The sequence below is a fragment of the Streptopelia decaocto genome (assembly GCF_964273445.1).
Source record: "Streptopelia decaocto genome assembly, chromosome: 23".
Classification (NCBI taxonomy): domain Eukaryota; kingdom Metazoa; phylum Chordata; class Aves; order Columbiformes; family Columbidae; genus Streptopelia; species Streptopelia decaocto.
The window spans coordinates 3782782-4065189 of NC_138678.1; the positions used below are offsets into that span (position 1 = coordinate 3782782).

The window sequence follows — 282408 nt, forward strand, 5'->3', positions numbered from 1 at the left end:
CCGCAGCAGCTGCACGTACGTGGCTGAGCGCCGGTTTGTGCCGGGCTCTGCCCTGCGCAGAGCCAGACCGGCAAAGCAGAGGCATCACCACCTTCTGCCTTGGGGAGACGGAGATTTTTGCAGCCGCTTGTGTTTTCAAAACCCACTAGAAACTTCAGGGCAATATAGAAAGGGCCTAATTTTCAACAGGCACTAAGCCCATCTGCTGCTATCTCCTGAAAGCCAGCCTCCCTCCAGATGTCTCAGGATGGATCCTGGTGAACAGAATCACCACCTGCTTTTGGAAATGGACACCCTGATAGAAAATGAGGGACGGTCTGAGGAGAGCTCAATGAGAAGCAGTCCCGCAGCAGCACAGCATGTGGCCGGTGCTCGGGGGCTCTGGGAGCCCCCAGCCAGCCCTTCCCTGCCCACACGGCCTCGTTCAGCCCCATGGCATTAATCTGAGAAGAGCCAGCTCAACGGCAGGACTCATTTCTCAAAGCTTCTCCAGATGAAGCAAAATGAGTTTAAATGCAGAGCCCACGTATCGCCGACAGCAGAGATGTCCAGGAAAGCTCCTGCTGTAGGATTTGGCAGGGGGAGCTCCTGGTTGCTCTGTGGCCAACCACCAGCCAAACCCTCAGTGCATGCTCCGAGGTGCACGTTCCAAGGAAATGTCACTGGTGCAGCCCAGGCGGTGCCACGGCCACCCACACCATTTCCCAGGACACTTTCTCCCACCTGCCAGCAAATCCCAATGAAAAGAAAATCCGCTTGGGCTTCGGGTGACCTTTTTCTTCTCTATACGTGCATGCTGGCATCACGTTTGTTCTGAGCTTGCTTGTGGAAGGCAATGCCTTAGGAGTGCTCTTTTCCCACGCGTGGCCACCTGCCTGTCCCAGGGCAGAGGGAGAAGCTGTTTCCCTGCCATGATGCCAGACAAGAGGAGCCAAATTCTCTCCATGTGCACAGAGAATACAGTGAGTTTCTGGATGAGAACAAACATCTTTCCTCCAAAACCCCGACAGACCCTGGGCAGCCAGGCTGCTGTCACTTGTGGGGAGGTTCAGTCCCTATTCATATGATCAAACACGTGCGAAGCTGATGAAAAACTACCATGAAATCCCACTGCACAGCAGTAACAATGAGCAAGAGCTGGCTTCCAAATACCGAGTGCCCTGCCAAAACGCAGGCAAGAACAGTTCCTGCTGGGCTGCGGGGGTCTCCAGATGCTGCTTGTGCCATTGCAGATCCTCTTTGTGCAGGTCTGTGAGACAAGCCCCAACACAGCCACCTCCCCAAGAGCCTGCTCAAGCCCTTTGCTAGAAAAGAATGCCCCAAAACTAACCCCCATCTGTGATGGAGACTTCACTTGGGCTTAGAGTCCTCACCCGCGCTCAGCAGAGGGCTGCAGTGGGCACCTGGTGTTTGGTGGTTGAGCAGCCCAATCTGGGCGCATCAGGAGGATGCTGGGCTCTCCTCTCTCCATCCTCCTCACTTGTTCCTGGAGGGGATGGTTCTTTCTCTTGGGAAAGTGCCGTGGGAGTGGGAATGCTGATGTTGGGGACAAACAGATGAGGTTGTTTTCCATTCTCTGTTGTTGTGCAATGGCTCCAGAGCTGGAGACACTTCCCACTTCTTTTCCTTTGCTACTGAACACGGGGTTTGGGATGACAATACGTATTGTCATTTATAAGCACTGTAAGACCCTCCTGGGACCTACGTGCATAAATCTTGTGCTTGCTTTAGCATTCTTTTTCTCTCTTGCATCCTTGCAACACAGCTTTCGCCTGTGCTGTATGTCCATGAGAACGAGCTCTGAAGAAAACGAAGCCCTGCTCCTGGGAGCATCGCTCCGTGTCGCTGCCATGTTCCTCCGCTCCAACGGGAGGGAACCAGCTGCTGACTCAGCCTGTCCCAGCCAACGTCCCGCGCGGCTGCCAGGTGCCTGAGCACAGTGCACACAGCGGGCATCGCCGACAGCCAGCGAGAAGTGCCAAGGGCTTCCCTTTATGGCTCTGTATTTCCTGTTAAGTTTTTATGGGATTTCCTCAGCAGATTTATGAACGTGCTCGCCCGGCTGAGGAGGCCAAGGAGCCTGGTGCGGGCATAGAAAGATGCTGGCAGAGCTGAGCAGGGACCCGCTGCCCCGAGTGCCACCGGCCTGGCCATGCTCCCACCCGCCGCAGGGACGAGCCGCAGGTGCCACCGCCAGCACTCAGTCCCCAGCTGCCTTGTGCCCGGCCCTGCGGGGAATCTGGCGTCCCCACTGCGGGGACTTATCGGCTGATGTCGCAGGATTTCCTCACCCCGCCGGGAGCACACAATAGCGAGGACAGGCTGCTCCGCAGACACCCTAATCCCTTGGCGATTGTGCTGTGTTTCGGGGGGTGACAATAGTTCAATGCAGGTTTGCAAGGTTAGCAGGAACTTTAATCCTTACAGAAGAAAAATGTGACAATTATTTAATGCCGTGGCTGGGAGCTTTTGTGCTGCCCTTAGTACGATGTGTTTGTACTGGGCAATGTCTCAGTTAAAGTACAGCCGAGAACAAACGCCGCAGAGTCTACCTGGGCGCTGGTGTGTGGGTATGAGAGGGGACGGGCACCTGCGACCAGGGGCTGGAGCTGCCAGACGGCTGCGTAGTCTGGCCCCATGTCTGCCCTGTCCCTTTGCATTTCCAGACGAGCAAGGGAGTTTCTGCCATCATCCAATGAAAGCACAAACATGTACACAGCCGCAGCACACAGGGACGGCTTTTGTGAGCAGCAGGGCTTTTTATTGTCTGAATTCAATTTCCAGAAAATTGGGTGTCTTTTAGAATTCAGAGATGCTGCGCAAGAAATGCAGCTGATGAGCTCCTGTGTGCTGCGGCGGGGTGAGCTGCGGGAGGAGAGCGCGGAGGGCACACGCCTGCGGAACGGCCTGGGGAGCGCGGGGGAACGTGCCCGGGATGTTGTGGGGGGCCGGGCAGGGGGAGCTGGGGGACCCCGGGTCACTGGGCGGGTGTCCCCAGGGCAGGCAGTGAGACTGAGCAGAGGGGGGCAGGTTGCCGCTTCCCCTGCCCGGTGGTCCCGGCACCGGGGGCAGCTCGGCGGGTGGGGAGCACCCTATGTGTGCCTGCAGAGCTGCTGCGGGTGCAGCGGGGTCAGCACGAAGCCTCGGCTGCTCCCCGCAGGACCGCTCTTCTGGCATCAATGAGGCGCTGGGCGGTGGAGGAATGAAACACACAGCCGGCTGGTGAGCGGAGCCGTGACACCGTGCGGGGTTCCTCTGGCTGCGGGGACAGAGGGAAGGATCAAGCACGGAGATGGCAGGGGGGATCCCGCCTGCTTGCCTGCGGGCAGGTGCGAGGCCACAGCGCATCCCTGCAACCTGCTCCTGGTGGTGCGGGTCAAACTGCCGACGTGCTGTCCCCGCCTGACCTGCACACGTCCGCAGGACACCGACAGCCAGCGGCAGCAGGAGCTGCTGGGTCTGGTGGCAGCGCAACGAGCCGGGCAGGGGGACCTGCGGCCGTACCTCGTGCTCCAGCCGGGCTGGGGCAGCATCTCAGCCTGGGCAGGAGCGAACACCTCCCAGACATCCCCCGCGGGAGGGTGCGTGTGTGTGTGCTTGTGTGTGCGTGTTGGAGTCACTGCTCCTTGGTGGATTTCAAGCACTGCAGGCAGAAAGTACAAATCTGTGTCTGATTAAAACGGCCCTTTGTAATATAACCTATATGAGCCTGCACTTAACACCCATGGTCCCGAGGAAAGCCCAGGCTCCCTTCCAGCCGCCGGGCTGCGTGCCTCCGGGGCAGATCTCCCAGGGACATGGGACTGTGGGGCAGGAACTTGGATGCGTTTCTGTGCGGATTCTTCCCCCTTCGAGAGAGGCACAATGGGGCTTTGCATGAGTGATACAAACATGCCAGTTGTACTTAAGGTTGACAAATAATGTAAACCACACAATCTGGTTTGAGGGAAACGACTTCACCACAATTTATTTTAGTGCTTTAAACATCACGCCAAACTCTGTAGTGAATTGCTAAATTAATGCCGGGCTGCCATCTAAATAGACATCTTCAGATCACAAGCATGTTATAGGGGGAATGGTTTCCTTTGAAATGGTTCCCACAGCTTAAAGGCTGTGCAGAGAAAAAATGTGCCCAGGATTCAATTGCTGCCAACATGTGGTGGCCACATTTCTCTGCCGCTATTGGCCAAGATGTGCAGTAAAGCTGAGAAAGCATCATTTGAGGTGGATAGATAAACCGGTGATTGCAGAGAGATGGGGAATGTCATAAGCAGCTCGCTCCACAGAAAGTGATAAAGCAAAATAGCCTCAGTTCCAAGCTCTTAGCCTGGAAAAATGTGCCCTGCCCAGGAAGGCATCTGGTTGTCCCCATCATGCACTTTCTCGGCTGCTTGTGATGCAGCAGAGAAGCCCAGCGAAAGCACGGTGGATGTTTCTTCCACTCTTGGCTTTCCATCGGCATCTTGGCTGGTGTGGCCAGCATTGCCGTGCTCTGCTCCCTGGCTGTAGGCGGCCGGTGGCACTTTCCACCCGTGCACAGCAACATCCCCGATCTCTTCGGAGAAGAGCCCATCAGATCCACTTGCCTGGGGAAGCCGGGCTCCTGAGACAGAGCGCTGGGAGACGGCACCTGGGACTCGCAGGGAGCGAGAAGCTGGTTTAACACCTTCCACATCCACAAGCGCACCCCTGGTGCAGCCCACCCTGCGAGGGCAGCAGGTGTGTTTGGGCAGAGGCTGCCGAGGACGCCCTGCAGCGGGGGTCCCTGCCCTCCCCAGGCAGCCCAGCGGGCCCTGCCCGTGTCCTCAGGAGCCATGCTGTGGGTGGCTCCAGCTGCGGGGTGCCAGGAGCTCATGTACCCGACCCTCACCACAAGGCACCGCTGGCACTGCCTGTGCTGCCGGGGGAGCAATGGGACCAGGACAGCTGCCCCCTCCAGCCCCAAGGAGCCAGGGACACTCATGGTGGGCACTCACACCCGACGTGTGCTTCACAGATGCGCTTCAAACGCTGGAGATACCCCGGCATCCAGCGCCTGGTTCAAGCAAGCACTCTGTAGACAAAGGACAAGACGACAAAGGAGAGGCAAGGGAGCTGTCACTTGGCTACTGCTCCCACCCAGGCAAGTTGGGTTTTGTTTCCCCATCACCAGCCCAAAATCCATCTTCCATGCTTTCGTGGCTCGGTCGCTCTTTCCCCTTATGGTTTCCTTCAGCTGAGCTGGAGGAAGAATAAAGAAATGTCTCTCCGGGCCCCAGCCTCTTACAAGGCTCATAAATATGTCTCTGCTTAAAAACTCAAGAATTAATTAACTCATGAGTATCTCCTAACCAAAGCTCTGGGAACGAGCACCGTCCTGTGCAGGGGGCTGCACGTCTGCCTCTCCCCTACCCACAGACACCCACCGGGATGGACCTGGGACCAGGCAGTGCCCAGTGACCGGCACCGCAGCCCCGTATGGCCACCGAATGCCAGCTGCACCGCACCGGGGCCCCAGTGCCACTGGGCTCCCAGGCCATGTTGCCGTGTTGCCTGCACAGTGTTTTTGATTAGGTGCTTGACAACGCCCAGACTCGGTGGTCCGTCGTAAATTTTGAGGGCTAACGATGCCATGGGAAGGCTTGGACCATGGGGGCTCCTGCCATGGGCTCCCCCGTGCCCCCTCGGGAGGTGCAGGCTGCGTTGGGGGGTGCCCCTTCTCCCCAGAGACGTGGGCACTGGAGGGTGTGCCGGAGCCAGCCCATCACTTACAGCTCCCTCCGCTGCCATCACTTGCTCGGGCTGCCCAAAAGTGGGGTCGTCTCTGCAGCACCACGGCCGGCCCGGGACCCCACGGGTGCCTTTGCCAGGGCCATTGCCACGCTGAGGCTCGGCCGTGCCAGAACAACCCCTGGGGAGGGAGGGTGTCTCCAGCAGCCGTCTGGTCCTTGGCACAGCGTGTCGGCTCAGTAATCGCTGGTCTCCGAAGAGCAGGAGCTGCCAGGAGCCACTCCTTCCTCAGTGGGTCTGTGCAGAGCTGGTACGAAACAAACAACTTTTGCAACATGTTTTGTTTTCCATCATTACATTTAAAAAGTAAATAAATTAAATCCATTTCGCTGCCACTTCGCTATGTCAAGTGTAACCTGAGCGCTGCTCGCAGGGGAGGCAGACCACGGTCGAGGCCTCCCCAGCTCCCCGGCTGGCACGGGGTCTCTCCTCTCTCTGCTCCTCTGCCACCTCCCACCCTCTTCACCACGTCCCCAGGGACGGTGCTGCCCGGCTCGGCGTGGGAAGGAGCGAACTGCACGCGTCCGTCCCGCCGCCGTGTGTCACGGGGGGCTGCACACACCGAGTGCCACCCAGCAAAGCGCCTCAAAGAGCTCTTGGCTGTGATGAAATGGTGTCCCCAGTGAGGTTTTTGTCCTCAGTCCGGGTGGAGAAGAAGCCCCAGGGACAGGTCCTGCCAGTCCCTGCCCCACGACCGCAGGGCTGAAGGGATCTGGTGTAGCCACACTCGCCTCTCCCAAGGGCAAAGGGACTCTGCGCATTCAGGTCCCCACTGCCCCAGGCAGCCCCTGCCACCCTCCCCAGCCCCTCGGGGAGGCAGGAGGACACCCTGTCACAAACCAGCTCCTCGCACTGGGTCTCTCCAGGTGACGTGGTGCAAAAGCAGCATTGCTGTCCCGGTGAGCGGCTCGGGACGCCGCAGACGTGCCGAGGGCACAGCCAGCCTGAGCTGCAGCGCGGGGTGATGCACTCCAAACCCCCACAAACGCAGAGCAGGGTGGGGACCGTTTGCCCTGGGAGCTCCATCCGGAGGCCTGGGTTTTCTCCTCTATGCGAAGGCAGCTGTCTGCGCCCGGGACAGACCCGGTTACGCTGGCATCACAGTCAAAGCGCCCACTGATGTCATGTAAAGGGGAACTTGGCCCTCGGTGCTAGAGGATGCGGCGCTGCTTCCAGCTGGCCTCCTCGCTGCTTCTCGCGCTGCCTTTGGGACGTAATTAATTTTCTCTGTTGGAGGGGTAGTTTCCAGCCGAGAAGCAGGGATCTGCTGGGTTTACCAGTCAGTGAAAGTGGTTTACAAAGCACAGGCCACCCTTTCTTCTCAAGAGCGGGCTTGGAGAGGCAGCGGCAGCACCGCCAGGTTCCTGCCCATCACAACACCAGGCTGCTTTTTTGCACAAGCCCAACTGTTAAGCTGTATCAGAGACCTCTAGATACAACATGATTTCGGCACTACATCTTCTGGTAAGCTTTGCTGAGCCGACTGCACCTCCATCCCACCTCCCCCATGCGTGCACAAGCCAGGCCCTGCGTGTGCTCCCGTCCCTTTCTGCTCTGAGCTTGAGGGGAAGAGGAAACATTTCAGCAAACCCTTTTACCAGAAAACATGCAAGTGACTTCTTTAATAATAACATCCAAATGAAAACAATGTGGGCTTCAAAGTCCGTCCTCAGGATGCTTTGCGGTTCATGGGCTCTCTGACAGCAACACTCCTTTCCGTCCCAGGGAACATGCCCAGAAACACCAGTCCCTTCTGCGGTGCCCACGGTGCCCCTTGCACTTGGCCACCCCATGGAGCTGAGGTTGGGGAGCGGGTGCCGGCACCCACGCGGGGATGTCTGGGATCCTGTGGCTGCACAAATTGGCCGTTCAGCGGCTTCCTGGCTGCTGCTCTTTGCCAGCAACACAGGCACGAGCCCCGATGAGCAGCGTGGCCACGGCTGTGGCTGCTCTAAGGGCGGTCTCCTGTTACCGAAACGTAAATGTTGACGTTTGAGAAGGGGAGATGCTGATGGAAACGGAGCTGGCCCTGTTTGTTTGTTAAAGCAGCTATTTTAAACAAGTTCTGTTCACAGAGCTTGCAGTTCGGAAGGAAGTTTTCCCAGCCATAATATCCTAGCTCAGCGCTGGGCAGACAATGGTTCAGCAGTTGCCCGGGATTAGTGCGGTGAAATCACCCTGCGCAGCCGGGGAAGGGCGTCTGGGAAAGGGCAGCCGTGGATTTTGTGCCGGGGAGGCCGGGGGGGCAGGCGCCGGGGCACGAGCTGCCGCCTGTGCCACGAGAGCAGCCCCGCACCGAGCCCGCACCGCGGCCACCGGCCACCGAGGGCTGGCATCACGGCCCCTGCACCCCGGCGTGTTCACTTCGGGAAAGCAGACAGGGCTCTTGGAGGGTGGCGGAGCCGGCAATGCCAATTCCTTTATTCATTACAGCCTCGTATACACATAAAATCTTTACAAGCTTGCCTTGAGCTTTTAAAAAGGCCGTTTAGGACGTGTCATTTGTATTGTTTGACTTCAGCTGCCTTGCACCATGGCTGATCTCAGAGGCAGTAAAACTCTGCTTCCACGTAAAACCCAAATGAGTTGAGTTTATTTGCCGGGGCAGGGCGAGGGAAGCACTTACCAAGCAGCTTCCTTGGCTCAGATGTGACACCCTGCTGCCCGGGGAAGTGTCACCCTGCCTGCTGGGGATGTCTTGCCCCAAATCTCCCTGCAAGCGTGCCGGGGGTCTCATGGGATGGGGACACGGGGCTGCAGCAGATCTGCTGCGGATGCTGCTCCCACCGAAAGGCCCAGTCGCTACTGCACACGGTGGGATTACCTGACCTGTCTCTGGCCAGTGTCCCATCAGCGCCCCATTGCTGGGGTCCCAGCCCCACGGTGTCCTTGCCATTTGCTGCCCCACACCCAGCGACTCGCAGGGTTTTTTGCAAAGGGCCACGGGGCACAGCCTCCCGCCGCCTCACGTGTTTCCGCTTGGGACATCCCGGCGAGTGGCCGTGGCAATGTCTGCGATGCCACAAACATCAGAAGAACGTGCAGAAGATTAAAGCAAATAAATCTCTGCCATTCCTTTGGTTGCTCCGCAAATGCCAAGGCGTGAAAGCTCTGACTCCGGAGGTGCACATGGAAATGCTCCACCAAGGGGAATTAATTACAGGACCACTGGCCCGTAGCATGAAGATTTTTTCATTAAGGGCTCAGATGAAGCTTTCCATTTCTTCCTCCTCTTGGTGAATCTTATTGTGATTAAATTAAAGGAATTCTTGTTAAAATGTTAATATCCTTCTAAGACTGTTTGTTGTTTTTCTCAGCTGCCTCTGTTCTCTTTATAGCCTTTGCTGCCTTTTCCTAACGTGTTCCAGCTCTTCCTCCCTCTTCATGCTGCCCTCCCCTCTTTTTCCAAGGCAAACTGGGAATTTACAGTTGTGGTTCAGTTGTGGCCGCAGGCGGTGAGTCACGCCGAGGATCCCCGGTGCCGCTCGTCAACACGCGCTCCTGCCTGGGGCTGCGGTGAAGGCACCGGCCCCCTCCCCGCGGGCTGCCTGGGGGCCTCCGACGGGAGAGGATGGGGACAGGAATGGGGATGGGGATAGGGTGGGGATGGGGATGGGGATGGGGATGGGGATGGGATGGGATGGGATGGGATGGGGATGGGAACAGGGATGGCATGGCATGGCATGGCATGGCATGGCATGGCATGGCATGGCATGGCATGGCATGGCATGGCATGGCATGGCATGGCATGGCATGGGGTAGGATGGCATGGAACGGGATGGGGTGGGATGGGATGGGGGTAGGGATAGGGATAGGGATAGGGATAGGGATAGGGATAGGGATAGGGATGGGGATAGGGATAGGGATGGGGATGGCATGGCATGGCATGGCATGGCATGGCATGGCATGGCATGGCATGGCATGGCATGGCATGGCATGGCACGGGATGGGGATGCCTGTGCCCCTGCAGCACCCCCCTTCCTGTTGCTCCCACCGGGCACAGGTCCATCCCCAGCGTGTCCCCTGTCCCCGCAATCCCTGGCCAGCAGCTGCTGCACAGGGTGAACACACAGGCAGCTTCCAGAACCTCAGCACCAGCACCTAAAACTTAGTAAGAAGTTACCGAAAAGTAGAGAAACAATAGGGTTTTTTTTCCACAGCTAAGGAAAAAACATTTATTTGTAGGCATTTTCCATTCAGGAGCATCCAACGCAAATACATTGTTCCTCTCCGAATTCCCAAGCATATGGTATTTTGTGCTGTTAGAGTTTAATATTCTTTTCATTACTGATATCTAATACAGACAAGTCTTGAGGGTTACGCAAAACATATGTGAACCTAATTTGTTTTTACTGTGCCACATGTTTTTACTCCCTGCATCATTCAATTAGTTTTTTTTTTTTAATCATGTGATCAGCAAAAACTTAATGCTATTTTTAAGCATGGTAAGAAAGTGAAAAACACATTTACTGTGACTGCAGAGTAAAAGGAGTGTACATAGATCACACTCTGCAAAAACAACTGTTACAGTGTGATGGCAAAATGTGATACTGCTGTTGTGAAAATGGCATTTCTATAGCAGTGCAACTTGTCAAAATACTGCACAGCTTGTAAAGCAAATTCCTAAGAATTCTGAGTTTGGAGTAATTCAGCTGATTGACAGAGATGAGAAGGGGCTTCACAAATACATGGCCAGCAAGCCACCAGCTCCCAGCCTGCTGTGGAGACCTCACCATCTTCCCACCCTTCCTCCTGTTCGGGACGCTTCACCTTCTGACATCTCTCTGGAGAGGTGGACACTGATTTATGGAATACATCATCTTTAATGCTCTTTTTTCATTTCTTAAATTAGCCATGTGTTCATATGGGATCCATATTCATACAGGGGCTACAGAAGGAGAAGTAACTGTTAGTTGTGGTCACTGCATCAGCTCTGGTACATCGGGGCTTTATTCTCTGCTCTGCAGTCGTGTCCCCAGTCAGCTGCTCAAGTTGGGCTTGAACTGATTTGGGAATTTTGGAGCCTGGCAATGAGGGGAGCAGGGAAAACAGGAGGGTTTGGGCTGCTGTGTGCAGAGAGCAGGCGGAGATGTCAGTGTTGCGGGCAGGCTCAAGAGATGCTCATTGCCACACAAGGCAGGTTCCTGGACATGGGTCTCTGTGATGCCAATAACCGGCATTGAACCACAACCAGCCTTAGGTGTAGATGGATCTTTAGTCAGACTCTCAGCCCAGGTCCTTGCGGGTGGCAGAGAAGGGTGGCACGTGGCGGGACATCGGTGCCGTCCTGCTGCCGGCTGAGGCAAAGTGCCCGTCGGGGCGGCCCGAGCCCTGGCAGCCGGTTGTGCCGGGGAGCTTCACACGACCCCGCGTGCAGGAAACCCTGGTGCTGCCACATGCTGCATTCTCTGCTCACACACATGTGCCTTATTAGCAGTGTCAGAAGCCTCCAGCTTGTGGGTGACTGCTAACCACAACCGCCAGCATTAACCTCCTGCTTGGGGGTCATTTGCAACAACCCACAGAAGTGCCTCAGAATGGGGCCATGTTGAAAGAAGCTGGTGGGCTCCTAAAAAAAAAAAAGAGAAAAAAAAAAAAAGCTTTATTATTTATTTGGGCCTTTGAGAATTCTGGAGTACAGTAATAAAAATGCTGTGGACATCTGGAGCCTTCTAGGCCAGGAGTCGCAGGGTGGCCGTGGTGTAGGACAGTAGGACAGCTCCATTCATGGGCTGAGCTCACAGTCACTGGGCTCTGCCCACCCTCTGACAACCCAGCGAGCTGGTGTCAAAGCCATCTGGCCATCCCAGGATGAGCCTGTCCTCCAGCCGTGACCAAGCCGTCACTGCAGAGCGCCCTGAGCACGTTGGGGACCAGCCCGAGTCGTTCGGGGGAGTTACGTGCATTGAAAAACCCTTTGCAGGGGAAGGAGGAGCTGGGGGATCTCAACCAGAGAGGGATGGTGGGGAGGCCAGGAGACAGCAGCTTTCCCAACACAAACACTTCTGCTCCCTCCTGCAGGAAAACTCCAGAACCTGAAGTCAGGTATCATCCTGGGACCCCAGCTTGCCTGGCAAAGCCAAGCCCAGGTTTGCTGTGCGTGGAGCGGTCGGTGCCGTGGAACCGCGGGGTGCTGCTCCGCACATCTGTGTCAGATACTCCCGGCATTGATATTCCATGGAGCCGGGAGCCGGAGCCAGCTGTGCAGCTGGGTTCTCCCGCGGGTCACCACTCATCTGGCCAAGATGCTGAATCTGCATCGAGGAGCGCATCGAATCCGAGCCCCTTTGTTATGGGCAGGGCCTGGCCTTCCAAGGGTTAAGGGTAATTTGAATGATTCCTTTTGTTTAGATTCATTTCAGGTTTCGTGATTTCTGTTATTACTGCATAAAATCACTTGCAGGCGCCTGAGGTGGGGGCTGGAGGGCAGGAGAGCTGTACCAGATGTGAGCTAATTGGAAGCACAGCAGCAGTACCAGCAAGTGCTGCCCGGCCCGTGGGGGCCGAATGTCCCCACAATGGCTTCGTCACACCCCACAGGGGAACCGCAACGGCCGTGGGGACAGACTGGGGACAGGAGGACGTGCTGCGCGGGTGTGGAGGATGCTGAATAGCAAAGCTCCGCACTGCAGTGGATGTCGAAGCTCTCCCCACCCTGGGCCACCACGGGCTGAGGTGAGAGCTCCAGGTGCTGCCCAGCTCCCAGCATCTCGGCTCTGCTTTGAAGTCGGATCATTCTGATTTCCATCCAGTTTACAAATGAAGCTGGCTGAGCAAAGGCAAATATGATAATTACTGCAAAGCGCAGACTGTTGTAATTGCAGCGGCTGCCTGGAATGTGGATAAGAAATGGACCCAGAGGCCTCACCAGAGCTTCAGCAGATGGGCCATGTGCTCCTGGGCAGGGACAGCCCTAGCATGGCCACCTGGGTCCCAATGGGATGGGATGGGATGGGATGGGATGGGATGGGATGGGATGGGATGGGATGGGATGGGATGGGATGGAACGAGATAAGGTGGGGTGAGATGAGATAGGGTGGGATGGGGTGGGATGGGATGGGATGGGATGGGATGGGATGGGGATGAGGATGGGATGGGATGGAATGGAATGGGATGGGATGGAATGGGATGGAATGGGTTGAGATAGGGTGGGATGGGGATGAGGATGGGATGGGGTGCGATAGGATGGAGTAGGATAGCAGGCATGCCCAGCTGGGAGCCCTCCTCCAGCGTGAGTCAGGCGCCTTGCACCCGAGAGGGGGGAGAACCTAAGGAGCCCATACAATAAAAATCCAAAGCATCCCAATCCAATAACCAGACGGAGCTGCAGGTGCTAATGAGATTGTGCGTTGTCTGTTGTTCCCCAGCTTGCATCTGTCAAGAGCTTTCTATGCCCCACCATGGCAACATTTGCTTTAATTAAAGAATCTCCGCACGGCACCAGAGGGCAGATTCACCCGGCCGGGATTTGCTGCACTCACCAAGTCACTAGACAGTCTGTCTCTCGCTGGGGATTAGGCTCAGGGAAACTCTCAGGCTGCTCGGCACAGACAAACAGGGGAGCTTCTGTGTGACTTTGAAGAGCACAGTTCAATTAACTTTTCTTCCTCTCCCTTTGGGCCGGACACAGAGTGTGTCTGGGGGTTCACACCGCGGGCAGGTGACAAGGCTCAGGATTAATTAAGGAGCTGACATTCCCGGAGCCCCGCTCTCCCGGGAGAGCGGCCCGTGCTTCCCAGAGGGTCCCCAGCCCCCTGCCCACCCTGGGGGGGCGGCAGCTCCTGGCTCCGGCCTCAGGACACAGCTCCTGGGACCTGAGCCATTGGGGTTCATTACCAGCTGGTGCTAATGAGCGCTGGGAGAGAACGCTGGAGCAGCGATGGGGAGGGAGTTGTGTCTGCCCTGTCCTTTCGGAGCACGTGGTCCTTCCAAAACCACAGCACCTCCTGCAACCTGGGCGATTGAACCAAAATATCTTTCGAAAGAAATCTGGAAATAGACCGCTGACACTATCAAAACATCCTGTTTTGACATTTTTCTGAATGAATCACTTTGATTTTTTATTTGGAATGACCTCACTGCCTTTTTTTTTGGTGGAGCGAAAAGAGGTTATATTTATTGAAAAGTTTTAACCAAAACAAAGCGATTGATTTTTGCCTCGATGGAACGTATCCCCCTCCCTCAAAATTTGCTTTGAGGTTTGATTTTCTCTAGCAGACTATTTCTAAATATTATAGTTCTGACTTAAAGCCAGATTTCCCAAGACGAGCCCATTGATCCGGGCTCAGCCCTGGACACGTTCTGCTGGAGCAGCCCCTCAATGGGTGGCACCGGGGGGTCCCAACCCGGCCCCACAGCCCTGGGGTGCAGCCCCGTGACGGGGGGACCGTCACCGACCCCCAGAGCCGAGCACTGCCGCGGGCTCCTACCTGCTGGGGGGTGACGGGGGCCGCAGGTGACCTGGCTATTAGTGCTATTTGACAACTTGTTAGGATTAGAAAGCTCATCATAAAAATCTCCAAAAGGAGCGCTTTTGGTGTGTGTGTGCAAGTGAAGCTTTTCTGCCCCAACCAGGAACAGATGTCTGAGCTGGTTGATGAATTGGAAACATCTGAAACAACTTTCCGAGCTGAAGTACAATAAATATACCTTTCATCACGATCCCTGCAAGAGGGTTTTAGAGGCAAAAATCACTGAAGTGTTTAATATGGCCCACGGTGGAGAATCATTAGAACAAATGAACCAAATTAAATAAGAATTTCTCCCCATTTTAGTGACTTTGCTGGGACTCCAGGTGCCACCTTTTCAGCCAGCGGCGGGCCCTTGTCCTGCCAGCCTTCCCAGATCGCTCTTTGTTGGTTTAGCACCGTCACCTCCCGCAGGCAAAGGGGGAAGCGGGGCCCCCAGGTGCCCCCAGGGCAGGAACCGGGTGCTGCTGCATCGGGGGGGCAGTTGCCAGATCCTGGTACCGCGGGATCCACATCCTCAAGCCACAGCCCAGCACCCCTGCGCCAGGACTGGGGCAGCGGACGCTGGGGGGCTCAGGCATCCCCCCCAGGTGATGCCCAGCACCGGGCTCTCCAGGAGGGCATCGCACCGCCTGCCAAAGCCGGGTTGCACCCTCCCGGCGCAGCACACGGGGCTCTGCCTGGCCCGGCCGGGAGCCACCAGCGCCGCGTCCTCGCGCTGCCGTGCCAGGAACATCTGCGGAACACGGCGGCTGCCTGCCCGAGTTCAAGTGGCTGCCATTCTGCTGCTGCTCCCGTGACCTGGGGAGATGAGAATCTTTCAGCAGGAGTTGTCAGGAAGAGTTTATTTTTCCATGTCTCCACTTGGCTTACTCCACCGAGCAAAGTCATGTTCTATTGATTTATTCTGAAATCACATTTATTTTCCTTTAAGAAATAAAACCTAATATTTCTTCCCTCAAAATTCATGCGCGTTGCACGGGATTTGAGGGTCAAATTTTCAAGTGTTACTACATCCATAAAAAGCTCCCACACCGGCAGGTAGTGTCATTCACATTGGGAACCCAATACCAGAGCAAGGGCGGGCGCTCAGCAAGCAAAGCGCGGTGCAGGTCTGCAAACACCTCTGCAGGGCGGCTGTGACATCCCTGCGGTGACACCGTCCCCACGAGACAGGACCGTGCCACGTTACATAACACTGGGTGCTGGTTTTATACAAATCCATTATCAGAAGGGCTAAAACAACCCCCAACACGTGCTCTGAGCAGAGTGAGTCACTAGAACATGACTCATAAATAACGCGGACACCTTTGATGTCTCCGTTCCCAAACACGCGCGGGGCGGCTGGCGCGGCCGGGAGCGCCCGGGTATCGCGCAGATGTCGCCGATGGGATCCGGTGCTCGCACCTCGCTGCCACGCGGCAATGCCACGGTGCCGCTGCCGAAGGGGACGCGTGTGCGGGGACTCATTTCCTCCAGCTTGCCCGGCTAAAACTTCCCTGCTAATCCCCACCCGTGTTAGTGGAGCAGCTTTTGCTGCTGGATGGGATGGGAGACAGTGAGTCGGCTGTGGTGTTGACCAAAATGTCTTTCTTTTTATTTTTTCTTCTATTCTGTATTATTTTTGTTTTCAATTCTGTTTCTACAACTAGGAAATTCCAAAGCCCTCCCTGGTCCTTGTAACAGCAGATCTGCCCCTTGCTAAAGCTGCCAGGCACCTTGTATCGTGAGCACCTACACGCAGTTGCTATTAAACTTGCACAACAGATGACCGGGTTGTCATTTTCCCAGCTGCATGCCTTCCTCAGGATGCATTTTATTTCATTGCATTCGCTTTGTTTTCTGGAAAGTTTCACCTGAAATGGGTCAGTTGCATCTAAGAATGAGACTAAAGGAAACATTTTTACAATGTCTAAAAAAAATAGTCTGGCAAATCTGTTCTTTGAGAATCCCTCATTCTTTTATGCCCTGAACCAGAGGATTGAAATCTGGCAGCGAGCAGCTTTCATGTGAGGGATGCGGTTCGTGCTGTCCTTTTGAACGCAAAAAACAACACCCATCTTTGGCCAAGCTGCTTGAAGATGTTGAAAATATCTGCTCACACGCTCGTCTTCGGGACGTGATCTGGTGCGCTCCAAACCCCGACGGGCTCTGCCGCTCCGGGCAGCGACGGCAGCTCCGCCTGGGGAGGGGTGGGGGACACCAGCCCCTGCTCCCACCGGCACCTGAGGGACCGCGGGCGCTCAAACAGCAGAGGAGCGACCCTGCACCCAGAACCCTGGACCCTGCACCCCAGAGCCCCCATCCTGCCCCGCGGTGCTGGGGGTTCGGAGCGGGGGCTCAGTCTCCGCCAAGCGCCGCCCGAGAACCGGCGCGATCTGAAAGCAACTTTTTCATTTAAGACAAAATATTTTGGAAGCCGCCAGTTCCCTCCCCTCGCCCGCGGGTTTCGGGTTTCAGACAACCCGCCCGGTAATGGGTTACAAATGCACCCCCGGCCGGACAGTTGTTTCCATTCAGCGCCGTGAACTCCGCGCCGAACCTGGCGGTGGGCAGGGCCGGACCCCCCGCTCCCCCCAGCACAGCCGCAACGGAATTGTTCTGCCCTAATCTAAACCAACACTCCTCGCCGGCAAATTGGATTTCGGTTAAACCCTGTGACTTATGTGCAAATCCTCGCAGCACATCGCCTGGCGCAAAGCGCCCGCGGGGCGCGCAGCCACCGCAGCTGCTGCGGGCGACGGGCACGGCGCGGGGGGCGCGGATCGCACCCCTGGATCCCACGCATTGCACCCCCAATCCGGGCATTGCGCCCCCAGTCCGGGCATTGAAGCCCCGATCCAGGCATTGCACCCCCAATCTGGGCATTGTGCCCCCAATCCGGGCATTGAAGCCCCGATCCAGGCATTGCACCTCCAATCTGGGCATTGCACCCCTGGATCCTATGCATTGCACCCCAGATCCCAGGCATTGCACCCTCAGGTCCTGGGCATTGCAGCCCGATCGGGTATTGCACCCCCAATCTGGGCATTGCAGCCCCAATCCAAGTGTTGCACCCCCAATCTGGGAATTGCACCCCTGGATCCCAGGCATTGCAGCCCCAATCTGGGCATTGCACCCCAAATCCTGGGCATTACACCCCCAGGTCCTGGATATTGCAGCCCCAATCAGGGCATTGCACCCCTGGATCCCATGCATTGCACCCCTGGATCCCATGCATTGCACCTCAGATCCTGGGCACTGCACCCCCAATCTGGGCATTGCAGCCCCATCTGGGCATTGCACCCCCAACAAAGCATCACAAAAAGAACCCCAGCAGTGAGAAAAATAGCAAAATCTGAGTTAAAAGAGCCTCATTTTGATGTCAGAAATTCAGAATATAAAAGTTATCATGGTAAAATAGGCATGGCAGGCACTGGCTAGATATCATAAAAGATGTCCTTTTTTCTGAAGGTTGTTGAACTTTTGGAGATGTAATAAAGTACAGTTCCCAGACGAGTCAACCAAACAGATCTTGTTTGGATCATGCGAAACTGAAACTAAGCAAAGTCACCCATTTCTAATTTAGTTACATGGTGATTACATGGGTTCTCGGCTGAAAAGCAACAAGGATTTTTCTTTTCGATGATGAATGAACATTTTTAGTGCCTGGAGTAGCAGCTGTCACACAGCTTGTATTTTTGCCAAGAAAGTAACTCAGAGGGGAACGCGAACTTTTAGCTCAACTTTTTGGTCTGATTTTGAGTTGTAGGACCAAAACGTGACCGAAAAGCTTCAGTGTCCATGGGAGGAGCCGCCTGGCACCGTCAGTCTGTTTGTCCATCCTACGTGCGGGAATGGTGGCAAAAGGATCATGAAGCACCTGAGCAGCGTCCCAGCGCAGTTCAGGTGTGACCCGCGGTCCTGGTGCACCCAGCCCTGCTCAGGGCTTTCAGAACACAAGATCTGGGAGCGAAGGCGACCGAGCACCACGCAGGACACGCAGCATCGGGTACAGCTCCGGGGGTTTGTTTGCTGCAGCTCCCCGACGTCTGAGCAAAAGCTGGAATGATTAGTGAGATCCACTTCCTGAGCAATTATTCAGATATTACGGGGTCCTTCATGATCAACTTTGCTGTGGAGAGTTCTCAGATGGAAAAAATCTATTTAATTTTGTGGTCTGTTAGCAATTTAAGTTGAAGAAGTGGTGTTCAGTTCTATTGTTTTCAGACCGTGATGTTCGTGTGAAAGATTTCTTTGATTCGGGATGCTGCAATATACGAAGGAACTGCAGACACTATACAATAACAGCACATTTGTGAAAACATAGATAATTGATCAGGAGCTGATTGCCAGCGAGATACCGATGTTGTTGTTTATTTAAAGGGATGTCATCAACTGAAAACTCATGTTTAATTTATAAGTTAATTTGCATGCTGAGATTGGAGAGATCTTGCGCTGACTCCAAATGAATGAGGTTGGGAACGGGTGTTTCTCGCTGTTTCACCCCTTTTCTTCGCTTTGTGGTTGTAGCCGCATCTCAGCCGTACCCTGCACAGACCCCGGTGGAAACACTCACTGTAGTAAAACCCAACACGTGTTGATGTCCCTGCCTGGCGCCGGGTGCACAGTCCCTGTTGACGGCTTCCCTGGCATCGCCCTCACCGCGTGTTCACCGGCACCCGGGGCAGGAGCGCTCGGCGTGGGGGGCGTGCGGGGGGGATTGTGTGGTTTTCATCCTCCCCCCTCGTCTCTCCGAATTTCCTATCTGGGTTGCATTAATCAGCTCCATTGTTCCCATCATCCTGGGCTGTGTGGGCCAATGGCCGAGCCTGTTCCAGGCGGTGTCCCCTCCGCTCGCTGCAGCTCAGCACAGATGTCACCTCGTTCTCCTATGAACTGAACCACGAGCAGCCAGCCTGGGGCTCTGCTTTCACCAACAAAACACGCACTGTGGCGGCTGCTCCCCTTGCCAAGCGACTGGTGGTGGGTCACCCAGCGCAGGGCTCGGAATCTGGTGTTTTCCTGATTTCACCAACCTCCTCCAGCAGTTTAGTGACACTGAGAGGTACCGGAGCAGCCACAGCACAGAGCAGGGGCCAAACTTTTTGATAAACACAAAGAGGCTTTTCTGTGTACAGGCAAGCTCAGCTTTCACATGTTGCATGTGGCCTGTTTGGCCGCTCACAGATCAGCCTGCAGAAACACAACAGAACGAGCACGAGAGATGAGCTACGAGCTCCTGCACTGGTTGGAAACCTCGCCGGGGGAAGGATGAGCCCCCAGCATCGTGCCCACCACATGCAATAGCTATTGTTATATATCCTGCCCGAAGTATCAGCACAGACACTGATGTAGCACTTAACGAGTCAAACTGAACTCAGCCTGCTAATTCCACAGTGAGATTAAGCAAATCTGCTTCTGATTATTATTTATTTTATCGGTTTAACAAAGCAGCAGGGACAGCTCCATAATTAAGGTCAAGCTGAGCATCGCATTCAAAGTAAAACCCTCTCCCTGAAATGCCATCATTTGTGAAAGAATGCTGCTTCTGAAATTTTACAAGAAAACCTCTTGTTTGGGTCAGTACTTTCAGTGGGAATTTCCCACAGGGGAAGATTTTATATCCCAGAATTAAACAAAATAAATCCTCCCTATGGCTGTGGTGGGGAGCGGTGGCACAAACCCACAGCGGTGCGTCTTGCAATGATTCCCAGAGCAGGCAGTGGTGCAGGCAGCAGCATGGGCAGCGGTGCAGGCAGCGGTGCAGGCAGCGGTGCAGGCAGCGGTGCAGGCAGCAGCATGGGCAGCTGTGCAGGCAGCGGTGCAGGCAGCGGTGCAGGCAGCAGCATGGGCAGCAGTACAGGCAGTGGTGCAGGCAGCAGCAGTTCAGCAGCCGCACAGGCAGTGGTGCAGGCAGCAGCACAGGCAGCGGTGCAGGCAGCAGCAGCTCAGCAGCACAGGCAGCGGTGCAGGCAGCAGCAGCTCAGCAGCAGCACAGGCAGCGGTGCAGGCAGCAGCGCAGGCAGAAGCGCAGGCAGCAGCGTGGCAGCCACATGAAGTGGCTCGTTCTCATGTCACAGCGAGTGTCCCACGCACCGGGACGGCGGGTTTCCCTGCCTGCAGTGACATGATTAATGGTCTCATTACTGCAGCTTTCACTGCGCTGCCTGACACACGCGCTCGTGCTTGTACACAACTGCTGAGTCCTCCTCGCGCTCGGTGCCAGCTCTGATTCATATGTCAATAAACACAGTGAAAGAAAAGTGGATTTTCTTGCCAAACTCAACAAACAGTATCTTTTTGGTTAGGAATGCAGCATCCCTGTGAAATGGGTGCCAAGGGGCACGGTGCTGCTGTCGCTCCCTGCTCTGCATGGGCCGGCAGCCCCCGGTGTGTCCGGGGCACCAAGGACCAAAACATCCCGGCTCCCCCGCGCTGCTCTGCCCACCCGCTGCCAGGCACCTTGCAGCGAAAAGTGGGAAGGAATGGGGGAATGCAACGTTTAATAGCACTTTTATTAATAAAACGGAGAATTATATTGGCCCGTATCCCTCCTGAAACTTTAATAAAAGTTGAATGATAGCTTTTTCTTCTCTCCTTTTTCATTTATTTCTAATACAGACCTGCAGTGGGGCCAGATCAGGAATGCTTTACCCTTTCCAGGAGGCGTGCAGAGGCAGCTCTGTCCGGCTGCCCTGGGCAGCAGCTTTGCCACCAGCCGCCGCTGTGACCCTGCAGCTGCCCCAGCGCAGGGACATCCCCACGGCCCCCATGGGCAGCGATGTCCCACCGGCCCCAAAGGTCCCACTCTGTCCCCGCGCTGCCCCTTTCTCTGTGCAGGGATGTAGCAATCAGGACACCCCTGTGAAAACTGTTTCTTTTTCCTTCCTGGAATTTAGGTCAGATGTACTTGGTGAAGATGACGAGATTTAACACAGTGCAGTTTTGTAATTTTAATGAAAGTAGAAAGATCTACCAGAACTCTGGAAATAAATACCCAGAAATGGGCTCGGAGACTCCCAGCAAGCTGGAGGAGCAGGACACGTCCAGCTCTGCCTGAGGTCTCGTGCTAATTCTCCTGGCTTCCATCAAGCCCTTTTGCAACACTGAGATATTCTCCCTGCTCTTTCCCCACGCGGCGCCCACGGAGTCGCATCCAGCCCCGGCAGCGCTGCCAGGAAACAGCTGCAGCTTCAGATGGGATTAATGGTCATGTCTGCGTTGGCCCTGCAGCGGCTGGAGGAGATTGGGCTCTCGGTGGACCGGAATTGTCAGGGTGGCAGCACAAGGGAAGGCTGATCAAGCTTGGAATGACCTGTGATTGTTTGCGACTTAGTTTTGTAAGATTCCAACATGCAGCTGAACACCCAGCCGTCCCTCCTGGACCCTGGGAAGCTTTCTGCCCCTTTCTCTGCCTGCCTCATTGTGCGCTGGCGTCTGGGTCTCTCATTTATTTGACATGAAATATTTCTGAGCTGTCATATTAGGATAAAGAGATTTATTTGTTCCTTGTACCACTCGCTCCTCTGCAGTTTTTCTCTCTCTGCCAGAGGATTTCTTTCCCCGTCTGCCAGCGCCGTGCTACACTTTGACTCGTATGAGTTGATAATATGGCTCAACATGTAAATCCTTGCACCTTGCAAAAATCCGATAGCACTAATCAGATGCTGGAGGAGCCTGGGATTAGCGCCACTCTTGGTGTTCTGCTCCTTTTAACACTTCACGCCCTCAAAGCCTGGCCATCCAGGCTCTTCCAGTTCAAATTCCACGCTTCCTTGGTGGAAACAGCTGGATTTGCCACGGATAAAGGAAAATGTTTTCCATTAACACGTCTACCACCCCCCATTAGCGCATTCCCGGTTGCACGCAGGTGCTAATGAGATTTTGCTGGCACTGTAGGAGGAGAGACGATAATTGGGGCACGTTTCATTTTCCCTGGCTGGAGTGGCTGAATTAATTGATGGAGATTAACCCTTCTGCAGGAGACAGCAGTCACCCCAGGTGGAAGCAGGGAGGAAATTAGTTAATACCGGGGTGATTATTGGGTGGGTGGTGACAGGTGCACGAGCAGGTGAAAATGAGCTGTTCTGCAGCAGTGCTGGTTTGCTGGGGCGCTGGAGCTGGTGTGGGGAGCAGAGCTATGTTACATCAACCTTTGCTCGTGCTTTAATTCCTTACAGCTTCTGTTATGCTGTGTCCTTTGTCCAGCGCTGCTCAGGAGGAGAAATTCCCTCCCTGGATGCATTTTGCACCCCCAGAGCTCCCAGCCCTGGGAAACCTTCCTGCTGGAGCTCAGCTACGGATGGGAATATTTCTCATCTTAGCAAATGAGAAACGGGAAAAATAAGGTGAGTGAATGTTTTGTGTAATGGACAACTTAATTGCTGACATCTGTGATAAAAGCTGTTTTTTTCCAACCTGGAATTTGTTTCTATCTCAGGGATATGGGGGCAAATTCTTTGGAGAGTCCCTTTGAGTCGCATCCAAGGAGGACAGGGAATGAAATGTGGCACATGTTAAACATGTAAATGAGGTGCTGTTTTACTGATTTATCTGTTTCTTGCATGAGATCTTCTTTGGCTGCATCAAAATTACTGTATTATTTATAAGCCTTAAACATTTAAAATTAGATGTGTGGTTTTAAAACAAAACATCAAAACCTTCACGCAAACCACATTGTTTCAATAAGAAATTAGATTAAAAAAAGCAAATTCAGAATGTTTCTGTGCTGGATCAAACCTGCACCTCATGTGGTTCGCATCCACACTGAATGCATTCTGTAGGACTGGGTTCTTTTTGCAGTGATTTGCAACAGTGAACTGAAAATAAACAGATCTGGTTTCATTCAGGGAATATTTCCTTGTTATTGAAAAGCATCATTTTCTGCACTGTCCCTTGATATTTCTTGGGGAAATCCTGGAGACTCGTGGCTCATCTGAGGCACCAGGACGTTGTCGGAGATGGTGCCGTGGGATCCACTGCAGCATGTACCCAACAGGCCCTGTCTTGTTCTCCGTGCTGTGCAAAGTCACTTTGACACCCACACCATGGCTGAAACGGTTCACAAGAAATGCAGTAAGTCTGCCCTGGAGGGATAAATCACTGTATTGCACACTGCAGCTGGAACACTGGCAACGTCTCGGCCCCGCTGCAAACCCCAGCATCCGGAGAAGACGTGGATGCTTGTGGTCCACAGACACCACCATCCCCCTCTCCCATCCCAAAAGCAGGATGAAGTGCAAGGCAGGCAGCACCCCACTGATCCGCTCGCTCACAGGGACTTGCTCTGCCTTTCCAACACTGGGAGCTGCACCTTGGGGATGCAAAGAAAAGCCCTGAGGCTGCTGCGGTCGCTATTTCTGTGGAGCGGCACAAATCGTGCCTCGGAGCATCGCGGAGTCCCGGATTTAGCCGTACCCTGACTTCCAGCTTCTGGCTATTTATGCAAGTTGTGCATTCTTCAAACAGGGGAAAAAAATGCTGATGTCTCTCCCTTACCCACAGGGGCCGTTGCCCCAGCATCATCACCCCATAAACATGTCAACAGCGGAACGCAAACCAAATTGCAGCAGAGAAGCGCAACCATAGTGAGGATCGCATCTGCCGGTTTGCTGCTTAGACTATAATTGCACTTGCGACAAGAAGTTGAGAGAGGGTGAAGGAGTCTGGGGCTCCACATCATGGGACAAAGCTCCGCAAGGGGCTGTGCTGCACCTGTTCTGGGTCACATCGCGTGCTCAGTGCTCTCAAAATCAGCAGCTTTCTCCCCATGAGGCTGGGCAGGACTGACACCCCTCGGAGCGAGGGGTTGGGTGACTTGCCCAGTGGCGGGCACAGGGCACCCTGCGTGCTGGCCGAGCCACCCGGTGTGGTGTGAGCTGGGGACAAGAGGCAGAGCAGCGCTGGGCTGTCCCGCTGCAGCGGTGGAAGCAGCAAGTGGAACCGCAAGCCCATAAAACAGAGCGCGAGCTGCCCCTGGTGTGTATCGTGTGCGTCACCCACATACTGGCACGTCACAGATGTCACTGTCAGCATGGGGGTCACCTGTCAGCCTTTTCCCATTGATGCTGGTGCCTTTTTTGCACTCCCAGCTTTGTGGTGTCCATTGGTGCGAGTCCGCGTTGCCCCCTGCGGCTCTTCCCCTCTGTCCTTCTCAGCACCCACTCCCTGCTTGGAAAACTGGGAATGTTGCTGGAGGACAGGAAGCATTTGCTAACGCTCCATTTAATGCACATTTTTGTAAGAGCAATGGAGGAGTTGAGGGGAAAAAGCAAGAGCTGCAGGAATTGCTCCTTTCATTTCCTGTGGTTTCATAATTTTGTTGCTTACCAATTTTGAATTTCACGAAGTTTGTGGTTTCCCAACAGCCTTCGTCTGTGGGGAGGATACATTTCAGTAGCGTACTGAACTGGCATGAAATCCCAAACAAAAATAATATGACAGCAATTGGCATTCTAAACTATGTGAGAAAGAAATACAAATACCCCGCTGGCTGCCTTTGGCCCAGACAAGGAAGCAAAGCAAAACATCCCAGGGTCAGCGGGTCACGTCCGAATGTCAGGAACGGACATAACCCGAGAGGCTGGGTCACCATCTCTGTGCAAAATGTCCCCAAGCGCCGGCCAGGGCCTGGCAGCCCCGCCAGCCCGGGACTGATCACCGACTTTTACCAGCGGAAAACACAAAATTGCACGTTTGAAAACCACCGCGCGTTTCCACTGAGTTTGGGTGCTGGCAATGGCTGCGCTGCAGTGGGTGGCAGGAGGGGACGTGAGGGGCTGCGCTGGCTCTTCATCCATGAGGGTTTTGGTGCAGGTTTTGCACTGACTGGGGCTTGGGGATTTGAGGTTGGTCCTGATGCAGCTTTGGGGATGTCACAGAACGAGTCCTGCGGTGGCCCTGGCTGGGTCTGCGGTGGATGCGCCCGGTGATGCTGGAGCGGAGCCTCGAGCGACAGCCCCAAGAGTCCCCTGGAGCCCTTGGGATGGCAGCTGATCAGGCACGGCGAGCGCTGCAAGCATCCCTGCTGGGGACTTCGCTTGTGTTTATTGAAAATAAACTTTCAGAGGTGAAGAGAAGCCTATTGGTGAAGAAAATAGGTTTGTGAGCTCAGAATTTATAGCCTGCCTCTATAAAGCTGTCCAGAATCCATGGATCTTTGCTTCAGATACTCATGTTAAAATAATTTTCATTCTGTTAAATGAAAAGTGCTTTAAGTTTGGCAGGGCTGTGCTGCTTATGCTCTCACCACTTCATAAATAATACTTTATAATAACAGCTCAGAATAAAACAAAAAAAAAGGGGAGGCCAAGGTCCAGGGCGAGCTCTCCTTGTCGGCTGTAAATACCTCTCGCCATGATGTCAGCCGCTCTGACGGAGGATCTGCCCAAATCACAACCACATGTGCGGCCGGGGATGGGCTTTACCTGGACTTTCCGCTTATTGAGTAACATGGCTCGCGGTCCTGGCAGGGCTCGCGCGTGGCTCACGGTCGCGGGCTCCTCTGTGTTCTTCTCTTAGTCGGTTACTAATATTGGGCAGCGCAATTTCATCACGTCATCTTATTTTTATTTCCCCCTCACTTTTTCATCCTCCAAATAAAAATTACTTCACACTTTCCCAAATGCCTCCAATGTGATTTAATTCTAAACACGCAGCCATGGGAACCGGCAGAGGACGAGCTCCGCGCTCGGGCAGAAACCGGAGCTCGCGTGAGGCCGGAGCGACACGGTCCCGGCTCCGGGAGGGCGGTGAGGTAAGCGTCAAGAAACAAACTCCTCGCTGCAGGAGATGCACCCGACTCTTTGAGGTTTTACTGCAACATTGCAAAATGGGATCGGTGGCCTGAGCTGCCCAGCTCCTGTCCCACGGGCGGTTTGCGGTGGTTGGTGGCAGAGCAGTGTCCTTGTGCTCGGGGACACGGAGGAGCTGAGCAGCTCGTAAGGGACAATCTGGGGGCAGCCACAGCCCTGCGCTCCCCCCATGGCCGTCCCACTCTGCACGCCCCGGCGGCTGGAGTGTACTGGTCCTACTGGGTATACAGGGCTTCTAGGACCAATAATACTTCTAATGACTCCTGAAAATGGTTTATTAGCCCTCAAAGGGGCTGAATTACTGAAATCTGCCCAGACTTGGCCTGGGTGCGCCGGAGCCTAGGGAGGGACCTGCCCCTCACCCTGCAGAGCAGCCGGGGGGCTGAACGTGACCCCCCCACTCTCTGAGTGTCTTTTTCTCCCTGCACGGCTTTGTACCCATGATTTTAATTAGTCTGCTCTCTGAAGTGGTTTGGGGATGCAGCTCGTTTGAAAGGCACAGTAAAAAAGAGCACAGTCGAGCGCTAAATAGCAGAAGGACGTGTCCACATGTGGCAGATGTTAGTCACATCGCTGAGCCCTTTGTCTGGAAGGACTCGGCCACATACGAGGGAAGCGTGGGGAACATCTCGGGAGCGGAGCAGGCGCTAGAAAACCATGTATTTTGGCCAAAACCTTGAGAAATGTGTGTATAATAGCCTTTTGCTTATGTCTGACTGCAGCAAAGCTTTTCCAGCGCGTATTTGACATGAAGCACGAGCTTTAACTCGAACCTCCTCGCCCCAGCGGCAAGATGATGCTCCAGAGCTCCCAGAGGTTTATGCTCCAAGTTAAGGACATTAGTGCAGGTGTTTTCTGAGTTGGGGCAAGGAGAGCTTGGGCAGCTCGTCACCCAGCTACGGGCTTCGTAACCCAGCGCCAGCCATGGCTTTTGTGTTAGCAGGAGGGAGATCTCTGAGGATTTGGCTCAGTGCAGACAATGATGCCATGAGCGCGGAGTTTTTCTCAGTGCCAACGAGTCTAACCTAATAAAAGGGGGAAATTTCCACTGACCACAGGGGAGCGGGATGGTTGAGACAGAAAAAAGAGGTGGAAAATTATTTATGACAGTGTAATTGCGTTTGAGACAACTCGTATCCAGCCAAGATTCCACAAGAAATTTAGGAAAGAACAACTTTAGGTCAATCTGATTTGTTGTCCTGTGTGTGCAGGGGGGAAATTTCCCTTGTGAAAGCTGGAGTTTGCAATCATATAAGAACTCGCAGTCAAAATTAATGTGGAAAATAAATGGCTGGCTGGCATCCCTGTCAGCAACGGCCGCTCACTTTAACTCCGCCGTCCCGGACAGCTGCACGTCCCAGCCCCGCGGAGCTGGCATCTTCCTCTCCTCGCTTTAAAATCTGGTTTTGTTGTCCCCAGGGCTGGAGGGAGGAACAAAAGGATGCCAGAGCTCTGGGCAGGGTGGCAGAGGCTGTGTAACTGGGTTGGGCGCGGAGGGGCCCGTGGGCAGGACCTGGGCCCTTGTCCCCGGGGTGTCCCCTCTGCAGACACCAACCAGGTTATCACGGCCCTGCCTGCTGCTCCTCGGAGCTCCGGGGCCCAGCTGCTGCTCCCTGGGCAGCACAAGTGCTCAGAACTTGCGAAAATGAGGAATATGTGCTTTTCTCACGCTCCAGCTGGACTCTGAGTCTTTAGGTGTTATACTTTCCAGCTTTTCTCTGCCACCAAAGAAGCTAGGAACCTCAGTTTTTTCAGATTAGGAGGGAGTTTCATGAACTCCTGCAAGAGTGTCTCTCTGGGCTTGTTTAATGGCCCAGAAGTTGGGTCTTTAAGGAAAAACATCAGTTATTGCAAGAAGTTGCATCCCCGTGAGACCAGGGGCTGTTTGGTGTCCAGCAGAACGGCCGGGGAGCTGCCGCCTCCGCACGGAGAGGGGACGAGACTTTCACCTTAGAGAACGTGCTGCTAATTCCAGTGGTTAATTTTGTCACGTGTCGTTTCCCTCCGTTATTTGGTTCAAAAGATGAAGACTAAACGTAGATTTTTAAATTGTCCAGATTTCAGATGCTGCCCTTGGGAAAGCGTCAATCTCATATTTTATTTTCATTTAGGTTCTTTTGCAGGCCTGCAAATGTGTTTGTTTTAATAATGCAGCTGCGGGACAGATTAAAAAAAAAAAAGCAAGTATCGCTGGCATTTAATATCTCTAATCCAGCAGTAAGACAAGCCTGCCGACTGTTTGCTTAATGTTCAACATCCTTTTCTGATTAAGCAAAAGGTTTGAAGTGATTATAGTTTATTTACAACAAAAGTGGACTTAAATGAGAGTTAATTCCTCCCCCTCCTCCCTCATTGGGCCAGTTGCCAGTTACCATGTGTCTGCTCAGCTCCCTCTTCCAGAGCATCCACAGAAGCCACGGGTAGATGTTCCCACCCTCCAAGGAGGGTTTATCCTGCGGGAGCCCCTGGGGGTCCCAGCTCACCCCACCGCACAGCAGATCCCGTGGGGCTCATCCTGGCACCCTGGCCCCCTGGGGTGCTGTTCCTGCAGAAGGTGCAGCATTCCTTCGGTTAATATTGCACGAGAATGTTTTAATTTCCAGCACTGATACGCTTTATTTTTATTATCGTTCATCAAATAGGTTTGGAAAAGCAAGGGGTCACTCCGGTGAGTGGTGGCAGCAGCCCCTGTGGCTGGGGTGCTGGGGTGTGCTTCATGTCCCCCCACCCCATCATCCAGGGATACAGCAAGGAGGGAAGGGGAAAAAGAGAGAAGAGGTGAAAGTGATGAAAAAGAGAAGGCAAAACCCACTCCCCAAGAGACCAAAAACCTTAGTGAATTTATCTAAAAACTAAGTGGATTTTGGTTTGATTTCTAGTCGAAATTAAAATACTTCCAATGGTAGCTTGCAGATGGAAGGGATTTTGTTTTCAACAGACACCAACATTTGCCAGAATATAAAAGCCAAAATCCAGGGGGGCAGCACCCAACGGCTCTTCCCGATAACACCCAGGGACTCCCCAGTGCCATCGTCCTCGTCCCAGACCCCGCGTGCTCGTCAGCTGCCACAGGTGCCAGGCACAGCTGCAGGCCTGTAACGAGATAATTATTTAGCAATGTAATTGCACCTGCTAGGCACAGGTTCCTGGTGCCTGGCTGACCACCGGGTTGCTGCTGAGACCCGTTTCTGGTGAGTTCCGCAGCCACGGGCCGCGCGTTGCGGGGAGGGGACGCTTGTGGGGCAGCACCCGGGGACCCCCTTTCCAACAGACTTTTCTTCCAACGGGCAGATGCAGGTTCTGGGTGGGAACCCAGTGAGTCTCAGACCTCCCGGGAGCAACTGCAGAAAGTCAGGGGGGGACACATGGGAACCCCCAGTTTTCAAAAGGCTCCGGCTTCTCCCCAGTTGCGCAAACGTGGCTGCAGACTGTTACGGCCCCGCTGGACAGCTCATCCTCCCCGTGTGCAGAGAGCCTGGTTGTGACTTCCAAAGCATCATTTCTCTGCTAATTGGAAGTAATTTTCTTATAAAAACGTAAAATTGCTTCTCCAAACAAAGCGTCGAGCGCGTGCGCCGCACGCCGACGTGGCACGGTGCCGCCGGCACGGCTGTCTGAGCGCGGAGGGGTTGCCGAGGGGCTGCTGGGCACGGCTCTGGTGGGATTTGGCATTTCCCAGCAGCGACAGCGGCTCAATGGACACAAAGAGGCCGCGGGACCCGGGGCCGGCACGCCGGCACTGCCGTATTGCTACCTAACGGATCAATGGAGGCCCCGGCTCTCACCGGCAGGGAGTGCGAGAAAGAAAGGCACAAAAGCTGCAGAGAGTGAATAAACTCAATTAGATCGCTGTAATTGCAACAAGAATTAGTGTGGGGGTCGGGCACATGTGCCGTCTCAGAGCAGTAATTAAAAGTGCCGTGTTTGCCATGCTGGGGAGGTGGCCTGCTGGGTCCCAGCGGTGCCCTTTGAAAAGCTCCGTGATGGAGCTTCTAGCCTGGATAAATACAAATGTCAGTGCCTCGCAGCCCGTGGGGGCACTCAATCCACAGCCCAGTGGGAGAATCCCCTGCTTTACATTCCCAACAGTTGGGCTAATTTCAGAGTCAGGCTTTGATGTGCTTTGGGGAGCCCTGTGTGCTACACACTTTCCCAGCGAGGCGCTCTCTCCCTTTCTCAAATGCTTTATTAATTTTCTCCTGTGGTTTTTTTTATCCTCCCTTTCTCTTGGGCCCGCCTGCAACTTCTCTTTTGTGCTCGCACAGCGGGATTCATAGCGGAGAATTTATATCATTCTGAAATATATATAAAGAAGGGATAAAAGAGGAGATGTAGGGACCTGCAGAGACTATAGCAACAACCAGTCCTGGGACCCACGGTCCTTCCTCTGGCCACCAGCCCCAGGCGCCCCAGTGCTGGTGACACCAGCTTCCCAGCTGCAGCCAGGGCTGCTCCTCCCCGTCTTTGTCACTGGGGAGAAAGGGACAAGGGATCGCCCCAGGGACAGCAGAGGTGACACTAGGCTGCCCCAGCCCAGCCGTGCGGTGGGCAGGACGGAGCAGCCACGCGCCCCAGGCGGTTTCTGCAAAGCCAGGCCTGGGGTTTCGGAGGCTTCTAAGCCGGCATCAAGCTCCTTTCCTGTTTTTTATTATCAACTGAACTTGGCATGGAGGGGATTCTCTCCCCACATCCCGTTGGCACACAAGAGGCTCAAAAACCAGCAAAACCATTGTTTGTGCTTGAAGGGCGGGGACGAGGGTGAAAAGAACAGCATGTTTTAGAGCCCAGAGCTAGGAACCATTAGAGCATCTGGAACAGCTAGTGGGACAGGGGCGTTACAATTAAATAAAAATGGGTGATTACAGAACCGTTCCCTGGCTCTGACATACACAAGGGCAGTCGCGGCACACGCAGCTCAGGGGATTCCTCTCCTACGGGCCCGGCACTAACAGGGTTTTCATCGGGAAAGCCTGAGCGCGGTGCGGCCGCCTGGCGCGGGACGGAGGAGCGCGGCCGCCCTTTGCCGGGACGCGGTGCCGAGGAGCCGCGTTCCCCGGGGCAGAGCGGCACCGGGGCCGGAGGAGCCGGGACAGCGCAGCCCGCGCCGGCGCGCACGGCGGGAGGCTCCGCGCCTGCCAAGCTCCCGGCCGCGCCGAGGGCGAGGGGTGTTCAGCCTTGGCTGTCAGTTTGCAGCTGGGACGGAGCTTCTGAGCCAGAAATGCAGCTTTCTCCTTTAACAAGTCCCTTAGGAGCGTTCGTGCCTCGTCCCTCCAGTTCCTGCTGCTCAGAGGGAAATGGCAGGGCTGGACAGCGCAGCTTTTGCAGAGATATACAAGTCCTGCAGAAAAAAATCCTACTGTTCAAGGACCTCAGCCCTGTCCCCTGAAATATGCTGTTTTCATTAAAGCAGTGAAATCGGATTTCAAAAAACCCAGACTTTGGATAGCGGCCCTTGATTTGGGCCTGATGAACAAGATCCAGAAGCAAAACAAAGGCTGTTTCCACAATGGTTGGAGGGAAAGGGAACCGCTCCAATTGCAAAACTTGGATCCTGGCACCGAGGGAGTCTTTGTGTGCGAGACCTGTGGCAATGGATGGCAATGACTTCGGGAAATTTAATACTCGCCCAGCTCATAAACAGAAAACAAGGAAAATAAACTTGGGCGGATGGGAGGAAGCAGAGAGCCAAGCCGTGGATTTCTGCTCGGCTGGATGAGAGCCCGTCTGTCCCGGGCAGCGGGTCCTGGGCTTGGTGGCTGCCGAGGCGGCGCTCGGGGCACCGGGCTGCGGGTGGTGGGAAGCAGCAGCCACCCCTCTACCATGGGGACCGGCCTGGGGGAGAGGCCATGGGGGGCCGGGGAAGGGGACACAACGGGGACAGCACAGCAGGAGCCTCCGCGCTGCGGGACAGGAGCAGGGACGGCGGCAGCGCCGGTGCCCACCGCGGCTCCCCGGGGCTCGGTGCAGGGAAGGCGGCAAATTGCCTTGTGCTGTTCCATGTGGAAGCTGGAAACACTTGGCTGCAGCGGTGACAGGGGTGGGATGACAATGTGAATAGAAAAGAAAAGAAGCGTCTCTGCCAGGCTCCTCCTGGCACGCGTTGGTGCGTGGTGCAGCTGGACCCCTCCTGTGAACCCCCGCGGTTGTGCAACGTCCCGGAGCAGCTCCTGGTCTCGGCGCTGCCGCCTCCCCCCGCCGCGCGGGGCTCCGAGCGGAGCCGGGATGGGTGTGTGCCGGGACGTGCGGCCGCTCAGTTGAACCATTCACCGTCGGCGCTGCGCGGCAGAAGAGCAGCCGCATGGTGCACATCAGGCGAGGAGGTGACGGCTGGGGATGCGAGCGGAGCAGGGAAGGGCTGCGACGGGATGAGGGCAGCAATTAAAGGTTCAGTGAAAGAAATGACTTTGGAAAAAGCTTTTGAGAAACAGAGACGATGACTCCATAAAGCCTCAAATCCGCTGCCAAACGATGCCGCCTTGTTCAAAAACACAAGAACTAACTGTTCTGTCCTGGCCACAGACAAGAGGAATCAGTATTTAGACCATTTATGGGCCACAGAGGGTCAGCGGAGATATGAAATGTGTGGATTCATTGAATTCCCTCATTACCACAACCCTACATTTGCAATTACAGACCCATGAAGCTCGGCATCCCGCCTGCAAACCCACGTCATGCACTGCCCCGGGGCCCAGCCGGCTGTCCCCGCACCACGCCAGGCACCGGCCTCGGTGCACCCCGGGGTGACAGTGTGACATGAGAGGTTCCCCGAGACCTGCTACCGATCGGCTGGAGTGTCCCGAACCTCCCGGCCACCGCGGGGGCAGCCTACAGTATTTTATATTCTGACCAATTGTCGTTCCGCTGGCTCAGGAAGAGAAGCCGCGTCCTCCCCTCACATCAGGCAATTGTAGTTGTTTATTTCAGGCTTTAAACTACAGGCTCATTAAAGAAAAGCGACCACGAGCGGAGAAGCACATGTGAGCTGTGCAATGCTGGACTGTGTCACCAACGCCTGCGCGGCACCGGCCCAGCACCCCGAACCGGCCAACAGGATGGGTGTCCCCAGAGTGGGGGGGTCCAGGCGGTGCCCCCCACCAGCACTGCTGCCCAGGACCCAAACCTGCTCCTGCAGCGCTGGGGCCAAGCGCAGACCCTGGCCCTCTGACAGTCCTGCCATGAGGAAGCCTTTGCCTGTTCAAACCAGCACAGACACACTAAAGAAATCCAAGCCAGCCACCTACTGCTCCTCCTTGGAAATTCAGAGAAGCATCACTGGCCTGCCCTTCCTTTCTGACAAAGAATGGCATGAGAAATACTGGTGATAAAATACAGTGGATACTTTGTTGGCAAAAAAAAAAAAAATTCTTAATCAGTATGAGAAGCACACTTGAAACAGTATTTTAGAAAAATATGTCAGATACGCTGGCCAGCCATTAAATTTCACAGGTTCATTTTAAGAACTTCAGGAGATTGCTGGCATTGCCTGAAAGGGAGAGGAAAATTATAAACACATGCTAGGGGCTCCAAGTGAGATGCAGAAATCTGGAGGATAATCCTTATTGCCATTCAAGATATCACCAAATAGCCACAATAAAGAATTCCATTCACCTGCTTGGAGGATGACTGACTGTAACCTTTAATGCCAGGGAGATTGAAAACATTTCTTTAGGCTGAGTGGACCAGATATTTTATGGTGACCGTGGGTTTGCTCAGACCTCATTTGGCCTTCAGCCCACGCTCCCCCAGCAGCTCCTCTCCTCTCGTAGCACTGGTGTGCAATGTCGGGGAGTCGATGCGCAGCTGCAATGGCAAGGCTCGCACCGCACCAGCGGGACCCCCCAGGAGAGAGGTGGGCACCCAGGACACCGATCCCCTGGGGTGCTGCTGCTTGTGGGGCTGCGTTGGGAGGGCAGCAGAGATGCTGGCTGTGGTGGGATGCAGAGGAAGTGGGGAGAGACGTGGTGCTTTCAGACATCTCCCGATGTGAAATCAGGCCTTTGGGAAGGCAGAGGGAGGTGCAAACCAGGGAGGATGGGATCACGCTAGTCCCTGGGACACAGTCTTTCACACTCTGTCACAAAATGCTCCTGCCCAGCCCCAGGCGCAGGTGGTGCTGAACAGCCACGAGGCCAAGGGAGCACCAGGATGTGGGATGCTGCACCAGGGGAACACCAAAATGCAGGATGTTGTACCAGGATGTAGGATGCTGTACCAGCATGCAGGATGCTGTACCAGGGGAGCACTGAGATGAGGGATGTTGTACCAGGATGTAGGATGCTGTACCAGCATGAGGGACGCTGTACCAGGATGCAGGATGCTGTACCAGGATGAGGGACGCTGTACCAGGATGCAGGATGCTGTACCAGGATGAGGGACACTGTACCAGGATGCAGGATGCTGTACCAGGATGAGGGATGCTGTACCAGTATGAGGGACGCTGTACCAGGATGCAGGATGCTGTACCAGCATGCGGGATGCTGTACCAGGAGAGCACTGAGATGAAGGATGCTGTACCAGAATGGGGGATGCTGTAGCAGGGAGCACCAGGATGCACCTCTCAAGCATGCCCAGGAGCTCCATGGATCCAAGCTTGCTCCTGGGAGTAAAGGTCTTCACCAAGCAGCAACACATAGAAGTGAAGTGCTTGGAGCTCAGGGGCATCCATGTAGACGTGGTGGGAAAGCCAAGGAGCACCGTCTGCAGGAGCTGCGGAGCTGGGAGCCTCTAGGTCCAAGGAGATTGTTACTATACTTCAGATTATATAAATAACTCACTGAATAAAACCACGTGTGACCACATTCTGCTCTCCATCCCTCAGTGCTCTGCCGACAGCACACAGGCTCTTGCAAGGCTTGTTTACTAGGGAGACTGTATATAAAGTGAAAATAATTTGCTAAGTCTTATGTTTCCACTTTAATTCTCAGTGTATAAAAAAAACCTGTGAATTTGCTAATGGGCTTTGAAAACTGATTTTTAAAGCTAGGGCAGCATGAGTCGGTGAGTTGTTACAAAGGATTACAGAAGGAACAAGGTTTGCTAGAAAGATTATTCCCTTGAGAAAATCTGTAGCAGCTGAAAGGCCAGGGCCTGTTTCTTTCCAAGGAAATAAACACATTTCTGCATCCAAAATCAAGCTTCATTTCAGGTATGAAGTGAGCTTGTTTGTTCTCTGGTGTTTATGTACTTCCCATAGGCTTTGGTGTTTGGTTTAACATGTTTGAAGGCTGTGAGCTTGTTTGTTCTCTGGTGTTTATGTATTCCCCACAGGCTTTGGTGGAGTTTAACATGTTTGAAGGCCAAACATACACTCACAAATTCCCTCCGCAAAGGAAGATTCCTGTTGCATCTTTAAAGCACACTTTTGGACAGAGATAAATGGCTGCGAGCTTTGGGAACGTTAGAGCCAGATGGTCAATTGTGATTTCTTTGTACATTTCTGTATTTCGCTCCAGAGTTGATCTTGCATAAAATATGGTTTTTAGCATTTGCTATGACTTGCAGACTTGGGGAAACCTCCGGCATCTCCCACCCCTGGGTGCTGTGTCCTTCCCCAGCGAGGTGACCCGGTGCCTGCAGCTCCCTCCAGGGTCAGAGTTTTGGTCACAATAATCTCTTGATCTCCTGCCGCCGAGCAGTTGTGCCATTTTCCCCTTTCCACAGCCACCTCCGTCTCTTGGAGAGACTGGGCTTGATTTTCTGCATCGCATTCATCCGAACCAGGCGTGATTGCTGATCCGTGCACCTCGGGCTAACGGGAGAGCGGGAGTTAACGGATCCCGCGGGATGGGGCTGTAATTGCCACGAGGCTCGTCTGAGATGAATGAGCTTTTAAGGACTGCCAGCTCCTGAATGGACCAGCAGCAGCATCGACTTTTAATAACCAGCAACCAGTGGCAGGAGCACATATGGAGGCAGCGTGGTTCTGCTTGAAATAAACGCTGGAGGTGTCAGGGCAGCGGATGAAGACTGTGCTGGCAGCGGGAAGGTGGAAAAGATGAAACTCGGGATGCTGGGAAAACAAACAGTGCTGCCCTGGACGTGCGTGTGAGCCTCGCTTCGCTGTTCCAGCCCGCGGACCCTGAAACGGGGGTGACTAACAGCTGCTGGCTGGGTTGGAAAGGCAGCCCGGGCTCTTGCAAAACAGCTGCTGCTGCACGGCTCCGACCGGGGACATGGTTCCAGCTGGGGACACGGCTCCTGCTGGGGACATATCTCCGGCTGGGGACACAGCTCCTGGTGGGGACACATCTCCAGCGGGGCACACGGCTCCTGCTGGGGACATATCTCCAGCTGGGGACACAGCTCCTGGTGGGGACACATCTCCAGTGGGGGACACAGCTCCAGCCGACTGAGGCTCCTCTGGGCCCAGCTGCAGGAGCCCAGCTGAGGAATGGGAGAAAACAGAAAACAAGGGTTTGACTCTTAATGTAGGGACACCTCCCCGGGAACACGGCTTGTGAACCATGTCCCGCAGGGCAGGACGATCTCCTGGCCGGGACCCATGCAGGGCTGCACCTCGTCCTGTGTGCTGGGGTCACCGATGGCACCGTGTCCTCCCACAGCCCCTCTCCAGCAGGTCCTGTGGCACAGGGGACTCGCTGTGGCATCAGCCCCAACTCCAGCAGCTTTTGGAGACCCAGGCAGCAGCAAACACGTTTACAGCGTTGTAAATAATCTTGCAAACAGCTCCACTGAGCAGGAGCAGTGGTGCTCGTATGGAGGAGCAATAGCTAAGTTTAAACATCTGGTTCTGCGAATTCCTATATTGTAATAAAATAAGTCTTCCCACAGATTTCACGTCATCTTTGTCTGGGCATCGCTGAACTGTGAAGGGAGAAACTTTTTTATGGTTTTCGGAGGAACAAAGAGACAATGTGCATCTGGTGAGGTGTCCTGGCAGCCTCCTGCACTCGAAACCAGCACCTCGTGCTGGCAGCGTGGCCCCGTGTCCGGGGACGGGAACCGCCTGCCCCCAGCACAGACCCTAAATGGCACAGCCTGCGAGGAGACCGTGGTCTCCGAGGTGTGGGGAGCACAAGGTAACCTCGCTGCAGCCCATGAGACCAAGAACAGCAACCCCTGAGCAGAAAGAGGCGCTAGGAAAATGCCTGCAACCTGGATCCCACCTTTTTGGCCCTTGTTCAAATGAAAGGGCAACAAAGAACATACAGCAAACTGGTAAAGAACTCACAGTCTTAATCAAGCCCAGAAAGGACCATTCCCTGTGGCTCATCCAGTCCCCACAGCCTCCATCACCTCGCTGGGCAGGGCTGGTGCCCTGCGGGGATGGAGCCAGGGGCTGGTGGAGCAGGATGGCCCTTGTCCGGGTGACATGGAGCTCTGGGGACCCACTCTGTGGGGATTTCTGCCTTAGCAGCGTTACTGATCTCTCACCCAAATAGTCTTCTGGAATGGAAAGCTTGGTCCCAGGGGAGCCAAGAGCATCGGCGACCCTGAGCAGAGGGATGGATGTGCCGACCTGGGGTGCGATGCTCAGCCTCCCACTGCCAGCGCTTTCCTTCTCGTGCGGGAGGACAAGCTGCTGGGTCTGCCCCAAGCTGCCGACAGCAGCCGCCTGCAGGCTCGGTCCAGGTGCTCGTCTCTTTTGAAAAGCTTTCCCTGCAAAATATGAGTCTGCTGGAGCAGGTGGCTCGGCAGAGAGAGCGGGCACAGAAACCTGCTGGGGAATTAACGGTGCAAACTGCAGCGAGCCGGGCTGGCTCCTGTTTTGCGTTAAACACAGGGCCGTCTGTGTTCCCTGGGAGCAGACCCAGAGCTGTGTGTTCCCAGACTCGGGCAGCAGCACATGCGTCCCCTGGGCTCCTCCCAACCCCGCTGCCTGCACTCAGGTGCTATTTGCCTTTGATTATCGTCCCCAAATGCCATTATGTGAGCGTCCTTCCTGACCGAGCTGCTCAGCAGGCTCTCCCAGCATCCTTTAGGGACAGGTGACCCTCCAGCATCAACAAAAACACAAAGAGCCTTTGGTAACACATCTCACCCGCTGTGTTTATTGGGAGGTGGGCATGTTTAAGAGACCCTGGCCTTATTTTAAGTCTGCCACTTATGCAAAGAAGAAAGGCCCAGAGCTCTGTTGAAAGTTGGGGTGGCTGCAGCCGTCTCTTGAGGATGGTAAACGGGTGATGGGGGAATGAAATGGGAAATGTGATGAACTTGGCTGTAGATGCATGTGGAAAAAGGGGGGTTGATGAAACCTGAGCATTTCAATGGGCTCTCTCACCTGGTACAGGCTCACGTGTGTCCCCACTGGTGAGAGCCAGGTGGCTGCAACCATAAGTCTTCAGGACTCATTTTTCAGTGGGACTTGGTTCCATTTAGTGCGCAGACTTACCAGTCTGTTGGGGGAAAAAGGATTTCAGTCCTCTGCTTCTTTTTGTCAGGATGGATTTGCTGATCCCCAGCATGTTCCTCACACTTTATTTAGGGCTTAATGTGCATCATTTACATTGCCGAGCTGTCACCAGCCTGTCTGAGCTCCGTAGGCAGGCAGGCGATGCACTTCCCTTGCCCCCTTGCTCTCCCTGCCAGATGTGGAGCTGTGAGGATAAAGCAGCCAGGGGTCCCTTGATAGGTACAATTTGCCTTTTGAGGGGTTTTGCTTATTCCCCTCCGTGCAGGGCCAGGCAGGCTCAGCACGGATGGACTCCTTCCTCCAGCCACATTCCCAGGAACAAGTCACCTGCAACAGGCAGTTTTGCAGGGGAGGATTCAGTTTTCCCATCAATGGATGCCGAGCGATGGCTCTTGACCCCAGCAAAAGCTTAACCTCGTCTGCATCTTTACTGAAGATCCCCCAGTCTCAATAATGTTCACTAGATAACGCACATCTGCCCGCAATGTACGTGTGCTTTCCTCAATTAGTGGAGTTACAGAAGTTCCAAGTCACTAGAGAAATCATAGAAATCAGGGTGGCATCTACTCTGTAATGAAAAGGAGTGGAGGGTAGGGGTGAGAGGGACACGAGGCTTTTGAAACCCTCTTAGGAGAGCTGAGAAGTGACCAAGGCCAATGACCCCCCGCCATTGCGGGCAGCCCCCACCCCTCTCTTCGCCATCTGCTCCAGCACTGGCTGATGGAACCAGGGAACCCCCGACGCGGCTGTTTGACACCTGTTTGGGTCGCTGAAAAACTGATGGTGTTTCCAGGCTGGCCACAGCTGGGTGTCTGATTCCAGCTCTCAGCTGCGCTGGCCCCTTTGTCCAGAGCTGCTTCCCAAAGGACTTTGTGGGTTCGTCCAGGTCCCCAGGAATGGAGCTGCTGACCCCCAGCAGCTCTGAAAGCAGAAGGGACAGCATCAGCATGACAGGGCCCTGATGATCTCACAGCAGAGGAAACGCAGGCAGGATTTACTATTCTGTCCCTTACAAATAGTTTGGCTGATATGCTAAAAGCCGGATGGAGCATAGAAATGGAATTTATTCAAATTAAATGGTTGCAAATGCCATACTGCATTGAGCCAGAAAGTTCTCCTACATGCAGCAAATGGAATTTATGCTTCTAGAAAACATGCAAATTTACCTGCTACTGCCTACGAAGGACATTCTTGTCCTAGACTTCTGATTTTAAAAGTAAAGACCAAACAGCACCATCTTGTTGGGGTGCCAGAACCTATCCAGAAAGATTTCAGAAAAGCAGAATGTGCTTTTTCAATTAGTTGAATGAACACTGCTTCTTTCCAGGTGAATAGCAAAATTACCTGCAGATGTGACTTTAACAGCAGTTGTTAACATTTAACATTTGCCCTGCAGCTCAAAATCACTCACTCCTGAAGCGGAAGGAAAATGAGGCTGGTGCCTCGCGGGTGCTGATGTTGGTGTCTCACGAGGAACGGAGGGGCTTGGGGACCCCTCTGAGGCTTTTTGAGGACCCCAGATCACAGACTGCGGTGTCGCAGGGATGGAGGTGACACTGTCACGGGCAGAGGCAGGAACCAGCGCTCACCCCTGGGGTTTGGGGAGCGGAGCTCAGCGCCCAGGGCCCTCCTGGGGCTCCCCCATCCCGCAGCTGCTCGTGTTAAGCACATGGCGGGTGTGACTCGAGATAACTGGATTACCTCTCTGTCTGCTGTTAGATATGTATTAAAGTTAAGCAGGCTTGGGCTGGGCTGTGGCACTCGGTGCCCATGGGTGGTGGGCAGAGCTGGCGGCTCGGTGGGCACCCGGCAGCTCTCATCACACCTTCCTGTACACGCGGAGCCCGTTTAAATCAATGGCTTGTAAACGCAAAGGCCCTGCTCCAGTTACTGCTCCTCCGCATCAGCCGGTCCCCTGCTCTACATGAGATATGTTTCAAATGATAGCATTTGTCTTTAATAAATGGTCACTCCATAAACTGCCTCCTCTGGGAAACCTGGGGTGTATAAGTAAAACCTGATGTTTCCATTTCAATATCATGCATTCGCTCTAAGATGATTGCCAACTCATCCTCTGCTTAATATCAGCCTAAGGTGTACAGTGGGTTTGTATTACTATTTATGAAATTCATATAGCAGCGCTTAATTTGTTTCAGATCCCACAGCTGTACCTGTATGTGCATCAGCCTGACCTGAAACAGGGAGGCTCTTTTGCCAGAGTCAACGGCATCACCGACATTCAGAGGTAAGGAGCAAAGCTGCTTCCATGGCCGCAGGTCTGACTGCAGGGTGGAGGTTCTTTAGCCAAATGTTTGCCTCAGAACAGAAATCAGATTCAGGGCGGCACCACTGATTCATGTCACTGCTGCAGAAAGAAGAGAAGCTATTACTTTAAGTTGTACAGAGTCATGAGTGGATGGATGGATGGATGGATGGATGGATGGATGAGAACTACCTGGGGTAGCTGGACTGCGCTGCTCCCCCCTTTTCCAGGGCTGCAAAACAAGTACCCCCAACAGCAGAGTAACTGAACGAAGCCACAGAGCACAGAGGTGAACCCTCCGGCCTTGGAGATGTCCCGCTTAGGACAGCCTGGAGAGAACGGGCTCCCCAAAGCAGCTCCTGCAGTGTGTGACGGGTTCGCTGCCGATGGGGACAGGACAGTGGCTGCTCAGTGTCGCCCTGGCCAGGGACAGCTCTGCAGGGACCCTGCTCACGGACCCCTGGTCAAACCTGTCGTTTAGTTCATAGCAAATGCCCTTTGGGGAAGAAAAATGAAAAAAAAAAAGGAAAAAAAAAAAAAGAGACTGACCCATCTGAGTTCCATCTGTTGGAGTTTATAGCTGTTCTCCTTATAATTGCCAACAGACAATGTGAATTGCAATTAGCTAATTGCTTGCTAACTTTCCGTTCTAATAATAGTGATGTTCCAGAGTTATACAAGCTTGGAGGCTGCTGCTGTTCCCTTGCAACTGGCAATAATATATAATACCGTATTCCCTCGGCATTGCCCTTTGGTCCAAGTTTCATCCCCATGCAAATTGCTCCAGCGTGTACTAATCCCTGACGGGATGGCAAAGGCATCAGCAGCGTTTGTTTGTGGTTCGTTGCACTGGGAGCGTTGAACACTTGCACGATGATGTGGCACCGGGAAGCCGTGACCCCCGTGCGCCGCTCGTCCCCTCCGCACGGCCCGGGCGGCAGGGCTGGGAGGAGCCTCTCAGTGGGGTGGGCAGTGGGACCGAGTGCTCTGCATCCCTAGAGATCCAGCCCTTCTCTCAATATGTGTTTGGTTTCATTTGGGACTTTTTGGGGGGGTTGTTTATTTTTTTTGCTTTCCCCTCACAGGATCAGATGTGGCCCTGGCCCCAGTAGTGACATGTTTTACTACCAGTAGCTTCAATAATGTCAGCGCAGATCTAAACTGGAGCTTTACAGAACACAGTCTGAGCAGCAGGAGCTGTGCGGTGTCACCGCTGCGGCGACACGGGGCTCCCGGCGGGGACAGCCCTGGGGCTGGGGGTGCAGGGAGCTCCCTTCCCCACCGATGAACTTCCCCGCACCCCTCTCTGGGCTTCCTAATCCCCAGCTCGTTACTGCCCTGCAGATGCGGCTAATTGAGAAGCAAAGCGACAGCCTGATCCAGCGAAGCCGAGGCCAACGCCATGAGCAGCAGCATTCCCTGGCGCGCGAGGAGCTCCCGAGCACAGCCCTGCCAGCGAGCTGACATCTCTGCAGCTCGCAGACTAATCTTGTTAAACTCGACCAAAAAGCCTTTTAGAACTGGGGGAGTTGTGTCCAGCAAAAGCTGGTCTGGATTATTCCCCGGGTGCCTCGGGGGCTTTTCCGCACCACCGGCTCCCCGCGCCTGGGGCTGCGGGACCCGGCACAATGCGGGAATGGGGGGCTCAGCCCACCTGCAGCCCCCACATCAAGGGCAGCAGGACCTCGTTAGCAGATCCCTCGTTAGCAGATCCCTCGTTAGCAGATGAGTGGTTCCATTGCTGCCTCACCCAAAGCAATAAAAATCACGGGATTCCTCTTGCATTACAATGGAGCCTCTCATTTGTTTCAAACCAGGGGGGTGATGTTCTCTGCCAGGTAAGCGAGACCTGAGGCCGCCGTGGCTCATCCCTCCCCATGGCTCAGGTGTGTGGGGCACGAGTGGGTTTGTCTTGCTCAAACGCAGTAGCGGGACACGACGAGCTGAAGGAATTCAGCCAAAGGAACAGCTTTGGTTACTTCTGCTTTGGCTTCCTCCGCGAATGTTTGTTCTCAGCACTGGCTGATGCGTTTCAGGCTGAGGGAACATTAGGAAAAGAAAGGGAGAAGGCTGTGACACGCTGCTCGCAGCGCCAAGGAATGGCGGTGACACACGGCAGCTGGCGGGTCCCCGGCACACACCTCACCGGCACTGCCGCACGGAGCCACCCTCCCCAGGTCCCTGCGGTGTCCCCAGCTGTCCCAGCACCCGCAGCCCCTCGGTCACGGCCTCCCAGCACCAGCTGCAGCTTCTCTGCTCACAGCAGAGCTGGGGACGGTCACCTGCTGCTCGACACCTCCGAGGGAGGTGACACTGGCCAGGCCTCGCCAAGGGGACAGCAGGGTCTGCAGCGCCTCTGGACACGTCCCCGCCGAGAGCAGGAGGGGACGGCAGCAGAGCAGCCTGGCTGGCATGGCGGGTCCTGGGGCTGTTGCAGGAGCAGCATCGCCATGGGGCACAGCGGCCACACGTCCCACGGAGCCAGGAGGGTGAGGAGGGACAGACCCCGCGCCGGCCCCAGGTGAGCATCCCTCTGCTGAGCGTGCAGCTCCCGCCAGGTGCTCTGCGAAAGGAGACCGTGAGGTCTGAGCAGCTTGAATTCATCTCCTGACCTCAGGAGAAAAGGTCCTGTTGTGCTCAGTGCAGAGCTGGGTCTGCGCTCTGGCTGACAAGTGCTATGGACTGCACACAAAAATGCTCTAAAGCTGACTGCACCAAATGTTTCTTCTCCACCTAACACGGTTGTTTGGGATTCGCTTAGAAACAAAACTGCATCTTGTAGTTTTTAATAAAGCTCTTGGCGAACAGTTCAAACGCTGTTTGGGGAGGAAGCAGGAGAGAGATGTTGAATTTATGGGAGCGGGAGGAGATCATTTGCTTCCTTAGGAACTGGAAAAGATTAATAGTGTGCAAAGGCTCTTGGATTCATTCCTCACATAGCAGAATGGTTGGGAGACTTACCGGCTTGCTGTTCTTCATTCTGCCTTCCCCAGGTGGCCCAGAGAAAAGGCTGAGGGAGCCACCCCACATCGGCCCCGCGAGGCTGGGGCGGCTGTGCTGGGGGACGCGGAGCTCCCGGTCTCACCGAGACTTGCTTTGCTGGGCAGTTAAAGATCTACCGTAAGTGCCGCTCGTGCGGGAAGGTGATGGGGATTGTCCTGTGTTTCCACCAGCTCACAATGCAGCAGCTTTGTCCCACGGCACACAGCTACTCCTGGAGCGCAGGGCACCGATGGCACCAAACCGTTCCGCAGCAAGAACCTGAAGCTGGGACACACTCCTACCGCCCGCATTTTGCAATCAACGTGTAATGTGACTACTCAACATCAGAGACGGGACACACGGGTCACCTGGAGAAGCCACTGACCATACCCCCTGCCTGAAGTGACCATCCCCTCCACAAAACCGAAGTTATGCTGCAAACTACATGAGAGGACGGGCAGGGATAAATAATACTGGGAAATGCAATGTTTGCTCAGTCTGAGGATGAATGAGGAACTTGAGCAGAACTGCTAAACATGAAAGTTCCTGCACATCTGGAAAGGATTAGTGGGGAAGGTGCTGGGGACAGGAGTTCAGGCGAGTTCAGGAGACACCTACTGCGGGTTTGTTTCCCCAGGAGGAGGGAATGGGCTGAGGGAAAAGCAGGAAGGGAGGACTGAAGTAAAACCTGCGCAGGACCGGCACATACGGAAGCGCAAAGGGCAGAACCGGCGGCCCCAGAGGGAGCACTGGGACAGAGCTGCACTCCCAATTAACACCAGCGGGAGAAAGTTTGGTTTAGTTCTGAGCGGATAAGCTCTCGGGCCCTGCAGAATCCCCAAGGAGTTCTGCTTTGGGCCAGGATGAAAGTCTCAAAGAATCAGCATGGAAACCACAGGGGCATGTGAAACCCCCGCTTGGTTTATTCAATGACTCACAAAGCTTTTTATCACATTTTTCTGTCTCCAATTCACTTTGCACTTAAATTCAGGTGCCAAATCCTTTGTCGTTTTCCTGACGATGGACCCTTGTAGTAAATTCAATCTTGAAGTCTGTTTGGAGTCCACGGGCTCAGGCTGAAGCGAAGCTTTTGGGCTTCTTTGGGAAGCCTGGAGTTACCCGCAGCGGGTCCCCGTCTCTGCGGCAGAGCTGTGCAGACACCACAGCAGCAGAACCCGACTTCCACCCTACAGGAGAACACAAACTACCCAGATAGAAGTCAGATGCTCTCCATAAATGTTTGTGGGCATTCAAATTTAGTAACTGATTTTAGTTTGTGCTTTGCCTATAAGTGAAAAGTAACTATTTTCAAATTAAGTTAGCAGGAGGTAAAGCTGAAAATCAAAGCATGAGCTTTGTATTTCCTGAAAATGTGACTTTAACAAGGTAGCTCCAGCTGCTAACTTGGTTTTATTGCATTCCTGAAAGACAGATCTCCATGCAAGAATACTTTAAGAGCTCTGCTCCAAAAACAAAGGCCCTTGGGTTTATTTTTATGGTTGTTTTATGTTACCAGTTAGTCTCAGAGCCCGTGGTGCTGCCCTCGGTCCCTGCCCTCGCTGGGGTCTGGCACAGGCGGAGGGGACAGAAGCACCTGCCAGGCAGGTGCTGCTGCTGTCACTCGCCTCCTCCTGACCCCATACTCGGCTGCCGTTACTTTTGCTCTTTGAACACGGGACGTGAATTTCTCAGAAGGAATTTGCAGCTGGAAATGAAGCTCTGGAAAAGGGATTGGATGAAATGGCTCATCCTGCTGCGGACAGGAAAATAAATGCCTTATACCGAACTAGTGCTGCGACGCAACCTGCAGCATCAGCAGCGCTGACATGAGTCAGTGACGGGTCATAGGGACACGGAGCCGCTCGGGGATGGAAGCGCTTTGCACGCAGAAGTGTCTGCGCTGAGGCTGCTGTGCAGCCGTTCGCTGAACAAGCCGCGTTCCTGGCTGACGTGCCAAACCAGTATCTTCACCGCATCATCTGCTTTATCTTAGCTGAAGCAGCAGCAGCAGGACTCTGTTCCTCCTTCCCTGGGAAGGGGGTGGCCAAGCAAAGGGCTCTGGGCGGCCGCGCCGTGACTCACCGCACGGTCACGCTCTGGTGCGGATGCTGCAGGGCCAGGGCAGCGGCTGGTGGGCAGGACCCACCGGCATCTCGCAGTGACACGGAGCACGCGGGCTCAGAGAATCCCCTTCAGCAGCAGAGAACCACCCACCACAGCCCCTGAGCTCCCCACCTGTGCCCGGGTCCCTTCCTGCACGAACTGGGGGCAGCACCCACCTCACCACCCAGATTGACACCCTGCCCTCAATAAACGCTGGTTCCATCGGCCGTGACGCCAGCAGCCGCACCAGCGCCCAGAGGGTGACGTTATTGCTCTCTGCAGTTATTACTGCACAGAACAGCCCGTGGTTCTGTGCTCGAGCAGTGCCCTCAGCTGGTCACACACCCCCGGGCTCGAGAGCCGCTTCGCTGCAAAAACAGGGAGCACAAGCGTGGCTGCTCTCTGTCCATGAACAATTCTTTATTTGGTCATTTTCTTACAAAGCGTGTTACTTAGAGACAGGCATCCCACTACTTTCTGGGAACATGATGTTTTAAGACTGTGATTTAAATGTGCCCTAGCAGAGGTATCACACACTGAAACTGCCTGTGTCAGCACTCAGGCGTCCAGGCACCTCCACAACTACCTTTTCAAGCCAAATTTGCTCCTCACTCTTCAACATAGAGGTGAGATGAAAACAAAGGCATTACTCAGAGGCACAAGGTGCAAACTGTTTCCTAGCTCTGATTTGGTATGCTTTATTTATGTGTAAGGACAGTACCTAAATACCTTTCTGACATGGGATCAGCCTGCTGGACCTGATGTCACGGTCACTTATTCGCTGTGCACCTCAGGTTAGTAAGTCTCAACTTTTTTTCAGTATACAAAATATCCGTGGCAGGCAACTGCAGCTGAAGACAACTCCTGCCCACCTTCATGGCTTGTTTAGCTCAGCCTCTTCTTCAGAAGAGTCCATTTCCACTTGAAAATGACACAGTCCAGGCATTTGCCACTGAGACCCAGTACCAAACTCATTCAGCTCCCAAAAAGCACCAGTAGAGCTTCCTCAAATCCTCCTTGTGGTCACCTCAGAATATACCAGCCACTCGCAGAAGCTGGTCAGCATCAGCCCCTCTGTCAGGAGTCGGGTGAGCAGCACAGCTCTCGCTGGTTGTCCACAAACAGAGAGATCTTGAGAAGCACATCTGAGTTGGAAGGAAAAAACACACCAACCCCATTAACTTCGTGCATCTTATCTGTACTACTCACCTACAAAAACCTGCTGGAAGCAGAGCTACCTTGGACAATGTCATCCTTGTAGCGCTCCAGGATCCTCTCCCAGGCCTGCGGGAGAGCTTCCATGTCCGCCGGGCTGCCGCAGCTGATGCGGCGCAGGAGGAGGTCGCTCTCCAGGTACCTTCGTGACCGGTAAGGACGACAAAGACAAAAAGGCCCCGGCCCGCGCCGCCCAGAGCCCGCTCACAGAAGGATACAGGTGCCGGTAGTAGCGCTCCACGTCCTGCAGCCCCTCCAGCGCGTCCGCCAGCGAGGGGCAGCGCGGCCCCCGCCGCAGCGCCGCCGCCAGCCCCAGCTCCGCCGCCCGCTGCTCGTACAGCCGCAGCACCGCGGCCCCGCCGGCCCCCGCGCCGTCCCGCACGGCGCGCAGCTCCGCCCTGCCGGGCCAAGCGGGGCGCTCAGCGGCGGCCCCGCCGCCCCGGGGCCGCCCCGCCCGGCCCGCCCCGCGCTCTCACCGCCGGCCGCACAGCTGCTCCAGCAGCGCCTCGGCAGCGCCGCGCTGCTTCCGCCACAGCCGCTCCCGCAGCTCCCCGAAGGCGCCCAGGGGCGAGCCGGCCCACGCCAGCCGCCGCGCCGCCTGCATCTGCGCCGCCAGCCCGGCCAGCGAGCGCAGCAGCGCGGCCCAGCCCGCCAGCGCCGCCCGCCACGCCGCGTCCCGCCGCCCCGCCGCCGCGGCCCAGTCCCGGAGCGCCGCCGCCAGCACCGCCGCCATGGCGCCGGCCGGTGACGTCAGTGAGCCGCGCCGAGCTCTGATTGGCCGTCCCGTGCTGACCGCTGATTGGCCTATCGGTGGCCGTGCTGAGCTATGATTGGTCTATCGGCGGGGACGTTGGGATTTGAACGTGCGGCGGCGGCGCTCCAGGCCTGTTCCCGGTCCCGTTCCCGGTCCCGTTCCCATTCCCGGTCCCATTCCCGGTCCCGCCGCCATGGCTCCCCCACGGAAGAAGGCCGAAGCGAGTGCGCGGCGCAGGAAGCTGGCGGCGTTCCTGAAGGATTTCGACCGCGAGGGTAGGCGGGGGGATGGGGGGGTGGAACGGGGCCAACCGGGGATCGGGGCTGGGGGAGCGGCGCCGGTTTCGGGCTGAGCCCCGGGCTGAGCCCCGTGTGTCCCGCAGTGCAGAGCCGGCTCGAGCGGCTGCGCGCCAAGGGGGAGCGGCTGGTCAAGGAGGTGGAGGACATGTACGACATGGCGATCCTGAGGCTGCCCGTGCAGATCCGTGAGATGAACTGGATCGAGTACTTCGGTACGGGCCGGGGGGGGGCACCGGGCTGGGCTGGGCCGGGGGGGGCACCGGGCTGGGCTGGGCCGGGGCGGGGCACCGGGCTGGGCTGGGCCGGGCACCGGGCTGGCGAGGGCACCGCTGCCCTCCGGTAACGAGAAACAATAACAACTAAGGGAACAGCCGGGATCTCCGTCCAGAGCCCCCGCGGCTGTTCCAGCGCCGCTCGATCGCTACCGGTGACACCGGTTTGTGCCGCTGTTTTGCCCCCAGGTGGTGACGTATTAAAGTGCGTCTAGTGCGCTGTGTGGACTGACCTAGATATGTATTGTTTTTAACCAAATATTTTCCTTTTAGCTAAAGGAGGAAGCGAGAAGGTGCTGGAAGAGGCCGCAACGGTACGTACCCAGCCCAAAGATTTGGTTTTTCTGAGGACGTTACACGTCGCTGCAGGAGCGTTGAAGAGCAGAGGTCACATCAGCGCTCTTGCAAATGCTGCTTTGAGACTTCCCAGTAAGAGGTGTCTCTGGTACCAGCAGAGGATTCATGTCCGGAACAACTGAAAGGTCCCATTTTGAGCAGAACAGAAAACACAGGGGTATTCTTGCAGGGAAATAATTAGGGGTTTGCTTTACTGTGTGGATTTATCAGAAGTTTATGATACTGATATTCCTAATGGTGTTTTGATGGTTTTTAATTTCAGGCAGACTTGGAAATAACAGAAATAAACAAGCTGGCAGCAGGAGTTATCCAGACTCCTTTAAAAGTCATCCAGAAAGGTCGGTTTGTCTTAAGCATTGTGAGGAGTTCAGTGAGATGAAAGTTTGTTGTAGTTTGCATACTGTGAATAATTTGGTTCTTACTTATATCCCTCAATCTATTTAAAGACAGAAAAATACTTCAGCTTTTATCGCTACTATCTGCAGTAGCTCTACTCAATTTTATTAAAACACTCAGAATAATTCAAGATAGTGGTTCATCAACCGTTGATAACACCTTCTCTTTCTAGTGCAAAAATGTAATCAGGATTTTGAAGCTATTGAAGAAGAAACAGAAGCTCCTTTGCTTCCTCTAGCGAAGAAAGCAAAACATGACACCCAATGTCCAGGAGACCTGGAAGCTGAAAACATTAACCCAAGAGCTGCAAAGGTAAAGAGCTACAACTTGTGGTGCCTTTATTTCCCAGATGTAAATGCCTTCCTGAGCTGCTGCCCCTGTGATAGATGCTCAGAAGGGACCTGAACACAGATGTCACTTCCTGACGCTTCTAGGGATAGAGGATGGTCACAGAAGCTTGTATGGGGTTTGGTTCTGGACTCTTGTGCCAGAAAAAGGAGTTTATTATGTGGAAGTGTCTGTTTGTTGTGGCCTCAGCTGTCACACAAGGGTGAAACCACTGATTTGGTGTTTCAGGTCAAGGCGTCCACTAAAAAAGCACCAGCGTCCAGGAGCAGAAGGGCTCCTTCAGCCAGAGTGAAGCGCGTCAGTAACAGGTAATAGGGGATATCTTTTAACCTGAGTTTCAGAAGTGGAGAATAAGCGTATAGTGCTAACATAACTCTTACATGGAAGGGAGTAGAGTTTAGCTGGTTGATGTAGTTGTGCCATGCTACAGGAAAAAATCCATGATCTGGCAGTGAGTGAAAGACGGGCAACCTCCTCTCCTGTGCTGACCAGCCATCCCGAGCTGTGGGGTTTGCCTTTTTCAGCTAGAGCCTCTGCTTTGCTGGGGCGATAACCTCCTTCAAGTCTTTTATAAGCTAGTGCTTGTACATTGGTTAAATGTGGTCTGGTGAGCAGATGTTTGTTTATTGTCCCCTAACAGATCAAGCAAAAGCAACTTTATCACCCCAGCTACCCGTAATACAGTTGATCTCTGTGCTCGGGGAGGCACCTCCATGATAACACCCAGATTTGATTCCAGGTTTGTGTCTATTGTTTCTCTATTAATCTCTTATACAGGGGAGTGTCTTGCCTTTTGCTTTATGTACCTGTCATCTATTGGCACATAATCTTTAGTGTCTCTTTAATGAAAGATTTGTAGTCAAAGTGCTTCGAGCAATTGCAGTGAAATTACTTACCTGTAACTTTTGGTTTCAGAGTCTTCAAGACGCCGGGTTTGCGCACGCCAGCGGTAAACGAACGTGTCTACACCATCTCTGCCAACGGCAGCCCCCTCGCTGACAGCAGCGACATCTGCATCAAGGTCCCTGTGGGAGGAGGGCAGGTGAGGCAGCAGCTTTAACCTGTAAAATCTGTGCTGAAGGGTCAGCTTGTTGCTTCCTGGGGGCCCTGCCCAGTTTCAGGTCATCCCCTCGTCTCTTTCGTTGTGCCAGTTTATCAAGGGATTGAGATGGACTAAAAAGAACCTGGAGAGATTTTGAGTCAGAGGCAGGAGCTGCTCAAACTGGTCCAAGCAGAATGTAGAACAATGTTTTGCTGGGCACTCGTGGAAGTCACTGCTGCTGGCAGTAACATGTTAATGTGCTGCGAGGAAGGCAGGAGATAAGCTTTTGGTCAAGCTGAATGTTCTCTGCCTGTACGAGGTCTCCTAATCTACTTGGATTTGATTTCTCTTTTATTTTTCTAGGTTTGTGTGTTTTGGTTGGTTGGTTCTGTTCAGGCTTTGGTTTTGTTGCTGGGGCTGGTTTCTTTTTTTCAGCTTCAGGCTACTACAGCTCACAAAACAGAAAACCTAATATTTGCTTGCCTTTTTTCTTCTTTATAGAGCATTTGTTTAACAGCAAATGATTTGACCAAAAAGAATCTTCTTAATCTGGATCCAGAGGCCCAAGGGATTATGAAGAAACTCTCGGTAAGTCTGTGGTTTGGTCAGCCCTGACCTGCAGTTGTCGGGCACTGTTGTCACTGTCATTAGTCACTGGACTGTGGAGCTGTAGTAGAAACTCCTTCCGTCCTTCTCCTTGTCCTGTATTTTGGCTCATGTCACTGGCCAAGAAGCGGTATGACCTGAAAAGGGCAGGAGGGGGAGCAGCTTCACATCACATCCAGCTTAATACAAACTGGATGAGCCACATGCTTCTTGAAAAAGAACTATTGTCAACATTTTGAAAAACCAAATCAAAACTGAAAGTGTTTTCTACTTCAGGCAGGAGTTGTAAGTGGTTGTGGGCTATCAAAGTGTCTCTGAATGCTGACTCATTTCTCTTTCTTTCTAGGTTCGCCTCGCACAAGCTTGCAGTGGTACAAAAACCCAGAGATGAAACCACCGAATGTTGAGGTGCCTCTGTAAATATGCAACGTTATATTTAGGGCTGCCCCCCTTAGTTCTTGTTCTAATTCATACTGAACTTATGCCTTTTTTTTATTTTTTTTCTAGTAAGTAAAATTTTCTAAGCACTTCATAGAATCGACCACTTTTGCAGCTGGTTCCATGAGAAAAAGTGGTTTTCCTGGTTGTAATTTCAGTTCTGATGAGGGCTGGTTTGATAAAAGATTGCTGAGTACTGACTTTTTAAGGTTAGAACCCCTGATCTGAACCAGAGCTCTTTCCAAAAGTGTTTCCCTTGGGACAGAACAAGCTGTAGGAGAGCGGGGGGTGTCTGCAGGGGGCAAGTAACGGGGCATGTCTGTGTGTCACTAGGACATGTCTGTGTGTCACGAGGTGTTTGTAGCTGGAGAACCAGAGTCCTGGGCACAGCCTGACGATGCTGCTTAAGCTTCTGAAATCTGCAGGCTCTGCTCCCAGCGCTGCGGCTGCCAACGTGCTCCCCGAGAGAGCACCTTGAACCACGGCCACAGTGATTGTCATTAAGAGAAAATCCACTCCTGCAGCCCGATGCTGTAACGGTGGCCGTTGTCTGCTGTTCTGCTGGTGCCACGCAGCCCGGCAGCAACGCGCTGAGAGCAGCTTTCCAGGGAAAAATCAATATTTACTAGTTATGGGTCAATCTTCTTTATAAAGTACAAACCCTGCTGATTTTGCACAGTTCAGGGCTCCACTGCGCCACGTTTCATCCACAAATTGAAATTAATTCGTTTGCTGGAAATGTGGGTAAGATCTGGGGGGCTGCTGGGAGACGGACGGGGGGTGTTGGGACCTGTGTGCAGCCCCCTGGCCGAGGGGGTGGGGTGGGAGGGGGACACAGGGGTCTCTGGAGGGGACACAGGGGTCTCTGCTCCAGACCCAAAGCTGATTCCACCCATGAGTGATCTTGTGCCGGGAGCCTGGGAGCTGCATCCCCACTGCAGCGTGAGCAGCACCCAGTGTCCTTGGGAACACAGAAAACAGCAATAACCTTACAGAGAGGTTTCTTGCAGACCTGGGATTTTTCCCCAGTAACGTCGCCCCGGCCTCGCTGTGCCCATGGGGGCTCTTGGGCAGGAAAATTCAGCCCGGCCTGCCAGCTGTGAATGAGCTACAGGTTCTTTTTCCCATCTAATATCTAGCTAACCTAGAACTCAGAAGGCCCAATGGCAAAGGGAGGGAACTTTGGAGACAAAGTTTGATGCTAATAGCCTGAGTTAATTGCCGATTGTTTGGAGCCTGTGGCTCACTCCGCCTGATAGCATCTCCCTCCTCAGCCACCTTCTCCATCTGGCACCGGCCATCTGGTCCCCGCAACAGGCGCCTCAGCGAAGCTTTGCTGGGGAAGCTTCTTGCTGCAGAGCTGGAGCTGCGGGATCAAAGGGAATCGGTCACGTTAAAGTGAATCGTGAAGCTGCTTTGGAAAGCGCAGGGCGGTGCAGAACAGCTCAGCTTTGTTCAGAGCCCACACATTTTACAGTGCTGTAAACCTCCCGGCACGTGGTGAGGAGCGTAAATCCCGCCCTGACCCTTCCACACGCCAGCTGGTGACAGGGGCATGGCACGGAACGAGATGACCTGGCACGGGGACCGGGCACCGTGTCCTTGCTCTCGCATCGCTACTGAGGTTTATTTTTTGCCAAGTAGACAACTCCACGCTGCCGGGACATGATAGATGTTGCAGCTTTCCTGTCGCTGCAGCTCTCATTGTAATGCAACTTGCTGAGCCGCTCAGACTTCAGTGATTTTCCTCTTTGTCACCTGTCTCCCCATCATGTCACCTTCTCTCCTTCCTCTTGGCTCTGGCCCAAATGGGCATCGCAGCTCCTCTTCTGCCCTGATGTTTGGGTCTCTGCTTACAAAGAGGTTTCCTGCAGATGTGGGATTTGCCAGAGTAGAGTCCCCTCAGGGACACGGGTGACAAATCGCCGGTACGGTTGGTGTGGGGAACAGGCACGGGCAGTAATGGAGTTATAATGAATTAAGTGCTGTTCAAATTGATGCAGGGCTACTGTAATGAATGTGCGCATGTTGTGAGCATTGGGACAGAGGTGTGATGAATATTGCCTATCAGCTGTGATAAAAGCCTATCATCCCAATACATATTTTCAAAAACTAATTTAAGGCTGGAAGAGATGATTAAAAATGAGGGGAGGAAATTGTCTGGGTTATATTTAGAGTCCCTTGCTAGGTAAGATGAATTTCAGAAGCTGACATACCGCCTGTGGGGCGAGAAGGATAGATGGGGATGTTGTGGTAGCTGGTGAGCTGCTGGGGCCGAGCAGCCGCAGCACCGCGAGCCAGCTGTGCCCCAGCATCTGGAAATCTCAGTTCTGATCTCCACTCTTCCCTCGGTCCTTTATTTAATCTCCCTGTGCTGCTCAGGATGACAAGATCATTAGAAAGCCGGTTCCCGGTGCAGAGCTCTTCCTCCCGAGCGCAGTGTAACCGCGCGGCCGATGCCTGCAAGACAAGAGACTTAATTGTGTTCTGCCAGCATCCAGGGGATGTCAGGACTCAAATTTAAAGCCAGGCTGGCTGGGGGTGGGAGATGCACCTCCATTACTCACCCAGCCCAAATGAGGTTTCGCTTTTATTATCTCCCGAAATAGCCGGTACCTGGGAGGTGCTGATTGAAGCCATTTGAAAACATGACAACATCCTCAGGACAATAGGTGTCTAATCTAATGAAGCCAGAATGCATTAGCTAAGAGCTGTGTAAAACAAAGAAAATGCAATTAAAGCATTCCTGAGGACAGATGTCAACCTACGTAGGGGACACTGATATGAAGACGTTGGCAGAAGTCTAATGAAAATAAATGATCTGTTTGAAACATTCCTCAAATCAATAACGGAGTCCAAGCCAGCGGCTGCCACCTCGCTCGTCACTCACCTGCGCTTTGTCACGTCCCAGCAGAGACTGGGACAGGCTGGGGACAAAGTGGGAGATGGACATGCTCCCTTTCCTTGATTGCTCAAAGCAGATCGTGTTTTGCTCCCCTTCTCTCAAGTTCTTCTACGCTGGAGGATCTGGGTTTCTGTTGTACAGTTAACAGAGACACCTTCTCTCTTTAGACTCTTATAAATAGTAATTAAAACCACCCACTTTTGTAAATTGCTGGCAAAAGTACCTTGCATCAAATCACAGCTCTTTGGCAAGGGTTTAAATTGGCAGTGACAAGTATATTTCTAGAATAAAGTTTTATTTTGGGAAGTTTGCTTCATTACGCCACATCACATTTTGCTGCCGTGTGATGCGATACCTGACACATCGCGTTTCCCCACCAGTCAAAGCAGAGATTTATCTCTTCATGTGCTGCCCTGCTGTGCACGGAGAGACAGCGGCGGGTTGTTGGAACACAACCAAATCAAGGCAGGGAAGGGGCTGTGCGGGACGCGGCCACACGGCACAGCCTGTGCCAAGGCGGCGGCTCCAGCACCGATCCCACCCGCTGGCTCCGTCCTGTTCCTCGGCTTTTTTATGTGCCATTTCAGCTGCGGCTGCTGCCCAGGACGGCCCCCCCTGCACGGAGCGATAACAGCTTCTCTTTGTCTGATGCTGAAGGTGCTCGGCAGCCTCAGCAAGATAAAAAGGCCAAAGACATTTATAATTGTGTAATTAAACGGCTCCTGTGCCTCCCGGGCACGTCACTGCTGGGCAGATGGCTCCGTTGTCAGTGCAAAGGCAGTCAAGGTGACCGGGGGCTGTTGGTGGCACCCAGCCCTGCACCAACGCCACCCAAACCAGGACGTGCCGCAAACCCCAGCACTTGTCCCAGTGCGGGTGCCCTGGGTCGGTCCCTGCTCCCCGCTGCTCCCACCGGACCAGCCTGGGACTGTCACCTCTGTCCCCGCGGGGTCACCAGCGGCACAGCGGACGGGGGCAGCGATGGGGACAGCAGGAGCAGGTCCCCGCGGGCTCATCCCTGCAGCCTCCGCTGGCTGGGACTCACCATCCACTATTCATAACTCCAGAGCTCTAATTATTTCTTTATAGTGCCAATATAGCCCTGGCCGGGCTCCTCACAAAGACCAGCTGAATTAATTGATCGACAGACGGCAAATAGACTTCACCCTTTAAGCGCCCATTCCGTTCCTTTTTCCTAGCAGCTGTCACTGTTCCCAGCACAGCAAAACGAGGCTTTTGCTCGTGTCCTTTGGCATTAAGCAGCCTAAGAAAAAGAGAAGAAACACGAACCAGTGAAAAAGTCGCATCGAATTATTTCTAAATATTTTAGAAATTAACGTGCTGGCCATACACTGCCTTCATCTACTCAATTACACAACTAATTACATGCCTTGAGCACAGTAACTCTGCGTGTCTTCCCGCTGCCCAGCAGCATCCACATACATCAGACCGACAATCAGAGTTGCATTGACACCTCCACGCTGTGAGCACGTCCAAGGTACCGGGTCCCCTGGGTGACGGGTGGTCCCTGCACACCCGAACAGCACCTGCCCCTACAGGCCAACCGCGGACCTTCCCGTCCCCAAAAACACACACGCTGTACTCGCCCAGTGAGGGTTTTTTTCCTCCAACAAAATGTCAATAGCAAGAAACCACCATCCTGAGTTCCACAGCTGCTGCCACCTCTGCCGCAGGACCAGACTCTCCTCATGCTATTTAATAAAGGAACGTGTCATCTCATGCCTTAGTGCCACCAAAACTGTTCCTCACCTGACACCTGCTGCCCTTGCTCAAGCGCTACTGCTCCTCAGAACCCCTCAAATGACCCACACAGACAAGCCAGGCCAGAATTAGTGCTTGGTTTTACTTAGGTATTTAGATACCTCATTATTGCAGCCTTCAAACATAGTTCAATAAATACAAAATTAACAAAAATGACAATAAATCTTTGTTACCATTTATTATTATTATTATCTATTCCAAACCGACTGTGATTCCCTGGAGATGTCTGACTATGGCTCAAACATGAAATGCACACAGTGTCCCTTATGATAATATATTACATTTGATTCAACCTTAGAAAAATATATATTGACTTCTCAGTTAAGTATTTACAGTATATAACACATAGTTAATGAATATCAAAAAGCATGTGGAGATGAACCAACTTGATTCCAGGTCTGCTTCCCGCTGGGGGTGTTGCGGGACACGATAACACAAGCAAATGGCCCAGGAGCAGGAAGATGGGGAGAGGATTCAGAATCGAGTTGGTTCAACTCCCTGCCTAGAGAACCATAATGTACTTTATAGATAAAATGTAAACATAAAGAGCATCCAAAGTGCACTTGATCCTTGGGATCTGGCTTTTCTACCAAATGAAGGTTTCAGTTCACCGTTATTATTATTCTGGGTGTGAAAGAACAGGATGGTGAGTGACCAACCAGACCGGGCAGGGGCCAAACTTAAAGATAAATTATTTCCATTAAAAAACTAAGCAAGTGGCATCGGGACCAGCTGGGCCAGCGCAGCCACCAGCACCGCGGCTGGAGCGCTCTGCTCAGCCAGGGGTGGCGGTGCCGGGCCGCTGAGAGCCGCCCTGGGGCTCCTCGTGCCACCGTCACTCCGAGCCTGGTCCCCACCGAGCAGCTGACGGGAGGATCTGACTCCAGCAGATCTCCCGCCGCATCCATTCCCTTTGTAAATCTTTGCCTTTCATCATTAATAATTCACTCGCGATACTTACAGATGATAATAAAAGGCCTACAAAACTCTGCACAAGGCTCCAAAGACCCATTTAATTAACTAACTTCAAGGAAACTCGTATCATTAAGCAGATGCTATTTATGTCTTCCATCAGGGATCAGGCCTGCGGCGGCGGGAGCTGCCACGGCACGGCGGGCAGTACCGCGCTGCCGCCGGCTGCCAAACAAGGTGCTGCTGTACCTGGCCCGCACCGCTGATTTCGGGGAGACCAGCAGCCCGTCCTGCCCAACGCAGCGTCCGCCGGGGCTGTGCGGTCCCTTCGGTGCAGCCGCCTCGGGCGCCCAGACCCGGGTGCTCCCACCTGCGGGTGCCGGGGGGTGCGCTGGCACCGCATCCTCAAGCACAGACCTCTGCCAGCCCTTAACCTGCGGGGCGAAAGTGCCGCCCTGGCACGGCAGAGCAGGGCAGCCCAGCGGCCTTGCCCTTGGAAATGTTCAGCACCATTTGCTCCGCACTTTAGAGGAGAATATTTGAATTTGTTCACCGAGTGCGGTGTGGAGACTCAGTGAAGGAACTCTCGGAGCGGAAGGGACGCAGCTGGGAAAGTTTCCTTTCAGCACAGCAGATGGGGAAAGTCACCTTCCAGGAGCTGAGCGCTGGGTGTGAGCTGCGCTCCAGTCTCTAAAAATAAAAGCAATAAAAGCTCCTTGTGGGGTTGCTAGAACATGTCAGCTTGTATAAAAAACACCTATGGATTTCACCAGACAGATGCTGGATACAAAAACGCTGTCAGCTCTGGATTAAGACAGTGCACAAATGTCCATCCACCCTGTTAACCTAATTACCGTACAAAATGGCGTCATTACAGTTTGACTCATCCTACAAAACAGTGCAAGGGAGAGCCACGTCCACCCGGGAATCCTCGGCTTCCCGGCACAGGGACGGGTAGCCCTGCTCTCTTGCCACGTGGAACGACTTGTTTGGCAGCAGCCCAGTGATTCCTCCATCGCACCCGAAACCGCGAGGTTTCAGGGATCTGGTGCGGTTTGGGGCTGTGTCCTCCCCGGGGGCGCCGGGTCCGCGCTCTGCTCACACCTGCACGCCGCGGCCGTGCATCCGGATCACCTGCGCCCGGAGGGTCTGGATCCCGCTCAGGATGGTCTTCTGGTGCTCCGGCAGCGTGATCCCCAGGCTGATGACATCTCTGCAAAACGAGCCCCATGTCAGCCCCCAAAACAAGCCCTAACGGTGAAGTGCCCCGACACCGACTCCTCCCGGGCAAGGGCAGCGCAGGTTTCAGACTAACCAGCCACTGTGGACCTGCCAGAGTGAGGCCCCCAACCTGCCCCCCCAGCCAAAGCAACACGGACCCTGACCGGGAGTCAGGAACGTGCGCACAGCAGGCGTGAGAGGGCTCCTGGCCCTGCCGCCCGCACAACAGGTTATCAGTGAATTGCACCAGGTTTGACTTGGCTTTCTGGTCAACACTGCTCCTGTCAGAAACTGCAGGTTTAAATCTCAGCTTCAAAAACCAGCAACCGAGATGCACCACACATGCAGCCCAACCTGCGCCAGCGAGCTCTTACAGACACGTTTTGGAAGATCTGTCTTGTTCAGAGACGCCTGACTGTAACTGCAACGCAGAGCTCGCTCACGCTGCGCCCAGCAACACAAGGTTATTGCCAGTGAAGCAGTTCACTTACTGGGCTGTCATCCTGGCCACCGATTCCAGGTAGCAGTAGCCCGCAGCGGTGAAGTTGTCTTTGTACCTGCCCATTTCTATCGCCTCCAGCCACTCACCCACAGAGCTGAAAGCCGGGAAAGCCGAGAAGGTGCGCTGGGTGAGGGGGATGGCCGTGCCGCGGGACCTGCCGACAGAGCGGGGCGGTGAGCGGGGAGCAGGACACGGCGCGGCCGAGCAGGGACCGGCAGAGCGGGCAAAGCCAGAGGTGTCACCTGGGGCAGGTGGAGCTGGGGCACTGCGGGGACTCCAGGCTCTGCAGCATCTTGCTCAGGATGTTGTGGATGTGCGAGAACTTGGGTCTCTGGCTGCGGTCCTTCTGCCAGCAGTCGAGCATCAGCTGGTGCAGGGGCGGCTGGCAGTTTGCGGGGGCGGGCAGGCGGAACCCGTCCTCCACGGCCTTCAGCACCTGCGGTGGCACAGGAGGGCAGGGGATGGGTCAGATCACAAGCAAACACCTGGGACAAACCTCCCTCCCCACAGCTCGAACGGGGAGCAGCAGCAGCTCCTCGCCCCACACCATTAGCAATGGCAACGTCACCGGCTCCCCCGCGACCGCCGGACTCACGTCCTGGTTGGACATGTCCCAGTAGGGCCTCTCTCCGTAGGACATGACTTCCCACATGACGATGCCGAAGCTCCAGACGTCGCTGGCCGGGCTGAAGTGGTGATACTGGATGGCTTCGGGGGCCGACCACAGCACCAGGCTCTTCCCCCGCTGCAGGGCAGAGGGGAGGTGACCCGTTCGCACACACGATTCCTGGGCGGCTGTTCCTCGGGCCCTCCCCGGCACCGCAGGGTGGACACCGAGCAAGCCCATGTGCCACATGCAGGGTTACTACCAAGAGAACTTCTGCCTGAATCTTTTAAAATGGCTGTGCAACCCTATGCTGCATGGGAGTGAGAGTCCTGAAATATTAATGGGAGAGGAGAATGTCTCCGGGAAGAGCTGATGGCATTTTATACATTAATATTTAATAAAACCATTTCAGAGCTGTGCAAACACACAGTCCCTCCACCCCAGCTTGCTCTCCTTTAATTAGCAACCCCCATCTCAGCATCTGCAGAGCCCTCTGGATGCACTGGGGGAAGCAGGTGACACCACAGCTGATTGCAATCAACAGCAGGGAGACCTTGACCCCAAAGCCACAGCCCCGCCCTGTGGCCATAGGAGAAGCTGGGGCTCCTGTCAGCATTTCGCTTTCAGAGAATGTTGATGGTAGAATTGGGAAAGGCAGCTTACCATGGTGGAGAAGATGGTCTCCATCTTATCTTCTTGTGGCTGCCTGAAACCCGTTATTTTGCAAGCCAGGCTGCTGTTCACAAGGACTTTGTGGGCAGCGAGGCTTTTATGTATGTACCCCATCTCTGCCAGGTACTTCATGCCCGAGGCAATGCCCTGCAGCATGCACAGGAGCTGGGCGGCCGTGAACTGCCCCTCGTGCTTCTGTAAAAAAAGAGGAGGAGAAGCCAAAGGTGAGTGGTGCCCAGGCCAGCGGCAGAGCCCAGCAGCCCAGCCCAGCGCTCACCCTGAGGAAGGAGTCCAGCACGCCGTTCCCCATGTACTCCATCACGATCATCATGGTGCTCCCTGCACAGACAGACCAGGACCCCGCGTCAGCCCTGCAGCTGCCTGGGCAGTCCTGATGCCGCAGCCGTCGGAAAGCGGGTGCTGAGCCCAGCGCGGTCAGCCCGCACCGCCTGGCTACCACGGACACGCTGACTTTATCCCAGGCCATTTGCAATGAGCTGTGGGTCCGAGGCTTCCCTGTGTTCCAGCTGGGATCCCAATATCAGCTGCTCCCTTTATCAGAACACTGAGCCACATGCGGGACTACCCAGCGAAAGCAACAGCAATCAGCTTGGCCCAGGACTCAGGACATAGATACTTCCCCACCCAATAAAAAAGCTAATTAAAATCAGCACACGTGCTCATGTTTCTTTGGATTTACATGGATATCCATTTAACTACAGCAACTGCAGACTAGTTCAGCGCACCCACTCCCACGAGAGCCGGGAGCCGGCAGAGTCATCTGTTTTACTGACAGAACCTCACTTCAATTTGCTTTTATTAAGAGTGCAGTTTTGCTGCTAAGCCAGTGCCACTACCCGGATTTATTAATCTCGCCATAGGCATTTTATTAATCATCAGAATGCTAAAACAGCTAATGCATAAGGAAACGCCTGATTTCCAGAGAGCAGCAGTATTGCATCTCCAGCACTGGGTCATCACCCAAAGCAACAGCTTAAGCACATCGCCTGCCCGAGAGCCTCAGGCTGCCCATGTTGCACCACCCAGGGCCCCTTGTGGTGACATCCCCTCACCTCTGGTGACGTCCCCTCACCTCTGGTGATGACGCCCTCCAAGCGCAGGACGTTGGTGTGGTCAAACTGGCCCATGGTGGAGGCCTCGGCCAGGAAGCAGCGCTGCTGCGCCGCGGAGCAGCCGGCGCGCAGGGTCTGGATGGCCACCGGCAGCTCCCGCTTGCTGGGCAGCTTCAGGCAGCCCCGGCAGATCTCTCCGAACTCCCCTGCGCGGCAGAGACGCGGGTTAAACAGCCGCCACGCCGTGGCGGGACGTCCCGCGCGGCCCGGCCCCGCGCCATGGCGGGCACACACCCCGCTGCCATTTCCAGCCCAGCTCCGTGCTGGCCGACCTCCGCTTCCTCATGGCTTTCAGCATCATGGTGGAGGGACGATGTTTTACTGAGCTGCTGCAAAGCACTATAAGGACAGGTTATACATATATGTGTATATATATATATATATATATATATATATATATATATATATATACACCTGCTATAAAGCAAAGGGCAGCCAGCCTCTTCTGGGAAGTCACCTTCCCTTGAGAGGACATTTTCTTTGCTTTGGGACCATAAAGTGCATCTCTGTAGCACAAGTGATGTGTCTGGCTGAGTAGACAAGCAAGATTTTCCCATTGTTAATCAGAGGATTTGCCAATGCACAAACTCAGAAGCGCAGGCATCCCCGCACGGCCGTGAGTTTCCCCCGCAGAGTCTATTGTACCAGCTTCCCCCACCTGTGCTGCACGCACAGCCCTTCGAACAAGTTTAGAACGTGATGCTATAAACGTGTGAAAATGCAATGGAATTTCTTCCTCCTACCCCTCTAAGCCATCCTCCCCACACTCTGCTCAAGTGCATATTGTGCTTTTGCCCACGAAAAGAAGATTAACCCTCAGGCAGTGAGTTCCTGCTCCCTGGGCCGTCCCCATTCTGCCCCCAGCCCCGCACACGGGATTCCTGCAGCCGGAGGCACAGCCACGCTCTTGACAACAGGAGCTGCCAAATTCATAGCATAAAAGGCCAATATTGGCTTTACAGCAAAAAATGTGTAGCTATGAAAAGCTTTATTGATTTGAAAGCCAGGTACTTGTCAGGTCAGCAGTGAGACAAATGCACTCCTAAATTCCTTATAGTTAAATGTCTTCCTGACTAATCTCTTTCTTGACTTTTCAAACATCGTTTTGCTTCTGAAAGGTATGTGGGATTAGTCTCGCTGCTCCGCTCAGCAGCTACAGAGACAACCTCCCCTTCCCCTCCATGTCCTCTTCCCTTCCACTCTGTCCTTTAAGCTGGTGGCCAAGCCCCTTCCTCCACCTCTTCCTTTTCTGCGGCTGAATTTATCTTTAGGAAAAGGAACGACAAAGAATAATTGTGTTTCCCATGATCTGGCACACATTCGTGATTAAGGCTCTAGGGCCTGGTGAGGGGATTTTAATTTGCTTTTAAGTTTTAGGCAGTGAAGTTGATGAAAATCAATAAAGCATTAAGTTCACATATTTATAGTTTTCATGCTGCTGTCAAACTGCCCAGATGCAGATAATTGCTGATGCTTTCTGGTCCACACCTCACGTGGCTGGCTGTACCGAGTGCCGCAGGAAAACACCCGGGAATGTGAAATGAGGCTCCCAAACAAAACACCAGCACCCTCCCGTCTCCCCAGTGCCAGCACATACCCCTGAGGCCAGAGCCAGGGCCCGCGGCGCTGCCGGTGCCACAGGACAAGGAACTGCCTCGGGGGACACCGGCAAGTTGGGCAGAGCTTGCACGCAATGACCACCGACCCGCGGCACGGCCACCGACCCGCGGCACGGCCACCGACCCGCGGCACGGCCACCGACCCGCAGGGGAAGAACTTGCCTGTCCCGATGATCCTCTCGATTTTAACACTGGCGTTATCCAGCTCTTTAGCAAAGAGGTGCACAGCCTGCACGGGGTCTTCGCAAGTGTCAGGGTCGATGTACGTCCTCCTGGTCGGTATTTTAACTGCAAGAAAGGAGGAGACACCTAAAGGGTGCGGGAAAGGCTGGGCAGAGTCCTGCCCGCTTGTCCTGGGAAGTGCTCTTGCGCTTCATCCATCTCCAGCTTGGCTGGCAGGACTAACACGCCACCTTTTTATAAGCAAAGCAAAAGCCTCAGCTTTAAGGCTGCTGGGAAACATCCTGTGGGATTAAATGAACCTAATGGCTCTGCTCCACTGCCACAACCCCCGGGTTCAAGGAGAGCAGCTCCTTCACCTTGCGCAGCTCCTGCGCCACGCGAGAACTCCCCTGCCACCTCGGCTCCATTCCTTCACCGAGACCGGGCAGCTGCCACGCTCCCCTCGCCATGGAAAACCTTCGGCAAGCTCCCAAGGGCAGCTCGGCAGTGCCAGGCCCTCCAAAGCCAGGGGCACGCAGGCTCTGCTGCTTCCGAAACGCTCTGGGGAGCAGAACAGCGTGTGTGTGCTTCACAGGCATATGCCAGGAATCAAATAAACCCATCAATCCTGACATCCGAGTTTCCTTTGACAACTGTTGTCTGTAAAATTATTGCTGCTCAATAATCAAGAGTAGCCCCAGAAAACAAAGCTGTATTCTCATGTAGCCGCTTGTGAAAAGCGGACGGAATAATTCATCTTCCCCGTGGAATGCCAAAAGCATCCCCCTTTCCTTCGGCACGGCGGTGACCCGCGCGCGGGAAGGACGGACACCGGCTTATGAAGCTGTCAAGCCTGCTGTCCCCAGAGACCTCGCTGTGCTGAGCCCTGCGCTGGGATAACGCGGGATGACAACACTTCAAAGGCGAGGACTCGGGGCTGCTTTGTCAGGAGCTGGTTATTCATAGCAACAAACGCAGGCGTCCCCACGCAGTCGCACCGGCTGGGCTTCACTTACAGTGGAAGTACAGCTCCTCGTCGCCGTCCTGGCTGGCTTTGCTGTACCCACACTGTCTGCAGGAAGGAAGGTGCACACGTTATCTGGGCAGCGGCTCCCGCCTCACGCCGCAGCGCTCAGCGCCGGAGTCCAGCCCCGCAGCACGAGGAGCCACAGGCTGCTCAACCCAGTGCCCGCACCGAGCACCAGCGCTGCCCACAGCCCCCGAGGGCTTCGCTGCCACCCCCCGCTACCCCAACCCTCAGCCTGCACCCCCGCTCTGCTCACCTCCTCCAGACCATGACGCCGATGACCATGGACACCAGCACCGTCAGCCCCGCGATGGCCACCACCGTGATGGTGAGGACAGGGTTCTGCTCGCTGGAGGCCACTGTCACTGCGGGAGGGAAGTGGAGCTGGTCACCGTGTCCCTGGGGCAGGTCCCAGGGGTGGGGCAGCCCCAGCCTGCGGCCACCAGCGAGGCTGGGGGACAATTCGCCCGCAGCACCAGGCTGCTCTTCACCATCCTCGCAACAATTCGCATTCAGGTTGGGTTTTCAAAGCTCGAGCTGGTGCAATCAGAGCAGCGTGCAGGGCAGCGCTGCGGGTGTGACAGAACAGCCCCCGCGCTGCCCCACCGCCTTTGTTAATCAGCGCTGAGGTTCCTGTTTATCGGAGGGACATATTAAAATTTATGGCTTACAAATAGTTTTCCTTCATCACATTAATCCCTTCCCTTCCCGCTTCTGCAAACGGAGGTATTAGAAAGCTACATTCTATATAAAATTTTTATTGGCTTCAATTCATTCTGAAAATGTCTTCTGTGTGGCAAATGGATGCAATTTAAAGCCCTGTTAAACACAATCTGTGCGAGTCGTACTGAGCCAGCCATCTCAGGGCTTTCATTTCCAGCCAGGGTGGGTTATTAAGCTGAAGCCCAAGCACCTCTCCAAGCCCTCTTTTAGTCAGTGAAATAAGATGCTTCTGGACTATAGTTACGAACGGAAACTGTGGGAAGGAAAAGACACAGCAAACAGCACTGATGCTGGCTGACCATACCCAGACAAGCGGCCAACCCGGCCAGTGCCTCCCAAGCCAGGATGGCCATGGGGTGAGTGGCCATCTCCTGCCTGGGACGCAAATCCAGCCGGGTCCCCCGGCTGCTCCTGCCTCCCTCTGCTCCGGAGTCTGTCCTGTGACCGGCTGCCCTCACTGGTGCTGCCCTGAATGAGGACAGACACCCCAGGACACGCCGACAGGCAGCAGCCTTGTGAAACTCCAACAGGAAAATGCAATTAAAAGCTGCGCTCAGAGCCAGAGGAACAGATGCTGCTCCATGGAACCGAGAGCACCCGGGCCGGGACAGCAGCGTCCCCGCGGCAGCCCAGAGTCCATGTCTGCGTGTGCGAGCACGACGCGCTGAGCGTCGCCAACACTTACGCTCTGCCAGCGTCTTCACTTCAATACTGGGGCTGGAGTTCCCATAGTCCAGCGAGGAAGATGTCCGGATTTGGAAAATATAGAGGGTGCCAGGCTTCAAGTTATTGACCGTCACGGCCGTTGATGTGGTTTTCACAGTTGAGTAACTTTGATCTCTCTGATCCTGTGAAATAATGAGATACCTGCGCTGCAGCTGGACAGACAGCTGTGCCGTGGAGCAGGCGCAGCACAGCTGTGTCCTATCCACACATAAAACCTTCACCAGAAAGAATACATTCACTAGATGTCTCATTGCTAGAAATTTATTCTCCATTTGATACACTTTTCCCTCTGAATCTCCATAGTTAAAGTATGTCTCTAAAAGCAAAGATTAGACACTAAGTTAATTTTCATGTCGGCATCAAGAGCCTCATTTCAGTGACTGATCACTAAACTATAGTTAGAATTCCCTACCTGAGCAGGACGATTCCTCATTCACATACCCTGAGCATCCTGTTGCTGCAGCCCATTTGCTCAGGAATTACCGTCTCAGGCTTCACCATTCGCCCTCACCCACAGATTCCTCCTTTCAAATCTATCAGATGCCGAAAATCACATTAATATGAATCAGCTTCAAGGTAGCTTGTTTCTAAATACAGAATGCCAATGTGTCACCTGCACAGTTTGCTCGACATGCAATCAGTTTCATAACGAGCCTGAGCACATGCAGATAAGGTAATTTGTGGCACCGTGTCATAAACTGCATTTATTTTCTTTCACAGCATTGTCCCCGCTCTCTGCCCATCAGTATTTCTTCTAAAATTCTTAACCAGCCGCACTTGCCAAATAACAGCTATGTTTAAAATTAAGAGACTGTCACAACAATGTTTGCTGGTGTCCCCTCCTGTGTGTAAAGCCACTCGCAGCTCACTAAGGTCACAGGTTCGGTGACCCTCAGTCCCCAACCAGTGGAGACCACAAGGTCCAACACTTTCCCAGGCTATGGACACAGGTGTCATCTCATCAAAGATCCAGAAACCCCATATGGTTTATCAGTCCCTGTCTAGCTGGCTATGGCAAGCACCCAAACCCCACATTTCTAATGTCTGTGAAAAAAGCCATCCAACGCATTAAAAATAAAAAGAATAATGAATTAAAATTATTAGCTTTACTCTTTTTCCCAGGGAGATGTCAGCATTAGGACTGGATGAAATCTTGCTGCACAGATGGGGGGAAAAAACCCACTAATTAACATGAACTCTAAAAAAAAACCCCTAAATTTCCTAGAAGTTGCATAAGCAGATTGCATAATGCTCTCAGAGAGGAAAACACCTCATCGGCCCCCACGTGAAGCACTCCCCGTCCCTACAGGTGCCAGCAAAACCTTCACAACAGCACCGCGTACAGACACGCGCCCTCCCACCTGCCACTGAGAGCCGGAGCCGTCCCCAGACCCAGCGCCCACCTTCTCATAGTACTTGACCTCGTACTCGGTGCCGTTGGGGGACCCCGGCTCCTGCCACGACAAGGAGACGCTCTTCTGCTCGACTTTATCGGTGCGGATGTTGGTGACAGGAGTCGGGGCTGAAAAAGCAGAGGGGAAAGCAGCGGATGATGGTGGAGTTGCCAGAGTAGAGCATCCCCTGCTCCCCCGTCACCCAAACCCCCCGCATTGGCCCAGCACAGCCCACCAGGGCCCCGGGGACACGGCCGGTGACACCACATGCCACCACGCATCAGCCATTCTGGTTCTGAACCACCAAGTGCAACCAGGAGATCACACGTTACAGGGAATTTAATCTCCATCCTCATATCCAGCGCGGCCGCGAGTCCCATGTCAGCACGAACGTGTTCAGTTGCGGTTACTTCATTTCTGCATCTGCCATGTGATGCCGCAGTAAAAACTTTAACAATTTAAACAGCTGAAGAACACGCTTCTTTTGCAGATACCAGTTTCCTCCATCTGCATCGGGATTAAAATAGGGCAAACTCCAAGCTGGTGATCATCCAACAGGAGAAGGTGATGGTAAAAATACAACAGCTTTGTAATCTGTGGGCAGCCAGTAACACTCTGATGGAAAACAAGCACAAAATCCTAAAGGCACCGTCCGCCCACGGTGCTGCAGAGGGGTCTGAGCGGCCAGCGCTCTGAACCTGCTGCTAATGATGGCTGGAAGTGCAGAATAGAGCCCTGGGGCAGGAGGGCTGTAGGACACACGGACGGGAGAGCTGCTCTGCAGCGGCTGTGGACTCCTCGTCAGCACATTTGCAGCTGCACCGTCCTCCTGGCACGTGTGCTCCCGTTTAGTGCCTCTCACCATGCCAGATGCACTTGCCAACTGCTCCCGTTGTGCCCAGGTTTGGCTCCAGCTCGCTTAACTTCGGTTTTGCTCCTGCAAACTAAGTCCTCCTCGGTGTTCTATACAATTCCCATCAATAAAATATCACACAGGTGCCCTCCTGTATCTCTGACTCTAGCAAACAGACTGAACAAACCTGAACAAGGTGTCCTGGCTGTTAACAAAGTCACCAGGAAAACCCACACTCAGTGGCGGGCTGTAGAGCAGAACCCATGGCACATGCCAGAAGAGCAGGCACCGGCTTCAAACATGTTTAAAAGGGATTAAAGCAAATCACAGAGACTAAAAAGCATTTCACACTGTGAAAAAAAAATGTGTTTCCCATCAATATTTTAAGCTCCCCTAACATTGCCTCTATTCTGGAAAAGGAAACACTAAATTATTCACCGCTCTGCCTGACTTTATAAACTTCATTGCTTTTTATGTGGGTTTATGCCTCTTAATTAACCAGTGTACCAGCAGAGAAAGCATCAAGCCAGGGTGGGCACCATGTCCTGCACTCCTGCCCAGGGTCCCTCTGTCTGAACCAGATGATTCACCAGTTACCGTGCGGCTCTCGCAGGTCTGGTTCTCATGGTACAGAGGGCACAGACCCCCCATGTGAGCCCCCTCACCCTGGGTCAGCCCACCCCGAGCCCCCCGGGCTGGGGCTGCAGCAGCAACAAGCAGAGGAGTCGACTTCAGAGGCGCTAATTCAGCACAAACCACTTCTCCACAGCCCGAGAAAGGAGAACGCGTTTCGGCACTGGCTGCATTATTAATCTGCAACAGATTTAAAAGCCCTTTAAGACAGGAGCCGATACCTGCGGGGAATATAAATGACAGCGTCCCAGAGTGCACATTTACATAGTTAACATGGCTCTGCTCCTTCAGGTAAACAGCTCCTCAAACACTTTTATTTAGCCCCATGCTGGGACAAGATTAGAAAAAACACAGTATTAATTTTGCCTCCTGCAGACTAAATAGCATCTTTTCTTTTCCCCTGCAAATACAATGAACAACCACTAATTCCCTCTTGTGACTGCTGAAGGGGAAGGGCAGCGTGAAAGCTGCACTCTGAGCTATATTTAGAGGAGCCGGCATCTGACAGCTAAATAGGGTCTTGTTTCTTTGTTTAATTTTCCCTCTGAGTTTGCATATCTGCAGCCGGAGCTCCCCTGCTGCTGCAGATGACATCGCGAGGCCATCGCATCGTGGAAGTCACCGCCACCAGCCGCCCAGAGCCCCCTCGCTCCTGATCCCCGGCCCCATCCAGTTCTGCAATGGGCTCCCACGGCCGGGGGCTCCAGGGTGCAGGACGCGATGGAAGTGACACCTCCACACACCATCCATGGTTCACCATCCCTGTCACTGGCCCACGGTACCAACACAAGGGGACTTGGGCTACCCTGGGGATGGAGGGGTCCTGCCTGGCAATCCCTCCTGCACAGGGGACACCTCCTGCAGCAACAAACACGAGTGTTTCAAGAACCTTCCTGAGTCTCAGCTGCTCGGCTGATTCTGAGCCACCATCTGCATCCGGAGAGTTGACGGCTCAACAAGAGACATAGATTTTGAAGAGATTCCAAGATTAATTAGGCCATATTCTTTATGCACATTCCAGGTCCTTCAGGAGCAGCGTGGAGTCAGGGGCTGAGATTCCCCCTTACCCAGAAGAAAAGCTGTATTGGACAAACGCTCAGGCACAGGTTGGTACCACAGATCTGTTGCTTCACTCTTCAGAGGACACGGCCCTTGCTGCCCTGACCCATGGGATGCGGCAGCTCCTGAGCCCAGTCCCCTGCCCAACACCAGGCAGAAGCCTCTGGAGATACAGCTCATTAAGAGCCCTCATTAAGCTTGCCCCTCCTTAGCTTGTACACTGTCTCAGGAACAGCCTGACCTCAGGAGACAGAAGAACTTCCCAGAGCTAAATCCATCCTTGAGCAGCCAAGATCCTAATGAGGAGTGACACGTCCAGCGAGGAGCAGTCTGCGGCACAGCATCCACCCGGAGCATCCGCAGAAATTGTCGTGTGAGGGAAGAGAAAGCAGCAACACGTGCAAAAACATTTGATCAAGTGGTGGGAAAATTATTTATAACAAGATCAAAGTTTAATCTCTTCAGATGAAATTGTTGGCCAATTCCTGCCAAGAGGTATGTGAGGATCATCTGTCTCCATTAACCGTAGCTTGGCAAAAGGTTTTCATGCAAATTAATAACATAACCGCAGAGGAACAGACAAGGACACAACAAGCCAGAGCTGATTTTCCTGAGGCACCATGAACAACCAAGGTGGGATCCAACCCCTCCAGCCGGCGACAGCCCCATGCGGGTGGAGGTTGGATGCTCGCTGTCCTCGCATGCGGGAATAGACACGTGAAACATGAACTGGAGGGGACGCTTGAGCAAGAAATTGTGCGACAAACCGGCACAGGAGAGAGAAGAAATCAATCTTTGTGTTTCCAAAGGACAGCCCATATTTGAACTGTCTATTTTAAGGAGAGTTTTTGTGAATGGGCTGAAAATGTTGTTTCTTTGGAAGTGCTTTTTTGTGACTTGTAAATTCAAAGTGCAGCCGGAGCACAGAGCGGACTTGTCCCTTCGGAGCGCTGGCTGTCACCACACTCGCTGCCACAGCGCCGTGGGGGACAGCGGGGCCACAGGCTCCCCCGGCACCAACCCAAACCCCTGGCAGTGCCACAGGCCGCTCTCCACCTCCTCTCCCACTTGTGCCACCACCGAGCGCCACGTCTGTACCATCGCAGCCAACTGTGAGGATCAGGACAGAGCCCAAGGACGGTGCCCACGTCACCTCCAGACCCACAAAACCCCAGACCTGCACACTGAGCCCCACACACCCCGGAGGTGACATAGGGGGTGGCAGCGGTGCCACGGGGGACAAACCACGTGCGCTACGCGGCAGCCGTACCTGTGAGGCCAGTGGAGACATTGACCTCAGCGTACGGCTGCCCCGACAGCGGGCCGAGGCCCGAGACGCCGTTGACGGCCGCCACGCGGATGGTGTAGTTGGCATGAGGCAGCAGGTTCACCAGGGTGACTGTCGGCTCCACCAGCCCCGTCTGCTGCGGCACGAAGCCCACGGCGCTGCCGCAGCGCTCGCAGCCGCCATGCAGCGCCGCGGGGCAGCGGCCGCACCACAGGCTGTAGGTCAGGTCGCTGCGGCCGCCCGCGTCGGCCGGGGCGCTCCAGTGCAGCACCAGCGAGGACTGCCGCAGGCTGTACACCAGGTTCCTCGGCGCCGAGGGCGGGCCTGCAAGCAGAAGAGCGTTCGTGTATGGGCACTGGGACATGCAGGTGCTGCCGGGGACGACAAACCTGCGGGTCCCCTGGCAGCAGCAGCACAGGCACCGGTGCAGAACGAAGCACAGCCCTGGGCAGCCAAAGCGCATGGCAGCACAAGGGGACGCGGAGGCACCGATGCAGGCAGCATGGTGGGGACACAGGACGGAGGATCACCCTGCAGGGACACGTTACACACAGCACGACACAGCTCACAGCATGGAGAAGCGCCCGGGGAGCCTGTGGCTCGCGTGTCTCATGGCTGCGCAGGCAGCTCCGCAGCATCCATCACCGGAGCAGCTGGGGCCCAATCCAATTAACTAGAGGCCATTTAATTAAAATCTGTGAACTATATCGACTAAGTGACTGTGCCTTCGTTATACTGAGGTGTCTGCAAGCCCAACCGCACGTCTGTCTCATCAGACTGCGAGCTCCGTGGCATTAGGGACAGACCCCCCCATCAATTCCCTGTGGCGGCAGCACCTGGTGCAGATGGGACCCCAGGGACACGCATCCCGGGGCAGGGGACAGTATGGACAGCCCCCGGGCACCGTCGGGCTCTGCGCTGCAGGGCAGGCGCAGCGTCTGCATCCCCGCATCCTCCTTTGACAAAGAGCCGCCATCCCAGCGAGACGTACGTGTGCAGGAGGCAGATGGCGGGTCTGACGGGGACCTGGAGTAGTTCTTCTGGCACAAACAGAACGTGGAGGCCTCCTCATGCGTGAAGCTGTGCTCAGGGCAAGGGGAGCAGAGAGGGAGACGGAGGGAAAGCTTGTAAAATCCAGGAAGACAAGCTGAAAAGAGAGAGAGGGAGTTATGGGCAGAACATCCCCAGGTGGATGGGGACACGTTTGATGACGGCATCTCCCCGTTTCCTTTGCCTGCCACTCGCCAGCAGATCCCACCCTCCAGGCGACCTCTCCTGAGTGCCTGCACGACCCTGGCACCAAGAGGGATCATAGAGCCATGGAATGGTTTGGGTTGGAAGGGACCTTAAAGATCTGGAGGGACATGGGGGATGAAGTGGCTGCAGAATGACGCAGGATATGGAAAACACGTGGCTTAGGGTTTAGAGGCAGGTGAGCAGCGCAGAAATGACATGGGAGCCACAGCAAGACAGAGCAGCAACCCCAAAAGGGGAGGAATATTGCAGTGGAGAAGCTGGAGACCTCCTCAGCCACCAGAGCTTCATACACAAACCCAATCTGCAAGGCCAGTGGCAGCAACAGCTTTATCACGGCGGATTACACAGCAGTCACCGCGGGCAGCGAGGTATGTACTGAAGATGAACAACAGTCTATAAATTTGCTTTTATAGGCCATACACAGGCTTCCCTTATCCTTTGAAAAGTACCTTTGATACAGAAGCAAACAAGTTATTCACGTGCTGGTCAAGGATTGGCTTGATCGTTACTACAAGCAATACCTGCAGCAGGACACCCAGAAGCTATTTCTGCATGAAAGACTTTGCAAAAAGAACTAAAGAGGCTGCAGAACTCCCCAGGGCAGTTCACAACTGCGTCAGTCTGAAGCACCTGACAAGGAAACAGCCTGTGAACAAGGGTGTCCCTGTCACTGCTGGGTGCCCCCAGCACCCCCACCTGCACGGGGTCCCTGGGGCTGAGCAGTGACCCCAGCAGGGCCGGGACTTGGTCTCAGCTGGATTTCCAGCCCAACAGCAGCACCCATGTTTTGCTTGGCTGCTTCATCTTCCCGATGCAGTGCTGCTGTCTGTCCCCCCTGCGCCCCCCTGAATATTTAAACTTAATCACTTGTAAAGTTCCCAGATGAACAGCTCCGCTAGCGCAGCCCTCTCATCATTTCTAAGGACTTGGCTGCTGAGACTGTTCCTTTTAAAGCAGATTATTCCAGTGCACTCCGGTTCATTAATTTTTAGCATGATATAAAACTGGCAGCTACAGCTGTGATCTGAGGACAAAGCACCAGACACAGCGCCGGGTGGGGAGGATTCTTCCCGGGGACGCTGAAAACAGGTGAACATTTAAGGGGAGGTGATTTCATCTGCTGCAAGGGCTTCAGAAATCCCACGTCCTGCAGCACGGACAGAGGGGCCGCAACAGCAAGGGCTGTGCCCCCACGGCCCCATGGCCCCGGCCGCTGGCACAGCTTGGAGCAGCAGCGCACATCAGATATTCCTGCTTTTCTTACGTAACAGATTCAGCCTTTCGAGAGCTGCCTAAAAGCCTCGCTCCTTGCCAGACAAGATCTCGTGCTGTCGTGACACCCAGCGCAAGCAAAGCCTGCAGAAAGCAGCGGATTTGGCCTCCTCGAGCCGCCTCGTTTTCTAATAACCAGGAGAAGTTTACAAAAGCATTTGTCAGAAGTTATGTCAGTTAATAAGTGCACAAAACGCCTCGGTTTGCATTTCCCAGGAACACGGGCATCACGACCCCGTGCAAGCACATCCCACAAGGAACCTGGGCGCAGATCAGCTGTTGGGCTTACTGGTTAATTTTGTTCCCTGGTTGTCTGAATCTCACCCTTGAGAAGAACAAAAGCGCCCCCGAACATGTGATGCATCATGTGTGCATCTCCATTTCTTTTCTCAGATAAACTCCCACCCTCTTCCACCTCAGCCTACAAGTGTTTTTCTTGGTCCCCAGCTGGCTTAGGTGTCCGTGTCATTTCGCAGTGCTCATTTTTGCAGTGGGTATGCGGCAGGTCTCAAGAGATCGGGCCATCAATTTCTGGAATGAAATTCTCTTTTTTGTACACTATTTTCTATCCCACATCTTGTCCTCTGGTACTACTGCAACTTAATTATTAAATAATAAAATTCAATAATACATTCTCCTAGAGCCAGAGAAGCAGCTGGACGGGTCAGACAGATTAATTGCCTCTCTCCAGCTCCATCATTGCTGCCCACACAAGCTAATCCCCGTTGGGCAGGCATGCCTTATTCATCTTGCTGACAGCGGGAGCACGTGTTCCCTCCTCGATACAACACTGTGCGCACACACGATCAAACTCGGAGCAGAACAAGCAACACTGACTTGTGCTGCAGCTCGGCAGGTTACCCAGCACGGTGCAGCCACGGGAAGGGTTTCTCTTACCATCTCCTCGGATGGGAGCGATGGGTCTGTCGAGGGGAGGACGCGTCCCCGCACACCCAGCCTGTGCCACTGAGGATGCTGCAGCTGCTCCTTCACCAGCAAGGATCTCAGCGCTTCCTAAGCCACAGTCAGCCGCATGTCCAAGTTTTGTCTTAAAAAGCGGCAGAAGAGATGCTGATGAATCAGCAAGAGGGCATCAGAGTTTGAGCAGCTTTCTCTTGCTAATCACTGAACAGTGATTAAAAGAGACTAAGTATGTTACGTAGACAACTGGGCTGCAGGGCTGTGCGAGCTCCGGGGCTGATCGTGGTTGCTGTTCAAGTGAAGCTCCTGTGAGCGTTGTCCCACGGAGCCGTTTGGCTCCAGGCAAAGCCCCTGTCTGGAGAGCATCCCTGTCCCGCAGCCCCACGGCTCCCACGTGCAGCACATCTCTGGGACCACAATGCCTGCAACTCACCTCCCAGGGAAAAGAGAGTCTCTGGAAGAGCAGACAGACAGACTGGACGAGCCAGTGAAGATGCAATCCTGTAACTCGGCAAGTTTAAAGGAGATGCCCCCTCTGCCGCCCACCCTGGGGACCAGGCGGCCACATAGCGGAGCCAAGTTCTGTTTCCACGGAGGAATCCGAGCAGCTCTGCACCAACACAGCCGCCAGTCTTGAAATACCTAAAGGAATGCATGTGCTTGAATTCAGTGCTCCAGTACTGAACAGAACCTCATGGCTATTTATACGGGAATTTTCCTCAAGGACACACTAAAGCAGGCACATCCACCCAGCCAACTGCAATTTGCTGTTGTCTCTCTCAGCTCCCTGATGATTCTACAGAACCATTCCCTGGAAGGACTGACCGACCGGCCTCTCCAACATGCCCTGTTCCCACCACACGCTGGATCTCGCACAAACACCCTTCGCCATGGGCAAGATTCGCTGCCCCCATATTCCAGCACAACAATCAGCATGTTCATCCAGCAGCCAGGTATCTATAAGCTTAAGCCTGACAAGAATTCTGCAAACAAATAGTGATGCTGGTAATTTTCTGAGTAGTTTGCTCTAAAATTAAGTGTCATGGAGTAATCTGTGTCTGGCTCTGCCGCAATTTCCACAGCCATAACTATTTCAGACACACTGGAGAACAGCAATATAATAAGCAATCCCAAATAATAAATATCTCAAAGCTTGACCATTACTCCAAAAAAAGTCTGAAGATAAAGCATATTTTACATGGGTGTTCCACGTGCACAACTGATGGGAAGCAGCATCTACCACGAGGCATCGCAGGTACCACAGAGGCTGCAAATGGACAGGGGGACAGATACTCCGAGTTGATTTGGTACAAAGCTCTGCATGCCTTCAAAACGACACTTCGCCCAGGTCACAAGTTGCTCCAGCTGCGTTCTGCTAGAACACGAGACCCCGGAGGAGAAAGCCAAACCATACCCCAGAAAGGACACTGCTGTACAAGTTTCATCAGCAATTATTCCTTTGGGGCAGGCACAGGTTTACTCACACAGCCCCATTCCCCATCCCACGGCGGCCACGGTGAGCCCAGCGCCAGCCCTGCCGAGAGCCGCAAACCCGCGTGTTTGGCTGCAGGACAGCGGCGGCTGCGGCAGCGGTGAAAGGAAAACCTGGTGCTTTATGCAACCTACAGAATCCTAGGAGAAAAGAAATAAACTTATTATGCATAATACTCAAGCATCAGCCAGAAGATAAAATAAACTCCAGAAGCGCATACAGGTTTGTAAGCTAATGTATAAGAGATGAAACAAATCAAAAGCCCCGAGTGCTGTACGTTTGGATCCATCTTTTTTGTGTTTAAGTGGAAAAGCAGACCTTGGGCTTCAGGAGGTCTCTTCACACTCAATGACAAAATGCTGTAATTTATTCTAAGTTTCTCGTAACTGTCAGTTGAACTATTTCTTTTCCATCTAAGGACACTGTGGTCACATGGTGCCTTGGTGGGACAGATGCAATGCACAGGAAAGCATCTTACTGGTGCCACTTCCCACTCCCACCCCAACCTTCTGTCCAGCACCAGCAAGCCCTGGCCACGCACCACCTGTCCAAACGCATCCTTTCCAATTTGCTCAAAACAGCGGCCAAGTTTACGTCCAACTAACAGCTGGCAATAAGGAAGAAACTATTCGATTCCACAGTATTCACAGCTGCGGTGCTGTGCTACTCGCAACACGCAGGATGATCTTCTCAAAGGCTTTGTTATCCATTTGTTCCCCTACTGTTTCAGAAGCCAAGCACAGGAAAGATAATATTGACTTTCCTGAGCGATCTGCAGCGAGGCACAATCTGCTCGGAGAGGAGCGTCCTCGCTGCTCGCTGGCGCTAGGACAACAAGTTATAAGCTTAAGTGACTGCAAGGTCAATTTGTGTTCAACACAAGGAGAGCGCGGTGCTGGGACAGACTGCCTGGGGGGCAACGCATCGCTGGAGCAGGAGCCCAGAACACCAACGTGCTTTATAAGCGAAGGTGCAAAAGAACAAGGCCAAGGGCTGTTATTTTCTCTTGCTTTCTACCTGAGATATGGTAAATCTTCCTCGTGTCCTGTGCGTGGAATGTTGAATCTGACATGCTGCTCAAAAGTCCATTCAGTAATGCAGAAAAGGGGGGGAACTTCTTCTATTCCCCTTTTCAAACAGTCACGGGGGACATCAGGGCTGCTCCTCCTGCCCAGGGGCTGCCACCGCCACCAAGTCCCTGATGGGACTTCTTGTGTGAGGCTTCCCCTGCCTGAAAAGCAACAGCACTTGCTGCTTATTGCAAGAGAGGAAAAACCCGTGCACGTGTCCCACAGGACCACGAAGCGGCACTGGCCAGGTCCCCCCTCGCCCGAGAGCACCCGAAGTGTCACACCTGTTCTGGCTGCCCACATCGAGTTCACTTCAAAACATGGATTAAAAATCCTGACAAAGCACTAGAAACTATTTCCTCCCTAAAACTGGTTTCAGTAGCATCATCCCCACGTAGGCAAGCGCTACAGCCCGCTAATAGACCATCATGTACCATGAGGAGCGCAGTGCTGGGACCGTTCCCTGTACGTGGCAGCGCAGACCCGGCTCCTGCTGCTGCCAACAGGAGAGGAGGGAAATAAATTGAGAAGGAAACTTAACTCCAGCACAAATTTACGTTTCTGTCAAAGAAGAGTGGCTGACAGCTATTTTTAGCAACTGGTCTCCATCATATTAATTCAACGTCTGGTTGAAGTTGTCTCATTTGCAGCAAATCTGGCTGGTAAATATTAACCTTGGGCTTTGTTGAAATTCTCCTTGCAGATATTACAAGGGATTGGATGGGAAAGATGAAGCAGAAAGAGACAACTTCACAGCAAATGTCAGACAGATCCTGCACATCACAGTTTGATTTACACAAAAGCTATTGCAATGCACCACAAAGTCGGTGGCACGAAGGGGCCACAGCTCATGTCTGGTAAAATGAAGGGTACAAAGGCATCAGTGCCAAGCAGGCTACTGAAAATAAAACGGGGATGGACGGGTAATCAGCTACAGAGCAAGAGGACTCCTCACTTGCCTGCCCTGCATCTGCTGGAAACAGGTTTTAAGATCAGAGTAAGTGCAAACCAGCATCTGGCTACAGATATATATTAGACAAGAAAAGCAGTTAAGTGTATTTACAGTGACAGAACCTCTCCTCTTATTGGAGAGTAGATGTTAAACAGATGCTAACGCTGCTCGGTTCCACCCTGGAGATGGCTGGATTTGAGCCGTCACTGAAATGATTCATCAGAAACATGCAAAGCTGTGTCGGCTGCGCTGGGGCCTCTCCGGAGAAGTGCTGCGACACGGACAGACGGACAGCACGAGGGCTCGGCTTCCTTGCAGCAGTAATTAGCAGCACTGTAAATCCTATTAGTCCTTTTTCATCTCTCCTCATTCCAGTGTGAGGATACAAATGTTCTCTCAGCAGCAGGGTGATTTCAGCACTTATATCATGGTTACAGGGATACTAGAGCTTTGTGATTTAGTTCAAACAGCTTCAACAGTTTGGTGGGAAATAAAGCCCATTCTTGCTGCAGAGATTGTGGTCAAGAAGTTTAATGGGCAAGAAGAATCCAAGGGACTCGCACCCGCTGAGCCCTCCAGAGCCACCGCCAGGGGACCTCGGCCGCGGAACCAGACGTGCTGTGCCATCTCTTGGCTGTTCTGACATCCCCAAACTCCCACCCCGTCCACCTGCCTCCCCCTCCAGAGCTTTTGTCCTTGTTGAATAATTTCCGCAGCCCTGGATGCTTTCATCAGAAATCATCTAAAGCTATTCGCTTAGTGCTACGCTAAACCACCAAGAACTTTCAACCCCTAAAAACTGTTTGACCAGACATCAGATGCTGCTCCACAGAGAGCGACTAATGACCTGCTTTCTGTGAGAGGGGGAAATACTTAATTATGTCCATTAAATTACTTCAAATATTTTTCCATAGAGATTATGAATTATTTAAACTCAACACAGAGAAACCTGAAACATTTGCGAAAGCCTTCTGGGACTCGCTATGTAAATTCCCACTCCAAACAGATGGGGAAAGCACGGCGAGCTGCCACACAGCCGCCGAAGCAACCAACAGCGCTGAGACTTCAATTCAATAGTTCTAATAAGATCTCCTTAAGGAGGGCACCGAGCGAACAGCCGCGACCCAGAGCGCCGGGAAAGGCTTCCACCCCGCAGGGTGGCACGGGCGGCACTATTTAAATCTGAAAAGCCTCAAGTAGCTCCTGACGGGGAGACCCGAATCCTCAGGAAAAGCTCATTCTCCTACTGCACCGTGTGACTTAACACGGGGAACCGACGTGTGTGGGACTCATTTGGGGAGGTGAAAAGGAGGAGCAGCGTGGCAGCCGGTGTCCCACGCTCAGGGTCGATCCCTTCCCGGGCTCTCACTCGCCTTCGAAACAGAGATCGAGTGGTCACCGCAGCGGGTTCAGCAGAGGGACACCCGCTGAGGTCGAGGTTAGATCCATTTCTACAGCTGTCACTAAACACAACCTTGCAAGCTGTAAAGTCATCAAATTCTCGTGTCTAAAGCATGACAATGGGGATATTAATGTTCTAGAGTAATTTTATGGTTACAGATAAAGCTGTGGGAAGTGGCTGGTGGTGATCAGAGCCTTGGCACGTCTGCCCAGCCAACACCGCGCTGCAGAGCAGCTCCCGGCAACACGCCCCGTTTACCCAATTGCCACCCTTCAAATTAAGGTCTGGCTGTGAGCTGAGGAGCTGCAATCAACTAAAAGAATCATATTGCTGACAAAAGGCAATTCCGCTCCTCTGAGCTGTGCTGAGGCACCAGGCAGACTGGAGCAGCCTGGCAGCAACACGGACAGACAAAAACGGCCAGAGGACACGACGGACACCTTTACCTCTGCAACCCCCGTCCTTCTCCTCAAAGCCAGGCGCACACGCGCATTTCCCGATAGGGACCAGCCACTCGCCCTCCGCGCTGCAGTGCATCCGGGGGGGGTTATCCACATCCACTTCGGCGTGGGCGACACAAGTGCCCTTAACCTCCACCAAAGTCGCAAAGGCCGTCTCCGCCACCGTGTCCGGAAACATGGCCAGGTTCTGCACGGTGGCGAGGCACTTCTTGTAATAGACCCGCACGGAGACCAGCGCCACGCAGGCGCCCACGTCCTGGAAGCCCAGGTGGAAGCCTCTCTTGCTCAGGTGCCCGATCTCCCTCAGCTCGGTGTTCAGCTTCATCTTGCGCTCACCCAGGTCGCCCTGCGTGAAGCTCTCATCAGCAGCGATGGTGTCGATCTTGGTGTGCTTGCTCTCGTGGACGCTACGGCCCAGGTCGGAGTCCGACTCGACGTAGTACAGGTTGAAAGTCTCCTTGCAGGTGCCCATCACACCGGGGATGCTGTTGCAGTCCCGCAGGGTGAACTTCAGCTCGATGAAGATCCTCTGGCCGTCGCGCCTGGCAATCCAGCCCGTCTGCAGCCAGTTGTTCTGGTTTGGCTCCATGACATTGCAGACCTGGTACGTGCGTATCGGCTTGTAGTGCTCATCCACACCGCTGATTTCTTCCCACTAGGGAAAGAACAAAGGGCTGTAACAGCTCGGGAGCTGCCACAAGAACCAGCTGCCCCAGCAGAAACACACAGATCAGTATAAAAATGACCATCGTAAGTCTCTCCACCCACAGGCCATTATATCATCAGCACTAAAAGTCCTTAAAGCACCAAAACCACAAGCTGCAGTAACACTGTGATGCTTCTGGACAAAACAACACCCGCGACCTTTGCAGAGCTGCAAGCAGGGAGACACAACCAGGAACAGGGCACTAGCATCAGACCTTCTGAAATGAAGTCTATTATGGAACTGGACGCATGATCTACTGAGAAGCCGGAGCCTTTACTTCCCACACATGCCCCGAGTTTTGTGTCCCTGGGAAGGTGCAGTGCACAGCATCACCATGCAGCATGATGCCAGATGGGGCTGGGCTACCAGAGAAGTGAAAGATGGCCAAGGAGACGTGACACCAGCCACGCTATCACACAAGGACAAATATCTTCATGAACAGCAGCTTCTCTGCCAGCAGAAGTTTTAGCTGGAACAGGACAAACATTCTGATGCCCATCGCTGATCAACACGACAGTGTGCACCGAGCTGCCCACCCGCCCTGGCTCCAGGAGACCCCCCGGCTGCCACCCCCCTGCACCAGCTCCACGTGTGGGTGTCAGACACTGCTGAGCACCCAGGGCAGCCCATCCCTGCAGCACAGAGGGACCGTCCCACCCCACACCTACCCCGTTTGACGGGTGTGAGGTCCAGCCCAGCTCCGCTTGTGATTCCTTTGAATCCAGAAGGACAACTGCAGGGAAGACAACATGTCAGAAAGCAAATGCTCTGACCCAGGGAACGCCAGTAAATACCCACCCAGCCTGTTGGGAAGCTCATCGCCGTCCACCCCTTCCCACACACCCAAGCAGGGCTCGGGTCCCCAAGCAGAGGGAACAGCTCCCGCTCCAGCTCCGCCGGCCACCGCGTCACCGCATGAGCACCGAGCAGGACTCGCGCTGAAGAGCTTTGGGCTGCACATCCAGAGCAGACCTCAGTTACACAATTAGCACCCTAGCCTAATGAGGGTGATGTCCCAGGGACAGCTGCAGTCCTTCCGTAGGGACTCTGCAGGACAATCCCTCTGACACCACCAGACAACACTACAACCGCACCGTGCCCGCAGCCTGCTGTCCTGGAACCAAAAGGCACTGGTGGTTGCCTCGAAACAGGAATTTCCCTGAATGACCACGTCCTCTCTGCACAAAACAGCCAATTCTCTGCTTGGCAGGAAGAGGTATTTCCCCAAATCCACGGTTCCACCACGCAGAGATGCAATCCCCGACAGCAAGTCGTGTCTCAGATGTGACACCGGGTAACGTGCGGACGTGTCCTCGGCCGGTCCCTGCCCCGGCGAGCGCTCCGGGACACGGGGCCCCGCGCACCGACCTCGGGGCTTCACCCCGCGTTGGGGCTGCGGTGCGGGTTGCTCCCGCCGCTCCGCTCCCGTGTGCGGCGCGGGCAGCTCGGCACCGGCACCGGCAGCGCTGCGCGGGCAGCGGCCGCCGCGGGAGCTCGTTCCTCCCAGCGCCCCCGGTGACCGGGACATCGGAGTCCCCTGGCTCCGGAACCCCGTGCTGACCCGATCACCCCCATCCCGCTCCCCGCGCGGGTCCCGCTCCCCGGGGAGCGACGGCGCATCCGCCCCACGGAACCACCGACGCGCCCGCGGGGCTGGCAACGACACCGGGGGGAGGAAGGAAAAGCCCGCCCGGTCCCGCCGCAACGCGCAGCCCGACCCGCCGCGGGCGACCAAGGCGGCCGGGGGTCCGGAGCGCGACGGACACGGCTCGGCCAGGAGCGACTCACCCTGCTCGGCGGCGGCGCGGGGCGGTCCCGGCGGCAGCAGCAGCGGCAGCAGCACCGGCAGCAGCGCCCCGAAGAAGCCGCCGCCGCCGCGCGCGGTCGCCATAGCGCCACCGACTCCGCACGCCCCGAGGAAGCCGCCGCCGCGCGCTTGTCAACGGGGGCGGGGCGCGGACACCGGCCGGCTCGGCCAATCCGCGGCGGCGCTCGGCGGGAAGGGGCGTGGCGAGGGCGGGCACGTGCTCTTGGGCGGTGTTCACTCTGAAGCCTAATGGTGGCTGCAGTCCGACGCCCCAACAGCTCTGTCTCATCGCACGATCCCGCCAGAACGGGCTGAGCTTTGGGCTGGCTGGTACCACTGCTCCAGCCGCCGGCTCGGCAGGTATGGGGAGCACCCAGAGCGTTGGGATGTGTCCAGACACTGAGCTGAGCGCTGGTTCATGCTGGCAGCCCAACTAAACCAAAACCTGCCATAAAAGGAGGTGCAGTGGGGCCTGCTGGGGGCAGCAACTGGTGAACGTGTCCGTGTGAACGCTGACGGAAGCACAGCGTGGCAGGGAACGGCAGCGCCCTGTGTCTGCACAAACGCTGCACCTGAACACCTCCGTGTTGGACTCCGAAACCGCAGCTCCGTGGTGCCTCACACACGCAGACGCTTACCGCAGCAGGTATCCTCCTGGAGCCTGCTGCCAATCAGACTCCAATTTGCACATTGCATAATAGGATTCATTAGATACGGTGATTGCAGTTCATTTGCCTCGTGCCACAGCTTCTAAGTACTCTCTCCTTGAAGTCACCAAGACCGCCCATGTGAATACATTTAACCGTATGTGAAAGTCGCTGCAGGATCAGGGTCCCAAGCAAGCCAGCTACCGGCTCAAAAACCCAAGCGCAACATTTCTTTAACCTGTTCCACGGGGATCTTGCCTTTAACACCTAAAGCATGTTTGCTTTCTAGAGGTTTGGGAGGCATTGCGTCTGAGTATAAATCTGTCGGAAAACTGGGGCACTTGGCCAGCGCTGTGGAAGATGCTGCTGCTGTGGCCATTCTGCACAAATGCATTAGTTTGACCAGCGAGAAAATCCCTGTTCATTTACCAACACTCTGCTGGCCGGGAAAGCTCAGTGGGTCAGCGCGGTGCTGCTGCGGAGCCGCCAGCCCGGGGTACAGCCCTGGGGACCCGTGTCACAAATGCGGATGGCCAAACCTCCATCACATTCCAAGTAAAAGACAGGATTTATTTATAATCTTCCGCGAGCGGAAACCAGAAGAAGTGACCCATTATTACTGGAGATTTTTCAAACCACCCAGGAAGAAAAGTGATATTTAGTCGTCGTCAAAGGCTCATAACTGCATAACAATTTCATGCTATGTTAACTTCCAGGTTTTCTTTCGCATATAAATTTTTAAGGAGTAAAACAGAAAAACCCAGGCACTTGACCTTTAATCACAGTTATTTGTGTGATCAGTCAAGTGTGGGAAAAAGCTAGTTTGTGCCTGAAAGATGCCCTTTAAAACTATATTGCTCTAATATGACACATAATTCACACGGTGTAATATATGGGATCTCGCTCACCAGCATCTGGGGCACAACAGCCGGTCCTGTCCAGCTTTCACACGCAGGACCTGGCTGCTGGTACATCAGAAGGTATTAATGGGTATGTTGTGACAATAGAGTACAAAGCTTCTCCATCTATCTGAAATATTACGCCAAGCACTTAGAGCCGCCATCCCTCACCTTGTTCCCAGCGCCGCCACAGCCACAGATGAGCTGGACAGACGTGGGGACAGCAGAGACGGGGTCACCCAGGCCGCGGGCTGCCAGGGGAGCATTGCAGAGAGCTGGGGCCATCACAGCCCAGACAACGTGTAATTCTCCAAGCTGAGCTATTACCTGCTGTAAGTGGAGCCAGAAAGATAGTTTTGAAACCACAGTGAAAATAACCCTCCTGGAAAACAAGAAAAATCAATACAAACACCAAGGAAAGAGGATCAGAATCCGAGACCATCAATTCCTGAGATAAAGAGCTGAAAGTCTCAGTGGGAGGACAGCCAGAGCCGGACTGAAAAACAAAACTTGGTTTCTTTTGCTGACAAATGACTTTTTATGCTAAAGGACAAAGGAGCCAGGAGGACGCGGGCCTCGTATGTGGCTGCAACACCTGCCCTTGAAGAAAGGAGGAGCGGGCAGAATCCTCGCGGAAGCTTTTACACCTCTCCTTCCTCTTCCACACTTGAAAGGATTTTCTTACAATGGAAAACTAGATGTTTGTGCGAATTCGTGCTGTTTGGGGCATGTCACATAAACATGCTCCGGGATGAGTTTTGCTGCTTCTGCTGCGAGGATGCGGAGTCAGAGCGGGCAGCAGCAACACGAATAACAAGTCAATACCCGCGCGGGAAAGCAGCGGCATCGCCACGCTCACACAACCCGCAGCGCGTCCCGTGCGCCGCAGCCCCCGCCGAGCCGGCGCCTTCCCAGGTCCGTCCCTGCGCCACCTCCTCGCTGCTACCCAGCAGAAATCACAGCAAAAGTTAATATAAAGCTTCCCCATACATCTCATGATCAAAGCTGCACAGCCCTGCACCGCGGGCTGCAGAAGGAAAATACTCTGTGATTAACTCCTTTTACCTTCCATGTTGTTTGCCTGAAAATAAAAGCAACCAGAGCAATGCGGTTGTTTTTAACAGCTTAATTTTTCTGTCAGATGTGTATTCTTTGCTTCGGGATCGCTGTACTATAAATGTTTTGCAGCAGCTCTTTAGCTTTTAAAGTAATCACATAAAAGACCCTTGACTACATAAAGGCAGCTAATCTGGGTAAATGCCTTTAAGCATCTTTACATTTCTTGCTAATGGATTTCTAGGCAGCCCACAGAAATCCACGTTCTAGAAAATAATGTAAAATATAGTGAGTGCCTAATTTTTTTAAATGCTTTGCATTTGTCATATACTGAGAAAATCCAGAGCTCCAGGCAGCGTAACATCATTATGCTTATATAAGTAATACTCTGTTCTGTCATCATCAATATAAAACCCAGCCCTTCACTGAGGGCAAGGATCCATTCAGCATTAAATTCCAACTCAACCGGAGACAAATTATCACACGCTATTAATTAGAGCCAGACAGGAGGGATCCGGGTGCTGCAATCTGGTGACAGAATCTGAAGGGCAAGCCAAGGCGTTCGCTGAGCGCCGGAGTCGTGCGTGCAAAGCGTCGTCCTCCCTGCGCCCCGAATCGAACCCCAAGCAGCGGGTGAAGGCGAGAGGTGGGTGCAAACCCTGCGGAATTGGGTGTCCCCTGGTGCCCCATGTCCTTCCTGCCCCTTTGCCCGCTCCCTCCGGGCACAGCACCGCGGCAGCACCGCAACATCTTTGCACCGAGGGCTTCACCCCCAGCCAGCCCCGCTGGTTCTTCTGCTCTGCCCCTGCCTGGAACACAGAACTGCCGATGGAGAGCTCAGGTGTCTGAGCCTCCGACAGCTGAGGTCTGTGATGGAAATGATGATACGCTTCCAGTATAATGGTGCAAACAACCATTATCATAATTTTGATACCAATTACGTGTAATTTGAACAAAGGAGTTGTCCTAGCTTTGATTTGCTCTCCTTGTATTCCTGGCTGGTTTCATTAAAATCACTTACAGAGATTTGCAGCAGTTCTGTTTGAAGTGCTGTCATTACAATTCTCATTTTCAGCGGCGTCGCGAATAATTTCACAGTAGGCTGTTTATGTTTTACAAAGGGCTCGCAGCATGTGGCCGCCCCTCGTGGTCAGACGCTGCGTGGGGCTCTATGGCAAAGACGGGCGTCTGTCCCCGTGTGGAGCCCCCGCCGCTGCCCGTGCTCTCCCCAGACCGCCCCGACCGCTCCGAGCAGCACCAAACTGACTTTGCAACCCACACCTTCCTAAATTTGAAGGCAAACTGCGTGCCAGGCCGGTAGGTGCCACTTCCATGGGGACCCCCTGATTGTGCGTGTGTCCCCACACATCCCTGAGGGGGACCCCAAAGTGCCAGCCCACCTTGGGTGTGGATTTCTCTGTTTCACAGTTTCTCCTATTTTTTAAGAGCTTCTATACGTTATAAGTCTTTGTGCTGAATCACCATTTAAAATCAATTACCGAGATTTCCAATTTTATGGGCCCCTCAATAAAGTGGCAGTAAATGTCCCTTAACAAGAGGGCACTGAAGTCACCGCCCTGAGTGACGGGATTTCCCCGGGGGATGCTGCTCGGGCTCCTGCTCATTAAGCAATCAAAGATGCAAGTTGCGTGACACGCTGATGAAGAAGGACACCGCAGGACTCGCTGGTAACTCAATCACCACAAGCCACTCACCAATTATCCCTTAGTCACGGGTAAGGGTGACAGGGAGGCCATGCAGAGCCAGTCTTTTCCATTTGTCCATGATAAAAGAGGGTAATATACTTTGCAAATGACAATTAGCAATTCACTCCAGCTGGGGCTAAGCCGTAGGTGCCTTTTGCACTCCAAGGCTCAGCCCTTGGGCAGCCTCTAAATCAGGCACCAGCGCGGTGTGTCCAGCTCCATTAATGCTCTCTGGTAATTACGGAGCGCTCGGTGCAGAGCTGGTTTCCCACGCCACAACGGGGATGCGGCCCTGGAGAGGGAGAACCAGGCGCTGGCCGCGCTGTCCCCTGTCACCCGCCGTGTCCCCTCAATGGAGAGAGGGACCCTCCCAGCCAGCACATCCCAGCGCTGCTCCTGCCCGCCAGCACAACGGGGAAAAGCAGCTCGGGGAAGCAATAAATCCAGTTTCATGATGATGGTGCACTTGCAACCCATGGCGAGATTGCCGTGTAGGTTCACAAAAATTCTGCTTAAATAAACAGAAAGGGAGGAAATGCTGGAGAGGGTGTCCAATCTGCATTATAATTAGAGGAAAGAATAACAAATGGTAGAAACAACCTGTTCCCATCTGCAGCTGCAGTTTGTTCCTACTGTATCTGAAAGGCCACGCACCACCCGTACCAGGAGCTTTCTCCGGGAATGTATGAATGTTTCATTCTGCAAGAGTGGAAAAAAGAGCATCTTTTTGCGTGTATTGCAGATTCTGCTGTAATGAAACATCAGAGAGAATTTTATCAACCCAGACACTTACGTGGCTCCAGTCTGGCAGCAAAAGTGGAGCCTGCACTCCTGGAAGGGTCTCCATGAACGGAGCATCTCCATGAAAGGAGCATCTCCATGAAGGGAGCATCTCCATGAATAGAGCATCTCCATGAAAGGAGCATCTCCATAAAGGGAGCATCTCCATAAAGGGAGCATCTCCATAAAGGGAGCATCTCCATAAAGGGAGCTGGTGTGGACGCGGCCACCAGGCTCCAGATCGGTTCACCGGGTATGGGGCTGGTCTGTGCCCGTGCAGCAGCTCGGGGTCGCCCGAGTCACCACCCATAGTCAGGGGGTGCAGAGCTCAGTGGATGCATTTGAGAGGTTGTTCAATCCCAGACTGACAAATTTATCCATAAACCTTCCTAATGAGGCTGATAGTGAAGGAATGGAGAGGAAGCAGCGTTATTATCTGTAAACAGCAGCGGCTGACAGCGAGCTTAATCACAGGCTGCGTAATGGCAACAGCGGCAGAGGACAAGATTAGAGCTTCTCCAGTTGGCCACAGCAAAGGCAGGGACACGGAGCCTGAGGGTCACGTCACCCCCACGCGAGAGGAGCAAAGAGCAACGCTGGGGCTGCCCCGAGGGGCGGGCAGGGCTGGGCGTCCCCAAAGCCACCGCGCGGCACCGCCAGCCCGCGCCGCCTTCCCGCTCTGCTCCTAACAGGATTTCACAATCTGCACTGAACGTGCTAATGGGATAGAGAGGTAAAGAGTTCATCCTACTCACTTTCCTCTGCTTCTTCGCTTTTTTCTGAGCACCTCTGTCTCTCCTGGTTTTCTCCGGCTCATCTCTCCCTGCCTAAGCGCTCCTGAGATCTGCAGATTAAAAGCATTAATAAGAGACAGAATTTATTACGTGACCCCTATTTATCACAAAGCAAATGGTATCTAGCAGACTGCAGCCTTGGGAGCTGCAACCATCAGTTTACCAGAAACGATGGAGACCGTGGGGTCCTTCCCCAGCCCCTGGGCAATGCGGCTGCAGGACTGGGGGAGCGGGAGGAGGAAAGAGCTGCAGGAGTCGCTGCTGGAGGACAGGAGGTGTAGAGAGAGAGCCACGGTGGAACGAGGGGCTGCCGGGCTGCAGAACACGCAGGGGAGCAGCACGAGGCCCCGGGATAACGGGGGCTGTGGCACTCGGGCTGCCCAGCTCCTGTCAATGGAAGACGGGATTTTAGCACGTTCCTCCTCATCTCAGCATCTTGGGTTAAACCAGTAGATCCTCTGCAGTGAAATCCAGGTGTTTTGATTTATCTGTGAGAGATCTCGTTATCAGCTGCAGCAACAGAGACTCTGACCTTTCATGTCAGGGCCCCTTTGAATTTACTTTCTGCCCCAAGGTACAATGAAAAATCAATTTTCTTTCCTCCAAGGCCCCCTAGTTTTCAAGAACTTTTAAAGGGCAGAGAAACCATAACTGGGACATCTTCTGCCTTTACAAAGGTCCTTCATCATGGTAGATTTCGATTAATCAGCCTCCTACTCACCATCGCTTCCACAGAGGAGAGTGATGGAAACCTCCCTGCAGCCCCTTTCGGGAGAGGGGGAGGCAGAGGAAGGATTTGGTGGCTGGGGGAGCTGTGGCCACACGTGGGGAAGGCTCCAGCGCGGTCCTGCTCCCATCAGCAGGGACACGCAGCATCACACCGGCTGCAGGACACTCCGGTTGCTGGGTTCTGCTCCCCGGTACCACTCGCCGCGGGTGTCTCCAGGCTCTGAGGGTGTTCCCAGCTCTGCAAACCCGAGGCTCCCCGGTTCACCCCAGCAGACACCGGGCCCTCGATGCGAGCGTCGTGCTCCTGGATCAGTTCAACGCCGTGCGGACGAGGCCGCTCAGCCCAGCTCCGGTGAGCAGGCGCGGGACCGACCCCGAGTGGCAGCAGCTCCCCGTGCCTGCCAGATGACATGCATAATTCAGGCGAAATATTCATTTAAGACCGTCTGAGCCACGGTAATAAAGCAGACATTATGACAATACAGATCAATAAGTCCAGAAAGGATCCTTCGCTGAAACACGCTGCAATTGTTCAAAGCAGGTCTTAATTGTGACAGGAATTGATTTCTCTTTTCTAATATCCCTGACTTTTAATTAAAAGGTCGTTAAGTAGACAATACATTTCCAGGATCATTTAGAGGCAGGACAATACCAAGGAACGCACACTTAAAATGCAGAAACAGTGCCTCGTTAATGCAACGAGACTGCGGCGCAGGGAGCTGCTCCGTGCTGACGCAGAGACGCTCGGGGCTGAGCGCGGCACAGGGATGTCGGTGACCCCCGCGCTGGCTCCACGCCCGCGCTGCCCTGCACCCCGGCCTCAGCGGGGACACAGGCACATCCCCAGCAGGGCCATGGGCACGTCCCCAGGGTCCTCCGTCCAGCTGCATTTCACACCTTCTTGCACACGCAAGTGCCTCTTGGCATGGCAAGACATGTGAGGACACCAACTGTGGAGCAGCCAGACGCTTCTCAATCATCCTCTGTTAGAGTAAAGCAGGCCAAAGCACCTTAAGCTGACTGCAGGGAGGACATTAACATCAGAGACTCCATTAAAAGAAGAAATCGGCGTTGTATCTCCTCATCAAGAATCATAAAGGAGAAAACCTGTGTGTCCCTGTGCATCCTGTGGCACTGCAGCCTTGACCCACCTGGACCAGCCCGGCAGAGCCGGGACGAGGAGCTGGACCCAGAGCCGGAGCTTTGCCAGGCTCATACTCCACAGGCAGACGGGCCCCAAGGGACCATCACCTCCCATCGCTTGAGCTCTCATAATGGAGCTCTAACAGGACTAATCAAATCTCCCCTGCCTTCCCACCCTGTCTGGTTCCTGCTTGGAAAACACGTGTGATGTAGTTGGGAACGTGGCATTTGGACCAGGTCCATCAGAAACTGAGTAATCATTTAGCAGCAATTTAGAGCTCTATCTGCCACCTGGAAGCCAGAGCTGGACGAGCGAGTCCTCACCGAGCAGCCTCTACCCCCAATCCCCATAGGCCGGCACAGCCCCATAGGCTCGGCCGGGCTCCCCCCGCCCCACTCCTCCTCTACCCCAACAAACTCACCAGCCAGAGCCTTGCCCGAAGCCGGCAGCCGCGTAATTCAGAGCAGCAGCACGAGCAGGGAGAGGTCCAGGCCCTGGAGACCCTGTCTCTACATTAAAAGGTGCAGGGATAGCTTTTGGCCACGCTCACAAAATATGTGTGGTATTTGCTTTGCTGGTGGGTACCAAAGTGGTGAGACACTGCGGCAAATCCTGTTTCCCTAGGACTGATTAGATTAGAGAGCAGAGGTGCCTGAGAGCTGCTGCTGTTGCCGGGAAAGAGGAGCAAAGACTGAAGAAGATTCTCAGAAACATCCACACCCTGCTAATTCTTCCCCAAAGCTGCTTGTTCGTGCCAGTTTGAAATGCAGAAGCACCACCTTCGCAAATACAGTCCATTCATTCATATTATTTGGCTCATCAAATATAAGCCAAAGCACCGACAGTGACAAATGGTCTCCTGGCTTTTGGAAGCCCACAGCAGCCCCACCACGCTGCATCCCCCCAGGGGGGACAACCCGTCTGCAGGAGCCCCGGTCTGGGAAGGAGCGGGACAGCCCAGACAAGTTCATTTGCGGTGCTGTAACATCACGCTGTTAAGCTTTTAATACATCCAGCTTTGTTACCTTGGATATTTCGTTCTCTAAATCAGTGCAGCCCCCAGAATGATAAAACCCTTCATTAATATCACTGGGTTATTGCCTAAAACAACAGCACACGATCTGGTGCTTTTTAGTTTGATTTTGCTGTCACTTGGGACAGGATTAGAGAGAAATACATCTACTAATTCTTCCAGCATCCCTCAGCAAACATCAGCTCAGACCAAAGAGGACAGGAGATGCCAGTGCTAGTAATTGGAAAGAAGCTCTTTGCTTGCAGATGGTCAGAGACCCTTGATGGCACCCCAGGCTTTGATATAATTATCGGCGGCACAGAGCAGCTGCCAGCCAGCACAGTACTTGAGCGAAAAGGAAGAGCCGCTAATCACACGGCTTCTCCTCCTAAAAGGGGCTTTCATCCCTGTTCAAACCCTGTGCAGGGCGCTGCGTGAAGCACAAATCAAGTATTACAGAAGGGGCTCATGTACAATTAGTGGCTTTTCTTGCTGAGGCAGAAATTAGCGTTTTGCCGTGGAAGGGGTGGGGGCAGAGCCAGGTTGTGCAGGGCTGGGACAGGCGCCGGCGGGAGCCTGGGCTGGGATGCTCATAATCCAGCTCACTCAGATCCAGCTCACTCAGGTGCTACAGCATCGCTGTGGCTTTTCCCAAACAAGCCAGAACTTTCCAGCCGGACACGTCTGGCTTTGTGTCAAGTTCCAGTTTCCCCCGCCAGCGAGTCCCATTGCCTGCCAGTCACTGAGCTCACATGGGCTGTCAGCCCATGGCCACCGCGCCGGGACGGCTGCAGCCACTGCCGGCGGCTCTCTGGGGCCACAGCAAAGGTTTGGCCTCACCAAACATCCCATAAGGGAACATGGCAGTCAGGTCTGAGATGGCTTTCCATCCATCCCCACCCCACAGGAAGGTGCGAGAAGCACCACCTTCATTTTCACTGGCATCAAGTGTAATTAGCAGGCGGCTGCAGGCAGCCCAGGCGGGAGCATCAGCACCCTGTGAGCGGAGCCGCTGCCGTTTGTGTTTTGTTTGCTCTTGGAACTCTGTTCCCGACCTTGTAACTGTTAACTCTCAAAACCTGACCTTAAGCCTTGCTAAATACATTTTCCCTCTGTGTTACCGTAAGGGCTGCGCGATGCTGGGAATGACGCTCACTCACGGCAACCCGGAGCACCAGCATCTCACCCAGGTACATCAGGCAGGGACGTGTCTGGGGAGCGGGAGCACGAGCAGGTGCCACGGAGACTTCAGAGAGCAGTAATTAAGTATTGACTGAGAACGTCCTGAGCAAGCCCCAGATGCACATTACATCCTGCTTAACTCAATAATTACCATATATATTATCCCTTTCCGCACTCTATCTTTATTAAGTTAAAAGGCCTGTAATTAGCTACTTGGTTTAAGTGTAAGATTTAAATTAATTCATATTATGAAATATAAATGCTTATTAGAGATAATGTTGCACATTCTCTCACATCAGTATCTCTCCATAATATTTTAACCAAAATACAATAGTTTGTCACAGCGGGTGAGCAGAGGTTTTATTCATCAGGCACTGGAATGCAAAGCATCCTCTACGAAACCAAAAAACCCAACAATTCATAGACGTTCTGATACAAACCGACTGTCAGTCATTCCCCCTTCCAAAGCCGAGCAGGAGGCTCCGTCCCCATCAGACCAAGGTCTGCGGTGGCCCCGTCCGCACGCTGAGCACACACGGCGCCCGCGCTGGAGTGACAATGACAGTGCTGCGGGAGCTGCCGCCACCCGCACAGAGCACACGGAGACACGAGCAGCAGCCGCTGCTGCCCTGAGCAGCTGCAGCTGCTCCCGGTTGGACTGCAGGGCGGGCTGGGAGCGCCGCGGTCTCAGACCAGCAGCCGGTTCCGCGGCGTCGCCCCATGGCAGATCCGTCCCGGCAGCGGCCGAGCGGGTGAGCAGAGCGGCCGCGGCTTTGCCGCCCTCCCCAGGAGCAGGATTTGCAGGGACCCACGTTCTTCACTTAACGAGCCACAATAACGAACCTCACCAGCGCTGGTACCTGACCCCCGTGGTCCCTACGCAGCCACAGAGGGACCCCAGTTCAGCCAAGGGGCTGCAGCCCCAGCACCCACCAACAGCACCATAGCCTGGCATCTGCCAACGTGTTTAGCTGATGATTTAAGCTTTGATTGCATTTAGATGTTAGAAGAGTTTTATTTTGGGACTTAGTATGTTATTTATGAAGGTATGTCAACACAGCTTATCAATTTAGCAGCTGTTGCTAGTTTACTATGAGATGCTGCTCAAGACAGGACAATCTGTCTCGCTATATAATGTCAATTCTGTGGTACTTACGCAACTGCAAAATCACTACAACATTAGGAACAAACAACAGACATACTAGAGACTTAGTGAAATACCTGGTAAAAACTGCACAATAAATTTTTGACTTCATGGCATTTGCTGCTGAATTAAAATGATAAACTAAAGTTTTTATCTGCTGAAAGCCGTTTCCATGGTGTTAAAGCAGCAGATGGTCTTTCCTGGAGATAAAGGACCTCAAAGCTTTGCCAGCATGGAGAAGAACTGGAGATTTAACATATGTAGAGTGAAATTTAAGAGCAGAGCACCTGGGGTGCAGGCCTGGGCTGTTCAAAAGGGGGATGGACCCAATTCACTGGCTATCGGGGGCTCCTTCCTACCTGTTCAGGTGGGAAACCCCAACAGTCACAGCCTTCCCTTCATTTGCACTAACAGCCTCTTCTGGCCCTGTTTTATGAGTCATTAATTCCTAATAAGTAGAAATCTGCGTGACGGGCTTTGGATATGAATAGTTTACTGTATCAGAGACAATCCACGATCTAAATTACCAGCTATAAATCAATTTTTGGATGTTGACATATCTTTGATAATGATAAATGAGGAATTTATAGACGCTGCTAAAGTTCACATCAAGATTTTGATTTAGAAGCACATTGACAAGATGGGAACAACTACAGACCCAGGCGCAGCTCTCCTGTCCGTCTGTCCGCCGGTCTGTCCATGCGACCCAGTGCTCGGGGACGCGTCTCCATGGCAGGGGCTGCTGCTCCCACACACACCAGAAAAGCCTCCTGGGCTGAGAGCTGCTTTTCATTTGATTTCAATTTACTGCTGGAATTAAGCTGGTGTAAAACAGTGCGCGAGGAGAAAAATCACCATGTCTGTTTAGAGAGCGTAAAATAGGTACTTAACTGTTTGACCACTTAGATGGTGGGGTCCTAATCAGTTCTCAGCCAGCTCACGTCCTGCCACAATTAATACGCTGGAATGATGCTTGTTAAAAGCAAACAGTGAACAATAAATAACTCGGTGCCTGTCGCTCCTCTCTCCAGGATCGTGTTCCCTTCCTCCCCTGCACCCGCAGAGCAGCGCTGGTGGATCCGCAGCATCGGGGTTCAGCACATTCTGGGGGTTCGGCAGATTAATTCTGGGTTTCAGCAGATTCTGGGGGTTCGGCAGATTAATTCTGGGTTTCAGCAGATTCTGGGGGTTCGGCAGATTAATTCTGGGGGTTCTCCCTTAGACCACAACACCCACAGGCACCTGAGCCCTTGGCCCTGCAAAGCTGGACAACCAGAAGCACCGAGCTGTGTGTCCCGAGCCAAGGCTGCGACAGCTCCCCTGCCAGCAAGAGAAACATTAATTGCTAAGCAAGTAATTAGTGGCTACAAAATATGACCAATACAATTACATCGAGGGTTTTTTTTTTCCTTTCTCTGTCCAGAATCCTGGCACTGAACAGTCTTATAATTAGATGACAAAACTGACAAGCAGCTCCAGCGAAACAGCCCGTCCTCGCCTTATGCACAGGCTCCCAAGTGTTCTGCACCAATAATTACTAATCAAGTTATTTCTTTCAGTATTAAAAAGGTGTTCCGCAGGTAATTTGCCCATAACAGTGCTGGCAAACAGCCCTGTACCTGCAGAGCCCAGCGGGTCAGGGATGATTTCAGCTCTGGGTACTCCCTGAAGTGACCCCCCCAGCCCCAGCTTGGGACCCTCCTGTGCCCCCACGGGCTCTGCACGGCCAATCTGTACCCCGAAACTACCCAAAATGCCCCCAAAATGGGCACTCAGCGCTTGGCATGGTGCAGCCCATCACCATCCAGCTCCTCCAGCACGTCACAACATGTCACCTGCATGGGGACGTGCCCCACTCAGCACCGTTTCACCCCAGATGTTTGCAGCTGCTGCTGCAGCACCATAATGACACCATCCATCTGCATTTCCTAAGACTATGTGGGAAAAAAAGGCCATGAGTCTGTAATTTGTCATTATAACATAGACCCGGAGAACAGGGGAACAAACCACTAATATTGAACAAACAAACAAAAGCCAATAATGGCTTCTATCGAGCAGAGACCCAAAGCTGATGGATGGCCTGTAGCAGCACAGGAGAATTATTTGTGAATTGCTATCGATTTCCAAAATCAAAATGTAAATTTTGCCTCGCAATTGAAGTATCAGGAGAAGTGGGGGTTTCTTTCTTTTAGAAAGTCTTTTCTCCCCCTGTGACCGGCAGGATGGGTCCCCATCCCTCCTGTGTTTCGGCACCGAGCATCCCCGCTGCTGGGAACGGTGCAAGCCTGGCTGTCCAAGCCGAAGCGGCATCATCTAATGCATGACAAACCCATTACGATGCTAAAGATTGGAATTGCTGCGATCTCAGGCAGGTGCCCAGGAACCGGCCCGGAGAAACAGCCGTGTTTTGCACAAGGCAGTAATAAATTACTGCAGGTCACCTACGATTTATCACCGCTTTGGATTCCGGACAGCGACACCGCTTCCCCGCGGGGAGCAGCCTCGTGGGTGCCAGGACATCTGCTCTGGTTGAGCTTCTAGCAGAGGTGGGTTTGCTCATTTTACTGGGTTGGAAGCATCCCAAATAAACACACTGTCTGCTTGTTTGAGTGATGCCTTCGCCATGCAACACTGTGAACGCACAACCCATCCACTGCGCACAACCGCTCTGACAACAGGAGAGAGACCGAACCCCAGGAACCGGCTACCCCGGGAGAAAATAATTACCAGCTACTTTTAGAAGTAAATAAATAGTTGGTGAGCTAAGGTGCTTGAATTATTAATGGTCAAGGTTCAGACACCTTGGTCGTTAATAACAAGGATATCTGATGCCAATAAAACTCTTTGCCTATGGTGCTGCCAATATAAAAAATCCAACATGTACTCAAAACCAGCTACCCGCGAGCGCAATGAAATTATCCGAAAAACAAGTTAAGAGGCTGGAAAATCCCCCAAATGCGTCCCTGGTGTAGACTGGAATGTATTCCCTGAGTGGGGCAGCTGTGCACACAAAGAGAGGAGCAGGGCCCAGGCTGGGGACCGCTGGGACATCCCAGCAGCAGCGGGAGACTCCAGGAACCCAGAGACGTTAAGACAAGCTCACAGATCCTCTTGTTGCAGGTGCAAGGGTGAGACAGCAGCACAGCAGCTGCAGAAGGCGCTCGGTGCCCCAGCCCAGCAGAGCTGCAGGACACACGAGACACACAACGCACCCCGAGTCCATCCCTGCGGCTCCGCAGACTCTTCCCGTGCTCAAGAGCGCGCCAGGAGGGGCTGCAGGTGACGGGTGCTGCCAGAGATAAGACTCGGCAGCACAGCGCCGCGTTTTCATCTTCAAAGAGCTTGAAGATGCTGATAAATTAACAGCAGCCTCTGCTGGGCGCAGCGTTTGTCCCCGCGGGCAGGTCCGGGCCAGCGCGCTGGTGTCGCGGAGCCGCCGCTGGAGCCCGTCAGCCCGAGCTGCCCCACACCGAACAGTCAGAGATGGGGGCGGAGGAGACATCAGCAGAGCAGGGGTCCCTCGGGTGTGAAACACGGGGGTTTCGCTGCAAACAGCCCCCAGCACGACACCCCCAGCTGCGTCCGTCCACCTGTCCATCCGTCCCGCCTGCCCGTGTCCCCCGTCGCGGTGGGAACGGGCGGCCGCCACCACCACCAGCGCCCACCCCGTCCTCACGTCTGGCTTGTGTTTCTACTTATCCCTTTCATCTCATCAGAGGCTGCTCAATTTAATTCCCCGCACCTTGGTATAAAGTCAGGGTCCCATCCAGAAAGCAATTTGTGTCTCCCGGAGCAGGCACTTGTAACATTTCCCATTAAAATGCAAATTTGGCTAAGTTTTCTGGCACCTCTTTTCCTTCCTTAAGGTAAGAAGAATATGAACTTGTATTATTTTTTCCACCGATGTTATCTTCCTCCCGGTTTTGTGCCAAGTGAAAAAAGCTACCCGACATACACCTTCTGCAAATTAAATTTGAATTGAGTCTGACAGCACAACAGGGATCCAGATTACAAAGAGACGTGCTAGCCTAATTGGAATCATTTCTAAGAGGCGATTCGTGGCGGCGTTAAGCACAACAGGCACAAGTGGAGCCCGCGCCGTCCTGCACCCCCCGCTCACCCCCGGCACCGTCCCGGCTGCAGGAGCAGGGGACGGGACCTCTTGGCACAGGATTTCGGCCAAACATGCTCAGAATAATTAAACCCATTGTCCCGCTCACACTGCAGTTTTTAAAAGATGATGTTTCACGATTAAAAGCCCAAATCCCACTAGACTCGCCGCTTCTTTTCCCCTCGGACACCCGGAGGTAGCGGAGCTCTCTCCACGCCTCGGGGGGCTGGTCAGAGCCTGGGGGTGTTTAAAGGACACGACTACTCACCAAGGGGAAAAAACTGATTATCTTGTGATGGTCAGCTCTGCAGAAAGCAGGGGGACGAGGCCGCCCGCCCCAGCGCCCCTTGCCCAGAGTCACCGCTGGACACGGGCACGCTGGACCTGCGCGGCTGCAGAATTAACATGGGAGCACGGGGAATTAATTGCTCTCGCCACCTGCTTTTCAGGTGGGGATAATCCCAGGTGCAGCGGTTTGAATGACGGCGTTTCGGAGAAGAGTCTCCCGTTCTCCTGATTCATCTAAGGTTAAATAAATTTGTTTCTCAGCAGGAGAAACATCAGCCCAGCCCGCAGTGCAACAGCTCCGTGTGTCCCGCGTGTCCCCGAGAAGCAGGGGACACTTAGGGGTTTGTCCCCAAGAAGAAGCAGGGTCCGGTGACCGCCCTGATCAGGTAGCGAGCTCCTGCAGGCTCAGGACCACCCGCTCCCCCCGAAATCTCATCATAACGGGCAATTACACGAAGATTGTGTCGCGGCGTAACGAAATCATTGCCCTTGACGGAGCTGCAGCGGCACACTGTGTGTGGGCAGAGTCAATGGGGAGCGGGGTCATGAACAGAAATCGATCGCTTTGCTGCAAAGATGGGATGGATCCAGTGATTCCCCCGTCCCGGACACCCCAGGGATGGGGGTTCTTGGGGTCCCCTCTCCTGTGGGGCAGCACCGGCTCTGGGAGCCACCACGTGGCTCCGGCTGCTCTCGCAACCTCCGTCCCCTCAGCAAATTAGCAGAATCAGCCGGCATTAATTATGCAGAGAATCATTTGCTGATGCAATTAAAAAAAAAAAAAAAATAAATCTAATTTAATCAAAGTATAATTAAATGAATAGTTAATTTAACAATTCCGCAGTGAAAACTCCTTGACCTCTGCAGCTCTCCTCCCTGCACGGGTTGGCCAGCGCTGTCCGCCCGGTTCTGGTGACACCCCAGGACCCTCGTCCCTGTCCCATCCCCACCTCGGCCTGCGCTGCCACCCCTTCCCCAGGGACTCAGCGCAGCCACCGCCACGGTGCCAGCACCAGAAAGGGAAATCACAGCCTGCTTGGAAAAGGGAGAGAAGAGACGGGCACACACACACCAGATCACCCTCAAGCCCCTGAAAACTCCCAGTCCCAATAAACATTGTTTTTAAGGACCTGGAAAAGAAGGAAGAAGATGAGCAGCAGCCAAGTGGAATTTCCTTCGGAAAAGGGAGCCTAGAGCAAATCTGACAAATGCGTTTGAGTGACTCGGGAGAGGGAGCGCGGTCTGGGAAGGGAACTCTCCAGATGGCCCCGAGGTCCCTTCTGTCTCTATCGTCTCTGCTTCTGCAAACTAATCCCCTAACTCAGCATCCTGGGGAGATGCGCCAGGCATCCTGCCAGCCCTGCAGCTGCGAGGAGCTGGAGGGCAGCACGAACAGATATGCGTGTGCGGCATGTAAAAGGAAACTGGGCTTTTGCAACAGACACCTCCAGTCTCTAGAGACAAACCCAAAGGAGCGTTTACCAGCAGCCTCCTCGCGCCACAGCAAACCTGGCTCAGGAGTGCGTGCAAAAGGCGGAAAAGCCCCAGTTTCACGGATGCCGCTTCCCATGCGCTGTTCCACACCTCCATCCTGCTACAGGCAGACTGATTCCTGCAGCAAAAACGAGACCTGCAGCTCAGCAGCCCCCTCTATGTACCAAAATGTCCTGCGTGGACACCATCATCTCTCCCGGCTGCAACCGCGAGTGACAAACCCTCACTCCCAGCTTCAAGCACCTGGCGCAGCAGCCCATTCTCCATCTGGACGTGTTTCCCTGCACTGGACCATCTCCCGGTCAAGGCATTATAAGAAAAGATATCAGGAGATTAACATAAACATTGTTGGAAACATTTAATCAGCTACAAATTGCAATGTTATGTTTGCGGCTTAATTAGCCCAAGCCTGGTTTTCTTTGCTCTGTATTGTGCAGTAGAGCGAGGGCATTTAGAAGTGGCATTGCAGATATCTGTGGTGATGGAGGAAACGTCCTTCCTGGCCGGGACCAGCGGGATCTCAGGGAAAAATATGTAAAAAAAATATTAAAGTAATTAAATGCATTCTCTGAGGCACCTTCCCGTAATGAGAGTTATTCCTGGGCTGCTCTAATTTATGTCCCCCTTCCTACAGCACTCCAAAGGAAACCCCAAATTCCACAATAAGGGGTGCTCTAACTACAGCAGCTGCGAGGAGTTCTCAGCACAGCCCCCTCTGCCATGCAGAGGGTATGAAAAGCCACAGGCTTTCAGCCACCAACCGCAGCAGCAAGGATGACATTGTGATGGGAAGCACTCAGTACATCAGCAGATAAGATCAGCTGAGAAGCAAGAGTTACCCAGCAAATGCCGCACATCAGACAGACCCGGTCACTCGGCCAAGACCTCCAAACACAAACCCCTGAGTGTCCTTCCCCAACAGCTTCACGGGGACAGGAGGGGTCGGACACTCAGCGGTTTCACCTCTGACAACAGCACGAACTGAGCTCTGGTGCTGCTCATTTGAATCGTCGCTGTACCAGCTTGAAGTGGCTCTGCTAATGAGGTTCTAAAGATTCATTTTTATTTGGAGGGCAAGGGCTAATTAAAATGCAAACCACATCTTTCCTGCTCTGAGCGCTCATGCCGATGTGATTTCCAGAAGGGCTGCGAACACAGGAGTCACCCTGATCTGCGCTGCTCCCGTGAATCGGCTCGTGAAGGTGTTTATGGTTCTACCTACAAGATGCAAAAAGGCGACTGCGCTCCAGCAGAAGCCGTTTGTCCGGCCAGCACGTCCCGCCGGCTGTGAGCGCATCCTGAGCAGCCGGCCCGCAGCGCTCCCAGCGCGCACCAGGTCAGGAGCGCAGCTGCACCCCGGTTATTGATGGCGCAGGATTAGCTTGTCTGAACAGAGAAATACATCACCGGAAAAATAGGAAACATTTGGAAAGTGGATGGCGGACGCGAGAGTGATGAATGAGCGCTAGAGGAGCCCGGCGGAGATCAATGAATAGCTGATGAGCTGGGGGACGAGGCGCGGGGGAAGCTCACCGTGCAAATGGAGCAGCAGCAGGGAAATCGCTTGCTGTGCTGAGACGTCCCTGTGAACCCCAACAGCGCCTACACCCCCCAGTGACACCCCCTGCATGGAGCAGCACCCGGCAGCACCGCGGGAGGATGGAGGGCAACGATCCTGCCTTTATTTCCCCCAGTGCCTCTGTCCTGCAGGATTTCTAATTTGAAAAGAGGAGGTGAGAGCAGAGGCTGGGGCAGGGGAAGCACCCGCAGACCCCTCACGCACCGTCTGCGGGTGACAGCGACTCACCCGCCGGCTGCTCCTGAGCCGGCACAGCAGCAGCTCCGCAGACAGGCGGGTTTTGTGAAGACATCATTTTGGGGTCAGCTCTGTGTGTGTCACAGTTCATTAGCAGCGACTGCGACAGCTGCTCATGGAGCAATAAAGACACATAACCCCGCCCTGGCCCTCAGACGCTGGGAAAACCACCCGTGTGGGCAGGAGAGCGGCAGCGCGTCCTGCCAGCCCCGCACGCTGCTGCCATCTGCGCCACAGCGCGGCCCCTGCGCGGCACACGGTTATTAATGCGCTTAAGCAACCGTACGGCCGCTGGCTCCGGGGCTCCCTTATACCAACCCCTACACCATGCGCCCCTGCTCATCACTTCCAAATAGCTTTTACTTAGCTGGTTCTGCCCAGCGTTCAGCTCCTCCAGCTGCCAGTCTACACATTAAGCCTGAAAGGCAGTTTCTAGAGGCAGGGAACTCGCAGAGGGAGAAGAGTGACAGCATAGTGACTGGTTCGCAGATTCCTGTCCAGTACCCTCGTCCTTGGCACCAGGAACAGAAACAGAAAGCTCTTCCCTCCTCCCCGGAGCGTCACCCCCGCAGCCCGACCTCTGCCAGTCGCCTGAAGGGGACGATTTGAGAGAAAATGACAGCAGATAGTTGTGGCATGACGGGCTGAACAGAGCGATTCATGTGTCCATCAGTATCGAGCCCTGCTGGCGCTCAGGCGCGAGGGCCTGCCCGCGCGAGGTCACCACAGCAGCGTCCTCTGCATAAGTAAATGAAAGAAATCACTCGGAAAAAGCCTGTGAACACAGCACCGCTGGCTCAGCACAACGCTCACTGCACCCACAAAATGAGATTAAAACGTGTCCCCTTGGCCAGCAGATGACAGCCAGCGAGAGGGAGGAAGGATCGCCAGAGCAAGTCCCAGGCGTGCAGAGCTCAGGCTCCAGCAGCACTTGTCCCCTACACAAATGAGACAGAGGACGAACACGAGCTTCCCTGTTTTACAAAAAAACACTCACCTGAGCAGGGGGATGTTTCTTGCTGCTCTTTCAGAACCGGCTCTGTGCTGCTTGTGGCAGCCACGTATGGTGAGGCGTGAATACAGCAGGAGCAGGACGTGCAACAGCTGCTGCAGGTGACGCTGCTGTCCCCAGAGCGGGGCGGGTGTCACCCCAGAGCAGGGCTGGTGCACGAGCAACGCGAGAGCTTTGCCAAACCTCTTTGCCAGACGCAGGTGGGACTCGTTACGGGGATCGCAGAGGCCCAAGCACACAAAGGTGCTGCAGCAGCGCCCGGTCACAGCGGCACCAGGTGCGGTGATGAGAACGGCGCGTACAGACACGCAGGCAGACGCACAGAGACACAGACAGAGCTCTTGTTAACGGCGAGAGCAGAGCCAGGCAGAGCTGAGTCCTCTTTAATTAACAGTTCTCAACTCACAGGTTTATAGATACAGGCCCGGACCAAGAAAATGTTATTCCGAACACACAGTGACTTGTCTTGTAACTGTTTTCAGTCCCGTTCCCATGCGTATCTTGTGGGTGCCATTCTGACCCACTCATTCACACGCCCAGGCCCAACATTCACACATCATACATACAGGGGTGATTTTCCAGCCTGAGATATCATTCTCGCTGGCCTGGGCTATCACTCCTTACACTCCTAAAAAACATACTTCTGTATAAGAATTTGTTTATAACCTCAACACAACGCATTGACCTTACAAAAAGCAGCCACGAATACCCGTCTCCAACCGCGCGGGCACACGGTGCCCAGCTCCACAGCCTCCTCAGGGCCCCGGCTCTCCAGCCGGTTCTGGTATCAAGCCATACTTCTGCCTCAGGATTTCAACCGTGGATGCCAGTGCACTGTGGGGTGAAACAGAAGCGTCAGAAAAAGGGTTTTAATGGATTAAATTGCATTTTCTGGGACAGACCAATCAACCAGATGCGGTACTGCGTTTTGAACCAAGAACAAAGCCGCAGTGACGTTGAGCAGCGCTCACCAGCCAGGACGAATGATGGTGAACTTCCCCGACACGGACAAGTCAACCACAGTCGACCCCAAGCGACACTCGGGGCTCTGGATGTCCCCTATGGGGCCTCCATCGATGATTAAGGACAGCTGAGGCCACAGCTCTTGGAATTCCTGAGGGGATGTAGATAAGAGTCTGCAGGCTGCTTCAACTACAGATCATGTAATTTTTAAACATACAATAGCTAAGAAATTAATGTTTTATCGCTAAAGCTGGCTCCCAGTTTGAGAGCCTGGTTCTCCAACAGGCTGCTGCAGTAACATCGCTCAGCAGCAAACCCAGCCTTACCGAAACCGTCAGCGTGCTGGCCTGACAGCTGATGTTGGCGCTCGTCAGGGCCAGTGGTCCAGGGCAAGCTCGGGCCAACTCCCTCATGAAAGGGTGGTTTGGGATCCGAACACCCACCAGCTGTGAGGAAGAAGAGAACACAGTGTTACACACCGTGAACGTCTTTAACCTTGCGCTGCCTAAAGCCCCCAGACTTAAAGCTGATACTCCAGAGCATCAATACGCCAGCGCTCGCTGAACCAGCGATATGAGAGACGCGTCTTCATAAGACAACCCCTAACGTTGGGCTGTCGTGTTCAAATAAATCACAGGGAGCACAACAGCACAGGGAAAACGGGAAAATGCCACTCAGTGCTGAGCACAGCGAACACACGTTACAATAAAAACCACTAGAGCAGAAGCATGAAAAACAGCACATTATTCCTCAAAAACACAGAGCTGTGTCCTGCACCTACCGATGTGAAAGGATTCAGGTCCTTATTTAGTTCTTCTGAGCGCTTTAAGACCAGGGTCACAGGCCCTGGGAGCAGGTCCCGCAGCAGCTCGTCCGGCACGTTCACCTGGCAGTACCTGCGCGGCACAGCAGCGGGGGAGAGGCGGCGGCGCAGCTCCCGGGCTGCGGGGACGGGGCCGCGGGGAAGGGGCTACGGGGAGGGGGCCGCGGGGAGGGGGCTGCGGGGAGGGGGCCGCGGGGAGGGGGCCGCGGGGAGGGGGCCGCGGGGAGGGGGCCGCGGGGAGGGGGCTGCGGGGAGGGAGCTGCGGGGAGGGGGCCGCTCCCCCCCGGACACACCGAGCACCGGCAGCGCAGCCCCCGCGGGAAGCCGCGTGGGAGCCCCGGGCAGCCGCTCACCCACGGGCCGCGGGGCCGGGCAGGAGCCCCCCCGGTTCCCGGAGCTCACACCGACCTGTACAGCCGCTCCACGTCCCCCAGGCAGATCGCCAGCGGCTTCCTCCCGTTCCGCCCCTTCAGGCTGTAGATGCTCCGCACGGCGCCGGAGTCCTGGGCCAGCCCCGCCACGCCGTACACCGTGTCTGTGGGCACGGCCACCAGCCCGCCCGCCCGCAGGGCCCCGGCGGCGGCCGCCACCGCATCGCTCCAGCCTGCCCGGGAGCGGCGGGTCAGCGGGGCGGCCCGGCACCCCCGGCCCAACCCACCGCAGCCCCGCGCCACCCGCCCCGCCGCCTCCTTCCCGCCCGCACCTGTGTGGCCGGGCCGGGCCGCGCCGCCGGGCAGCGGCAGCAGCAGCAGGCGGGCGGCAGCACGGCCCAGCCCCGGGCCCGCTCCCGGCGCGTCCTCCCCGGCCCGAGCCAGCGCCGCCAGCGCCGCCCGCCGCACGCTGTGCATGCAACAGCCGCTTCCGGGCCGGAGAGGGCGGGGCCGTGACGCACATCCGGAGGCGTGGCGAGCGGGCCGTTGCCGTGGAGACGCGGCGCGGGCAGGACCGGGATGGAGGCGGCGGCGGGACCCGCGGGGGAACGGGCGGTGGGTACCGGGGGTACCGGGGAGCGCGGCCCGCGGCGCCGCCCGTGACCGCTGTCCGCCCGCAGGCGCAGCCGGACGTGCGGAGGCTGCTGGAGGCCAGGCAGCGGCAGCTCCGGGCCCGCATCGCCGCCTGCGAGCAGCTGAGGGCGGAGCTGGCCGCGCTGCGCACCGCCCTGCGCAGCGGCCCGGCCGGGGACGGCTCCGCGCGGGGGGGCTCGGGGGCCGCGCAGCCCCGAGCGGCCCGAGCCGGGAGCACCGACGGTCTCCGCTGCGCCCCGGGCTCGGCCGCAGCCCCGCCGGCGGCGCCGGGGAACCCGCAGCCTGAGCAACCGCCGAGCGCCCGCCCCGCTGCGGCCTTGGACTCGGCTCTCTCCCGTTGCACTGATACCTTATCTTACTAAATTTGCACTTCAAAATAAAGCAACTTTGGCTTAGTCTGCGTCTACATGGAGGGGAAGGATCCTCACGCTTATCTGCCAAATAATTTATAAATACTCTTGAGGAAAGACTATCATAACACCGTGTTTAAATAAGCATTTAATTAGGATTCCATTAGTATTAATATTGCTTTCAATTCCAAAAAAGTTAATTTCCACTTCTTTGCAGATATTTCAAAGTACAATATTAACTTCATACAAAATGAGCAATTAAGCAAACACCATTATTTCACATTTTACATTCTTCAAAAAAATACAAATTCATATTTACTCTTTTTTTTTTTGGGTTTTGGAGATGCTCTTCCTTTGGAAGTACTGTACCTGTAACTAACATATTCACATTGCTCAATGTAAGCACATTTGTTCCCATGTTTCATAGTTAAATAAATTCCTTTAACACCACACACACATTCTTGAAAAACCAGGGTTCCTTTTGTTTTGTCATCTCCAAGCCCCCTGCCCGGCTCCCCCCCCAAAAGCAGCACAGACAGCTGCGGGTCCCGGCCTCCCTGGGGCCGCTGTGCCCGCGTCCCCGTCCCGCTGTCCCCGCACCACGCTGGCCTGTGGCAACCAGAACCGCACCCGCAACTCTCCAAGCGAGGGGCAGACAGAAAGCAAGAGGACGGACACGAAGCCACACAGCAAGACAGACCAGCTACTGCAACTACGGCTCTGCAAAAACACACCCTTGATTTTGCTGAAAAAGATCCTATGAAAAAAATTTCTTGTAAGAAAAAGTAGAAACTGCTTTTTTTGTTGTTTTTTTGAGAAAGTGTACACTGCATAACGAACCAAATTTTGGCCAGCTTGCACACCACCCAAAGCATGGTGTGGGATTGTTTTAAACTAGTTCTGAGAACACACACACGTCGACTATGTACACTACTACATAAATATCCAGTTTAATTTGCATTTCTCAGTGCAGACACAGAATCCAACTTCTAGAACATAGGAGAGATATCCAGACAAGACGCAAAAAAGTTAAAAGTTCAGCCCTGTCCGTGAGTATCAACTACAGGTAACATTTATAAAAACTTGACGTTGTTTCCAAAATATGTTATGGAAAAAATAGTGTAGCAATTAAAAACTATGCAATCAGAAATTTGTAGGGTTTATTAAAGACATGCCTTTTATTTTTTTGCCTTACAGTCCAAACTGGCTCTAACAGTTCTGCCCAGCCAGGCCAGATCCCTAAAGCCAACAGATTTCCAAGCGCGTTACAAGGCGGCTTCACCGCCCCCTTTTTCCAGGGAGGACCCGCAGCGGTTTGGGGACTCGCCCGCGGTCTCAGAGCCGAACAGAGAATGTGACACCAAGATCCCGCCTGCTCCACATCACAGACCCGGCTGGCCCTCACTGCGGCTGCTCCCCGAGCAGGAACAGCTGCGCAGCCCCACTCAGCTCCAAGGTCAGTGGTGCCTCAGCCCCACCGGCCGCTTCCAGCTCCTTCTCGCAGCCTTATCTACAACTGGTGTGGGAAAAGTTCTGTAAACGCTTCGACAATGTTGCTGCAGGTGCATGAAGTAAGGCAGATAACGTGACATCAAAACTGATCTCAAAGACATTTCCAAGGTGCAACATGCCTGTTCAGAGCAGCTCGTCACTCCTGGTGGTCCTGGCGTGGCAGAACAGAGCAGGGGACGAGGGAGGGGGGACACGTACCAGATCACAGCCGTGTCCCACCGCAGCGACAGGACACACACCAGATCACAGCCGTGTCCCACCGCAGCGACAGGACACACACACCAGATCACAGCCGTGTCCCACCGCAGCGACAGGACACACGCACCAGATCACAGCCGTGTCCCACCGCAGTGACAGGACACGCACCAGATCACAGCCGTGTCCCACCGCAGCGACAGGACACGCACCAGATCACAGCCGTGTCCCACCGCAGCGACAGGACACACACACCAGATCACAGCCGTGTCCCACCGCAGCGACAGGACACACACACCAGATCACAGCCGTGTCCCATTGCAGTGACAGGACACGCACCAGATCACAGCCGTGTCCCACCGCAGCGACAGGACACACACACCAGATCACAGCCGTGTCCCACCGCAGCGACAGGACACACGCACCAGATCACAGCCGTGTCCCACCGCAGCGACAGGACACACGCACCAGATCACAGCCGTGTCCCACCGCAGCGACAGGACACACGCACCAGATCACAGCCGTGTCCCACCGCAGCGACAGGACACACGCACCAGATCACAGCCGTGTCCCACCGCAGCGACAGGACACACACCAGATCACAGCCGTGTCCCACCGCAGCGACAGGACACGCACCAGATCACAGCCGTGTCCCACCGCAGTGACAGGACACACGCACCAGATCACAGCCGTGTCCCACCGCAGCGACAGGACACACACACCAGATCACAGCCGTGTCCCATCGCAGTGACAAGCAGCTGCCCGAAAGCGCGAGAGGAAAGGCCGGCGAAAGCACAGTGCTCTCAGTGAGTATTTGCATAGATCGGACATTTGCTAATGGTGCATAATTCTCCGGGGTGCAGACGGGGAGGGCAGAACGTCGCTGAGCTCGTTACTGGATTTATTCCGTTAGACAGACACAGACTGACCACGCGGGACAAGGGTCTGTAGCTACAAGTATTGCACCAAGTTAAGCGCTCATCTTTGCACACCCCTGTTCACTTTTACTCAGAGCAAAAATAAACTTTGTGAAAGTATATACAAAAGAAATTGCAGCAATTGGGTTAAAGATAAAATAACCTAAAGTGCATTTTAGATACCAGTATGAGGTTCTGCGAACTAGTCTTTCTGGACACAGCCAGCATTACAGAAGTGCCCAATTCGTACTTTGTCCTATATAATTCAGTACCAGCATTTAAACAGTGCAGATTTTCTGTCCCTCTACCATCTACAAGCATGAAAAGCAACTTCTCCAGCCTTCAACTGCATGTCAGGTCTGCTTGCCTGGGCCACTGCCTGGGGAGTGGAGCTACCACTGTCAGGAATTAGACCCATATCTACACGTTTAAGCTTCTGCATCATCTAGAAACTGTAAGTAACAAATCCCCACATGCCACAAAACAGCAAAACCTCTAAAAGAGTGACCCGGAGCAGTGCGGTGTTGCTCTCTGATCATTAAAGGGCTTTGTGAAATGCAGATTTTGCAGAGGGAGGGCACACTGTTTGCAGGGGCTCTGGCGTATTAACCCAAAGTGCCCTTTTCTGGGAATTCAACATTTTAGCAGATCTATAATGGCAGAAACTCCCCACTTTCTTAAAAATGTTGGTGTGCCTGTGGTAAATGCTGGGGACACGAGGGGAGGAGGAGAGGACGTCCTCCCGGGGTGTGCTGTGTCTGCCCTCTCGCCAGCTGCTCGCCGATCTGCTCCTGTCCCAGCACGGTGACCGTCACAGGGGCTGCTCACACAGCCCTGGGGACGACAAAACACCCGTGACAGGGATCAGCACGGAACACTCCGGAAAGCAGACCAGCAACTAAGCAGCTAAAGCACATACCTGTACAACACAGCCCCGTGGGACGCACAGCCCGTGGTGCGGCAGCTCACAGAATCGCGCTGCTCCTGCCTCGTTACAAGCTCTAATTAGTTTCACCTGAATCGCAGCCCACCTGGTGCACATACAAGAGGGTGACGGCAAACCCAACGCACCTGAAGTCAGCGTAAACTTGGAGCACATTGCTTTTCCTAAACACACCAACAGAAAGCAGCAGCTGTGAGGACAGCGGAGGGGAAGCTCCGCCGCCCGCTCGGAAAGCACACGCGCACCTCGCCGCTGCCCATCTCCACGCTCCCAAATCAGCTTCCTATTCCAAAGCCTCTGCCAGATGATTTTACTGAGTTCTGTCACAACGGGGTCCCTGAAGGCGCTCTGTGGTCCAACCAAAAGCATTTTAGGTGGACTGAATCACAGGTAGCATGGAAAAACGCTTCTCTGAAGGATGGAAAGGCTCTGACGAGGTTGCTAAATCCCCCAATTGTCGCGTTTCAGGCCACATCTGGTACCGTTGTGCCCATCGGAGAAAAGCCGCAACTCCAGGGGCATGTGCACGCTCCTGCGTTAGCGGCCTCTTGCACCCACGCACGCTCAGACGAGGTGGCTGCAGCCCGACCCGGCTGGGCTGGTGCCGCGGGGCTGAGGCTGCAGAGCGCTCAACACGGGGGGGTCATCGCCTGCTCGTCACCCGCAGCCCCGGGGTCCTGTGGGACCCCCGCGGGTACACAGAGCGGCTTTGATCAGATCCAGAGGGAAAGAGCTCTACCCACTAGAGGTTTGCATTACTAAATTTAGTGCAGAGACACTCCACATTAATTGGCTTACAGTCATTATCTTTGTATCTCACTAATGACAACGCTGTAAACTGAATAAAGACTATTTAATATTCTTTTCTTTAACACAAAAAAAACCAACCTGACAGCCCAAGCCAGAAAGATGGATAAAACACTATAAAATTACATCTTTTAAAATAATGCAGCATAAATAAACCATTTAGAATGAGACTGCATTTATTGCAACATTACAGGCTTTTTGGTGGAAGGGGGGTTTGTATTTTATTTACCCTGAGTAGGTTAGAATATAGACTTTCAGTTTGATATGAAAAACTAGTATGTCGTGTAACATATTTTAGTCAAGAAATAGCCCCGTGCACAAGAAGCTGGCATTGCAGTAGGTTGGAGGCAGATTCAGGCAGAAATTATATAACTCAACAGACAAAAAAAGAAGCATTTATGGACAGCTGAAGGAACAGACTCACTGAATTCCAACTGAATTTATCTTGAATCATTCTGAAAAGTTTCCTAGAGTTGTTCTTGACAAAAGATGAGAGTAACCAGCAAAGGCACCACGCTCCTCGTTAAACAGTCGCGGGGGTTCTGGGGGTGACTTGTTCCTGAACAGAAGCACAGAAACCAGCAGAGCAGCAGGACAACCCGACCAGAGGGGGACTCGCCGCGTCCTCCGCAGCCCAACAACAGAGCCCTGGGCCCCAGGGAGCGGGGGCTCCCACCAGGGCTCCACGTTGTGAAGCAGCGTCTGCCACCACACTTCTAAGTCCTAATGAAATTAAACTAACAGATCTATCTGAAAGGAACTCCTCAAAATTTCTGCAAGCTTTAGGAACAGCTACAGAACAAAGCAAACCCAGGTATCAGCTCCCAACTCAGTGGTGAGACAATCGCATCCCAAAAAAATGGCAGATAAATCATCTCCTACAATAACACCATTTTCTACAACAGCAAATTCCTTTCCTGGGCTCCCCTTATAGTGCATGATTAGTATCAGACAAGAGACAGAAGAAATTATAGACCCAAGGAGTTGTAACAAAGACCCACTCACTGCCAGTACCTTAATCCCAAACATAACTGATGTGCAACTGGAGACAAACTAACCCCCCTTTTTCTTTTTAAAAATCTTTTTGCACATGAGTAACCTTAACTTCTGTGTTCACATATGACAAGCAAAAGTGACAGACAGTGCAGCCAAAACAGTTCATATATAACTTAGCTTTTTCTTTTTTTTTTTCTTTTCTTTTTTTTTAGATAGATTCTCAAAGATGGATGTACCTGGGACGTGACGAAGATGACATCTGTGAAGCAGAAATAAGCCACAAAACTTCCAAAGAGGAAGGAAAAATAATTGATCCTTCAGTTTCTGCTTCTAAGGAGAAGGGTTTGACCCTCCAGGTGCAAAGGAAAATCTGGAACATCTTCACTTAGAGAAGCTGCTGTTCAAACCCATTTCTTCCTCACCCTGCAGTAGTGCTTCGATTGGAATTATATTAGATGGGGTTTCAGGGCTTTGGAGAGACAGGAAGTCCGAGACATCCATGGCACTTAACGTTTCAGTCTGGGAGTCTGAAGGGTTAACGATCTGCCTGCTCTGCCCGCAGGAAGGGGAAGAGGAAGAGGAAGGAAAGGTCTGGGGCGGCCGCGGGGGAGCTGGCTGCTCCAAAGCCTCCGAATCGGGCGAGGGACATTCCTTCTTGAGGGCGGCTCTGTCCTTGGCAGAGTCTCGGCAGGCACACTGGCACTGGCAGGCCTCCTCCTGCTTTATAATGATGACAGGGACGCTGAGACCGATCTGCTGAACAGGGTTTCCTGAAGGTGAAACAAAGACAAACCCAACAGAGCTACATCATTTCATAGCAGGGAGAGACAGATCATCTCTGTTCCATTTGACTGTATGCACCTTGCAGCAGAGACTACCTGTTGCTTTGTTCGAGTAGAGTAAAACCTCCCGCAGATGATAAATAGGATAGTGCTTACCAAAAACTGCACTTAAAACCCCAGGAAAATTAAAAACAATTAAAAGATTGTCTTCAACACTCCTGCAAGCAATGAAATCACCGCAAATCACGGTCAAGCTAATAGTGCTACAAGAAGAAAGAGAGAAATGCAAGTTCAGTGTCAAGCTTACCTGTATTGCCAGCTACTGGTAACGCAGTTGTAAAAAAGACCTTTTCTACTACTTTTGGAACTTGTGGCTTTAAAGGAAAAAAAAAATTGAGTCAATTCCAATCAAATTTCTATTGTTCAAATTCCAAACAGCTGCAATCAAAAGCAGCAGCTGTATACACATTCCAAGGAGAACACATGGGAAAACTAATTAATAAATAAAACATTTAGCTTGGTTCTGGGCTATGTTCTGGCTATTCCAAAACTCAGAGTATTATTTCTGTAGTCTTAAAGATGGGGAGTAATCACCCACCCCACTAATTACCCTCCCCATACGTCCTTGTTAACACAGCTCGTGGTTTTTGACGACTGAATGAATGAACTCTTAAAACCTGCTGTGCTTGCTCACACTGCTTGTACCTGCTGCCATTTACTCTTGACCAACTGCAACTAAGAAAATCTAAAGGTGACAGCAGTATTCTTAAAAATAAAACAAAGTCTCAGAGATCCAGATTTACTAGAGAATCAGAAACATTCCGTTTTCCCAGAAAACCTTTTGGGACTCTAACTGGAAGAGGGATGGCTCAAGCTGTTTTAAAGCCGTGCTGGATACACTCACCATTTGTTCTTGGCTTTGCGGAGAACCAGTGGCACCATTTAAGATCCACTGTAAGTTCTGCTCATCCATGACAATGCTGGACTGCAGAATAGCGGTGCTCGGAGAAGGAGTAATGGTTATCGTTGGATTACTGGTCAGAACAGGGTTGGCCGCAACAGGCACAGTCTGAACGACAGCGGGCAGGGGCTCAGCGGCACTTGGGGCTGTCGGGGCCGGTGGCCCAGCAACCACCGAAAGTCCCTGCACGACGGGCTGCGGCGGGGTCTGAGTGTGCTGCAGGAAGTCTTGGTGACTGGCTGCGAACTGTGTGCTGCGAGGAACAGGCACTTCTGGGGATTGTAAAACAGTTGCAGGATTCCCGAATGCAGCTTGCTGTGAGCTGGTTCCTATGGAGGAGGGCGCAGCGGGCGCTGCTGAGGCTTGTAGTGCTGAGTGCGACGGCTCCGGGATGCCGAGCTGCAGGACGAGTGGAAGAGACAACGATGCTGAGTCTCCTGCAGAAGGCGGGACAGCAGCGACCGAGTCTGCATCGCCGTTAAAACCTTCAATCAAGGCAGCTGTCAAAAGAAACAAAGAAAAAACAGGAATACAGCAGTTCTCATAAGATCTGAATGAACAGCTTCTTCAAGGAACTTCTCAGCTAGCTGATGGATTTTTGTCAAGTAAAGCATTGCCACTTTCACATCTTCAAAAGCGTGTAACGCTAGACTGTGAAATCTAAAACTAGGTCCAAACTCAAGCAGCCAGTAACACTGAATACTACACACCAGCTGATCAGCCTCATTAGCTCTAAGAAGCCTTTTTATCAGCACGTGGAGAGAGGAAGCTGAGAACAACACTGATGTGGAAAGTCCAAGAGCATCCATGTCAGCACTGTAGGAGGACAGGCTGTGAACACCCGGCCAGTTCCCTGCCAGTGTCCCGGTGTGACACTCTCAGGGAATACAGCGCGTTTCAACACAAAAACTGTCAAAAGCGCCCTCCTAAACCAGCGCAGGTAACAGCTGTACCTGTCTGCTGAGAGTCATCCGGATTCGCAGTGTGGTCCGGGCTCTGAAACATGGACTCGAAGATGCTGGCTGGTGAGATTGTGCTCAGGTCTTGTCCGTGTGTCTGGCAAACAAAATAAAGAGCAAGATGGCATAACGTTATGTCTCATTCGCCTGAACAAGCGCAACAGAAGTAATCGCCCATACGTATTTAATCTGCTGCGTTCTAGTTGACAGGACAAGCACACAGCCAGAAAAAAGCCAAACTCAACATGGGCGAGGCAATTCCAGGACAGTAACTCACCGGATTTGAGCTCTCCCGCAATTCTGAATCTGTTGATATGAGGCTTAAGTCACTCAGGCAAAGGGAGTGGCTTGTATCCTGTAAGGAAGAAAAATAAATTGAATTCTATATTAAAAAAACAGTATCAGAAACATTTTAAATTACTCTATACAGTCCATACAATTCTGTCTATGCAGAATTCTTTTTACCTGCATGTGACCCAAGGCTCAGTTCTAAAATCAACAGCACAATGTTACTAAGCAAAGGATATTTTGTAGCTATCAAGGATTCTTAACATCTCTTTCACATTACTTCCAAAAAATTAAATAACCTAGAATTCTAAGTTAGCACTGGAACAAATCAATCTATAGAAAATAAAAAATGTAAACTCTAACAGTATTTATTTTTCTTTGCACACTTATTACATAGAAACTACAGGGAAAACAGGATAATATATAACACTGCCTATACATTTGTGTCAATACTCAGCATAGTCATCAAAGCAGCTGTAGCCCAAGCATTCACTTTAATGGGATTTAAAAGAATAGACACATTTAGATGAGCTTTTCCACATAAAACACCAAAGACTATACTAGAAGCTTCAGAAATATTAATCACACTGTTTTTTATCCACATGCTGTACACACAGCATATGAGATAAACCTGATGCTGCCACCTTCAACACCAGCAATTTCAGAACTGAAACTGAATTGTCACCCGTGGGCTCCTTCACGGGAAACGGGGCACCAGGTAGTTACAATTCCCTTTGAAAATCCCAGCCCTAAGTGGGATTACACACCTTTAGAACACGCTACAGACCAAATAATTTCTTTCCCAAGGTACAGTTTTCTCTCCATCTAAGGCAGAAGCATCGGGAAGAAGCGCTACCCACCTCAGAGACGCTGTTATTGGGAAGTGCGTTATAGGAATGTCCTTTCTCGTGACCTTTCATGTGGCTCTTGAGACTGTACTGTGTGCTGAAAGTCTTCTCACAGCCGTTACTGGGGCAGAAGAAGGGTTTCTCCCCTACAGGCAGCACAAAACACACACAAACACTTTTAAAGCACATAGAAGAGTGGTGGTAATATCTATACAAACAAGATTGTTTAATGCCACTTCACACATTCATGATTCTTGGGAGTCTTGCAGATAAAAGCTTCTGTTTTACCACGTGAACTGACATAAGAACACAATATTTAATTTGTATGCATCATTATTTATATATTTGTGAAACACACTCATGAAATTAAAGACCTGTCAAGCAGGGCCCACTCCCCCAACCTGCCAGGGTCCCTCCGGGTGCCCTCCCTTCCCTCCAGCACATTGACTGCACCATGCAGCTTGGTGTCACCCACATATTACATATATATGTATGTATAAAAACATATTAGGATTCTGAGAGTTAGTAGAAACTGAATAAATTCAACTAAAGAAAAACCAAGCCCTTGGGACTCACCAGTATGTGTCCTAACGTGTGTTTTAAGGTGATGGCTTGCAGCAAAAGCCTTCCCACAGCCGTCGTGCTCGCACCTGAATGAGGCAGCACACGAGAGTCAGCATCACACCGCTCCAACGCATTAGTTACAACCTCGCCACGCTTTGCAATAGTCCCAGGACTCTGAACAGCAGGTCTAGTGCTGATCTGAGTCAGCAATCGGGTCTCTCCCACCGGCTCCTGCACAGGCTGCAGCAGGGCTCTGAACAGGATGGTAACATTCAAGTATGAAGCTGGAATTTGGCAGGGGCCCCTTCATGGAATAAACATCTCAGCACAGCAGAGGTGCAGCACTGTGTTTTAAGAACGTGTTCATCGTGGTACACATTTCTGTTTAAGAAAACAGCTTGACTATTCTTGTCTTTTAAGGCAGTCACTTCACCCCCTGTCACAGGTGCCTGAGGGAGCTCTAGAACAAATATGTTCAAACACTACCTGCCTTTGCTTTTTTCTCCTGAGAACAGCTTTTCATCCAGGACAGTAACTGCCACCTTTTGGCACAGGTGGCCCGTCACACAAGTCCCACAGAACTGAAAATCGCCGTCCAGCAACTCACCGAAATGGCTTTTCTCCTGTGTGTGTTCGGATGTGCTTCCTCAGGTCACTGTGCGTTGTGAAGTATTTACTGCAGCCTTCCGATTCACAGTTAAATGTTTTCCCTGTGTGAAGCCTCTGATGTGCTTTCAACCTAAAAAGCATGCCAAAAAAATCCCTCTCGTGACTTGTAGTACGAGACAGTCCCTACCTGAGGCAAGCGAGACATTCATTCCAATGTGCAGGACAGGATGAAAGGCTTAGCTTGAACTGAAAGTAATTAAGCTTATCAAAGTAATTGATATCACTTCTGAAGCCCTCAAGGGAACCTAAGAATTCCTTGTGCACCATTTTCAATGCTACTGTAACACAAATAAGCTAAGTATGTCATCAGAGGCTCTGTCATCCTACTCTTGGCACAGCATTCCCACATTTTGGGGGGGTTATATTAATATTCGTAGCTGGCAGAAGCGTAACAATTGTGTCCAGACGCAACGTGGGGAACAGCAGCAGCCGCTTTCCTACCTGTACAGTGTATTGAATGCCTTTTCGCAGCCCTGCACGTCACATTCAAACGGCTTCTCCTTAGTGTGCACTCGGACGTGGATTTTGAGGCTGTAGGAGGTGAGAAAGGCCTTGCCGCAGCCTTCCTGATTGCAGACAAAAGTGTATTCCCCACGGTGCGTCTTTTGGTGAGTGCGCAGGTTCCCGGCAGTGCTGTAGGTGCGCGGACAGCCCTCGAAGGTGCACTGGTATCTCTTCACCTGAGAGACAAAATGCTGCGGACTTAATAATTCGTAAGCATTTCTGGAGTTCAAACAGGGTAGAACTGTAGTTAAACACCAAAAGACAACGGAACAGATCTTTACCTCAAAGGAAAAAAAAGTTATTGCCAATCAATTATCAGATAACTTAATAATTCTGCTGTGCTATGCGAGGAGTGGCATACATTGGAAAGCAGGCCAACATTGTAGAAGAACAGTAATAAAAGAGGACAGTAAAAAGACAAAAAACATCAAGTGTTTAAATTGAACAAATGATCTTGATGATACGACCAACAGTAACTTGAAGAGGAAGATATTCTGGAGGTCTTCATGTTTTTTCTAGTCGCTTAGCACTGTTAGAAGCACCATACAGAAAAGGAAACAGCAATTCCACTGTGGATCAGTTTGCACTTAATTTATAGTTCAAACCGGACGAAAGTTATCAATAAATATCCAAGCATTATAACACAGTTACAACATGATTAAGAAGTTTGGTTGTGTTGAGTCAGCCAAAACACAGAGCATAGGCCAATAAAACACAGGCGCGAGGTCAGAAGGCAGTTTTTATCAGAGGAGCAGGGGTACGTTATCTTCACCAGGGATCATCAGATCCAGTACGATTTCTGTACCAGCACTGAAGTCGATGACCCTGGCAGAGCTTTAGTGCAGCTGGAAACGAGCAGTTCACATCCCGCATCACAGGCTGTTCTCCCCAGGACTTCCCGTGACACACGAGCGATTCGACACTGGCATGAAGCACTGACCAACCACTGAGGAATCTGTCAAGCTCTCTGGGCACTTACATTTAGATTCAGAAAGTGAAAGAAAAGGAGAATATTTGCTCTAGATGAAGGTTTGGCTCCCAGCTGCCGATGCACACGTTCAAAGGAAGATGGCAGCAACACTTTCGGTTTAATGGCCTGAACTAGGACAGAGGCCTCGCCCAGATCCCCCTTCCTCGCAAACTACTCGGAGCAGGACGCTGCAGACAGGAGCGGTACAACCACCGTGCTCTAAGCAGAACAGAACTTTCCATAAAGCAGCAAAGCATTTAATTCTCTTTTCACATTAGCACATCAAATGAGCGCTGACTACACGCAGCAAATCACGCAGCTATTGACGATTCAAGACTTGAGTCACAGCAGCAAGAAGCAGCGACAAAAAGCAACACGGAGCGAGAGGAAACCCGCAGATGGCGAGAGGACACGGAGCACAGCCGGCGGCTGCCGGGACGACAAAGCCTGTGGCCGCGGCCTGTTGCTTTTGGCAAAGGGGAACACGCTGCCTGCCCCACGGGGAGGAAGCTGGAGGAGCCTTAGTTAAGCATTTACCATACAAGTTGGAACTAACTGCCCAACAAGCAACAAGGCTGGCAAAAGCTGAGCCTGACGCTCTGTGCCAAAGTCTGCTTCAACTGCCCGGTTTGCCCTTAACTCATCTGCAGTTTACAAGATTCCCCTTCCACTGCTATTTTTCCCATGTCATCACTGAACGAAAATAAAACTAATTTGAAATAGAAGACTATAGCCACGTTGATTCTTACAGCCAGAATTATCGTGGGAGAAGTATAATATAAAAAAGGAAGTCAATTAATGAAGCGTAAAACCCTCTTTTGTTTCATAAATGTCTAAGACTGACCCCAAAATTTAACACTTTAAAACCGTTATCTCAAGTGTTAGAACTGCTACGGATGTTGTGGGAGCACCCAAGAACTGGGCTGCTGACTGTGAGAGATGAGCCCAAACGTTCGGGGGTTCTAGAGCTTTCCCCTCCCCACCTCCAGACAACTTATCAGCATTTGAAACAGCAGGACAAAACGGGTTTGTACAAGACAAAAGTGTCATATATGCTTACGGCTTATTTCCACTGCACTCAAATCATGGTGTGACTCCTCCCCCCGCCCCCGGAAAATCAATTCGAGAGATGGAAAATAAATTCAGATAAAGGATTTCATTACGAAATTCCAGGTCTAACGAGCTTTTCCTAAAAAGGAGGAGTAAAGAAATCAAAGCAGTTTAATTGCATGTGCCGTCGTCAACACTGAGTACGCACTGTTCTCAGACACTGCAGATTGCACACTGATTATCCTACTGAAAGAAAAGAAAGTAGATATGACTGACATACGAAAATTAAACATTTTGGCAGCTAAGAAGGCAGGATACAACAGCTGCTAATATGAATAATAACCGAGCAAAAGGAGTTCCTTAGACTGAAATGGGCTCATTGAACAAATGTCAGCCCAGAAGTTCCATAATTAATTGCAGAGCTGACTCCCCACAGCCCCATCTCCCCACCACCGCACGGGCGGTAAGGAAGGTTCCCTGCTAATCTAAATTATTCAGAGAGTTCAAACCAGCTCCCTTTCTAAGCAAGGGCTCGTTCCTGCAATTCTCTTACACCGAATATCAGTTACACAAGCGGCTGACATAGCACCACTGATACCAGCGCAGACACTGTAGATCACCCCTTATGTAACTTAGAAGGGCCAAAAAAGGGACACGAAGTTGTCACTGTGTTGGTATTTCAGTCAACTTTGCATTGCTTTTGTGCCTAAAAAGCCAGAATCCCAAGTTAGTCTGTACAGACCCTCCTAACTTCACATACAGGTGGAATTCACTAGGGAAACAGAATTAAAAACAATCACCATTCTAAATAAGTAAGATGACTTAAGCTTTCAAAATACAGCAGATTACAACCTAAAGTTTCCCTTATTTTCTTCTCACAGTTTCCCTGTGAGCAACACAATAAAACAACAAGTAATTTTAGGCTTGGCATTTTAAGTTTCATGCTTCAGCTACTGCCAATAGTCTGGAATTTAACCTGTAAGTTGGATGCGCGTTTCTCAAGAACGCGCTTAACCGCAGCGTAACAGGGTTCATGTTCTTTAGTTATCTCTAAACTCAGGAAATAATTGTCCAACCAAGAGAAAAATAAAAGACCACTAAAATCACATACACTACTAACATCAACACGTGTTTTCCTGCTATCTAGTATGCTACTGAGTGTCAAAAAGCACTTCCTGGCTGCTTTAGAAGAAAGCAGCAGGATATAGAGTGAAAAGTGATGACAATTGCAGCTTTGCTGCTGGCCCAAGAGACTGTGGGAAACACGCCTGTTACCAGCACAAAGTTTCACTATCGCTAAAGCAACAGCAGATTTAATGCCGTGTAATTCACCCCGCTATACAGGAACCTTTAGGAACAAGAAACTTCCGCTGCCTTGCAGCAAATAGTCTTAGAAAAACACATTGTCAAAGCATTTAAGGTCACCAGGTGAAAAACATTCACAAGAAGTATAAAATTCAGCATCACATTCACTTACTTCTTTAAGCTTGGTTTCTGGGCATTCGGACTGCAAAGTGAGCGTTGCTCCTTCAATATTTCTTGGCATAGGAGTTGAGCCAGGATTTATTGTTAGATGGATCTGATCTGGAGAAATAATGTGTTGCACGTAACCCTGGGACATTCCTTCATGATCTGGTATTAAATGAAATCCTTCCTCGTGACCCTCCGGCAGAAAAGGCAAGGGATCGCCGCACTGTCCCTCGTCCTCATCGTCCTCCAGCACGCTGTGGTCCTGCTCGATCAGCACGGTCGTCCTGTCGTACACCGTCCCGGACGATGAGGAAACCAGCCCGTTTTTGTCGCCGAACCTCATCATGTTGCCATCCTGGGCCAGCTCCTCCTCCTCCCCCTCGCAGAAGGTCGCGCTGCCGTCGGGGCTGTTCTCGCCCATGGCTCAGCGCTCACAGCGATCCCGCGGGGTCACACCGGAGCGGTTCATCTGTAACACCGGGAGGTCAGGCGGTTCTACCGGGCCGGGCCCCGCGCCCCCCGCCCGGCCCCGGGGCGGTGGCGGAGACTCCGGGCCGGGCGTTCCCTCCCGAGCGCCGCGCTCCCCCCGCCCGGCCGCGCCGCCCCGAGCAGAGCGGCTCCGAACGGCTCGGAACGGCTCGGACGGGCTCCCCGCGCCCCCGGCCCGCCCCCCGGCCCCGCCGCCCTCACCGAGCTCCCGGCAGCGGCGGCACCTCGGTCCCCACCCCGGCGGCACCATGATCACCAGCACCACTCACTTCCGCTTCCGGCCGCGCACGGCCCGACGGGAGCGCTTCGCCCACCGCAGGCCCTCAGGGGAAGGGGCGGGGTCTGGAGAAAGGGGCGGGGCCGCGGGGAAAGGGCGGGGCCTCGCGGGAAACGCGCCGTGACCGCTTTATTTAAATAACAGGAACAGTCTAAATTTAATACGACTTAAATAAAATACAGTCTGACTATCAGCTTTATATTTTTACTTGTCTACATTTGATACATTTACAGCTTGAACAGTGGCAGCTGATTCAAACTCTGCCTCCAGAAGCCGCAGACTATATAAAACACTGCAATATCAAACGATAAAAAGCTTGTGTACTGTACAAAAAATACTTTTTACACTAATTCGGTATCTAAAAATCAGATGAGCTGCATCTGAGCGTCACAGTGAAGCGTCTTCTTGCAGGAGGAACTGGAGGATAAAGTTCTGAGCTTTCCTCTGCTCGCTTAGACCGGGTACGGCACAGCCAGGAGGGGGCCGGAGTAACACTCCACTAAATATATCAGCTGCATAAAATATAGTAAAATAAAATAAAATGAAATAAAATAAAAAATATGAAATAAAATAAATAGTGAGACACACACAGAGTAAGAGCCCACGAGCAGGGGATATCAAGAGCAATTCCACCAACCCCAACCCAGCTGGGTCCGGCCGATGCGACAGCAAAGCCAACGACCCCCCCACCTCTGGGACACTGTGCATTTTTTCTCAGGCTGTTGCAATGACTGTTTTTCTACGGGCAGTTTGCTCATTATTAAATGCTTCAAACCAGCAGAGGCCACGACCACACTCGGTCATTTTGGGGAAATGTGTCCACAAAGCCCCTCAGGACAGAACGGTCATTTTGGTCGCCTTACCCAGAATATTCGCATCCAAATGGTTTCTCCCTGAATTTTTCAGTAGCTCTCGTAGGAATTCCATCAGATAATTAAACACCTTTTGATGACACACTGGCATGCTAGAGATAGCCTGAGGAGGGGAAAAGAAACCCCACATTTATATTGAAGACATGGCAATGGCTTAGCAGCTTTATCTCCTACCAACACATGCAGATACCAACAGCTCCCAACAGCCACGCAGCACCAGTTCTATTATCAGATGGTGACGTTTCTGAGAGCAAAAACCTGTTACTGGTCTGACGTAACTCGGTTTTCCTCCCGTCCCTCGGAAACAAGAGACACGTCCCCGGCACCAGCGGCACCTGGACACCCAGCGCACATCTGGACGCTCAGCACACACCTGCTGGCTCAGCGCGTAGCTGCTGGAAGCCGACAGGCAGTGGCCGTAGACGCTGGTGCAGACGACGGGCTCGGGCAGGCTGTCCAGGAACACCAGCAGCGCTTCGGCCACCGAGTGGTTGCTGCCCACTGAGCCAGCGGACGTTAAGGAAGAGGCGAGCGCAGCGGGATCTGGTTTGGCCACATTGCTGCTGAGACATTAGTCTTTGCTTAGGTCTCTCAGGACTCCTATTGTCCCAGCTTTGAGTTAAATCACTTGACTCCACAGAGCGAGCTGTTCCTGGCAGTCGGACACTTCGGTAATTCATCAACAATCATTCATTAACATTGCAAGGATTTAGAGGCTGATTACAGGGAGTAGCGAGATCTCAGTTACCCTGAGAGACGGCAGTTTAAAAACCACGGTGGAGCACAGATGACTGATAAAGTCTTTTTCAGCTTCAACACTAAGGCACAGTGAGCTTTACCAGACATGTCTAAAAGGATACAGAGGGTATCGTGCATTCCTTTGTCCAAACAATCTCGGATTTGCTCAAATTCATATCTGACGCCTGGTCGCTGAAACAGGTCCTCCTGCAAAGCACACCATTAGCCAGTCTCAAGGAAAATAAAAGTCATTGGGGTAAATAGAGCAATTTTCAAAACCTGGCTGGAAAAACCTCTCCAAATTGATAGTTATTAGCACCAATCCCAGCAGGAGCAGCTCTGGGCAGGCTGTGGCACCGCAATGGAGAGCAATGCAGAGGGACAGCTGTGACAGGTGCCACGCACAGAACGAGTCACTGGGATCCCTCATCACCACTGTCCTTTGTCTCTCTTTCCCACTGGCCAAACACCCATAGCTAGCAATGACTGCCACTGCCAGCATCTTCTTCAAAACAAAACCTAATGCAAACAAATTCTTTTGTGTTCCCAGTACAAACAGCACCGACCTGCTGGGAAGCGTGGCGGCACAGGTGATCCACCATCATCCACAGCTCCTTGGGAATGTCCAGCGGCTTTTCAGCTTCGTTATCATGACACTTATCCACTGGCAACGCGGTCTGAGAGAGGGGGATGTGGGAGGGGGAGAAAAAGTATCTAGCCAAGTATTCAGCTCTGCAAAAATGCTTCACAGAGCTTATACCTGACAATTAAGACTCGTTAAGAAGCTGTGCAGCCTCACCAGTCTTCATACAAGACTAGTACAACAGGCACATTTCAAAAGTCGGGACAGAAGAAAGAAGCTGTTCTCATAAACACGCTTCATGTACGCTCAGCTCAACAGAAACGATACATTGAGCCTCACATATACCACACATCTCCATCCAATGCAGAGCAACCAGAGGCTCCAGGGAAAAGGTCTACGTTCAGCAGCTGGTGCACATTTAGAAGTCGCACACCTTTTTTAAATGTGCAGGCAGAGCAAATGGGATCGTACTTCCAGTGCTCTCTATATGGAACGGGCTGCGAAGAACTACAAAAGGTTTGAGGATGCCGCACTGGGCAGCACAAGCTGTATCAGCGTCCTCAGACTTTGGACCATGGGAGTGGGAGAAGGCTCTTTAGAAATAAACAGGACTTAATAGCTAATTTTAATGTTTCTCATGGGTTCAGAAGGGAACCTTAACTTTAACTCACAAGTGCTCGAATGGATTCTGCTGACATGTCCTGGATTGGCTCCCTCATGTAACACAGCGCATGAAGGTGACAGCCAAAACAACTTGGCAAGTAGTTGCCTGTTACACATAGAAAATAATCCCTCCCCCTGTTAAGATGCAAAACCAAGATATCTTCAATTGTGTCATCTCCGGTGTTTAAGCTTGTAGCTGTTGATCTATTAACAAACACCTCCAACTCAACTGTGATCTCGGCATCTGCCAAAAGATGATAAAAACAACCCGTATCCAGTTAAAAAAATGTATTATACAAATAAGCCTGCAAATAGACACAGCGCTCTTAAAATAGCACAGAAAACTGAGCCAGAAGGTGACAAGTTTAGCTGGTTAACAGGGGGTGAACGAGGAGGAGCTCACCTGCCATCAGAACACCCTTGCAGGGAGTAATAGTCATCCAGGGCTTGCAGTAGGTGAACTCTTTTGGTTTGTTGATGAATTCAAACTCGCAGGGCACTTGGCCATTGCGGATTGTGAGCTTCTGCAGCCGCAGCTCCATGTATTTAACATCCGGAAAACGGAACTAGAAACAAATGTCAGTCAAGATCACCAGCCGGCTCCCCCTTGCCAAGCACCAGCAGCAATTCTTGCCCTGCGGTTTAATCATTAAGCAGCAAAATACCCAGATTAACCCTCTTGCTCCCACACCCCGTCTCTTCCAGGATTACACAGGATTATATTTGCTTGCCCTGTGCTGCACCGGGGGCCCTTTCAAACGAATGCTCCCCTCAAACGACCTCCATGAAACTGGAGAACAAGGCAGCTGTAGCCTCACATGTCTCATTTGCTTATCTTTTTTAGTGCCCAACACACAAAGCAAACGCCGGTTTCGTGGCCTTTTCCAAAACCTTCAGATTTTACATTCTGTGTTTCAACCAAGCTGGAGCAAGGCCACAAACCCCTTTACTCTCTCCCCGCCTCGGGGAGTAACACACCCCACGTTTCAGCCTGTGAATGGAATTCACCTCCATCTACACGGAAACAAATATTTCTAGGGCTTGTAAACAGAGAACAGCTGGAAGTGAATATATTCTCCTTCTTTGGAACCAGGCCATGGGGTCTAGAAGCCATTCAGTGCATGTCCACCCCTGGATACCCTGTGGGTGAACACCCCTACCTCCGTGGGGGACGTGGTCACCCAGGGGATGTTGGCATTCTCCAGCTTATCCACGGAGCGGAGCTCCTCAAAGGCTTGTCGATAGCGCTCCTTGTTCACAGCCTTCACCTGGAAAGGACAACGCTGCACCAGCTGTGCCTCTGCAGACGCCGTAACGCAGCTGGGAACGCGGTTTGATCTTAGCAGTGGCGTGTACAACACGCGGAGCGAGCAGAGCCACTCGGAGCACTAACGGTCCATGATCTGCTCGGGATCCAACAGCAAAGAACGTTGCCGTAACCAGCAAGAGTCACCCGGTTAGTACTCAAACAGCCTTTTTTTTCCCTTCTTTTAAATAATTGACAACGCACCGCTGCGTTGCCAATGATGCAGCCTTCCCGCACTGCGAGTTTCTGTGAAAATTATTAGGAAAATAAAAAAAAAAAAGGCAAAAGAACACTTCTGAAAAAACACCTATTCGCACATTATTCTGCTTAACTGCTGAACACAACCCCAGCTTAATACGAACAACAATCCTCGCGGTCTCTTATCCGGCCACCTCGAGCCATGTTCTCTGCGGATGCCACGGGGGGAACCGGCACAGCCTCCCCCGCCGTCCCCGCTGGGGCAGCAGCCGTGTCCCCCGGCCCCACGCACTCACCCCGATATTGAGCACGGAGCTCACAGGCTTGTGGTCACTGAGCTTCAGGGCCATGTGGCTGCGGTAGCTCAGCTGCCTGACGTTCCGCCCTTTCCAGAGGATCCGGTCGCACCACGCGGGAACACGACATTTCTCGCTAAAACAGAGTGAAAAACCAGTTTCCAGGCTCAGTTACAGGCGGCACAAATGGGGCATTTCAAACCCTTACTGAGTGGGTGGGGAATTGGGAAATAAATCCTAAAAATTTTGCTTGGAGAAAGAAACCGAACCGACCAAAGAAAAAGAATTAAATTAAGATTATTCCTTCATTTTGTACACCTCTAACTAAGAGGAAACCCAATGGATTATTCTTGGGAAAAAGATTAGGAATATCTGTTGTAAGAAAAGCAACATAAATAGATGTAAACTGCAGATGGATTTTGGAGCCACGGGAAAGGAACAGCAATAATCTCAGAACTGCTCCTATTCGCAGCCATTAGATCTGCAGTTCTTCTTGGCTTTGCTTTGACTTCAACAACAACTACAGCACCACATACAAGGCGATGACCGTACCTTGTGTCCCACTCGTCACAGCCAGCATCGTATTTGTATGTTGGCTGGAAAGAAATCTCTCCCTCTGTAAAGCCTTCAAAGACTGCGTTTTCATCCATCTGCCTCTTCAGCTATGAACAAAAAGAGACGAAAACATGCATTTTGAGCAAGCTCAATGCCAATTCCCAGATGAGCTGAAAGGGCACACGGTTTCCAAGCGGCCCTTGGCAAGCAGGTAAGGCAGCGGTACCTGGTCGTACTGGCAAAGCTCCTGAAACGCCTTCTCCTCCGCCAGCTGCTTCACCTTCTCCACATCCAGCTCCTCCACGCGATAGTTGAGGTCGCCCAACCATAAGATGACGCTGAAAGGGAACACGGAGCATAAGTCCGCAGAAAGGCAGCAGACTCCACCTGTCGAGTGCACACGTGAGCTCTTCCGAGCTCAGCACCATCAGATGGATGCTGTGTCTGCTCCTCCAGCTGAGAGCGCAAGTAAGAGTGAGAACTTCAAAGAGAAGCCGCATTATCTCCCTTTGCTGCTTTTCGCTCCTGTTCTGCATGTTTGTCACTACCATTTCATAACCGGTGCTTTTAATACCTCACACTGAATCCCACAACTCACTGGGGGAATCAATGCATATTGTTGCCCCCTTCCCACTTCATAAAACAAAACAAGGAAAATAAAACAAGGCCCAGAAGAGGATAAGGCGGCAAGTGACTCGTCAGAACCGCACAGGTGACCGCTCTCAAAACCAGGGTCAGGGTAAAGCATTTCTGTCCCTTCCAGGCTGACAACTGGGTCACCAGCACCGCTCCTCGCGCCCCTGCTGAGGGAACCTCACACCCCGGGACGGCCACAAGGTTCCTCCCTGCCCCGTGCAGCGATTCGCAGCCAGACAGGACGCGTACTCGTGGTCGTCAATACTGAAAGCCTTTGAATCTGAATCCGACTGGCAGAATTGTATCCGAGAGCAGATTTCTTTGAAGTCCTGGTTCCTCCGCTCGCATTCCTCCATGTGAGCTGCCAGGTGAGAATTAACAACGCACACACTGGTGTCATGGAATTTAAACCGTATGGCAACACCACCTTTGTTACCCTGAAAGATAAAGACATCGGTCAGAAGCTTCTGCACAACAGGTGAATCCACAAGCGAGACAACAGCAGCGGAGAAGCCAGAAGACACCGAGGCAGACTGTTTAATTCCAGGGGAAGGAAGAGGCTGAAAACACCAATTAGTGATAACTACTTAATGAACTCAAGTCAGTAACTCACGCGAGGATTGCACACAGCAACAGAACACAGCAAGCAAGCACACAGATCTCAATTTGTATTTTAGGAATTACCTAATGAAGAAATAAATTAAAATCGGTAAGGGAGAGCACACGGCAGGTCCCTCCAGCAACGTCCTGGGCTGTCGCAGGGTCTGTGTGTTTCTAACGGCGGCCGCATCCCCAGGGCCCTGCTAAATCTCAGCCCTTCTCCCGCACAGCTGCCGCTCTTACCATCTTCCCCATGACTCCAGTTCCCACAGCCTCCGCTTCCACCTCGGAGATGTGCAACGCGTGCTCTGCTCTCACGTACAACAGAAGCATGATTCCCACCAGCCGCACAAGTTTCACCTGGAAAACAGCCCCTGCGTTGTTCAATACTGCAATGGAGAGGTTTGATGAGAGAAGGCACGTCGCCCCAAATCCAGAACATGGGTTGCCGAGGTACAGGTGAAGAAAAAGAGAGTTCCAGGCTCATGTGAGGGACCAGCGGGCTCCCCGCACACAGAGAAGGAGCAGCCAGGGACCAAAGCGAACGAAGCTGAAGCCCAAAGCAAAACCTACAGCACAGGCACAGCCCATGGATGGAGTTTCCCTTCAGCAAGTGACAAGGGACAAAGCAGAACTAAGGAGCAGGAGCTGAAACATGAGCAGTGTTCCCAGCAGGACCCCTTCGCAACTCGTTCCACCACGCGTTGTGGAGACAGACATAGAAGAAGCTCAGATGCTTCCTATTCCCTTCCCCAAGAGAGCAGGGGCTCCTGTTTGCCTGGGTGCCCAGCTCTGTCCCCTGTGCTGTCCCCTCCTGGGCACCCTGCGCAGCGATGCCACCACGTCACCTCAGAGCAAAGCCTGCAGACGGGAGCCTCTGCAAGACACGGCAATTGAGAGCACGGAGAAGGGAAAAGAGACCCGAGTGGAACACGATTCCACACTCAAACCTCCGCAAAAGCCACATTTACCTTTGCATATTTGGCCTCTGGATGCAGACTATCAGTTACAGCTTTAAACCACTCTTCTTCCTTCGGTGTGTCATTGAAGAGGAAGGCTTCTTTACTTAGATCAAGCTCCTGCAAACTGTGTTAGAGGAAGGAACCCATGGATGCATGCACTTGTTTATAACTCTCCATCCCTTTCCTCCGAGAAAGAACTAAATCACTTTATACTCACTACATTTAGAACTGCAAACTCTCATTCAGTTATGCTGATTTTAGAGGCATGTTAAACGTAAAGCTAAATTACTGTTGGTATTCAACTGAACGGCATTGAAGACTTTGTAACACCGCAGTGCCGGAGGGTCCAAACGTTACCAGAAGAGCAGCCCTTTTGGGCTACATGAATGCTCTAAAAGCTGCGCGATGGAGCCAGGCGATGGAGACACTGCTCAGCAACACACCCCCGAGCCACAGAGCCGCTCACCCCACGCAGTAGATGTCCGGGGGAACGGCGTCGCAGCTCAGCCAGGGCTGCAGGCTCTCGGTGGGCGACTGCCCGTTCACGTTGAATGTGCCGATGAAAAACCTGCAAAGAATTAACGCAATCCCAGAGCTGCAAATCGCAGAGCTGATGGAAACACCACTGTTAGTAACCCATGTGCTTAACAATACATAGAGCTATTTTGGAGTAACGTTTCAGGGGGGAATTAGGAAAAGGTGACAAAGTTCAAATCCCTAAAAATGATTTAATAACAGTGGCATCTTTACAGACATGTTTTACAGAATGATACACTTTTTACATATAATATTAAAAAAGACTAGAGCTGGGCAGTAGCAGTTTGAAATGACAAATTCACAGAATGACCTGCATAGAAAGATTTCAACCCGAGTAAAGTTTTTGGTTCTAATTATATATTTCGCCCAAGCTCTTAATGAGATTATTGGAACAACTACATGGGTAAGTAGTGAACAGCAGCAGTGAGAGAGAGGTGCACAGAACAGAGGCATTTCCAGACACAGTCTGAAATAAGCACAGGAAAAAGTCATTTCCAAAAGGCCTTGTTCTCAACAAGAGCCATGAGGCAAATCTCGACGGAGACATGAACCAAATTCTTCTCTGCAAATGCCTAAATGAGGAAAGAAAGCTGTCCTGGGGAGTATGGATCATACTTCTCTACAACATTTCCTATGTGCATGGACACTGGATGAAATAACAAAGTTATTTTGACAGCTTATGCTGACTTATTCCCTGCAGCAATGAGCTCACCTCAGGAATGACCATTACCTGAAGTTCCGGAGGGACAGGCAGGCATTCTCCAGTTCCTCAAGCTGAGATTTAGTCCTAATCAAGCTTGCTGCAGCGTTCAGTTCTGATGAGACCGAAGCCCTGTTGAAAGCCGTGCTGCTGGACCACCGTACCATTTCAGTGGTCACTTTAGGTTGGAGTTCATCTTGCCTGCAAACAAAAGCAAAACTGCATTATGAAACCCAGGATAGACACACACCCGAAACAGCTTATCACGAGGACTTGATTCACACTTATCTGCCTGTTTCTGTAAAGACAGATAATCAGTGTTTGGGATAAGCAAACACGACCGAAATTAGCATTTCTTAGAACAGTTCGGATCTCTAGATAAAACCAGTTTATCACTGAAATAACAAACGGTTTTCACCAACCTGGTGCAGCCTTTACACCTGGATGTTGATGCAAAGCCTGTGCGCATTCCCTGCTCGCTGGAGCAAGGAGATGCAAATCTCCTCTCCCGCTGCCTCTGCTCAACCCTCCCGACCCCAGCAGAAGAATGAAAAACCCTGTTTGTTTAAAAGCCTTCTGCTGGAAACCTCCCCGGTCAGGCAGCACAGAGCGGCTGGAGGCAGAGGTGGTTTTATTTAGCACCCCGTGGCTACACAACGCTCTTTTTGCAACACTAATAATGCCGCAGCTCGGGAGTTCCCACAAGCGTGTGGTCTAAACCTGAGGTCAACAACCTGCGGAGCAATGCCAAGGACATCGCTCAGCCAGACTTTGAAGGATGTGCAGCGGGGTCCACGAGTCCTGGGAACTGGAGAAACGGAACTGTAACATTGTAAGAGCGTATCTATGAGACACGGTGGCCCGGAGCCAAAGCTGTCTGAATTCAAAATAAACAACGCTAGCAGGTCCTGTCCCACTAAACAGCAAAAATATGCCCAAATAGGGGACTAGCAGGACTGTCTCTGAGAGGCTGCGCTGGAACTCCCAGCCAAGTTTTGACAGCACGCTTACGCTGAATGTTTTCTCTCCTAACTAGAATCTGCAGAGTTTCTTCTCAAAACGTTGCCAAGTTCTGCTGCAGATCCCACCAGCCCTGGGGGCTGCGGCCGAGACGGTCACCGGCAGATGGAACCAGATAACGCAGCGCAGGACGGCTCGAGCACCGGGTGTGCACAGACCCGGCACCACAGACACCGACCGCCCCACTCGCTTTCCAGCTGGAAACCCAGCACCCACACAGAAAACTCTCTGCACTCTCTTTTTCTTCCCCTAGACATCAAATCACCGACAATTTACTCACCGGAGTTCATTCCATCCATACGCAATCACCCCGAAGGACCCAGCTTTCGTTCTTTAGATATTTACTGTCACTACACAGAGATCCCCTGTGGAGGGGAAGCACAAAACTGGCCAAGAAACATTGCCACCACTTTTACTCCTCACCACAACTCTCCCCTCAACGGCTCCACCAAACCCCTTCAGAAAGCTATGGAGATCCCGTACCCGGGAGCACTTTCATCCGTGCTGTCCTGGCTTTGGTTCTCGCTCTCTGAGAGCTCCTTCCCATTGTCTTCAGCATCTTCAGAGTCAACCACTTCTGGAAAAGAAAGAAGTTTCACGTTAAACACAAAGTGTTCTTTGGTTCATCAGCACACCAATGCGAACACCGGCAAAAAATCCCTGAGTGGAATATAATTTAGATTTGCGTGGAGAAACAAAGTGCCCCGCAGTCTCTCTTTCAGTTATCTGATAGATTGGGCTGATTTCCACAGGACCGTTCTGTGACAATGCAGCTTCCCCTCTAGAGGAAGAATTTACGCCAGTGAGCGTGCGTCAGGACTTAGCAGCACAAAATCCAGGGTTTTATCCTGGGAATGCAAAAAATATACCTTAATAACAGGTTTTTCCTTTCTGAAGCAAGACGGGAAGTACAAAGACAGGAAGAAAAAGGGACAAACAAACACACACGCTACCATTTAAAGCATTTCTACCTATCTGTGAATACATAGCAAAGCACAAGCATTATCCCCGCGAGGCAGGACGGTACAGCCACCATGGGAACCCAGCAGAAACAAGGGTCTCAATGCAAACTGAACCTTCCTAAAAGAGATAACAGGGCAGCCACCATGCAAATGTAACTAAATACAGGCATGACACTAAACACATCACACTACGTTAGCAAAATCTGACCAGCCTTTCAGCTGCGACATTCTGCTCCTACAAGTGGCAAAGTAACACTTTCATTTCATTGAAGGACAGAATGAGCTACGGCTCTTCCTGGAAAACAACAGACCAAACTTCATTCTATATCAATTTACATTCCCAAAGACCCCAAGTGATGGCAGAGAGCACTTTCTTCTGCTCATACAAGGTGGGGGCCGGGGGGGAAGAGAAGAAAAAGATCCCTCGACTGCTCTGGCTCAAGAGAAATAAAGTGAAGCCTTAAGAAGGCAACTTTGTCAAAGCTCAAAGGCATGATCTGATAGAACTGCTTCCCAAAGAGCTCACCATTCAAAGAGTGCTACTGTGCCCCAGATACAACACAAAGACACCAACAAAGGAGCCAGGTTGTGTTCCATCCAGCATCTTTTTCCTTTCACACAGGCAGATATGCCCAAGTCTCCCCCAGCCAGTTCTAAACTGCCAGTTAAAACCCCACGTTGGAGGGATGCTCCGGGATCCCCCCGGCTCCATCCTGCTGGGCTGTTGCCCGAGTTAAAAAGTTCATCCCTTTTCTGTTCTTTCTTTTCAAAATACTACTGACAAACGCAGAAATAAAAAGAAGGAATGCCAGCAGCACCGAGCTGCGCCTTCCTGAATTAAAAGCTTAAATGAAGGTGGGTAAACGAGAAATGGTGTCACTCAGACTTTGAATCCTACACCGACTTCCAGGAACTCTGAACCTTCTCACCCGTGCGCTTTGCAAAGAGGGAACAGCAACAGGCGCCGTGTGACCGAGCACCGGCCCGGGGAGCCCCGCGGCACCGGCCCGGGGAGCCCGGCGGCACCGGCCCGCGGAGCCCGGCGGCACCGGCCCGCGGAGCCCGGCGGCACCGGCCCGCGGAGCCCGGCGGCACCGGCCCGCGGAGCCCGGCGGCACCGGGGCGGTGCGGGCAGCTCCGTTCCCGCGGAACCGCAACCTCCCGCAACCGCAAGCAGGGAGGCGGCCCCGGGTCCCCGCACGGCAGCGCCGCCCCCGGCCGGTCCCCGCGCTCCCCCCGGGGCCGCCCGCCCGCGGTCGCCGCAGCTCCGCCCGCCCCGCCGCCCGTCCGGCCCCGCACGGCTCGTACCCGGGATGGACCTGACGACCTCCCGCAGGAACGTGCGCGTCTGCGAGCCGAAGGGCAGCCGCACCGTGAGCTGATCGGCTTCCGAGCCCAGCCGGACCGTCACGTCAGCGCCTGGAGACGAGGGGCGGAGAGCTCAGAGCTCGCAGGAGCTGAGCATCTTCTCCCACACAGGCAGACTTCAGCAACAAGCCTCCCCATGCCGCCTTATCGCCATCCTTTTCCACATGAGAGTGCAATTTAAAAATATAAAACTCAGCGTTTAGAATCATTTTTATTCTGCTCACTCAGTGACAATGATTAATCTTCAGTAGCAGTTTAAAAGCGTTTGGAAAAATCATTCCTTTGGTTGACCTGGGGTAACAATACTCATTACCATGAACTGAACCATGGCAAACAGCACGCTGAGTTCCCCAAGAGCAGCAAGACAAGATCCCCCTGGCCAACAGCCCCACCACAAGAGCCCCCGCTCCCGCCTGCCCGAGAGCGGGGGGTCAGGGCCCAGGAACACCTGTAACACGAGCATTAACACAACGAGAACTCACCGATGACAGGCAGCTCATCGTCAAGTACAACTGTAAAAGCAAAACAAAGTTCAGTTACAAAGCCAACTAACGGGATTGCAGACCGCGCTGACGCTTTGAGGTTAGTGAGCTTGGTGAGTTCCTCAAACCCCAAATACTCCCTGTACGAACAGAGATGGGCAGAACAAACCTGCCGGGGTAGGAGGCCACGGCTGGTGCTTGGTAGGATACAGGATGCTCCAAATCAAGCAGGGCCCTTCCTGCTACGCCATGTGACGCACAAGTGTCACCAGGGATTACAAATTGACAAAAAGATGGGAAGGCTGAATAAATCCCAAATTTCAGTAAGTAGAACAACAAACTATGGACTCCAGGCCCCTCCACCCCCTTCCCTGGAGCTGGCCACTAAGCCACCACACTGGGTTAGTACCTTCTTCCACTGCAAAATCTTCTGTGATGGGGATGACCCTCTCCAGGCAGACATCCTCAGCTGCTATGGCCATGCGCCGGTGCGTGTACACGTAGATCCTGCAAGCACAGAGCAGACGTGGAGCTAATGCCTCCCCAGTTCTGGTGTGTCTGCAGGTATGGACAGACCCCATCCCATCCAGCAGCGCCCACCAGCGCAGCCTCATGCGGACCCCAAAGAAACTTCTTGACCACGTGCCCACCCACCTGCTTACTCCATCATTTAAATAAGAATGTATTTATGTTACTGGCAAAGTGCAGCAGACCACAACCTCTGGGCTTTTCTCAATAGCCACCTGTAACATACAGCAGGAGAAACGCCAAGGCACGAGGCCTTCAAACCACTGCCCTACCGGACTCCATGCCAGTAGAAAGTCTTTGTGATACGAAAGAGTTTCCTGGTGGTTTCCATGGTCTGCAAGACCCACAGAGCTCTTGGCTTTCCCCCGCCCGGACCCGCTGCCCTCCCCGTGTCCCGCACACAGCCCAGCACCCACGCATGCTCCCCGCAGGTCTCCACCAGCCCCAGCAGCCGGCTCTCCACGCTGTCCCCCACCGCCAGGACACCCTGCACCGCCTGCAGCGCAGCGTCAAGGAACTGCGGACACACGGGAGCCCCGCGGGACCGCACCGGGGCGGAGGCACCCGGGAGCACGGCCCCCCCGTCCCCCGCACCCCGGCCGAGGCAAAGGATACAGTGCGGCAGGTCGCCCCCTCCTCCAGGCTCTCCTGGATGGCGACCGACTGGTCCATCCTCCGCGCCGGCAGCGCCGCGGGCGCCGCTCCCCCGGCGCGGGGGCTGCCCCGGCGCGGCCGCTCCGCGCCGCTGCTGCGCCGCGCCCGCCGCGCTCCCCGGGCGGGGCCGTTACCGGCACGGGCACCGCCGCCGCCCCGCCCGGCCGGGCTCCCCGGGCCGCCCCGTTACCCGCCGCTCCGCTCGGGGCGAGTCCGGATGACGCGGCGGGGCCGGGCCGGGGGAGCAGAGCCCGGAAACCCCGGGGCGGGACGGCCGGAGCGGCGGCGCCGGGGGCGGGTTCACAGCCGGCCGGTCCCCGCACCGGCGCGAAGCGGGGGCAGCACCGGGAGCGCCCCGCAGCCCCCCCAGGGCAAGGGGGGAGGAGGACGAGGAAGCTCCGGGGGCAGCAGGAAGTTAGAAAGTTAATTTCCTGATAAAATCAGGAGATGCTCTTTTTTTTTCCCAGTATCACCTTGAGTTAATTTTTCGTTGAATCTCAAGAAGATCCACCTGGCATGAGCCACCTTCTGAACTGCCGGCTTATCATGCAAATGAATTACTGCAGAGCATGGGGGCAGGTGCTGAAATATCACCATTGCCTTTTGCATAGTGGAGATAGGAGAGTTCAGCCCAAGTCAGCTCCTTCTGCTGATGTAGAAGGGGAAGGCAAGACATTTAGGAAAAAAAAAAAGGGTAGTCTGTCTGTCTGCTCCCTTCTCTGCACTCCCACAGCCGCACAGAATGGATGAGCAACTGCAAAGAGGAAACGAGAACAGTCTGAAATATCTGCTGTAGGTGCTAAACGTCCTCTTCTTACAGGGGACGTGGCACTGGATGGTATTTTTGAGATAGAAAAACTCGTTTCATCCTGTTTTCACTCGCGCTGGATATGCTGACGTTGTGGCCTGAAGCGAACTCAAAACACAGCCCAGCCCCGTGCTGCGGTTTTGCTGGTTGTGGCTGCCCGGCGGCGGGACGGGGTTCGTCGGTGTTTCGGGTGTTTTTCATCCAGTCCCACATCCGCTGCACCAGATCCCAGCCCGCAGCCCCAGAGTGAAGCCCTTCTGCTGGGGGGGCACGAGGCTCCTCAAACCAGCACCCCCACCCCCCCAGGACACCCCATTGCTGACCAGGGGGACTGACACAGGGATTTTGCTATTTTTGCAGTCTTTTATTTAAAGATACGACAGTGACAGAAGACAGCAGAGCGGGTGTTTGCACAACCAGCAGCGCATTGACACCGGTGAATTCTGCACCAGCTCCGGGTGATGCAATAACAGGCTGGGGGTTGAAACATAGAGTTACTAATTTTACCTACCCCGATAAAAGATATCTCAACACCAGAGCGGTTTTAAGCTAACAAGTAAGAGTGTACCCAAAAAGGCTGCGCTGCAAGCAGATTATTAACTAGAGCAGACCCTGTGCCTTCAGTCAAGGCAGAATTTTCTAGTTTTTAAGCCAGACCGGAGCCCATCGGCAGCCGCTGCCACCGTGTTTGGCTCAGGAGCCTGGGGTGGCCCTGCGGGCAGGGGGCACCTGCACAGGCCACCTTGTTCCTGGGACAGGGACGCACCAGAGGGGTTGGATGGCAGCCTGGGCTGAAGTCAGAGAGACAAGGATCCTACCAAGCGCTGCAGGAGAACGGGCTGCGGGGCGCCCGGGCTGCTGCTCACCCCCAGAGAGAAGCCCAGACGCCGTGATTCAGGAGCAGAATCACCCCCCACGCCATGAGCTTCACGAGCGGGGCCGGAGTCTCCTGCCCTGCGCCGCTGATGTGAACTTTGCCGTCCAGTTTCAGACAGCTGGCTTTCATGGTTGCGGGGCAGCACTCCTGGTAACAGGCAGCCTTCACCCCGCTGGCACAGACTGGTTTGGCGGCCTTGCAGGCTCTGCTACATCCTGCCATGTAATTCAAGCCCGTTTTCTTCATCTGGAAGAAGGAGAGAGTCGTTATCCTGGGGTCCTGCCAAGCCTGTAGTATTTGCATTATAGGGATGCACCCAGCTCACAAGCTGTCCTGCTCTTCAGCCCCAGGCTCCTACCTCACAGAAGTCTTGCCCGACAATGCATCTAGCAACAGTCTTCTTGCCTTTGAAACATCTGTCTCCGTGACAGGAGAACGCTGCACACACTTTCCCCTGTAAAAGAGGACCAGACACTGTATGTCCATCGGCTCAGAGACCAGAGCTCCCACGACAAGAACAGACAGCCCTTTCTTCCTGGGGTCCCTTCTCTTGGCCAGCGCTGTCTCAGGTATTTGAGATAGAGAGATAAAGACTAACAGGACTATGTCTGAAACTGCAAGAAGCTTTAGTGAAACACAGGCATAGCAAACAAGCTTCAAAGCTCCTTTTCCTTCCTCTTAACAGGGACAAGCACCTTCCCCTCCACGCAGGAGAAAGGCTGCGGTGCCCCGTGGTCCCTGCGGCTGCGAGGACGCTCACCACGCTGGCCTTGGGGAAAGGCCTGTGGGACGGGGCTCGGCACAGACTCCTTCCTTTCAAAGCTCCTTAACGATTTGTTCCCCTTCCAGAGGCAGGTTTTGACCCCATAACACAAGTGTGGGAGGGACCTTTCCCTCTCCCCCTGCTCAGATGGGAGCTCAGCTGTCCCAGTACCTACATTTCGGGGGGGAGCTCGCGGGGTGGTGGTCGTGGGTGGCATGGTGGCGGGTGGCAGGTCACCTGCAGACACAGGAGGAGCCCGTGAGGCTGCACCCGGGGCAGCTTCACCAGCACAGCTCACACTGCAGCCGCAGCGGCTGGGCCACCCTGTCCCTTGCCCAGCGCTGGAGGGGACGCAGTGATGGCACAGCCAGCCCTCTGCACCGGGGCTGCGCCCACCCGTGTCCCCTCCTGCGCAGCAGGTGAACCCTGGGACGTTACCGTAGGCGCTGGCGTTGAGCCGCAGGCAGAGCGCGGAGCCGCAGCAGTCCAGGGCGCAGCGCGGCGCCGTGCCGTTGGCGCTGCACATCTCCGCACTGCATGCGCTGCTGCACCGGGCCGTGTAGTTCGTGCTGGAGAAACGGTAAAGCTGCAACAGCAGAGCCAAGGGAAAACATACCAGAGTGTGAAGACGTTCCATGACAAAGGAGCAAAAATAACTGACACTGCAACTGAGAGAGGGGAGACGGGAGCCTGACACAGGCTGAGCAGCGCACTGTGGATTCCCGATATAAAGGGAATCACAGCCCCCGCGCCTCCAGCTTGGTGAGCGCTGTACCTCGCAGTGAGTCTCATTCTGGCAGGTCATCGTCTCGTTGGCGTGGGCTCTGTCCTGGTAGCACCTCTCCCCGGAACACTGGAAGCTCTGGCAGGTGAGCTGGAGGGACAACACACTGGGTGTCACCGTGGTGCCGTGCCCAGCCCGGCCGCGCTGGCTGGAGGGGCTGCCCCAGCTGCTCCCCTCCCACCCAGGAGATGCTCTCACGGGACTCCAGGCTCCCACGAGACACCAGTCAGGCCAGACGCCGTGTCCGTGGGGCTGTAACAGCCCGGCCAACGGCCATCGCCTCTCCTTTCCTTACCGGTGTTTCTGCTGTACCGTTCACCGAAGCACCGGCTGCCACCGAGGCGGTGGTGACCACCGAAGTGTTGGCTGCCACTGCAGCATTGGTGACCACCAAAGCATTGGTGACTACCGGGGTGCTGGTGACTACTGGGGCGTTGGTGGCCACCGATGGGCTGGTGACCACTGAGGCATTGGTGACCACCAAAGTATTGGTTGCCACTGAAGCATTGGCAACTACCAGGGCATTGGTGATCACCGAAGCATTGGTGACTACCGGAATGTTGGTGACCACCAAAGTACTGGCTGCCACTGAAGCATTGGTGACTACCGGGGTGTTGGTGACCACTGGGGCATTGGTGACTACCAAGGCATTGGTGACCACCGGGCCATTGGTGACCACCAAAGTAGTGGCTGCCACTGAAGCACTGGTGACTACCGGGGCCTTGGTGACCACTGAAGCGTTGCTGACCATCGAAGCGTTGGCTGCCACTGAAGCATTGGCGACTACTGAGGCATTGGTGACCTTCGAAGCGTTGGCCACCACTGAAGCGTTGGCCACCACTGAAGCGTTGGCCACCACTGAGGTGCTGGTGACCACCGAGGCATTGGTGACCGTGTTGTGCTCTGGAAGACACAAAGTTTCCCCTTAGTGAAGGAAACACCAACCTCACTCCCAGCAAGCCCTGAATGCCCTCCTGAGACTCGGCACAGGCCAAAGGCGTCTGCAGGAAGCATCAGTCACACTGTGGTTGGGATGTGGATGGCACTAAGTGACAGGATGTCCCAAACAGAGTCCGTTTGCAGCCAGCAAGCAGGCCATCAGAGACAACAGGCCACCGCAGCAGCGCTACATATGTCACAACAGCTTCTCCCTCCCCCTTCCAGCCCCCTGCATGTGAAGAACAGGCTTTTCTGGGATCAAAACCTTGAAAAAAAGTTCCTCAGTGTAGCTCTATCCTACAGAACACAGCCTGGAGGGGACCGGGACAAAGTCCCTGTTGCACCACGCTGCCTTTACCCCACTCCCCACAGGAGTCCCGAGTTTCCCGTGGGGTGCAAAGCTCACCTGCGGTGGCAAGAGGGTCCTGGCCGCAGAGCTGCAGAGCCAAGATGCAGAGCAGCACGCCTGGAACAGAGGGAGACGGCTGAGACCACCACGTCTGCCCGAACAGCCTCCCCAGCAGCAGGAGCAGCTCATCCCCAAAACACCAAATCCAGCCCCGCCGGTCTCCCTGGAGCAGGGTGGTGGCCACGTCCCTTGGGGAGGCCGTGGGGAGCCCCACGGACACACCTGAGCTCACACTGGACCCAGGGGACCAGCCCGGCTGCAGAAAGACCCCCCCACCCACCAAGAGCCCCAGGGAGCCGCTGGCACAGCCCCGACACTGGGGCTGCTGTGGCAGAACCCCCATTACCTTGAACAGGGAGGACGATCCGTGGGCGACTGGCCATCTTCATCCACCTGCAACTTCACCCACCACCGGGCAGGAAGAGCCGCGTCAGAGCTGGGCAGGAGGGGACAGTCCCCAGGACACGGCCCAGGGGCACAGCACAGCTGCCAGCGAGCAGGAGCCCCGCGGGAGCTGGCAACACGGTTGGTGTGGTTACGCTCCCCAGGGCACGCAGAGCTGCAGGGTGGTTACGGATGACGCCTGGCACCTGTTTGCTGATGCTGTTGCAAATGAAGATGAGACCCACTGGCAGCAGCACCCACCACAGCAGGACCCAAACCCACCAGCCCTCAGAGCAGCAAGAGAGACTCTCCCTAACAGTTCTTGCTGTGGAAAACCCAAGTCTGGTGTGAAAAATGCCCATTTCCAGACGCGTCTCTTGCCCAGGGTTTCTCTCCCGTTCTAAAGCGGGGCAGCCACCACCCCGGCCAGGTTTGGACACCCTCACTGCGCAGGGTGCCAGCCCAGCCCAGCCCTAGGGCAGCGAGGAATGAGCACCCACCACAAACAACCCCATCCCGAGGAGAACAACTCACCCCAGGGCAGGGAAAGAGCCGAGAGCCCAGACTCGCCCCGTCCGGCTGCGCCGCGAAGCCCCGGCACAGCGATGTGTCCGGGCACCGACTGCAGCCGCCGTACCCGCCGCACAGGCTCGCAGCGCTGCCAGCCCCACCCCTGCCAACCGCCACTGCGCAAACCCTCACCAGGCTTTGTCACCTGCTGCTCCGCGGCAGCTGGAGATGCAACCAGTGCAGCGACAGGAGAAAAAGGGCTGTTTGAGGCAAAGATGTCACACCAGCCAACTCCGTGGCAAAATGAAACCCCAGCTGAGGGGCTGGAGGGGACACGAGGAGCTGCCAGAGCGCTGGAGAAACCCCCACAAACTGCCCGCACAGCCCAGCGTAAATCAAGCTCTGTTATTAACTTCCTGGAAAAATCCCAGCGGCCAAACCTCCACAGGGAGACAGACCTGAGGTAAAGCAGCAATACAAGGCAAATAAATTTGTTTTGCAAAGGAGCCCAAAGAAAGCAATAACACTTGTATAGTACAGGACCATTACTTGCTGTCAGCGTGCAGTGTTCATGTTTGCTGTACAGAAAGTCAATCCTCATCATAAAAGTCTCAATCAGAACAGGAATAAAAGAGAAGCAACTGTTTCTAACAATACAAACTGCGTAAAAAGCATTTAAAAATAAGCATTTTAAAAATAACCCTAATGAAATCTCTTCCTTCCAGCATACGAAAAGAGACAAGTTTCTCAGCACTTCCTAAATTAAAACCAATTTATTTTTCAAGGTTTTTTTTTTTTTTAATATAAAATAACGTCACAAGTCTGCATTTCACAAGGGGCTTACTAGAAAGTGATTCTATAAAGTATCCTTGAAACCTATATTCATGCACATAGAAAATCCAGAGACTGAGTACGAGTCAGAGCTGCTGACACATCTCCACTTGCTTTCCGGGTGTGAAACCCTTCACTTGGGAAAAGCTACAGCAGCCCTTGGCGTTTCAGGTCTTCATAGGTCTTTTTATTCACCACGTTCCCACTGGAATCCTCGTACTCCTCCTAGAATGGAATGAACAGTGTAGGGACACCTGGACAGTCTGACTCCAGCTGTACTACAGCATTTGAATTTTAGCTGCGGCAGCGCCTGCCGAGCACGATGTCCTGCCAGCTCCCTCCTCCTCTCGCACAACAAAGGTGACACTGGCTCTGTGAGGTTTCTCTCCCCAGCGTGCAGGGGACTTTAGAAATTGTCCTGACAGAGCCAGACAGGTCACACAGGGTAAAACGGGGTTCCCACCTGCACAGGACTAGACACAACCAGGTGTGTAACATCTCACCTCTGTATCGGGCTGCCATCTCTCTGAAGCCTTCTGTTGTTTCAGCTTTGCCCACACTGTAAATACAAAGTCATTCAGGATCTGATGCCACCTCCCTTGAGATAATAGTTTTTGGTCTAGTAAAATATACACAAGCTTTTTTTTCTTCTTTTTATAAATTTCTTGTTAAACACTCTCACTTCAGCAGCCCAGGAATGTGTCTAATATTGGTATCACAGACAAAACAGCTGGCAACAAATGAACACGTTGCTGCAATCCCAGCAAGCGGCTACTCACGGGTACCCACAGCAAAAAAGCCGCTCTCGTCGTGAGAGACGGGAGGGACGGTCCAGGGAAGGATCATCCCACATGCCCCATGTTTCTTACCCTCTTCCCCGAAACTAGTCTCTGGCCATAGGTAAGACACATTTTTGGCAGGAGGTAATACGAGTGTTCTTATGCCATGTTTCACTACTCACAGGAGACGGCGTCCTCGATCTGCGTGACGTTGGCAAAGTGCGCAGTGTTGGGAATGCCCAGGCAGCGCATCCCGTGAGCGTGTCGCCACTCCTGGGGGAGAAGCAGTTGGTCAGGGGGAGACAGAACGCCCACAAGGCCAGGGACTACAGGACATGTTAACATCTGGGCAGGGTGAAACAGATCCTACCAAACTACAAAGCTATCAGTCCTAAAAACCTTTATCAAAATACTTTTTCTGTATTTTAGACAGTAACAAAACACTGGCAGCCAACAGGCACTCTGCACCAAGCAGACCTGGATACTGGAATTAGTGCTCAAACAAGAACAGAAATTCGCAGAAAAATCTCAGTACGCCTTATGGAATCGACAGTTCCAGTCGCACGGCCCTGCAGCGCCAGCCCAGACCTACACTGTGGAAATGGAAGTGCAACTTGGGCACTCCAGTGATTTCCTGGTTACTTATCGTAAAGATTACCTGAGCACAGTACTGATGGGTTTGTAGCAAAACCTTACTTACCGCAAAGTGACGCTGAAAGGCTTTGGGCCCTCGGTAGGTGTAGTTACCACAAATCTCACAATTGTAGTTGATGTTTAAACCATGTAATTTATATAACCAGTACGGGATCGGCTGACAAGCGAAGAGAAACAAAGATCAGGCCAACGACAAGGCAGGTTCAATCAGAGGGGGAGCGTGGGGTCGGTGACACCTCCCACTTCTCCAGACCTGACGATCTCGGTTACCTTGCCATCCCAACCAAGAGGCAGGTTTTTAGGATTATAAATGATTTCATTTTCTTCATCCTCGCTCTCACTTTCACTGATCTGCTCTTCCTCCTCCTCCTCCCGCTCCTCCCCTGTCCGTGCTTGCTTACGCTGCACGTTCTCGTGTGTGAGGTGTCTCTGTTCCTATGGTGTGAGAAAAGAGGAGGAATTGTTCACACAACATGACAGCAACAACATCAGCAGCGTGAAACGCTTCCTCAGGGCACGGAGGGAGGGGAATGGAAGACTAGTATGGAACACAGAACTCTCATTTTATTTAGCCCAACAACTTAAGTTTTTAGTATAACATTTCCTACTTCCAAAGAATGAGAACTTGTACTACCATTAACACTTCCAGGACAAGGCAACAGCAACAGCCACCCTGCTAAAAGCCATCACCCCAACCTGAAGCAAGGACTTGGGTGAGCATCAAGGCAGAACAAGTAAAGGTTTGCAGCACCCTGTGACTTAGGCATGAAACAGAAATTATCTACGCTGATGGTTTCCCCAAGGGAACACGCAGCCTCTGTATCTGTGTCTGTTCATAAAAGCCCACCAAATAATTAGCTAACAGAAAAATAAATCTAATTCATCATATTCTACTTACTGACAGAAAAAGGTACCTGCTAACATGCACTTTAAAACATAACTCTGGACATGAAAACAATTCTGGGCATGCTCTCTATGACAGTATCAGGTAAAGATGTGGATGACCTTCCAGTCACTATTTAGCAGTTCTGAAATAAAAAGCTCCAAGACAAAATTAAATCCTTACCCCAAGAACTTCTACGTACTCATAAATCTGAGCTTCCAGGAATGCAAGATCTTTATTTCTTTCAGTGTCTCTGGAAAGAGATAAAGAAACTTTAGGAAGTTCATTCCAGAATTGCAAACATCATGTGTACTCTGAACGCCTGAAGACGTGTGACTTGTACACAGTAAGAAAACAGAAACAAGCACCAAACAGCTCATGTGAGCTGAACTGCACATGAACCGTCCAGCTCCCATTTCCTCCATTTGGTTCAGGACTCTTGGTCCAGCATGAAAAGCTTCTAATACTCCAAGAACCTCTGCTGTGACTACGCAAGAGTGACACCTACAGAACACCCCACACCCCCGGCCTCAGAACCACCTTCAGAACTCACCTCTTGCTTCCTTTTGTCTTTGGGTTCTTAGCAAACAAGGAAGGATCGAGTGATTCCAGGGATTTGCCTTTAGTGCTAAACAGTCTCTGAGCACGTTCTTCCAGAGTCCTGTGGAGAAGGGAGGAGATGAGTCCAAACCACAGTTCTGCATTTCCTGAGAATCAGTCGAATTCATACAACAAAATTCTAAGTTTAGCTTTTAAAAGTTCATGAGGTTTATTATCTTTGTCTTCGTTCCTTAAGCCAAATTACTCTACACAAGAGACTTCAGTACAGGACACTTTTTGAACCAGCAGATTGCAGCATCGCCCGACTGGTTCTCAATGTTTTATCTTTCAAACATCATTAAAGTAATTCTTGTACAGAAGAGACAACAAAACAAGTATCCCATAAAGGAATGCAAGACAGGAAGACCTCAAAAACTGAAAAGGAACTATAAAAAGACTGCACCTTACCCGCCACATTTTAGTCCCAGGGCCAGTAAAGCTGATTTTAATCTGTCCAGTCCCAGGGAGGCCAATTCCTGTTCAATTAAAGTAAATCACAATAAGAGAGAAGCTATCAAACAAATGCAATACGGATATATGTCCATCGCTAAAGAAGAAAAAAACCCCAAACAACGAAAAGCATTCAAGAAAGGAGAGTCAAGAGTGCCCCACTCCTCACTGAAAACACACCTCCCAGGAGGAGAACGCAGAGAGGTCCAGGTGGGCTCCAGCGTGGGTGAGGGCACTGCTGGTCTCTTTCTGCCAACAAAAAACACACAGGAGATCGTTGTGACATCCTACACTTCATGGAATTTAATATTCTAACCTCAAGAAAAGCCATTCATTTCACAGAGAAAAATTATCTCGATAACCTGAGTGCTAGAACAATAGAAAAGAGACAAAATAAGCAAACCTTAAAAAAGGGTTTGTTTCAAACTGGCTACATTAGGTTTCAAATTCAAGTTAGCATTAAATTGCATCTTTGTGACACTTTGCTATTAGACTCAACCCCAGCAATGACTTTACAGAAGTGATTCCCAGAAAACCCATCCCAAACACAGAGCCATCCAGGCAGGCTCAGCGACTGCTCACCGGCCAGCCAGGGAACGTCCCGTTTTCCCACTTCTTCTCAAACTCAGTCTGAATTTTCCCAAAAAGTTCATTCTGGTCCAACAATGGCTTCACTCGATCTGTGTATTCCTGCAGGTACTCAAGAAGCATCTCAAGGTACCTGGCAGAGTAACCAAGAGCACAGGTAGTTCAGTATCAGCTCAAACGTGTTTCTCTAACCACATCTTTGGGAAGTAATTACCTTCCCATGCTCCACAGGGAAGTCATCGAGACAATGACAGTTTTCAACATGATTTCTAGATGCAGCAGTTACAAGGATAAAGGTCCTTCCACAGAGTAGAACGAGGCTTTTGACCTTTTTACTGCACTGCACGTTTTCTCAGGGCTCAGACACACAACTGAGTCACTATAGCTCAGTGACCCAAGTTACATGAGTTAAGTTTGACTGATAAGTGTATAGCTGCTAAGAATATAATTAAGAAGAAAATTCCTTCTTATCAACTGTCATAAAAGCAGCAGGCAGGCAAACAGGCTCACCTTTTATATTCAGCATTTTTTCTCTCCTTGGGAATATCAAAGAGTTGGTCAAATGTAGATAAGTAAGTGATATAATCCAGTTTCTAAGGACAAAAAAGGTGGAGTCAGACTTTACACAGGTGCAGCCAATTAACACCCACTTCTGCAGCCACTCACCTCTGAAGATTTTAGATTTATGTACTTGAGATAACAATCGTGCAGATCCAAGTATCGGCCGTACCCTTCCTCATCGGTGAACTCCACCAGATCTGCAGGAAAGATCGTGAAGAGTTTTATGATGAGCTTAATCTTCCCTACTTATTATACCTATGCTTTAGAACTTGCAAACGATTAACCACGGACTAATTAATGCTTAAGGAAGGTGTTCACAGTGCAGGTGGGATGCTCACTGATCAGACACCCGACTGCACCACTACTGTGGGTTATTCCAGGGGCTGCAGGTCAGAAGAATTTAAATGACAAAAGAACAATTTTCAGAAGTCATTTACCAAAAGGGGTCTACAAAAGAGATCAAACAACTCATTAAATGATGCCTCTCAAGCCAGCACCATATTTTCCCTTAAAATGGCTTCAGAGAAAAGCTACAAACTTACTCTGAGCTTCTTCGCTTGGGTTGTCTCTGGCCTTCAACAGTTCCTCAAACTCCACGGACATCGGGACACAGATCTGCAAGAGCAGACAGAGAGCACAGAAAAATTATTACTTCAGCTAATGTCCCAGAATAATTAACATAAAATCACAACAGGTTGCAAACAATAGAACTGCCAAATGAAAAGGCATCCAAGACGTTTTTTCACCATTACTTTTGCACCAAGGGAAAAAAAGCCTGACTCCAGCCTGGCTGAGGAACGCAGGACCAAGCACCAGCTCAGCTGTGGAACGTTCCGGAGCTGACGCCCCGCAAGCAAAGAACAACATCAGCATCTCACACCCTCTCCTACCCCACTGCTCGCACCGGAGCTCACACGCTGCCCTGCAGCACTCTGAACCTTCAACATTATCGTAGGTGATGGTTTAGTGTACCTAATACTTGTATATTAAGGCAATTACACTGGAAAAAAAACCTGTTTATTGCAGGGATGAGGTCTAAGAGACCACAAATCACCTGTTCTTATGAAGAAGGTCACTACTTACCTCATTTGGATGCTTCCGATGAAATTCCTTAATTTGTTTCAGTCTGTTGTAGAATTCTGCGAATTCATTTGGCCCTGAAATGGCGCTGAGTTCTTCTTTCCGTAAGCTGTCATTCATGGAAAAGGACAGATGACAAGCAGCAAGGAAAACACATTGATACTGATAGAATCCTTCTCCAGGTCTAGCGCTGCATTTTGATCCCGTACAGCTACAGCGAGACAGGCTGCAAACCTCAGACGGTCACATCGGGTGTCGCAGCCTCTGCTTACGAACCCTCAAGCCAACTCACAGCCTCTCCAGAGCCTTAAACCAAGCAAATAACCAAATGCGTGCAAACCCCACGTGCAGCCCGGGTCCTGCTCCTGCAGGTTTAGTCTCCAAACCTCGGTTCCTGCCTCACACACCAGCATTACTACTTGTGTATTAACAACTGACCTAAAGGAGCCCTGGAACTGACCTGCAGGGCACATCCCGCAGACGTGCAGGTGCCTGCACAGCACTCACCCGTCCTTGTCGTCGTACAGGTCCCTCAGGTTGCCGCTCACTTCCATGTATCTCTGAAAAAAAGAGAAAAAAGCCCCAAATGCCCCCCGGGCCGTTACGAGGGCCAAGAGCCGCCCCCCCCGGGCGCCCGGGTACCGGCGCGGCCCCCCCCGCACTCACGTCCTGCATGGCCCGGGTCCGGTGGTCCGAGTTGATCTGGTCGCGGAGCTGCGGGGAGAGAAGCGGGGAGAGAAGCGGGGGGAGCGCGGTGAGCGCGGGCCCGGGCCGGCCGCCCCCCGCCCCGCGGCCCCGGGCTCACCGTGGACTTCTTGGTGAGCATCTCCTTCACCATCACGTCCATGAGCCGCTCCCGCTCCTCATGGTACCGCCGCTGCTGCTCCAGGATCGTCTCCATCCTCCCGCGCCCGCCCGGAAGCCGTCGCTACTCACTTCCGGTTCCTCCTGCCGGAAAGTTCCGGTTCCGCCGGTGCCCCGCGGGAAGGCCCCGGGGCCGCCCGCGCCCGTTCCCCTCCGTTCCTGCCGGCTCCCCCCGGTGCCTCCCGGTTCTCGGGGTCACCGCCCGGCTCGCTGCGCGCCTGCCCGGGCTCACGGGCTCCCAGCACCGCGGGACCCGTCCCGTGGGAAGCCCCCCGCAGGAACCGCGGCGGCTGCGCCCGTTCACCGGGCGGCAGTTCCGTTCAGACCCGCTTCGCCCGCACTGTGCCCAACGCAAACTGTAATTAAATCCTAACTCGTAAATAAATTATTCGTATTTCTCTACCACGCGTGATAAATTAAGCCAAAAGAAACAACAGTAAAATTGAGCTTAATTACGGCAGACAAACCGATCCTGCCCTGGGAACAGTGATACCGCGGTGAGAATGTTGTCTTGGCTGCCCCAAATGCGTCAGTTCTGGCTCCCGAATGCCCGTCTGAAAATAAAAATGGAGATAAGACTCTGAACTTCGTGTTCTTCCATTTCCCTTTGCGAGAAACTTCACCCCTGGAAAGGGAAGGAAGGGACATGGAGCAGCGTCCCCTCCAGCCTCTGCAGTTTGGGCTGGGAGCACAGGGTCCCCGTCCCTGCGGTGTCCCTGTCCCTGCTCCCGCATGGGGCTGCGCATGGGGATGGTTTGGGGATGGTTTTGGGGACAGTTTGGGGATGGTTTTGGGGACAGTTTGGGGATGGTTTGGGGGATGGTTTTGGGGACAGGTTTGGGGACAATTTGGGGATGGTTTGGGGACAGTTTGGGGATGGTTTGGGGGACGGTTTGGGGACTGTTTTGGGGATGGTTGCTCCGGGAGGTGCCGCCCTGTCCCCGTGGCCGCCGTTGTCCCTGCGGCTGCGGACGGGGCGGGGGAACACGGCGCAGTTCTGGAAGGGAAGGTGGCACGATGGAAGCGGCTCACCTGAGCTGAGCTCCCGCTCCCTCCCCACCTCCCCGGGACCTTCGCCGTTGCTGCATGGTCAGGGTGAGGACAAAGGGACAACAACAGGGACCAGGAGGAGCATTCACAAGACACCTGTGGCGTTCAGTGTGGCTGTAACCACAACCCCAGCGCCGGACACCAGGAGCAAAGCAGAGCTCTTCACCCCTTCACACCAACCCCGGGACTGCGGTGATCGAACGTGGCTGCTGTGGGGCTGAGCCCGAGCCCCCCGCTTCCCCCAGCCCTTCGCAGCCACTGCCCACTCCCCTCCAGGCACACAGGAGCAGCCAAGGCAGGTCCGTGCTCGGTTTGGGGAGCTCGGACAAGGCGTCACTGCCACGCAAACTGTACCCAGCCCAGCAGCGGCTCAGCTCCCCACTGGGGAAACTGCCTGGAAAGAGAACAAACCCCTGGAAGGGAAACGGCTGCCCGCAGCGAGTCCGAGCCGGGAGCGCCGGCTCTGTGTCCAGCGCAGGACGCGCACAGCTGGCACGGACCCAGCAGCGAGCAGCCGGCGTCACCGCGGAGCTGCGCCCTGGGCCACGACATGGAGCTGCTCCCAGGCACCGAGGAGCAGCACGTCCCGTCCTCGTGCCATCCCCATCCCTGCCCGAGCCCCACGGCCGCACCAGCCCACGCAGGGCCCTGCTCTCCCACCGGCACGTGCCCTGGCCTGGAGCAATCGGCTCCTTTGGGACCTCATAGGGCTGGGACAGGGAGCAGCTCAGACGTGGATCTGCCTTTCAGGGCTGTAAAGCCCGTCCCCAGTCCCATAAACCCCATCCTGGCCCCATAAAACCCATTCCCAGTTCTGTAAAGCCCATCTTGGTCCCGTGCTGAGCTCCCGCCAGGCCGAGGCAGTGGCCGGCAGCACAGCTCGGGCACGTTTGGGTAATGCCGGGGGCTCTTTCTACACCCCCAGCGAGTTTCCCTGCGCAGCCCCAGCCCTGCCCTCCCCCTGCGCCGTTCGCCTGTGCTTAATAATATTTTCATGACTGTTTTAGACCCGCACTCTGGGAGTCCCGGGGGATGTTTGTGCATGACATCACCCTCCCCCTCCTGTAAATCAGGCTCTGGGCCGTGCGTAGCCATGACCCATTCATGACAGGGATAAAATCCAGATGTTCCAATGCTACGTGCAGCTGGGTCATTTCCTTTTTTGGCTAAAAACGTGAGGCTCTTGAGGCTGACTGAAAGAGGAGCCCGGGGGCCCTTTGTACAGAAACCTTTTGTGGTTAATCCCTGGAAACGGCGCTGCAGAAACGAGGGTTTGTGGCGCTGCTGCGGAGGACAGGCTCAGCGGGAAACCTCGCGGGCTGGAGCCGCAGCAAAACCGGAGCCTGGCGCAGGGCACAACAGCAGCAAAAACCTCGCTTTTAAAACCCCGTTAGCTGCCAGAGCAGGAGCTTTTGGAGGAGCCAAGAACGCGCACGGACGGAGGCAGCGCTGAGGTCCCAGGCGGGCTGTGCCCGTCCTGCTGGAGCAGCCACGGAGCCCGGCCCTGCGCAGGGGAAGGGAGCGGGGGAGCCCAGAGGAAGTCGGGGCAGCTGTTTGTAAATGTAAAGGAATCTGTGGAAAGTAGTTTCAGATGTTGGGGGAATAAATGGCTCCCTGGTTGATAAAAGTGAGTAATGAGCACACACGGCTGTGGGGAAGGCTGCCAGGAGGAGATCAGTCCCTCCACCTCGAGTGGAGACGACAGCGACTTCCCCACCAAACTTCCCCCCGAAAGCCCATGTACGCAGGGGGTACATGTCGCAACGGGAAGGACGATAATCTACACAGTGAGATATGACTCGGTACCGCAGCCATATGGGTTCCCGCAGCCGTGCAGAGTCCTGGCTCTGCTGAGCACGGCCCAACAGCCTGCCCGGGGGCACCAGCACCCACCGAGTCCTGCTGGGGCCTGTCCCGCAGAACAGCCTGCCCGGACAGACAGCCAGCACGGACAGACAGGCACCGGGAACCCGCTGCTGCTCCTCTGCCGTCACCCACGGGACTGCCTGTGGTTTGGGGAGGGGAGCAGGAGCCCTGCGGGGATCTGCCGGCCCCAGCGCAGGGTCAGGGCGAGGACAAGACTGAGCACAGAGCGCTCTGCCCTGCGCCTGCTGCTCAAGAAACACAGGAGAGCAAGCGTCACTAAAACGGTTTATTATATAAAGCCGTAGGAAATACACAGGAGGCTGAGGTTCGGGACACTTCCTTCTAGAGACTGCTCCAAGCTCCTCAGAATAGCAAACGCACAAACTCTGATTTACCTGCATCAAAGCTTTCAAACGAGGGTTTAACAAGGATCCGCATACAGAGTTAACAACACTTCAACATGCATAACATTTTCTGTTCCTAAGTGAGGCCTGGGAGGGGAGGGCTAGCCCCTTCATCCTGCGGTTGGTTACAAAACGACAGATATTCATGACAAAAAAGAGTACAAAAGAGAAAAATAAACCCACAAGGAGATGCTTTGGGAAAAGCACGTGGCTGTGTAAGCAGGAAAGCAGGGTCAGCACAAGTGCTGACAGCAAGACAGAAGCAAAAGGGCTGTAGAGACAAGGCAGCGTGAGTGTCCCACTGCAGAGGGGCCTTGGGGACCAGAGCCAGCTCGGGCGGCAGGCAGGGACGGCTCCAGCCCTGGGGTGGCTTTGGGAAGGCTCAAGGTGTCTGATTTTACACAGGGCCAACGCAGGGACTGGGGAGCTGCAAAGTCCCCCTGCATGGCAGCCCAGGTGTCACCTTTGCTTTAATCTGGGACACAGCGAGGGACGAGTGTGGCCAGGGGAGCCCCTGCAGACCCTCCCCACCAGTGTCCCAGTGCATCTAGGGGGGAAACCAGTGGCCAGGACCCACCAGCCCCAGCCCAGCCAACGCAGGGGCAGCCGCGGGAGACCACAGTGCAGATGGACAGGAACGGTGCGGGCAGGGGGTACCTGCAAGCGATTTGAGCTCCTCATCCACATCTGAGCGAGAGCTCCTCCTCCACAGAGACGTGCACGGCAAAGGGTCTGGCCCGCAAACGGTGAGGTGGCTACAGAAACCTGGTGGGTCCCACCTGGCAGGACACGCGCTCTTCTGGCCACGCTCCAGCCTGGTGTCTCCAAACGGGGCACAGAGGGCCCTGCACGCCCGGACAGGCTGTGCTGCAAACCGCCCGCCACGCAGGCAGCACGGCCGCGCCACGGGGACCAGGAGCTGCTGCCGGGCATCACACAGAGCGAGGGAAGCACATGGGGAAGGAGAAAAGTCAGTGCTGTGCCAGGCGAGCCAACGCATGCAGACCCAGCACCCAACGCTGAAGCTGCTGCTGCCCTTTGCTCAGCTCGTGCCTGGTCAGACAGGAAGCAAGAAGAAAGAGTAAATAATGGGGGGGATCTTGAAGCTCCTTTTTCAACTTTATTTAGCTTTGACTCTGCAAAGAGCCATAGCACAGCGTACTCTAGCCTTCAGGAGGGGCACAGGAATCCCCTGCACACACCGCGGTTTGGGGTCAGCCCCCATCTCCTGTGCCTTGTGCCCAGCCCCTGGAACGTTGTGGGGGCGTCTGGCACAAAGACCCTGAAGAATAGAGAAAGGCCCTGCCCCACGGTGTCCTCGGAGGCTCATAGGTCGCTGCTGCAGTCACGGCACAGGATCTCATCGTTGTCAGGGATGAAGCCTTTCCCGACCAGCGAGGTGTTGCAGCGGGCGCAGTTAAAACAATTATGGTGCCAGTGACGGTCCTCAAAGGAGACGTATTTACCACCGCCAAAGCCTAGGGGAGGGACAGAGCGCAGCGTTAGAGCCCCTGGGGAAACCGGGACCAGCTTCCCACACAGGCCGGGTCTTGGCCCGTTTGACTCCCAGTCAGGTCTTTGGCTGCACTGTGGCACCCGAACACCCCAGGACCAAACACGTCTGAAATATGAATCTCCACTCTTCATGGGGGAAGAGGAACAAAATGATTTCGCACTGGATTTTGTAGGGTTGAGATTCTCAGAATCACTATTTTCTCCCCAGAGAGGAGCAGGAACGGAGCTGCACCATCGCAGCGAACGAGGGGGCTGTCGGGAGGCCCCCGGCAGCTCCTTGCAAGGACGGTGCTGGTGAAACTCTGGGAAGAGCCCAGGCCCGGGCTCCTCCACGGCTCTGGGGGCAGCTTCCTTCCTCTGCCGGCAGCCGCTGCGCTCGGGGGCTGTGACCCCTTCTCCCCACAACTGTGACAAAGTGATAAGGAGCAGATGGGAAGCGGGGTGCCCTGTCCTCAGCCAGAGTCACCCTCTGAGTCACCGCTGACTCACGGCTTTGCCGGCCTTCCCAGCAGCACGAGGCAAGAGCTGCAAAGGGAAAGGCCAAGTGGGGGAGGACAGGAAGGCGGCCAGACCCTCTCAAGGGTTTCTGCAGAAATGGAGCCCCTGCTCCCCCTGGCTTAGGCAGGGACAACAGCTCCAGACCCCCCTGCAGCAGCTGCTGCTCCAGCTGGGGCTGGGAGTCTCTGGCTTTCCCTGTCCATGAGCAATGTTTCCACAGGACGTGGCAACCAGTCTCAAACAAGCCAAGCTGGAGATAAGAGATCACACTGTGCGGGGGCATTTTGGGAGCCTTTACCCCTGGGCAGAGGGAATTCCTCGCAAGGGGCACAGTTCACCCTCGGGCCCCTGTAGCAGAGATCCTCTCTCTTTGGGTTCCTTGGAAAGCGGCTGCAGCCGTGTCTGTGGGGGACACGCCTGAGGGCACCTTGCACTCCCCTGCCTGTGTCCCTGGGGGGCACCAAGTGCCTGGAGACACCTGAGCAAGGACACGTACAAGCACCGTATGGGCCTGAGGAACACGTACAATCGAGGAGGCAGCTCCACCCAGAGAAATCACCATGTCTGGAAACGGGGCAGGTCATGCCCTGCTCTGCAGAGCACCCCGTGACCAACGCTGTTGTGCTCACCTGTGATGGGCTTGGTGCAGGCGCTGCACTTCTTGGCATAGAGATTTCCAAAGCACTTGATGCAGTACGGGTTGTCATCCTGGGAGGTGAACTGCTGCCCAGCCAGCGGGGTCTTGCAGCCCGTGCAGACGAAACACTCCTTGTGCCACGGCTCGTCCCGGTAAGTCACTCCTCCCTTGGTCAGGGTCTGCGGGAAGAGAGCTGGTGACGCACAGGGACACAGGCTGCAGCGCAGACCAGCAGCGGGAGGGGTGCTGGCGCCTGAACCCATCCCTGCTGCGGCTCCGAGAGGAGCAGGGAGAACGTCCCTGGACCAGAGAACTCAGGGCTTTGGGCTGTTTGGCCAGACGTACCTTTTTGCAACGGGTGCAGCGAGGAGCAAACTTGCTCTCGTAACAGGGGACACAGTAATAATCCTTCTGGTCTGGGATGAAGGACCGTGACCCGATGGGCTGCTGGCAGCTGCTGCAGATGAAGCAATGCTCATGCCAGGTCTGTCCGTTGTACTCCAGCTTACGGGATCCTGCAGAGAGAGCCGCACGTGTTGTGACAGGAGGGAGCAGCACACGCAGGGGACACGGGTGGCTGCGCAGGACAAGCTGCGGTGCTGCACACCCGCCCTGTGCCCACCCTCCCACAAGCAGCTGGAGTGGGGAGCCCCAGGCCCACCCCCCATTCCAAGGGGAGGCTGCAGGAACGTGCCCCCAGCACCCGCCTGTCCTAACCCATATCTGAAGATGGAGTCAGAATGGCCAAGCAAAGACACTCCTTTGCCTCAGGCCATCTGCAGAGACACACACACCCCATCAGTCATTCCTTCTCATCAGCACACACCAGAAAATGCCCAGGAAATCCTTTGTGATCTCCTCCCCAGCCTGCTTCCCCATGACAAAGGGGAATGGTCTTCTGTGGTGATCGCAGCTCAGGACCCTGCTGTCCTGCCAGACAAGTCAAGTGCCTGGCCCACTCTGTGCAGTGACAGCGTGGCAGGAGAGCAGAAATCCAGCTCTCGTCCTTGCTGCCCCGGTGATGGACCCTGCAGCCCTAGAACCAGGAACAAACTGCAGCGCTCGAGTCTGCCCGCTCCTACCTGGCATGACGGTCTTCTCGCAGGCGATGCACTTGGAGGAGAACTCGCTGCAGTAGCAGTCATTGCACAGCAGCTCCTCGCCTTGGCAGGTGAACGGCTCATCGGCCAGAGAGCGATCGCAGCGGAAGCAGCGGAAGCAGTGCTCGTGGTAATGGCGATCCTCGTAGTACAGCTCCTGGGGAGGACAGCGAGGTGAGGGGGGACCGCGCGGCGCAGGAGCCGCCCTGCCCAGCCGCGGGGCCCCGTCCTCACCCTGCAGTCGTGGCCGATCAGCTCTTTGCACTCATCGCAGGTGTTGGCGAAGTGCGCGTCGTAGCAGGGGATGCAGTACGGGCCGTTGTCCATCTGGATGTACTTGCGCCCGTACAAGGACTCCTTGCAGTTGTCGCAGTCGAAGCACTCTGTCATGGTGCCAGCCTGAGGGCCTCCTTCACCTGCTGCGAGACACGTGGAGACGCTGGGTCAGTGTCAGCTTACGCTGCCCACCACATCCCTGCCACCTCCAGAGGACGAGGACCGTGAGTCCCTGCGCTGAGCCAACAAAGAGCCGCTGTGGGGACAGGACAGACCTGAGCGGCTGCACCTGCTCCGTGACTGCACGCGCTGCCAAAAGAGCCTGCGCACGTTCGGGGCCTGGGAGGAATCTTGGCTTTATACTCAAGTTCAACAGCCGGAGCGCTTAGGCACACCAGAGACCCCCGCTCAGCCACCAGCACGGCCTGGACCAGCGGCAGGATTCCTCCTGATGGCCGGGAGCCGATGCTCTGCCTGCCGGGGCTGTCATCGCTGTGGATGCTGGAACTTCTCCAGAACTTCCAAGCAGCTGCTCCGCAGGGGAGCAGAAACCAGGCACCCTGCGCTGTGCCCGGCTGTGAAGCCACATCCCAGCGAACCCTTTTGCACATGTTGTTCCTTCTGTTTGGTTTAACCTGGTTATTCCTAAATATGGAGTTTTCCACTTGCAAAATCACACCCTTCTTTAATACAGGTCGCTATCAAGTGTAGACAAGCCCATGGAATTACATCTGAGCAGTCGGCTGCAGAGTGCCGCATGCTGCAGTTTTCTTCATGAACCCACCCACTTCAGAAAGAGCTATTATGGCTCGGTCTACAGTTTGGCACTTAATGGGGCCAGGAGCTCACCCCAGCCCCTGCCTCCCTCCTCGGGGCTCCCCGGCCAGGCAGCCCCAGGGCGGGAGCTGATCCAGACAGCTCTGACTCACAGCACCGAGCTCCCCAGGGCTATTCTTGGTCAAGCCACACTGCTCCCAGCTGTTGTCAGGCCTGGTATGTGCCGATAGCACTGCCGGTGAATAAATCTAGTGTTCCCAGATGCCTACGTGACCAGCAGCAGGGGAACAAAGTCCCTTTTCAGATGCTCTCGGTACCCGGCTGTCGCCTGCCCCGCTGACCACCCCACAGCTGCCCCCACAGTTTGCCCCGGGGAGCCAGGGGGTGCCAGGAGCCAACCTGGACCTGCTGCCCAGCTCTGCCCTGTCCCTCCGGGGCACCCCAGGGGTGCTCGCCCCCCGGCAGCAGCTCCAGCAGCCCCAGCACCCATGGGGGTCCTGGCCGCTGCTCACCCGCCTCCTCCTCGGCCGCCCCACTTGCCTGCGCTCCCTGCAGCCACCCGGGACCTTTCTCTCTGGCAAAGAATGAAAATCAAATTAACAACCCTCCTCCTCCCAGCCCTGTCGAAGGGAACTTTCCAAGGTGTGTCTGTAATAAAAGGGCCTCTGACGAGCGCTCCTACCCTGGGAGCCGTGGTACCGCCAGAGCGGGGAGCTGCCATGTTTGCTCAATGGGCTGCGCTTTATCTTTGTGGTCCTGTAACATAGAGTCAGAGGACGTGAACGTGAGGGAAGGAAAAGCAGCTTGATGGAGCAGCCCTGGGTTCTACCAGTGACACACACTCAGCCTCCAAGCACTCAGTGTCCCTCTGCGAGCCCCGGTCCCCACACTCAAAACAAGGAACATGCTCCTGGCAGCGCTGGTCCTGCTCTCCTCCACCACGAGGGCAGCTGGCACTGTTGAGCCCCCCAGAACCCTTTGGCCAGCACCAAGGAAGGCCCCAAAGCAGCGTGCCATGCTGGCCGCCGCTTTGAGTGGCTTCTCCCCAAAGTCTGCCTATGGCTGCTGCACGCTGTGTGCGCCAGGCTCCTGCTCTCCAGGCGGCGGGCTCTGTGCGGGCTGGGGGGGCGCAGGTGGCAGATGTCGGGGTGACGGACGCCGGGGTGGCCAGCAGAGCAAGTCCCGGAGCACCACGTGGCCGAGGCTGCTGTGGGAGCGCAGGGGATCAGACTCCACGCTGCCCTTTCCACAGAAAAAAAATGAACGGGCCCAGGAAGTTTGCTCAGGGTTATTTGTATTAGATAAGCCGTTTGCTCTCTTTGTTCTGCTCCCGCATGCGGTGCTGGGCAGGGGTGTCACAGCCCTACGCGATGCCAAAGCAAACTCTGCATCTTCACCCCTGAGGACATTGCACTGCCGGAGACCAAGTTCACAGAGAAGACGAAGGTGGGACAAAAGAAAGAGAGTAAAATAGTAGAAAACCCCACAATTCTTACTGCGGTTGTGATGAGGAACCTGGAAATTGTCTCCATTCATGAAGAAAAGAGGTGGAGTTTTAACGTGGATTAAAAGAAGTCTCTAATTGAGGCTCAGATTCAGAAGGCACAACGTAGGCAGTCACTGTGCGTGCTCATTAGCACGCGCTCACACTGCAGCCTGCACCACGCTGTGCACGCTCGCTGTGTGCGAGGCTGATGCACGGAACGCCCTCAAGTACCAACCAAGGTGCTGCCCGAAAGCGATGGGACTGCAGTGGCCACGTGCTCGCTTGCCCATTACCAGATGGCTGCGGTCCCTGTGGGACAAGGTCTACAGGAGCAGGTGCCTCGTACATGGGGACGGTGGAGCTGGATGCGGGGTATTCTCTCAGCTGTTTGCTGGCTGTCTGAGGACAAAAATAAACACCAGATATATGTCTGCCAGCTGCTTACCCTTTCCCTTTGACAGATATAGTCATGCTCATGGAGGAAAGGAAGTTCGGTTCCTCTCCTGTGCCCATGAACAAACAGCTTTGGGAACAAGAGCTCCTCTCACAAACAACATTTAAAGTGCTCCAGGATGCAAATCTGATCAGTCTGGAACAGAGCTGAGAATAGCTTCACGTATGAGAAAGGTCAGCGATTTGTCAAGGACGCACAGCAGAGTCCACTTTCTAATTAGAGAATAACATACACCTAACACCACCCCGGTGTCATTGTCCGCAACAGGAGAGCAGATGGCTTAGCAACAGCCCCAGAGACTATTACATTAATTTTAGTGTCTTTAAACTTGGGACTTACTATGCAAAGGAGGCCATACAGACTGTCCAGGGCCAGGCTTTCTGCTACACGCCATCACTCAAGAGTTTAACCAGCCTTTTGAGATGATTCCTGCCACAACAAACTCCTTCGGCGAGAGGTCTCATGTATACGATGAACCCATAACCCTGTGTAACTTCACACCAGTTTGTTGTTGGTTGTCAGGTCACAACCAGCTGCTCCATGAAGTGATCCCAGAGCAACCCAAGGGAAACACTTAATCCTTCCAGGACGCAGGAACAGACCTGCCTTTCACTGCCTGTCAGGTTCCTGCCTATTCCCGTCTCCCTGGGCTGCCCTGAGCGCAGCTCGTGCGGCTGCAGGTCACACCTAAACACAGGCAGCGCACAACCCGCCGGGACAGGCGAGCGCTCCCCATGTAAGGACGAAACCGTCCAGGGACGAGGCTTTGGAAGACCGTCCTCAATGCGCTCCAAGGTCAGAAGAGGAGAAGAACGCTTTTTGTTCCCGTTGGCTTTCCAGAACCATTATGGGTCCTGGAATCTGCCTGAAATTGTTTCTGCTTGCTGCCGACCCTAAAAGGGAAACCAGCTGCCTGCTCCGAGGAGCAGCTCCAGCCCCTCCATTAGGCTGGGAACGTTTTCAGTCCACGTTTCCTGACACCAGTGCTGTGGATCTGCTCGTGGCCACTGCACAGCGCAGCCGGGGCCAGCGTGGCCAGCCCAGGGGCTCCCCGGGGGTTCCTCTGCACATCCTCACGCCGCTGCCTCTGTCTGCACCTCTCGCTCTGCTCCCAAACTCATGAGCGCACCTGTAGACCTGGCGCAGTGGGAACAACACCCCCCATCTGCTGGTAAAGCAGATCCTGCTCTCAGGTGAGGCACTTTGCCAGAAAGGTGCGGGTGTTTCGCAGGGCACCGCCGCACCGTGGGAGCCGTGTTGCATCACGCCCTCGCCCGCTGGCTCCAGCGCCTCTGAGTCACTTCCCGCCCTCGGATCTGGCCCCCGAGCTGCCGCCCAGCCCGAACCTCCGCAGACAGCTCCGAAACCTCCAGTACCAAGGGATGCGCGGGGGCAGAGTCCTCGCAGGGACCGTCGGCACAGCCACGACCTCACCTGGCCAGGATGACCGTCATACGCAGAAAGACGCTGGAGCCAAGTTTCAGGGAGTGTGACTGGTCACAGTGTGACCAGAGGAGCGACAGTCACGGTCCAGCGAAACGGCTGCTCGTATCAATTCGCAAAAATGAGGAAGGAACAAGCGTGCCGCTGCTTTCTGGACTCTGGCTCCCTCCTCCCCTCAAGCACATTAGTCATCCCATTTAAGAGAGGAGGATATAGTCCTGTTCAGATATGCTAACGCTGGTGTCAAAACCAGTGGAACCGAGAGCGAGCGCACACAATCCTCAGGCTGTCCTCGTTTGTGACAGCCCTGGGGCACAGCACCAGCACAGCCCAGCACCGCCAGTGCCGCTGCGGGGGCTGCCAGTGCTGCACTGCACCCCTCACACTGCATCCCCGCAGCAGAACGCACACAATTCCCATCTGCTCGGGGCGGCTCAGCCTCAACGGCCCCGGCAAAAACGCCACCAGCTAGTGGGTGCTCGACAAACCACACCATGTGCCACAAATTCCCCCAGTTTTCCTCTTTCAACTAGAAAACTGGGCAAGAACGAGGAACGTGTTGCCCGTGCAGAGCTGAACAGGCCGTTTAGACCTTTTGAGCAGACCGTACATTAACCATCATCCTACTGGTAACAAACAGCACTGCAAGAACACAAAACAACCACTGATAGTCATCAACCATACAAAACAAATGAATGGGCAGAGCCCAGGTTTCACACCAGGTCTAGGCAGAAGCCAATCCGGACAGTGAAATGCCCATTGCTTAGAAGTGCTATAATTGATCTGTGAACCATCTTTGCCTGTGTCATCATGAAGTGATGGACAAGAAAAGGTGGTGGGAAGGGATCGTAACTGGGTGAGGTTTCATCAAGGAAGCCACGACGAGAGTATATATAAATGTACATGAAACTGACGTTGGTATACATGGTGCTTCATGTTAACCTGCTTGTTGTAGCGTGTTTTCTTGTTCACTGAAATTACCATCTTGCACGAGGAGCAAGGCCCCCTGCATGAAGTCAGTGCTGGCCAGAAACAAGCATTTGCCCACAAAGATAAAATAGGAGAAGGCATCCATGCCCCAAACTCAGAGAGGACTCTGCTGCACAGACCCTGGGATGTCCTAAACCTTCCCAACGCAGAAGCCCAGAGAACGCCCTATTACGGAAAGAAAAAGGGAATCCCAAAGAATAAGCATGTTGTGAGGGTTATAATCGAACAACGAAAGTTTGATTTTGGACTGCACTGATTGATGCCCATGGAACCCACCAAAGCTGGCCCATAGCCATACAAATGCCTGACTGCTTATCCAACCGCACAAATCCAGGGCTCCGGCAATAATGTTTCAAAATCTCTTTGCCCCATGAAATAAAGGTCATATCCAGTACACTAGAACTCAAACGTGAAAGCACGACAGGAAATGACTAACTGCACACTGAGGCCAAGTTACCTTCATCTCAGATCTGCTCAGCACACAAGAATCTCGCAATTCAAACAGACATCGCGGCCGATACGCAGAAAAAATAATCTGACTGCTCTAGTTGCTATTTCTTGGAGTCTGTGCATCTCAGCACAGATATCGCTGTAAAATAAAGGAATTCCGCTCTATTTCCCAAGAGTTCTCTTACAATTCTAGCCTTACGCTGTAGTTTTCACTCCTCTGTCCCTTAGAGGCAGCTGTTCTTTACATTGAGGATGAAGCCATTCCTACTGCTGAGGTGATACATAATTTAAGTTAGTGATTATAAAGCTTTTTGTAGTCCCTGAATAAAAGGTACTGATGAGGTTATCCCTGTGTTTTGCACATAAAGGGAATGGAGGGGCTGCTTGGGGCTTGCTCCCGAGAGCACACGGACAGCAAACCCGCCTGGGCTGAGCTCAACTCCTTCAAACTGTCTCCATAAAGCCTGCCCGCTCTATGCTATTAAGGCTCTGCTCAACTTCAGGTTGTTTTTTTTTTTTAATAAACAAAACAACTTACAGTAGCCAGTAGCAAGAGAAGACATTTAAACCAGCCATGTTTTATTTAATGCACGCCTATCACTTAAAGGGCAAAGTGAATTTTTTCACCAAATTTGGTCAAAATATTTCCTTTTCCCAAGCTGATTCTTTGTCTCGCAAACATAAGCGTTTGTAGCTCGTTTCTTGCATACTGGCGGATGTACTGACTGAGAAAGGTAACCCGCATTGGAACTCTGGCAATTTTGTGCCTTTCGGGGCTCTTGACCTGCACGCAAAACCAGCGGAGAGAAGAGAGAGGCAGGAAGGTGACAGGGACACACTGCGGTGACACTCGGGTGCCCAGCAGCCTCTCTCCCACCATCCCAACCACTGACCAGGGGCCTCCCCACCTGTGTTATTTGTGTGAGATGTCAGGACGGTCTCTGTCTAAAGCGCTTTTTACAGCTGCTGGTGTCCTTGCAAGCAAAGGCAATTCCAGCGCTGCAGCCCGCAGCATGTGAGCAGCTTCTAAATCTGGGGAAGGACTGAATTCTGGCAAAGACAAATTGTCTCGGGTTACCATCCCGAGAAGTGTTTGCCTGCGGTCTGAAACAAAACTAAGATCATTTGTTGCCGGGGAGATGCTGTATGCACCAGCTGCAGCCTCGGGAGCACGAGAGAGCGCAGGACGGGGACAAATGGGATCCTTGGGAAGATCACCGCTCCTTTCAGCCCAGCTGAAACACGTTTCCTTCTTCTGCGGCTGAAGATCTCTCTACTACCTGATCTGGTCATCAGGTGTCATTTACTTTTACTATACAGGGCCAACTACCTTCAAATCCATCTCATTGTTAAAGCATTTCTCACTGGCACCTTTAAAAATTCCTCTTAAATACCGCACATTTTAAGTAATATAAGCCATCCGTTATAACTGTCACATATTTTACATAAAACCTCTAAGAAATAATGCCTCGCAAGAACTAAAAAGAAGATTGGGATGTGCAATGCGCTTTCCCATTTCTGCCGCTCCATTCCTGGAGATGGAGAGTCTTTGGTGGCACCTATGGAAGGGAAACTGGTGACACATCCAAAAGACTAAGTGGAAATGGCTTTATTAAGAGGCATAAATGCTCGCAACATTTATATCACACAGCTACACACTGAGGATCACAGGCTTCACCGCAACAAGACACCATCAACACCCTGATTGCTCTCCCTCTGTTCTACCAGAACAAAAACGCTGTTCCCAGATTATTTGTCCTACACCGGCAAACCCCTGGAAACAAAAAGCCGGAGCGGTTCTCCGTTACCTTGCATGGCCGAACGCGACGGAGCGGCGCAAAGCCCGGCGGCAGCGCGGGGACGGACGGCGAGAGCAGGTGCCACCAGCCTGAGCCCCGCACCAGTAAATCATCACTTCGCCAGCAAAACGCTCAAGTGCTTGCCCAGAAACAAAAGCGGTCGCATCATAACCCCGGGGGGTGACATCAGCGCAGGGATTGCATTTCCTACGGAGGTTTAAATGTCATTACTTGTGACTGGAAATTGGACACTTACATTCAAGTTACTCGAAGTTTTCATAAGACACATAAGAACTCCGATTCTGACTTTGTGCAGATATATTTTGCTTGCAAACTCGTCTATTTCTCAATGTCACCGTGACAGAAAAAAAAGAGAACAAGGAAAACTCCTAACAGAAAGTGAAAAGCTAATTAATACCATTATTAGCCTGACTTACCAAGTCAGGTGCTAACGAGGCAGGAAGCAGAAATCATTGACTTCCACTGGAACGGGTCAGTGCTATTCAAACATCATGATCCACTTGGGGCTCAGTTCCCCAAAGCCTCTGGATTGGCCTCTTCCACTTTCATTCCAAGTTCTGCTCTGTGTCTTCTCCTCAAGCTCGAACTCGAAGCTGTCGAGGGTCTGACAGCACTTACTCCATCATTCTCGGTCGAGTAACAGCCTCACAGAGCACAAAGCACGACACGCTCCGTGCGCCTGGTCCAACGCCTTCCCCAGCCTGAGCCGCCTTTGGTTCTCCAGCTCTTCGGGCTCTCCAAAAGCAACACATCCAGACTTCAGCACAAGCACAATGGGCCAGATTTAATCTTCCTGGGAGTTACATCATGTTCGCACAGGGTTGAGAAATACTAGAAATAAAACTTCTCCTGGCTGAGTTACATGCAACACACTGTGTACGTTTTCCTATTAATGACTCTTCAGTAAGTGCCACTATTACTCCCCATACTCCAGAACCCTCTGAGGTAGGAACCGCAGCGATTTTATTGAAATGAAGTGTTTGCTGAGATAAAGATAGCCACTGAAACACCTTAACGTTTAAACGCTGGCTTTTCCAGTTGAAGATTTCCATATGGTGAGAAAAGAGGCAGAGGAGAATAACTAATCCTCCTTTGAGGACACCATCCAACGATTAGTTTATTTACTTGGAAAGCAGTTTATCTCCCTGACTCCCTACTGCAAAGAACAGAAATATATATGGTGATCCAGTGCAAGATCATAAATGCAAGAGCATTCCGTACCTCTCATAGGATTGTTGCTTCTTCAGTTCCCTAACAGCTGTCACCAGCAAAAACATTATTTATCCTTCTAATACCTGCAGGGCAGGGAGTTATTTTATCTCCCTCCTGGGATTTGCACCTCGGTGGGTTTTGGCACAAGACAAGCCTGGGAGAACTAAAAATGGAACCAAGATCCAAGTCCCTGTCCATCTTTCTCCTCCTGAGATGCGGCACATATCCCTGTCATTCGAGAAACAAGGTTGCTTTCCAGTTCACAGGAACAACATGTGTCCAGAATGGGCTCTAAACTGGTAAGATGCAGCTTGAAAAATCAGCTGCTGATTGTTTTTACAGTTTGTGTTCCATTTACAAAGCCTCCCAAAGACCTCGGGAGGCAGAGCTCAGCCTGGAAAGGGTTTTTATGGTTACGCTGTAAACCCACAGCAAGCAGGGATCTAGAACGGAAATAGTTCATTACGGCGAAAGCACTGAGACCCTGGGATCCGCCTGAAACAGCCGCGATTATTTCTCTAGTTAAGCAAATTCCTGATACTGAAACCCACTCCGATATGTAAAAGAAATGCTGAGAAGGTGCTGAGTAGTCACTCTTCTTCCCAGATAACAAGATCAGAACCATATTAATTGACGAGTTCCTAAGCAAATGCTTGAAACTTGAGTAAACAAATTCAAAATATCAAAGCCGTATTTACATTCCAGGGTAATAATTAAATATTTAATATCTTGTGGCTCCACTATTCTAGATTTTTCTATGCACCAAAATACTTAGTCATGGAAAAAACATCTGTAGCAGCTGGAAGACATTCATTTGGCCTGCTAAGATTCATTAGTTTAAAAATACATCAATAAAGCTTTCATTTGATTTCCAAAAAGCTAACGCTGCTGCTTTCAGCTCTGTTATGGTGCCTGGTGAATAATGCTTATGCAACCTCCTCAGCAGGAGGCATCGGATGCCACAGTTTCACAAACGCACACAAATATCTGTTGGCTAAAACAAGCCTTGTGTTTAGGTTAATGCTCTTCTGTACTAAGTCATTATTCACAGCAATATGAAAACCAGCTTGCAAACAATTCAATCCTGATTTTTATTCTTTCTCCTATGCTCCCACATTCCCAGTGCTGAAATCTACTTTTAAAAATCACCAAAGTGAAGCAGGATTCACATACCTGTTTAAAAAAAACCCTACAAAACATAAGCCTCCATGCATGCCTTTTCTATACAAGAAGCTCCTGAACAATCTTAATACAGCTTTTTAAAAATCGAGTAAACAAGAGGCACAGCTGAGGTCATCAAAAGAGCTGGATTTGGCTTAGCATGCATAGGGTTTGCAAAGGGTTATTTGCTGGCTGGCCATCGCTCTTTTGCTGGAAGATGCTGAGATTTCAGCGCAGGTTCTGCAGAGCGTGCAGCATTTGCTCAGCTAATGAGTTAAATCAGCGCAGCTCTCTGATGACACGAAGATTACGGGTGTAGGAAAACGGAATGCTTGGAGAGGGGAACTTTCAGCAGTCACCACCAAACTGCGGTTAAAACAGACACCAATGACTCCATTCAGCTCCCAAACCTCAGACAGTTTCCATTTTCTCAGTAACAAAGCATTTTTGTGGAGTGAGGTAACGGGCTCCATCTGCCAGGTCTAACTGCACTAAGATTGCTGAGAGCCAGAGGGGGCTGCCCGGCCCCAGCGCGGGGACACAAAGGGACGAAGCTGCGACGGGACAGTCGGGGAAAGGAGCCTCTTGGGGACCATCACACAAACTCTTCTGGGAGTTTGAGGAGAAGCAGCCGCAATGAGCTCCAACTGGTGCAGATGGAGAGCACGAGAGTCCAAGAAGAGAGACTTTACACTGCAGAGCGACCGGGACAGGAGGAGCAGGAGACAAACGGGTGCTGCAGGTTCGGTGTTGAGCGGCCACCGTGAAGGTGTCCCAAAGCAGCACAGTGTGATTCCGAAGTGAACACAAGCCCGTGAGCGCATGGTGCGAGACGCACAGCGCCAAGACGCCAGCTCTCCAACCATCGGTCTCTATTGCTGCAGATCGGACGCAGCCTCCCCGGCGCACACTGATGCAAACCAAGGAGGAGCTTCACAATATCAGCAGATCGGGGGAACGCTCCCACCGCTGCTGCTGATTCACTGAACGGCCTCGCACAACTTCCTTCTCACCTGCACGTCTGGTTCTCCCATCTAAAGCAAAGGCAGTTTTTCAGTTGGTTTTCTGAAGGCCTTTGCGTTCCTGTAGCACTTTCTCCTGAAGTTCTGAAAATGTTAATATCGACCTCCTCGCCCTTTAGTTTGCTACCACACACCCCGCTGGATACCTGGGGAATGCAGCTGGCGAGTGACAGACCTTTCCCAGCCGGGACAAAACATCTCCCAAGCCGGTTTTCTTCCTATGAAGAATGCTGCTGTCAGATCTCAAAAATCCACGCTACTAAGACGAGCCCCAGTGCAAGGTCAGCCAAAGAGAACTTCCATCAGGGATGCTCTCCGCTAGAGAAGGCTCCCTGGAGATTATAAGAATAGCACAGTCAAGCCCAGATGGCAACAACGTGCAGAGCACATTTCCAGCTAACGCGGTGACTGGGGAGAGGACTATGCAAAACCAAGTCCACCCCAATTTCTGCCGTCTGCTAGTGAAACACTGGAGTCAAGGCTGAGACCTTTGGGAGAGGTCAGGATAGTCTTACAGGCTCTCAAGATGTTGCTTTTGTTCTCACTATTTGCTTCTCAATTCCTTTGTTAAGAGATATGAATCTCTCTGTAAGGCAGTTATTTGGAGCCAAGAGTTTAGATATTATTGCAAAACATATGTTTAAAAGAGACTGGAAATGATGTTGGCAGCGTTACAGAGGGGAGCAAAGCGCAGCTTTGGGTCAAAACAAAAAAAAATAAATCTAAGCTAGTAAGCAATTCCCATGTGATAGTTCAGGAGAGCCAGCAAAAGCTTCTTCTAGAAAGAAAACAATACTGTGAGAACGAAGCTAACAAGAGCTGGCTCTTGGAAAAATGAAACAGCCAGTAACGAGCCAGAGCGTTGCCAAGAACGCACACCCAAGAGGATCCTTCTGGGAAACCAACCCAAGTCCCTGCGCTGGAAAGCCCTGAGGGACCAGGGTCCTGGAGGCTAAAAGCTGGCAAATTGCTTCATCAGTTAAGCTTGGTCCCAATGTTTTCTACTGTGTAAGAATAATTTGTTTTAGCCTCCAGGTCCCTATGGAGCAATGGGTGAATCCAGGCGGCTTCCTCTGGGAAGGGGAAGCCCTGCCCAGCGGGACGTTTTTAGGTTTCCCACCATCGCTGACATCCCCTCAGCCCAAAACCCATCCCAGCGCGGTCCGGCCGTCGGCTTTGCTTCGCTCCCAGTGTCACCTGCTGGGAACGTCACCCGCTGGGAACGTCACCCGCTGGGAACGTCACCCGCTGGGAACGTCACCCGCTGGGAACGTCACCCGCTGGGAACGTCACCCGCTGGGAACGTCACCCGGCTGTTCCAGCCAGCACTCGCCACAAAAACGTGTCATAATGACCGTGCCTCCACAAAAGCACCTTCTGGAGACTCATTTGCCCCAAACAGACACAGAGCAATTATTCTGATGTATCTTGTTTTCCGGAGGGATAAAGAAGAGACCTTGCTCTGTCTCTCTGTTTCAGAGAGATTAATACACCAGGAAGAAGGTGCACTGATGCAGAGTGATAAGGGCAAGGCTTTTGTTTGCAGTCTTCTCTTTCATTTCCAGTCCAGCTACTCATAGTTACAGGAGTGTACAGAGAGGACAATGAACATGATCTCTAACTGTGCTTCTGTGCTGGCAGAGAAAAATCCTGCATTGGCAGGAGATATCAAGGTGCCGTCTAATGACTTTCCTCCTCTTCCAACTCCTTTTCTGATTCATGTTGGCATCTTCCTTGCGATTGACCTAAATAACATGTTCGGGCAGCACTGGAAGCATTTCTGCCTCATACTTCAATAGCAGAAAGATCTCCGCAGCTGGAAAGAGTGTTTCTCAGGAAAGTCAGACCACAGGTGGCTCAGGAGCGTCTTTCCCAAGGAAGGAAGAGAAGCCCCTGTCTTGTCTCATTTCATCAGCAAGGCTTCCTGGCTGCAGGAGAACAAAGGTTGCCCAGGAGCAGAGAAAACACACGCTACGTCTGTGCCCAAGGCCCAGCTAATCTGAACAATGTGGGCAGAGTATTGGGTTACCTCATTTCCAGGTGTGCTGTCAGCAGGAGCCACGACTGGCTTGGGATGAAAGAGGAAAAACTGTTCCTAGATCTGGACTTGTCTGCATCGTTCATGGTAATTACTGCCCGGCAGCCTTTAATCCTGTAATGTCATATCGCACCCTCAGTCCTCAGGTTCTCTATAACCTTTTGATCACTGCTTGCCGTTCCACCACTGAAGAGGCTGCAGGACAGGGTGCAAAACCACACAGTCCCAGCAGAGCCCACGGCACGGCAGCCTTTGGGGAGCACAGAACCTCCTTCGGCAGCCACCTTCAGACACACAGCGATGACGTGTGTTGGACACAGACAAGCACTTCAGCAGCTGTATATCCCAACAATTATAGGACCTCTCCAGCTATTCACTTCAGCACCTTTTATAACGTAACACGGGGACAATCCAAATCCCATCACCCACAGTGGCTTCTGCACAGAGATATTTTTGATACTTTACCATAAGCTTAGGTACTCCTGGTAAACACATAGATATCTCGCTTCCTTACAACCCCCCGCTGACTACTGACCTCGATGTTGTCTTCCAGCAACGGCCTTCACAGGCTGTGTACTGAGTCAATGAAAAAGTCAAGTCAATTGAGAACGCATCCCTGCCAACCAGGAAATGGCCTGTGAGGGAATACAGGGAAGTATTTGGATGCTGCATGGGTGAGGAGGCGCCAGCCTGGGGTTGGCACCACAGCGTGCGAGGCAGGCGCTGGATCCTCGGCAGCATCACAGACCTCCTTGTTATTCAGAGGACACACATAAATACAGTTCCCCTGTACTTGATCTGTACCACTTCTTTATCAAGCAATCGAGCTTCAAAACTAAAGCGGAGAAGATGCAAGCAAACTGCACATGTCTTTGTGCTACCGCACGCCTGTTTAGTCCACAACAGCTAGCCTGTATCTGTTATCTCTACATTTTTTATTAGCTCATGTTTGCTTTGGCTGCACATCCAAGCAGTCATTTAACCAGGGTGAGAGAGGAAAATCTTGGACTCTCAACAATGGCCAAACGGCTTAATCTGCCACTGGGGACAATGACTTGACTCCTATTGGCGTTTAGTGCTGGCAGGGTCAAGCGTAACATGTGCTGAAGGAAGCACTAGGGAAGCAGATCTGCGGCCGTTCCAACAACACAGAGTTTCCTTGAGCTATTCAGAGGTCCCGTTCCCCGCGTGTGCGGAGGACACGGCTCCAGCTGTCCCGTCACCTGCACCGCGGCCCCGCGCACAGGGAACCGCTCGCAGCTCCAGATGGACACAGCACATTCCTCTGCCTTCCAGCCCAGGCACTCACAGCCACGTTAGGAAGCAGTGGAGATGGTGCCCTTGGCATCAGCCACCAGGTTGATGCTGGAAGATAAACTGTATTCCTGAACAGAACCAGCGCCGGCCAGCTTAGGCATAAACACCAACAAACTTTCGTCCAGCGATGACACCAACCAGAAGGGTCTAGAATTAACATTTATCCATGGTGCTGATTTAAGTTTTTTTTTTTTTTTTTTGTATTTGAGAAGTTCAAAATGCTTTATATAAAAGAACTCTGCAGTTTGCAGGCCCAGGACAATCTACAGTAATATATTCTGAGGCAACTAAAAATGATATGAATTACTATTAACAATCAGATGACCACGGGCCAAATAAAGCCAAAGTAAGACTGCACTAAGAACAAGAACATACATTTCATTGCTGTTTGGATTCTGCGCTATCACATTTCTAAATAACTCTTGATTAACTATTAACTTAGTCCTAATGGACGTGTCTTTACGATTCCTCCCAGGGTAATATTATCCTCTCAGTGGGCTCCTGTTGACTAAGGGCAGAATCATTTGTTAAAGCTGTTCTCCATTCAGCAGATATCAACAGACACAAAGTGAGTCACCCAGCAGAGGCAGCTCTGCTAGGATGAAATACAGGAAGGTGGAAGCCATGTGGCATTCTTCAATTTCCCCTTTCCTTTCACAATCAGACCCTTGATATTTTCTTCAACAGGAAAACTGACACTCCCCCCCCCCTGTAAACTGCTGACAATTGTGTTTTACACCTGGCAAAATCAGAGCAAAACGGAAGGAAGAGAAGAAACAAAGACTAAGGACTTTTCTCAGCAACTACATCTCCACAGAATGGAGCATTTTTCTTTCCAGCTGTAGCTAAAGACTCACCACTATGCTTTCTTTTTTTAACAGCATAAAACATTTACATTTGTTTTCACGACATCACCGGAAATAACACTAAGTTCTCTCTGAATTTTGCCAGTTTGGCCATCAAATTGCACCTATTTCAGCAGAAATATTCCGAGTCCCCTAAGGAATGAGTGTAGCAGCTTGCGCTCTGGAATCGAACTCTACAGGAGAAGAAAAGCGTGTGTGATCAGGGCAACCACAACGACTCCTGCCTTTCTTCCCCGGGATGATCTCAGGCTGAGCCACCCGGCTGCGTCCTGGGACACGGCGGCTGGTCCAGAGCCCGCTCGAAACCGAAGTGCCGTGTAAACAGGAAGCGGAGCTGACAGCAGACGCGCTGCAGACGGCTGCGAACGCCGCGGAGGGAACGGCAGCGACCAGAGAGCGAGGAGCCGGCCTGCTCCTCGGCACACGGGTCCCCGCGCCGCTCCGCGGGTGCTGCTCTGCAGGTGGGGGAAACGCGGGGATTTACCCTCAAAAACATCCAACGTGGAGAGACGGTGGTGCTGGAGAAGCCGAGACCATGGAAGCGTTCACGGGGCTTCCTGCAAGGGAATTCTGGATATTTCCAACCACCACCCTGCCTTCCGTGTGTCCCCACCACTCCCTGGGTACAGCTTTAAAGAGTTCTCCTGCAAACCCATACATTTGCTGTAAAGCATCCGCTATAATTAGTGCCCACACCTAACTATACTGCCTGTATTTTTGTCTCTTATGCTATGCCACCAGTCCTAAAAGCATACAAAATTACAGCCCTGGCTTGGTAAGGCTCACAACTCTGTGCCTCTAAGGAGGTGGCCAGTGAGAGAACCATATGGTCTCCATCCTAGCAAAAGGAAAGAAAATTGCACAAAAATAAGACAGTAGGAATGTCAGACTTGCCCCTTCCTGCCGCTGGCCTCCCCAGCAGGACATTAAACCACATTTTGACAAAGCAAATTAGGGAAATGTGGCAGCTACAACACCCTTGTGAACACCAGAAAAACGCTACTCCAGCCAAACGCAGGTATTTTAATAGCAAACTCCTAAGGAAATAGCCAAGAAAATGCTTCTCAAAACCACACAGTAAAGCAATATTTGACAATCCCACTTCCATAGCAGCTAGAAGTGTAATTCCCACTAACCCAGGCAAACTATGAAGTACACTGAATGTTTCCATGAATTCTCATGAAAGATCAAAGCGATTAACTTAACTGCAGGTACAAAACACTGACAAAACTGGAAACCAGAGAACATTACCTGCAAGAAAACGTAACAGTCTGAAACAAAACTGTGTCCAGTGAAAAAAAATGAAGAGTTGCTGAGCTATTTTTTAACAATGAGATCCAAATTGTGCTTTTTGAGCCTTTGTTTAAGACACACACGAAAACCCCAGGACTGTGTAGCCTTTCCCCATACCAACCCTGCGATTCTCTGCAAGCATAGCAACCGGTTCGGATGTGCTAAAGAAATCTCTATACTATGTTTGAACATTTCATTTCGATTTACTTCCAAGTTTATTAGTTGGGCAGAGTTTCAGCGCTTTCTTAATAAAACAGAGGTTAAGCGTTGCAACTTTACAGCCTGCGGAAGAGGCTGAAAGGTTTTTTGTCTTTATTTTTTTAGAAAGCGGTGCAAGCTGCGCTTCCCGGGACAAACCGAAGCGGGGCTCTCCGGGGGAGCCACAGAGCAAACCCGGCCGGGGTCCCCCGGGGATGCCCCGTCCCCGGACAGCGCCGGGAGCACCCGCCGTGGAGGGACCGTCCCCTCCAGCCCCCGCTCCCCCGGGGCAGCCCCCGCTGCCGCCCCGACCCGCCCGGGGGCCAAAGCGGCGGCAGCGCCCGCTCCCCGCCGGCTCCCGCCGCCGCCCGCCCGGCCGGTCTGACCCACCTGGTCGGTGTCCTGGGCACGCTCGCTGCTCGGCCGGCGCTGGGCAGACTCGGCTCGGCTCGGCGCTGCTGCCCGGCCCCGCCCGGCACGGGAGAGGGCGGGGCCGGCGGGCTGGGCCCCCGCTGCCCGCCCCGCACACCCGCTCGCTGCGGGACCGGGTTCCGCCGGGGGGGGTGCGGGCGGAACGGTCCGTCCCGCCCCGGAGCCCCTGCCGGGCGTTCCCCGGGCGCGGCGGAGAAGCCCCCGGCGGCCCCACGCTAAACCCTTCGCTTCCTCACCGGGTCCCAGCGGCCACCCCGGCCCCGCCCGCCCCGCGCTGTCCCGCTGCTCTGCAGAACGGGGAACGGCGGCTCCGGGAGCGCCAGGCGGCTGCGGGCTCCTCTGCCACCGGAAAAACGCACCGAACGTCCCGGTTCTGGCTGGCGGAGCTGCCCCCGCCGGCCCCGCAGCTCCCCCTCCCGGCAGCGCCGGCTCCTCACGGCGCTGCGGGTCCCGCCCGGGCCGCACGGGGCGAGCGAGAGCCCGGGAGCTCCCGGCGCGTCCTTCCCGCGATAAAGTTCCAGCCGGCCCGGGCGCTCCCGCCGCCCCTCACGCCCGGGCCGGGAGTCCCACGCGGGTTCGGCCGCCGAGCAGCAGCGGCCCCGCTCCGGAAGGGCCGGTCCGGGCTCCCAGTGCACGGGACGGGGCCGGGCCGGGCCCCCGGGACGCGCCGGCGGTCTCCATGGAGACGGCGCCATCGCCCGGCGAGCCTCGCGCGCGACTTTTGACCCCGAAGCCCCGCCCCTTCCGCCGCGTGCTCTGTGTCCGGAGTTGAACGGCGCGGCCGCGGCACCGGGGACACCGGGCACGGACACCGGGGACACCGGCGGCACCGGCACCGCGGCGGGCAGCGCAGGCCGCCGCCATGGCGTCCGCCTTCAGGAAAGCCGCCAAGTCGGGGCAGCGCCAGCACCGCGAGCGGGCGCAGGTCGGTGCGCGGGCCAGGTCGGGGTCCCGGTGCGGCGGTGACCGCGGTGGGCGCGGCCGCACTCGCTGTCCCTGTGTTCCCTCCTAGCCCGCCGCGCGGAAGAAGCTGGGCCTGCTGGAGAAGAAGAAGGACTACCGGCTCCGGGCAGAGTGAGTCGGGGGTGGCCGCGGGGCGGCCGGTGCCGGCGGCCGCGGGGTCACCGGGAGCGACCCCAGCACCGCGGGGTCACCGGGAGCGATCCCAGCACCGCGGGGTCACCGGGAGCGGTCCCGGGGTCACCGGGAGCGGTCCCAGCACCGCGGGGTCACCGGGAGCGGTCCCAGCACCGCGGGGCACAGGTCGCGGTTCAATGTCACACAATCATTTGGTTGGAAAGACCCTCAAGATCATGGAGTCCAACCATGACCCAAACCCCCTCCGGCACGTCCCTGGCCAAGGCCTTTCCAAGGAGAAATTTGTCACAACGTCCAGTTGTGATTAATACGAAACGCAGAAGCATTATCTTCCATCTTTAGTGCCTAATTCTGAGATCTGAGAGTCCTGAGCAGCTCGGTGACCTTCGCAGGACGGGTGAACGCGCTTCCGTTGCTCCGGGGACGCTGTTAGACCCTGTTCACCTCCAGCTGTTAAGCCAAACTGTAAAGCCAGAGTCATTTGTTGGTGTCCAGCTCTATATGCGGAGCCTTGTCTGCTGTCCCAAAGCCCCACTTGGAAGGAGTCGGCATCCCAGGGGGTGCGAACATGGAGAAACCGCTGAGCAACTCCTGATTTTCTTTTCTTTTTCCCCCCAGTGACTATCGCAAGAAGCAAAATGCCCTCAGGGCGCTCCAGAAGAAAGCTCTGGACAAGAATCCTGATGAGTTCTACTTTAAAATGATACGCACGCAGCTCCGGGTGAGGATCCGCGTTACCCTCAAGCAGGGTTACGCTGTTGCCCTAAGTAACATATTCTTTTGTTCAGCCTTGTTTAGTTTTTAATTTATGAATTAGTAAATGAATTAGCAAACGTGATTTGGTGCCTGTGGAAGGCTTTGAAGAGAATGAGGAGCAAAGGACAAAAAGGTTCTTGTGCGTTTATTATTAGGACGCCTAGTACGCTGTAGCTGGAACGGCGTCTGTCTGCACGTGCTGTGTTCTGTCTGGTTGTAGGATGGAGTTCATGTAATAAAGCAGCCGAAGAATGAAGCGACTCCCGAACAGATGAAGTTGATGAGGACACAGGATATTAAATATGTGGAAATGAAAAGAGTGGCAGAAGCCAAGGTAATATTTCACTTTTTTCTGGCTTTTTATTTTTCTCAGAATTGTTCTCCTTATTGCGTTTTTTTTTTTGTTGTTGTTGTTGGCTATTGTGTTTATGTTTAGTGAAATCTGATTTGTGTCCTACTGGAAATGATAGATGAAAATGTCAGTGGAGCTCTATATAGAACTTAAAGGTATACTGAATAACAAAAACTATACTGTGCATGATTATGAAACATGGCAATTTCTTATTTAAATTTCAGGCAATAAACGTGTACTCTTGCTTCTCGTATTTATAAAGAATTGAGGATTATTGTTACTGAAGTGGGTTGTTTGAATATGGTAGCAGCCAGTCAGCAGAAATATGACGCACTTCTGAACATGTTTTCTGCTCTGATGTTGATCCACACGCCATCACCGCAGATTAAAAACATAAACGATTTGCCTTGTTACGAATGTCGAGCAAAACACAAACTTTCCTTTGCTGTAGAAAATCGAGAGGCTGAAGTCGGAGCTCCATCTCCTGGATGCTGAGGGGAAGAGTCCCAACAAGCACGTGTTCTTCTTGGACACCAAAAAAGAAGGTGAGATTTAAATAGGTTTTGTCAGAAGACTTGTTCAGAGAAGTTTTGCTGTAGGCTGATTAAAACGTTACGGTGCTTGCTCTAGAAATTTCTCTTGATTATTAGATTAGACCTCAGTTCTGCTGGGGGTTCCAGTGCTGACTGTACTTAAGCTACATGTTTGGAGGGTTTGCTGAGCGTTAGTCCAAGAAGTCCATGTGAGTTTATTCCTAAATTTATTTATAGTTCAGGAGTTTGATCTTGCAACTCATCTGGATACTGTTCCGGAGCTCGTGGACAGAGTGTACAACCGACCGACCGTCGCAACGTTGCAGAAGGAGACACTGAAAGGAACTACTGATCCTGCCCACTTAAAGGTACTTGGCACTGCCACTATTTGTATTAGAGTTTTCTTAATGTTTTAAGCACTAAAGAGGATTTGTTGGACCATTGTGGAGAGAACACAGTTGTTCTCTTGTCCTAGAATTTTTATTGTTGACACAGGCTGTAAGTGGATGTCACTTGATCATCAGGTGATCATCAGCCAGATCTTCTGGATGGACACAGAGAACTTGCTCAGCTGTATAAATCAACAGTTGTGACGTCTGGGCCAGAAAGGAATGGTATTGATATGATTAGGCAGTTTCCTTGGCAAAATTGCTATATTTTTCCTCTGTTACAATGACACAGGACTATCTTTTCATTAGTTTGCTTCAGTTTTAAGTGTGATTTCTTTCAGCATCCACTGTTAAGTCTACCCTTGCACCCCTGAACAGTGATGAGAAGAAGTTTATTCCAACACAGATGTATCTGTTGTTGGGTTTCTGATTTCCTGGTGTTCCACAGCCAGGTTCTCAGCCTGAAGTGGCTTGAGATTCAGGGTGTATTTCCCCAATTCTTCTTAAAGACATTTGAGTTATAGTCTCACTTCCCAGCTTTCCTAATTTAAAGTGTTCCATGATCCTTCAGGATGAATTATTTACGCAGTTAACTTCGATACCGATGTTTTAATATCACAGCACTTCTGTCCTAGAAGTAGCTACACTGGGCTTTAAATATCCCTTAATTAGTTTAGATATATTGGGCAATCCTATAAGCTTCAGTTGGTACGCGTCAAGTAAAAATAAAAGCAGCTAAAATTACTGATTGGTAACTTTGCAACCTGCTGTTTTGTGACCCAGATGTCAGGTAACAAGCACCCAGTGGTCCCTTTTTTCTTGCCAGCTTTCTCGACTTGGCTTCTCCGTAAAGCAGTTGGACGGGTTGTAGACTGGCAAGTTTTCTCCTCTAAATGTCTGAGTCATATTTTAAGCATGTTGGGAGCTGTTCTCCTTCTTTTAATTACTGAAATCACACCTGCAGTAATACCATTTTTGTGCTGGGAAAGCCATCCGCTCTTCCTAGGTAAACATGACCAAACAAGCTGCGTTTTGGGAGGCCTGTGTGCAGTTCCTGAGCACTTCAGGAATTGGTCTCTGGTCTTTCTCTTTTCTTCCCCCTTTCATTGGGGAGTTAAATGTTATCTTGCGCTCAACATTGAAATACAAAGGACTTAGAAAAATGAAATTCCAGCCATTCAATGAAGGAGGTTACACAGCATCTAAACTGGGTTAGGAGAGGGTCGATTTTCTGTGTGTGTGCTTGGATTTAGGAGATTAAAGCAAGCACAAAGAAGTCCTAACTAGAAAACCTCCAGTATGAGAATCAAGATGTTAAAATGGCTCTCTGGAATCTAGCCACGGGATTTAAACAGCATTCTTTAATATGATTATTATTAGTTAAAAATGTTAAAAATGTTTGTGAGCTCCAAGTGCCTCAGAATAGGTCGGTTATGGACCATAGTGTTTCTTTGTTCTCTCTGCCTTAAAAATGCTTTCTTTTTTCCTGCAGAAATTAGCCCAGCAAAGGAAGAATCAGTACGACCTCCTGAAGCAGCGCATTGAGAGGGAAAAGGCCATGTTTGTTGTCGCGCAGAAGATCCAAACACGTAAAGATCTTCTGGTGAGGGATTCAGTTCTGGTTCTCTGTTTCTTTAGGGTTATTAGGTCTAGTTCTGTATGGACGTGTTTCTTCACCCTGATTTCTATACTGACATTTCCAGATAATTCCTAACAATAAGCAATCCCCTTTTAGCATGGAAAAAGCGAGGAGATGAAGCATTCCAATTGAGCCAAGGCTAGAAAGTCAGATCTGCTAGTCCAAGTCCTCCACGTCAACAAGGACAAAAACAACTTCAAAATGATGCTCACAGGTCTCTTCTAAAATACCATTGACATCTCTCAAGTACCAAACTAATACTTTCAAGTAGCAGAGGCAAGGAAACAGTGGAAAGCGACCATTTTTCACTCGTCCTGTCAGTGGCAGACAGGGACTTTCTTATTTATAGGAGCGTGTTGGGTTGTTTTCTTCTTGCAAGCCAGCAAATATATCTTTTCTTCTTTATTTTCCAGGACAAAACTCACAAAGTAAAAGTGAAGAAAGAGACAACAAATGGTCCGGCTATCTACAAATTCAAATTTCAGCGGAAACGTTAGCCATTCCATTCAATACGTTACCATCTCTGCTTAGAAAGAAAGAGAATTCTCCTTCTGAAGGGCAGATAGCACCGACCAGTTTGTTTGTCACTGCAGCCTAGCACTTTGTTAAAACAAATTACTGTTGGCCTGCAATAGCCATAAATATATTGTATCTAATTAATTGATTAATAAATCAGTTTGTTCTCTTGGTATTTACAGTGGGAAGCCACAAAGAGGTGCCCAAGCGCCCTAGTAATATGCACCATAAACAAGCCTTGAAAAGCCAAGGTCAGAATTAAGAGACTGGGAGACGGGTTGACATGTCTGAGACCATAAGAGATTTCAGGTCAACTTCTTCACTTGCTTTTCAAGCAGGTTAAAGTTGAATTATTATCTTTATAATCGTTCCCTCCCACTGCCTCCAAATCTCTCTTTGATTGTCCCATTCTGCTTCATCTGCACAAAGTATTTCACTTTAAAACATAGTAGTTGAGAGGCGTTGTAAGGGCACACTGTTAAATTGAGGCGAGGTATTAGCCAGGCTATTCTGGAGTGGTGCTAGCAGCGGGGAATCGTTTCTTCCACTGTACATAAAGGAAGAAAAGCTCAACCTTTTAATAATTTCCATAGCTGAGAAGCTTTTGTGTTTGTTCTGCCTTCTCCCATCCAACGGGGTAGGGCCCGTGCTCCGCCGAATTTCCAGCGTCGCCTTCCAAGTCTGAACAGAAGCGATGATACTGAAATTCTTGCACAGGGAGCTTGGATACAGAGTCCAACTGTGGAGCAAAAGTTTGTCCTCCTTGTTTATATTCTGCTTGTTGCAACGTCGGTAGTTGGGAGGGGGTTTCAGCCGAGAACAATGAAGGCACATCCTCGAGTGTCCTGGAGCCGTTCGGGCAAGTTCAGAGCGCCTGGGCGTAAACATTCCTTCTCTTATCTCTCTCGCTTGTGCTGTGGCTGCCAGTGAACAGCACATGCCCATGCAAGATGGTGAAAAAAGATGCTCTTCTCATGCTCTTCCCACTTGGGGAGAAGCGAGGAGGACTCCCAGACGGAATGTGGCATTTTAACGTGCTAAAATGCAGCTTCACACGTCGTTTCTGCCGTTGCAAGGATTCCCAAGTTAGCGACGATGGCGGGGTGAATTTTTCTTCTGAGAAGGGTTAAGGCAGAGAGTCCGCTTTGCTCCGAAAAGCACCTGAGATACCCTCGTGTGGAATGTGAAGTGTTGCGATTTCATGGTTAACACGATATAAACCACCTGGGAGGAAAAACAAACAAAAAAAAACCCCAACAAAACAAAAACACCCAAACAAACCAAAAAAAACAACAACAAACCAACGCTGCAATGCTTTTTCCCGTGAAAATTTATCATTATTAATAATACTTACCCGGGAGCGCCGGGCCCGGCCGGCAGGGGGCAGCAGCGGCCCGCGGCGGCCCCGGGATGGGGGTGCTGGGGGGATCTGGATGGGAATGGGGGTGCTGGGGGGTTCTGGATGGGAATGGGGGTGCTGGGGAGCCCCAGAGGACCCCGGTACCAAGGGGATGCTCCTGGTTCCCTGCAGCCCAGATCCCGGTGGCCGTTTGTCTGTCCCGTTCTCCCCGTGCTGGGGTTTGTCCGGTTCTGCTCCGGGCTCTGCTTGTCTCGAATTCCGTGCCCTCGGCTTGGGGACAGCGAAAGAGCATCAAATTCTTGCTGTGTTGCGGTCTCTGGTGTTGGAGGCTGCGGAGCCGGCCCCGCAGAGCAGGCTGCTTCCCTTTCTCGGCTGGTTCGAATAGCGTCTGAAGATTGTAATAAACACGATTGATTTTGAAAGCTGAAGTTGGCAGCATTAACAGAAACAAAAAGCAAAGAGGAATGAAAAGCAAGCTAGATTTCAAGAAAACCGTCAAGCTCACCTGTATTTTTTGGGATCTTTTAATTATATTTAAAACGTACCTCAAGGTCCCCACTACAGCGGCTGGGTGCCCTTGAAGTAAAAAATCTTTTAGATTGAGACTTAAATGGATAAAATATTTGATCCCTATCTGTGATTAATTTTACCTGCATCAAGCGAGTTACTGAAGAGGATGGGAAAGAAAAACAGCAGTTCCACTGGAAGACACTGAAGGAATTACTGTCTGGCAGGATCTGAAAAGTAACGACCCGAACAAGAACAGCTAATTAGCCTGATGCTCGAAATGCCTGGTGCGCCTCCGACCCATCGGCAGCTCGAGTGCTGCGGTGGGCACAAATGACCTAATCCCTGGAAGCGAGCCATCGCGTCCCAGTAAAGGGGCGAGATATTATGGGATGCAGTAGGTAGCTGTGAGGCTTTGAGCGGCCAGTGCTCTCAGCATGGAGAATTACAGGTCGAGCGCCGTCCCGCTTACTCTGCTGGCTGTAGTTCTCTTTCTGCTGGCGTGCAGGGGCTTTCAGAGACACGAGTTTCCTGTTCGCTGCACAGGGTGTGAGGAGCAAAAGTGATGCCTGTTCCAAGTTACTTACCCTGGGAAACAACAAAAGTCTTAACTAAGGGAAAGCGGAGCACGGTGTGAGGTGTTACAGCGAGCAGATGTCTTGCTGGCCCCTGACTGCAAAAGCCTGGGTACAAATCCAGCCAGCTGTGGAGTGGTTTATCATCCTGTGGCCGCAACAGACTGAGGAGGTGCCAGCTCTCGTGCACAAACACTTTTCATTTACTCCTTCAAGGATTCAGTGGGTGCTGATCACTGAACTTCCACCTCAGCAAGCGGGGCTGACTCAGCTATGGCCCTGCAGAGCTCCCAGCAAAGCAATTGCCCCAGCCCAAAGAGCAAAACCAAACCAAGTTCTTTTATCTGACCAACAGCCATCATTGCATTTCACAGCATTAACGTGGCTCAGCGTCCAGAGAAACATTCAGGCAGTTAATGCTGAAAATGCCATCACAGGTTAAACACGATCGTTCAGTGCCAAGATGTGGAGTCAATACGTTATAACCCAACAAAACATGCAGCTCACTCGAACACTGTGCAAGATCTGAAGCGAGACCGTGGTGGGATCTGCCATCCTCTAGCTGGGCCCTCATGGGGAAGGACACAGAGAACAGCCCCCAGCTGTTTTCTGCTTGGGATAATTATAGTATCAAAGGCTGAACCAACAGGTTCTTTAGCAAGGAGATTCCCTGCAGCTTGCGAGATACAGATATCAAAATACCCCACAGATTCACAGCTCAGGTTTCAGGTGACTCAGAATAATATTGTGCCTTATAATAATTTCATGTAATTCCTTGTTCAAGCTGAAGAACTCAATTGATAATGACTGCCTATAAAAGTTAATAGCAGGCTACATTAAAATGCTTGCAGGATTATCTCTAGGCAACTGCAACAATATATTACCAGCAGAACCACCACCAGCCCTTGGGCTTCACAGGTGGATTCCTGTAGGCCCTATTTTCCGAGCCCGAACCAGCCTGGAGAGCAGCACAGTGGGATCTCTCGCCCCGTCCCTGGGGCACAGCAACAAAACCAGAAGCCGACGTGCCGGGGGAACCCGGAGCCCCCCACGAGCAGCCAGTGCCGGGGCTGCGGCAGCCAGAGGGACGCTCGGGCTCCCCAGAGCCCTCCTCGCTGAGCAGGGAGGTTTCGGTCCCCCCATCCCGCTGCCCGTAGGTGCCGCACGGCGTCACAACTCCGCTCACCGACAGCGGTGATGGATGCGGCCGCCGCGGGTCTGCGGCAGGACCGTGGGACGGGGCACTGCGGGTGCCTCCAGACGCAGGACTGGCCGCCCTGGCGCTGTCACCAGACCCTGGTCCGCACAGCCGGGTTCAGCCGAGGTGACTTGCCCAAGGGCACCAAGGAGAAAGGGCTGGTGAGGTTCCTCCACTCAAGCCTGAGCAGCTTCACAGCAGGGAGTTGAAAGAGCAGGATGTAAATCAGGAATGACTAATTGCTACTCAACATGGCTGCCCTAAACTCTCTTTTCCACAGGCTCCTTGGCCACCAGACGTGTCCTCGCCCAGCTGGGAGCAGCCGGGAGCAGCACAGGGTATCGTCCGCATTCCCACTGCCCAGCACTTGGACACAGTCCCCCAGTTCCTCCAAACAGGGTGTTCCTGCCCAAATTCAATGACCAACGGTTTCAAATAAATAAATACGTGCTGCTGCCTCTGTTGGGAAAAGGCAGGCGCCGGAGCAGACCAAGTGCTGTGCGAGGTGAAAGCAGCGAATATTTGCTTTACCATCTCTACACTTATATATCCAAAGCTTTTAGTGCCTTGAGAGAACCAAGGTGAGCAGCATTGCTTTGAGCAGGTAGAAGCCCATTATTTAGTGAGAACATATTCCCAGGATAACCCTGGCTTGGCAGACCTAAAGACTGAAATAGTAAGTTAGTGCATATAGATCATCATTTACTGAGCACAAGCCCTGATGCACCTTTCTAGGGAAGCTCTAATTTATTATGCATTGTCATTAGCTGCAGCAGGCAGCAGGGCCTTCATTAGAGTTAGAGTTAAGGTCTGTTTTGGCTGCCTCATCAGCATCAGTGAACTGCGTCCCTGTGAGGTTTGATACAATTTAATTAACCTAATTAAAAGCTCTGATTGCAGAGATGATTGGGGTAGAGCCAGCAGCAACTGCATATTTATAACGAGCTGGAAGGTGTGGGACTGGAGCCAAATGATATGCATCTCTAATGAGCTGGTGCTATTGAAGTGTGGATTTGAACACTAACATTTATTTTTGGCAACAATGGCCAGTTTATCTTCGTGATAGAAACGATCATGGCTTGATTGTACTTAGCAGGGAGCTCGGCACTGTGCTCCCTGGGCTTCTCCAGCTCAGCAGCAGCCCCACACAAGCACCCCACAACCCAGCTGCTCCCCCAGTGCCCCAGCAGCACCCCCATGCACCAACCCACAGCCCCGCATCCCTCACACACCCGCCTGTGAGACAGCACACACAGCGTGCGCAGACCCCAATCGCGCGCCGGCAGCCCCGGGTGAGCTGGTGGAAGATGCCAGCAGCCTTTTCCTCCCCAGCCACCTCACCCAGCCCTCCCGCATCCCCTCCACCCTCTCCTGACCTCCTGCCCCACAGCTGGGTTCCCAAGACAAGGAACCTGCATCCGTTACTCCTCCAGGCATCAAGTACCCCATGCCCTAATCTTCTGTTGAGGACTAGCACACTGATAACAAAAAGCAGCCTGGAGAGGAAAGGAGAACCATCTGCCTGTGCCCTGACAGGGGCTTTAAGGCTTCTGCTGCCCCAGGGGATTGGGGCAGCACCCACACCTGTTTCACCCACCAGAACCTTTTCTCCTGTTTAAAGACAGAGGGGCCGTCAGCCCTTTGCAGCTTGGGGCTCTGCAGGGTGCTGGGTCAGATGTGGGGGCTCCTAGCAACCCAGGTTAGGAAACCTGTGTTCCTGGGCTGCAGCACCTCTGTTTGATGGAGGAGATGGCAGTGACCTTTTCTCTCCACGTTTAAAGGCTACAAGCCCCACTCAGACCCTAGACAAGATGTGCCACCAGCTCTTGTCCCCCAGGACCCATGGGGTTGGGGTCCAGCACAGCCAGCAGCAGCGGGATGTCCCAGGGGCGCTGGGTGGCCGAAGTACAGCAGCAAGTCTGCCGAGCCACTTGGAAAATTTGATCCATGCTAATTATGCTGAAAAAAGCCCTTCTGATAACGAGGATGAAATGGAAGCATAGATAGTACTCATCTCTGAGTGCCATTAATCTTTAAAACTGGAACAATAAGTGAAAACACTGCAGGGCATATGAAGCAAGGTGTGATTCACATCTGCTCCTCCGTGGCCGCTGCCTGATTTATTGGCACGAAGCAACTTTCCTGTACTGTTTCAACAGAGCCGCATTACATAACACCACGGACTGTTTTCCTTGCCCTCATCAATCAAAGTATCTCCTCTTTTTTTGTTAAATAATCCGCTGTCCTTCCCCGGTACAGCTCGGGAGCACAGGAGACAAGTCCCCCAGACCCAGGGCTCTCTCCCAGCGCAGGGCTCAGCTCTCTTCCAGCCTGGCTGTCATAACCGCCCGTGACGCAGGGACAAGGTTCCCCGCTCAGCAGGACAGGAGGGTCCCCAGGGCTGCTCCGTGTCCCGCAGACAGGGCGACAGCGGCTCCTTTTCCACCCCTGAGCGCAGGCACCCGCTGGTTCGTCCCCTGGCTCCCTAAGCCAGAGCTCTCCGGGTCCTCTGCCACCCAGACTTACCGCATCTGTCCTCACATTTGATGCCTTTCATTTGCAAGCGGTTCTCTCTCGGATTCGCTTTCTTTCACTTAAATTGTGGATTGTCTGAAGTGACCTCTTAGCTGTCTCTAAGGAGGGGTGGGCGCCTGCCTCCCGCTGCAGCCCCGGGAAGGCTGCTGCCCTGCGCCTTTGAGCAGGTTCAAAGCGTTGCTTGCCTTTTGGCCGTACCCCTCCATAGACCCTCTGGATGGATTTTTCTCCCACACTCCTGAAAAGGCATCATCAGAGACACTTCCCCTCACAGGCTCTTTAATATTTACACCGACTTTGTGAACAGATAATATATTCCACCTTTTTTTTAGCCTGTGAAAGCGCACGGAGGAAGCGGTGACTGCTGCGTGCCGGCTGCCTTGGAAGGTTGGGAGGACAAACAGATCTGGAGGGGAATGCAGGTTGCTCTGAATCACACTCACTCGCCTGCAGCTCGGGGCTGGCAAAGCTGGGATGGCCCTTCTGAGTCCCACGTCTCCGGCTGCAAAAGAGACACAGTCATTAAAACCTCCCTCCCAGTACTGACTAAGCCAAAAGCTGATTGATCATCTTGTTAGTTGGAAGACAATCCAAATGCAAAACACAATGCTTCTAAAAACTGTCCCATAGATTGCCAAGCATCTTATAAAGCCTGGCCATGGGCTTAACTATATCAAAATCATACGGATGCTTTTTGTCAAAATCATTCTAAACCAAAAAGGCAGCAAGCAGCTTACAACCCAAAAGTGTCACAGATGTACTTGCAAATGTTTGTCCGTAATGTTGTTGATTCCAGACTGCAAGTCCAGGAGGGACTGTCAGATCCTGTGTGCTGATCGCTGCACGCTGCCATCCGCCGCACTGCACGCGGAGCCGCAACCGAGTCCTGCAGCTCGAGCTGGGTTTGGGCATTTCAGTGCTGAGGAGGCTGAGCAGCCTCAAGCAGCGGCTCACCCAGCCCAGGGCTGCGGCGCCGCTGGAGAAACGCTGAGGGGATAGATGCCTGGAAGCAAAATCGTGATCCCTGGGGCAGAGGAAGACAAGACCTCTATAGTCATTGGCATTTTCACTTGGACAGAAACTTCTTCCTCACCTCAAACCTGGTGAAACACACACACCGCGGACAAAGGTGAGCAGAGCATAGCTAGAAATGTCGATGGATTCGGGGTACCGCTCCGCAGCGCGTGCCCCGCGCCTCGCCCCGTGCATGTGAAAGGTAAGGTGCAGCCTCCTGCCCCAACAAAATACATCAGGCCAACCGGGGCAAAAGTCCTCTCCGCTTTCCGAGGTGACAAAGCAGATTTGGTTATAACCTGTACAAGCCACAAGCATCACACACCTGCTGAGGGCAATGCGAACCTCCCCGTTCCCGTCTAGCGCTGCAGGGGTGGTGGGCGACCAGCGGCCCCGGGCAGGTGGGACGTGGGGGGCTGTGGGTGACGCCAGGCGGGGGTGGCCGGAGGTGGCCCCTTAGGTGGGCCGGCGATGACCAGAGCGGTGAGGGACACAGCTGCGCAGGGGGTCACATTTTTTCAGTCCGTGTTGCCCTTACAAACAAATGTCCCAGGATGCAGACAATAATGTTTTTATGAGACTTTAAATTCTCAACTCAAACGCTCTTTGTAGTGGACTAATAGCCAACACGTGGCCCTTCGTCTCATGCTGAACTTTTGTGGTCCTACAGGGAAAAAAAAAAGGCCCTGGCGAGCATTTACACTGAGCACTTTGTTCTCACAGATTTGTAGAGCAAAGAGAATAATGTATTGAGACTCTCAGCCCGTGCCAGTTTGGCTTCATTTGTCCTTCTGAACTTGCCCTGAGAGATAATGTTTCCTTCTAATCTGCTGCCGTCCACCTACAGCCAGGACCCAGTGAATAATTCTCCCAAACAAGCCTTTATTCTTAAGACTCTATCTGGCCCCAACCCTTTCTCCCCCTTACAGAGTAATTGTTGTGTTCATTACATGATAATAGCCCGAGCTGTATTCCAGCCCACACTTGCCATGGCCACACAAACAAGGTTCAGGCTGCGCTGCTTTCAGGATAATGCGGCTCATTTGGCATTATTTGAAAGAATGTGCCAGGCATCTGAGTACCGGGCATGCTTACTTCGCCAGCCTGCCTGCGTCAGATCACAAGTCAGATACAGTGGCTTCTCTCTTCTGCAAGAAGCCAGCACATCCTCCAAAGAGCTACGGCTTTTTTTCCATGCATGATAATAAATGGCTGTTATACTCCCATGGGAAGAAGATACAAAGAGGAGGAAACAAGACTTATAAGTCTCTAGTTAATGTGACAAATCTTTTCTATTCTTCTCCGGTCAGGTACTTACGTCACGCTTTCACAATGATATTTTAATAAGCCTCTGTAAGCTTCACAAATTGCACTTTATATCTGTAGGAGATGGGAAGCTCCAGGGGATGAGCAATGTATACATTGAATGCACAAGAAACCGATTATCCAGCCTGCTCCTGGAAATCACTCTCTAGGGCTACCTGCAATGGGTGTCCCTCTGGAAATACCCAAGGGAGCTCCCTCTGCTCTAGAGAAATATTGGTAATATCAGCGCTGGCTTCCTGGTGCCTTTCAATGGGATAAAGCTGAGCCGAGGTCAGATACCGCGGTCAGGCACTTACAGGGGGCTTTGTTCCTAACTCTGCTCCAGAGCTTAAGAAACAGCTGAGGGTCACTCTGATACCTCCCAGGGAGGCTGGAGGAATTAAAGCCTCAGATCACACTGGGTGACAAAGTGTCCCTTGCTCAGGGGAGGTCGGCTGACTGCAGGAATGACTCTTCCTTACCGCTAAGCGATGGGTTAGCTCAGACTGACATTTGCATCGCATGCAAGTGTCACACAGCACACGCCGGGCGCTCAGTCTGCGGGGACGCGGTGGTGCGGGGTGAGAGCATGCATGTATACGTGAGCACATACGTGTGCATGCAAGTGTATCTAGGAGCACACATGCAGAGGTTTGTGTGCTGAATGCAATCGGGCAGGCTGTTCCCAAACTAGCCCATACACAGCAGGGGGGGTTCTCTCCAGGAAATGTAAAAAAAGCCCACCCTCCCACATGCAGGTTCACACCTGAGCACATATATACAAAACACACGAGCATCTGTGTTACGCTTCGCACTCAGTACAGGTATGAGATTGCTTACGTCTCAACACAGTGGTGGAAAAAAACCCAAAAGGCACTGAGCGAGGCTTGGCTTCCCCGGTCTGTGCTTAGTTCTGTGTGCCACAGCTCCTGCAAACCCCTGCCCTGAGCGTTTGCACACACACGGGTACCCCCAGCACCCCCACGGCTTGGCCTCTGCCCCGTTCCCAGGGCTGCTCCGGAGCTCACGGAGCTATCGGCAAGTGTGAAACATCCCCGCGTGGGACAGCTTGTTCGGAGAGAGCAGGAGCTCAGAAAACCTGAGCAGGAAAAGCAGTGTCCTTTGTGTATCATGAGGCTGGACTCCTGCCAAATTCCTCTGCACCCACTGCCTCTATTAAACACGTCAATCATTTCTTGGCAGTCCAAGCCCTAGAGAAGAGCTGAGAGGCAACTTCAGACAGTTCAGTTGCTTTCATTAAAGGGTGAAAAATACCTGCTGAGCAGGAGCCGAGAGCAGGGCTGCGCTCTGCCTGCCGGGAGAGCCGCGCTGCTGAGCCCTTCCCGACGAGGGGGGAACGTGGCAGCAGAACACAAACCGTGGTCACGGACTCTGCCTGCCTGTGAAATGCCCCCTGAAGCCTAACGCTCAAGGACAGCCCGCAGAGCCTCGCATGGGGGTCTCGGTCTTTTTTGGTGACTGCGAAAGCAGAGAGGAAGCATCAAGGTGAAGGGGATGCAGGAGAGCCCATGGATGGTGATGCCGGCGCGGGTGGGCTGGGGTTGGTTGAGATCCGCCTGGGACCGAACGGCTCCGACACTGTCTGCTCACCTAGAAGGTGTTACCAGCCTTTGCAAGTCGACGCACAGGGGCTGGAAGAGAATCTGCTCCTGTTTCTAGAGCTGAACCCAAGGGAAAAGGCTGGGTTTGGCTCCCCACGCTCCACACCAGCTGCAGCGGGTGGGGGCTGGCGGGAAGGCGCCCTCGCTGTGGGGTGGCACCGGGGCTGCCGCAGCAGGGCCAGCAGCGCTGGCACCCAGGGAGCACAAGGCTCTTGGGAACAGAACAGGAATGTCCGGGTGACTCAAAGATTCCTGGCAGGGGCACAGCTGGTGCCGCCGAGCAGAGCGCAAGAGAGGAGCACGAGCGGGCAGGGACCCTCTGGAGGAGGCAGCTCTGCTCTCCTCGCCTGCCGCTCCGCCGCTTCCCTTTGCCTCCTCACGTAATTGCTTTGATCTTCACTCCAGGGGCTCACTGTTAAAAATTAATGTTTCATGGATGTTGCTGCCCATGGCTTGAAAAATGGCTTTTCTGCCTCAGGTAGGGTCTCGCAGCGACTCCTGAAGGACCGATTGGCTCTGAGTTAAACAGTTGGGACAAATCCTCTTGGGCTCCTCGTGCCTCAGCTCAGGGCAGGAGGGGACCCGCTCCCGCCCCGCAGGGCTGTCCCGAGCAGGGAGCTGTGACCGTGCCGCAGCGCCAGCCCGTCCTGGGTCCCCGGGGCCACCGGCCGTGCCCGCAGCCCGGCTCACCTCCGCTGCCTCCTCCACACCTGCCAGTGGCCACAGACAGGCTGCTGGGGCTCATTCCCTGTAATTAGCAGCGGGCTGGTGCGGCGTGCGTGCCCTCCATGCCCTCTCGACAGGCTTTCTGCCCAGGATCCCTGCACCCAGGTGCCAGCAGCCAAGGGAGAGCATCAGTTCTTTGAGCTTACAGCAGAGAGTCCTGCCCACCTCCTGAGCTCCTCTCTGCCCAGGGAGCTGCTGCGGCAGAGCCAAGCTGGGTGTTCAGCCGTCCCGCAGCCCCGGGCAGCGCAGCCTGGGAACAGTCCTCGCTCCTGTCCTGCCGGCTGTTTTGGGAGGGCAGGGATGCAGCGCCCGGGGCAGCGGGTGGGTGCAGCAGGAAGTCGGGCTTGCCAAGCTGGGTGTGTAGCATGTGGGGATGCTTGTCTGGGCTCCCAAAGCATTTTCCAAACACTTTAATTATAGTGATTTATAGGGCAAAAGTGTGGGGGCGAGAGCTTGGGAAAGGCATTAGCAGGTTTGTTCCGAGGGCTCTAATCAGAGGTAGGTGATGGGAGGGAGGGAAGAGCACTGGGGCTGTACCTTGAACTGCAGCATCAGGACAGCTCTGAGGGATGCAGAACTCCCAGCCATGCCAGGGATGTGCTGATGGCATCTCTGAGGCCTTGATGCATTACGTGCTCCTGCAGAACAGCCCCGGGACCAGAATTACCACCGGAGGCCCCGTGCCTGTCCCCTGCCCTGCTCCCCGGGTCCTTCCCTCCACCAGTGGGGCACAACCCAGCTGCCGTCAGCCCCGCGCACAGCACCGCACAGCCCGCGCATCCCCGCGACAGCAAGGGAGAAACATGAGGCCACGTGGCACACAAGGGTCTTCACTAGATAGTCACCAGAAAACAACCAACAACTCAACAGCAACTCAGTTTTCTCCCTTTTTTTGTGTTGTCTTGAAAATTAATAATCTCTTCTATTGTCATTTTTTTAGAATGTTTTTCTCCTAAATCTCCACCATGTCACTTAGCTACAGGCAGACGCACGTGCACGCACCCATAAGCAGTTTTCTGCAGCTCCCTGACAGGGAAAGAGCCGCTGGATACGCACAGAAACAGCAGCTCCCGAGCCCGGGGAGCCCGGCGGGGCGGCCGAGCTCGCTGCAGACCTCAGCCCCGCCAAGCCTGACTTGCTCTGAGGAGCCTGTCACGCCTCCAGAGTCCTCGTTACACTGGAGGAAGCAAGAGAAACCCTGCGCTGCTGTCACGGCCGGTGGCACCAGCCCGGCGGGGGCTGCGGGGCCGAGCCGCGGTTCTCAGCTGGCGCGGGGACGCGAGCGGCGCTGGATGGTGGCTCTGACCCCTCTGAGCCACCGCAGGACGCAGCCCTGGCAGCGTGGCCAGAACACATGTCATCCCTGCTGCAGTCCTGCTTCTTGGCCTGTTTTCTGATAAATAACCTTTCCCTGTCCTTTTTGACACTGATGTTTATTGATGTCTGAAATCCCTCACAGCCAGGTCTGGCCTCAGCCGGCCGAGGTGCCCTGTGCCTCCCACGGCCAGGGCGCAGAGCAAGCTGCGCTTCACCGGGGTGCCCACAGCCTCCCCAGCGCACTCGCTCCCAGACGTGTCAGGGTGGGTGCTGGCAGCATCTCCCAGTGCAAACATGTCACTGGGGACAGAGTGAAAAAAAGAGAGCGCTTTAAATAAACGTACCTCTGCTTCCCGGGGCAGCTGCTCCTGTCTGTGGAGGCAGCGCTGAGCATCTCCATCCACAGCTCTGTGCTGCTGGTCCTCTCTCCTGGGAGCACGGAGCAACAGCCCCAGCGGTGAGGGGCTCAGCCCCGCGGTCAGCACAGTGTCTGTGGAGGACAAAGGCATCTGAGTCCACAGCTGCAGGACGCCCCTCAATTCCCAGCACCAGCTCAGAGCAAGGGCAGGAGGCAGCAGCAGGAGGTCAGGGCTTCGGGGGCTGAGCCAGGAGCTCTCCCCTTAACTCCCACCCCAGGACACCTGCGCTAAAACCACACGGACACAGGGTGGGAAACCACCCTGCCCTACCCAGGGAGAACTTGCTGATTAAGGGATAAGCAATCACTTCTCTACCCACAGGCTCGCGTTATCACTTAATTGAATCCAATTGATTGAGAAGCTAAAAGCGGCCCTGGCTTAAAGCACTGCAGATGGTGTCTGGGAGCAGGGCAGCACACTGAACCCTTAAAAGCATTGGCATCAGGGGCAGACACAGTCTTGCTCTCCTAAAGTGTCTCACACATCATTATTATGAACAGGACCCAGCAGCAGAAGAGCAGTTCTAGGGGAATATTATTTATTATACTTCAAGTCTGCACAAACACGCTCTTGTTCTCGCCCCCTCTGCCCTCAGTGGGCAGCCTCTGCTCCCGCAGCGATGTCAAGGGAAGGAAGTGTGCGTCTGCAGGGCGATGTGGGGGCAGCCTGGCTCCTCAGTGGTCTAACCACGAGCCCACACTGCTGGGAAAGGAGCCCAGAGACCTGCTGCCCAAACACAAGGTTGTATGTGAGAGCAGCTGCGTCCAGAATTGCTTGTGGACCTGCATCCTCTGAGCAGTGCTGGAGAGGGAGAGGTCCAGGAGCAGCCCTACCACAACTGGCCCACATGAGAGAGGGTGGGCAGACACTCCAGGCATGGGGAAAAGATGGGGGGGGAAGCAATGGGCACCTGCAGAGCCTCAGCAGCTGCCTTCCCAGCTCTGCTCTCGGGCATGGGGATGCAAAGTGAAGGGGAGCCAGCGCTTGCTCAGCAGCTGGTTGACGAGCCCCTGGGTGGGACACACAGCCCTGACCGGGGCTGCAGAGCTGGGGCAGCGGCGCAGCGAGGAACAGCATGTGCTCTGCAAACTGTTTCTTTGCACTAAAATGCAGGTAGCAGGTCCCAAAGCAGCACAGCAAGTGGCTCAGCACAGAGTAAGTGTCCTCAGGAGAGAGGAAGAGGAGCCCCAGGCCCGTCCCTGCCCCATGTCCCCTTAATGAAGCCATTACAGTTGGATTCTTTTTTCCTCAGGGAAGGGGTAGAATTTCTGCAAAAAGACAAGACTTCATTTGTGGCCCTTGTGCTGGCGCTGGCAGGAGCCATGTTTGGAGCCATACATCATCAATGGAAGGTATCTAATGATATATTGCCCTAATACATCACCATAGCAACAGTGCTCTAATAATGTATTATTCTAATGTGTTACCCAAGCGCACGTTCTTCCCGATGATGTATGGCTGGGATCGCTGTGCTCTGCCAAGCCCAGGTGCAACAAAGCTCTCCTGGCTGCCAAGCACCCTCGTTGGAGCGGGACCTTCCACCGCACGGGACACCCGGCCGGCTGCAGGGGTGCTCACCCTCCTCCTGCCACGGGGGACACCTCTTGTCGCACTGGGGACTTCTCATCACTGATGGTCACCTCATGCAGCGACAACTGTGTTTGGGACTGCGCAGCGTATTTAAAAACAACGCCTGTGGTCAACGTGCTGTTTCTGAGATGGCTGATGGGACTGCGGGAAGCAGGCTGCACCACGGCCGTTGTGAAGGTGTCTCAGCTCCCCGCACACGCTCCTCCCTCCCCACCACCCCCCGGGTCCCATACCTTAACTCCAGCAACGGCCAGTTCGGGACGTGCAGGGCCGAGTGCGAGACTGGGCACAGGGTGACAGAGCTGCGGAGTTCGCTTCCACCTTCACGGGCAAACCTCAGCCAGAGGTGCCGCCCGGGCAGCCCGGGGCAGGGGAACGTCAGGGCTCGGGCACAGCCCCCCGGGCTGCAGCCGTCCCGCTGCCCTCCGTGCCGCTCAGGTACAGGGGCTCACTTGTGGAGCTCTGAAAGACAGTTTGCAAAGCATTCCTTTCCCGGCACTTGAAAAGTTAAGAAGGGGAAGCAATGGGCCGGTTTGTGCATTTCTCCAGCTCCTTCCAAGGTAGCAAGGCCGTGCAGCACCCTGGGTTTGCTCGTTAACAATGAAAATACCAGCTGGAGCTCTCCTGCCACTCATTACAGGGACGGCATTGTTTCCAGTTCACACTATCTTTTTGACCATTCAAATGCCATTAATTCAGTCACCCCAATGCGTAGGACAGTTATCCGAAATGTTTTCCCAAACAGCTTAGTGACTATAGAGCAACAATTCATGGAATTGCTCGGGGACATCTGTGCAAAGCAACGCACAGCAAAGAGCTCCCGGCCAGCTGAATGGTCTCTGTGTGGACCCCGGATTCCACAGAGGAGCAGGGAAGCCAGCAGACAGAAAGACTGAATGAATGGCAGGAGAAATCATTTCATCTATGCAAATCCATGCCAAGCCCTCCGTGCAGCTGTTGTCAGCAGGGAGCGTTGCCCCCCGGACTGATGTGCAGGGAGATGTTATTGTGCAGCGAGACGCTCCTCCTGCCGGACCAGCAGCCGCTCGCTGCGCGGGGATCGCAGCCTCCGGTGTCCCCCGGGGCCCGTATCTGCCACCCGCAGGCGTCTGGGGCGAATCCTCCCCACACAGAGCCGGGCTCTGCAGCATGGCCCTCGCTGTCCCTCTGCTCTGATGCCTTAGAAGCCCCCAGAGAGTGAAAGCTAATTACCAGCTTAAAGCTAATGACACCTCCTTGACCGTAGAGCAGCAGCACCGCCTGGATCGACAGCTGTCTGTAGTGACTACAGCGGCAGCAAACGGTAGCCCTGGGGACCTGGAGCAAAGCCTCGGGGTGACCTGGCAGCTCCCGTGGGGCAAAGTGGGACAGTGACCCCCCCGAGCCAACCCTGCCAGCCTCAGGCTGATGGAAAACAGCAGAGAAAACCTGAGAAAAGGGGTCTCTGCAGTGTCAGGTCTCTCACAATCGGGACGATGAGGCACTTGAGACCCAAACCCGTGACACCCCAGAGCGGCGTCCCCTGGTCACCGGAGCCGGAGCTCACGCAGAGGCAGGAGCTGCTGGGTCTCCCAGGGTCAGACTGGGAGATGCAGCTGCAGCCCCGGCCATGCGTGCGGGCGGCGAGAGGCGCAGGACACCTCCCTTGCTGCACAGCAATGCTGCCCAACGGGGCACGTTCCAGTCTCTCAGTGTTTCAGGGGGACAGCAGTGACAAATTACAGCATCTGCAGAGGAGAAAAAGGAGACAGAGGGACCAAAGGAGGAATGATTGTATTATCAATAACGTTTCCAATAGCTGACAGATGAGGACACCCAAATGATTGTTAAGGTTTCAGTAGAAACCGTCTACGTGGCAGCACAAAGGCAAAGCGCGAATTAATCCCGGGTCTCCGAAAGAAGTGCCCCAGGGGTGTGCGCAGCAATGGCAGCTGCAGGCAGAGAATGTGCTCAGCATCCCGCTGTGGACAGCCCATTAAACAGCAGACAAGAAGGGACCTTTTCGTTGTCCCCGTGGAGACAGAAGCAATCCTGAGAGCTCTCTGAGAGGGATGAACACACAGACACGCTGCTTAATGGGATTCTTCCAAATCGCTGAGATTTTTCCCCACCTTCCCGACCCAGGAGTCAGTTACTAAACACTTTCTAGAAACAGCATCTTGAAAGCTGCCAAAAAAGCTCACTGCTTTTCCCCAAACTAAGATTAGGGAACATCAAGATCACCTCCTGATTCTTTGGGGAGCTGAATCTGCAGAGCAGCCATTCCGTTTTAATGAAATGCCAACATTCCCCACAGAAGGCGGGTGCGCCCCCCGCCCCGCGCGCGGCGGCCGCGCAGCTGACGGCTCCGCGGTGCCGTATGGCAGACACGGCCTGGGAAACGCTGCCACGCTGGAGACGCAGCACACAACATCGGTTTGTGCTGAGAACTGGCAAAGCTCCAGGCTGGGGTTTCAAGGGATAATTTGTAGATTGAATGTTAATGAATATTATTGTTGTTATCAGGAAAAGCTGTGCTGACTTCACCCTGCTGCCAATTGCACATCTTGATTTTTTTTTTTTTTGTTTACCCCAATACCACAGAGAAAGGGCAATTCCAGCACAGCTGATGATTCAGGAAGCCAACTGAAGGCGTATGGGAAAATGTTCCTTACTGCATCCAGCCTGTGTCGCCCACCCTCAAACTCTGCTGCTTCAAACACTTGCTCAGATACAAGATCATTGTTTCACCCAATTCCCATCCTGCAACCCCACCATCCTTCAGCAACCACCCCCCAGCCACGGGACCTGGAGGCCGGGACCAAGCATCAGCGGCACCTTTAGCAGCGTCAATCCTTCCTCAGCGTTTCGGGTGTCGCAGCGGGCGGGGGCACCGCTGTCAGCCCCACGCTGCACCCAGAGCCGCGACGTGGAGCCTGTTTGTGTGAAACGCCCGCTGGCGGAGCGGAGCTCACCTGGGGAACGGCTGAGGGTGCTCGGGGCGCGGGCCGGTGCCCGGGGCAGCGGGGGGGCCCTCGCCCCCCCCTCTGACAGGCGACGCTCTGCAACCCGCCGTGATTTATGTGGCACTTGTACAATTGATGCGCTTTGTGCCTGGGGACAGTTGAATGGTAGCTCCGTCATTAGTTTAAGCAGAGGTTAAAGGTGATCAATAACAAGGGTTTCATGCCCAATTGATCACCCCTTGCTATTTATTTCTGCCTTTTGCTTTCCATCCCGTGGTGCTTTTAGAAATAGTAATTAAAGACATAACAAGTGTTCCGCTAAGCAGAATATCAAACACTCCGGGTATCGATTCAACACTCTCCTTCTCGACGCTGCCCTGTGCCTGTCCCCAGCACGGGCGACGCTGCCCTGTGCCTGTCCCCAGCACGGGTGACGCTGGTCCAGCCAGAACCCGCGAGGGCCGTGGGACGGGCGGTTTGTACCCCCAGCTCCAGCCCCCCTGCCCAGCAGCCATTGCCGCCCCGCACGCAGAGCCGGGCCCGGCGCTGCCGTTCGGCTCTTCCGCGGAGCTCGTCCTCACCACGGAGCGGGTCCGTCCTGCCTGCGCTGCCCCGGGGCGGCAGGGTCGGGAACACTGTGCTCGGAGCGTGAAAACAGCCGCTCGCAGCCCGGCGAGCGCGGCTCCCGCGCCCCCGCGGTGCGGCTGAGCCCAGCACGAAACGCTCGCTCCACCGGACCCCCCCCAAGCGTCTGCGAACCCCCCGCTGCTCCAGCGCCCAGGGAGCAGCTCATGTGGCTGTAGCTCTTTTTGCTGAGGCCCGTTCAGCACTCCATAGAAATTAACCCTTGCAACTTAAGGAAAGATTTAGTCTGTCACTTCATGAGCAGTAAAACACTGGGCGGGGGGGGGGGAACCACACACACAACAAAACCAAAACAAACGAATCAAAACATTTCTCATAGTCCTCAGGGAAACGCTGAGGAGCTCTGGGAATAAAATGCTTCAATACTGTTTTAGAGGAAAGTGTCCGTTGTAGCAAATCTGATACCCACCCTTCTGTCCTACAGTTCTCTCACTGCCCGTACTGCTGATCTGCTTGAAAAGCCATCGCTTATTTGTCTGTATTGAACTTAAACATGACTGAGAAAACTGATCCAATTTAAAACTCATTATGTATTTTAAAAAATACATAAGGACATCTGATGCAATAGCCTGGCTTTAAAACTAATCCTGCAAATGACTGCAGGAGATGCAAACATGTAAATCAAGCTCATTTCCCAGAGTTCTGGCAAGTTACAAGTTTAAGATCCAGTACAATCTCCAAGTCACTCAGCCCCCCGGGGTGAGCGGGAGGTACCGACACACACTGATCCAGGTAATGAGAAACCACAGGACGAATGCCGCAGGAAAGAAACCTACAGTGAAATGAAAAAACACTCATTGGCTTTCTCATACCTTCGACTGATCCCCCAGTGAGCAGCGGGCACGTCCGCGGAGCATCTGACAACTGTGCATGCACACGGTATCTGCAAGACGATTGTTGTGCGCCGGTTCGTTCATTGACTTTCAAGCAGCCGGCTGTTGCGGGCGCAGTGTTGCAGGGAACCAGCAGCCCGGCCGCCCATTCACCTTCCCCAAACACGTTGACAGAAAAGCCAGCTTGGAAATATCATGAAAGAAACACTTTTCTTTGGCTGTGGTGACCGCTGTCCATGTTGGCCTTAGAGCGGCTGCTGCAGGGATTCGAGAGCAAGAAGGCTTGGAAGAAGGATCATCTGACAAAGGGATGGAAATGGGTGCTGAGGGTGTTGCACAGATGCCTTTGTTGGGCAGAAGGTTCCAAAAGAAAGGTGGTAAAGAGGAAAAATCGGTTAAAAATGCCTTTGAAGTTTGGCATGGACAGCATTCTCCTCTGCAGCAAGCGCTCGCAGCGCCACACGAGCCAGGGCACCTGTGCAACTAAAACACCTTTGCAATGTTTACAAGGAATAACACCCGTTCTGACCAACACCAAAACCAACGTGGTATGGAGGAACATGAAATATTCATGAGGTCTGATCTAACACGCACATTTTATCTTGTGTACAGTAGCATATGCTGTAACGCTGCCTTTGCAACCCTGTGGTTCCCGTGCACGCCGCGGAGGGTTACACGGAGAGCCTGGGATCACTGGTCCAGATTGAAAGCAGGGGAGCTTTGGTGGGCAGAGTTCACCCAAATGATGAAGGAAAACACCCGATGAAGCGCAGTTGGCTGCATTTGTACTTCTGTGTGCAGGTGAGAGCTGTGTGTGCACACATAGTTACACTCACCAACAAATAACAAGTGGGAGAGATGCTGAATGCCCATAAATCAGCTCTGCGAAGCGCGGCGGGAGCTCACACAGATGCAATGAGCTCCTTCTCTGCGTGTCTCCTGTATACACACATGGATAAACTGGGCAGAGCCACATCACATCCCTGCGGTGAGCCTGGAGAAATCCCGATCCTTGGGGCTGCCCATTTCGGGGGGTCTGTTGGGCCGGGTCTCTCTAAGCAGCGATATTAACCTCAGCAAGACCAGGCGCTTTCACCTATGGGCACGTAGCATTTTAAACCAAAACCAAACCAGCCCCGCCGCATCCTCAGCACACACCACCAGCTGCAAGCACCAGCTCCAGAGGTTTTTTTGGCCAGGATGTATTAATTTTAAACAACCCAACTGTAAGAAACAACACAAGGCAGCTACAAATTGCACGGTTGTGGACTTCTGCCCCGTGGGCACGACCCGAGCCTGTTTCCAATACCTGTGAAATAACAACACTGAGCTTTCCCGGCGCTGATCCAGCACCAACCAAACAACGGTAGCATTAGTAGTAAATTAAAATATAGGCGAACAACATTAGCACAGAATTAAAATATGTGCTCAACCAGACGGTGCTGAAATCTCCATGTGTGGGAAAGAGAGCGAGCAGGGATGGGCAGAGTTAGGAACAGGATTCCAAGGTGTTAACACCCACCGGTGCTCCAGATTCACATGAAAAGGGATTGCAGCGTTTCAGGTGCTGCCCCGGCCAGTTAAGGGCCAGTTTGCGTTGCCGGCACTTTGCTGGGATCAGGCTCCGAGTGGTCAGTTTGCAGAAGAGACCTATTTCTGTTGAAAGCATAAGATGAATACGGCGTTAGTAACGTGTGCGGCTGTGCCCAGCGGGGCAGGCTGCGGAGCTGCGGTCACTCGTGCAGCTGTTGCCGCACTCCTGCCTGTGTGAGTGACGGCAATAACGTCCTAAGATACCTGAAAAGAAAGTTGGGTACTGGAAGACCACAACCCTTCCCTGAGCACACAGGGAAGCTGAGCAGCAACTGCCCCATAAGAACATAAGTGATGTTGTGCTTGGGAAGCGCAGGTGCCCTCCCGAGCGCCCGCGGGCTGCTCCGCCCGCACCGCGCCGGGTCTGCCCCATGGCAACGGCCCCAGCCGGCCAGAGACCCCCCGGCCGCCGCGTCCCCTCCGCTCAGCACCCCGAGATCCGACCCCGTCCCCGGGCGGGCACCGGGACACAGCGCGGGACCAGAGGCCGAGGAGCATCCCCTGGGCCAGGCTGAGCTCCTGCGGCTCCCGCGGGCACACGGAGGGATCTCACCCCAGTGCAGACCCCTCCGATCCCAGCAACACCTGCGATTCCCTTATCTACACCGTCTACTTTGCATATTCTACTATTTACATTGCACACTGTCCAATAACTATTTGTACGTCTGCTTTAATGTACCAACATCACCTTTGTGCGCATCGCTCCTGATGCTGCGTTAGGAGCTCACACTTTAGCGAGAAATAACCATCACCAAAAAAACCCATCTCTCCCTCCAGGAATTGCTATTTAATCCTCGACCAAGAAAACACACAATTTCCTCTAAGAAAAGCAAAGCTTTGGGGCATTTGATTTTTAGAACGGCTGAGAACCGCGGCGCTGCAGCCATCAGATCTATAAAGTGCGGTTTGTTTTCGCTGCTCAACAGCACGAAAGCGCCAACGCGGCGGCGCTGCCGGCGCCTCATCCGATCCGACAAGCCACCCCCCGGGGCCGCGTCCCCCCCGCGCTCGCGGCCATCGCGTCCAGCACCAGAATGCAATGTGAAAACCGACCCTTTCCCCTGCGCATCGACACAAACACTGCTTGCCAGCCCGCTTAGGTCGGGATGGAGAGGCTACTGAAATCACTCCTGGTATAGAAACGCAGTACAATTAATCATGCGATGCAAACAAGAGTTTGTTTGCTTTAAAATATACAAAATAAACCCTCCTTTGGTCACTTCTGACTTTGTTTCTTCTGGTTATCACACAGAAATTCTGCAGTAAAGGCTGCAGAGCTGCAGCATCACCAACCATTAAACACAACGGGTTTGCATCTGAAACACACAGAAGAACAGCTAAGAAAAGATTAGCAGAGTTGAAATTAATTTAAATGCTTTCACGATACATTGACTTGAATCATCATGCTCCTTTTTCACTGGGCTGTATCATCTCAGCTACGGCATATGCTCGGTTATTTAAAAATTAGTAAATAGCCAGTGAATACAGCAAAACTTTTGGAGTTCAGTATCTCTACAACAGCCCCGCAGTTCTGTGCTTCTCTAGAACAACCAACATTACCCAAAAGGAAGTGGGGTCTGTAACAACAGCTGACAAAACCTACAATACACAGCGAGTCCCCCCAGCGAGACCTCGCATTGTGCTCTGCATGCCAAGGAAAGTTGTTAATACACTAAAGTGCAGCATTTTCTCGCTCGTTTGTACCACAAAGCAAACCGTTTCTTTACATATTTATGAGCAAACATAGTATTTAATGAAATAACTGCTCAAAGTGACTTTAAAGCATCAAAACCCCAGTTTACTAGAATTTTGAACAATCAATTAATAGGTTTGTATCCGCTGATGTAGAATAGCAACCTTTTGAGAATGTGATAACATTATCTATTGCAAATGCTTTGTTGCTTAGGCAAGTATTGAACACCCCCCAAAGGCACAAAATGCAACTAAATCAAAGCACAGCAAAGACAAGAGTTTTCACGTATAAACTTTCAAGTGTAAGTGACATTTCACATGTTAAAAGCTTATATATAGAGAAAAATAATTATCTATGAATTCCCATGCAGTATGCAGTGCTGGCACGAGAAAATCCCTTTCAAACCCGCTGTTTTCACAGCATATAATTGGTATCAAGAGTAAAGTAGGGAAACCAGCAAGTGCCAGATGCTGAAGAACATTGCTAAGTTCTCTGCCAAATATAAAGTAATAATTTGGTGCTCTACTACCAGATTTCAAGTATTTCATCAGTGCAAGAGCTACACACGTTGCAAAAGTTGTGCCAGCAGACAGAACGCTGCAGGAGTCAAAGTAAAAGCAACCACAGTCCTCCCAGGTGACTTTTCTTGACATTTGCTGCAAATAGAGAACGCAGTAACTAAGTTTTCAGCCTCTCTTGGCACAGCCACAAAACACCAGGGCATGAAACCATGAAAGGGAAAACCGGAGAGACCAGAAAGCCTGAGGGTGGTTTGAGGGGAAAGCAGGAATCTTCTCAGCAACACCACCGCACATTCGCTACTTCTGGGATCAGTTCCGTTCAGAATGTTTCCTGCTCACGCTGCAAAAAGTTACATTAAGATCGGTAAAACCCGGTAGCAGCACAAACACAAAGCTCCCCCGCTTGGCCAGCGCTCCCGAGTTGTGCAGAACGGGTTCGGGGCCGTTCACACGTGTGCGGACACAAGCGCATTAAGCGCAACGAAGTTTTGCCAAAGTGCGGTTAACGGCAAACGCGACCGGGGAGCAACGGGGCGTCCCGGAGGTACCGGAGCCCCGGGGGGCCCGTCAGCCGCCGCCGGTCGCTGCAGGGGGGGCTCGGAGGGGCCCCCGGAACGAAGCGCCGCGACGGAGCCGGCCCCGGCCCGCAAAGACCACACGAGACCGGTTCCTGGGTAAATGGTTTATGTAAGTAATAAAATATTTACTATAACATAAATAGAAACGTACCCTCGCAGTCTACATTGGTTTTGCAATAAAGATACAAACAAAAACCGAAACCCAAGGGGATGGACCGGACCGAACCCACCAACGGGAGGGAGAAAGCTCCGCGCACGGTTAGAAAATAAATAGAAACGGGCCGGGAAACGGTATCGAAACGTCCTCCGGGACAGCCCGGGCCGGGCGGAGCGGGGACAGGGCGGGCCGGGCCGGGGCCGCCCCGGCGGCCACGCGAGGGAGGGAATAAATTAGAGATCGCAAACCTTTGGCTACTGCTGCTGCGGCGCGCGGGGCGCCCGTGCGGGCGAATAAATACAGCGCGGGGCGCGCAGCGGGCGCGGCCGGGCCAGTCTGAGGAATAAATTAAAGCGCATCTCCCGCCGCCCGCGCCCGCTCCGCCGCCGTCGGGGCCGCGGCGGGGCCCGGCAGTCACTGCACGGCGCCGGGCAGCGCGTGGTGCAGCGGCGACGTGTCCGCCTGTGCGTAAACGTCCTCCATGGGCGGGTGCGGGACCCCGGCCGGCGTCATGCGCTTCTCCTTCTGCCGCCGGTTGCAGAACCAGACCCGCACCACCTCCTTCTCCAGCTGCAGGGAGTCCGCCAGGGAGGTGATCTCGTGCGCCGAGGGCTTGGGGCACTTGAGGAAGTGGTTCTCCAGGGCGCCCTTGACGCCCACCTCGATGGAGGTGCGCTTCTTGCGCTTCCGGCCCTGCGCCGCGATCTTGTCCAGGTTGGTGGGGCTGCCCGTGCTGGAGTCCGTCTCCTCCAGCCACTTGTTGAGCAGAGGCTTCAGCTTGCACATGTTCTTGAAGCTGAGCTGCAGCGCCTCGAACCGGCAGATGGTCGTCTGCGAGAAGACGTTCCCGTAGAGGGTGCCCAGCGCCAGCCCCACGTCGGCTTGCGTGAAGCCCAGCTTGATCCGCCGCTGCTTGAACTGCTTGGCGAACTGCTCCAGGTCGTCGGAGCTCGGCGCGTCCTCGTCCGACGGCTCGGGCGGCCCCAGCGGCGGCGGCGATGCCGCCAGCTCGTGCGCGCCCGCTTCCTCGGCGCCCAGCGGGTCGCGCAGCCCGTGGTGCAGCGCCGGCGCCGGCGGGCCCAGCATCCCGTTGAGGCCCGCGTAGGGCTGCGCGTAGAGCAGCGGCTGTCCCGACGGCGGCGACATGGGCGGCAGGTGGTGCGCGCCGCCCTGCGCCCAGCCGCCCGCCGCGCCGCCCGCCGCCGGCTGGTGCACCAGGTGCGGGCGGTGGTGGAAGGCGGCGGCGGACAGCTCCTCGCGGGGCCCCGGCGGGCCGCCCTTGGCGTGCTCGGCGGGCGGGAGGTGCGCGCCGCCGCCGCCCCCGCCGCTGCCCCAGTCCGTGCCGGCGCTGGGCAGCCACTGGTGGTGCGCCAGCCCGACGGCGTGCCCGGCGGCGGGGGCCAGCCCCTGCAGGTACTCGTGGTGCATCATCTTCTGCACCTCGCGGTACGTGGTGCCCTGGTGCAGCCGGTCCCCGTCGGGGTGCATGAGCGCGGCGCTCCGCGGCAGGTACTGCGCCGTGGCGGCCATGGCGAGTGCGCCGGCCCGCGCCGCGCCGCGCTTTAGAGCCGCGCGCCGGGGCGCCGGGCTGCCGCGCGCCGGCCCCGCCCCCGCGCCCCATTGGCCCGCCCGCCGCCGGCGGCGGCCCGCGCCGCTCCGCCATAGGGCGCCGCCGGCACGGGGCGCCGCCCCGCGCTCCGCGCCGCCATTGGCCGGCGGCGGGCGGGCGCTGCCGACGGATTGGCCGGCGGAGGCGCTCGGCGGGGGAGCCCGCGTGCGCCCGCCGGCGGGGCGGCCGCCGATTGGAGGAGGGCGGTTCATTGATGCCGAGCTGCGGGCGGGCGCGTGGCGCGGGGGCACGTGCGTGGCGCGCAGGGGCTCCGACGGACCGGCCCGGCCCGGCCGCAGCGGCACCGCACCCGCACCGGGCCGGGCTCTGGCCGTGTCTGCCCGCTGCCCGGTGCCTTCCGGCTGCTGCAAAGAGGTGGGAAACGCGGGCTCCCACAGCTGCTGCAGCGCCCTTTGCCGCTGAACCCCGCTGTAACCCAGCGCTTCTCGACATGAAAAGCCCTGATCCACCTTTTCCGTAAACCCAGCCCGTGGTCCCTGGGACGGCTGGAGCTCCTTCCTGCGCACCCCAGAGGATAAAGCACCGAGGGCCAAGAAAGGAGAATCTGAGATTGGGTGTCACGGGAAATGTGGGTCTTGGAAGCAGCCTCAGAGCCGTCTCGGAGCTGGTTTGAGGGTTGGCACAGGATAAAGGGTGGAGGAGTTTGTGGGAAAAGACAATGACAACAAGCAACGGACGCGTCTGGCAACGCTGGGAGAGGGGTAAGGGACACCTTAATTAACTCAGCTCCAGACTTCACTCGGGGCTTGAGGCCCAAAGTGAATCGGGATGGGCACCAGGAACATTAATCACTTGTGAAAATTAATCTCCGCCTCTGTGGGCGCAGAGACAGTGACCTTTGCAAGGGCTTGGGTGAACAATGGACCATCGGATCAATACGTGTACGAGTGTAACATGTCAATGGCCGCGCTCAGAGGCCCCGCTCTCTTCCAGCTGACAGGAGGTGCCTGGGCAGGCGCTGCCGGTGCAAACCCGCTCGCTCTGCCCACCTGGGCTGGCGGGTGGCGGCGTGCGGGCCGTGCCGCGTCGAGCCCCGGCGCCGCGGGGGAAGGCGCTGCCCACCCCCCCCGGAGGTGCCCGACGTGTGATCGCTCCCGTTTGGCGCACACCAGACCCTTCTCCCGGTTTGCCCAGCCCGTGGAGCTGCTGGTCGCGTGGGATCGTGCTGGGCTGGAAAGGTCCGTCTGTCCTGCAGGCCTGAGCAGGCGCGGTGACAACAGCCAACCCAGCAGGAGCTGCGGCTGCCCCTCAGCAGCCCAGGGCCAAACTGTGGGCAGCAGGATCACATCAGGGGGCTGGGGACACGCTGGCCCTTGTTCCGCCGGAGCACGGAATGAGCAGCCACGAGTGACAGACCCTGCTGCCCGCAGGCTCAGCTTTGCACTGTCCCAGCTAAAACCGACAAGTTCGGGATTGAACACCTGCATTTTTGGCCATGGAATGATGTGCAATTGGTTCCTTTCGCTGAAACCAGTTTCTCTTTTCAAGTATACAGCCCTAGCAAGAGGCAGGACTTTGCAGGAGAGATGGGCTTCATAGATCATGGAGCGTATTTCATTAGGAAAATAATGGTCTCCCTTTTTTTTTCTGAGGAATCCTTTGCAAACACTGCATACGTTTGTAATGACTAGAACCTTTCGGATGATGCGGTGACATGGTGTAAAATATCACACTTGGTTAAGCATTTTCTGTATATTTTTTTCTGACCTAGACCCATATTCATGTCAACTCTCCATGATGCAGTGCCATAATATTCAAATTTTTGGTAGCCAATTGCTTTTGATATTTATATCCATTTTTAAGGGAATCACAATGAATAAATGTGCCCAGCTCTAACTTATGCAAAATAAGCAGTGTGTAAATCAGTAAATCATTAGTAGAAATGAATCATTTCCAAAGGCTGAGGACTGGATTGCGTTTCAAACTTTAATCTGTTTGTGTATTTCAGAAGCCAGCAAAGGAGAAAACACATCCTGTGTGGTAACTTAGGTCCCCATCACAGGCCATTTACACAGTAGTATTGGAAACAATCTTTTCATCCCAAGGCATCGTGCACAGCTTGTGCTTCAGCCTTGTTTTGCTTAATAGAAGTTGAATGTAAAGGCTGGAAATGGCAAGGAACAAAGGAAGATGAGGAATCCCCATTCCTGCAAAGACACCAGCGTTATCTGCTGAGAGGAGCCCCAAAGTCTAGTCTTAATTTAGTGAGAGACAATTGACAAGTTAGTGGCTTGGACAACAGTTATTTTACCCATAAAACCAAGAGGAAGGGAAATAGAGAGTGAATTGTGGGGAGCTGTAATACAGATGTGCGAGGTCTGCGCGCTATGATGAGCCTCAGTCATATGTGGTCATGGAATTATTTGAAAACTGGCCAGAAATTTGTTCTCACAAGGCCAAAATGAACACAACGAGAGCTGTTGCGATCTTTTATTGAATCAACACCATTTAGATTAGGCAGTCGCTAAATTCCTATTTACACAACAGACCTTAATGGCTCCAAAGGAAGCACTCAAATTTATTCGACAAATAATCTCTATTTATGAAAGCCCCATAATATGCATTTACATAATCCCCACTTTAAAAAGCTCTATCAGCTCTGAAGTTCTTCAGCTCAGAGATATGCCCCGGGGGATTAAAGTACCAAACAAAACAAAGGGAAGCAAAGCGCACACGCGCACTCATCCTCACACAGGCACCGCGGCCCGGAGATGAACACACCAGCTCTCCTCACCCCAACTCGCCCAGCGTCACTTTGGGCACACGTGTGACACCGCAGTGTCCCCACGCATCAAGTCCCGCTCACCTTTCGTAGCCTTTTCCTGCAAGTCTAACACTGGTTAATCACGTATGCACGCTACCGTAAAGAAACAACCTGTCCCAAGGTTTCGGGAGGTTCGTGGCCGCTCTGCAGAGCCGCTGACTCGGCACGAAGCCGGTGGGTCAGGTGTTTCATTCACACTCAAGCCGACTGGGCGCTTGCTGATGTTCCCATGTGATGGATGCGGCGTTTTGCTGTTGGAGGTGCTGTCCTTGAGATAAGAAGTATGACAGGGTATAGATCTGCACCGAGCATGTTAACGTTGCTGAAGGTTTGAATTTTAAAAAGCTGCTCTTTGCTGTGGAAAACAAGCTGTCCCAGAAAAATCTCATTCAACAGAAGAAATGCAAATTTTGGATACCGATTTGTTACCTTCTTTAATTTGAGCCTGTTTAGCAGCTGCCCATTGTTTAGGAACAAGATGCCATGACTCTTGTCTGGTGAAGCACCAGTTGCACAATTCTGATGGCTGGGGAAAGTGTATACTGGACTCAGTCTTACTAAGGAAGGGAAAATCCTGCAGAATTAATTTCCAGCTTCAGAGAAATGCCTTCACCGCCTGTGTGTTCTCAACCATGTGTCTGCGTCTTTCATTTCAAACTCTTCCAGTTTGCACAGAAATGTTGGTACTTACAGCATTCAAGTGATGTGGAGCATTGTCTGCAAACACCTCGTCCTCTCCGAAGCTCAAGGGCTCAGGACTGGGCTGCATCGGGTGCCTGAGGCACAAAGCATTTCTTCCCAAAATAATAGAAAAGCTTAATAATGAAGCTTTTGAGTTACGCTTTCCATTTAATGAGGCTCTTTGCAGTTTACATAAAACAACCACATGAATAAATACTCAGTTTAGAGAAGATAAGACCTGGGGATGAGTTTGGCGGGGGTTCAGCCAGAAAGATTATGCATACAGCAGATAAAGGTGTCTACGGTTGTGCCGTCACTTGATGTTGTCAATCTAATATCAACTCGAACATGGAGGAGAAGCGGCTGGTACTTTATGAGACTGCAGCGAGTAACGGGACTCAGGAAGCACCACAGCGGGAGCCCTCGTGTGCGTGTCCCCCGCGGTCAGGCAGCCGTGACTGCAGCCAGCGTGGCGGCCCGACTGCTGACGAAGGAGAACTGCACGGACAATGGTTCGTTTGGTCATTTTCCAATCAGATTTGGTGCAGGATATGTGCGTTCCACACTGATTACTCTAACGATGCACAGTTCCAGAGCTGGTCTTTCGATATTGGCAGGCCGTGCTTCCCAGGTTGGCTTCCCAAAATGGGGTGTTTTGAAAAACGTACAGATGTTGAACAACAGGGAGGCAGAACTTGTCTTTTTGTCAAGGTTGAGGTGCAAGAGTTGAGAGATGATGGGATGAATCCCTGTAATTTTGTTGTTACATGCCTGGTTTAAACTCTCCACCTCAGGTTTCAATCTCTTATACTGGTGCTAATCCATATATTTATGCTTTGCTAGTCTGGATTCAAAGTGGTATAATTCAGCTCATTGTCAAGACCAAGACTCCTCCGTGTCTCCTGCCTGCACTGTCACTCTATCACATTTTCTGCACGTCTTGTGACTCATCCTTGGCCCCGCTCTGATATCTGAGGCAGAGGACACTCCTCTTCTTGAGCCAAGCTCAACGATGGAAGTATCTAACTTGGCCAGTTCCAAGCTTCCTCTTTGACCAACTCACCCAATAACTTCTCCGTGTATGTTGCTTCCCAGCAGTCTATTGGTTTCTGTCCTCTCTTTAGCCATTTCCTTACTAGTTTCAATTATTCCGTTAACCTCTACTTCCCTTAGTCCTGTAGAGATCCTGATGAGGTTACCAGGGGGTCCTCACCACGCAAACAACATAAAACAGGTAGATGTGTAAAGACTTATCCAGCAGGCAGTGGTGTCCTGTGAAAGAAAACAGCATTGAACTGAGCGGGAAGAGCGAGTGCTGCAAGGGCCAAACCTTTCCAGCCACGATGCTGGACCAACTCACACCCGTACTGTTGGGATGGAGGCAGCTGAGGATGCTCAGTGCTTTGGCAGGTTGTTCCATCTGTGAGTCATGGCTCTACCGGAGCCGCACCATTCCCTCGGCCAGACAAGCTTTGCCTTCATTAACTCTTTCCTGCAGGAGAAGCAGAAGCCAATTAATTACAACTTAGACTTTATTCCATTAAACTCCTCTAAGCTCCAGGGGAAGAGCCTTAAGACTCTACTCTGATCCTGTTGCCACTGACGCCAGTAAAACGCTCTCCACAGACCTGGATGGGAGGAGGCGTTAATTCTCCGTCTGCTCTCAGCCTGGAGCGCAGCCAGGAGGGCTGTCCCTCTGAACACTGTCCCTCTGAACACCGTCCCCGTCCCCATCAGCACCTGCCTTGGGAGATGCATTGTCTGCAGAGAACCATTTCTGCTGGTCCCAGTGGCAACGGACTGAGTGGCCATCCTCCCAGTGGCCATACATTGCAGTTACCGTCAAATCCTTGTTGCCGTATCTTATTTAAATGTTGATTCTTCTGCTCCCTATGAAGAGAAACCCTGAGCCTTTCACCTTGCAAGCTGAATGGACTGATTTTCAAAGAGTGATCATCACATCTGAAACGACAAGACTTCAGATCATTCCCAATACTTACAGTTTTGTTTCTAGAAGAGAAATTTCCACAAGCAGGGACTAAGCCATAGCTCCACAAGGCTGAGTTTAAGTGGCGAAATCTTAGAAAAGAACTGTTCGTCAGTCTCCTTTCCATAAACTACTTGTGTTTCAAAGGAGTCAGAGGACTGAATGCAGGTTGCCTGTTTCATACTGGACTGCGCAGCTGATGAGGCAGGAGTGGATGCTGCTTTGCTACAAGAACGAGTTAAATGCCAACATCTCGTGCAACACTACAGACGTGTCTTTGCATGGGGTCTGATGCCATAATGCCACGTACTCTATGATGCATAAGCAGCTGTTTTTTTATTCACAGGCAGATTGTTTAGGTATTTGGTGTAGAATAGGTACAAGCTGATATACAGCATATGAAAATGCAACTGGTCTTCTGGATATAGGAGAGCAGAGTTCAAAGTCAAATTTCTCTTTGTTCTTTGTATGTTGCAAGTGGCTCATGGGCGAGGGCCCAGCACTTCTCAGACTGGTTACAGGACTGTCTCATCGGAGCTCTGATCTGCGCCACAGCTTGAATTTCTTGTATTTTGTTTAGCTGCACTGTGGGCCAACAAACTCCCACTGCAGTCAACAGGCCCTCAGGATCCGGCCTTTCTCCCGAGTCATGGTGCAATGATGTGTCACCTCTTCACTCTCACTGCTGTTCTGAACACTTTTCCTCCCCGTCCCACTTATTTGGGTCAACGTGTCCTAGAATGTCATCAACAAAATTCTTAGCAGCAGCCCAGCTGTACATTTTAACTCCTTGCACATCAGTGATTGTTTGGGCAGACTCGGCACTATCTGCGATGCACGTGGGCACACGTGCAGGAAGCCAATTAAAGCGGCCTGGCCAGCGTTCCTTCCTGACTCCCCCATGGGTGCGTGCGGCTGGAACAGCTTAATGAGATGGGACAGCTAGAAATGCATTGCTAGGCAACATGGCATTGTGGCCAGTCTGGCCCCAAACCAGAGGGGGCTGGTGAGCCAGCAAGAGGAGCAGCGTGCCACAGCCGCACCGCGGCCCGGGCTGCTGGGGTGGCCGTGCAGACAAAACCGTTGGGAAGAGATCGAGAGAGAAGAGCCTCGTCTACAGAACGTGCTGAACTGAGATGGGCAGGAGCGTGGAGCGAGCGCTGCAGCAGAGGGGAGCGCCTGCCCGCAGCCCCTCGTGTGCAGTTAAGTTATGACAACTGTTAGGAGTACCTGCGTTTCAATTATAATAAAATTAAAGGAATCCTGCTCCTGTCGGGGAATTCTGTCTTGTCGGGGCTGAAGCGTACACGTGTGCCACCCTGTGTCCCAGCCCACACGCGGCTCCTGGTGACAGCAGAGCAGCCTTCGCGGTGGGAGCGATTCTCTGCTTGCTTTTCAGACACCTGTATGTCACAAGAACCACAGGGTGAGGGGCTCTGCCCGTCCCTGAGAACGCAGCGAGCACCCTCCCTGCAAACCCGCGGAGCACGAGCTTTCCAGATGTCAACCATTCTGCACAGAACAACTGGCAGGTTTCACCCATCTGTTACAGTTTTTACCAGGTGAAGTGATGCTAACAAAACAGTAACACTTGGGGCTCTCAGCTGCCCTGGACAAAACACAGCGGTTTGGTCCTGGGTCAGCACTGTGGGTGGGTAAAGCACTGATGACATTTGTAAGATAATGTTCTTTCCATACCAGGCAGTGAAACAAACTTCTGCTAGAATATGTTCTTTGCACAAGTGTTTGTTTTTCCAATTCCTATCCCACAACCTTACTTAAAGCTATGTATAGAAATAAGGTAGAAGAGCTTTAGAAACTGCAGAAGCTTGTATCCCCCTCTGCTTGCACTGCTCCAGAGCTACAACCTCTCTCCCCCACATTAGGTGGTATTTTCATTAGATACCCGACCTCTGGTTCTGATTAAATAACTTGTATAATTAGATTGAGACATCTGCTTATCCCTGGGGGAAGAAATCCTTTTCAGCACTGGACTAAGTCTGATTTGGTTAATTACCTTAGCAGCACTGTATTAATACATAGTTTCTTGATGTCAAGAAGCTGTGGTATTAGGTTTATTCCTCCTGGCTTTCATGATACTATAGTAAGACAGTTTAGGGATTAGGAATCAGGCACCGAGCCTAGTATTCCCCTCCTCTCTTTACTCATCTCAGCATTCTCCCCTCGTTTTGCTGATTAAAATATTCCCTGTTTTACTTGTCTGTTGAATACAGTTTCCAGATTCTTTGTTTTACATGTACGGATAATATATTCCTAGTGACTGCTACAAAGCAATGCATTCTGGGATACTTCGGAGTAATTAAAGTTCTCGGGGTTCTTCGGAGATGTGAATTTGTATCAACAAACAAACGCATTCCGATTGGCACTCAGGTTTTCAGTTCGTCCTCCAGAAGCGCAGCAGTTCGCACACAGACGGACACAACGCGAGAGCGGCGTGCAAGGGCTCGCTGGTGGGACACACCGTCCTTGTCCGCCGGTGGCTCAAAGTCTGAACGTCTGCAGGCGACTGGATTGCAACCGCAACGAGGACAGATTCTGTCCTTCGGACAAGCGTGACCAAAGTGAACAAACCTGCGTGTGCCGAAAAAGAAGCGACTGAGATTTGCATCAAAGCTTGGAACAATGAGCTCTCGGGAGTGGGCGGGTTAGCCCAGTGGGCACCGAGCCCGCGGCGGGCGCTCGGAGCCGCCGGGAGCCGCGGGCAGACGCTGGCCCCGGGCACACGGCTCTGCCGAGGCCCTCGCCGGCCTCTCCTGCTCGCCCAGACTGAGCAGCCCAACGTGCCCCTGGCTCCGAGCTGGTTATTTAATCAGACTGGTCCGGGGGGCCCAAAAGCACTTCTGGCAATGGTGAGAACTGAATCAGGAGCAAAAGGAGCATTATGCAATAGAGCATTTTTCTATCAACAGATGGAAATACCTAATAAGATGTAAATCATCTGTTTGATAACCAAGCCATTGCAGAACTAGAGATTCAGGCTTCCCAGGGAAACTTCAATTCTCAGAACCATGCATGTACTATTTATATGACTTGCCAGCCTATCCAAAGGCTCGTCCTTTTCGGAATGCTACGCAGGCAGCCAGAAGGCGCTTTCACAAAGAATTGTTTGGACACTTCTCAAAGCAAAAATATATTCAGTGCAGAACTTAATTGTAACACTAAATCTGTGAGTTTTAGAAGAAGGTGACGGGGGTGGAAATCATGGGGGAGCAGAGGCATAGGAACGTAACGACAAATGCCTATAGGAGGTGGGATCAAAGATACCGTGTCCAGCAACAGAGGTGCAGGGCAGGCTGTCGGAACAGCACCGAGCTCGCAGCAATGCCTCTCCACGACACTCGCCAGGGTCTGCGGTTTGCAGAGATTTCCCATGACAGAACTGAGGTTATTCAATAGCTGTTTGATGTTTTTTTTTTTCCCTTCCATGACTTTGTCCAGTTTATTTTTTAAGTTTATGAAACCTTCAGCACTCACAACACTCTGCAGCAAAGATTTCTGTGGATTAACAACACGCTGTGCAAAGAACCACCTTCTTTTTTGAAGAGCAGCAAGCAAATCACCTCTGGGTGACTTCTTCATGCTCCTCGCGATTTCAGAGCCCGCTGTAATTTTGTCCTGCACTCACCTCTTTCCAGGCTGAGCAATCAGAGTCCGTGATGTGCCTCCTATGGATGCTGTGCTATACCCTTCATCAGCCTTGTTGCACACTTCTGAATATCTTCCAGGTATATAAGTGCTTCGACAACTAGGATAGAAGGAGAATGAAATCATTTCACTTGATTTCTGTCAGATAAAGCCTGTGTTCCCATGAATACTGGGCCACCCAAAGCAGCCTCACAAGAGCCAAGACTGCTGTGAGGTGAATACATTCAGTTTAGGAAGATTTAAAGACAGTACAACTTAGGAAAAGTTTGGTTCTTGTTAACATCTAGAGTGGCCCTTTGCTGGGCAAATGGTGTAAATTACCTTTCCCACATTTCTTCTGAAATAAAGCAGAGGGGAGGGAGGCAATCGCTGTGCAGGAGGCAGGGGCAGCAGGAGTGTTCCCCTCAGAACAAAGCCCACGGGCTGGTTTCCTGGCAGACCAGATCAGTTTCAGCCAAGAAACATTTCCCCTCCACTCCTTTTTAGGTCAGAAGGTAAGTAAAGGTTGAATTTTGTCCTGGGTACTTTTCTTTCCTTGCAACTTTCACACAGAAGCATGAAATATAACCAGATACTTCTCAGGCAAGACAATGGATTACCTTGTACTGACGTGCAGGCCCAAGGTGTCTATTATTTATAGACCTCATTTTCTTGCAGCAAATTTGCATAGGAGAACTCCTGGTGGCTGACAGGCCTAAAGCTGTGAGGCTCGCAAGTCAGCACAGATACTGGAGAGCACGATAATTCGGCAGCCAGGTATCACTTTGTGTTATGTTGCACCACAACCTCTGCATCCCTGGACCGAACCAGCCTGGCCACGGACTGCGGACGTGAGTCTGGAATAAAAGGGCAGAGGAGAATGTTACCAGAAAACAGAGACTGCTTGGTTCTGGAGGGGATGTTTCGTTATTCCTCACATCTCTTTGGCACTGAGACTGCAGCTGACAGAGCTCACACACGTGTTGTCACTAGGAGTAACTTTCAGCCTGAGCGCAAGCAAACTGCTTTGGCAAAGCTGAACGAACTCTCCAACACCTGGTTTGAAACAGAGATGCTGCCTGCTGTCCACCGGGCTGATTGCTCCTGGTGTCATCAAACATTATCCATCTGCCGGGAGCCAGAGTGTGTGTTTAAGGGAGACTCGTTATTTCCCTCACTGGTGACATCCCAAAAGTCCTCTGAGGATGAGGCTTACCGGTGCAGAAGGGTCTATGTGCTCCCAGGCTTCAGCTCAGCCCTCAACACCCCTGCTCCTGTAAGAGCAAAGAGAAAGCCCAACTTCTCCTTGGAAGAAGGTGCCACAGAAGCCACACGGAGCTGGTATCTAGTGAGAAGGGGGCAGTGGTTTAGCTTCAGAGCGCTCCTGCAAGGAGAAGAGCTGAATTAAGAGATGCCCGTGGGAGGGAGGTGACGGGTGACATGAGCAGTGTCACGCTGCCGCCCCAGGCAGGTCCCCCCGCTCCTCCTCAGGCTGCAAACTGGCAAGCCCAGCTACCAAGATCCAATTGCACAAAGCTGGATCATGTATCACAAAACCAGCTTTGCTTAGTTAATCCTCAGATTGATTTTAAGGCCTTTCAGAGACTGAAAGGCTATTAAGAGATTTGTGTGGGTCCCAGCGCAGGCGCCCTCTCCGCTGCCGCTCACCTGATGTTCACCCAGTCATGGCCTGAGCCCCTTGCAGTGCAGGGCAGCCCCAAAACCTCAATTGAAATGGTATCCACTTTCTCTTTGCTGAAACCCCACCTGGAGGATTAACACCTGCACACAGCACCATAAGGTGCTGACCACGGCACCAGCTCTTCGGGCATGGGACCCACATGAGAGCCGGTGGGGTGTCCCCTTGTCTGGATCCCCGCTGGCACGTGTCTGTGACGCTCAGCACTTGGGTTTTCCCTGTCTCACTTCTTCACCATCCCCAGCTCTGCTTGGAAGGGATGCAATGTGCTGAGTGTGCAGACCTGAAACGCTTGCTCTTGCCTTTGACTGCTCATGTGCCTGCCTGTTTTCTGCAGCACCTGCCTCCTCATGTCCAGATTCAAACTCCAGATAATGTAACCCTGCCAGCCTCCTGGGCAGGGTTGTGTATGCTGGGAGAAATGCTGGCCTTGAAAAATGGGTGTGGGTCTGTGAGATTCTTCAGATAGTTTCTGCTACCGGATTGTCTGGAAGAGGCTGAAGTCTGACCTTCAGACGGGCCACTGTCCTACGCTCTGGCAAACCAAGGCACGAGCAGGGATGTTTTCTCCTGGTGGTTTGGCACCTGCTTTGCTGCAGCAGGCAGCAGCTTTCTGAGGAGACGTTTTTAAGCAGCAGCTCAAATCACTGCTCCACTCTTCAGTCTGCACCTTGCTGAGCTGAACCCCCAACACCCCTGCACAGAAAGAGCCGCTCGGCAGAAGCCACGGCGGGCACAGACTGGTGCGGATGTCACAGAGAAGGATCAGGACACGCTTGGCTGTGGCCATGAATCCCAGGGCACACAGAAAGCAGCCAGCAGCCTCCCCCGGTGCTGGCAGACCGCTCTGTGGCTCCAGCCCCAGGCTGGCATCCGAGTCCAGGCTGTAAGTGGTGCTGTTGTTCAGGGAGATGCAGCCTCCTGGATTTCCTCTCTTGGTTATGCTACAGCTGCAGATGTGCAAGTCTTGGACTGCACCCAGTCTATGCTGTGCGCAATGTAACATGCACTCCCAAGCCTTTCAGCTTTACTGGAGACAAACGTTCAGTGCTACGCAGAGCCATAATTCCAGCAGAGCAGGGCGTGTGGCAGGTTGCATGTGTGACACAAAGTTTTCAGTCATCCAGATGCTGCTGCCGGTTCCACTCAACTCGGCAGCACAACCGTGGGCCAGCAGCTCCTCTGCAGCATGTGCGAGACGAGTCTGGCGACGCTCAGTCCAGATCTCAGGGCACGTGTGCACAACGCGGGAGACCCACCACAGCCTACTAGCTGAGCCAACGGACAAAGAAGTTTACTACAGCAGCTTGAAACAGGATGAAAAACTCATGGGAGGGCTCTTCATGTGCCAAGGCCTTCAAATGGAAAGATCCCAAACCAACAAGACCTGGTTCTAAAGCACCAAACTCTTCCCCTCACTCCAATACTGCTGCTTGTCCCTGCTACAGGGCTGAGAAGTGTCACAGATCTGGTGCCTGTTGTTGATGTGACTTAAAGAACAGTCCGTGTACCAAAAAGGAGAGCCCGGGATGGGGATGAGGATTCCCAGCGCTAGGAACAGTCCAGCGCCAGTTTTGGAGGGTTTGCAGTGAAAACACGAAGCAACTTTGCTGCTTGTCAGAAAGACCAGGAAAGGGAGAAGGAAGAAATCACAAGCTGTTCAAGCCTGATGTCAGCTCCACACAACACGGTGGAGCGGTGTGAAACACCCAGGAATAAGCTGTAACAGCTACATGTACCCCGGCCTTGTTAAAAGTAGGCTGTGCCAAGCAAGTCCAAAAGTCTTTTTCACTTGAGACACTGATTTTGCAGATGACCCCACAGAGGATCTAGTTCCCAGACCTGTTCCTCTTGGGGAACAGAGATGGACAGCAGGATTTTGTGAGCCTGTAACTTCAAAAGATCAGCAGCCATGCCAGGATGAGCATCTGCTGGGACCACATAAGCTGCCTTGTTCCTTCTTTTTTAAATAGTATGAGAATTCTGAAGCTGCAAGACAGGAATGTGGGCAGAGACCTGACGGTTCCATGTTGCTCAGCTGAGCAAAGCTCTGTTAATAACCCACAACCCCCAGAGGAAGGGAGGGAGGGCCGGTTCTGTTTTTGCTTAACCAGGGTCTCCTGCCATTACAACATTATAATATCAAAGAACTTTGTGCTGAGAACTAGATACAAGAGCAAAAGAAGCCCCAAAAGGACCAGACCTGAGGATCTCAGTGGGGTTTGCTGCAGGACGGTAGGATTGAAGCCATAGTCTGGAAAAACAAAGACTCAGGGGACAGGATCAGTCTCTAATTATCTTGCAGTTAATGTGAATGAGCAGCAAGATGAGGAGAGGGAGGGGCAGGAGACAGTAGCATGAGAAGCATCGACCTGGAGCCAGGGAAGGAAAAGTTTAAGCTAGATTAAAAAAATAATAATAAACCCCATTCTATTAAAAAAAATGACTGGCACAAACCAGACTCCTGCAGGGAGAGGCTGAAAACTTACAAGACAAAATCAGGTGCAGCGTTAGCAGGTCTGTCCCAGCCTTCCCTCCTGGGCGGTCCTGCTGGGGGGTCCGAACAACCCTGGGTACCCGTGACCTCCACCTGGAAAATGAGTGTAATTGAACAGAGGCACTGTTCTCAGCAAGAACTGTTCGGACACTTAACATACGAATATTTCAAAAAGAACAGAGATGTATTATTTGGGCAACACTCTCGAGGAGTAATGAAGGCTATTTCTAGCTGTATGTGCAGCAAGCACCAGGTGCTGTTGTATTTTAATCTAAGTTAAGTGATTCCTGTTCCTACCCCAGTACTGAATACTCCATTACTCTCAATAAATCATGCTCAGTCCCGCATCCCCTCAATCACATTAAGGCACCTCCCATGAACATAGGCAGTTAGATCTCCGCTCAGCGAGGCTTCGGCTGCGTTGTTCTTCACTGTCCGCAGAACCTTCTGGTTTTTATTCTCAATAACCTCAAACTGCAAACAGAAGGTGGTTCCTGGATGGGAAGGATTTGCCCTGAAGAGTTGTTTTCAGAGCAGTGCTCATCTGCAAAGGAATATCAATTCTTCAGCATATAAACTGATCATACAGTGATTTTAATATTTCATATTTAGACACTCTGACAACAGAAACGCAATCATGTAGAAAAACAATTCATATGACCTAAAACCCAAGTAACAAAAAATGTGTTGAAACAGAGACGTTAATATAGATCCTTCTGTGCAATTAGAATTAACCTCGCTAACACTTCAAATATTGTCAAATGAATTGTCTGGCATATCTCTCATGAGACTGAATAGCTTCAAATAGTTGAGACTTAGAGCTTGGCTGCACTTGTTGTGGATGGAGCCAGACAGCAAAAACAAGGAAACCAAATGGCAACGTAAACCTCAATGAAAACGTAATTCTACTCTGGTAGTTGACAAATGATTTTGGCTGAAAAAGTACATTTACCAAACCGCCCCTTCGTATTGTAATGAGTCAAATCCGATTTCCTATCATCAAACTTGCAGATGGCAGCCAAGAAAATTATGTTCAATTGAGTTGAGCTCTAAGACTGAATTTGTAACTTTGCTGAATGTGGATGGTCCCACCATCTAGGTTTCTCACCCTGTTTGAGGTTTTACGTCTGCATTTCAGGCATTAAGCAAGAGGCACATCCAGCGAACAGGTTCTTTCAAAGGAGACTAAACAGAAACAATTAAAGGAATTTGGACCTGGCCTAAAATCTCTCTGGGACTGGAGCCTCTTGCTCCCACCAGCTCCAGCAAGCAGTGCTTCCACATTTATTTATCAATGAGAATACATCAGTTTGTTGAAAAATACAGAAGTCCTGCTAATGCTCAGGTTGCACGTGGGGTTGTGGCCCATCTCACCATAGAGCAGCATCTCCCACGGGAGACGAACCGGTGGTTCCAGCCACATCAGCCTGACAGAAAGTCCCACTAGCAACAAACACCTTTCCAGCTGCCCTTGGCCTTGGCTATTTGCTAAAAGCACTATCTACAGAATTCCTGCTTGAAGTTTCAGGAGTGGGCCTGTCCATATGAGGAGAGTCTTCTGGTTTCTTCCCACCAAGAACTTGTTTATTGTAGCCTCAGATGAATCTTTCCTATAGCTGCGGTTAACCTCTTCCTATGGTTAGGCTCCTTATGATTCACCTATGCTAAGTATTTTGCAATTAAACTCCCCCATAGAGCAAAATAAGCCTTTATTATAGCTCCAGAAGGCCTCTTTGTCTGGCTGAACCGGGTCTTCTGCTTTTGTTCCCATGGCTTTTTCATAACAGGCCTGCTAGTTCTCATCCTTGAGTTGGGTGCTGCTGTGACCAGGAGCTTTCATGAGCTGGTTTTAAAATACAGACGGAAAAGCTGGTGGTGCTGGCTGGGCGGGGGGGTCTTGCAGTCTATTTCATACAGACCTCTGTTCTTCGAGGCTAACCCTTTGTTCTTTGGGGGAAAACTACATCTTTACGAGACAGGTGAAGCACATGTTCCCCTCCAGCAAAATAAGCCCCCGAAAGAGAGCAAGGTATATATCTCAGGACATTCCTAAAATCACAAACATAAGCAACTGGGAAACAAGGGCATCTATCACAACAAAGGAAATCCGTGCCATGAAAACAGCTCCACAAGCAAATGTACAAAAATGAGATCTAAACATTTACATCAGAGTGAAACCCAGTTTTGAGTAAAAACCGGCATTGGCAATATCTAATTATTGGTGAAATCTATTAGGACAATGTTTTATGTTCTGAAAGACTCCTCCCAGTTCAGTAACAATCCTTCAGGATCTCTGTACGAGGGTTTAAAAGATTTCAATAAATTCAGGGAAAGGAAAGAAAGGTTTGGTTCCAAGTCTGAGCCAAAGTTTGCTGTGTAGCTCAAGAGTAAATGAACTCGTGGCTTTGACTCCTCTGTTCCCTTCTCAGTGTCTTCTATACTTGAACGACAGAGCGCACAGCCTGAACACGAAGGCTTCATGTTTTATTAATGGTGTCCCATTCATTTCCTGTTTTCATGCTGATAACCTACCGAGGGAGAGGAAGGGAATTCAGGTGGCAAGACCTCAAATCCAGTTTTCTTATACCCATGAACAGTTCACAAGTGGGTATTTCACAGCGAAATCTCTTTCCTGCATGTATTACCGCGTTCTTGGGAGGCTGAACTGGCTTCACAGCTCCGGCATCCACCTCCGAAAGCCCCAGTGCTTTCAGTTCTCTTCAAGGTGATAGGTTTCAGATTTTGATTCAATCAACCCTCAGTAGCTATTCTCACTATTGTCCTTTCTACAGGACTAACCTCATCATACACCAAATTACTACCCCGGCAGAAATCTAGTCCAACAAAATCTGCATTAGCAATACCATTAACTGTTTGTAGAAATGCCAATTTATTCCCTGGTAAAGACAAACCAATGTAGCTATTCCCAGAGATTTTATTTTTTGACCAAAACAATGTTACCAGCTGGTTTTTTAGAGCCTAATTCTTTCTGCAAATTTCACAACTATTTCTTTTTCAAGCATGATTTCCTATGTGTCTGTAATATTTACCATGAGCGAGCACGTTCTTTACAAAAGGCCTTCATCAATCCAGCGCTGAGAGCAAGTTCCTGGAAAACACTGAGTTTTTGATAGTTGTATTTATGAGCTGGAGAAGAACAAGGATGTCACCTCACTCCTTCAGACTGAAACCCTTTGCTGGTAACACAGCAAAGGCCTTGGTCTCATACAACACTCCTGCAAATAACACAAAATAACTTTGCAGAGAAAGATATGAATAATGAAATCTCCCCTCTGAGCTGGCCAGAGATGCCCCAGTCTGCTTCAATCCTCCCCATCCCCTTCGAGCAGCAAACACTCGAACAATTACTTGCCTCTAGCTGCTTCTTCCTATAAAACCCTTTGGCCACTTTCCCAAGGAGTTTAAAAGCCCCGCGAGCAGCTCTGTGTGGCCGCGCTCCGGGATGGGGGGGTTGCTCCACTCAGCTCCTGGGGTTTCTTTTAGGACATTTTGCTTTGAAAGATAAGCAGAACGGCGATGAGATCGGCAGCCTCCTGCGCGTTGGCAGGCAGACATGCATGCCTGGAGGTGCGAGTGCAAGTGTGTGGTCTTGGGTGTGGGGAAGAAAGGAGAAGGGTGGTGACCTGAATGTTGGAACCGAGTTCAGAGTAGAATTTGGTTGTTTTTTTTTTCCTTTTCCTTGCATTGGGAACCCCAAGCATGAAAGAGCAAGAGTTCCCTGCCCCACCGGTGATATAATGAAAGCCTGTCAGAGATGTGCCGCCTTCTGCGCCCCTTGGCTGCAGACAGCCAGACTTTTGGCCTTGCTCTGAAACCATGAGAACCAGAAATAGTATTTTTTTACCAGTGCGAATGGGGATTCTCAGGTAAGGACGGAGCTGCGGAGCCAGGACATACAGGGATATCCAAATGTTGAAACCGTAGTTATAAAATATGAAAACTGGCAACCTTGCTCCCCTTAATATGTTTCATGGAAACACTGAGCGTGACCCGGCGCACACAGACCCGTGTGTCCTGCTCGAGGCTCAGTGGTCAGCTCCTTTGTCTCTCAGTTATTTAGGAAGAGAATGGGACTAAGGGACTCTTAAAATCATCCCTTATAGACAGTATTTGTTTGACGTGTCGTTAATCTCCAGCGACAGAGATTCCACAGCCCGCCCCCAGCACTCTGCTCTAACACTGACCTATCTTCACCATCAGACGCATTCCCTTCTCTCCCCCTCTAGAGCCCAGCTTAAGCCATTATCAGAAACATATGGGAGAACAGAGTATTCCCTCCCCTTTGCTGCAACATTCTACATATGTGATGGCTGCTTTACCATCTCCCATTTGTCCTCTCTGGACTGAACAAAACAGACTTCTGTCAGTCCCTCTTTGCACATCATGTTTTCTATTTAGCCATTCTTACAGTTCACTTCTGGATGCACTTCCAGACAACTCAAAGCCTTAAAGCAGTAAGAATTACTGCTTTTCTTCAAGTGCCGCTCATGCTTACGCACCTTAGTGCAGCACTTGAGGTTCTTTTGCAAAATCCAAACGAGAGCTTGGGTTGCATTCTCAAGCAATGGGAGCAGAGTGTGACGCAGAGGGAGGTGTTAAAGCAGCTGCCGTTACGGAAGGTCTGACTGGGCACAAAGACAGGAACCCATGTTCCCATCCCTAGCACTGAGGAAAATATGTATTGCAAATTACTCTTTGGCAATCATTTGATCCCGTGGCCCAGGTAGCATTGCTGATAGACCCCAGAATCTGCTGCTTTTTCTTCTCTTTTAAAAGTTTTGTCTGATGATCACTGCCCCATAGGGGTGTATGGCACCTTATCTGAATACACTGTAGACCTGCAGTTATTGACTTGCCATATATCTAACCAGTGTATTTTCTTATCCTTTGCTTTAACACCACGGAACTGTGAAGTCCTGTGTGGAGGCAGCAGGTTTTTATTTTTTACTATCAATGCAATAATCAGTGCACAAAGTTTTTTGACTTCAGGGGAAAATGAATCAATTTGAAGTCACTGACCTTTCTTTATGGTCACCTGCCACTTGGAACGCTGCTTATTCTGGTGTTTGGCTATAAGAGAAGGGATATTTACCATTGAAAAGTGACTAGCTGCCAGCTCTCAAGGCATCACCGAGCTCTGCAGGCAGGTATTGTCATAGGGTGGCATGTTATGTAAGCACTCCTTAAATGCGAGTTATTCTGCATTCTTGGCAGCAGACCACATGAAATTTCCCTTCAGATGTTGATGGGATAAAAAAAAAAATTATATATATGAAAATCACCTTATCATTTACAATGCAAATCTTGGAAGGAAAGTTAGTAAATTAAGCTAGAGATTCGCCTAAATTAAGCTGGCATTCTATTCTGGTGCTTCAAACTCAGAAAACATTGCTGGCTGACAAAACAAGCCCTGGAATGATTAGCAAAGCCCCTCCTTCAGAGGCAGCAGCCGAGCCGTCCCTTTGAACCTTCACAGCACATCATAAACGCTCAGCAGACTTACAGTGTGGCAGTCCCAGTGCTATCAATTATTTACCCTTTTTCTGTTTACCTTCAGGCAGCAAGTAATTATTTTTAAATATTAATTTAGTTGTGTCATGTACAGTTTGTGGTTTAGCCCTGAGATCTGAGATATAGAAAAGCAAACTGCATCTCAAATCACATTTAGCTAGTGACGCATTGATAGTCGATCCCCACTCCAGCTACTCAGCAGCTACACTCAACTTCTTCCATCATTAGAAACAGAACTCTGCTCATTGCAGGAAAGTGAAAGCAATTTTCTTAATTGGAAAAGGCATTTTTTTTTAGTCTAAAAGTCCCAGAAACTGGAAAATCTAAATAGGACAATATTATTTTACTCTAAAAAGTTTCATTTTCTTTCTGATGAAGGTTTTTTCTTACCCCCTTCTTGTTTCCCTCAGAATTTTTCCTGGAGTGTTTCATTTTCTTTATCTTCAGCTAATTGAGGCTAAAAAGAAGCTGGCTGTTACTTCTGCAGCCCTAAGAGAAAGAGATCCTAGGAGACACCAATCGCCTTCCTGCACTGGAAACTCTGCTTCTTAGAACCTGAAGAGAGAGGAAGAGGAAGAGAGAGGAAGGCTCTTGTCAGCTCACACGAACGTCTTTCCACAAGGGACTGGGCTCTTTCTATTAAAAAAGTTTATACTAGCAAAATAAAACCTCATTTTGATATATTTGCAGAAAGACAGAGATGAGTGCGCACAGAGAAGTCGATGCAGTCTCAAGTTCAGGGCAAACTGCTGGCTGCACTGATGGCAGTGGTTGGCATCTTCCTGAGGAAAACCACTTTGGAGTCTTTTAGTGTTCGTTTTTGCGCCCTGTTGCAATTTCAGCTTTTTCTTAGCATAAACTCTGCAAAGCAGCCTTGATTTTAGCTGTTCCTGAGACAGAATCAAGGGGAAATGGAACCCTGACGATTAAACTTGGGTAACTTCACTGGTATTTCTGCTATTCTGGTGGCGCCTGTAGGACCCAGCCACCTAGTTCCCACCCTGTTCTGCACAGTTCTACAAACACCAGAAGCATCTCCTGACCACGAACACGCAGCCACGGTTTCAAGTGAGGTGTTGCACTGGAACACAAGTGTGAGGAAGCCCAAAGGCACTACGATACACTCACAAGGTCAAGGGCGCCGTCCATGGTGCTGAGAGCGCTGTCCGTGGTGCTGAGCGGCGGGTGGGCGCTGTCCGCAGTGCTGATGGGCCCCACACGCAGAGGAGGTCACCGAGCCGGCTGGGGACACCGGCACTCGGTATTACCTGGATGCAAGGGAACCCAACCATGAGTCAGACAAGAGTCAGCGCGGTCTGTTCCGCTTGCTGCTCAAGACGAATTCTGACTCGCACAGATAATTTTCAGGGACAATCAGGGCAGCCAAGAAAACAGTGACATGCAGAAATGGCTGATAAAATTGCAACGAAACGTCTGTTGACATTGATTTTGAGCCTGCGGGCAGAGATGAATGATTGAAACACTAGGCTTGTTAAAGCTAGAATGCTTTTGATTTCTCTTCTCTGTGCTGAACAAGATTTAGCTGGGGGGAAGTTAACAATCAGCTAATTGACATTGAATTAACCATGAAATGCAGTATAACTACTTTTCTTCTGAAGTACTCTTCAGCAATGCCTTAACAAGGCTTTTAATTATTGATTATTGCTTACAACACAAAGTAGATCTCCTTTCATTTGTTTTAAAATCTTGTGTCCTTCAAAGGTGTCAGCTTGACTACCCTCTGTTGTTCACCTATCTGCTAATGGAATCCAAACAAATAATCAAACAAAACCGGTATCTCCTTCCTCTGGCAAAGTATCATAGCACAACAGATCATGAGCATGATGTCATATGGTATGGAATATCCCTTTGGTCAGTTGAGGTCAGCTGTCCCATCGGTGTCACCACCCAGCATGTCACTCATCCCCAGCCTCCTTGCTGTGTGAAAGGCAGAACAGGCCTCTTATGCTGTGTAAGCACTGTTTGCTGATAACTAAAACATCAGTGTGTTATCAACACTGTTTTCCATCACAAATGCAAAAGGCAGCACTCTATGAGCTACTATGAAGGAAATTAACTCTATCCCTGCCAAAACTGGTACAGAACCACAACAGCATTTAAAGAACTGTCATGTGCATGAGCAAAAAATGCAATACTTGTCTGCTGTACATCTGAGAACCTGGAATGGTACCGACAGCAGTGGGCACAATTATCATCAGCGCAGCTGCATATGCTGCATGTCAGCTACAATGTGGTTACTGCTCAGCACACACTGGGAAGATGGCAAAATCTATGTTGCTAATGGCTGCGGAAAGGGTGAGAGTATAAGATTGCTCAGAGAACTATGCCAAATGCATCAGACCAATGACCAGGAGAATACTGGTAAAGACCAAATACAAGAGAAGACAGATTTTTATGTGTTTAGAAGAGATCATTATTGCAGCAGTGGACACTGCTCCTTAAGGTAACTGCTCTCTTATGTGTGAGATGTTCTTGTCTCTTTACAGTAGCACAGGGACTTGGGGAAACAGCATCTTCTGTGAGACCTTGACCCTGTAAGCAACTTTAAGACAGTGGTCTTTCTATCTTCAACCCTCTTGGTCTTGTTTGTCCAAAAATCCTGCCTTGGCCCTGAGGAATCATCCTAATCAAATGTTTGTCACTGTAGGAGCACGCTTATTGCCACTATCAACACCAAAACTTGTTGTAAAATAAAAATCCCAAGAGCTTTCTAGATGACAGCAAGTCAGACACACGCTGTCTGTAGAAGGGGACTGCACGCCAGCAGGGCTGAGCCAGACGGGACACTGTGGGATAAGCCTGTCACTCTAACAACAGGAAGGTGTCTTGTGCACAGAACAACAGGTAAAAGGCTTACGGGAATTTCTCCCCCAATTCACTATAAATCTGGCACAGAAAACCATTCCAGTGGCTCACAACACATCCAGCAGATTACACCACCTCCAGGCTTTAAACCTCCATGGGGCAGCCTGTGACACCCTGTTCCCTTTCCATCCTTCAGTGCTTTCCTTTTACCCCCATCAACAGCCAGGAAACAAGATAAGTTTTAGGGGCTTAGAAAACAAAAAGCAAAAGCCACAGCCCTCAAACCAAATACTAAAAACAAAACTCCCAAACCTAACTTGTAGAGCACAATTTATCAAGCAAGCAACAGTGCCTAGAGGGAGCAGAGTGCTGAAAAGGGAGTGAGACGGTATCACTTAAAGCTTTGAGTTCACACAAAGCATTCCCATTCAGCAGGTGTAGACATCAAAATAAATAGCCCTCTGGCAATCTTCCAGATGGCCTAAATCTCCAGGCATATTCAGCCTGATTACCTTAGATTTTTTTCAGGCTTGCTGTCTCTGCATTTACTTGTTCTGTGTCCCTTGCCAGCTACAGAGAAACAGCTGTGTCTGGCCTAGGGTGTGAACATCTGGTTCTGACTGTCATATCCAGCTGTGAGTCTTCTGCAACACAACTCCATTAGCTACTAGTATAGACAAGTGCAAAATAATGAACATTGCGAGAAACAATTTTAAACTACTCATTCACAAGAAAGAGCATCTAAATAAGTTGCGGCTTCTCAGAAATACGTCCAGGTACAAATGAACAGAACACTGAGACTACTGGGCAGGTACTTAAACTGCAGAGGCCAGAAACAGCTCTCTGCTGAAAGGATAAGGTGACTATTATTCCCTTGTCAAATGACTGTTTTAATCTTTAATCTGCTTCAGCCTATATTGCTGGGTGTCAGCTGGGTTTATATCCTAATTTGCAGTAATTGCTATCAATAATAATCAGTGGGATGTTGCCTTCCTGAATCCCAAGAGCAGATTGAGGCACTTGAATAGAAAAGCAGTTCTCTAGGAAGCCCATGAACAGCGAGGAGAGCTGGAGGATCCCGCTCCCTCCCGCAGGCAGCAGCGAGCCCGGCAGAGCCGCGCAGGTGAGAAGCGCTGCGGCCGCCTGTGCTAAGCGGCTGGAACAAGGGCCAGCCCCGGGCTCTGCGCTGGAAGAGCGTTCTGCAGAAAGAGCCAGAGGAGTTCACACATGGGGGTGCCAGTGGCATTACCTGTGCTCACTGGAATCATTAGCCTTGGCCAGACTCTTCCCCGCTGAGGACAGGTGGGAATTTGGAAGGACAAAGAAGAGACAGAGTATTAACACTTTCCTGGGTGCCTCTGGCTCCATGGAGGATCAGTCAGTATTCCAGTACCCTCCAGCAGCTCTCGGGTGCACAGCTCACATTCTGTCACAGGACCCATGGCAATGTAAAACTGGAGCACTCAGGACCACCTCAGGAATAGACCATAAGCTCTCAGAAATAAAAGGCAAGAAACAAGTGTTTACCAAATCAGCGCTGTAAGGAAGACAGAACAGGACTCTCTTGTGCCTCACGTATCAATACAACTGCAAACCACACACGAGGCTAAAGCCTCCATCAACTTGTGCAACTTCATTACAAGAGCTTAATTTTATGCTACTCCTCCATTTTAGCTACTGATCCTGGTACAGCTACCACGGTCTGCCCAGGGCACACCCCTGGCATCGGTATAACCCGTGTTGCATATTCTCTGAAAGCCAAATCACTGTGAGCTCTACTATTACCTCCTCCACTCTCTCTTCAGATGAATGCACGCTACTGTGTACATTATGGTGATGTTCACCCTCAGAGTTCCCATGAAAGTGGTAGATTTGCAGGATGCTCAGACAGAGCTGGAGGCAGTGCTGCTCTCACCCCGTCCTTCCAGCTGTAGCACTATTTCTCTCCTGGGGGAAAATTACAGGTTCTTTTCAAAGAGGTTTAGTTTTTGTCTCCCATGCATTTCTTGGCTAGTCATCCAGGCTGCTGGTCTCATGGGGAAACTGTTCCTAACACACCATTCCTCAATGTTAGGTTTGGCTGGTGGAGCTATGGGTTCCACAGATTCCTTCATCCCCATTCTCTGATTCTGGATGCATCCACCTGTCAAGACCAGGGAGTGTCAGCAGAGGGAACGGGTCCCAGGACGCCTCTCCCGCCTCTGGCAGCTGACGGAAGGTTTGAGCTCAGCGCTGCCGAATTCCACACCTCAGTCACACCCTTTGGGAACTGCAGCACATCCATCGCACCCAAAGATCCCAGAGCCTGATGAGGTGACCACCTACAGTACTGGGTCATGGAGCTGAAAAAGAAGAAGAATCTCTCCACTGCAAGCACTGGCACTTCCATTATTCCCTGCCTATCGCTCCACCTACGCTTTGTGCATCAGTGTTCCAGCTCTTATTCTCCCATGCGTTTTCTTTTGGATGAGTGGGTAATCAAACAACTTTGGCCAACTCAAGGCCTTCCCCGTATGGATTTGCTGGCTGGCCCTTTCTGGTTCTGAGAGGAGCTCACAATACCATACTGAAATGGTCTCCTTCATCAACCATTCTTGATGGCTCAACAGGTTCCCATTATACTAGTTAATCTATCTCAATATTAATACTAGAAGAGTTACAGACATCGAAAAAACCTTACAGATGGATCTGAGAGCAATATAAGTTTCAGTAGGTTACAATGTCGTGAGTTGCTTTTGCTTTCATAGATTTTCTGCCAACTGGGAATTTTCCCTCAAGAAGTTCCAAAAACCTTCTCAGCCTCTAGGAAACTATTTGTTTGGCGCAGTTAACTCAGGAGCTTTTCAAATTTTGTCAAACACATCAAACCAAATGGCCCCCAGGCAAAGATCCTGCATAGCAAGTTTCAACCCACACAAACTTCTAGTGCTAGCTTGTGAACCCTTGGAAGCACAGGCTTACAAAGGACACTGCGTATAGACAGGGACCTTTTAAGGCTTTGATCCTCCATAAAAAAAAATGAACACGAGAAGTTTCCTTAATTTCACCATTTCTGGTGCACTGTATGGTACCTGTTTATTCACTTGTTTTCTATTTAACTGTAGTCATTGGGGGTAGGACCGGCAGTCCAAGTTACAAAGCCCCATATGAAACAGGGATCCAGTTCTGGCTGGAAGCTGCTTTAATATGGTTAATCACTGTAATTAGCCTCAGGGCTGTCTGTCCTCTTCTCCCTCCACACTCCACCAAATGGTGAGCAATCTTTCTGCACACACCTTTCCAGAACTACCTCGTGGCACGACAGTCACAGACACTGTTCGCAACAGCCTCTGGGGAAGCTCTGAATCACATCTGATGCCGACGGGAAGGCGCTGGCTTCCACGGGACGCTGCTGCAGCGCATCCTCGCACAGCTGGGCTCTGTACCGCGGGACCTTAACCCAGACGGAACACTGTGATTGAACCTGATCAAATTAATTCCTATAGATACTACATATAATCCAAGGGGAACGTTCACTTTTTTAATTATGCAAAAAAATAAAGCAAATGATGAATTACTCAAGACACACATGTATCTTTATGTAGAATGGTGCCCTGCATGCTTGTAGCTGTTTGTCTTATAATACAGCGTGAGCTCAGGTAACCTGAAGGACAAGGATGATGCGGAGATGCAGAACACCATGTCATGGCCTCTCCAATGTTCACATTTGTCTTTTCTTACTATACCTAATAAAGCTCAAATGACAAAAGGTGACATACTGTATGTGTTTTATCTCATTATTAATTAAGCATATTTGTCTCTTAAATCAGATGTGACTTGCACCACAACATCAGTAATTAAATTAAATATTGATGTGTGATGGTTGTGTGGCAGGGCTGCATGGGTAAGTGGAATTGCCATATCTAATTAATGTCTTGCAGGAGTAGCCCCATTAGGTTTGTTAGTTGAATCTCCAAATGGTAATACTAACAAAAGGGTAACTACCACTTAACAACCCTAATTAATAGAAGCCTCATCAGATTTGATGAATATCTTCATCCCTGTTTCGAGGGCTATTGTCTAGACTTTTGTTGAATTATTGTGAGGTTGCGAACTACTTAGAACTGGTAAGTCTACTGTGCTTTCCCTTTAAGTCTGCATGGCAGGGCTGTTATTTGCTCCTTTGAAGAAACGTACAGCAGCATCACGAGGCTGCGGATGAGAAAGGAGAGGAGATGACCTCCCTGCCTGGTTTCGGGGGGCTCAGGCTGCTCCCCGTCCCAGCAGCACGTTGCATGTGGATGAGAGAGGCTGCGTCTGGCTGGAGAGCTCACTCGCCCTCTCTCCAACACGCAAGGTTGGCTCGTGCTCTTGGTTTTGAAGTGTTACCTCCTGCATTTCTATATGCAGCAATTTCTCCTTGGAAAAGACTACAAGGATTTTTTTATTTTATTTATTTATTTTTAAAAATGCTAATTAAATTCCAGTGTCTTATAAGCAGTTCAGTGATGCTATCGCAATTCTGATTACCATCCTGCTGTATGCTGAGCTGAGAATGCAAAATCACTTCACTTGGGATTAGATACAGATTCCAGCCAGGGTTTCAGGGTGAACTGCAACTATATCACTCCTCGCAAAAGATAATTCAAATAGCAGTTGTTACACAGTCTGGGTATGTTACATAATTTCAAACGATTAATGCTCATGTTCATTTAACTACTACAGGTGCCATTCTCAGCTGTGACTGAGTGAAAAAAAATGAAGCACATTACAAACTGTTCCCCAATTTGTGCCTTAGAAACCATTTCAAAACTTTCAAATCCTTCCCAAGAGCCAGAGAAAATTCTCCACTGACAAGACTCCTTCTACTCCTACCAGTAAATGACAACACAGGGCATTGTGTCCGACCGGCTGTCTCAGGGCTGCTGCGACTCCATCCTGAGGTTCTAGGTACAAGAGGAGACTCAAACACCGATTTTCTTGCCTTCCTTCCAATTACAGCTGATCCTGGCCAGGTTCAAGATGTTTGTCTTTCTCCATCATGAAATGGTCAGCATGACTTGGCAGTAATTAGCCAGTTAATCAAGGCCAGGCTGCTTCAGCCCTTACAAATAGTTGGTCCTTTCTAGAGTCCAGTGAGCAAGAGGAGTCTGAAGGGAAACAGAAAACGCCAGACCTTGTTTCGGCAGATACTGCTCCACGCGTAGCGCGACACCTGCCCAGGGAGAGACTTCTCTGGTCAGACATGAACGCTACCTGTGCCTGTCGAGCAGGTATGAGCAGGGTTAGGAGTTCTCACCATGCAGATACTAAATGCAAATGTTAACTGTGAGAAGCGCAAACGTATTGCTCGTGTTTTAGTGAAGCAGCAGAACGAGCTTTCTCGTTCTTTCTACAGAGCAGAATCATACCTGCTTATGGGACGGATCTCACTGGTCATTTTGGGATGCGATGCTGGCAGCTCTTTTCCTAACACACTGAAGGCCAAATGAATGATCCTTTGTGCTCGCCAAGTAGGCTGCCTGTCAGATTTACTGATATTCCAAGCAATACCTCAAATCAATTTTCAGAAGCATGTGGAGTAGCAAAGTATTTAGAACACTTCACCATCCTTTAAGAGCCCGTCTGCATTGCTGGAGGAACCTGACTCTTTCATTGGTATTTAGGATTTTTTCTTCTTTTCTACTGATTATTAATACAGTCAGTATTAATACATTAGAACATTCAAATTATAGCAACAGTTTTGTGGCTAGTTCTCCTTAAAGGATGTAATTCCCTTTATTAAGACCCAGACAAATTGCAGAAGAGATAAAGGTGCATCCACCTGAAATAATCTGCTACACACCAAATCCTAAACCACATAATATGGACCAAAAGGCCTCAGCACCGGCTGCCGTGGGGCTCACCGGGTCCCCCTCGTCCCCCCGGCTCCTGTCCCGCTCAGCCCAGCACCGCTGAGCTCCCTCCCCTCTCCCAGCCAAACGAACTTTGATGGCAGTGGAACTATCTGGATTTCATGCTTTTAAATAGCACATGCTGTATTCAATGAATTTCAAAGACACGCTAAACCCAAATTACTGCTATCCATGGATCTTGAGAAGCTTTTATAAATGGCTGCATTACAGTGTAGTACAAAGCAGTGATTTCCATAATGCTTGTCTAATGTATAGAGCATTTTACATAGAACAGGCCCTGTTTCATCTTGAAATGCTTTTTAATTAATTCAATTCATTAATACTGCTTGTCATGGCTAAACTCCTGAGACTTAACAAAAACTTTACTTCAGCAGTTGTCAACACATTTCATTAAAACATATGTTTTGAATGCTTTCTGATAACATCACTGTTCTTCATATGCAGAGTGCAGTACTTTAATGTATTAAACAGAGGAGAAGAGGGACAGCAAAACCCTTTACTCTATATTGACGACGCTGCGTTTCGAGATGAGGAACGGGTGGGCCAGCCTGACTGTCATTCTTCTCGTGACCCCTCAATTAAGTGAAGTCAAAGCTCTCTCAGCTCACATAGGGACACACTGTTGTCCCCACACCTTCCCAAGAGCTCCTCACTGCTGCCACATCCACACGAAGAGGCAGAAACAGAGTTTAGGCAGAGAATATAAGAAAATTACTATTCCGGAGCAAAGCATTAAAGGTGGCTCTTTAATTTCCACAGATGAGTCCTATGTAGACTTCTCCGATTTGCAGTCATCTAGAACTGTGGATTGTGTTTGGATTGACCCAGGGATGTGTTCATTGCTGGGAAGTGTTCCCTTCACAATCCTACAAGCCAGCCCATCTGTTTTCCAGTCCTCCTTCCACCTCAAAACACACCTTCCTTTCCTCCTTTTCCTTTCCTTCCGTCACCTCTGAGCTACACGTCCCACACCCGCTACAGTGACACAGGGACTCAAGCGCCGTTTTCCCCAGCGCAGCCACACTCTTCTAATCCTTACAACAAATTACATAAAAGCAAATTGTCCAAGACAGGGTGACAGCCATACATTAATATTCAAGAGTTGGGAACATTTGACCTTTAAATTGCATACCTGGACAGAATGATGCCTTATGCTCCGCGTATCATCAACCAGAGCACGGTACTGACCCATGGATCCGGAACATTCTGCCCTGCAGAAGGAACAGAGGAATGAGATCCTGATGAACCTTTAGATGTCCTGGATTATTCACAATAACTCCTTCAAACAGATCTGACCGGTGGGGGAGAAAAAGCAAAGCTGCCCTAGACTGGCCTCTGGATGGGTGAGTTACAGAAAACACCCTTATTTTAAACAAGAGCAAAAAAAACCCCATTTGTCTGGATATTATTATTATTTTTTTTAAGGCAAAATGCTGTCCCAGGAGAGATTTTTTTAAATGGCTGAATAATGTAAAATATTGCAAACACTTTCTGTAACATTTTCACTGATTATTTAGTGTGTCCTGCCCATATCCCAGGCCACGCTGTCAATCTGTATTTTAAGCCACCTTTCTATCTTGCTGCCTATGGTCTCTAATGTTTTTTAATGTTGTCTCCTGTGTGTGTTTTGTGTAGTGGAATACTTTACAAATCAAAATGTTATTGGGGAATAAGCCCATGATCTCCCGTGTACCATTTCCTGGCTCTGCTGCACACACATCTATTGTTCGAGATTGAATTGGTCCCAGGAAGCATCAGAGCATGTGAAAGCCACTATGAATTGTGCAAAGTGGCTTCAGGGCAGTAAAGCACGTCAGAAGAATGAGGTGCAAAATCGGAAAGTCCAAATGGAGGAATCTCAGTCAATATTAAGGACCAAAAAAATAAGTCAATGCCCTTGGTTACAGCTTACACACTTTTATCTTGTGGCATTCCTAATATAGTTAAAAGGAGCATGCGTAGCCAGGACGCACAATAAATCCAATTATTAAATAGGTTTATGTGCAATTAAACTGTTAGCCTTTGCTTAATACTACATGTGATTCACAAGGCTGATTTCATTAGCCTAAGGGTACTATTCCTCTTTTATCCGGTGTTTTTCACCTCTTACATTGTGCCTTCTGTTTAGTGCTCAGGAAAGGAAGATCTTTTGGAAAGCGCAGCGCATTTCCACGCGAGCGAGCGCACCGGCAATCACTCCTGCTCAACTTTGGGCAGCGTTTGTTCATACATTCAAAAACCAAAGCTTCCAAGAAATGGTACATTCTACTGAGGGGAGGAGAGCGAGAGAACACGTCTTCATCACAACTACCTGCACGACTTGCCATGGGAATTCCAGCACCGGGGCGTCCCAAGAGGCCGTTCTGCTCCCCAGGGTCCTCTGGCCAGCTGTTCTCTTCTTCCAAAGCTGTGAGATTAAACACAAGGTTTGATTAAGGTGAATTAATTGTATACTTATTATAATAATTATATATAAACAAAAACCTACAGAGAAAACATCGTACTTCAGCAGATCTGTTTCACTGAAAACATTTTATGTGAGAAAAATCACCTGGATCATTCCACTTGACAATGTGTGTGCGAAACAGCAACACATGAAACCCAAAAGTAACCAAATATTCTTTATCTAAAATGCCCTCAAATGAACTGAAGTTTCCATGTTTACTGAGCCGCAGAATTCCTCCAGGACACCGTTCAGAGAATTACCCTGATAAAATAGATATGAATTACAAAGAGAAGCATATGGGCAGGGAAGAAAGAGTATTTTATGTGTAACTAAGCACAAGAAATGCTAAAAAATAAAAACCTGTAACAAGAAACTATTTCCAAACGTATTATGTATGCATACAACATATAGCTTAATGCAAAGTTATATGTTGCAGTTATTTAATATCTTTCTTCAAAGGTTTTACTAATACATCAACAACTGAACGTCTGAAGGGGGGAAAAGACTTCACTTTATAGTCTTAGATAATTGTCCCTGTAAAAAACCCAAACCTTTAATTAGAACTCAAATGAAGAAAGCTTGATTTGTGTGCTGTGCCCAAATGCTGAGGAGTCGGATGTAAAATATTTGTAATATTTAGGGAACCCTGAGTTTTACATAAAAGTAAACAGCATTGCCTGAAGGCACAATTTCCAGCAACACAATAAAATGTGCAGTGAATTTATGGCGGCCATCCATTAGCTCTTACCAAGGCAACATCGCCCATATCTGTCGTCCATCATTATAATAGAGGGTTAATGCACCGAATTTACATAAAAAAGTCATATTGTCTGCATGAATTATTTACACTCTCAGCTGTTTTTACAGCTTGGTTTCAAGCTGGATTCTGGGAGAGATTCTGCCAGTAAATTACTCTGTGGAGACCTGACTGTATAACTACAAACAGAGCTCGCAATGGGAAGGAAAGAAAATGGGGATGCGCGAGTCAGCGGCTGGAAGGGGAGCAGGAGCTGTGGCTCCTCGCTCGCGTGCACCGAGGGCAGAGGAGGCGCGGGGAACGTCCAGAAAGGGGACCCTGTGCGTGCAGCTGCGTGTTAGCACCCGGCTTTTCACAGCTCCGCGCGTCGATGCTGGAGATACGCTCGGTTCCTGGTTGTGTGCTCACAGATCAGCACGCCTGTCTTTGTTAACTGATAGTGTTTAAAAAAAACACCCCTCAAACAACACTCCCCCTCCCCACAATCTATTTCTTGTGTACCAACACCAAGCTGACTTCATTCAAGTTTTGCTTGCTATTCCTTTATATTAACATGTACGATTTCAAAACAACAGGAAAAAAAACCCCAACGTTTCCTCCGACATGGACTAAGCACGTTCTTGGTCCTTCACACCAGAAAGCCAAAGCTCCTGTGGAAACACAGAGCAGGAAATCTTCAGCGATTTCAGTGAAATTCACACGTGCTCTCACAATTTCAAACCGTTTAGTTTTTCCAGCTATGCTGAGCAGCGGAGCCACCAGCACACGCTGTAGATCAAGGTAAATCCACGACCCCGTGCAGTGGAACATCCTGCTGTCACACAACCCCAGTGCTCTCGCCGCCACTTCTCCCCGAAGGACGCTCAGAAAACTCCGTACAACAGCACCGCGCCACCAAATCCCAGCAGACGGGACCACTACCGCTAATTCTTCCTGTTGATTGTTTACACCCTTTAAATATTTGCAGAGTTACGCGCCATCCTCGGTTGCAGGTGAGCCAAGCCATCCATATTTATCTCACTTAATCTTACCTCATAAATCAATCTCTCCAGTCAATCTCTCCACTCCCTAATTATTTTTGTTGCTCCTCTCTGAACTCCCTCCAATGTGTCAATCAATATCTTCCTGGTAATGAAGTGCTCTGTGAGGAGCACGGTGTTCTAGAGGCAGCTGTTCTGAAGCTCTATACAGCCCAACAATGCAACCAATATGGATTTTCGGTCTTCACGGGGAGGGTGATCTAATGGTGGGGACACCAGCCTGGGGCTTCGGAGACCTGGGCTCGCGTTCCTGCTCCGAGAGACAACCTGTGTGACCTTGGCCAAGTCACTTAGTCTGTGCTTTAGTCAGGCACCTATAAACACTGTGTTGTTTGGCACACACAAACAACAAATACGATGGGATGGCAGGCAGGACAAGGATCTGGCTATGGAGACTGGAAACACCAATGCTCAACCAAATAGCACTTTTCTGGTGAGATTCGGTACTGATACAGACGTACATCCTCGGTACGGTGCTGAACACCCCCGGACAGCAGTGCTGGCCATGCCCATCGGCGATTGTTCTACCTGGGACTTGTAGCGCTTGCTGTATTGCGACCGCATCCTTTTCCCCACCAGCTGCTTTTCCCTCCTCCGCGCTTGCTCCAGCACCAAAACGTCTTTCTGATGGTGAGGGGCCCAAAACTGAACCCAGAGCTTGAGGTTCAGTCTGTTACTTTTCCATAAACTGTATAAACATCGTGTAAGATTAAATACATAGAGAGACGTGCAATTAACGCATGATTAAAAGTTCTCTAACTAAATTACTCTAAGTTTTTATGTTAAGAATCTCATGTTCTTTTCGAGGAGAAGGTTAAGAGTATCAAAAGAACTGAAGGAAGCGAGGAAGGGTGAGGATTGCAGTTATGATTCATCAGGCTCCCAGAAATGCATTATAATGTACTATAGGCTGTAAGACTAAAAATTATTCCCCACTGAAATGGTATTCACACAGCTTCTGCTGTACCGAGGCGTACATCGTAATATAATCATAATAACTAAAGTAAGTTTCCCTTGGGGATTATACCTCTGTGTGATTTAATCCTTAAATTTGTTTTGCTTTCATCCCCAGGAGAAGAGAGATTTCAGTTATAAAGTATTCTTCCTAGAAATATCAGACACCGCACATGCATTCATAATCTGCACTTACATTTACAAAGCCCAGGCCAGGGGGTGAGCAGAGATGGAAGCCTAAGTGTTACCATTTTGTTTGAAGAAACATGGTTTGTTTTCCAAGAAAAGAAGGGCAGAGCAAAGGGAGGAGTCCTGCTCATCCGGGGAAGCTCCCCATATAACTCTCCCCTCTTGTAACAGAGGGAATTATTTGTTTTCGAGACAGGGCTGTTACTCAGAATGTCTGAAAAGTAAAGATCAGAGAGAAAGGGGTTTGCATGGTAACAAAGTGTGGAATGAAATGGAAGGAAACTTAGTGTAAAAACTTCAAGAGTTTCTATGTAATTCGGGGTCTTAATTTGTATTTTAAAAGACAGGGTAGGTAATTCAGAGAGTGATTTTCAATATGACATGGATATCTGAGGTCCAGGTGCTCCATTACATTTTGCAGCCAAATTTTGAGGTAGATTTCCAGAAGAACGATGTATCTAAAGTATCCGAAACGTGATGTAATTCACAAGAACGAAGCGAAAGTTCCTGACTCGCTTTGCCTTTGCAATGCTACAAGAATTTCCTTCCCATGACAGTCCTCAGGGAAACTGTTCCAAATACTAATTTGAGAAATACAATTCTTAATTAGCCACTTTCAGTAGACACTAAACCACTACACTCCTTTTCCAAACATCTACTAGGATGAAAAAAACCCAGTCATCTAGTGGAAATAATAAATGCCCTGCCATGTGAGCCATTTAAAAATAGCCTGGGAAAAAAAAAGACAGACCCAGTTTGAATCATAAATATACTATTAAAGATGAATTACACATGCAGCCGGTATGCACAGTTACATACAGTCACCGGTGGCAGCTGATGTGTAACACATCCAACATGTTTAACACACGCGAGCGACTCGTCTCCAGTGCTGCTTGTGGAACAGGCAGCGGCAACGCTCAGGAATAAACGTCCCCTTCGTCTTCACGCGGTCAATTGTTTCTACCACCCTTTCAAAACCAATTGCTGATGGCCAAGATATTCCCAGTTCTACTGGCAACAACGTGGAAGCAAAATCATTCTTGGTCTCTGAAGTCGGGACATTAAGGGACTCCCTGTGGCTTTTCTTTGGTTGATTTTAATGTGGCTGCACGGCGACAGGAGCGAGCGCGAGCGCTGCACAGGCTGTTTGTGACTCTCCGAAGCAGCCCTGGATGTCAGAGCTGTGCCAGGAGCTCGTGAAGCCCTGGAACAAAGAGGTCACAGCAGGAAAATAGGTCCAAGCCAGTTTCTCCAAGGCAGTTAATCAGATTGTACTTGTAGGAACATCAAACCAAGCATGTGCTTCTACTTCCTCATTGTGATGAGTTGAGAGTTAAATAAGGTGGAATGGGAGGAGACCTTTCCACATGAAAATCACCTGGCAGCAAGTCAGAGCCGTGCACAAAATCCACCGGCTTCCCAGACCCCACCTTGGGGTGCAGCGTTTGCAGGGAACAGGTATCGGTGCAGCAGACACGGGCTCCGTGGGGCCCCCGGCAGAGCTTTAAAGCTTCACGGGACTTCTCCAGGGAGTCAAAGCAAAGGATGAAAGCTTCTCTTTTTTAAAACAAGGTTCTTGCACGGCTCACTAGCACCTACTGCCTCTATAGCCATGTGTTTGTGCAACTGCACGCACTCATCTCCTGGGTTTAAGTGTGACAGTCTGGGGACACGTCGCCCAATGCCTGGGGTCTGGCATCACTAGAAAAGGCTCTTCAGCATCATATTTTCACATATTTGCCTGTGCTGCCTGAGAATTCATCGCTCAGAGGATGTCATTTTGTGATACTGTCTTGGGGTACATATGTTTAATAACACAGATACAATGTCACAGCAAGACAGCCTTTGGCAGTCTGCAAAAAAAGAACCTGAGATGAGATGATATCATGTCACAGACGTGTAGTACCAGTCAATATGACAAGTAGCCTGAAACCACAGATCTGCTCCGCATCGCTTTCAGTGGCCAAGTGATAAGGACCTTCCCCAATGCAGAGATGCTGCTTCTGTGGCCAAGTGACAGCGAGACCCTCGCAGCTCACGGGCTGCCCCCTGTTCCCAGCACCAGCACAACCGCCTGCCCAGAGCCCCGGTGCAGCTCTCACGGGAACAAGGGACAACGTTTCGCTGCCAGCCACACGCCACCTTATTTCTAAAGCACCAGAGTAAGGCTGTTCATAAGCAAAGAGCTACTACACTATGGATTTGTGACCATTTTTCTCCCGTCAACACATATGTAGGAATTCGCAGAAAAACCCAAGTGAAACGTTTGAGCAAACGTTGCTAATAGTTTTTAACCTGAAAGACGCCATAGAAATGTTAAGCATGAGTCACGACTTCAAAGCAGAAAATAAGAAGGCTTTTAAATAACTGGTGATGCAGTCCTGTTGTGATTTAGGGACAAAGTATCCCTAGTGCTTCTGGCATTTCTGGAATTCTTAAGAGATCAAACCAATTCTGCAGCCTGGTCTTTGTGACGAGGACTCAGAGGCACAACAAACACCCGGTAGAGACTGAAACCCAGGTCTGGTTACAGCCACAGCTCTGAGGAAATGACTCTCCTTCTGTAACAGGTGATGGGGCTACTCTAAGGTGACGTACAGCGTGAAGTTGCTGCGCTGTAGCTGTGTTATTTATTTATAGCACAGCCGTATTGATCCCATAAAGCTTTCTTTAAGTATGGAGAGATTTCAATTAATAGCTTTTACCTTGTGCTAGGGGCCATGCAGACACGCTATAAATCAGACAGTCCCTGCCCCAAAGTGCTCACAAACCCGATTAGAACAAGATGCGGCAGGTGGAGGAGACAAACTCGAGGGGAGGGAGGAGGAGGAAGTGGAAAAACCAGCAGCATTATGCACATGAGGCAGAACTCTCTGCTCAGCAAGGCCGGGCTCTGCCAGCTGGCACATCCGCAGGCAAAGCCGAGCCTTCGGAGGCCCTCAAAGAAGGTGAAGGAAGTGACTGTTTTCAGGGAGTTTCCCTTATGTATGTGTAAGAAATGCCTGTGGGAAAAGCACATGGTGCTTGTGGGTGAAGCGGCGGAGCAGCCGGCTCTGTCCTGCACAGGGCTGGGCGCTACCGCTGCAATGATGGCTCCAGAAAACCGCCCCGTGAAGCGTGATTTTCTCCCATTCGCTCAGCTGCCCCTCTCCGTCCCTGCATTTCTACCTGGGACGTTTAGAAGATAGTGAAATAGACTTTAAAGGTGCTAATGATGTAATTATGAAAACGCACAAAAGACATCTCAGCATTTCGAGATAAATTTGAGCCAAGCGCGCTGCCAACGTGCCACACTCCGTGCTTCCCCTTTGAAATAAATGGCTTTATACACTTCAAAGAGAGCTTTGTTTCACTTGTTCTGCACAAGATGCAAATACATTGCCAGACAGAGCAGAAGAGAAAACGCATTTTGCACCATGGGGAGGAAAAATACCCAACCAGCCACTCAAATGAGAATGAGCGCGGGTTTGGGAGGCACAAGATTTCTTCTATCCGCTTTATTCAATTTTTTAATTCAACTGATTTTTAAAATCAAATGTCCTTGCAAGGAAAACAGTGGAGATGTTTTCTTAACAGAGCTTCCCTCACACATCTCCAAAGCCAGGGCAGGAGAAATGAACACAGAAATGGGAGCTGATCTGATGCTGATCGGAGCAGGGGGAGATGATGCGGCAGATCCTTTAAAGGACGTGAACCATTGGGGCTGCTCTGCCCTGTGCTGCTGCAAGAGGCCAATACTAAGGGGTTGGGAGGAAAACAAGACAAAATTCACCTTCTTTCTGTTCTGATTGCGGTCCTGTTGCAGCAGAGCTCATCTGAGATGGGAATGACAGCAGAGGCAGACAGTGGTGTGACAATACGGGAACTTCTAGGGATGCTGCGCAGTGGGGACTCTTGAGATGAGGCTTTTGAACAGCAGCTGATGAACCTAATTCGGGAAAGAAAGAAACATTTGTGCACGCTTGAGCAGGATATTCACTGACACAGGGAAAGAAAGTGAGGCTGGGTTTCCCCTTCACTTGCCAGTTCTGCAGGGCATGCAAGAGAGATGCTGAAAGACACTTCACACTTGGAAGAAGTGATGCCATCCTGAAATTGGTTCACCCCTGATCTGGCATCCCTTCCCAACCACCTCCTTCTGTCGGGGTCCCTTCACCACAGGCAGGTATTTGAAAACCTTATTAACTTTCCTGAGCAAAGCAGAGTAGCTTGCAGGATCCTGAAAATTTTAATCTGGGGCTGTCTGAAGAGACTGGAAGGGGGGTGAGGCCTTTCATCTTCAATTTAATAAGGCAGTGGCTAGGGTTGGCAGTGCCTATCCTCCCCGTGCTCTCCAGGCATTTCACTCCACACCTACAATTTACTGGAGTCTTTCCATGGGCTTTGCCTTTCCCAGGCACACAGGTGGTAGAACCGAGAGGACAAAGGGAAAGAACTCGGGATTGTTTTGGAATCGCTCCCGGTCCAAACAGCAGTTTCATTCCCCAGCTGCCCTCCCCATGATGTAATGGCCACTGTGCAGGCACCGCAACCGTGGCCAGAGCCTCCGGGAGCCCCACGCCCCGGCCGCGCTCTCCCCACGTGCACCCGCGCTCAGGAATGTCTCAACAGCAAGAACCTTCCTCCACCTGCTCAGCCTTGGCACTCCCCTCTCCCCAGCCCGAAACAGGACAGGGAAGCTCTCATGTGCTTCTTCCCAGACATGATCTGGCTCAGCACAGTGATGACAGAACTGCCTAAAGCTTCATTAGGAAATATGGAAACATTTCAAACCTCCTGCTCCAACTTTAATTTGTGCGTTATAGCTGCTGCGAGTTCTCCGTTTGTCATAAGAGAGTCCTTTATTTATTGGTTCATTCGAAAATAAAATGATGAAAATGGAATTTAAGAGGAAAATACATTTAATGAGTAGAAGTGTCTCTGCAGTTCTCTTCTCTGTGCCGGAAGGAACGGCTGAGAATGCAGCGCAAGGTAGGAAGCTCAATAACTGCACTTCAGCGCAGCTGTCAGAAAGAATATACCCAGGAACAGAACAGAACCTTAACATTACACCCTATTTCTTCCAGCCAAAAGCTTCCTGCACATAATCCTGTGTGGCAAGTAAATGCTGCAAGTCAAGCTCCTGAACCTGCATCTGGTGACTTAGAGAGACCCCACAGAAACTTCCATTTCATGTTCATAACATCGGCCCAACGTGCCCCAACCTCAGAGTGCAACCCAACGCAAAACGGGAGCCAAACCCCACTGGGACAAAGCGGCACAGGGCAGACGAAACACAGCTTCTCTTTGCTTCTTTTCATACATTTTTAAGTCACCTTACTGGATACTGAAGGGAGAATCAGGTGCCAGGCTCCTTGTACCTGCGAGTTCCAGCCAAGAACACCCCAGGTTTCTGTGACCAGGAGAGAACAGCCGGGGCGGCTGCACCGCAGGGTGCCCAGGCCAGTTACTCATCGGTCCAGTGGATACTTTCTTTAGCAATAGGTAATTGATGAATATTTTTGGCTCCCTAATTTGTGTTTCTTGAATAAATAAGGCTGTGTCACTGGGGATAAACAGCAAAGTTCCTGCTGTGTATTCTGAAAGACAGCACGACCTTGAGGACAATTTATCTCAAGGGGAAAAGCACGGTAAGACGGGAGCGCTCGGAGGAGCAGCCCCTGCTCCTTCCCCAAATGTATTCAGAACAGAGGCAAACGCTGCTCGCTGCAATTCAAGGCTGCCTGAGTTTTCACCTGTAGATACGCAGATAAACTTATATCATCGGCTTCCAGGTTTCTGTGGGCTGGTATGTCAGCAACAGCCACGGTGATTTAGTGCAACAGCTCCACACGGATTAAATCACAGCGTCATTTGAATTTTACCCAGGCTTGTCGCACAAATCTCAGAAACCACCGTCGTGCATAAAAACTTCCTCTTGACACTCCTGAGGAGTCATGACACAAACCAAAATCAGGTCCAAAACAAGGAGCAAAGAATTCTAGCATGGAAAGCAGAGGCAGCACAAACAGCACATTGACTGGAACATCTTAATTGCATCACAGTAGCAACTTCCTCTATTTTTTTAAGCCTATTTTCCCAATTTTCGATACATGATGATGCATCGTATAGTGTATTTTTTTAAATGAAGCCAGTTTTCCTTTGACTCGCACTCAAATGGAATATCCTTCAAATATTCCACTCTTCAAAATGAAGAGTATATTGTTATATACTAAGTTCTAGAATATTTTAGTAAGTACAATACCACTAAAATCCCCCTGTGTGCACAACCAAGTATCTTTTCTATTTCAGAGCCTCCCTGAAGAGCAGCACAGCAAAATGAATCTGCTGCTGGCTCCACTGAAGCCAGATCTCACTTCACTACCCACAAACCGCTGGGTATTTCTGGTGATGCTATGGCACCCTCTGTGGATTATATTCACTCTCTGGCCCACAAGCAAAGTTGCCATTTGAATCCCACCTGCCATCATTCCTGCTCCCCAGTTCTAAGTTATGAGGCATCAAGGGCTTTCGGGTTCAAATGCCTCCACAGAAGGTACTTTTGCTTCACTTTTGCAAGTTTTGAACGTGGAATAAACACTTTTTAAATGTAAAAAATACTACTCAAAAAGGGATTGCAAGGATTGTGTCAATGTAAGTCAAGCACATCCTTTCTCACATGCATCTCCGATGTTTTAACACTCACTCCAGCACACAGGCCAGGTCTGCTCCCACACCGCTGCATTCCAGGCTTTTCTTCCGAGTCCTGTTATGCATTCCGAAAGGGCCAAGAAGAGCTCACAAGAGCCCACCGGACAGCTCAGCCAGCCTGAGGAGACAGAAATACAGTTACTCAATGTAGCTGCTTTTATTCCACTGAGGCCAAATGGGGAGAAGAAACCCAGGTGCGGACAATTTGCCTCAATTTCCACGGGAAGGCTGCGCAGGTGCAGGCGCTTCCCTCCTGTCACTCCTCGCAGGAGGCTCCTCACAGGCTCTGCGCACCCGGCCTGATTCAGAAACCAGCAGCACACAAGATCAGATACTGGCCCACAGTGCCCATACACTGCGATAATCATGTCATCTCCCTCCCTTGTTTTTTGAGGCAGATATGACTGTACCTGGAGGAGATACGGATCTGTCTACCTAACAATCACAAATACCTTATAAAATCTGCCTGAAATTAATCTATTGTGAAGGTGAGAAGGGAAAACATAAATATCGCCATTAACTCGCACATGCATACATACAAAAAACTTTACATAACATACGGAGCGGTTGGAAAGCTGCCTGCAGACGTAATTGGGTTTCTGTGTGAAGAGCATTTACACCCTCTCATCTCTGCTTTCCCCATTCATTTTAGTAATTACATTCAGAGAAGCAGCTAACGTGCTTGTAATTAACACCATCAGGGAAGGATTTGTAGGTGTTTTGATACAGGACGGGGATGGAAAGCGAGCAGAGCTGGCCGGAGGGGATGGACCCGCACGGTGCATTCTGCGTTTGCTCGAATTTATGAGATTACAAGACCTAGAAGTGCTTTTTGCTGCTGGAGACCTCGTTTCTGGCCTTTAAATTCACAGGGAGGAAAACAGCCGCCTCGCACAATCTACATTGCTCTGTTTTCTATCCATTTCGTTTGGCGTTTCATTGGCAAAGGCTGTAACAGTTATTTCAGTTTGGTGGGTGGAGCTGCTATGGAAACTCCAGGTCTCCTCGTTTTGATGGTGAATATTCATGACTCAAGCAATCTGTACCAGGCAGACTCTGCTGCCCTTTCTTCCCCTTCTCTGCTACCCAAGGAGTAGCTGTGCAGAATATTTGAGATGCAAATAATATTCTCTTTCATGTAAAAATGAAAACTGGACACTGTGCTAAAGCTGGAAGGTCGTTGTATTGAACTGAAGTACGACGTGCTTGCAGCCCAAGTATCCAGAACTTCCATGAAGAATGAGATGGGCGGCAGGAAGTGGGAACAGTAATTAATGATCCATTTCTCCCCCACCTCCTTTGCTCTCCCGTCTGCTTTCGTAGCTCTGCTCACAAAACCAACGCTGCCGTTCTCCAGCCGGGGCTGCTGGCGTTCGAACCCGCGCCCCCCAGGGGGAACGTCAGCTCGCAGCTCACTGCCACCCTGACGCCCAGACAGAAGCCGGCCGGGTTGTGCCGAATCTGCTGCACAGACGTACCGCGCTCACTTCCTTGGCCAACGCAGAAGTCAGGCTGCCACCAGCTTCTCTTGGCCTCTTGCCACCGCACAGTGTGAACGAGCGACTGAAATGAGCAGCGCGCAAGTCAAACGTGGGAACCGCGAGGCGGAGAGAAATCCCTGTTTGTGTCGCGGGCCGGGAGATGGACACCAGGAAATACACAAATTTGGATAGGAGATGTCGTGTCTGAAAGGAAGAACGTGCCGTGGGGCGCGGGAGCCGCTGCCCTCCCAGCGGGGCCTTGTTCTGATGGGAAATGATGCTCTTAGTGCTGAGGAAGCTGAAGACGCCGGGGGAGGAGGGTTCATGAGTTTACAACTCAGGCAATAAACACCCACTAGGGAACTGAGGAGTTTGGTTTGAAAGAGCCCACTACGGTGACGGGCTCTCTTAAGGACTGTCCGCTCAAGACTAGTGCCACCCGGGTGGGACAAAATCATTTGTCCACTATTTACTGGGTTTTAAAGATCGGTTTCACAATAAGATCAAGTCTGTGCCTTTGGGGTATATTTGTTTCCAGCAGATATCTGAGCCAAGATCTGCAAAAACCATTTTCATATATTTTAAGTGGGAATGCATGCGTAAGAAGATTAATTCATGTACTGTCACCAAGTTCTGTGCTGAGTATTCGGCAAAGAATTGGCATTTGCACCTCACACCGTGCACGCCCCCATTCCTCTGTCCAGCCACGGAACAGGCACGCTCTGCAAAGTTAAATAATTAATACAAAGGAGTTTTTAAAAGTTCGCATTAAAAAATTACTCTAAAGCATTCAGAAACTGTTTTCACGATACAGAAATATCAAGTGGGAATCTCATGAATAAATCTAAATAATGAGGGCATTTGAAATCTTACAGTTACTTGGCAATATTTAAAGAAAAAAGAGCGAGACAGAGAGACAGCATGGCAAGATGTGAAGAGCTGCGATGACTTGTTTTGGTGCAGTGAAAACAAGCGCCCACGGCTCTGACCTGAGCCATCCCCGCACCCCACGGCGGGAAGCAGCTGCTTTAAGACAAGGGGCAATGGGTACAAACTGGAACACAGGAGGTTCCATTTAAATTTGAGAAGAAACTTCTTCTCAGTGGCCCAGGCTGCCCAGGGGGGTTGTGGAGTCTCCTTCTCTGCAGACATTCCAACCCGCCTGGACACCTTCCTGTGTCACCTCAGCTGGGTGTTCCTGCTCCACGGGGGGATTGGACCATATGAGAGAAGGAAACGCCTCGCGATGGCGGCCGAGGCTGCAGCAGCTCCCACCAGCCCCTCAGCAGGGACCAGAGCTGGGAACTGCCCCGAGACGAGGGCGCCAGGCCCGGGCGCCCCCGCTCCGCGGCCACCGGCTCCTGCTGCCGCCGCAAACGGGCCCCGGGCTTCCCACAGCTCCCAGGACTTAGAAATGTCTGCTGTATTACGACAACATAGTTGCTTTTGAAAGAGAAATAATGTAAGAGTAGAGGCCGGAGAAGCGCTCTGCCCAAGGCAGCGTGAAAATAAGCAATAGCAGGTGTCTCTGATGAGTTTCTCAGTTGCCCTGCCCCTCTCAGGAGACACATCAAAGGGAGACAGGGGATAATCAGTCCAGCCTGCTGGAGCCCGCTTGCTCAGCACAGGCAAAATTAATTAAGAAGGAAGGAGAAAAAGAGCCAATACGAGCCTGATTCTGTCAGGGAGTGCAGCACTGACAAACAGCAAATGCTAATTCAGGAGTTTTCTATCTCTTTCACATCTGCCAGCGGGAAAGAGGAGCAGGATTCAGATTTGAAATGAAGTGGGTTTGGATACCTCTGACGCATCACACGACGCCACCTCCACCGCTGCTGCCTGGACGCCAACACCAACTAAAGGGAGAAAGTCAGCCCCTGTAATACAAGGAGAACATACAGATGTGTTGGTTACTGCTGTTAGAGGAAACAAAACAAAGGTGAGGCCTCACACACAACAGGAGAAGCCACAAATAGGCACCTCTTACCCCGCTATCAGTGAGCTGTTCATCAGAACAGGAGGAACGCAACCAACAAACAATTCGGGAGAAATTAAATCAATTTCATTTGACATGATAAGCACTAAGACTTATTAATATTTATTAATTATTAGTACTGAGCACTATGGGGTTGGAAAGATGAGGCCCACGCTAGCAGGAGGAAACAAAATGTCAAATGCAGGATTTCCAGGCATTCAGGTGCTGTAATAGGGAGTCCCTGGAAATGCTCATAAATTAATTAGATTAAAGATGTAAAGCCATCACTCCAGGGGTATCGTTGCTCTACTATTTTTTCTTGCTCATAATTCAAAAAGGAGATGAAGCGTCTGAGCCCAGTTTGGGACTAATAATTTCTAAGTAAGAGATAAATATGTCAAGGTTTCATAAATAGAAAGGGGAGCATGGCACTATAAATAAGCTTTAATATTTCTTTTATTGTAAAGTTTATCCGGTTGAGCTCCTGCCTTTTACAGGATGCTCCTATTACTATTAAAAGAAATTGCACTTTATGTCCCGAAGAACTCCTGAAGCCCCGTTTACGCAGCACTGTCCGCAGCCCTGCGGCACAGCCCCACGGACACTGAGCAGACACCCATTGTGCTGCATCTGTTCTGAGCAGCTTTTTCGGGCTACACCACAGGTGTGTTCACCTGGGCGTGCTGCCTTTTTTCCCCCTGTTCATGGATATTATTACCACAGTCCTCAAATCTATACAGTACGGTTAGTCTGAAGAACTCCCACGTTACCTTCTAAACTCATGGCCAAAGGCGCGTGGGAATGATATCCCAACGGTGGCTGGTCCTTGGCTACCAGGCGTGAAGAGGCATTGCCCACGAAACCAGTCCACTGGTGCTCTGCTTTCCAGGGGCAGGGGAAGGACTATCCGGTCACCATCTGCCCAGTAGCGAAGCAAAGTGAAGCCTGTTTCACCCAGAGTGTAAAAGGTGCTTTGTTCAAGTCAAACAGAATCATATATCAGCAGCATACATTAATAACTGATAACACATAAATATCCAGTGCATTTAATACTATCAAACTAATTAGGTGTTGGTTTGCCAGGAATAAAGGTGAGGTTTAAAAATCCAAGATGACACGATTACCATGGAGTAAGACACTCTTGCTCGTCCTGCACACAGGCTAAAAGCATAGGTGACTGAGACAAGTCACCAGGCTGGAAGCCAAACTTATTTCACGCACTAAATTTGCAATGAAAATTCTAATGAAGCCATTGTGACAAGCTAAAACGGTGCTAGTGCGGCCAGAGGTCTCCGGCTCGCTCTGAGGTAGGCTTGGAAGCGTTAGCTTGCTGAAGGGTCGCTCGGCGCTCGGAGCACACGTCACTGCTAAAGCCAGCGCTGCAAAAATGTCAAGACTGCCATGGAAACTTTGCAGTTCAGATGCAAAAAAGAACCCAAAAAACCAACCACTTGCCAGCCTTATAGTAATTGTAGTGAAGAAAAGTGCTTATTAAACACATGTACCTGCTGCTCCACTCCGGCGGAGCTCTCTGAGCCTGAACACGGCATGTACTAACCTTTCATTCTGTGGGAGAGAGCCGGTGTTAAATAGGGTCAGAACTACACTTGCTCTGGGGAGAAGAAAGGCTCACTTTGAAGACAGGCTGGTTACCCTGTTTTTCTTCCTACACCACAGCTTTCAGATTGCAGCTAGGACTTGAAGGGAGTTGTTCCCACAAGCTCTCCAGCCCAGTGTCTCCACCCGAGAGGCTTGAGTAAACAGCAGCAGCTCTGGATATGAATCAGATGGAAAAGATTCAGCCCTCTCTGCTAGGTCTGAGTTCAAAGGCATCCATGGCTGAACAGCTAAATCAAGATCACTATCTGCATGTGAGGGCAGAATGGAGCGTTCAGTAATAATGAACTGCTCACCCTTACATGCTCATTTCTAGAGGCAGTGTAGCAGGTTGTAAGTGGAATCTAGTTGAAGTCCACATACCATCGTACATAACACCGAGAGAGGTGGGGAACAGTGGCTGTTTCACGAGACTTTCTGTTTCCTTTCCGTTCTTTGGCTGCCTCCAGCTGAGATGTTGGGCCTGAGCTCTCACTGCCAGACGAAGACCAGGGACGCACCGCAGAGCAGAGCTCAGCCTACAGCACCTCGGCCTCCTGCACGTGCTAAGACCCAGAGCAGCCCGTCCTCACCAACAGGATGCGCAATCTGTTCCCTATATGCACACATCAGACCTGAGTTTTATTGCGTGACATCCTGCCCTATCACAGGGGCTGCATCTACGCAGCTGCTGGCACTCGAGCAGGTGCACTCAAGCAAATTCGAGTAAATACACCAAAGCTGCAGCCGCATCTCGCTGCCTTACGCCCACTCAACGCAAGTTGTGCCATGAAGAGCTTATGTATAAACGGGCAGAAGTCAGGGACAGTGAGGATGCAGAAAGGGAAGGCTGAGTCTGTAGACAGCAGAACAGCTCAGCGTCAGCGCCTGGCTGGGAACACAGGTGCCTCTGAAGACTGATCGCTCGGTGACAAATCTGTTCACCTGTGCCACTTCTGCAGGTCACAGCATCCGTGTCTGTGTTCCCTTGTATATGCAGACACAGCCGCAGCTCCTCAGCGGCACAGGTACCCCACTCGTGTGTATTCCGTGCTGGAATACAGCCGGAGCCCACAGCCAGGGTGTGCCTGTACCTCCCTCTGTGAAGTTACCTGGTTTATTATCTGTAGAACAGCACACCTGGGAAGATGAGCCAAATGAGTATGAGATATAATCAGATATTTTCTGTCTTCAGGTGCCACCCATGTGCACACCTTCCCTAAAAGCTGTGGAGTGAACCTGCTAACAATTCTATTAATAAAGAGCAGTGTAAGTAGGTGAACTGGATGAACTTGTGTGAAAGCAAACCCCAGAGGTAGATCAGTTGCTCTGTTCAAAGCACACAGATAACTATCCCATGCTGCAGGCAACTCTCCCCCTCCCCCTCCCCCTTCCCCACCTCCTCCTTCGGGACATCTCCAGGCATGTCCAGGGTGGTGCAGCCTGGCAAACAGACATTTAATCAGTGATTTATACATTTTAAAGAAGAATCACAAAGCCACCAATGACCCTGGGAAATGCCGAGTGCCAGAACATGGTCCAAGGACTCTCCTTTGCGCTCATTTTCGCTGTACGTGACACTGTTAATGCACAGAAGTAACATTCTTTGTTTCTCAGGGGGTTGTGTCCCCCGGCTTCTCACCTGCTGTCTGGAGTCCCGATGTACCTGCAGCGTCCCGCAGCGGGGCCGGATTCACCGGAGAGCTGAGCAGCAGGGGCGGCTGCTTGGTGCACAAACCCAACACAAAGTCCTATAATATCCTAGGATGTTATTGAAAGGACCAGCTCATCAACAGGAACCGGTCAAACGTAACACTGGGAACATGTCACAACATGAGAAAAGGTTTCAGAGCCAGCTGACTTATTCAGGCCTTACCGAACAGACACTAGGGTTCCCATTGCTCTTCCCTCTCATCCAGGACAGACTGAGGTCTCCTTACAGGTGTTTTCTGAAGATCTCTTGAAATGCAGATTCTGCACAAGGATCTCTCACTAACATTCTTATGCCAAGCATGATAAAAAAGGACAAATATTATACATGGTGTCTATACAGCGTAATTTAATAACATAGCTCTATTAATAATATAATTGCAGTAATGCCTTCAAAACTCTAAGAATATTTTTCTTTCCAAGCAGCAGAAGTACAAAACTGCTGCAATACTGGATGCAGAGGGTGGGGCATTGAATGGGAAGGATAAATGATGCATCATCAGAGATACTGTCCTATAGAAAGGTGTTTTCACTCTCCAAATGGAGCTTTGTATCAAATTTCTAGATTCACCTGGTAATATATGATGTTGCTTAAAGAGCAATACTACACCCTTTGCAAACTCGGAAGGGAAGGGCGGTAAGGCTGGACAGACAGAGCCCGCCGAGCGCTGCTCTGGCTCCGCGCCACCCGCTGACTGACAGCTGATAATTATCTTTGATTTAATGTCACTTAATGTTCTTCCCCCCTCCCCCTGGTTATTCTCCTCCTATACTGACACACACTAGGAAAAGGAGGGTCTTGGAAGAACAAGCGAAAAAGAATACGCTGCTTCCGTAAGGTAGAGAGAAAACGCCAATTTGATTTATTCCTTAAAAATGTTCAACAATCTCCCAGTGAAGAAAACCATAATTAAAGCTTTAAACTTCAGAGAAGAGGTAAAACGTGGGCACAATGACTAGCCCTGGATAGAAATGAACGTGACAGTGTTTTATCTGCAGAGCAGCAGCCCTGGGCATTCCTAAAGACATGTTCTGGAATCAGGACTTCTTGGGATTTTCAGCATAAGGAATATCATTAATTTCATTGCCTTGAAACACCACCGAAGAGGCCTGAGCTTCCAGACACAGGAAAGGCAACGAGGAAGGCAAAGGGAAGGCAAATTATGTTCTCAGTGTGGAGCACAAGGAGGGACTCCCATCCTCCCTTTGAAATAAGACAGTGTTCATTTCAGACTAAGGTTCAGTTCCCACTGCTGCTCTGTGGGGTCTCGGCTGCTCTGGGGCTTCCCAGCTACTATTCAAAAACCACAGAGAAGAAGTAACAAACAATCTTAAAACAATGCAATAGATATTATTATCGCTGGTCAGCACAGAGATATTGGGGTAATCAGAGATAAAAGGGTAAAAGTGATAGAAATGTAGCTTAAAAATCAGTTCCTTTGCTGTGGGAACTCTCAGAGAACATAAAAAGAATTAACACCGGGACTGTATTTCCTCTGTCAAAAAGGGACGGATTAAGGTACCATTCATAGTATTTATATACTATTAAGTGCACTAAGAAAGGAAGGCAGGAGAGAGCAGCATAAAGCCATGTAGATGGATCCCTTAATACTGCAGGAAAGCAAACTGCAATTTGGTTTCTCCCTTGGGATGCAAACCTCCTCCTCCTCCCTTTTCCAGGCTCCAACCCTTAACTAACAGCAGTTTCACCTGCAGAAACATCCGTGTTGGTGCAATGGGAACGCGGAGCTCCTGCACTGCGAGGTGACACTCGAGAAGTGCGACCAACCTTGGTCCTCACACTCTGCTCTTAGGGTACAGCTGGCAAAGGCGCCCTCTGGGCTCTCTCTGCCCATACCAAGCTCTTCAAATAGTGTCTCTTCTATTAGGAAATTACACCTTCCAGCTCCACCGTCAATGTTTTCCCCATCTCACCATTATACCACAACTGTCTCCTCACACCAAAGCCCACGCGGTGCCACGGTGCTTTCCTACGGTCCCAAAGAATTGTGTGTGTGCGTGTCCAGCAGAACAAGCGGAAGGCACACCTGATTCCTCCTTTGCGTGTACTCACTGATAGAGTCTTTGATAAACACATCATGTATTCTACCTAAAGGGGCCGTGTGCTCCGAAAGAGCCAAAGACATTAGCATTCTTCACCCATCACTTCTGAAGTCGGCATTTGACTATTTTTGCATTTCTTCCAGGTTGTACTTAGACAACTTCAAATTCTATGGGGAAAGCCAAGACTATAAAATGCCGGAGCTCCACTCTGCTGAAATAACATTAGCGAAATATCAAGTCCTTTATGATGTCATGAGGGATTCCTTAATGTGACTATAGCCTCCTAATGACATCATAAAAAACAACTGCAACATCAGAAAACAGCCACGGGTCATCAATCAGCCCATCCGCTCTCCCGCTCACCAGGGGCGGCAGCCCAACTCGCTCCTATCTGCTTTTTACGAGCGGTGCCGTCCGCTGAATAGTACACAGAGAAGAGACTCATAATCATACAAATATCAGCGAGAGCGGTCAATCACCACCTGAAGTGTTCAGTACGCCTGAGGGAAATCTGGGTGCTGGAGCCTGAACAGTCTGCAAGTTCAGCATGGAGAAGAGACAACGTCGCTCCCTCTGAGGTGACACCAGGCAGCACCAGTTCACTCAGCCATTATTCAATGTGTGGAGAATGGGATTGAAAAATGAATTCTTTGGTCGCCCTCTTTGCTCTCCAGCCATAAGCAAAAGCTTGTTCCGTGTCGCCCAGATGCCCATCCGCAGGTCCCACGCTGAAAGGCTTTGCGTCCTCAAACGGGAAAGGGTGACGGTCCCAATGGGATGCGGTGACCGCCGAATCCTCTGGCAGGAATGGGAACAGCCTCCTTCACATTGGAAAATGCAATGTCATGGAGCTAAAGCCTCATTACACTCTCTTTAAGAAGACCTGGAAGTTTTCCAGGGTTGGGGACATCTCGAGGAGTTGCCCAGACCCTCAGAAAAAAACCCTGAAGCGACAGACACCGTGGTCTCCAGATGTTCCACAACTGCTCTTGGAAGGTGTTTAAAATGGAGCTTCTGCCAGTTAAGGATAAGCTAGGGAAAAATCAACCGCTTTTTGCACAGCTGTCTGACCCCTCTCGTCTCCAGATCCCCTGCCCCTTTGGCCTTGGTTTGTATTTTCTAGCATTCAGTAGCTGCTCATACCCATACCTGGAATGAACTCTTCTATTTTCTGAAACACGCAGCTGTTATTTCAAGAAAAAGTCGTGGAGGAGAACAGGTTTCGGAATGGAAAACCAAAATGATACGCAACTATGTGCAACAGTTCATTAGTTTAAGGACACCAAGCAGAGCCCGAGCAGATCATGGACAAGTCAGCGTGAGGCACAGACACACGGAGGAGGCAGCGCTACCGGCACTCTGGGTGAACAAGCAATTCTAATCTCAGTGTAACTCTGCTACTTCCAGATTATATAATCCCACTCTCGAAAGAGGGTTATTTGAGCAGACTGTCACATTAAATAAACACATTTGCTGCATATGTTAATTGCAGTAGAAAGCTGTTAAGCAAATCAGCTTGTTGCACCAAAACGTTATTCTTTTAGCAGGTCTGTTCCTTTCACGGCTCTCCAATGCTCTTTCAGAACGCACATTTCAGTTCAGGGCAAAGAACCGTGCTCACTGAGCTGATCAATTTTTTTATCACGTTGGCTTTTGGTTCAGTCTGTGCCACAGCAGTGAATTCTTTTCAACAGGTTTATTTCTACAGCAAAATTTCAACTGGAAGATTTGAAACTCTATGTGGAGAAGGGGATTCTCCACAGGATCAGAAAACAATTCCGAGGTGTATGTATGTGCACCATGCATCCAGACACATAAGAAATTACACGGTACTCTTACCTGAAACAGGTGCCAGAGCATCCTCAATCCAGATTCACCAAAGTTTTGTTCCATCTGTCACCCCAGCAAAATTCTCCTAGTTCTGTTTCGGTAAACTTGTGCATCCATGTAATTTCACTTGCTTCTCAGGATCTCAGCCACACCGTGCAGCGCTGTCAACCATGTCCTGAAGGCACAGGAGCGCTCGAGGTATTCCTGCAATTAGAATTTACAGGGGGAAAAATAATCTACTGATAATGCATGAAATTTCAAATGTAATTCAGCCTCTCAGAGGGCAGGGCCAGGAAGCCCCTTCTGACAACAGCAACCGCTCTGCTGGGGTCAGAGAACCCGGCTCCAGGGATGAGGCGCTAAGTGAGGCCAGGTCAGATTCACATAATTACTTTTCAGAGCAGAAACACATTTCAAAAAGCATACACAAGCAGCTTTAATTGCTCCTTTTGACCATTTCCCTGTATTGACAATGTACATTTGCACTTCGTGTAAAAGTCAAGATAAGCTGGATATAAAGAAACTACAAAGTGCTTCTAAATGAACCACTCCACACTTACAACTACAGTTCCAGCTTTGCAAGGTGATTTCTCTTCGTGCACTTGGTTTTGTACATTAAAAAATGGCAAACACTATGGGAATGTCCCTTGTTAACGTTTTCTGCTTATGTCAAACAAACCCTTCAAATTAATGCCAAATACAGAGTCAAATGTTTTAATGAGGATATTAATTATCTGTGAATACAACTAACAGCTAATGACACTTGCCTTTTATTAGTGTCAGTAATCAGGATTCTCTATATGCAGACGGCAAAACCCTGATAAGCCTCTACTTGACTGTTATGAATCTGGATGGGATAGGGGCGTCTTTTTCCAAGGAGTATATGAAATGGTTGATCCTGTCTGCCCTTTTCTCCCCATAAACGTTTGTCAATTCACTCGCCATCTGCTGCCCCACGGATACATGTACCCATGTTAGCTGAGGCTGCAATATAGCTATGTGAAATAATTTTATCTGATTTGTTGGATGATGGTATTTCTAATGGAAAACAACATGGTAATTTCAGAATGTTACTGATTAGATGAAAATGATATTGCATCAAAGTTACTCCCTTAATTTATTCTGAAAAAAACAAGCAGGATTTCTCTGTTAAGATGCTTAATTAAAATCTATCTCTCTCCATACAAAATCTATACTTCAGGTCCTGCATGTCATGTCTGAAAAGAACAAAGGCTGATTAGCATCTTTTACACTCTGCTTTTCTTTTTGTCACTTACACATTCACTCCAGCCATTCCAGCCAGGTCTAGAGGGTCTGCGAGAACGGGCGCTGTTCTACGGACTGAAGGACAAAAGAATGCAGCTGAGCTTTTCAGGTTTAGAGAGAAAACGGGGGGGTGGTCGCTGTCCAGATGGGAATCGGGTGCGGTGCGATGGGGAACGGTTCCTGTTGGAGGGGACCTGTGGGAAACACATCATGTAAATAACTTCACAGGGACCGATGCTGAAGTCAAACCGCTCCATGCCTGTTTCTTTAACATATTACCTAAAGAGAACTCTGAGATCTCTGAGTAACTTTCCATCTGACTTGTTTCTGTAGTCCACTAACCTACAAACTGCCTTCTTTTGGATACGGCACGACACACACTCTTGTCCTCTGAAACCTGGATACCCTGAAAAGAATAGAGCTCTGCCAGTACTAAGGTGTCAGCACAGACAGGCCAGACCTTCCACAGCGTCCGTGACCTTATTAGCAGGGTACCAGTGGTCCCAGCTCCCACGGGACACCGAGCGAGGGGAGGGCAGGAGCTGTCGGCAGAGCCAGGCTGCTGTCACTGCTACGACCAGTTTCCCTTTTACTTCTCTGGCATCTTTACGACGAGCCCAACTCCCAAGAACCTGCACGCATCTATTTAGAAATCAGCAAAGCGTGTTCAACAGACCCAGTGGAGAGACGGGCTGCTGAATATTTGTTCTTTCATCACTGAACGATTCCCTGCTGGTTGTAATCAGGAGCCATAAACTTTCAACCTAAGTCAGTCTGAATGCCGTGATCCCGCCTTATGTGTTGCTGCTAAACTCAACCACACGTACGCACGCGCTTGTGTTCTGATCCACCGTGCAAGAGCAAGAATCAGCTGAGATTCACAGAATCACAGCATCACAACTCCTGCAACTCATTAATAAATCTTTGGTCTCTCAGCTTACACGGTGAAACTTCCAGTTAGTATTTAGTTTATCTGACTGTACAGTCCCCTATATAAAATAATTTATTTTAGCAACAGGACATCTAATATTGCTGCAGTCTATTTTTTACACATATGCATGCAAAGATCAGAACATCTCCCATTGTCTGATAACTCACTGCTCAATTAATTGGTTTGTGTTTCGCAAAGTGGCTATTTCTCAGTGGGGACTAACCACACGCCAGCGATGAACTTTAAAGGAAAACCAATTATTAGTTAACAGCGAAAAAACAATCTATAAGGCATCTTAAAGCACGCAAATCTTCCTTATAAACTGCTGAATGGAAACGCACAAATAGCAAGATGTCAGCAGGCAGAGTTTCCTTGCACAGGAAGGGCCCATCCTGCCCGCCCAGCCTTCCCTTCGCCGTCACAGCGGGAACCGCAGCTCTTCCCTCTCTCATCACTCCGGACGCCCCGCTGGGCGCAATCAGGAGCCACACGCTCAGGGCTCCGGCCGCTGGGAGCTCAGAGATGTGGGACCAGCGGTGACGCTGGTTTCAGGGCCAAGGATCGCACGGCAGCCCGGCTGCCGATTCATTTCCAAATGCACAGAGCAAGCGTGTTGAGGAAGGCAACTTTTTCTTGGTTTATAGACAAAATTCAGCATAATTTGGCTTCTGAGGGAATGAAAAGAAACAAAAATTTGCCTGATTTAGTTTCCAAGCTACAGTGCTTTCCATAATACAATACTCTACAGCAGCGCTTTCGGGAAATACTGCTACATTTTCCGTATCCCGCTTTTGTATTTTTGGCTGTTTGCAGCCTGCAACGCGTCCCCTCCTCACCTGTCAAGGATCATGCCAAAGTCTCTCCTAGGGCAGGTTCTTTGACTTCATAAAGACAATAATTTGAAATAATATGAGATGATAAATGCAAATGTATTACAGTGCAATGCCACAAAGCTCCCCAAAACACTGTCACTTCCATTAACCACACAGCCTGACGTTACCTATTTCACGATGAGGACCTGAAAAGACACTAATTTTTTTAGAGGTTTTAAAACCTGAAACTAGACCTTGGAACAGAAACAAACAGACAAAAACCCAACCCAACCAACCAAAGGACAACGTCTCTGCCGCACGTGAAAGCAGACTGCAGAAACGCTATAAAGCGCATCTCAATTGCATTTACCTTGAGGGCCCCTCGCCGAGTCAAAGGCGCTGCTGAAACCGCGAGGAAGGTTCCTGTGATTACAAGCCCAGTGCCCAGTTTGACCAGTGACAGAATATGATTTCGCTTCTCCCACCGGAGCAGGCTGAACCTCATCTGTGTCTGCCTCCCAGCTACAGAGCAGCGCTACTGAAAGGAACTTATTCCTCGCCAGGGGTTATATCTGATGCCGTTTCTGTGGACATTATGCGTAGAGACTTTGTGTGCTGCTGAATAAAGAGACGTGAAGCCTCCTGGATAGTATCTGTTCAGGAAGAACTACAGGATTGTTTTCAGCTCTGCTCACTGTTAGAGCTTTACTTACTGAGCGTCCAGACTCGGACTTCTTGCCATGAAGAACTGGTTTGTACAAGTTTTGCAGCAATAATGATTTCTTGCCAGCATACTGAGCTTTGACTAACTCGGAGAGTAGGAATTCACACTGTCTGTGACTGTGTCACATGTAGACTAAGCCACTGCTTTTGATGCAGTTTTTTCTACTGCCATTGTACAACCATTTAAAAGAATAATATCTATATAATATCTATATTTACTGGAAAATATAGAATAGTTCCAGTTGGAAAGGACCTACAACAATCATCTATTCCAATTGTTATCCAGTCTGATAACAAAATTAAAGGGGTATAATCAATATATACTTGGGGCCTTGCACACTGCCACCTCGTGGTAATTCACGCCCACGTTCCAGAACTACGTGAGCCCCAAATTTCTCTTAAAATATGAATATGAAAAGGCAACAATACTTCCTGGCATCATCTCCTAGAAACATCCATGAGAATTCGTGTGTTTAAGAAAGACTAATACCTGTGCAAGAATATCCATTTCTGTATGTATTTACCAAAGCTTTTTCGTAGTGTTTTGCTCCTCTGTATCTTGAAGGTAATTCAGAAGAGTTGCTCTCCTGCCCCTCTGCTCTGCCCTGGGGAGACCACACCTGGAATCTTGTGTCCAGTTGTGGCCCCTCAGTTCCAGCAGGACAGGGAACTGCTGGAGAGAGTCCAGCGCAGCCACCAAGATGCTGAAGGGAGTGGAGCATCTCCCGTGTGAGGAAAGGCTGAGGGAGCTGGGGCTCTGGAGCTGGACAAGAGGAGACTGAGGGGGGACTCATTCATGTTTACAGATATATAAAGGGTGAGTGTCAGGAGGACGGAGCCAGGCTCTTCTGGTGACAACCAGTGACAGGACAAGAGGCAATGGGTGCAAACTGGAACACAAGAGGTTCCACTTACATTTGAGAAGAAACTTCTTCCCAGTGAGGGTGGCAGAGCCTGGCCCAGGCTGCCCAGGGGGGTTGTGGAGTCTCCTTCTCTGCAGACATTCCAACCCGCCTGGACACCTTCCTGTGTAACCTCATCTGGGTGTTCCTGCTCCGGCGGGGATTTGCACTAGATGAGCTTTCCAGGGCCCTTCAACTCCTGACATTCTGGGATTCTGTGATTCTGTGTGATCCAAAAGACAGCTATTGCCACTTCTTAATATTTTGAAAACGTAGCATTGAGGACAAGTTGAATACTTTTCTCAATACTTTTTCTAACAGTAGTTCTGGGGTTATGCGCATTTCTACTTGCACATGGGCTTAATCACACTGCCGCACATTTTGCTGTCTAGAACCCTGGGTAATTGGCAGCACAAGGCACCTCTCCACCACAATCCCCTGTGCTGGGCCACCACACTGTGAAAGCACAGCCTCACCTTCGGGAGCTGACAGAACACACCGAAAATTGGAGGGGAAAAGGGAAAAAAAAAAAAAGAAAGAGGGGGAGGGAGGCAGAGAAATACATTTTTAAAGATAACCTGGAGGCAAATATAATATTTATACTTATTTATCCTCACAGCACAATCATAAGCCCCAAAACATGTCTAATGAGGTGGAATTGCAAAATGGCCATGAGTCCTACTTACTTGGCTTCTCAGTGGTCTCTTAGCAGGCACATGGATCTGTATTTTTCAACTATGTGACTGCTGCAGGCAAAACTCCGAGAAGGAAGAGTGAGAGTCACAGCAAGTCCTTAACTCCCAGTGGTATTCAGCCACAGAAATGCCAACCTAGGAGAAACGAGAAGACAGACAAAAAAGTTGCTGGGGCAATTAAGCACTGCAGACAACTGTACTTAATGCTTGGTTCACATTGGCAGAGCATCCTCTGCTCAAATGAACCTCCATTCACAGCTTTCCTCAACTCTTGGAATGGCCTCAACTCTTCATAAAGAATCAGAAATATGAAGGAAATCAAAACATGTCAGAGAGTTCTTCAGAGTCATCAGAGAGGAAGGAGCCCCAGCCTGGGCAGTGTTGTGCCTTCCACCTGTCACTGAGCAGATTCCAGCTTTATTTCAAGCCCTTTTGGAAAGCATCTGATACTTCATAGGAACTTTTTTTTTTCTAATGGTGTAATCTAACCTGTACATTAAACCAGCTGCTTGGCAGTTCAGACACTCCATGCACAGGTACCCCCCAGGTGACGGTACACGGGTGCATTCCCAAAATGTGCTTTCAAATGAGGAAGCAGAGTCAGAAAAGAGGGGAAGCAACTTCTAGGACACTGTAATACGGCCATAGTCATAACTCGCTTACGGTCCAAAAGCAGCCGGGGTGCTGAGCACAGAGCAGCGCGGCTCCTGGGCTGCGCTCGAAGGCTTGGGACTTATTCCCCTCATTGCATTGCCATCTTTGTTGCGGGTTCAGGTACATATAGAAATTAATACCTACTGAAGGCTGTAAAAGATTGTAAAGCTACTTTTTAAACTCGTATGAATGACTCATTCACATTTACTTGGAACAGACAGCCTGAGATGATAGAAACAGATCCCCAAGAGGTATCACGTCATAATTCTGTGCATTGAAAAGATGCATTCTAATCTCCACTCATACCTGGTGTGACAATTAGATTTTGTAATCAGTAAGCTTAATACCTTTTAAACTTTCTCTGACATTGCAGAGCTCTCCCTTTTCCCCATGCACTTTATTAGACTTTTAAAGAAGACAGTGAGAATAAACTTTATCCTTTCTCCTTGTAAAGCAACACAAATGTTCTCCTCCTCTTTGAACATTAGTTTTAGATACTTATGTAACTCAGCAATAAAGATAACAGAGAACTCCTGTTATTGTGATACAGAGCTGATGGGGAGTTGGTTTGAATCCCTGTGAGGCACAAGCTGACCTGCCATGTAATATAACAGCCTGTTTTATAATGTTTATAATTAAAGAAATACTTAATTGTTTCATGGGATATGATGAATCAGTCTTTTACATGTATTTGTGATCTCCTGTAGAAAACAGAGCACTACAAGTCTGAGGCAAATAATTCAGCTTCATCTGCTTGATTCACTCACTGTGTCTTTCATTTCTAAGCCATCATTTCAAATCTAGCTCAGACCAAACTGACAGAAAATCTTTGTGATCTGAGTCACAGGAAAGGTCAGAGAGAAAGAATTTCCTAAGCTCTAGTCCGCTCCGAACCACAGCAGTCCATGATGTGGAACAGTAAGAGTCACATCATCTCCGGCCATGCAGTCGGGTATCCTCGATCTTCCTATGAACAGAACGTTGCTGATCAGGATCCGAAAACTCTTCTGATGAAGAAAAACCGTGCGGCTCCACTACAAACAGGAGCTGCTTGTTCTAGACCCTCCTCCGCCGGCCCCGTGACAACCGGACCGTCGGTGGGTTCGATGTCGCTCCGAGCCCCCCGTGTACTCAACTCCCGACAGCTCCACCCGTGTCTGGGGACCCGCCCTTTCCAAGCCGCGGCGCTGGCAGCGGTGACACAGGTGACATCTCCGCAGTGCAACGCCTGTGACAGTCACTTGACCCTCCTTAGCAGGAAGCGACCGCATTGTCTGCGGACAGAAAAGGGAAAATGAAGCCTCTCTGCTTTATGGATTCCTCACCCTATATACACTGAGCCATTTATCTTCGCCTGTGTGCCCCACGTACAGTCATATTTATGTACCTATGGGGGCTGTAAGGAGCTTATTTATTATTTGTTTTCATTTAATGATCTCTGTCATTCTCCCCCAGGAATACCCAGACACACTATGCAAATCATATTAAGCCCCTGGCAATAGTGAGAATGCCTTGAGCAGTAATATCTGGTACGTTTGCTCTTTGAATGTGGGCAACCTGGTTACTAAATCCTCCCCTGCACTTCCCCCACAGCCACTTCATTTGCTGACCGTGTCATTCCCCTCCCCGACTCACCCGCTCTTCCAGGACTATTCGGGGCTCCCTCTCCCCGTCGCGGCAGCGCAGAGCGGCGGGTTCCCAGGGGTCTGTGGGCAGAAAGCCTGAGGACTCCCAGTGTCGCACCAGGAGAAGCAAAGCAAACCACTTTTCTATCAACCATCCAATGGACTCTGTATGATCAAATACCTGAGGCAAGATGGTGAAAGAAAAGGTCAATAAATCATCATTAACCCCTATGATAAAAGTGCATCCATAATACAGAGAGAAGGTGTAAAAACTGAGAATTCCTCCTGTCTAAGCACAGCATGGCAGGGAGGCAGGGACAGCGAGAAGTGTGTTTCTTCACAATGACCTTTGCCAATGTGCTCGGCCTTTCTAAATCACGTTTTCATATCTGTGATACGGGAATAAAAATCATGAGTCACAGCTGTAAAAATCAGGGAGGTCTGAACTGCGAACAGACCCAGGATCACAGTAAGAATCGCCGCTTTTGCTGAGGGAAAAGTTTGATGTTCCTCATAACCCCCTGTCACGCTCTCCATAGCGCCCGGAGTGCGACTGCGCTGCCAAGTCAGCTCTAACAACCCAAACTGCACTTTCACATCCATTCTTTTGACAACTCGTACTGCATTTCAGCTTACTCTTCATTATCCTCCTCCCTGTCTCCTTTTAGGTCTCTGCATTGCTACTTTGCTATTCTAGTCCACATGACCTGCACTTTGATTAATTAATTTATTCTGATTATTTAACTCCTTTTGCAGTTTTCCATATTCTTCTTCCTTGATTTTTCTTCCCTTATCTCTCTCTCGGTCTTTTCTTTGTATCGCTTTCTATTTCTGCTCTCAAGTAATTGTTTTGCTTTTCATCTCTGCTTCTTCCTTTTATTATCTTCATATATGGAAAAATACATACTAATACCTCCAGGGAACATAATCCCAACGCAGCCAGGGAGAGAGGAGACCCGGAGATGCTGAAAGAGATGGAGCAGAGACAGCAAACCCAAGATTAGATACGGTTGTGCAGGAAGATACGGCTGCAGAACAGACTAATGAAATCTTGTCAACATATGCAGAGACATCACCTTGTGTTACACACCAGAGGGATTTAAATTGGGCCTTATAGGGATTTCTTGGTTAGTGCATACGGAACACAGCATGAGGTGGTATGTAATACAGTGCTTTAGCAATACACCCATCTATCCAGGTATTTATATAGACTGTATCGCCAATATTCACTACAGAACCACCAACAACCTAAAGAGAATTCAAAGAGGATCAACACAAACTGACAAGAAGCTGAAAGGACAACTGCAAAAAACAATGGGAAATGTTGAACGTTGACTGGCTCACAAAAAGTGGCAAATAGAAACACACCTGATTATCCAGGAGGGAGAAACGAACTTTCACGGCATTCACAAAGAGATCAAATGAAACCAGGTTAAGTGTAATGAAGAACTCGATGCTGTGGAAGAGTCTGTGAGGCGAGGGGCCTGGGAGAGGCAGCACTGGATGAGCCTCGAGGTCCCTCCAACCCCTGACGTTCTGGGACTCTGTGGTCAGAACGGCCATCAGGCACTTTGCTAACATATAACTACAATATTCCTACTTGATAAACTACAATTTCAGGAATGGTTGATTCATATGAGCAAGTTTTAAAAATATTGGAAGCATTCACTTCATTTGACTCATGCTGATATTACGTGTTTATATATATATCTTTATATATTTTAAAAGCATCCTTTGTTCCTTTTTCTTTTTTTTTTTCTTTTTAAATCCAGGAAAGCGATTTTTCTTCCACAGCATCGGAAATGTCACCTCGAATTGTCACTTAAAGGTAGAATTGCTCCCGAGCCCAGTGATAGTGCATATAACTGCATCACCGTCTGCCCCAGGTGACTCGGGGAGCTCCGCTTCCCTCTGCTCTAAGTGTTCAGATATGAAGCTTCGCCCCGGAGCTGAACAAGAGCCGGTGCTGAGGGTGCGCTCTCCGACCCATATGCACACGTAACTTGGTATTAGCATGATCCGTACCCACACGGCCATAAAACCAAACAAAAATTCTTGGTCTAAATATAGAAGTGATGCTGGAAAAGCTCCACGCGTCCAAGAGCCTCCACTCCCCGGGTGAGGACGCGGTGCCGACAATGAACCGGATTCAGCGCTGCTATTAACCCCCCACTATGAAAATGCAGCATGAAAACATTCCTAATAGCTTTGAAAAAAACCACAATGATCTAACAGTTAATTTAAAAAAAAAAAATCTGAAATACAGAAAGTAAATTTTTATAAATGTGAAAAGTCAATGTTCCAATCGCGGTATTAGTTCATTTGCAATTCTCATCTGTAATATTGACTACTCAAGCTTTTCTCGTTAAATGAATGGTCTGATAGCCTTCAGCTCATGTTCAATTTATTTCCTAAGGCACATGAGACAGACTTGGCGAGAGGAGGCAGGGTGAGCCGGGCCCCCCGCGCCGTCCCACACCCGTCCCATCGGTTTCCCAGGGATGGAGGTGACCGGTCCAGAGCTCCCCGGCTCCTCCTTCTTGCCCTTTTTGAAGACTGGAGTGACATTTGCTTTCCTCCAGTCCTCAGGCACCTCTCCCGTTTCCCGAGACTTGGCAAAGATGATGGAGAGCGGTCCAGCAATGCCCTCAGCCCGCTCCCTCAGCACCGCGGGTGCATCCCATCCGCACCCATGGATTTATGGATGTCCAGATTGCCCAACTGCTCCCTGACCCAGGCAAACTCCTCCATTGTCTTGCAATGTTCTCAAAGCAATGGATTTCTGAGCAGCTTTTCGAACCGGTTCAGATCAGGAAGCTTTGGTTTGCTTCTCCCTCACATTTTTCCCATGGTCAGACCCCGTCTGCTGTGACCTGCACAGAACGCCGAGTCCTCGCGGTTCATTTGCACATGTGCTGCACTGACAAGCAGCATTCAAAGCATTCAGAAATTAGGGCTTTTTTTTCCCCCATTTTCCTTTTAAATTTTAAAATCAGGTAAGGAGTATTTTCAAGTTCACCTCCCCAACCTATGACACACCCTTTAAGTCACCTTTCTGCTATTCAAAACCCCTGTCGAGTCTGCCCTGTTGTAATTACTGGGCAGCCACTGCCTCAGGATAAATCTAATAGACTTTTTGGCACTGTCAGATTAAAACTTACCTATCAACCCACTGCAGTGCTTCAGCTCTCCCTAAATCTGTACTTGGGAGAGAATTTATGACCAGGAATCGCGTTTCGCAAAATGATTGAAGTTACCAAACATCCATAAAAAGTTGCAGTTGTAGATAGCGTTTTTTTGAAAGTCTGCTTAATTTATGAGAGGTGGAAGGTTTATTGTCATTTAGAGTCTACTGTGATGCAGCAATTTAGCATTTGCTGAAGCCGTACGCAGCTGCTGTCTCATTTATGACTTTTACATGTTTTTAAATTGCCATGTTTGTAACTGGGGGTGGCTGTGCTGGGGGGGGAGGGAAGGGGACTCTCCTTATTGTTCCCCACCTTGCCGTTAAAATGTGAAGCGGGTCATGTTCCTTCTAACGAGATTGTGAGCTGTGCAGTCAGCTCCAGCGCTCACCTACACACCGGAGCGTCCCGCTCTCCTCTCCGCCCCCGCTCCATGGTCCAGTAACATTAAACACAGATGGAAACTCCTGGGCTGCCGCTCCGGCGCTGGAGATCCTGCAAACAGCAAAGACAACCAACAGCCATGCTGACCCCGCTGGGAAGGGCTTTAGTCGGCCCGTTCCCAGCAGAAGGACAAACACATCCCAGCGACGGCTCCAGCGCGGCCGTGGGCTCATCGCAACGGAGCCGCCGCGGCTGCCAAGCGCAATGCACAGGTCTCCAGGCTGTGCAATGGAGCACGGGGATGCCGCCTCTGGCTGCTGATCCTGCTCTTATCAATAATTCCGTTATCTTAATTTGTATTAGTTCATTTTGTCATTTTTCTAAGGTAGACTCGTGTTTATAACTGAAAACTAATTAAAGGCATTTTGATTTATCTACATTAGAAGTCCAGTCTCTCCCTCTTGAGCATTATAATTTTCCAGCTTAATTGAATTCTGCATTGTGTTTATGATGTAATTTTAAGAATCCCTAAAAACAAACTCCAAAGGCTCTTTACTTTTCAATTTCTTTTGCAACAGGCAGTTTTATCTATGGAGAAGGCTGGAGATCCTGTCAATGGTAATAAAATCCAAATGCTTCTTAATAACTGGAGTCAAGTCAGAAGGAGCCACAACAACGAGGAATTAGAGATTAGCAGCAGTAATCATGGACTAATTGAAACAATAACCTATTAGTGGTGTCTGGGCGGTCCTCGCAGACACAGGAACGCTATGGAACTGAAGCTGGCATCGCCGAGCACACAGCCTTGTCCTTCCGAACGAGAACCTTGTATTGCCAGGAACAGACCTCACACTTTCTACTCCTAAAAGAACGTAACATGCCAATCACTGGCACTTAGCGAAGTTTCACGCTCAGGAGCACACTTCATACTGAACTACAAACTAGCTATCTTTTTTAAAATACAGTTTAGCTCTGCAGCTTTACAATTAACAGGCACAGGGATGTAAACTCTTCCTCCATAAGCAAATTATTTTGTTGTCCGAGTTTGCTTCCAGAGAAGGTAGATATCATACCGTTAAGATATGGCACGTTTAAGTAATTAAACCAATATTAATAGAGTGAACGTTAGCACGTCGGCTTCAGCAAAGCAGCTCCAGGAGTGTCTGGAGGATGCCCAACAGTATCAGCTCTTCCCAGCGCAGAGCAGGGGGCAGTTTGTTGCCACCGTGGAGCATCCACGGCAACGCAGGAACGTCGCTGTCACTGCACAGAAACTGCGCGTCCTGCCTTCCCCGGCACAGGAGGAGGCGGATGTTTGGTGAAGAGATGCGGCCGGTGCCCTTGGCCACATCCACAGCCACACAACTCACTGCAAACCGCCACCTGTGTGAAACACGGTCCCTGTTCACTCATGCAGCCGATACTGGAGAAGAAAGATCTGGGAGAATTGAACTCTTCAAAAACCAAAGAGCGAGGGCCATGGTTAACATTGACCTCAATAATTCTAGAAAGGGCCCCAGCATCAGCACAATTGTCCTGCAGAGTCTCTGTGCCAGAGCTGACAGGCGAGCAGCCTGGAATCTGTAGAGCAGAGCGGTATGTGATGTAAATGTTGTCCATCATAAAAATCAATGGTTCCTCTGCTAAGTGGTCAATATTTATTTAGCTTTAGCATTGTTTAATTCAATGCATCAATTAAAGATAGTGTAATGTCTGATTTGGTCCCAAGCTGCTGTTTCTGTTTGTCGTTACCTCATCTGTTTGATATCACTCATGTCTTTAAGTCTCTGCTCTTTTGTCCCCTTGCATAACTCAAGGACAGGAGTAATTGACGTGAAACTTTTAAAAATTAATTTCGCCGCGTATGGCACTACCAGAGAGTGCAAGTCCTCGGAATCATTTATAACTTCACGGTGATTGGCCCTGACAAAACAATACCTTAAAAACTCACGAAAGTAAATTATGGTGCAGGCAAATGGCTGAAGGCGAGCTGGGCCCAGGCCTTGGAGCGCAGCCAGGCAGAGCCAAAGTAATGCGCTTTTGATATTAATAACAGAGATGATATTGATCCGTAAGCCAGTGTCACTTCTATGCTCGGGCAAGGAGATTGCTTCAGGCATTTAGTCCACTGAAAGCCACTTTCCATATAGGCCATTTAATTCTGGGAGTCTTTAATTATACGAAATGGAATGCAGTTAAAGGGCCACATCCCTATTTACTCATCTTAGATATGGGCTGTGATTCAGGAAGCTGTCAAAGAGGTATATAACTCAATTCTTAGATTTCAAAATGCAGCTGTCCTTCTCTATGTTTATTTCATCTCTGTATCCCTTTGGCTCAGAGCCCGCTGGGAATTTGTAGGTACATGGACTCAAATTATAGGATGATATTTTTCAAAAGACCTGGAGCCAATCTTCCTTTACAATAAAATGATTTTTTACACAAGCAAAGCAGCAACTCAGATCAGAACCAACAGCTCTTACCGAAACACAAGATGCGCTAGAACAGAGACAGCAGAGATCCACAGTTCAGAAATACATGAAAATGTACCTGTAATCCACAAACAAAAGTGATCGGGTTTGCATAAATAAATTACTTGTCTTAAATCCACTAAAGAAGGGTGTCCCTTAAAAGTTCAGTCAGTGTGGATGGGAAGTTCAGCTCTTGGAGATGGGAAAATCAGGTTCCGCCAGCTGACACGTTAAAAGACTTAAAATTCTATATCTTGCAGTGTGGCGGTGGAATGTTATCGCCATTCTGTATGTACTCGGGGTCAGAGAGAAGACGACGGGGCCATCGGGATCACCACGAAATGACCAGTTGTTGGTGTTGGCAAATTCAGACGTTGGAGAGGCCGCCAGAAAGGGATTTCTCTGGCGGGCGCCCCCGCCGCAGCTCTCCATGGACACACCGGCACAAAACGAGCAGAGCGCCAAAAGACAAAGTGTGGCTGCAGACAGCAAAGAACTAAAACACCCTGTCGCAAACGCTGCCAGCCAACAGCCACAATTATACTGGCTGCAGTCAACATTCATCCAGTTTAATAAGAGTCGCTGGGAAGGAGCAAGGTAAAAGGATTGAGTGCTGTGCCAGCACACATTCTTCCTCTGTAATCTGCCCCGTTTCGCTGTTAATTTCTGCAAATACCATCTGCCTGCTTTGGGGAGGTGTTTGCGTGCCCTCCTACATTCTCTCCTGGTTTTTGACTGGAAACCTCCCAAACGAAAGAGTTAACTCACTTTCTATATTAAATATTTACATAAAAATGTTCATGAAGGTGTGTGTAAATTATAAATAATGTAAGGCAGGCTTGGTCTCGGTTAGAGCTAAGAGACCCAAATTGTATCATCATAATACATTATTCACAAATAATGCATCTATTCTCCTCCATTAGTGTTACTAGAAAAAGCCCCTGAGTGCTTAACTTGAATTTGGAAGAGTGTAATAAATGTGAGATAAACAAATAGCAGTGGGGATGCATCTGTGGTTAAACAAGTGTAAATTAGAGCTCAGCCTAATTCCTCTAAACTAGACACAGGACAAGCACGACATTCTGCAGAAACAAGAGACCAGTTACAAACGGAAAAAAAAAAAGACATAATAAATCCAAATTATTTGCTATAGTTCCCTCCCCCGTCCTTGTCCCCCCACCCCAAAGCAAAACAAGTCACCGCAGAGAACAGAATTTTGTTGAATATTCCCTGGCTGAGGGAGCTGGGGCTCTGGAGCTGGACAAGAGGAGACTGAGGGGGGACCCATTCATGGGGATCAATATGGAAAGGGGGAGTGTCAGGAGGATGGAGCCAGGCTCTTCTGGTGACAACCACTGACAGGACAAGGGGCAATGGGTGCAAACTGGAACACAGGAGGTTCCGCTTAAATTTGAGAAGAAACTTTTTCTCAGTGAGGGTGGCAGAGCCTGGCCCAGGCTGCCCAGGGGGCTGTGGAGTCTCCTTCTCTGCAGTCCCTTCAACCCCTGACATTCTGGGATTCTGTGAAAGTTACACTTAAATGACCTTCATGTTGTGACAGTAAATGACAAATGTAGAAAATACAAACTGAACATCACACTTGCTCCTAATGCCCAGTGGGCTCAGCTCCTGCAGCTTCTACCACTTTGAGATGCCCAAAATTACCTCACCATTCTGAGATCCTCCAGCTCCGTGCGGTGCCATTGAGACACATACAACGGGGTGTGCAGCCTCTAAAAAGGGCTGAGGTGCCCAGTTTGGTTGCCCAGAACAGCGGCACCCAGCACCTGTGGTCAAAAAATAAGAACTCCATTAAAAAGCACATATGTACATAAATGGCATTTTCAGAAATGACTATATCCCCTGCAGAACTGGCCAAGGGTGTCAGTTACAAACACTGCCCAGAAATCCAAGTCTTTAGACAGGCCCGCTGATAGCAGTCAAATCCTGATGATGAGAGAACTGGGGCCTGAAACGCTGGGGATACTGGTCCAACACTGACCCTCTGGGCAGCTGGTGAGAGGAACAGTCGCAGACACAAAAGAAAAGGCGAGAACAGAAGAGCAGGTGATGCTGCCGGCCTGGAGAGGGACAGCGGGACAGCGGGACAGCCAGCCTGGGCACAGGGACGTTGCTCAATTCCAGTCTCCTGCAAGCTCGGCAGGGCCTTCCCTGTTGCTGTCCCACGTTTTCTCTTCAACTAGAGAGCTTCTTGTCCCCAGGCCCAGAAAAACGTCATCAGCTGCTGATTACTGAGAGCTCGAGGAGTGATTTATTAACTTCCCGCTTGCTTTCAGCTTTGGAACATGACTGGACTCACCAGTCGCTCAGCTCCTTGGGGTAGTTTTACCAGGTGTTCCCCGGTGCCTCAAGCCTGTTGCTTTTTCACCCAGGTTTATATTACTGCATCTACAGAATTGTTTCAGTACTTCTTGGGGCATTTTTTTTTAGTTTCTTGCTATTTTCCTGGAAGTGACATAAATAAATGTCCCCTTCCTCCCAACAACACGAATGTTTCTGCCTGTTGGGAGTTCTGATTCATTTCTCCAGGTAATACTGAAGTAACTTATATCGTGAAACCTTCAAACAAGTAAGAAAACGCAGTCTTACAAAGTCCAAGTTCTCAACCAGTAAATTAAACAGGAGATGGGGATTTGGGGCTGAATGCGGCTCTTACTTGCTCGCTGGCTCTACTCAGTTCTGAAGGTGGAGGAGAAATGTCCTGCAGGTAGAACAGGCCGGTAAGGGGTCCCAGGCTCAGGCACGCAGCAGCTTCTCCGTGCCTTGCTCAGAAATCTGTTGGATGCCACATCAAAGGGCTTTACATGTCACAGAAAGCGCTCAGAGCCAAGAAACGTCTCTGGAATTCCTCAACAAAGTTGATGTCACCTGAACAAAAGAGCAATAAAAATCAGGAAAAAAAAGCTACTAATGCTTCCCAAACAGCTACTGCAGAGCTGCATGAAGGACTCAGCCTCACCTTCTTTGTTGGTTTTGCTAGATACCTTTAAGCTGTATGTTCCTCTGGTGACGGGAGTGAGACACACATAAAATGCACACGTAAAACATGCAGCACAACGGGACCCAAATTTCCAGTGGGCAACGTGTATGTCAATTTAAATATTAGGTAACAACTTAGTAATATCCTAGAATACACTTCAGGCAAAACCTGCAGCAAAACACCCCCGAGTCACTGGAGAAAGTGAACTTTTCCCGTAGTAAGGTATTTATCCTCCTCCATTCATTAACATCCAATTAGCTCCTGAGCCCAGTGCTGAGGGTTTCTTTCCAGGCAAACAAAACAGTATTACAAAACCAACCAACAAAGGGCCCTAACCCCAAACAAACCCCTCTGTGTAATTAATTAATACAGAGGCAGATTCACAGCGGAATCCCCACAGCGGCTGAGACGGACAAGAGCTGCTGTGAGCTGAGAACCTGGAGCCGCGGAGGGCTGAATGCCGTGGTGCCGGTGCCAAGGAGCAGCACACGATGGCCGTGGCCGGTCGCCGTCCCCGCTGCTCCTGCCGCTCCGCAGCATTTCCCCGGCGTTCAGGTGCTGCTTGGAAAACGCATGAAATTAATGCACGTGTGTGTGCCAACACATGACGCCGTATGTAGCTACAGAAACATCACCAAAACCTCATTTATATGTATATGTATTTATATACTTATTTAACGCGATAGTGTCCCTTTAAGTAAACTTGTCACAGAAGATTTATTTCTTCCCCTATTGTCTAAGAGTGAAGCGTGAGGAGCACAAAGGTCCCCTGGTCGGGACACAAACCCCAGAGGCTCCGGCGAACAAAGCGGCTGCCGAGGAGGGACCGGGGGACACAAAGTGCTCACAAGTCCCTTTTGTTACCGATAGCGGCAGCATAAAAAATAATATTTGATTCAAACAAATTAGGAAGAACGGCAGCCTCAAAAATACTAAAATTGCAGCGTTCAGGCACTGGAGAAGGTAGAGGATATCAACTATTTAATTATTTGCAAATACTTTATCATATATCTAGATGTAATAACTCAATTTTATGCCACTTTCATGGAAATTTATTATTTCCTTACTCTTTTTTTTTTTCCATCATTCTGTTCCATTTAATGAACACATGGATTTTGAATATGAGGTGAACAGTCCTTGCAACAGCACACAAAAGGGAAATGATGCAGATGGCATTACGGTCCCGCTTCTTCTCCTTGCATTAGGCTGCCAATGATATGCAGTGGGGATTACGCTTTGTTTAAAGCTGAGCCTCTGCCTCTGCGAGAATACATTATACAAATCTTCTAATGTTGTTGAAATTCCCCAAAACTTGATTGTGTCAGACATAATGTGGCAATGAGGTTCTTATCCCTACCTTATGCCGAATAAATATCTAATATCAGAGAGTATAACCTTGGAAAAGTATCCTCCAGGGAACGTCCCTCGCGTCAATAATTCATAGTGCTGGCGGTGGGAAGGTACATTCAGCTCGCCCCGAACATTATAGGGAATACATTAATGGCCACACGGCCCCAGCGCTGGGGAGAGGCCGTGGGGGAGGGAGCACAGGACGGGGCTGATTTCCTTTCAGTCCCATTAAAAAATTACAAAAAAAGAGAGAGAAAACTCCAAAACCCCTGAGAATTATTCAAAGTAGCGCTCTGTCTACAAAGGGCAAAACACTACGAGACACCCCCCCTCCTCAACAAGTCCATAATGAGAATGATTGGAGGGAGGAAGCGTGTGTGATATACGTCGTTCCACGTGCGGGATGTGTCTGACGTTCCTCACTGGAAGCGGCACGGGGTGAGTTTCCTGCTTCGGTGTGGCTGGAATTACACTGAGGAACCGCAGGAACGCGCCGGGGAACGAGGCCCCACGAGTCCACCCATTCATTCTACTCCTGGTAATCCCCAAATCAATACATCCAGGTTCAGTGATGTTTCTATAGGCAAAAATAGAGGTGGTGCCATTCAAATGAGCTCAAAATAAATAGTTCTACTGCTAGTACGTATCTGCCCTAAAAATGACTGCAATTTTAATTAAAGATAAAATGAGAGTAGATTTTAATACACTTTGGGGTTTTTTGCATTCCTATTTGCTCTTTAACTGTTACAGTTTTAACGATTTAGGAACCAGAAGAATAACTAAGAAACCCACCAGTTATTATCTCAAATAATAAGACTTTTGGAGGCAAAATCAATGTTTGTTATAATGAAAATAGATTCCTCAGTTCCTGCAGGGTGATACGGCTGATTCTTTTTTGCTGTTAAATAGAATGCGATTGCTTATTTTCACCAACATGATGAACATTTTTGTTCAGGAATGAAAATAAAACACCAGAATTTACTGACTGTAATTAAGCACATGTATTGAACCAGAGGCTCCCGTCAGGCGACTGAAGCGGAGGAACTGGGAATCATTTCCAGTGAACTTTCAGAAGCTTGAGGAAGAAACGCGATGTTGCCAAGAAGTGATGGAAAAGCTCATTCTGGAAAAAAAAACGCCTGATTCCACTCCAGCTTCTGTTCTGATGGTTGAGCAAACTCCTCATTTCTTATGTCAAATAAAGCAACTCAAAAGCTAATTAGAAGTATCTTAAGCAGGCTTAATGAAGGAAAACAAAACACTTCTTCTGTAACAACATATCGAAACAGTTACCAACACTGAGAACCCACTGATGAACGAGGTGGGTGCCCTGGTGACAGGAGATACAAAGAAGGCAGAGCTACTGAATGCTGCTTTGTCTCTGGAGGGAGTGGAGCATCTCCCGTGTGAGGAAAGGCTGAGGAGCTGGGGCTCTGGAGCTGGACAAGAGGACACTGAGGGGGGACTCATTCATGGGGATCAATATGGAAAGGGGGAGTGTCAGGAGGATGGAGCCAGGCTCTTCTGGTGACAACCAGTGACAGGACAAGGGGCAATGGGTTCAAACTGGAACACAGGAGGTTCCACTTAAATTTGAGAAGAAACTTCTTCCCAGTGAGGGTGGCAGAGCCTGGCCCAGGCTGCCCAGGGGGGTTGTGGAGTCTCCTTCTCTGCAGACATTCCAACCCGCCTGGACACCTTCCTGTGTAACCTCATCTGGGTGTTCCTGCTCCATGGGGGGATTGCACTGGATGAGCTTGCCAGGTCCCTTCAGCCCCTGACATTCTGGGATTCTGTGATTCGACAGCAACATCATCATCTTAGTCTGATTTAGCACTCATCATTTTATAGTCCTGCCAGAAAGGGTCAGATGTCCTCCCTTTCCAAGCATTTACTACCTGACCTTTACATGGCTGATTTTACTACCCTGACAGAATTTTTGGATTTCTTTATTCCTTAAGATGCACAATGAAAGTAGCTGGAATCTTCTAATTTCTTCAGATTGTGTCTTCCTGATTATTTATGTAAGAGCTATGTAGATAAGCTGTTCATCCTCACCTAGTTCAGTGATGAGAGGAAATGGCCTTTCTAGAGTGTCCCTGCTTTTTAAAGCAGGTAGAAATAATAGGGTTGACAAAGGAAAAAGGAAAATTGAGCATTATGAGGGTAATAACTTAGAAAGTGTCAGATTCAGAATAATTGAATTCAATGACATTTAATGCTATGGAAAACAATAGCAGCAGCCCAGCCGCCCATCTGATTCATGTCTAGTTCATGTTTAACAAAACAAGGCCAAGGGTCATGCAGTCACGAGTCCCATAAATAACCTGTTAATGGGATTTCCAAACAAGCTGTCCTCAAAATGGTTTCTCGTCTCACAGAAAGAATATTAAAATGCAAATGGATTCAGGCTGTGTCCTCATAAACAACCATGTTCATTTAACCTCTGACCTCAGCGTTTAACTGCCCATTCCAGCAATTTGTACAGTATTAGGCACAGCACGCCGCTCCAAAGCGCTAACTTTGAGAAGAGACAACTAAGTGAATGGGTTACTTACTATCTGTGATGCTCAGTTCATCATGTCAAAATTACTTTGTGGGCATAAAACTATTCCTCTAAAACTTCCCTTTAGTTACGTTGCCACTTTTGCTAAGGGGAAAGAAAACAAACAAGCAACAGAAATGATGAGCGAGTGCCCAGAGCTGAGCCCAGAGCTGAGCGCAGAGCTCTCCGGCCCTTCGCTGTGGATCGCAGGCATTCCCTGCAGCGTTTGCAGTCGCGTCTTTGAAAGAATGGAGCTCTTTTTCTTACGATATTAAAAGAAAATCCTACCTGCCCGACATGATTGATACGGAGATCAGTCTTTGTCCAGATCCAAGCACATCTCTGCCCTGCTGCTCCTCACGGGTCTCCAGGAGAGCCCCTCACCAGGCTGGCCCCATTGATTCGCTGCTTCTTTCTATGCTAAAAGCCTAAATGCATTTTTAAAACCAACATGGATTTCATGTATCTTAACAGCAAAAACAAACTGCAGAACAGGCAGGATGTGGGAGAGCCGTGCAAACGCCATAATGCTTAAGAGCAAAAATGACAACATTCAAATCCTAAACACAGTGGAAGGCAGATTTGCCCCAGTATTTTACCAATATGCATTTGGAAAAAGAAATGTTTTCAGAAAAACGTCACTTTGGCCATGAGAATCTCAACAGCGGCCTTGGATTGCTCAGTGTCTGCACTGATGCAGCGTGGATTAAAGATTTATGTTTAATTAGCTGCACCCCTGGCTTATAGGAGACTGTCCCTTCACAGTTAAACGTAAGCCCAGAAAAGTTAGAGCTGGAAACTTTCCTTCTGTAACGGGCTGAAAGCAGAGTCATTAATGCTGTGATCGGTCTAATCCAGAGCATTTGTCGCTGCTAATTATTACGGACAAGCCTCTTTATTGAACCACATCCTCTTATCGACATTAGGATGCATGAGCCCAGGCTGTTGTTTTAAACACACTCATTAACCACACAAATCAGCCCTGTTGACAGAGCACTTTTGAATTAAGCTTCAGACTGTAGTCATTGGACAAGGAGCAATTTATAATGCCATTAGCAACACTTGCGAAGGTTACAGGCATCAAAAATTGTTCAGCCGTAATTATTCTTAATGGATACAAGGAATAAACTGACGCAGGACAGCTTTTTCATTAGCTTTCAATCAAGGCTGATGGCTTTGAGAAATGTACAGTAAGTGCGTTTTGGGGAGAAATAATGATGTTGCAGCACCTTTCATTGGAAAATGCTCTCAGTTCAGAACTTAACTTTTAATAACCTTAATTTGATATAATTAAAAAATCTGATTTGTTTTGAAGATCTTACAATGAATTGTTTTGGCTGCTGTTTAACCCTTTTTCAAGTATTCATCCCAAACACGCTAAAAAAGTAAAACCTTCAGATACTTTGTATTCTTATGCAAAGTGTTAGACTTTTAACTTCCTACACCCCTAGTAGCTCGTACAGATTTTGAGAGTGAACTCAAAGCACTTCAAGAATGAAGGGAATTTTACAAGGTTTACCTGCCTCCCAGAAGTACCAGTATATACACAGCACTCTCCATAGAATCCAGTCGCAGATTCCCAGATGGGTGATTTAGCGGTTTTGCTCACCTACGAAGTGACAACTCCCGAAACCTTGTGCTCCCTTCCCCTCCAGAGCCACGAGGGCAGACACGTGGGTGCACGTCCAGCTCCAACCCTGCGGAAACTGAAGATGACGGTCAGTGGAAGAGCCAAACGGTGACGTTCTAATCGAGGGAGTTCTTTTCAGGTTTATGCTATGAGTTTGAAAATATTTCTTGTTTTAAAAAAATAAATCCTGAAGTCCAACTACAATAACAGCATCTATGTCTGACTCTAACACCATCCTCAGCTCCAACAATGCATGGGATACTCAGACATTCCAACCCGCCTGGACACCTTCCTGGGTGTTCCTGCTCCATGGGGGGATTGCACTGGATGAGCTTTCCAGGGCCCTTCCAATCCCTAATATTCTGGGATTCTGTGGGGTAGAGGTCCTGCTCCAGTCTATTAGAAGAATTTAATGACCACTAAAAGGCAAGCAGAGATTTGTATCACTCAGTTGTTCAGTGTCATTGTTCCAGTCTTCATAGTGGAGAAGCAGCACATTTCTTTTAAGTAAAATATTGCTGGGAACTCACTGCTTCAGCAATTACCTCTGAAACACATTGTTTTCTCAAAGCCATTAACATGTCAGATCATGGCAGTGCTTGACATCCAAACACGCCTTGGAGGGCTGCAATTCAGTTTAAGGATCATCTCCTCTGAACAGGCCAACCTGCAAATTCCACAAAATCGGAGAGAAATTCTCAGGGCACGCTTTGATCATGCTGCTTCCTAAATTAAAACCCAAACTGTAAGTGTTAAACATCTTTAACAAGGCATTAAACCTCTGCCATAATCCAGGAAGGGTCCCTTAATGAGTAATGACATATGTTGTGAAGGCAGTTATCTCCTAATGTTCAACGCTGAACCAGTGCGATGGAATGGCACAGCGTTCAAAAGGGATGTATCATCACTAATGAGAGGATAATTTGAAGCTGCTCTTCTGAGAACCCCAGAGGAGACTTTTCCATTGCTGCAGGATGGCAAAGGATGCAACACTCCATCTCATCACACACTTCAGGGAGGAATGGGAAGTGACAACGCGATAGAACAAAAGCTGAGATAGAGACAGAAAATGGTTTAGGTCATTCGGAGACTCCTGAAGAGCAAATCTACCTTCCCTTGCTCCCCAAAGTCGGTCGGGTGTAGATCAGTGACATCTCGTCACTCCTCTTCCCTTCACCCAGCTGACCAGTGATGGTGGATGAGACCCAGGAGAGCGCGGCCCAAAAGGCGGCTGTGGAACACACTAAATACTGCAGAACGAGATACGGGAGGAGGCCGAGAAGTGACAAATGAGGGCCGTGCTCAGATGCAGGAAAGGAATCCAACTCCTCTTCTACTGAACAAACAGAAAACTCTTCAAAATTAGGTTTTGAAGGTCTTCGCCTCATTTCTTACCACTATCTTCTTCTAATATGTTACAGTTAGTCACTGTGTTGGGAAGACTGTAGTCTCTGCAGGGAAATTCAGGGTGAAAGAAAAGAGAGACGTCTCCCTGTGACCAAGCAGATCTCAGTGGCAGGGACAGCAAGACAGAGACCACGCACGAGAACAGAAGACCGGAATTTCACAGAATCACAGAATCCTTCAGCCAGTTCGCAGTCACCTCACTCCCCGCTCACCCAGCCCGCACTCCCTCAGTTCAGCTGTGAGGATGCTGGGGAGACTGTGCCAATGCCTCACTCAAGTCAAGGGAGATCACGTCCACCGCTCTGCCATCATCCATCCATCTTGTTATGTCCTCCTAAAAGTCCATGAGGTTGGTCAAGCATGACTCCCCTTGGTGAAGCCACGTTGACTGCCCCTAATGACCCTCTTATCCCTGATATGCCTTGAGATGGCACCAAGGAGAAGGCGTTCCATCAGTTTCCCAGGGATGGAGGTGAGGCAGGTTATTTATTCCGTGCTTCTTTCCCCTCCTGGAAACTGGGACAGAACAGGCGCAATGACTTTTCCGGGTGATACAAATATTCAAGGCTAATGACTGCACAGCACCCCACAGATGATGGTTGTATTTCTCTTTGCCACTCTGGCCCTGGGCTCACTGAACGCGTGTGCCAGGCGCGGTTCTGGTTCACACACGGCTCACCAGTCGTGTATCACGGTGTCTGCCATGGGCCACTCAGAGAGAGACAGAATCACTCTTTATGAGCAGAATTAACAGGGAAAAGGACAACAAACCTGATACAATTTGCACACCATTTCTTTATGTGAGAAGCTGTTGAAGTCCACAGAACCAATTAATCCCCACACCTTCTATTACTAGAGTTTTTACAGAATTGTAATGAGTTTATCTCCTGCCTGCAGGAAACAGCCTCCACACTGCTGGCATCTCTTAGTCACTAATTCCTTTCGCACACAGAGATGTCACCATGAGCTCTCTGCTCCCACTGCTGAGCGAGGGCAGAGGAGCCAGCTGTGCTGCTGCCAGTGAAACAGCACATGGCTGGGAAGAGATGAGGACGCCACCAAAGAGAAAGGACACTGCAGGTAAAGCCTGCTATGATTTCATTGGTACTCAGGCAAAATTGTCACTCCCTGTCCAGCACCTTTTTTTAATTTGTTTGGTTGTTTAAGGCTTATCTTCAGAGATTTCAAAGGAAAACTGCTAGAGACCACTTGTTAATGCTTCTTGCAAGCCCTGCTTTGGTGAGAGAGTGATATTTAATAATCATCAATGTGAAATGTGTAACTCAGCTCTCCTCCCTTGACCCTTCCCCTCACGCAAAGACAGATGCAAATTAAGTGAATAACAATCAATTGGAGACATTGCCATTTGCTGAAGCAGGCGTTACTGCGTTCTACCTGATTGTTCCTGCGTCTAAACCGGGGGAACTGCTTCCAGAGGCAACGGTGACTTGGCACTACAGGGCAGAAGTTATGACAGACACTACATGGCAGAAGTTATGACAGGCCGGAGATCCTGGCTGAACCTGCACTGTATTTACTAAATTACACTTGTTACTACAGCAGCCCCTGAGCTCTGTACAGAAGGTCTTTTAGATGGAGACCCAGATGGTCTTAATAGCTTGTCCCTGGTCAATAGTTTACACCTAAGGAATAGCCTAAGAACAGGCACCCTGGGTAGTGATTCTTTCCCCAAATTCTTTCCCACCTTCTAATATTTAGTAGCCTGGGGGCTTCTTGAGCCCAAGGTCACGGGTACTGATGTGAGAAGTTCTACAGCTCTTTCTGCTCATTTTGCATGTTGTAAATAAGAGCTCCATCCAACAACCTCCAGACTATTCACTGAAAGAAACAGCGCACGATCCATCGTTTTTAGCCTCTCTCTGCTGCTCTGTCTGGTGCAGGGCAGGCTGTTGTTCGGGGCCTTTTTGTTTGGGTGTTGTTGGTTTTTAATGTCTTTGACAGAGCTCTCCAAAACTGAACTGGGAGCAAACCTGTGAGCTGATCTCCAGTTAAACTTTTCAAGTGGAAACCTCATTTTGATACAAACTTGTGAGAACATGAACTATCGTGATGAAGAATCCGCCAGGTGTTCCAAAACTGCAATAAAATACGGAAGTGAATGAGACTAGGACACAGAAAGAAATACGACTGAGTTAGAAATCGCGATACCTAGGGTGATTATAGGAAATGAAAACTCGAAACATAAATTATTGACCAAAGGCCTCCACCTCTGTTTTGTGGTTTTTTGTCCGGTTGTTGTTGTTGTCTCTCTGTTTTGTTTTCCCAGTTTTCTGGTTGACTGCCCTGCTTTAAGGATGCAGAGTAGCCCCTTTTTCGCTGCACGGCGCACGGCGTTCGCAGCCCTCCCGAGCGGGGGGACGGCAGGGGGGCTCCAGCACTCACGGGGGCAGAAGAAAAGGACAAGAAAACCGTCTTTGTTCCGGGCAGACAGTACGAGGTCACGTTACTATGGCAGCACGAACCATTTCCCCTCATTCTAGCTGGTAGTTCAACTTTGCCCATAGTTGATTCCCTGGGAAGCCTAATCCAGAGTTCAGGTTTGTGTATGGGGGGTCAGGGGTCAACAGCGATGTGACAATGGCCCAGTCAGAAGAAAAGCAAGCTATGATATAGCGGAATCAAAGAGTCGGTTCTCCAGTCGCTGGGGGCTGCCTTGGACACAGAGGTTACAATTCAGCCCCTCGCTTTAACCTGAAGTTCCTGCTTTAGCTATTTTGTGCTCGGCATAAAGAAAGGCTGAATGGTGAGCAGTGAGGACGGCCCTGAGCAAACGGCAAAAGACAGGACAGGGCTGACAGAAAAACTGCGCCCAGCGCTGCGCTGTATTTATTACCTCAATCACTGTTACATTCACAGGCATCTTAGATTAACGCCGTTATTCTTCCTGCATAATTCCTTACAATTGGGAATAACATGCTAATGGGATATAACACCCCACGCAGGCTGCGAGAAGAGAGGCTGGAGTTTGATGTGTGACCCGTGCGGATGGAAATCCTGCAATACAAAGGTACAAGTGCAGACTCTAAAGTATCCAGCAAGAAAATACTGTCAAGTGTAAGAGGAATAAACTGTTTTCCTCTTGCCTAAACCGGACGGATGCAAGAAGCTCATTCAACACAGCACAACTCTCACATCAATATGACAATATACATTATCTACCAGCATATTTGTTACTTACATAGATGTGAGTAATTCACATGGAAAATTGATTTATCTATCAGATAATTAGTAAACTTCAATAATTGCAAAAACCTCTTAGCAATAAGTTGACATTTAATTAGCATACAATAACTGTCTTATTAAATCTCCATTAAATATCTGTTGGAGTTAATTAAAACCCATACGTTTCCACAACTGCTGGGGAAAACACATTATAGTTCAACAATAAGAAGCCTGGAACTGAGTCGCCTGCTTATTTCTGTTGCACCGAGTTGCTCTGGTTTAAGGGAAGGACAGGACGACGTTCCACAGAATCCCAGAATGTCAGGGGTTGAAGGGCCCTGGCAAGCTCATCCAGTGCAATCCCCCCATGGAGCAGGAACACCCAGCTGAGGTTACACAGGAAGGTGTCCAGGCGGGTCTGAAAGGCAGAATAAAGCCGGATCACAGAAAACATCAACAGTACGCATCTGGAAATCTGCCTCCTTGGTGTTGACCTCACCTCAGCGCCTTCAGGACTTCTCCACACAGTCATTTTCTGAACACCTAAGCATATGTATAAAAGTAAAATCAAATGACCGCCTCAGACTTGACAGAACTGCTGAACTAAGAACCTCCTTGTCCTCTACTAAAGGGCATCACCTTGAGAAGGAAAAGCTCTGTAAATGTTGCTCTAAATGTTAGCATTCTCTGCTATCAGTTATTATATGTATTTATAGAGGTAGCAATAATGATCTTCCAAGAATGATGTTGCCTGACCATATTTTATGCCGCCTTTATGAAAGCCAGGAATCAGTACTCCGTTAGCAGGAGTAGGTATTTATCCCTATCGAGGTACTAACGTGTATCTCAAAGGGACCCTGTTTGTGAAAACAGCACCCTCTGGACCTACTCACCACGATGAGTTCGAGCGGGCCCAGCACATTTAACCTCGCTCTAGCTGGCGTATTATGCACGAAATGTAAGCTGAGTCTTAGTTTCCTCCTCTCCTGCAATGCCAGATGATTAATCAACAGACACACTCAACGCCAAACCAAAACCCGCAGCTGTGTAAAACCTCAGGACCTGGCTTTGCATTCGCCACAGATGGACACGGGCTCTTCTCACAGCACTTGCAATATAATTGGAATTCAACACTGAAGAAGAAAATTCCCCGACTAAAGGATGCAAAGATTACAATCTAAATACAACATTGTTGGTTGAAAGAAATGAATGTAGAGTATTGAATGTTCAAAATTGTGTTGAATTAGATAAGCAAATCCCATGTAGACTTTGTTAATGATTCATAATCAGCTAATAAGCTCATCTCTAGTAGAATAATGATCCATGGACCCGTTAGCTCATTTATCACTATGTTTTACAACACTGGCAAAGAAACTAATTAAATCCCAGCATCATTACACAGAATTCCTTTTAATAGAGATACAATGATGCACTAGAGGCTACAGATTACACTGCAAATTGTACCAAGAGATTCCGGACAGCGAGTTTTAATTAACATGTTATCAAGAAGCTGCTCACTTAAATACTAACTAACTAGGAAACATCTGCACACTCACGGCCATGGAGGAAGCAGACAGGAAGCAGAGAAGCAGCACGTGAGGCGCTGAAGTCGTGGACTTTTTCTGTTCACTGCCCGCGTTCGTTATCCAGCACGAATCAGAAGGCAGAACTCTGGTCCGGAACGATGCTGGAGATGCTGGGAAGAAGAGTCTGTGCAGCACCAGCACCGGGCCGGAGCAGCTGGAACACGTGCCGGGTGCACAACAGCAGAGTTCAATAACCTGATACCTTATTTTGCTCATTGTGGGAGAGAAGACAGGGAAGTAATTGCCCAGAAGAGCCGTTCTCTATGCAAGCAAGAGATAAAAGTACTTTTCTGAAGAAATAAAGGAAGGACTTAGAAACAGCTCGGGATGAAGAGAGAGTGAAATGGCTGAATAGTCCACCAGTACTGGTATTCAAAGGAACGATGACACTATAGTAGAAAAGCAATAGAAAGCAATCAGCAGTATTCCCTTTTCACCTGAACATCCCAACCTAGAGTGTGAAACACAGACAAACCTTGCAGTGAATCCAAGGCAAACCCAGGTGTGTGCCAGCATCTCCAAACGCACACAGAAAGGAACATGCAGCCCTAAACCAGCGAGGAGGTGCCATGGCTAACGAGAAAGTGATCAAAAAGGCAAAACTGCCTAGCCAAACGCCTCAAGCTTCATTGCTTTGACCTCTCTTATTTCTCCTCACACTCTTTCTTCCACCAAAATACAGTCTCAAATTTTAAGTACAAGTCATATCAGAAACAATCCTAGTGCACAATCCTAATGCACACTTCAGTGAAAATTAATGCCAAGTTGATTAGAATGCTTGTAAGAACCCACAGTTTGGGGGATGACTAATGACAGATTAATTACTTTATAACTACTAAACACATTTAGTCTTTCCTCTAGAAGTTTTCCCTGTTTTCAAGTCTTTCCTTACAATGCAAATATCCTCCCCTGCTTCCAGCCTCACAGATTTTGCCTACGTTCCTTACACGTAAAAATGTCTATGCCAGCTTTCCCATGAGCAACGACTTCCCAAATCGAGCACAAACAAATTACTTTTCTTATATCTAAACATATTAGGCAGACTTCACAGCCTCTTTGTTGCATTTTGAAGGGGATTCTGGATGAACAATGAAGCTTAGGTTTCGAGCAAAGGTAATTTCAGAAGGTGGAATCACAGCTTAAGAAACTCCCCAGAGAATTCTCCTGATGCAAAGCTAACAAGACTTTGTGATAATTTCTTAGGAACTGGCCTCATTCCAAGTTGGATTTTAAACACAGATTATAAAGCAAACACCATCCCCCACAAGTATTAAGCAAGAAGAAAATAGCAGAATAGGGGCTGCAGAAATGGTCTCTATTGTGGGACCAAAAGCCGTCAATCAAGCGGGTTGACAGGCAGCGGAGATTGACAGACAGGCCCTCTCTCCTGACTTCAGTTATCTGGGGGAATGGGAAAAGTGTCTGCAAGAACATGCTAAATTGCCCAAGTCATTACCAGTCACCAATTACCAAAGAAAAGATAACAAGGTGTATTTTAGAAAAATCGAAGCAACAACATGCATTTCAATAAAGTGAGTTTTTCAGAACTTTAGAAAACAAAATGAACTATTTAGGGAATACATGATGGGTTTTTCATAGAATACCAAGCGCTTTACTATGCCAGCAGGCTTTGGAGATTCATCACTATTCTCTCTATATTTTGTATTGAGGCCAGAGGTCAACCAACAAATATTTTCCTCTGTCTCTTCTTAGGCTTAACCTAAAGAAAGAAAGTAAGCTCCGTGTCCCAATGATTAAACCGAGGTGCTGTGCTTGGCAAACTACAGTCCAAAAGCCATTTTGGTTCCCATGTGCATTTACTGTAGCTGCAGGAGCAAGTTCTAGTATATGTTAATAAATTACAAAAAAAAGACCAAATGACATTGATATTTACTGCCAGATTTGGGGAGAATATAAGGCTGTTGTCAGCGGGTGCAGGGAGGCGACTAGGAAAGCTAAGGCCTCCTTAGAATTAAACCTGGTGAGAGGGGTCAAGGACAACAGGAGCGGAGCATCTCCCGTGTGAGGAAAGGCTGGGGGAGCTGGAGCTGAACAAGAGGAGACTGAGGGGGGACTCATTCATGTTTACAGATATCTAAAGGGGAGTGTCAGGAGGATGGAGCCAGGCTCTTCTCGGTGACAACCAGTGACAGGACAAGGGGCAATGGGTTCAAACTGGAACACAAAAGGTTCCACTTAAATTTGAGAAGAAACAACTTCTCAGTGAGGGTGGCAGAGCCTGGCCCAGGCTGCCCAGGGGGGTTGTGGAGTCTCCTGCTCTGGACAAACAAAAGCAGGTTGTCCGTGACTACTGTTCCAGCTCTGACCTGCAAGATGATTATGGTCTAGAGTGGATGCACAGACAGCACTGAATTCAGAAGTGTCCTCTCAGGCATCCTGTCTCTCTCCTCCTGTGTCCAACAAGACGTGACATACCCCATATCAGCTGATGGCCCATGGAGGGAGGGATGGAACTGCTGCTCCAGGCTGGATTTGCATACTGCTGGGACACCTCCTCGGGCTTGCAGTGGCTTCGCTAATCCTTCTGACTTATGCAATTTTTGTGGCTTTTTGAAAAAAAATAGTACTCTGCAGTCTGGTTTGATGATCCCTGGAATTCCTGCCGCGCTCTCAAATGATTCTTTTGGACAACATACAGTAAAGGAACTTAACACTTCACCTCAAGAGCCACTTGTACTCATGCATATCACATACCAGACCACAGCTCTGTGTCCTCACAGAATCACAGAACTGGAAAATAAATGAGGTTGGAAAGGAAGGGACCTCTAGGGGTCATCCAGTCCCACTCGCT

At 51.3% G+C, this 282408-nt stretch overlaps 12 protein-coding genes across 21 annotated transcripts; 2 read left to right on the forward strand and 10 right to left on the reverse strand.

Moving 5' to 3' along the window:
- Positions 1-599: 599 nt before the first annotated feature.
- On the forward strand, positions 600-176401 carry UTP11 (UTP11 small subunit processome component). Of its 2 annotated transcripts, XM_082071667.1 has the most exons (9): positions 600-604; positions 171725-171868; positions 171956-172017; positions 172660-172762; positions 173018-173131; positions 173601-173694; positions 173920-174050; positions 175564-175674; positions 176124-176401. In XM_082071667.1, the coding sequence occupies exons 2-9, from the start codon at positions 171806-171808 to the stop codon at positions 176205-176207; spliced, it is 762 nt and encodes a 253-aa protein (XP_081927793.1). In that variant the 5' UTR covers positions 600-604; positions 171725-171805; the 3' UTR covers positions 176208-176401. The 2 variants fall into 2 exon arrangements, with proteins under 2 accessions (XP_081927793.1, XP_081927792.1); XM_082071666.1 differs by lacking the exon at positions 600-604 and having other exon boundaries at positions 171712-171868.
- On the reverse strand, positions 46159-47707 carry AIRIM (AFG2 interacting ribosome maturation factor). Its single transcript, XM_082071669.1, has 4 exons — positions 47445-47707; positions 47187-47366; positions 46992-47110; positions 46159-46898 (listed from the first exon to the last, which is right to left on the reverse strand). The coding sequence occupies exons 1-4, from the start codon at positions 47699-47701 to the stop codon at positions 46831-46833; spliced, it is 624 nt and encodes a 207-aa protein (XP_081927795.1). The 5' UTR covers positions 47702-47707; the 3' UTR covers positions 46159-46830.
- Positions 47772-51583, forward strand: CDCA8 (cell division cycle associated 8). The gene is made up of 10 exons (XM_082071653.1): positions 47772-47997; positions 48105-48233; positions 48567-48607; positions 48913-48988; positions 49219-49358; positions 49623-49702; positions 50035-50133; positions 50310-50436; positions 50938-51024; positions 51389-51583. Exons 1-10 carry the CDS (start codon positions 47916-47918, stop codon positions 51431-51433), a joined length of 906 nt encoding a protein of 301 aa, XP_081927779.1. The 5' UTR covers positions 47772-47915; the 3' UTR covers positions 51434-51583.
- Positions 58178-82122, reverse strand: EPHA10 (EPH receptor A10; the record flags this gene model as incomplete). The annotated part of the gene is made up of 17 exons (XM_082071561.1): positions 58178-58292; positions 58792-58956; positions 59045-59238; positions 59398-59547; positions 60073-60276; positions 60359-60420; positions 61175-61360; positions 62996-63121; positions 64012-64067; positions 64279-64387; positions 65431-65593; positions 66875-66993; positions 70681-71022; positions 71690-71845; positions 79511-80180; positions 80900-80964; positions 82020-82122. The coding sequence occupies 17 exons, from the start codon at positions 82120-82122 to the stop codon at positions 58178-58180; spliced, it is 2985 nt and encodes a 994-aa protein (XP_081927687.1).
- YRDC (yrdC N6-threonylcarbamoyltransferase domain containing) lies at positions 102192-104486 on the reverse strand (the record flags this gene model as incomplete). Of its 2 annotated transcripts, XM_082071686.1 has the most annotated exons (7): positions 102192-102480; positions 102562-102686; positions 102824-102966; positions 103142-103261; positions 103597-103711; positions 104047-104242; positions 104342-104486. In XM_082071686.1, 6 exons carry the CDS (start codon positions 104484-104486, stop codon positions 102608-102610), a joined length of 798 nt encoding a protein of 265 aa, XP_081927812.1. In that variant the 3' UTR covers positions 102192-102480; positions 102562-102607. The 2 variants fall into 2 exon arrangements, with proteins under 2 accessions (XP_081927812.1, XP_081927811.1); XM_082071685.1 differs by having other exon boundaries at positions 102192-102686.
- MTF1 (metal regulatory transcription factor 1) lies at positions 107608-120222 on the reverse strand. Its single transcript, XM_082071700.1, has 11 exons — positions 120139-120222; positions 119456-119917; positions 115896-116134; positions 115393-115524; positions 114798-114871; positions 114234-114367; positions 113363-113440; positions 113080-113182; positions 112070-112626; positions 111473-111539; positions 107608-111153 (listed from the first exon to the last, which is right to left on the reverse strand). Exons 2-11 carry the CDS (start codon positions 119867-119869, stop codon positions 110765-110767), a joined length of 2187 nt encoding a protein of 728 aa, XP_081927826.1. The 5' UTR covers positions 119870-119917; positions 120139-120222; the 3' UTR covers positions 107608-110764.
- INPP5B (inositol polyphosphate-5-phosphatase B) lies at positions 120392-133950 on the reverse strand. Of its 2 annotated transcripts, none has more exons than XM_082071699.1 (22): positions 133836-133950; positions 133637-133716; positions 133102-133199; positions 132693-132722; positions 132151-132261; positions 130364-130454; positions 128891-129061; positions 128090-128191; positions 127633-127747; positions 126905-127021; positions 126311-126498; positions 125652-125763; positions 125423-125532; positions 124871-125006; positions 124231-124338; positions 123474-123636; positions 123079-123314; positions 122391-122501; positions 121947-122031; positions 121460-121587; positions 121078-121189; positions 120392-120726 (listed from the first exon to the last, which is right to left on the reverse strand). In XM_082071699.1, the coding sequence occupies exons 1-22, from the start codon at positions 133890-133892 to the stop codon at positions 120602-120604; spliced, it is 2586 nt and encodes an 861-aa protein (XP_081927825.1). In that variant the 5' UTR covers positions 133893-133950; the 3' UTR covers positions 120392-120601. The 2 variants fall into 2 exon arrangements, with proteins under 2 accessions (XP_081927825.1, XP_081927824.1); XM_082071698.1 differs by having other exon boundaries at positions 130364-130457.
- Positions 135051-137311, reverse strand: LOC309449393 (uncharacterized protein). 2 transcript variants are annotated; one of them, XM_082071471.1, is made up of 5 exons: positions 137098-137311; positions 136761-136908; positions 136498-136559; positions 135918-136013; positions 135051-135805 (listed from the first exon to the last, which is right to left on the reverse strand). In XM_082071471.1, the coding sequence occupies exons 1-5, from the start codon at positions 137125-137127 to the stop codon at positions 135545-135547; spliced, it is 597 nt and encodes a 198-aa protein (XP_081927597.1). In that variant the 5' UTR covers positions 137128-137311; the 3' UTR covers positions 135051-135544. The 2 variants fall into 2 exon arrangements, with proteins under 2 accessions (XP_081927597.1, XP_081927596.1); XM_082071470.1 differs by lacking the exon at positions 137098-137311 and having other exon boundaries at positions 136761-137021.
- LOC309449392 (uncharacterized protein) lies at positions 137333-139110 on the reverse strand (the record flags this gene model as incomplete). The annotated part of the gene is made up of 3 exons (XM_082071469.1): positions 138801-139110; positions 138452-138511; positions 137333-138009 (listed from the first exon to the last, which is right to left on the reverse strand). Exons 1-3 carry the CDS (start codon positions 138841-138843, stop codon positions 137333-137335), a joined length of 780 nt encoding a protein of 259 aa, XP_081927595.1. The 5' UTR covers positions 138844-139110.
- SF3A3 (splicing factor 3a subunit 3) lies at positions 140103-146722 on the reverse strand. The gene is made up of 17 exons (XM_082071578.1): positions 146580-146722; positions 146441-146488; positions 146282-146334; positions 145778-145883; positions 145237-145309; positions 144800-144891; positions 144644-144726; positions 144128-144266; positions 143726-143794; positions 143504-143571; positions 143049-143156; positions 142679-142748; positions 141883-142047; positions 141659-141769; positions 141141-141231; positions 140683-140738; positions 140103-140404 (listed from the first exon to the last, which is right to left on the reverse strand). The coding sequence occupies exons 1-17, from the start codon at positions 146673-146675 to the stop codon at positions 140327-140329; spliced, it is 1506 nt and encodes a 501-aa protein (XP_081927704.1). The 5' UTR covers positions 146676-146722; the 3' UTR covers positions 140103-140326.
- FHL3 (four and a half LIM domains 3) lies at positions 149828-171161 on the reverse strand. 6 transcript variants are annotated; one of them, XM_082071659.1, is made up of 6 exons: positions 170902-171161; positions 153943-154127; positions 153691-153865; positions 152954-153123; positions 152601-152787; positions 149828-151436 (listed from the first exon to the last, which is right to left on the reverse strand). In XM_082071659.1, the coding sequence occupies exons 2-6, from the start codon at positions 154096-154098 to the stop codon at positions 151285-151287; spliced, it is 840 nt and encodes a 279-aa protein (XP_081927785.1). In that variant the 5' UTR covers positions 154099-154127; positions 170902-171161; the 3' UTR covers positions 149828-151284. The 6 variants fall into 6 exon arrangements, with proteins under 6 accessions (XP_081927785.1, XP_081927782.1, XP_081927783.1 ...); XM_082071656.1 differs by having other exon boundaries at positions 153943-154124; positions 170902-171034; XM_082071657.1 differs by lacking the exon at positions 170902-171161 and adding an exon at positions 161821-161841.
- A 23300-nt stretch (positions 176402-199701) lies between the features above and the next one.
- On the reverse strand, positions 199702-200889 carry POU3F1 (POU class 3 homeobox 1; the record flags this gene model as incomplete). The annotated part of the gene is made up of 1 exon (XM_082071531.1): positions 199702-200889. The coding sequence occupies one exon, from the start codon at positions 200887-200889 to the stop codon at positions 199774-199776; it is 1116 nt and encodes a 371-aa protein (XP_081927657.1). The 3' UTR covers positions 199702-199773.
- Positions 200890-282408: the final 81519 nt, after the last annotated feature.

What these genes read in the sequence shown, in the direction of transcription:
- AIRIM (XM_082071669.1), bottom strand. Translation starts at nt 47,701, where the DNA reads ATGGCGGCGGTGCTGGCGGCGGCGCTCCGGGACTGGGCCGCGGCGGCG. An exon ending in GAGCAGCTGTGCGGCCGGCG is followed by an intron (nt 47,367 to 47,444) that starts GTGAGAGCGCGG and finishes TTGGCCCGGCAG; the next exon opens with GGCGGAGCTGCGCGCCGTGC. An exon ending in GAGCGCTACTACCGGCACCT is followed by an intron (nt 47,111 to 47,186) that starts GTATCCTTCTGT and finishes CCGGTCACGAAG; the next exon opens with GTACCTGGAGAGCGACCTCC.
- UTP11 (XM_082071667.1), top strand. Translation starts at nt 171,806, where the DNA reads ATGGCGTCCGCCTTCAGGAAAGCCGCCAAGTCGGGGCAGCGCCAGCAC. An exon ending in AGCACCGCGAGCGGGCGCAG is followed by an intron (nt 171,869 to 171,955) that starts GTCGGTGCGCGG and finishes GTTCCCTCCTAG; the next exon opens with CCCGCCGCGCGGAAGAAGCT. An exon ending in AAAGAGTGGCAGAAGCCAAG is followed by an intron (nt 173,132 to 173,600) that starts GTAATATTTCAC and finishes CCTTTGCTGTAG; the next exon opens with AAAATCGAGAGGCTGAAGTC.
- SF3A3 (XM_082071578.1), bottom strand. Translation starts at nt 146,675, where the DNA reads ATGGAGACGATCCTGGAGCAGCAGCGGCGGTACCATGAGGAGCGGGAG. An exon ending in GGACGTTCCCTGGCTGGCCG is followed by an intron (nt 143,795 to 144,127) that starts GTGAGCAGTCGC and finishes TTTTGTTGGCAG; the next exon opens with AAAGAGACCAGCAGTGCCCT. An exon ending in CTGCGTTCTCCTCCTGGGAG is followed by an intron (nt 143,572 to 143,725) that starts GTGTGTTTTCAG and finishes TTAATTGAACAG; the next exon opens with GAATTGGCCTCCCTGGGACT.
- FHL3 (XM_082071654.1), bottom strand. An exon ending in CGAGAAGACCGTCATGCCAG is followed by an intron (nt 153,124 to 153,690) that starts GTAGGAGCGGGC and finishes CTCTCTCTGCAG; the next exon opens with GATCCCGTAAGCTGGAGTAC. An exon ending in CTGCACCAAGCCCATCACAG is followed by an intron (nt 151,437 to 152,600) that starts GTGAGCACAACA and finishes TCCCTCCCCTAG; the next exon opens with GCTTTGGCGGTGGTAAATAC.
- CDCA8 (XM_082071653.1), top strand. Translation starts at nt 47,916, where the DNA reads ATGGCTCCCCCACGGAAGAAGGCCGAAGCGAGTGCGCGGCGCAGGAAG. An exon ending in TGCTGGAAGAGGCCGCAACG is followed by an intron (nt 48,608 to 48,912) that starts GTACGTACCCAG and finishes TTTTAATTTCAG; the next exon opens with GCAGACTTGGAAATAACAGA. An exon ending in TTAACCCAAGAGCTGCAAAG is followed by an intron (nt 49,359 to 49,622) that starts GTAAAGAGCTAC and finishes TTGGTGTTTCAG; the next exon opens with GTCAAGGCGTCCACTAAAAA.
- MTF1 (XM_082071700.1), bottom strand. Translation starts at nt 119,869, where the DNA reads ATGGGCGAGAACAGCCCCGACGGCAGCGCGACCTTCTGCGAGGGGGAG. An exon ending in GCATTCAATACACTGTACAG is followed by an intron (nt 115,525 to 115,895) that starts GTAGGAAAGCGG and finishes CATGCTTTTTAG; the next exon opens with GTTGAAAGCACATCAGAGGC. An exon ending in ACCAGTAGCTGGCAATACAG is followed by an intron (nt 111,154 to 111,472) that starts GTAAGCTTGACA and finishes TTTCACCTTCAG; the next exon opens with GAAACCCTGTTCAGCAGATC.
- LOC309449393 (XM_082071470.1), bottom strand. Translation starts at nt 136,959, where the DNA reads ATGGAACGTCTTCACACTCTGGTATGTTTTCCCTTGGCTCTGCTGTTG. An exon ending in CGCGAGCTCCCCCCCGAAAT is followed by an intron (nt 136,014 to 136,497) that starts GTAGGTACTGGG and finishes CCTCTTTTACAG; the next exon opens with GGGAAAGTGTGTGCAGCGTT. An exon ending in TCGGGCAAGACTTCTGTGAG is followed by an intron (nt 135,806 to 135,917) that starts GTAGGAGCCTGG and finishes TCCTTCTTCCAG; the next exon opens with ATGAAGAAAACGGGCTTGAA.
- INPP5B (XM_082071698.1), bottom strand. Translation starts at nt 133,892, where the DNA reads ATGGACCAGTCGGTCGCCATCCAGGAGAGCCTGGAGGAGGGGGCGACC. An exon ending in ACGGATGAAAGTGCTCCCGG is followed by an intron (nt 129,062 to 130,363) that starts GTACGGGATCTC and finishes TTTTGTTTGCAG; the next exon opens with GCAAGATGAACTCCAACCTA. An exon ending in CCGGACATCTACTGCGTGGG is followed by an intron (nt 127,748 to 128,089) that starts GTGAGCGGCTCT and finishes CCTCTAACACAG; the next exon opens with TTTGCAGGAGCTTGATCTAA.